This window comes from Parasteatoda tepidariorum, chromosome 9 (assembly GCF_982258835.1).
Source record: "Parasteatoda tepidariorum strain Cologne lab strain chromosome 9, Ptep-v5.0, whole genome shotgun sequence".
Taxonomy (NCBI): domain Eukaryota; kingdom Metazoa; phylum Arthropoda; class Arachnida; order Araneae; family Theridiidae; genus Parasteatoda; species Parasteatoda tepidariorum.
In genome coordinates this window covers 14,080,438-14,368,795 of record NC_141763.1, presented here as the reverse complement: position 1 = coordinate 14,368,795, position 288,358 = coordinate 14,080,438, and the positions used below count along the sequence as shown (strand labels likewise).

Sequence of the window (288,358 nt, the reverse complement as noted above, 5' to 3'; positions counted from 1 at the left end):
ATTAAGAAATCTATTCTCGTTGATTTTACTTGCTTGTGCTCACCTGACATAAAGAAAAGCGCGAATTAAAAATTAAAGTATATGCAATTTACTTTAATTTACTTTTCTAAATGAATAGAGTTATAAGATAGAAAATATCACTGTTGTTATCTTCAAGATATTTGAAAATTGAATCGTTTATAGCAAAATTTAAAACAATGGCTAGCTTTTAACCAATCAGAAAATTCCATTTCGACTTTCACTGATATCGCTGGAACGGTTTATCGCACGGGATAAAAAGTATCCTATGTCCTTCTCCTGGCTCTAAACTACCTCCCTGCCAATTTTCAGCTAAATCGGTTCAGCCGTTCTTGAGTTATAAGTGAAGTAACTAACACGACTTTCTTTTATATATATAGATATATATATATATAATATAAGCTGCTAATATTTCAGTAATCATACAGGTGTGTAAAATATTTGTTTATTGCAAGGAAAACAATGATCAAAGAGTATAGAAAAATGTTAATTGCTTAAAATAATAAATTTAATCTTTTGCGCCTTGTTGATAACTTATTTACAATTTCGTCGGAACTTTCTTTCTTTCGCTCAATGAAACATGCTAAGCCAGGGATTCTTCAGCTTTTGTAAGGTGCAAACAAAACTTTTTTTCCACATATTTCTTAAAAAATTATTTCTCAAGGCAAGACGTATATTATAAGAAGTTCTATGCGATATTTGAAAATATGGATATTAAAAAAAACTCAAGCTAAGGGGGGGGGGGGTCCGGACCCCATGGACACCCCCCTTATATACGCCCGTGTATATATATATATATATATATATATATATATATATATATATATATATATATATATATATATATATATATATATATATATATATACACAAATTAACATGAAAAACATGAATAAAATAAAAATAAAAAACTAAATGGTAGAGAAACAAGAATGGTATAAGCAAATAGTCGTTGTCAAGACACATCTAATTGCCATAAATAATGCGATATTTATATATATGCTATATGCTATATATATATATATATATATATATATATATATATATATATATATATATATATATATATATATATATATATATATATATATATATATATATATATATATATAATATTTTTTTTAACTGAACACGTAATAGTTTGTGATTCTAATATTTTGGGTGATATTCTCGCGTTCTGTTGTGGGTGGGTGGTGACGCATAAATTATTTCTTTCTTCGTATTTTGCAAATAATCATCATAATAAAAAAATTAAAAATCATGAAACCCGCGCGTTGTCGAAAAAAAAGATCGACGAGAAAAATCACGCGATTTAGACTTCTTAAGAAAAGAATTACTCAAATACATAATAAATAATTATACTATCGCATAAAAAAATATCGGATTTAAAAACTATTGAAAAATCAGTAGCAATAACTGCCAAAAAGTCGATGAAATCATTGCCTTAAAAAGTAAATACTTAAATGCAAGATTCGAATTTTCCCTATTCTTTACAAAATACATCGAGATATTTAGATATTTAGAAAATCAATATCAATAACTGCCGAAAATTTAATTGAAACATTACATCGATTTACGATACTATCGACTTAAATAAAGCGCGTTAAAAAGTGATTATCTACATTCATGATTCAAATATTACGTGTAAATTTCTGTAGAAAAGAAAACTAAATTTGTTTACTTTTCAAACGAAAAAACTTTCTGCAAGAACTTGAACGTTCTGCGACAATGTCCCCGTGTATCGTTTCTATTAATAATGAGTTAAAAGTCTTTTTTTTTTCAATTTATAAAGCTTAGTTTTATAATTTTTTATCTACTTAATTCTTTGTAAATAGAATAAAATTACTTCAGTTCATAAAAAAATGTTCATTGAATTTTATAATTCTTTTCAAATGTTTTATTACAATGTAAAACATTTAACACAAATATTTACAATTAAACCAAGTAACCAAAATTTAAATAATTAAATACATTATAAGACAGACGGTAGTGAAAAACGACATGTTTATCAAGAAAGAAAGAAAAACATTCAAAGCACAAACTCGATTTTAGTTTTAATTGACTAAGAAAAAATTTTCCTGGAGCAATTAGTCGATATTCAACTAAATATTTTATATGAAGAAAAAAAAATTGTTTATTCATCTCTTTGAATTTTAGGGTTGCCATCTGATTTTCCCCTCCAAAAAAATTGATTAATTAAAAATCAACAAATGCAACTTTATCTCGAAATTTTTGAATTATCATAAAATTAAGCTTCTTAAATAATGTTAAAAAATTTGAATTTCGTATTAACGCTTTTATATAACTAATATAATATCTGATTACTTTAAATATTTCAAAATTTACAAATAAAAAATTGCATCCTAAAAAAAGAATTTTATGTGATAATAAAATTAATTTTTTAAATTTAACTAATTTATAAAAAGGCTGATTTGTATTTCGTCCATAACATTAAATTATTTTTTTATTGTTGAATTCATTTTAAGAGATACATAAAAGTTGATCTTACAATCTAAATCGAATCTAAATCGTTGATCTTAGAATTACAATCTAAATAGAATTCTCTTATTAAAAATAATATTTATCTAGTTAGTGCAATTATTAAAAAAAATAGATTTCTGACATATTAAACATTTTCCTATTAACACAAAGATAATTTTTACCATAAAAAAGCTTCAATATGTTTACTTCATTTATACTGATAAAAATATTTTGAAAGAAATGTTTGCTTAAAGTGAATCATATTAAATAAAAAAATCCCCAAATTTGAGAAATAAATTGTTAAGTATGTAATTTTCTTTCATTCGACACAACCTTGTTAGATTTTAGATTTCGACTTACAAAATCGCATACTTGTCTATAAAAAATTATAACTTATACTTAAGATTTTAAATCCTAGCTAAAATAGATTTAAAAGAACTTAATTTTTAGCTTCAAATTAAATTTAAATATAAATAGAAGTTGTAATTCTTTGCTTTTCTTATGATTCGTTCTATTTCCGTATTAGTTTTAAAGCCAAATAAGCATAAGAACGGAAACTATGCAGGAATTTTACTTTATCGAATTATTACATTATTGAAATCGATTCTTTAGTATCTTTATTGTTCAGTAAAAAAGGGAAATCAAAAACTTTAGGGTGAATTCAAAATATTCGTCTATATCTCTGGTTAAATTTCAAAATTTTAAACACTTCTTGCAGAATGTCATTTAATAAGGAAATATTTAAAAAAAATATGCTTCGACATTACAGTTCATGGCCAAATTATTAGACGAACTATAAGATTATATTAAAAATCTTAATTATCAGGTGATACTATAACAGCTTGTTTTAACGTGACTTAAACCGGTTTGCACTTGCTTACGTTCGTGCATCAATTGCTTAAATTTAAAGATATATAATATAAATTTGACGATTATATAAATTAGTCGATATATTATACAAACATAAAATAATTATTATATCAGGTATTATATTAGTATATTATAATAATTAGACGCAATTACTAGACGCACTGTAGGTTTTTAATAATGACATGTTTTGCGCGAGTTTAATATGCAATGCTTGAATATTTAAACATACATGTGATGGGTTTTTATGAAGATTTTTTTTGCATACTCCCTATTTGTATTTATTTTCAACGTATTGCAGTACAAAGTTAGCCAATTGATACACGAACCAGTTTCAGTCGTGTGAAAATAATAAAGCTGAAGAGTATCACTTGATAATTAAGATTTTACATAGAATCTTATAGTGTGTCTAATAATTTAGCCATGAACTGTATGATGCAAAGTTATTGAAACCACGTTTCTAAACAACGACAATTAAACAAATCTAAAATTTGAGAGATAAGAAAAATAAAACTTACGAAACAGTTTGTTCAGACAGAAAAACTATTCTTAGTTCAACCAAAACTTTTTCAGACGAAATTTTTTAGCACATGTAATTGTCAATTTTGTCGCAAAGCTCTAGTTGAAATTTGAGTGCTCTAGCTAATCGGAATGATGTCGATACCTCGATTGACAATAAATGCTGCCTTGCTTTTAGCGATCGGAAAAATGATCGAAACTGTCATTCAGAAAGAGGTTCCAGTTAAAATTTGAGTGCTCTAGCTCGTCAGAGAGAGAAACGAAACGAAAACGAACGAAAACTATTCATTAAAAACGTAGTAAATAATGCTTAGAGCTAAATAGCTGTCTATTTATCGTATATTTTTTGAAAGTTTCCCATCTAAACTCATGCAAGCAGCTAATATCTAAATAGAATTATTGATAAATATTTCTGACGAACATAAGCATAAGAGAGAATTTTTCAAAGGACATACCGGTTTTTTACATCCTTAATTTTAAGTTTAGTTTCAAAACCAACTCAATATAGTTACATATGAAAAAAAAAATTTCAATAAAAAATTTCTCAATTCTAATAAGAAAAAATAAGAAAGCAATTTAAATATTTTAAAAATAAAAATGTTTCAAATTTTATAATTATAAATAAAAGTATTTCAAATTAAAAAAAATATTCGAAATATTTTTCATACATTTCAGTTTTTTTAAGGTAAACAGTTCAACGGCAAAGAGTAAGAGTAAACAGTGCACATGCGTTGCTATGGCGACCGCTGCTGCTTGATAACTTTTTCAGAATTCTTTTTTCTTTTCATTTTCACCAGCAGGCATTTTTAATGTATTTACATAATAATAATTCAAAGTATTTTTTTTATTATTTTAATATAAATTTACAATCGCTGTCTTGACGGTAATGTTAATATAAATATGAATACTGATGATGGAAAAGTATTTTGGGACGTCTTGAAACACACATATAGGCAGGATTTGAAAACTTATCCGACGACAAACATGAATTGAAACAATTTTTGCAACCCATGATTTGAAATGTTTTGGGGTTTATCCAGTAAAGAAAAAAGGCGTTTGACCAGTGATAGTAATAAAAGCTATCACAATTTCTTATTTGTTTTTAGTTGCTGCTTTTTTATTGTCCTGTGTTGAAATAGATATATATTTTTCCTTTTCTTTCCATTTTGTATTTCAGCCAACTACCCAGATAGCGATATCAGAATTAAATACTGAGTCTAGTTAAATAAAGAAAGATTAATTCTAATTTAAAATAGCACAAAAGTTTGAATGAGTGAACTGAGCTGAAATCAAACATCACGTGCTTAGGGTAAAAAAAATCCTAGTTATAAACTATGTCTGACGAATAAAAATGCCACTATCGTTGAGGAACGTCTATACCAGGGGTGACCTAGCTCCTTGATAGTCGAGCCATTTTTCAAAATTTGAAATTTTTCACGAACCGCAATTAAATACGTATTTGAAATATATGAAAAAAGGTATTAAATTTTTTTTTACATAAATTATATTTATCTACAACATATAAGTAAAAGTACAAAATATGTGTATTGAATTTAAATATTAAAAATTAAACACATTTATTTTACTTCTCTTGATAATTCTTTAAAATTTGGTGAATAATTGGTATCAGCACTTCTCAGTAATTCTTTGAGATGCTCGTTAGTTAATACTGATCGGTTTTTGGATTTCACGAATTTTAAAGTAGAATAAAATGATTCACATAAGTACGTTGTTCCGAATATTGAAATAATTCTACAATCAGCCTTTTTTAATTCAGGACACTGCGATTCTGGTACAAATTTCCAAAATTCAGTAATCGACGTCGACTTATATTTTAATTGTAGAGCTTGATCTTCTAGCATCTCGATTAATTCTAATTCTCCAGATGCTTTTTCCGTCATAATTATATTGGAAATGGAAAACTCACCTTGAATTGAACAACGCTGTACTTATGCCTCTATCACACGAGAGAAAAATATGTGCAACTGCAAGTGTAACTGCAAGTGTAAGTGCAACTGTAAGTGAAATTCCTCCGTTCGGAGTTGCCGAAAGGGTTGCTTAATTGCCTGAACGGTTGCATGAAATTGGGTTACCATATTTTGTTATTTATCTTTACTTTTGGCTCATATTTAATTTTATCATATGATTCTATTATATCATAGTTTCTCAACGATGTTCGTAAAGATGCTGTAGAATATTGATTGATTTTGATTTAATTTTTTACATTTGTATTTGTGTTAAGTCTTTTCTTCAGCAGGAAATTAAAATTCTGAAAACTTTATTTCCCCATTAGTGAAGTAGCATAGTATAAAAAGGATTATGATTTCTACCTCATAATATGAGATAATATTAAGATATCATTGAATTTCATGCTGCGTCCCTAAAAAGATAAGGGGGTGAAAGGGGGATGGACTTAAATACTATCTAGAATTTTGACGATTTTTTTACGTTGATTTGAGTGACTAATGTATAAAACATGGTGCGTAGCATTTTTAAAAAGTGCTTTTTAAGTGAAGTAGCATAGTATAAAAAGGATTATGATTTCTACCTCATAATATAAAATGACATTAAGATATCAATGAATTTCATGTTGTGGCCCTAAAAGGATAAGGGGGTGAAAGGGGGATGGACTTAAATACTATCTAGAATTTTGACGATTTTTTTAATCTTGATTTGAGTGACTAAGGTATAAAACATGGTGCGTAGCGTTTTTAAAAAGTGCTTAAAGGTGCTTATTTTTTATTTTCATTTTTTAAAGGCCCTTAAAGGTGCTTTTCTTAATAAGTATTTTTAAAAAGTGCCTTATTTTCCTTTTTCGAAAAAGAGATTTATGAAAAGGAATGTCGATTTTCGCCACATATTATGTAAAAACGTACTTTTCACATTTTTCTATTTCACGTTTTCAGAATTCATTCGTCCCGCACTGGACTGATCGTTAAGACACGGTTCCCAGCAGATCACCGAAGTCAAGCATCTCTGGCTATGGTCAGTGTGCGGGTGGGTGACCACTTGGATCAGTCTGCGTGGGGACCGAGGGTGTGCGGTATGGGTCCTCGTTAAACTGTGCTACCGCAAAGTGCTCAACATCGCTCGCAGGTCGTCGGGCTACCGAGGCGGGGGTGCCATCCCCTCCGCAGAGGATCAAAATTGTGATGGCATGTCTTCGGATCATCCTCCGGGATGTTTCCCAGACCATCGCCAATAGCCCATTGTGCAGCTCTAGTGCGACGTAAATTAACAACAACAGCAGAATTCATTCAACCATGATCAATTTCAGCGTACCGTCAGTCCATAGCGTATGAAAACGCCAATCATTTTACAGGTTTGGTGAAATACTTGCGAGTCCGTATGTGCGTCTAGTGAGCTGGGTTCGGTGAGATTCTTGCTCTCTCATGCTGTATTTTGCAAGATATTCTCAATTTCAGGCTTTATTTTCCACCCTCTGAAATCGAACCGAAAAATCTCTTGATCATTTTTTTAATGGCTAATATAATCAAGAAAACAGTTCTTTGTCAAATTCTAGTTATTTTATCATGATCATGTAAAGTCTGAGAATTATTTTGCATTTTGTCAATTTACCTAGAGCTTTAAAATATTTTTTGAGTGCCTAAAATGTTCTTAAAAGTTGCTTATTTTTTGTTGAAAGATTTGGCTCCGCACCCTGTAAAAGCATAGTTTATTTATATATATTTACTATGTAACATGCTAGCTAGGCAAGTGCGGTATCATTATCTATGTAAACACTAAATCGAATGAGAATAAAAACAAGCTGTCTGATTTAATAGTTTAACAATTCGAAAATTTATAAAAAGTTTAATGTGTAGAAAGGACAATTTTATGACTTATACCACTTTATGCAACTGACATTGCTATCTAATCAAGTAAGGCATTTCTTCAAATTTATTTTTTAAGCTTAATTCAAAAACATAGTCCTTTGAAATAATTCTGCAGAAGAAATGATGGTTTAATGTATGAAATATAAATTTTTGAATTACCTTTCATTCATAAAATATTTATAACATCAAAACTATTAGATCTATCAAATCAATTCTATTTTTTAAATTCAGTCTAAAAAATACATAATAAATAATGTCAAACTTGTCTATACTACAATGTCTCAGAATTTTATTTTCATCAAATTAATTTACATTACATGAAGGGATCATCAATTTTATTCATTTACACATTGCATATCAGGAATATCACTTTTATGAAAATTATTTTTTCCACTTTCTTAGTAAAATTGCTTTTTAAATATAAGAGGATTTTCAATGTCATACTTACATTTTATTATTGTAAAATTTATATCATTCATTATTGGTATAAGATAATTTAATTAAAAATTATAGGATTTATTTTGGGACAAATTTATTGTAATATACAGTATATAAATTAAAATTTATTTATAACTATAAAAAAAAAACAATATTTTATTAAGAACATACTTTTAATGTATCATATTATTTTGTTATAGCCCTTTACGTGTTTTGTTTTGCATTTTAAATAATACAAGAATCAATTTAAAAAATAAAACATTTATTGTCAAGTGAAACATTTAGAACATTATTCATTTTTATTTCTTATTTTTTAATTTCTTCCATAAAAACAGTATTACATCTCTTTCCTTCTTTACCAGATAAACCTTACAGGATTATACGAAATATCTGAAATAAAAGAAAGAAATCACTTTCATGATAAAATTTTACCAACACATTATTAGAATAAGGAAGATTAAATGCCATTAATTTGAAATCATTTAAGTCCTTAGGTATCCCTTTTAAACTTATTTTAAGTTTGACAGATATTTTGATTATAGTTCTAAGATTATTCTATACACTAATGAAAGATGGCAGGTGTGTTTAGTTTTGTAGTCCTTATGTTTGGATTGAAATTTGTTTCAAGAAAAATAAATTGTATTTATAAACGAAGACTCTTAAAAATGTAAGTATATTGAAAAATTAGTAAGGTACACTTACATACTTACTGTCATTATAGAAAAGCTAAGTATCAAGAGATAAATGTGAAGTATAAATAAAAAGTAAAGTATCATTAGTTAACTTTGAATAATTATAAACAAAATATTATGCAAATCATCATACACAAAAAAAAAAAAAATAGAAGGGATGAATGTAGAAACAGACAAGGAAATTGGGAATTTGCATTTTTAATAATTACTTTTTATATATAATATACTACCTTTCTTGTAATACTTTTCAATAATTACTGGAAAATGGGGTAACTTTGTGAGAAACAATTTAAATATTTACCACACATATTTTCTAACTTGTTTTAAAATGAGATTTTCAAAAATTAAAAGAATTCTTAGGGAAGAATAAAATAATTATTTCACTAATAATTATAAAACTTTCAAATAATCGGACACATGCTTTTACAATCAACAGAAACAAAGATTAAAATTTAAAAATAAAGAAATATAATCATTATTATATTTTATGTTATAATACTGAAACAAAGTTTGGCGAGTTGCTTGGCGAATATTTCAAAGTAAAGCTTTTCGCCAGTATAATTCTTTACATATATAAAAATAGAAATTATTTCTATTTAAAGTAATTAAAACTTTGATCGGAACAAATTATAATAAGTTTTAATTTTATTAGCTTAAAATAAATAAATATTTTAAAAGAAAATTTATCGCAAAAATAATGTACTATACTTACCGATACTAAAATCGTGTGCAGGTTCCTGTTATGGTAGTACATCAACTGCATTGAGATGGTCATCTCATAGTGCGAAAGTATTTTTAATGCTTTCATTTTAAAGGAAATGCTATTATTAAACTAAAAACAAGTTCCGTCTCATCTATAAAAAAATTTCATCCGATCATCCTCTTCCTAACGTCGCCGCCATTTTTATTTACATTTGTATATGTCATCACATAAAATTGAAACGTCATAAAAAGCAAACGATCTGATTGGTTCATGAAAGAAATTGTCTGAACGGTTGCAGATATTTCGTGCAACCGTAATTTCTATATCACACGAGCGTTTTTTGGAGAAATTTCACTTGCAGTTGCACTTACACTTGCAGTTACACTTGCAGTTGCACATATTTTCTCTCGTGTGATATAGCCATAAGTCCTTCATATTTATTGTCAGTAATTCAAAAGACATTTTGAAACACTTACGGAACGATAATAATTTTTTAAAATGTAATGGCACAAAAATTTAAAGGGAACTCAGGTATTATTATCGAGGGCCACAATTAATCCTTCAAAAAGCCGCATGTGGCTCGCGAGCCGCAGGTTGGCCACCTCTGGCCTATACTTTTCATAAAGTTAAATTACCCAAGGTGCAAAAGACGGTCTAAATTCAATTTATCTCTTTTATATTTATCGCTCTCAATTAATTGCACATAAAATACTTTTTTAAATACTTCAAAACATTTGAAAAATACAGCATTACGGATGTAAACTGTTCCAAAATATATTTTATACTAATAAAGAATTTAAAACTATAACTTACAGTAGTTTGTTGTTTGAATAACTCCTAGATGCCGTTATTTGAATAACTCCTAGTGGAAAAGTATAGTACTTCATTAGGGAAAAAAATTCACTCCTGGCGAGTATTGAAAATGAGCTTCTATTATAGGGCACTTCGAAAATGCAACTTTACAAATTCCATCACTCGCCAATGGCAGTGTCCATCTTACGAATTTCACAGTTACGGCAGACCACAGAGCGAGTTCCAGCAAGGACTGTTAATTCCTAAAAAAAAACAATACTTATTTACTATTGAAACCGAAGATATCAGTGATTATTCAATGTGTATCAACTGGAAGATACGAGATACCTCATTCCATGCTATCGTGTACTCAAAACATTTGTCGCAATTACATAAAATAATATATTTTAACATTTAAATGAACACAATACTTAAAAGGTAGAAAATGAAAGAAATAAAACTAATCCGAATAAAAACAAAAAGCGAAAAATTACTTACACTCGAGCTTAACAAACCAATAAAAATGATCTCGCAAATTCGAATTCAAATTGACTTATTTGCTATAACAGGAAACGAAAGGAAATGTTTGAAGTGATCCTTTTTAAGTGTCGCCAAATCCAACTTTTACAGCGGTTGTCTGCTTATGTTGAATAGGAAATGTTAAAAATATTTATTTTAATTCTATAGTTTCTATATCTGATTTTTTATTGTAGCTTCTGAATAAATCAATATTTTTTTTATGCTGCATTAGATTTTTTTTAACAGATCTGATATACTTTCGTATACTTGATTTCAAATCTGCAATTGGTTTCTATCTCCAAGCTAGTTTTTTTTTCGAATTATCTTTTGAATCTATTTTTTGTTGAAAGGCTCAAGTTAAAAAAATTATATACAACGAAGAGTTCGCATAAATGTTGCGAATAACATGAAGGAAAAATAGGTCACATCATCAGGATTAAAACTGCATAGAAACCCATGTCTAGAACGGTCGTCATACGCCGATAAGAGCACGTATTCTGAACTATTTTTTTGTGTGTGCTTCTAAACAGGTTTAAAGAGGAAAAAGCGCTTTGTTGCGTTCGACGTTATTTTCGGCAAGCGTTCCTATGCCGTTTTAATCCCGATGATGTGCCCCAAAGTTTATCGCACATCAACGTAACCCCCTGTTACATAAATGTACAATGTAATTTAGTAATGGCTCCGGGAATAGAACGTTCGCTGTCCAGTGAGGTGAGCCGAGTTCGAATCCCACCAATGGCTGGTCGATACGAATTCCGCATCCGGCTTGCACCGACCACAGTGCTGACGTGAAAGATCCACAGTAGTAGACGGATCACGGATTAGAGTCTCTTTACTGTCTGCCTAACCTTGGAAGGTTCTAGTGGTCTTCCTCTCCATGTAACACAAATTCGGGTTGGTTACATCAAGAAAGTCCTCCACGCAGGCAAAATTTCTCCCAATACTTGATCCAGGAGTTCTCTTGTCTTCTGGATTGAGTTCAAAATTACAAGGCTACGGAGTTGAACATTTGAAGTCGTAAACCCAAAAATTTGGTCGGCTGTTCAACGACGGTTTTGAAATGTAATGCTGTAAATTTACAAGTTAACAGACGTTACATATAACGTTTCATAACTTGTACATTTCGACAAAAATTAACTGAAAACTTCTTCTTAAAAAATCTGTATCGTTATGTGTACTACAACTAATTTGATTCGAAATCCCCACACCCGAATTAGGCAAGATTAAGTATTTTTATAAATGCAGCAAAAAACTTGTTTTTCAGTGTATTAATTAAAACTGCATTTTAATGAATAATAAATAATGTATGTTAATTAATAAAAAAGGATATTAATGAAAAATGATAAAAATGTATGTTTGATTCACGAAATACATAAGTTAGAATGTTATCAAACAGAAATGTAAGAGTGTTATAAAACATCATCTGTAAAGTTTCGTTTATTATTATTAACTTTCCTATAATATTAAAAAACACTTTTGAGAAAGTAATTTACTGTATGTATGGAAATTTAAGTCAAATATTTGAATACATATTTTTAAGTATTTATGTAAAAAAGTGACTGTAAACTTCAGTAATAATTTTAACATAAAAGAAGCTTTATTTAGATAAAAAATAATAATTCTAGGATCTTTAAAAAAAATTTACAAATAATTTTATTGCAATAGATAAGAATAAGCAAAGCCTATTAACGTTTCGACTACGTATAATGAAGTTGCACCCTCTCACAAATATGTCCAAAATGATAATTTATATTTCTGCCAGAACTGAACCCTGTTTGAAATGTAGAGTTTAAAAGAATAAAAATAAATTTTAATGCATTAAAATTTACGAAGACTAATTATAATAAACATACTAGTCGGTAAAAATAAATAAATCTACACTTCTATGAAAAAAATATATCCTCATTTAAAAAAGTAAATATATAAGTATATTCTAAATAGTAACGTAATTAAAATACCAAATAATAATAAATGTTAAATTGAAAAATTATTAAAATATTAAAATTCATCCTAGCCCAGAAATATGAAAAAAACATTGCAAAACAGAAAATCTAAAATTAAAGATTACTTACATTCAAAAAGTAGGTATATTTATTGCTACAGATTACTCAAGCAGAACTTCAGAAGGAAAAAAAACAGAAAGAAAAAATATTTTTTTTCTTTCAGAATACGGAACAATTAAAAGATGAGAAAGAAGGAAGATGCAAATTAAAATCTTAGCTGGTTTTCGATTCGCTAAAAGTTAGTGACGCAATGCACCTCCTTCCCCCTTGCTCTCTCCTTGTTTACAATCATAGTTTCTAGGAAGAGGATTAAAATGTTCATTTATAAATTCGAACTTTGATAAATCTCGCGAAACCCAATTTTAAATGGATGAAATCTTACAACTTTAAAACAAAAAATTCTATTAAAACTATATTTCAACTTTTGAAAAATCTTTAAAATGTAGTTAAGAACTTTTTACTCGACATGTGTTGGGTTAATGTTTTTTTCAATAATGAAAAGAGTAATTATTTATTAAATGCTTGACTTATTTGTTTTTCTTCCATGAAATAGATTAATTACTACTTAGAGAAATAGACTAGTGTTTTATGTGCATAAAAAATAATATTTCTTGAGGGCAATGTTTTAATTTTATTAAGAAACTTTTCGTACCACACGCGCTACATTTTTTAAAGAACTTAACAATTCTACGCGCAATTTTTTTTTACAAAATATATATTCTAATTTTTTTGACAAATATAGTTACGTATTTAAAGTAAATTGTTTATTTTCTTTAAATACAAGTTTAAATTGTTTCTTTCTTTATGTAACATAGTTTATGCTCAGTTTAGTTTGTTTTGAAAGAAAAGTTTTTAATTTTAGATATTGTAACAAGATTAGGGATATTCCATCCGCCAGATGTCTCTGACAGACGGACAGAAACAGGTAGAGATAGGCAGACAGAGAGAGTGCTGACGATAGTCTTGTTACGAAACCAGTCACAATAACTTTTTCTAAATAAAAATGTACTTTATGCAATGGATAAAATTAAAATAATTGAACGAAAGCGAATAAATAGTTCCTGGGAAATCAAATTTTAAAAATATGACTTCTTAAAAATTTGATTTCTAAGGAACTTCTCGACCGATATTGCCAAGATTGTGCCATGTAAGATTATATTCTTTAAAATGATGTAAAAGTTGTATTAAAAAAATATTTTTCTTAACTATTATTAAATAAAAAATATATATTTACTAGCATTTATATTTTGCATGAAATTATCGTTAGCTAAACGCATTGTGCAAAAAAATTATAATTCTCTTCAAAAGTTTTCGAGATATGGGGAATATGAAAAAAAAAATAACATTAAGGAGTCCAAACTTTTGGTTCGCTCTCCTGACCAACTATGGTGACCATATTTTCCAGATTGTGGCTATCCCTAATATTTTGGGGGTTAGAAATCCGAAGCCATTAAAAAGTGTCTGTTTATTCAGAGAAAATACGTTTTTGACAGTAATTTCATAACTTAAAATATCGTCACTTATTAATTAGCATTTTTGAGGTTACCCCCTCTAACCATTAAGACACGTAAAGATACCTAGAACGTAAAGATCCGATCATTAGATTAAAAGTTATTAAAGGTGGGGTGATTTTTTCCCCGCATTGTTTATGCAATGCGTGCATATATATTGATTGTACATTAATATGCCTATATTAAGGGACGTTGTACATGTGTATACAGATACATTGTATGTATAATGCGAAAACGAGCGGTTCGCACTGAATAGCTGTTGTTTTACCTGCAAAAAATAAAAAACGAAAAGTTATAAATAGGATGACTAGTTTGAGATCGCAATGTAATAAGGATAGAATAAATTTCCCGGTTAAAATTGAAAATTCGAATGCGCTACTTGCTATATTCTGCCAATATTTCAAGAAATTTCATTTTAGTAATTCATTTTTATAAATTTTTTTAACAATCTCTAACTGGAAAAAAAGAAAAAACTGAGTAAACTTTTAGAGAAAATAGATACTATCGTACAAATGAAAAATCAACGTACGAAACAAGAAATTCAAAAATGAGATTCTAATGAATTTTAGATTTTTATATGATAGGAAAAACTAATATATAAAATGTAAAATATTTTTTAATCAGTCTTATAAAATTTTGATATAGTTTTGTAAGGATTAGCAATGGATAGCAAATAGTTATAAAGACTTTTTCATCAAAATTTATTTTGAAGCACTTGCGTTACATTGCACGCCAGGATAGACTTGCAATAATTTTTGAAATTGCAGGTCTAGATTTTGGAAATTTATCTGATTTTACTATTTCTATTAAATGCGACATTTATTTAGATGCTGGTAATAAAATACGTTTTTTTATATCCTAATTCGCTCGCAAAGTAGAGTGAATTACATCATAAAATATATATTAGAAATAGATTAGTTTATTTTTTAAAGACAAAGCTTTCATAAACAGGGTGTTTTGAGAAGATCACCCTTAACGTATATTTCTAGAAGCCTGGTCAAAAATGAATGTAGAAAAATATGCGCAATGCTGCTTTAGCAAAATAGAAAAAGCCTCAGCGGAAATGGCATTTTGTCTTAGTAAAATTATTGCTTTATCTCAACGGCCATTTCTAGTTTCTGGAATAATTTACATATTTGGGAGAATATATCAAACCATATTTGGAATCATATTTGGGAGAACAAAACAAACTATCTGCTGTTTATATAGCTATTCGATAATTTTATTATTCTTCCAACTGATATTTAATGCTTCTATGACAAATTATTTTTAAAAAAAAGAAAAATTTAAACATAAAAATCACCATCAATATTTTAAGAGGGGTGATTGGGGCTTCATGAAAAAACACCCGACATTTTAACCCTGCCTTCTGGATAGAGCTCCAGGAGTTCCCTTGTCTTCTGGATTGGGTTCAAAATTACAAGGCTACGGAGTTGAACATTAGAAGTCATCATTTTTATTTAAATGCAATGTTATTGTAACCTGAGAAACTCAAAGTTGCGGAAAACGTGAATTTTTAAACTGATCACTGTTAGTTGATTTTATTTCAAATGTTTGTTACTTAAGTGATCTTTTTCGATAAAAAAAAAAAGAAAACGTTTACTATATAAAAAATTTAATAATTCAACAAAAAGAAATAATAAAGTACATTACCAAATAAGGATTGAATTTTATTTTGAACTATAGCATTTTTGTTTTTATTTTAGACTTTTGTTTAAAACTTATATATTTTCTTCCATAATCTATATGAGTATGGGACTATCAATATTCAACTCTGTAGTCTTGCAACATTAAGCCCAACCCAGAAGACAAGGAAATTCCTGAATCAAGCACTAGGACAAACTAGTCATCGTGGAAAACTTTTTGATGGAACTAATTCGCATTTGCGCTATATGGAGAAGAAACCTCACATGGTTAGCCCGACGGTAAGGCGATTCTGACCCATGATCCGTCAACCACTGATGACATTTTACGTCAGTACTGTAGTCGATGCGAGCCGGGTGAGGAATTTGCATCAACCAGCCGCCTTAGGATTCGAAGCATGGTCACCTTAATTTGGAGGAAACACTCTATACCAGGGGTCCCCAACCTTTTTGTACCTAAGATCAAATACCAGAATATCGGTCGAATGGTGGAAACCATTTATTTTTTCAAAATAAATTTATAGTTGGTAGACATAGGTAATATAACACACTACATGTAGTGCACAAAAAATTTAGTTTTGAAAATTAATTTAACATATGAATATAATTAGTATTAATATTCTTGTGTAAAATAAATGATTATTAAATTGCTTATACAAAACATACGAAGTATAAAAATTATTTGTAAAATATATAAAATACAGTCAATGTTAACTTTGGCGTGGCATTTCACTGGCCAGCGCTGCATAATTGGGAGAATATGATGAAATTCCTACTTGCAATTAATTGTCAAGATATTCATCTGTAAGTCGTGATCTATATTTTGAATTCATTGTCGAAAACAATGATTCACACAAGTATGTGGAACCACAAAACTTTTTATCTTATATATTGCTCTTTATAAGAATGGAAAGTTATTTCTGTCAACTATATTCTAGAATTTCTCATCTGATATAAAGTTTTGAGGACAATGTCATTCTGCAGATCCAAAATTTCTATCTCCACTTCTTCTCGCCTAACTTGAAGACTCTTTCGTTTACGTTTATTTGATGGTAAAAGGATTTACAAAAAAGGTGACCATAGACTCGATGTTATTAAATTGTTGAAAGCGCTTTTCAAATTGATCTTGAAGTAATTGGAGGTTGATGACAAATGTTAATAAGACAGTTTCACTGTCACCTATCATTTTTTTCGTGTTTGGAAAATGTACGAGAGACTTCATTTTCAAATGTGATATCCAGAATACTAACTTTGCTCTGAACGAGTGTATAGCCCTTATCATTTTTGCTATAAGTTTGTCTTTTCCCTGGAGCTCCAAGTTTAAATTATTTAGTTTTTCAATCATGTCTGTTACGAAACACAAATCTCCTAGCCAAAGAGGATATCTTAGTTCAAAAAATATTTGATTTTTGGCTGCAAGATAATTTTTTATTTCTTCGATTAAATGTATAAATCTATAAAGTACTTTGGTTTTACTGAGCCAGCGTACTTCAGTATGTAAAATGAGGTCAGCATCATCGGGATTTTGTAACAGGGCCTTGAAAAGTCAAAGTTGTAAAGGAGCTGCTAGATTTAAGTTAACTATTTCAATGATAATTTTCATTACTTGTAACAATTGTACTAATTTACCCCATTAATTTTTGCATATCATTTTATGGGAAAATGAAAAATTGAAATATTTTATCATTGGGCACAAGCAGCGGGAGCACCTAGACCGATCGACGGGTGCCATGGTCTATACCATTGTAACTCAAATTCGGCTGCTATCACTTGCGTTGAACTGCTGACTCAACTTTGAGTTTACGACTATCGATGTTCAACTCCTTAACGTTTTAATTTCGAACTTAATCCAGGAGATCAGAGAACTCCTGAAGCAAGCTTGGGAGAATTTTGCCTGGGAGAATTTTGTAGAAGACTTTTTTGATGGAACTAACCGCATTTGCGTAACATGGGGAGAAAAACCACGAAAATCTCCCTAACCTGACTGCAAAGGGACTGTAAGCCATGATACGTCTACCATTGAGGATATTTTACGTCAGCACTGTGGTCAATGCGAGTCGGGTGCGGAATTAGTTTCAAACAAATTCGTTTTCTGTGGCATCTTTGTAAGTGCTAATCGAAACGCATTTCTTTTCAGCAAAAAAAATATTAGCATGGAAGGAGATGTAATTTTCTATCGCAATTTTTATAGATTTTTCCTTTTTTTTCGATCCGTCTATTACTCTTGGTGCAATTATAGAGCGAAAATGAAATCGCTGATTAATCATCACACCCGATCTTTTCTTAAAAGAACCAATAAGTAAAATAGAAAAAACCAGATTACATCGAACGCAAAATAAGTAAATGTAAGAAATGTAAATGTAAGATTAATCTGTTAATCTTTGAAATCTGTGGAAATTAATTTAATAAGTTCAAACTAATTTCTATTTGAGGAAATATTATTTAGAGGCAAAAATGGCAAAAAATATCATTAAATATGGTAAATTTCTTAAATTCTTCGTTGAATTTGATTAAATTTTAAGCTTTTAAATAACATAAAAGATTGAATTAGCGATACTGCGCGGAACCCAAACGATACTATGTACTTCAGTTAGAAAAACCGCATTAATTTTTCTAAAATTCAAAAATATTTGGCAAACTAATTCTGGTGAAAAAAAATTAAAAAACAAGGAACGAAATTAGTAACAAAAATAATACTAGAGTAACTAGGAACGTTGGAGTTTTTTTAAACCCAGAAAATATTTGTAATCTAAACATTTAAAATGTCACATAAGTCAAAGCATTTAAAGATGCAGTTATCAAAACTCAAAACGTATTTCTTTACGAAGAAAAAAATACGTTCAATGCTTTAAAACCTTCAATAGTAAAGTAACTTGAAATCAAGCTCCAGTGAACACAATTATAAAAACAGAACATTAGTCAACTTATCGTAGAAATAGCATTAGTTAAATAGTTAAAATAACATACGTTATAATATAGTAAGATATAATATAATAAGTAATAAAATAATACATAAGTTAAATAAGTTAATACAGAAAATAAAAAGTTACTTACTTTCAAATGAAAGATTAAACACGCAATCCACGCTTTAAAGTTATTCTTAACAAAAGACAGACAACACGAAAACTGAAATAGAAAATGCCTTTCAGAATATTGAACATCAAAAAAGAAAAATCAGAGTTAGTGACGCAACAGAGCAGTCACCTAAATCAATTAAATCCCAATTCTAAACATAGTTACAAAATAAATAAAAAGAAGAAAAAAAATCGAAAAGCAAATATAATAAATGCAGAAAAGAAGTAAATCCAAAACATTACCTTAAATCTTCTCGAATTTTTAAAAATCTAATATCTAACTTTCCTTCAGATAGATAATAAAAGCACAAATAAAATTTCTGAACTGGAATGCATTTAATTAGAATTAAGGACACTCAACTAGAAGAGAGAGAATACCAACTTTGGTTTTCTAGGGTTGTTATAATTTTGAACTGTTTCCCCCTTATTTGTTATTTGGAATGCTCCGAGCTAAAGTCGCCAATTTAAAATTCGCTGATTAAAAAAGTTTGAAGTAAATGTTACATGGAATTTTAACCTCCATATTTTCTTTAAGTATATTTAAACAAGTTGCGAAGTGCTTTACCGTTTTAAAAATACTGACATAAATCGGAACTAGATACGAGAACGAAATAATTTAGTGTGCTTTTAAATCGTTTAGTCAAAAACATAATGAAGCATTTTATTAAAACAGATGATTTTATATTGGTTATGATTTTCAAATCAATTTTATTTATTTCAAATTTTAAACCCTTGTCTTTGAAGAGAACAAAAAATATACTAATTTCTTTCGAAGTTTTTTTTTTTTTTTTTATAACACTAAGATTTTATTTTTACGATTTAATTAACTTGCTTTCGCGCCTATGAAGACGTGTCTTACTATCAAAGTTCGTCTCATTTTCGACTGATTAGACCAGTGTTTCCCAAACTTATGATTTTTGTGTACCCTTTCTAAATTGTTCGTAACGCTGTGTACCACTAATAAAAAATGAATGCATTTTTTACTATAAAAATTTTCACAAAAGTTAAAAATCACAGCTGGCTGTTGACACCACTAATTATTAACTGTTAACTCTGCAAAAAATGGCCAATAGAAAATTACGTAATCGTAAACTTTCATGGCTAGCTTTGTCTTTAAACAAAATTTTTTGAAATTTTCGTTTGCTGCAAGATATTTCGCATAAGAACGCGTACCCCCGTTAAACTGTTCCCGTACCCCTGGGGGTACGCATACCACACTTTGCGAAACACTGGATTAGACAGATCAAATCTCATTTGTAGCCCCAAACCTTATGCTAGTTTGAATCGTTATGCTATTTGAACACATAAAATTTATCGTCTGAAAAATTTCAACCTGTTTCCGATTAACTAATGTGCTGAAATGTTATCTTGAACTCTATAACTAATGACAATGCATGCTCCAATTATTTCAAAATATAGTTTAATCCTAAAAGCAGGAGAATGGTAGAAAGTTATATTCCTTTATGTTAATTTTACGTATCTCTCGGCATCTCGAGATTTTTTAAGCAAATTGAAAAGTGTTGGAACACTAATAGTAAATTGCTTCAATCTAAGATAATTCCATGCAAAAAAAAATATTCCTTTTTAACCTTCTTTATTTTATTTAATAGTAAAAAAAAGAGAGAAAAATTTTTATGAATGTAATTTTTAATGTAAAAATACAAAAGGCGAACATAATCGGTCGTGCAGTTTTTGAGTAATGAAATAATTCGATTAGCTTAATATAGCTCTCTGGATATGGCAAAATAATTAATATTAGCATAAAGATATTCAAACTTTCGACCGCTCTCGGTTTCAAACTATTGACAATTTTTTTTTCTACAGATTGCGACTATCCCCATACTCTTAGGATCAAAAATCTCAGAATCCATCAAGAAAAAAAGAGAAGAAAGAAAAAAGGTGCGTTTATACAGGAAAAGAGTTAACCTAACTTAAATATCGTCTGCACTCATTAATTTTCAAATTTATGGTTGAACTTGTATATAAGGCTACGTTGCTTGTAGTATAGGACACACATATTGAACCGAATATTGCATAGAGCCACATTTAATAATTGCCTGCAGAGTGGGGGAAACCGTTATTAACTATAAAGGGTCACATATTATATGGGCTATTTTATACGGCCCCATATTATATGAGCTATTATATAGAGTTCCATATTATAATAGTTAATAATGTCGCAACAATTACCGTGCTGTGGTATAATAACTTTGAAGGTATACAGTTTAAGGTTAAAATCCCTTTGGCTTCGGGCTAACAGTTAGAGGTTTTCATAGTTTTCGCTTTAATGTCATACAATAGACAGCAGTGTCTCATTGTTCACGATGTTGACGTAAAATATCATCAGTGGTAAATGAATCATATTTTAAAACTCCTCGCCACTTTTCGGGGTTTTCTTTCAGTTGTAAAGCAAATCCCGGTTAGTTCCATCAAGATGGCCTCCTAGAAGGTTAGTTTGTTCCAATGCGTGATCCGAAAATTCTCTTATATTCAGGGTTGGGTTTTTATTTCACCGCTGAGGAGTTGAACATTAATAGCTGTAAACCCGTAAATAGCTCTATATTTTAATTTATTATGTTTTTTTCTATTTTAAAATATATTAACTAATATTGAAATGAGCTATTTTAAAAACTACGAAATTTTGAGAAAATAACTTAAAATCGGGACCATAACTTAAAAGACAGATTTAAAACTATTAAAATCACAATAAATATGACATTTTGAGTTCATATAATAATAGTGCTAGCTGCATATACACTACTTGCAATTGTGTAACTAATTGATGGTAATTATGTATTTGTCACCAATTCATACAATGTTTGAAGAACATAATTCCTTGTTCTGTAATTACCTTGTTTTGAAATTACGAGTATTTTTCTTAAATTTATACCAATATAAACATTTTAATAAATTATCTTTCCTAAAATAACCTAATAAGGATTGAATAACTTTTCATCAGTTAATACGTGATAATTATTCAATAATAACCGTTCGATAACCAATAATAAACGATGACCATTCAACTTCCGTTGAAATTTCGTTGTAAATTTTAAAAGAAAAACATTGTTAAAGAAAAAACTAATAAAAAAACAACAATCAAATCACAAATCTAGCTATAAAATAAATGAAAAGAAAAAACAAATAGTAAACAATAAATGCTATATTATACATAGCAAAGAAAATTGTACTTACTTGTTAAATTCTAACCATTACTTTTAATTTTCTTAAAATATTAAGCTCTTGCAGACAACTTTAAAAAAAACTTTAAGTAATAAACGCAGATTTAACATTTTTATGCTAGCATTTATCAAAGTGAATGAGATTTACCCACACTCCACTGGGAGAGAAAATACTTCTCATCTATTTATTTTTTTTAAAAAAATATTTCAATTCCGTTTTGGTTTTCCAGGGTTGCTATAATCTTATTAATGTAATTTCACATTTGCAATGTTCTAATCTAAAGTCGCCAATTTAAAATCCCGGGTTAATAAAACTTGAATTTGATGATACTTACAATTTTTACATTTTGATTTTCCTAAAGAGTATTAAAATGTATTGAAAATACTTTGTTATTTTGAAAAATTGTGACAAAGATCAGACCTAGAAACGAAACATTTTATTTCCAATTTCAATTATATAGTCGAAAACATAACGTATTTTACTGAAACAAAGGATTTTGTGAAGGTTTATGAATTTCGAAATAGTTATTTTTTATCTCGAATTTTTAAACCGTTGCTTCGAACAAAACAATATCTAGCTAAATTTCTTTTCAAATCTACAGTTCCTGTCAAAATAATTAGATGCACTACAAGTTTCTATGTAAAATCTTAATTATCTATACAGCATTATTAACGCGACTAAAACCGGTTTACACTGTCTAACGTTCGTGTATCAGTTGGTTAAATTAGACTATTTATAATATAGTCGATGATTGGATAAATTAGACGATTTATTATATAAATAAAGAATAATTATATCTGGTATTATATTAGTATATTATAATAATCGTACCAAATTATTAGCCATCTGTAGTGCTATTATAGTTGCATGCTTTACACGAGTTTCTACGCAATACTTTTATATTTAACCATACATGGAATAGGTTTTAATTCAGGAGATTTTTTATATGCTTATACTGTATGTATTTCTTTTTAACTTATTGCATTATAAATTTAACTAATTGATAAGCGAACGTAAACAAGCGCAAAACGGTTTCAGTAGCGTAAAAGCAATAATGCTGTATAGTATCATCTGATAATTAAGATTTTACAAAGAATCTTATAGTGCGTCTGATAATTTCGCCAGGGACTGTATGTAAATTTCTTTTTGATCTAAAATTCTAATTTCTTTGAAGTTTCTTTACAGAATCATTTTCGTACTACCTTTTAGTTAACTTGTTTTCGTGCCTAGAAGGTTAGAATATTAGGATCAAAGTTCATCAACTTTCGATTGACTGGAGCGACTACATATTCCAATTGACTACATATGTGTATTTAATTTCGAACTATAACAGTTTTGTTTTTATTTTAGTCTTTTGTTTAAAACATTTTTTTCAATTAAACAATTTAACTTGAATTTATATTACTTATGTAATAATTTTTTCCTGTTTCATTCTGTGAGCATTGGATTTTTTTTTTTTTATTAGAATTTATTTTTAAAATGAATTTTTGTATTTCGTGATGAAAAAACCTTTCTTCTCTCCAATGTTTATTTATTTTATGATAAATCTATTTTTGATATGATAGAAATGACAATTGTTTTTTTTTAAGTATTAATTTTATTTTTTATTTTTCTAATGAATTCTTGTAATTGAACTCCTTTAATTTTCTACAAATATATTACAAAGTTCATAGATAAAAATGTTTAAATAAATATTGCTACATTTGCCGTTAATATGTCTAAATATATGTGCGGCTACTTGTTGGTCAACCTGCTATACAAGTGGCCATTGACTCAAAAAAGTTGTGCCTCCCTAAACTAGGCAAACAAAAAAAAAAAGGTTTGAAACACTTAAAGATTTATAAATAGAAATTTTAAAATTCTATGTAAAATTAATTTCTACTTTGAACTATGCTTCAAGAGTTGAAGCAAAAGGTAGAAAGGAGCTCTCCAGGAAGGAAAAGACAAAACAAAAATACATGATATTAAACATACCAATTCTTTCTGCTATAAAAATCAGACTTCATAACAAATAAAACAGAAAATAATTTTGATAAAATTTCATAAGAGAAATGAAATTTTTTTCACCGTTTTATCTAAAATTTAGTTTTGTCCGTAAGCTAATTTCGCAGCCACCGAACTATATCTAGTTTAGTAATTTGTTTCTGTGTGTGTAACATAAATTGTAAATTAGTAAAATAAGCCACATTTAAATAATACACAATTTCAAATTAATAATTTAATTTAATAAATTAATTTAATAAATTATTTTAATAAATTATATAAAATGAGCCACAAAAAATAAGCCACATATAAATAATCCCATGATCCATATTGCTTGCTTATAAATCTCGTTCGCTTCAAAAATATACAAGTTGGAAATAGCAGTCGGTTTGCTTCGAGCGCACAAAAACAGGTACCCATTTTCAAGACTTGCCAGACGTAAGTAAGAAGTAACAAGAGTAATTTGAAATATAAACTGGAAAATATGCATACGAAAAATGGAAAAATAAAGACGAGAAACAGTACTAGAAAAACTAGAGTAGCTGAGAGAGAGAAAAAGACAAGAAAAACCACTATTGCGGAAATGGGCAAAATTCTACAGCGTTCCATATGTCTAAATTTTAAAGCGCTTCAAGTTATGCGCTTCAAGTCCCATTTTGGTTTTTAAGTAATTTTTAGTCACGCTAACGAAACTAAGTCTCTTAAAGATACTATTAGTTTTGATAATCACTGGGGCATTTAAAGCATTCCTTGTCAGTGCAACTTTGGCTACACATCGGGCAAACAAGATGCAGTTTAAAATTTAGGCTTAAGGCAGCGTTTCCCAAACTTATGACTTTTGTGTACCCTTTCTAAATTCTTCGTAACGCTGTGTACCACTAATAAAAAAAAGAATGTATTTTTTACTAAAAAAAATTGCACAAAAGTTAAAAATCACAACTGGCTGTTGTTGTTGACACCACTAATTATTAACTGTGAACTCTGCGAAAAATAGTCAATAGAAAAATACGTAATCGTAAATTTTCAAGGCTAGCTTTGTTTTTAAATAAAAATTTTTGAAATTTTCGTTTGTTGCAAGATATTTCGCATAAGAACGCATACACCCGTTAAACACTTCCCGCACCCCTGGGGTTACGCGTACCACACTTTGGGAAACACTGGCTTAAGGGAACATGATAGAAACCTCCGTAATCAAGAACTCGGAAAATCAATTGATGCACATTGTTAGAATCTTCGGCAAGAATTCAATTTCGACGATGCCAAAATTATTTCTACCTCAGTCACATCAGCTCATCTTGATACCCTGGAGCGACAATCAGTAACCTTTGAGGTCTTCACAAAATTCCTTAACAGTATGAAATTATTTAATTCACGATAATTTGGAGTTACATCTTCTGTTTACAAATTAAAGATTGAGTCGGAGTTACGTTGAAACGAAATTTCAGAGAACTGCTAAAAAAACTGATTTTTGAAAAATAAAATTTTTGCAATATTCACAATAAGATGCTAAATATATAAAAACTCCAATTTCGCTTTTTTATCGCTTGCGTTGGTTATTCAATTGTACGGCAGTATTTTGCTTAAGTTTTATTGTTTTTTTAAATTTTTTTCAATAATTGAGTTTAATAATTTATTAACTGCAAATTGGTTTTTTTTCTCTTCAATGAAATAAATTACAACCTTTACAAATAAACGAGTGTTTTAAGTGCATAGAAAGTAATATTTTTTAGATCAATAATGTTTTAATAAATTTATTGCAATATTATTTTGTAACATTTCTTATCCCATACGCTACTTTTATAAAGGAGCTTAACAATTCTACGTACAACTTTTTTCAACAAATAAAAAAATATGCTTGTTTTCTTTTGTCAAATGGTCTTTTGTAGTTATTCACAGGGCTAAATAGTGAATAGAAGGTTAGGTTTGAAGAGCTTCTGATTTCAGTCAGTGACGTCACGGCGGCGCATCATCAACTTCTCACTTTAAAAACAAATTGTTTTGCATTAACTAGCAATCTTTTTTTTAACTTGTGCGTTTATTGTTCTCCGTGTATTTTGTTTTATTCTGAGGTGATTTTCTTCTCACCTGATTATAAAAATTTAACAGTAGTAGTCAAATATCAGTTTGCCTGACAGCTATCGGCAAGAATTATAACAAACATAAAATGAGAAAGCGTAATTTTTCCATGCTTTACTTCAGAAAATATAAAGATCTCATCAAATAAGTTATAAAATGTACTAGAAGAATTTATATTGCAGTGAATAAAAAAAAGCATAATGTTTTTCGTTTAGACGCTTAAGAACGTTTATTGAAATCGATAAGAGCCTCGTGACTTTAAACAGAAAAAAAAAATTACTGGATAGATGAAAATAAAATCCCGAACTTCAATAATAAAAGTTATTAATGCTTAAAAATTATTTCAATTTCATAATCGATTTATTAATGGTCGATTTATTATTCAAAATATTTTAGTGCTTTAATTAGAACGTCTTAATTTTAAATATTTATGAGCAAACGTAATATTTCTATCATTATATGTCCATGGATGTTTTTTAGTAATTAGCATTTAAGGTTTTTGTTTTTTAGGGATAATTATAAAAAAATTTGCTATCATTTATCAAAAAATATATTAAATGTAAGCTTCCCGATTAATAAACCGATTAAATGTTATCGGACAAAAGGTAACCATAAAAGTGTCAGTATATGCTTTCTTTTATTTAACAGTAAAAGTTAAAAACTTAAACTAGAAAAAGATAATGAACCGTAAAAGACAAGCGTTGAGATATATTTTTCTAACTTTAAAATATTATTTTTAATACTATAAGAAAATCTATGAATACTTTAGTTTTGAACAGAAATAATTTTTTCGCAGTCTAAAGTTTGATAACTGTTATCAGAAAAGTGTCAAACATTCAACTCTTTTCTTACAGAAAATATAAACTGCCCAGTTTTTATATCCTTTAGTTGTGATTTTCGAGACCTGTGTGCGGCGTGACGTCATATGGTGGAGAATTATAACTTCAGCTTTGAGTACGGAATGAACCAGCCCTTCTCTACACAGAATATCATATGTTATATTACGTCGAAAAAGTGTTACGTTTGTGCCAAATGTCGTCGAATATATTAGAAAATAGGTCTCTAGCTAATATGGCGTGGCATTTGTTTTTGTTTGATAATTCCAGTTTTGAGTTAATTCTAAGCTTCAATTTTTTTTCTTGTTTTATGAGTAAAATGGAAATTTTTAAGCTTAATAATAAAAAGTTAGATTCTATTTAAAAAAAAACAAAAAACAAATAGGATGACTTGCTTGAGTTCGCCATGGATCAAAAATGGAGTAATTTCCCGGCTAAAACTGAGGAATCAAATGTGCTTCATGCTACTTTCTGTCATTATTTCAAAAAATTTCATTTCAGTTATTTAATTTAGAAATGATTTTATAACCCATAAGCTTACAAAATAAAAATAGGCTGTTAGAGAAAATAGATATTGTTATGCAATAGAAAGATCAAAGTAATGGACAAATATTTCAAAATTGAGATTTCTATTCATTTATTTCCTTCTGACACGATAAACTTCAATAGTGAAAAATATATTTTTCTTTCAAAAACAAAATAAATTTTTTTTTCTATCGGATTTTTAAGAAGTTCTACTTAAGCTTTGACAGGATCAGCAATGGAAAGAAAATGGTTGTCAAGCCTCTTTCCTAGAAATCTATCATAAAGCACTTAGTTGTTTTTTCATTGCACGACAGGAGAGTCTTGCCAGCATTTGAATTGAAATTTTATGGAAATTTATTTATGGAAATTTTATTTATGTCTACAAACTCTATTATAGCCAGTTTATTAAAGGCAGACAATTACATATTATTTTCCACCTTACAGCACAATTTCGATTGATTTACATCGAAAAGTATTTATTAGAACTCGATTGATTCAATCTTTTGAGAAAAAACTGTGGTGGCTCAGAAGATAGAGTTTGCCTTCCAATGAGGTTCGAATTACAGCAATGGCTGGTCCATACGAATTCCGCACCCGGTTAGCGCCGATCACGGTGATGACTGAAAATATCCTCAGTGTTAGACAGATTACGGGTTAGAGTCCCCTCGCCCTTATGTTGAACGTGGGAAGTTTCAGTGGTTTCCCACTCCATGTAACACAAATGTGGGTTAGTTTCATCAATAAGTCCTCCACGATGACAAATTTCTCCCAATACTTGTTAGAGAAGTTCCCTTACCTTCTGGATTGGGATCAAAATTTCAAGGCTAAAAAGTTGAACATTAGTAGTCGTAAACTCAAAAAGTGGGTCGGCTGTTCAACGACGGTAATAAATTAAGAAAAATAAATTTTTTAGAGGAAACGCTTTCGTATACGGCGTGTTCCATAAAGACCATCCTTAACGTGTATTTCTAAAATACTTGTCAAAGTAAAGATATTAAAGTATGCATAACGCAGGGATGATACAGCAAAATAGAAACAATGTATGATAAACTACAACGTACAATAAACTAATTAACAATTACAATGTACAATAAACTAATAAGCAATTACAATGTACAATAAACTAATAGAATTTTAAAAGTTCAAAATAATTAAATCTAGTGTCAGTGATTGATATCAAAGTTCTACATTAAATGTCAGAAAAGTACCTACTAATTAAACAAAAATTATCTTTGCCACTTTTTAATAAATGAATGTCATTCAAACTGATATTTGATGCTTTGTATCACAAACTATTTTTTAAAAAATGGAAGATCTGAATATGAAAATGATCATTAATATTTAACAGGAGTAATTGGGGCTTCCTGAAAAAACACCTAAAATTTTAATGGCAAAAAAAGTTTAATCAGGTGACATATATAATCATTGTAGTAAAATTCCTGCCAATAGAAAATTCTAATTATAATTTTTATAAACTTGAAATTGATATATTTTAAATCTCATTTTGTGGAATTTGAATAATAAAAATATAAATGAATTAAAGTCACTAAAATTATGAGCCATACTATTTTAAGTAATTAAAATAAAAATAACAATATTACTGTAATTGTAAATTTCATAATATTATAATTTTATTACAATATTAGGAAATTCGTGAAATATGTGATGTTTTAATTCTTAACACAGATCCGGACAATCCTTGAGTAAAATTAATAAAAAATATTTAAAATAGTTTAAGAAAAATGATTTTAAAATTTTCAGAACTATTAGTTTTTAATAATCTGTGAATATTGAACTTAAATGTTATAAATACCTTTCGAAATATAAGTAGGCAACATGCAAAAGTTAATTTTTTTATCCGTGAAAATTCAATTATCAAAACTAAATTGCGTGAATATGTAGAGCGATATGTGAAAATTAAATAGTGGGAATAAAAAACAAATTGTTCAATGTTAAAAACGCTTGATTACAAATTGTAATGTTTGATTCTAAAATAGCACAGGTGTGAATTGAAACCTGATTTTAAAATCGCATGAATATAAATCGTCATGCGCTGTTTTAAAACGCGTGAATACGAACCATAGTGTGTAATTAAATCCTGTGATGCAAATCACAATGTTATTATTAAAGCACGTGAATACAAATCAGATTTGTGGATTTTAAACATTGTAAATACAAATCTCAATATTTGATTTTGATATCTCTCGAATACGCTATGTGTATATGTTACAAATTTTTAGATAAATTTCTTCTTAACTAGTTATAAATCCGATAAAAATTACTTATGTAACTGTTTAATTGCAATTAGCAATTTTAAACTGGAGTGCTACAGAAAAATTATAAAACCGTGAATCACTCTAGTTCTTTCAGTTAATAGTAGATAGTTATATAATTATACATATTTTAACATCTAACCTTCCTAAATCATGTATGTTTAAACATCTGTATGTTTAAACATCTGTATGTTTAAACATCCAACCTTCCTAAAATAACTTTGGAACATTCAATATTTGTAAACCATTTAAATACATATTCATGCATTTAAATACATAATAACTTCGAATGATTGAATATAAATAAAAAAAATCGAAATTCATTGCAATTGAAAAGAGCTAGAAACAAAATTATTGATAAAAAAACATTCATATTAAAAAAATGGAAAAATAACCGAATAGAATAATATATACATATATATATATATATATATATATATATATATATATATATATATATATATATATATATATATATATATATATATATATATATATATATATATATAAACTTCTCTAATAAATGGATAAAATAATGGAAACTTACATTATAGATTGCATGTCCTATGGAAAATGAAATGCCCACTCTTGCAACAAACACTAGACGAGAGAGAATACTGCTTTGGTTTTCTAGGGTTGTTATAATCTTATATTGTTTCTGTCTGTTTTTTTCTAATTTGCCGAACAAAAGTCGCCAACTCAAAATTCGCCAATTAAAAGAGTGTGAACTAAAATGTCACAACATCTTGATTTTCTTGAAGAGTATTGAAATAAATGGCGAAATGCTTTACCATTTAAAAAAAGCATAAATCAGTACGAGAACGAAATATTTCATTACGCATTTAAATCGTGTAGTTGAAAACGTAATGCATTTTATTAAAATAGATGATTTTATGTTGGTCACGATTTTCGAAATTTAGCGTTTTTCCCAATTTTTTGTTATTGTATAACATGATTAAATTTCTTTTTTAAGTTTTTCCTTTAGTTCTAACTTCTTAATTTAATTCCTGTTTCATCAGAATCACAAAAAACTCTTAGTGGAGATTTTTTCTTAAGCATTTTGATATTTCAACGTTAGAGGGTGTTATCTAAAGATTGCCTAAACTTGAGTATGAACAAGAGAAAAACCATTTAAATCATTTTGATACAAGTTCCACAGCCGGCGCGCACTGAACACAGTGCTAACGTGCAATATTCTCAGTAGTAGACGGATTAGAATCTTTTAGCCATCAAGCTAACCACGGGAGGATTTTCTCTGCATGTAACGCAACTGCGGGATAGGTCCATCCAGGAGTTCAAAATTACAAAGTTATGGAGTTGAACATGGGTAGTCTCAAAAAAATTTTGCAGGCTGTTTAACGACAGTTATGAAATAAAAAGCATCAATAAAATGTAACAGAATGTTTGAAATCAAAATGGTATTTTTCATTATACGAGTAAAATACGTTAAGAACGAGCTGCAGTAGCTCAACGTATAGAGAGTTCACCTCCCAATGAAGTGATCCAGGTTCATATCCCTACGGTGGCTCGTTGATTCGTTTTCCGATAAGAAAAATCATTGTTCAGACGTAAAATATCCTCAGTGGTTGTAAGGAGCATGGCATATAATCCCCTCGCCGACATGCTAACCATATCAGGTTTTCCTCTTCATATAACGCAAATGTGGGTTAGTACCATCAAAAAGTCCTCCACGAAAGTTATTTCCTCCCAATGCATGATCCAGGACTTTCCTTGTCTTCTGAATTTGGATCAAAGTTAAAAGGCTATTGAATCGAACATTGACAGCTGTTAAATGTCTTTCTTGGTGAAAGAACGCATAATGGAATAAAAAATAAAATAAAATAAAATGGTGGGGAAAAAGGTTCAAATTTCAAGTCCGTCTAACTCCCTTTAATATTAGGCTATAATTTTCAAACTCGGACCGGAAGTTGGCCTCTAAGAGTCGAACCACCCTACCAAGGAAAATATTTATAAACCAATTAGAGGGGCCACAAAGACCCCTCAAGTCTTTTGTTTAGCTAATCGGGAGAAGGTACTTGAATCTATGTAGTAACCCGATCCCCGTATAAACGTGGTTCAACGGCTAAAACCACGTGCAAGTGACTTAGGCCTCAAGCGAGGGGATGCTGGTTCGAACCCGGGCTGAGGTCAATCTTTAGAAATTTTTTATGTTTTTTTCTTTGTTTTTTTTTTTTTACATTATATTATTTATTTAATGTGTTTTTCGATATATCAAAGGAACCTACATGTAAAAAATATTTTTTTTATTCGAGAAATTTCAAATAATGCTTAAAAACTGGAAAAATCCCGGAAAATCAGTTTATTTACATTAAAATATTTTTTATACTCCTTTTACAATATTTTCATGATAGTTTAGCTTGCGAAATGTGTTCTGTGTTTGAAATCAAATGTCTTTCTTGGTTAAAGAACGCACAATGGTATAAAAAATAAAATAAAATGGCGGGAAAAAGGCTCAAATTTCAAGTCCGTCTAAGTCCCTTCAATATTAAGCTATAATTTTCAAACTCGGGCGGAAAGTTTGCCTCTGAGAGTCGAATCACCCTACCAAGGAAAATATTTATATACCAATTAGAGGGGCCACAAAGACCCCTGAAGCCTTTTGTTTAACTAATCGGGAGAAGGTAATTGAATCTATGTAGTAACCCGATCCCCGAATAAACGTGGTTCAACTGCTAAAACCGCGCGCTAGTGACTTAGCCCTCAAGCGAGGGAGTGCAGGTTCGTACCCCGGCTGAGATCAATTTTTAAAAAAATTTTATTTTTTTTTTGTTTTTTTTTTTACATAATATTATTTACTTAATGTGTTTTTCGATATATTAAAGGACACCACATGAAAAACATATTTTTTTTTATTCGAGAAATTTCAAATAATGCTTAAAAACTGGAAAAATCCCGGAAAATTAGTTTATTTATATTAAAATATTTTTTACACACTTTTTACAATATTTTCACGATAGTTTAGCATGCGAAATGTGTTCTGTGTTTGAAATCAAATGTCTTTCTTGGAGAAAGAACGCATAATGGAATAAAAAACATAAAAAATAAATAGGCGGGAAAAAGGATCAAATTTCAAGTCCGTCTAACTCTCTTTAATATTAAGCTATAATTTTCAAACTCGGACGGAAAGTTGGCCTCTGAGAGTCGAACCACCCTTCCAAGGAAAATATTTAAAAACCAATTAGAGGGGCCACAAAGACCCCTCAAGTCTTTTGTTTAGCTAATCGGGAGAAGGTACTTGAATCTAGGTAGTAACCCGATCCCCGTATAAACGTGGTTCAACGGCTAAAACCGCGTGCTAGTGACTTAGGCCTCAAGCGATAGGGTGCAGGTACAAACCGCGGCTGAGGTCAATTTTTAGAATTTTTTTATATTTTGTTTGTTTGTTTTTTTTACATTATATTATTTACTTAATGTGTTTTTCGATATATTAAATGACCCTACATGTAAAAAATATTTTTTTTTATTCGAGAAATTTCAAATAATGCTTAATAACTGGAAAAATCCCGGAAAATTTGTTTATTTATATTAAAATATTTTTTACACACTTTTTACCATATTTTAATAATTGTTTAGGCTGCGAAATGTGTTCTGTGTTTGAAATCAAATGTCTTTCTTGATGAAAGAACGCATAATGGAATAAAAAATAAAATAAATAAAATGGCGGGGAAAAGGTTCAAATTTCAAGTCCGTCTAACTCCCTTTAATATTAGCCTATAATTTTCAAACTCAGACCGAAAGTTGGCCTCTGAGAGTTGAACCACCCCACCAAGGAAAATATTTATAAACCAATTAGAGGGGCCACAAAGACCCCTCAAGTCTTTTGTTTAGCTAATCGGGAGAAGGAACTTGAATCTATGTAGTAACCCGATCCCCGTATAAACGTGATTCAACGGCTAAAACCACGTGCAAGTGACTTAGGCCTCAAGCGAGGGGGTGCAGGTTCGATCCCCGGCTGAGGCTTATTTTTTGAAATTTTTTATATTTTTTTTTACATTATATTATTTATTTCATGTGTTTTTCGATATATTAAGGGTCCCTACATGAAAAAAATATTTTTTTTATTCGAGAAATTTCATATAATGCTTAAAAACTGGAAAAATCCCGGAAAATTAGTTTATTTATATTAAAATATTTTTTATACTCTTTTTACAATATTTTCACGACAGTTTAGCATGCGAAATGTGTTCTGTGTTTGAAATCAGTCTTTCTTGGTGAAAGAGCGCATAATGGAATAAAAAATAAAATAAAATAAAATGGCGGGAAAAAGGCTCCAATTTCAAGTCCGTCTAACTCCCTTCAATATTAAGCTATAATTTTCAAACTCAGACGGAAAGTTACCCTCTGAGATTCGAACCACCCCTTCAAGGAAAATATTTATATACCAATTAGAGGGGCCACAGAGACCCCTCAAGCCTTTTGTTTAGCTAATCGGGAGAAGGTACTTGAATCTATGTAGTAACCCGATACCCGAATAAACGTGGTTCAACGGCTAAAACCACGTGCTAGTGACTTAGGACTCAAACGAGGGGTTGCAGGTTCGAACCCCGGCTGAGGTCAATTTTTAGAAACTTTTTATATTTTTTTTGTTTCTTTTTTTTACATTATATTATTTACTTAATGTGTTTTTCGATATATTAAATGACCCTACATGTAAAAAATATTTTTTTTATTCGAGAAATTTCAAATAATGCTTAATAACTGGAAAAATCCCGGAAAATTTGTTTATTTATATTAAAATATTTTTTACACACTCTTAACAATATTTTCACGATTGCTTAGCATGCGAAATGTGTTCTGTGTTTGAAATCAAATGTCTTTCTTGGTGAAAGAACGCATAATGGAATAAAAAATAAAATAAATAAAATGGCGGGGAAAAGGTTCAAATTTCAAGTCCGTCTAACTCCCTTTAATATTAAGCTATAATTTTCAAACTCGGACAGAATGTTAGCGTCTGAGAGTCGAACCACCCTGCCAAGGAAAATATTTATATACCAATTAGAGGGTCCACAAAGACCCCTCAGTTCTTTTGTTTAGCTAATCGGGAGAAGGTACTTGAATCTATGTAGTAACCCGATCCCCGTATAAACGTGGTTCAACGGCTAAAACCGCGGGCTAGTCACTTACGCCTTAAGCGAGGGGGTGCAGGTTCGAAACCCGGCTGTTTTTTATTTTTAGAAAATTTTTATATTTTTTTTTTACATTATATTATTTATTTCATGTGTTTTTCGATATATTAAGGGACCCTACATGAAAAAAATATTTTTTTTATTCGAGAAATTTCAAATAATGCTTAAAAACTGGAAAAATCCCGGAAAATTAGTTTATTTATATTAAAATATTTTTTATACTCTTTTTACAATATTTTCACGACAATTTAGCATGCGAAATGTGTTCTGTGTTTGAAATCAGTCTTTCTTGGTGAAAGAGCGCATAATGGAATAAAAAATAAAATAAAATAAAATGGCGGGAAAAAGGCTCAAATTTCAAGTCCGTCTAACTCCCTTCACTATTAAGCTATAATTTTCAAACTCGGACGGAAAGTTATCCTCTGAGATTCGAACCACCCCACCAAGGAAAATATTTATATACCAATTAGAGGGGCCACAAAGACCCCTCAAGCCTTTTGTTTAGCTAATCGGGAGAAGGTACTTGAATCTATGTAGTAACCCGATACCCGAAGAAACGTGGTTCAACGGCTAAAACCGCGTGCTAGTGACTTAGGACTCAAGCGAGGGGGTGCAGGTTCGAACCCCGGCTGAGGTTTACTTTTAGAAATTTTTTATATTTTTTTGTGTTTTGTTTTTTTTACATTATATTATTTATTTCATGTGTTTTTCGATATACTAAGGGACCCAACATGTAAAAAATATTTTTTTAATTCGTGAAATTTCAAATAATGCTTAAAAACTGGAAAAATTCCGGAAAATTAGTTTATTTATATTAAAATATTTTTTATACTCTTTTTACAATATTTTCACGACAGTTTAGCATGCGAAATGTGTTCTGTGTTTGAAATCAGTCTTTCTTGGTGAAAGAACGCATAATGGAATAAAAAATAAAATAAAATAAAATGGCGGGAAAAAGGCTCAAATTTCAAGTCCGTCTAACTCCCTTCAATATTAAGCTATAATTTTCAAACTCGGACGGAAAGTTGGCCTCTGAGAGTCCAACCACCCTTCCAAGGAAAATATTTAAAAACCAATTAGAGAGGCCACAAAGACCCCTCAAGTCTTTTGTATAGCTAATCGGGAGAAGGTACTTGAATCTATGTAGTAACCCTATCCCTATCCCTATGTAGTAAAATCCCGGAAAATTAGTTTATTTATATTAAAATATTTTTTATACTCTTTTTACAATATTTTCACGACAATTTAGCATGCGAAATGTGTTCTGTGTTTGAAATCAGTCTTTCTTGGTGAAAGAGCGCATAATGGAATAAAAAATAAAATAAAATAAAATGGCGGGAAAAAGGCTCAAATATCAAGTCCGTCTAACTCCCTTCACTATTAAGCTATAATTTTCAAACTCGGACGGAAAGTTATCCTCTGAGATTCGAACCACCCCACCAAGGAAAATATTTATATACCAATTAGAGGGGCCACAAAGACCCATCAAGCCTTTTGTTTAGCTAATCGGGAGAAGGTACTTGAATCTATGTAGTAACCCGATACCAGAAGAAACGTGGTTCAACGGCTAAAACCACGTGCTAGTGACTTAGGACTCAAGCGAGGGGGTGCAGGTTCGAACCCCGGCTGAGGTTTACTTTTAGAAATTTTTTTTATTTTTTTGTGTTTTGTTTTTTTTTACATTATATTATTTATTTCATGTGTTTTTCGATATATTAAGGGACCCAACATGTAAAAAATATTATTTTTATTCGTGAAATTTCAAATAATGCTTAAAAACTGGAAAAATCCCGGAAAATTAGTTTATTTATATTAAAATATTTTTTATACTCTTTTTACAATATTTTCACGACAATTTAGCATGCGAAATGTGTTCTGTGTTTGAAATCAGTCTTTCTTGGTGAAAGAGCGCATAATGGAATAAAAAATAAAATAAAATAAAATGGCGGGAAAAAGGCTCAAATATCAAGTCCGTCTAACTCCCTTCACTATTAAGCTATAATTTTCAAACTCGGACGGAAAGTTATCCTCTGAGATTCGAACCACCCCACCAAGGAAAATATTTATATACCAATTAGAGGGGCCACAAAGACCCATCAAGCCTTTTGTTTAGCTAATCGGGAGAAGGTACTTGAATCTATGTAGTAACCCGATACCCGAATAAACGTGGTTCAACGGCTAAAACCGCGCGCTATTGATTTAGGCTTCAAGCTAGGGGGTGCAGGTTCGAAATCCGGCAGAGGTCAATTTTTAGAAATTTTTTATATATATATTTTTTTTTTTTTTTTTTTTTTACATTATATTATTTACTTAATGTGTTTTTCGATATAATAAAGGACCCTACATGTAAAAAATATTTTTTTTTATTCGAGAAATTTCAAAAAATGCTTAAAAACTGGAAAAATCCCGGAAAATTAGTTTATTAGTATTAAAATATTTTTTATACTCTTTTTACAATATTTTCACGACAGTTTTGCATGCGAAATGTGTTCTGTGTTTGAAATCAGTCTTTCTTGGTGAAAGAACGCATAATGGAATAAAAAATGAAATAAAATAAAATGGCGGGGAAAAGGTTCAAATTTCAAGTCCGTCTAACTCCCTTTATTATTAGGCTATAATTTTCAATCTCGGACCGAAAGTTGGCCTCTGAGAGTTGAACCACCCCACCAAGGAAAATATTTATAAACCAATTAGAGGGGCCACAAAGACCCCTCAGTTCTTTTGTTTAGCTAATCGGGAGAAGGTACTTGAATCTATGTAGTAACCCGATTCCCGATTAAACGTGGTTCAACGGCTAAAACCGCAGGACTTAGGCCTCAAGCGAGGGTGTGCAGGTTCGAACCTCGGCAGAGGTTTACTTTTAGAAATTTTTTATATTTTTCTTTGTTTGTTTTTTTTTACATTATATTATTTACTTAATGTGTTTTTCGATATATTAAAGGACCCTACATATAAAAAATATTTTTTTTTATTCGAGAAATTTCAAATAATGCTTAAAAACCGGAAAAATCCCGGAAAATTAGTTTATTTATAATGAAATATTTTTTTTACCCTTTTTACAATATTTTCACGATAGTTCAGCATGCGAAATGTGTTCTGTGTTTGAAATCAAATGTCTTTCTTGGTTAAAGAACGCATAATGGAATAAAAAATAAAATAAAATGAAATGGCGGGAAAAAAACTCAAATTTCAAGTCCGTCTAAGTCCCTTCAATATTAAGCGATAATTTTCAAACTCGGACAGAAAGTTAGCGTCTGAGAGTCGAACCACCCTGCCAAGGAAAATATTTATATACCAATTAGAGGGGCCACAAAGACCCCTCAGTTCTTTTGTTTAGCTAATCGGGAGAAGGTACTTGAATCTATGTAGTAACCCGATCCCCGTATAAACTTAGTTCAACGGCTAAAACCGCGGGCTAGTCACTTACGCCTTAAGCGAGGGGGTGCAGGTTCGATCCCCGGCTGATGTTTATTTTTAGAAATTTTTTATATTTTTTTTTACATTATATTATTTATTTCATGTGTTTTTCGATATATTAAGGGACCCTACATGAAAAAAATATTTTTTTTTATTCGAGAAATTTCAAATAATGCTTAAAAACTGGAAAAATTCCAGAAAATTAGTTTATTTATATTAAAATATTTTTTATACTCTTTTTACAATATTTTCACGACAATTTAGCATGCGAAATGTGTTCTGTGTTTGAAATCAGTCTTTCTTGGTGAAAGAGCGCATAATGGAATAAAAAATAAAATAAAATAAAATGGCGGGAAAAAGGGTCAAATTTCAAGTCCGTCTAACTCCCTTCACTATTAAGCTATAATTTTCAAACTCGGACGGAAAGTTATCCTCTGAGATTCGAACCACCCCACCAAGGAAAATATTTATATACCAATTAGAGGGGCCACAAAGACCCCTCAAGGCTTTTGTTTAGCTAATCGGGAGAAGGTACTTGAATCTATGTAGTAACCCGATCCCCGTATAAACGTGGTTCAACGGCTAAAACCGCGTGCTAGTGACTTATGCCTCAAGTAATAGGGTGCAGGTTCGAACCCCGGCTGAAGTCCATTTTTAGAAAATTTTTATATTTTTTTTGTTTTTTTTTTGCATTATATTATTTACTTAATGTGTTTTTCGATATATTAAATGACCCTACATGTAAAAAAAATTTTTTTTTATTCGTGAAATTTCAAATAATGCTTAATAACTGGAAATATCCCGGAAAATTTGTTTATTTATATTAAAATATTGTTTACACACTTTTTACAATATTTTCACGATTGTTTAGCATGCGAAATGTGTTCTGTGTTTGAAATCAAATGCCTTTCTTGATGAAAGAACGCATAATGGAATAAAAAATAAAATAAATAAAATGGCGGGGAAAAGGTTCAAATTTCAAGTCCGTCTAACTCCCTTTAATATTAGGCTATAATTTTCAATCTCGGACCGAAAGTTGGCCTCTGAGAGTTGAACCACCCCACCAAGGAAAATATTTATAAACCAATTAGAGGGGCTACAAAGACCACTCAGTTCTTTTGTTTAGCTAATCGGGAGAAGGTACTTGAATCTAAGTAGTAACCCGATCCCCGTATAAACGTGGTTCAACGGCTAAAACCGCGGGCTAGTCACTTAAGCCTCAAGCAAGGGGCTGCAGGTTCGATCCCCGGCTGAGGCTTATTTTTAGAAATTTTTTATATTTCTTTTTTTTACATTATATTATTTATTTCATGTGTTTTTCGATATATTAAAGGACCCTACATGAAAAAAATATTTTTCTTATTCGAGAAATTTCATATAATGCTTAAAAACTGGAAAAATCCCGGAAAATTAGTTTATTTATATTAAAATATTTTTTATACTCTTTTTACAATATTTTCACGACAGTTTAGCATGCGAAATGTGTTCTGTGTTTGAAATCAAATGTCTTTCTTGATGAAAGAACGCATAATGGAATAAAAAATAAAATAAATAAAATGGCGGGGAAAAGGTTCAAATTTCAAGTCTGTCTGACTCCCTTTAATATTAGGCTATAGTTTTCAAACTCGGACCGAAAGTTGGCCTCTGAGAGTTGAACCACCCCACCAAGGAAAATATTTATAAACCAATTAGAGGGGCTACAAAGACCCCTCAGTTCTTTTGTTTAGCTAATCGGGAGAAGGTACTTGAATCTAAGTAGTAACCCGATCCCCGTATAAACGTGGTTCAACGGCTAAAACCGCGGGCTAGTCACTTAAGCCTCAAGCAAGAAGCTGCAGGTTCGATCCCCGGCTGAGGTTTATTTTCAGAAATTTTTTATATATATTTTTTTTTACGATATATTATTTATTTCATGCGTTTTTCGATATATTAAGGGACCCTACATGAAAAAGATATTTTTTTTATTCGAGAAATTTCAAATAATGCTTAAAAACTGGAAAAATCCCGGAAAATTAGTTTATTTATATTGAAATATTTTTTATACTCTTTTTACAATATTTTCACGACAGTTTAGCATGCGAAATGTGTTCTGTATTTGAAATCAGTCTTTTTTGGTGAAAGAGCACATAATGGAATAAAAAATAAAATAAAACAAAATGGCGGGAAAAAGGCTCAAATTTCAAGTCCGTCTAACTCCCTTCAATATTAAGATATAATTTTCAAACTCGGACGGAAAGTTATCCTCTGAGCGTCGAACCACCCCACCAAGGAAAATATTTATATACCAATTAGAGGGGCCACAAAGACCCTCACGCCTTTCTTTTAGCTAATCGGGAGAAGGTACTTGAATCTATGTAGTAACCCGATACCCGAAAAAACGTGGTTCAACGGCTGAAACCGCGCGCTTGCGACTTAGGCTTCAAGCGAGGGGGTGCAGGTTCGAACCCCGGCTGAGGTCAATTTTTAGAAATTTTTTATATATTTTTTTTTACATGTTATTATTTACTTAATGTGTTTTTCGATATATTAAAGGACCCTACATGTAAAAAATATTTTTTTTATTCGAGAAATTTCAAATAATGCTTAAAAACTGGAAAAATCCCGGAAAATTGGTTTATTTATATTGAAATACTTTTTTTACTCTTTTTACAATATTTTCACGATAGTTTAGCAAGCGAAATGTGTTCTGTGTTTGAAATCAAATGTCTTTCTTGGTAAAAGAACGCATAATGGAATAAAAAATAAAATAAAATAAAATGGCGGGAAAAAGACTCAAATTTCAAGTCCGTCTAAGTCCCTTCAATATTAAGCTATAATTTTCAAACTCGGACGGAAAGTTGGCCTCCGAGAGTCGAAACACCCTACCAAGGAAAATATTTATATACCAATTAGAGGGGCCACAAAGACCCCTCAAGCCTTTTGTTTAACTAATCGGGAGAAGGTACTTGAATCTATGTAGTAACCCGATACCCGACGAAACGTGGTTCAACGGCTAAAACCACTTGCTAGTGACTTAGGCCTCAAGCGAGGGGGAGCAGGTTCGAACCCCGGCAGAGGTTTACTTTTAGAAAATTTTTATATTTTTTTGTGTTTTGTTTTTTTACATTATATTATTATTTTTTTCATGTGTTTTTCGATATATTAAGGGACCCAACATGTAAAAAATATTTTTTTTATTCGTGAAATTTCAAATAATGCTTAAAAACTGGAAAAATCCCGGAAAATTAGTTTATTTATATTGAAATATTTTTTATACTCTTTTTTACAATATTTTCACGACAGTTTAGCATGCGAAATGTGTTCTGAGTTTGAAATCAAATGTCTTTCTTGGTTAAAGAACGCATAATGGAATAAAAAATAAAATAAAATAAAAGGGCGGGAAAAAGGCTCAAATTTCAAGTCCGTCTAACTCCCTTCAATATTAAGCTATAATTTTCAAACTCGGACAGAAAGTTATCCTCTGAGATTCGAACCACCCCACTAAGGAAAATATTTATATACCAATTAGAGGGGCCACAAAGACCCTCACGCCTTTTGTTTAGCTAATCGGGAGAAGGTACTTGAATCTATGTAGTAACCCGATACCCGAATAAACGTGGTTCAACGGCTAAAACCACGTGCTAGTCACTTAGGCCTCAAGCGAGGGTGTGCAGGTTCGAACCTCGGCAGAGGTTTACTTTCAGAAATTTATTTTATTTTTCTTTGTTTTGTTTTTTTTTACATTATATTATTTATTTCATGTGTTTTTTGATATATTAAGGGACCCTACATGAAAAAAATATTTTTTTTTGTTCGAGAAATTTCAAATAATGCTTAAAAACTGGAAAAATCCCGAAAAATTAGTTTATTTATATTAAAATATTTTTTATACTCTTTTAACAATACTTTCACGACAGATTAGCATGCGAAATGTGTTCTGTGTTTGAAATCAAATATCTTTCTTGGTTAAAGAACGCATAATGGAATAAAAAATAAAATAAAATAAAATAAAATGTCAGGAAAAAGGCTCAAATTTCAAGTCCGTCTAAGTCCCTTCAATATTAAGCTATAATTTTCAAATTCGGACGGAAAGTTATCCTCTGAGCGTCGAACCACCCCACCAAGGAAAATATTTATATACCAATTAGAGGGGCCACAAAGACCCTCACGCCTTTTGTTTAATTAATCGGGAGAAGGTACTTGAATCTATGTAGTAACCCGATACCCGAAAAAACGTGGTTCAACGGCTGAAACCGCGCGCTTGCGACTTACGCTTCAAGCGAGGGGGTGCAGGTTCGAACCCCGGCTGAGGTCAATTTTTAGAAATTTTTTATATATTTTTTTTTACATGATATTATTTACTTAATGTGTTTTTCGATATATTAAAGGACCCTACATGTAAAAAATATTTTTTTTATTCGAGAAATTTCAAATAATGCCTAAAAACTGGAAAAATCCCGGAAAATTAGTTTATTTATATTGAAATACTTTTTTTACTCTTTTTACAATATTTTCACGATAGTTTAGCATGCGAAATTTGTTCTGTGTTTGAAATCAAATGTCTTTCTTGGTAAAAGAACGCATAATGGAATAAAAAATAAAATAAAATAAAATAAAATGTCAGGAAAAAGGCTCAAATTTCAAGTCCGTCTAAGTCCCTTCAATATTAAGCTATAATTTTCAAACTCGGACGGAAAGTTGGCCTCCGAGAGTCGAACCACCCTACCAAGGAAAATATTTATATACCAATTAGAGGGGCCACAAAGACCCCTCAAGCCTTTTGATTAACTAATCGGGAGAAGGTACTTGAATCTATGTAGTAACCCGATACCCAAATAAACGTGGTTCAACGGCTAAAACCACGTGCTAGTGACTTAGGCCTCAAGCGAGGGAGTGCAGGTTCGTTCCCCGGGGGAGATCAATTTTTAGAAATTCTTTACATTTTTTCTGTTTTTTTTTTTTTTTTTTTACATTATATTATTTACTTAATGTGTTTTTCTATATAATAAAGGACCCTACATGTAAAAAATACTTTTTTTTATTCGAGAAATTTCAAATAATGCTTAAAAACTGGAAAAATCCCGGAAAATTAGTTTATTTATATTGAAATATTTTTTTTACTCATTTTACAATATTTTCACGATAGTTTAGCATGCGAAATGTGTTCTGTGTTTGAAATCAAATGTCTTTCTTGGTAAAAGAACGCATAATGGAATAAAAAATAAAATACAATAAAATGGCGGGAAAAAGACTCAAATTTCAAGTCCGTCTAAGTCCCTTAGATATTAAGCTATAATTTTCAAACTCGGACGGAAAGTTGGCCTCCGAGAGTCGAACCACCCTACCAAGGAAAATATTTATATACCAATTAGAAGGGCCGCAAAGACCCCTCAAGCCTTTTGATTAACTAATCGGGTGAAGGTACTTGAATCTATGTAGTAACCCGATACCCGAATAAACGTGGTTCAACGGCTAAAACCACGTGCTAGTGACTTAGGCCTCAAGCGAGGGAGTGCAGGTTCGTTCCCCGGGGGAGATCAATTTTTAGAAATTCTTTACATTTTTTCTGTTTTTTTTTTTTTTTTTTTACATTATATTATTTACTTAATGTGTTTTTCGATATAATAAAGGACCCTACATGTAGAAAATACTTTTTTTTATTCGAGAAATTTCAAATAATGCTTAAAAACTGGAAAAATCCCGGAAAATTAGTTTATTTATATTGAAATATTTTTTTTACTCATTTTACTATATTTTCACGATAGTTTAGCATGCGAAATGTGTTCTGTGTTTGAAATCAAATGTCTTTCTTGGTAAAAGAACGCATAATGGAATAAAAAATAAAATACAATAAAATGGCGGGAAAAAGACTCAAATTTCAAGTCCGTCTAAGTCCCTTAGATATTAAGCTATAATTTTCAAACTCGGACGGAAAGTTGGCCTCCGAGAGTCGAACCACCCTAGCAAGGAAAATATTTATTTACCAATTAGAAGGGCCGCAAAGACCACTCAAGCCTTTTGATTAACTAATCGGGTGAAGGTACTTGAATCTATGTAGTAACCCGATACCCGAATAAACGTGGTTCAACGGCTAAAACCGCGCGCTAGTGACTTAGGCCTCAAGCGAGGGAGTGCAGGTTCGTACCCCGGCGGAGATCAATTTTTAGAAATTCTTTACATTTTTTCTGTTTTTTTTTTTTTTTTTTACATTATATTATTTACTTAATGTGTTTTTCGATATAATAAAGGACCCTACATGTAAAAAATATTTTTTTTTTATTCGAGAAATTTCAAATAATGCTTAAAAACTGGAAAAATCCCGGAAAATTAGTTTATTTGAATTGAAATATTTTTTATACTCTTTTTACAATATTTTCACGATAGTTTAGCATGCGAAATGTGTTCTGTGTTTGAAATCAAATGTGTTTCTTGGTAAAAGAACACATAATGGAATAAAAAATAAAATAAAATAAAATGGCGGGAAAAAGGCTCAAATTTCAAGTCCGTCTAAGTCCCTTTAATATTGAGCTATAATTGTCAAATTCGGACGGAAAGTTGGCCTCTGAGAGTCGAACCACCCTACCAAGGAAAATATTTATATACCAATTAGATGGGCCACAAAGACCCCTCAAGCCTTTTAATTAACTAATCGGGCGAAGGTACTTGAATCTATGTAGTAACCCGAACCCCGTATAAACGTGGTTCAACGGCTAAAACCGCGGGCTACTCACTTAGGCCTCTAGCGAGGGGATGTAGGTTCGAACCACGGCTGAGGTTTATTTTCAGAAATTTTTTATACATTTTTTTTACGTTATATTATTTATTTCATGTGTTTTTTGACATATTAAGGGACCCTATATGAAAAAGATATTTTTTTTATTCGAGAAATTTCAAATAATGCTTAAAAACTGGAAAAATCTCGGAAAATTAGTTTATTTATATTAAAATATTTTTTATACTCTTTTTACAATATTTTCACGACAGATTAGCATGCGAAATGTGTTCTGTGTTTGAAATCAGTCTTTCTTGGTGCAAGAGCGCATAATGGAATAAAAAATAAAATTAAATAAAATGGCGGGAAAAAGGCTCAAATTTCAAGTCCGTCTAACTCCCTTCAATATTAAGCTATAATTTTCAAACTCGGACGGAAAGTTGGCCTCTGAGAGTCGAACCACCCAACCAAGGAAAATATTTATATACCAATTAGAGGGGCCACAGAGACCACTCAAGCCTTTTGTTTAGCTAATCGGGAGAAGGTACTTGAATCTATGAAGTAACCCGATACCCGAATAAACGTGGTTCAACGGCTAAAACCGCGCGCTATTGATTGAGGTTTCAAGCGAGGAGGTGCAGGTTCGAAATCCGGCTGAGATCAATTTTTAGAAATTTTTTATATATTTTTTTTTCTTTTTTTTTTTTTCATTATATTATTTACTTAATGTGTTTTTCGATATATTAAAGAAGCCTACATGTAAAAAATATTTTTTTTTATTCGAGAAATTTCAAATAATGCTTAAAAACTGGAAAAATCCCGGAAAATTAGTTTATTTATATTAAAATATTTTTTATACTCTTTTTACAATATTTTCACGACAGTTTAGCATGCGAAATGTGTTCTGTGTTTGAAATCAGTCTTTCTTGGTGAAAGAACGCATAATGGAATAAAAAATAAAATAAAATAAAATGGCGGGAAAAAGGCTCAAATTTCAAGTCCGTCTAAGTCCCTTCAATATTTAGCTATAATTTTCAAACTCGGACGGAAAGTTGGCCTCCGAGAGTCGAACCACCCTACCAAGGAAAATATTTATATACCAATTAGAGGGGCCACAAAGACCCCTCAAGAATTTTGATTAACTAATCGGGAGAAGGTACTTGAATCTATGTAGTAACCCGATACCCAAATAAACGTGGTTCAACGGCTAAAACCACGTGTTAGTGACTTAGGCCTCAAGCGAGGGAGTGCAGGTTCGTACCCCGACGGAGATCAATTTTTAGAAATTCGTTACATTTTTTCCGTTTTTTTTTTTTTACATTATATTATTTACTTAATGTGTTTTTCGATATAATAAAGGACCCTACATGTAAAAAATACTTTTTTTTATTCGAGAAATTTCAAATAATGCTTAAAAACTGGAAAATCCCGGAAAATTAGTTTATTTGTATTGAAATATTTTTTATACTCTTTTTACATTATTTTCACGATAGTTTAGCATGCGAAATGTGTTCTGTGTTTGAAATCAAATGTGTTTCTTTGTAAAAGAACACATAATGGAATAAAAAATAAAATAAAATAAAATGGCGGGAAAAAGGCTCAAATTTCAAGTCCGTCTAAGTCCCTTTAATATTGAGCTATAATTGTCAAATTCGGACGGAAAGTTGGCCTCTGAGAGTCGAACCACCCTACCAAGGAAAATATTTATATACCAATTAGATGGGCCACAAAGACCCCTCAAGCCTTTTAATTAACTAATCGGGCGAAGCTACTTGAATCTATGTAGTAACCCGAACCCCGTATAAACGTGGTTCAACGGCTAAAACCGCGGGCTACTCACTTAGGCCTCTAGCGAGGGGATGTAGGTTCGAACCACGGCTGAGGTTTATTTTCAGAAATTTTTTATACATTTTTTTTACGTTATATTATTTATTTCATGTGTTTTTCGACATATTAAGGGACCCTATATGAAAAAGATATTTTTTTTATTCGAGAAATTTCAAATAATGCTTAAAAACTGGAAAAATCTCGGAAAATTAGTTTATTTATATTAAAATATTTTTTATACTCTTTTTACAATATTTTCACGACAGATTAGCATGCGAAATGTGTTCTGTGTTTGAAATCAGTCTTTCTTGGTGCAAGAGCGCATAATGGAATAAAAAATAAAATTAAATAAAATGGCGGGAAAAAGGCTCAAATTTCAAGTCCGTCTAACTCCCTTCAATATTAAGCTATAATTTTCAAACTCGGACGGAAAGTTGGCCTCTGAGAGTCGAACCACCCAACCAAGGAAAATATTTATATACCAATTAGAGGGGCCACAGAGACCCCTCAAGCCTTTTGTTTAGCTAATCGGGAGAAGGTACTTGAATCTATGTAGTAACCCGATACCCGAATAAACGTGGTTCAACGGCTAAAACCGCGCGCTATTGATTGAGGCTTCAAGCGAGGAGGTGCAGGTTCGAAATCCGGCTGAGATCAATTTTTAGAAATTTTTTATATATTTTTTTTTCTTTTTTTTTTTTTTCATTATATTATTTACTTAATGTGTTTTTCGATATATTAAAGAAGCTTACATGTAAAAAATATTTTTTTTTATTCGAGAAATTTCAAATAATGCTTAAAAACTGGAAAAATCCCGGAAAATTAGTTTATTTATATTAAAATATTTTTATACTCTTTTTACAATATTTTCACGACAGTTTAGCATGCGAAATGTGTTCTGTGTTTGAAATCAGTCTTTCTTGGTGAAAGAACGCATAATGGAATAAAAAATAAAATAAAATAAAATGGCGGGAAAAAGGCTCAAATTTCAAGTCCGTCTAAGTCCCTTCAATATTTAGCTATAATTTTCAAACTCGGACGGAAAGTTGGCCTCCGAGAGTCGAACCACCCTACCAAGGAAAATATTTATATACCAATTAGAAGGGCCGCAAAGACCACTCAAGCCTTTTGATTAACTAATCGGGTGAAGGTACTTGAATCTATGTAGTAACCCGATACCCGAATAAACGTGGTTCAACGGCTAAAACCGTGCGCTAGTGACTTAGGCCTCAAGCGAGGGAGTGCAGGTTCGTACCCCGGCGGAGATCAATTTTTAGAAATTCTTTACATTTTTTCTGTTTTTTTTTTTTTTTTTTTTTACATTATATTATTTACTTAATGTGTTTTTCGATATAATAAAGGACCCTACATGTAAAAAATATTTTTTTTTTATTCGAGAAATTTCAAATAATGCTTAAAAACTGGAAAAATCCCGGAAAATTAGTTTATTTGAATTGAAATATTTTTTATACTCTTTTTACAATATTTTCACGATAGTTTAGCATCCGAAATGTGTTCTGTGTTTGAAATCAAATGTGTTTCTTGGTAAAAGAACACATAATGGAATAAAAAATAAAATAAAATAAAATGGCGGGAAAAAGGCTCAAATTTCAAGTCCATCTAAGTCCGTTTAATATTGAGCTATAATTGTCAAATTCGGACGGAAAGTTGGCCTCTGAGAGTCGAACCACCCTACCAAGGAAAATATTTATATACCAATTAGATGGGCCACAAAGACCCCTCAAGCCTTTTAATTAACTAATCGGGCGAAGGTACTTGAATCTATGTAGTAACCCGAACCCCGTATAAACGTGGTTCAACGGCTAAAACCGCGGGCTACTCACTTAGGCCTCTAGCGAGGGGATGTAGGTTCGAACCACGGCTGAGGTTTATTTTCAGAAATTTTTTATACATTTTTTTTACGTTATATTATTTATTTCATGTGTTTTTCGACATATTAAGGGACCCTATATGAAAAAGATATTTTTTTTATTCGAGAAATTTCAAATAATGCTTAAAAACTGGAAAAATCTCGGAAAATTAGTTTATTTATATTAAAATATTTTTTATACTCTTTTTACAATATTTTCACGACAGATTAGCATGCGAAATGTGTTCTGTGTTTGAAATCAGTCTTTCTTGGTGCAAGAGCGCATAATGGAATAAAAAATAAAATTAAATAAAATGGCGGGAAAAAGGCTCAAATTTCAAGTCCGTCTAACTCCCTTCAATATTAAGCTATAATTTTCAAACTCGGACGGAAAGTTGGCCTCTGAGAGTCGAACCACCCAACCAAGGAAAATATTTATATACCAATTAGAGGGGCCACAGAGACCCCTCAAGCCTTTTGTTTAGCTAATCGGGAGAAGGTACTTGAATCTATGTAGTAACCCGATACCCGAATAAACGTGGTTCAACGGCTAAAACCGCGCGCTATTGATTGAGGCTTCAAGCGAGGAGGTGCAGGTTCGAAATCCGGCTGAGATCAATTTTTAGAAATTTTTTATATATTTTTTTTTCTTTTTTTTTTTTTTCATTATATTATTTACTTAATGTGTTTTTCGATATATTAAAGAAGCCTACATGTAAAAAATATTTTTTTTTATTCGAGAAATTTCAAATAATGCTTAAAAACTGGAAAAATCCCGGAAAATTAGTTTATTTATATTAAAATATTTTTATACTCTTTTTACAATATTTTCACGACAGTTTAGCATGCGAAATGTGTTCTGTGTTTGAAATCAGTCTTTCTTGGTGAAAGAACGCATAATGGAATAAAAAATAAAATAAAATAAAATGGCGGGAAAAAGGCTCAAATTTCAAGTCCGTCTAAGTCCCTTCAATATTTAGCTATAATTTTCAAACTCGGACGGAAAGTTGGCCTCCGAGAGTCGAACCACCCTACCAAGGAAAATATTTATATACCAATTAGAAGGGCCGCAAAGACCACTCAAGCCTTTTGATTAACTAATCGGGTGAAGGTACTTGAATCTATGTAGTAACCCGATACCCGAATAAACGTGGTTCAACGGCTAAAACCGCGCGCTAGTGACTTAGGCCTCAAGCGAGGGAGTGCAGGTTCGTACCCCGGCGGAGATCAATTTTTAGAAATTCTTTAAATTTTTTCTGTTTTTTTTTTTTTTTTTTTTTTTTACATTATATTATTTACTTAATGTGTTTTTCGATATAATAAAGGACCCTACATGTAAAAAATATTTTTTTTTAATTCGAGAAATTTCAAATAATGCTTAAAAACTGGAAAAATCCCGGAAAATTAGTTTATTTGAATTGAAATATTTTTTATACTCTTTTTACAATATTTTCACGATAGTTTAGCATGCGAAATGTGTTCTGTGTTTGAAATCAAATGTGTTTCTTGGTAAAAGAACACATAATGGAATAAAAAATAAAATAAAATAAAATGGCGGGAAAAAGGCTCAAATTTCAAGTCCATCTAAGTCCCTTTAATATTGAGCTATAATTGTCAAATTCGGACGGAAAGTTGGCCTCTGAGAGTCGAACCACCCTACCAAGGAAAATATTTATATACCAATTAGATGGGCCACAAAGACCCCTCAAGCCTTTTAATTAACTAATCGGGCGAAGGTACTTGAATCTATGTAGTAACCCGAACCCCGTATAAACGTGGTTCAACGGCTAAAACCGCGGGCTACTCACTTAGGCCTCTAGCGAGGGGATGTAGGTTCGAACCACGGCTGAGGTTTATTTTCAGAAATTTTTTATACATTTTTTTTACGTTATATTATTTATTTCATGTGTTTTTCGACATATTAAGGGACCCTATATGAAAAAGATATTTTTTTTATTCGAGAAATTTCAAATAATGCTTAAAAACTGGAAAAATCTCGGAAAATTAGTTTATTTATATTAAAATATTTTTTATACTCTTTTTACAATATTTTCACGACAGATTAGCATGCGAAATGTGTTCTGTGTTTGAAATCAGTCTTTCTTGGTGCAAGAGCGCATAATGGAATAAAAAATAAAATTAAATAAAATGGCGGGAAAAAGGCTCAAATTTCAAGTCCGTCTAACTCCCTTCAATATTAAGCTATAATTTTCAAACTCGGACGGAAAGTTGGCCTCTGAGAGTCGAACCACCCAACCAAGGAAAATATTTATATACCAATTAGAGGGGCCACAGAGACCCCTCAAGCCTTTTGTTTAGCTAATCGGGAGAAGGTACTTGAATCTATGTAGTAACCCGATACCCGAATAAACGTGGTTCAACGGCTAAAACCGCGCGCTATTGATTGAGGCTTCAAGCGAGGAGGTGCAGGTTCGAAATCCGGCTGAGATCAATTTTTAGAAATTTTTTATATATTTTTTTTTCTTTTTTTTTTTTCATTATATTATTTACTTAATGTGTTTTTCGATATATTAAAGAAGCCTACATATAAAAAATATTTTTTTTTATTCGAGAAATTTCAAATAATGCTTAAAAACTGGAAAAATCCCGGAAAATTAGTTTATTTATATTAAAATATTTTTTATACTCTTTTTACAATATTTTCACGACAGTTTAGCATGCGAAATGTGTTCTGTGTTTGAAATCAGTCTTTCTTGGTGAAAGAACGCATAATGGAATAAAAAATAAAATAAAATAAAATGGCGGGAAAAAGGCTCAAATTTCAAGTCCGTCTAAGTCCCTTCAATATTTAGCTATAATTTTCAAACTCGGACGGAAAGTTGGCCTCCGAGAGTCGAACCACCCTACCAAGGAAAATATTTATATACCAATTAGAGGGGCCACAAAGACCCCTCAAGAATTTTGATTAACTAATCGGGAGAAGGTACTTGAATCTATGTAGTAACCCGATACCCAAATAAACGTGGTTCAACGGCTAAAACCACGTGCTAGTGACTTAGGCCTCAAGCGAGGGAGTGCAGGTTCGTACCCCGACGGAGATCAATTTTTAGAAATTCGTTACATTTTTTCCGTTTTTTTTTTTTTACATTATATTATTTACTTAATGTGTTTTTCGATATAATAAAGGACCCTACATGTAAAAAATACTTTTTTTTATTCGAGAAATTTCAAATAATGCTTAAAAACTGGAAAAATCCCGGAAAATTAGTTTATTTATATTGAAATATTTTTTTTACTCATTTTACAATATTTTCACGATAGTTTAGCATGCGAAATGTGTTCTGTGTTTGAAATCAAATGTGTTTCTTGGTAAAAGAACACATAATGGAATAAAAAATAAAATAAAATAAAATGGCGGGAAAAAGGCTCAAATTTCAAGTCCGTCTAAGTCCCTTTAATATTAAGCTATAATTGTCAAATTCGGACGGAAAGTTGGCCTCTGAGAGTCGAACCACCCTACCAAGGAAAATATTTATATACCAATTAGATGGGCCACAAAGACCCCTCAAGCCTTTTAATTAACTAATCGGGCGAAGGTACTTGAATCTATGTAGTAACCCGAACCCCGTATAAACGTGGTTCAACGGCTAAAACCGCGGGCTACTCACTTAGGCCTCTAGCGAGGGGATGCAGGTTCGAACCACGGCTGAGGTTTATTTTCAGAAATTTTTTATACATTTTTTTTTACGTTATATTATTTATTTCATGTGTTTTTCGACATATTAAGGGACCCTATATGAAAAAGATATTTTTTTTATTCGAGAAATTTCAAATAATGCTTAAAAACTGGAAAAATCCCGGAAAATTAGTTTATTTATATTAAAATATTTTTTATACTCTTTTTACAATATTTTCACGACAGATTAGCATGCGAAATGTGTTCTGTGTTTGAAATCAGTCTTTCTTGGTGCAAGAGCGCATAATGGAATAAAAAATAAAATTAAATAAAATGGCGGGAAAAAGGCTCAAATTTCAAGTCCGTCTAACTCCCTTCAATATTAAGCTATAATTTTCAAACTCGGACGGAAAGTTGGCCTCTGAGAGTCGAACCACCCCACCAAGGAAAATATTTATATACCAATTAGAGGGACCACAGAGACCCCTCAAGCCTTTGATTAACTAATCGGGAGAAGGTACTTGAATCTATGTAGTAACCCGATACCCGAATAAACGTGGTTCAACGGCTAAAACCGCGCGCTATTGATTGAGGCTTCAAGCGAGGAGGTGCAGGTTCGAAATCCGGCTGAGATCAATTTTTAGAAATTTTTTATATATTTTTTTTTCTTTTTTTTTTTTTTTCATTATATTATTTACTTAGTGTGTTTTTCGATATATTAAAGAAGCCTACATGTAAAAAATATTTTTTTTTATTCGAGAAATTTCAAATAATGCTTAAAAACTGGAAAAATCCCGGAAAATTAGTTTATTTATATTAAAATATTTTTTATACTCTTTTTACAATATTTTCACGATAGTTTAGCATGCGAAATGTGTTCTGTGTTTGAAATCAAATGTCTTTCTTGGTAAAAGAACGCATAATGGAATAAAAAATAAAATACAATAAAATGGCGGGAAAAAGACTCAAATTTCAAGTCCGTCTAAGTCCCTTCAATATTAAGCTATAATTTTCAAACTCGGACGGAAAGTTGGCCTCCGAGAGTCGAACCACCCTACCAAGGAAAATATTTATATACCAATTAGAGGGGCCACAAAGACCCCTCAAGCCTTTTGATTAACTAATCGGGAGAAGGTACTTGAATCTATGTAGTAACCCGATACCCAAATAAACGTGGTTCAACGGCTAAAACCACGTGCTAGTGACTTAGGCCTCAAGCGAGGGAGTGCATATTCGTTCCCCGGGGGAGATCAATTTTTAGAAATTCTTTACATTTTTTCTGTTTTTTTTTTTTTTTTTTTTTTACATTATATTATTTACTTAATGTGTTTTTCGATATAATAAAGGACCCTACATGTAGAAAATACTTTTTTTTATTCGAGAAATTTCAAATAATGCTTAAAAACTGGAAAAATCCCGGAAAATTAGTTTATTTATATTGAAATATTTTTTTTACTCATTTTACAATATTTTCACGATAGTTTAGCATGCGAAATGTGTTCTGTGTTTGAAATCAAATGTCTTTCTTGGTAAAAGAACGCATAATGGAATAAAAAATAAAATACAATAAAATGGCGGGAAAAAGACTCAAATTTCAAGTCCGTCTAAGTCCCTTAGATATTAAGCTATAATTTTCAAACTCGGACGGAAAGTTGGCCTCCGAGAGTCGAACCACCCTACCAAGGAAAATATTTATATACCAATTAGAAGGGCCGCAAAGACCACTCAAGCCTTTTGATTAACTAATCGGGTGAAGGTACTTGAATCTATGTAGTAACCCGATACCCGAATAAACGTGGTTCAACGGCTAAAACCGCGCGCTAGTGACTTAGGCCTCAAGCGAGGGAGTGCAGGTTCGTACCCCGGCGGAGATCAATTTTTAGAAATTCTTTACATTTTTTCTGTTTTTTTTTTTTTTTTTTTTTTTTTACATTATATTATTTACTTAATGTGTTTTTCGATATAATAAAGGACCCTACATGTAAAAAATATTTTTTTTTTATTCGAGAAATTTCAAATAATGCTTAAAAACTGGAAAAATCCCGGAAAATTAGTTTATTTGTATTGAAATATTTTTTATACACTTTTTACAATATTTTCACGATAGTTTAGCATGCGACATGTGTTCTGTGTTTGAAATCAAATGTGTTTCTTGGTAAAAGAACACATAATGGAATAAAAAATAAAATAAAATAAAATGGCGGGAAAAAGGCTCAAATTTCAAGTCCGTCTAAGTCCCTTTAATATTAAGCTATAATTGTCAAATTCGGACGGAAAGTTGGCCTTTGAGAGTCGAACCACCCTACCAAGGAAAATATTTATATACCAATTAGATGGGCCACAAAGACCCCTCAAGCCTTTTGATTAACTAATCGGGAGAAGGTACTTGAATATATGTAGTAACCCGATCCCCGTATTAACGTGGTTCAACGGCTAAAACCGCGGGCTACTCACTTAGGCCTCTAGCGACGGGAATCAGGTTGGAACCCCGGCTAAGGTTTATTTTCAGTAAGTTTTTATAAATTTTTTTTTACGTTATATTATTTATTTCATGTGTTTTTCGACATATTAAGGGACCCTATATGAAAAAGATATTTTTTTTATTCGAGAAATTTCAAATAATGCTTAAAAACTGGAAAAATCCCGGAAAATTAGTTTATTTATAATGAAATATTTTTTATACTCTTTTTACAATATTTCACGACAATTTTGCATGCGAAATGTGTTCTGTATTTGAAATCAGTCTTTCTTGGTGAAAGAGCGCATAATGGAATAAAAAATAAAATAAAATAAAATGGCGGGAAAAAGATTCAAATTTCAATTCCGTCTAAGTCCCTTCAATATTAAGCTATAATTTTCAAACTCGGACGGAAAGTTGGCCTCCGAGAGTCGAACCACCCTACCAAGGAAAATATTTATATACCAATTAGAGGGGCCACAAAGACCCCTCAAGCCTTTTGATTAACTAATCGGGAGAAGGTACTTGAATCTATGTAGTAACCCGATACCCAAATAAACGTGGTTCAACGGCTAAAACCACGTGCTAGTGACTTAGGCCTCAAGCGAGGGAGTGCAGGTTCGTTCCCCGGGGGAGATCAATTTTTAGAAATTCTTTACATTTTTTCTGTTTTTTTTTTTTTTTTTTTTACATTATATTATTTACTTAATGTGTTTTTCGATATAATAAAGGACCCTACATGTAGAAAATACTTTTTTTTATTCGAGAAATTTCAAATAATGCTTAAAAACTGGAAAAATCCCGGAAAATTAGTTTATTTATATTGAAATATTTTTTTTACTCATTTTACAATATTTTCACGATAGTTTAGCATGCGAAATGTGTTCTGTGTTTGAAATCAAATGTCTTTCTTGGTAAAAGAACGCATAATGGAATAAAAAATAAAATACAATAAAATGGCGGGAAAAAGACTCAAATTTCAAGTCCAAGTCCCTTAGATATTAAGCTATAATTTTCAAACTCGGACGGAAAGTTGGCCTCCGAGAGTCGAACCACCCTACCAAGGAAAATATTTATATACCAATTAGAAGGGTCGCAAAGACCACTCAAGCCTTTTGATTAACTAATCGGGTGAAGGTACTTGAATCTATGTAGTAACCCGATACCCGAATAAACGTGGTTCAACGGCTAAAACCGCGCGCTAGTGACTTAGGCCTCAAGCGAGGGAGTGCAGGTTCGTACCCCGGCGGAGATCAATTTTTAGAAATTCTTTACATTTTTTCTGTTTTTTTTTTTTTTTTTTTTACATTATATTATTTACTTAATGTGTTTTTCGATATAATAAAGGACCCTACATGTAAAAAATATTTTTTTTTTATTCGAAAAATTTCAAATAATGCTTAAAAACTGGAAAAATCCCGGAAAATTAGTTTATTTGAATTGAAATATTTTTTATACTCTTTTTACAATATTTTCACGATAGTTTAGCATGCGAAATGTGTTCTGTGTTTGAAATCAAATGTGTTTCTTGGTAAAAGAACACATAATGGAATAAAAAATAAAATAAAATAGAATGGCGGGAAAAAGGCTCAAATTTCAAGTCCGTCTAAGTCCCTTTAATATTGAGCTATAATTGTCAAATTCGGACGGAAAGTTGGCCTCTGAGAGTCGAACCACCCTACCAAGGAAAATATTTATATACCAATTAGATGGGCCACAAAGACCCCTCAAGCCTTTTAATTAACTAATCGGGCGAAGGTACTTGAATCTATGTAGTAACCCGAACCCCGTATAAACGTGGTTCAACGGCTAAAACCGCGGGCTACTCACTTAGGCCTCTAGCGAGGGGATGTAGGTTCGAACCACGGCTGAGGTTTATTTTCAGAAATTTTTTATACATTTTTTTTACGTTATATTATTTATTTCATGTGTTTTTCGACATATTAAGGGACCCTATATGAAAAAGATATTTTTTTTATTCGAGAAATTTCAAATAATGCTTAAAAACTGGAAAAATCTCGGAAAATTAGTTTATTTATATTAAAATATTTTTTATACTCTTTTTACAATATTTTCACGACAGATTAGCATGCGAAATGAGTTCTGTGTTTGAAATCAGTCTTTCTTGGTGCAAGAGCGCATAATGGAATAAAAAATAAAATTAAATAAAATGGCGGGGAAAAGGCTCAAATTTCAAGTCCGTCTAACTCCCTTCAATATTAAGCTATAATTTTCAAACTCGGACGGAAAGTTGGCCTCCGAGAGTCGAACCACCCTACCAAGGAAAATATTTATATACCAATTAGAGGGGCCACAAAGACCCCTCAAGCCTTTTGATTAACTAATCGGGAGAAGGTACTTGAATCTATGTAGTAACCCGATACCCAAATAAACGTGGTTCGACGGCTAAAACCACGTGCTAGTGACTTAGGCCTCAAGCGAGGGAGTGCAGGTTCGTTCAACGGGGGAGATCAATTTTTAGAAATTCTTTACATTTTTTCTGTTTTTTTTTTTTTTTTTTTTACATTATATTATTTACTTAATGTGTTTTTCGATATAATAAAGGACCCTACATGTAGAAAATACTTTTTTTTATTCGAGAAATTTCAAATAATGCTTAAAAACTGGAAAAATCCCGGAAAATTAGTTTATTTATATTGAAATATTTTTTTTACTCATTTTACAATATTTTCACGATAGTTTAGCATGCGAAATGTGTTCTGTGTTTGAAATCAAATGTCTTTCTTGGTAAAAGAACGCATAATGGAATAAAAAATAAAATACAATAAAATGGCGGGAAAAAGACTCAAATTTCAAGTCCGTCTAAGTCCCTTAGATATTAAGCTATAATTTTCAAACTCGGACGGAAAGTTGGCCTCCGAGAGTCGAACCACCCTACCAAGGAAAATATTTATATACCAATTAGAAGGGCCGCAAAGACCACTCAAGCCTTTTGATTAACTAATCGGGTGAAGGTACTTGAATCTATGTAGTAACCCGATACCCGAATAAACGTGGTTCAGCGGCTAAAACCGCGCGCTAGTGACTTAGGCCTCAAGCGAGGGAGTGCAGGTTCGTACCCCGGCGGAGATCAATTTTTAGAAATTCTTTACATTTTTTCTGTTTTTTTTTTTTTTTTTTTTTTTTTTACATTATATTATTTACTTAATGTGTTTTTCGATATAATAAAGGACCCTACATGTAAAAAATATTTTTTTTTTATTCGAGAAATTTCAAATAATGCTTAAAAACTGGAAAAATCCCGGAAAATTAGTTTATTTGTATTGAAATATTTTTTATACTCTTTTTACAATATTTTCACGATAGTTTAGCATGCGAAATGTGTTCTGTGTTTGAAATCAAATGTGTTTCTTGGTAAAAGAACACATAATGGAATAAAAAATAAAATAAAATAAAATGGCGGGAAAAAGGCTCAAATTTCAAGTCCGTCTAAGTCCCTTTAATATTGAGCTATAATTGTCAAATTCGGACGGAAAGTTGGCCTCTGAGAGTCGAACCACCCTACGAAGGAAAATATTTATATACCAATTAGATGGGCCACAAAGACCCCTCAAGCCTTTTAATTAACTAATCGGGCGAAGGTACTTGAATCTATGTAGTAACCCGAACCCCGTATAAACGTGGTTCAACGGCTAAAACCGCGGGCTACTCACTTAGGCCTCTAGCGAGGGGATGTAGGTTCGAACCACGGCTGAGGTTTATTTTCAGAAATTTTTTATACATTTTTTTTACGTTATATTATTTATTTCATGTGTTTTTCGACATATTAAAGGACCCTATATGAAAAAGATATTTTTTTTATTCGAGAAATTTCAAATAATGCTTAAAAACTGGAAAAATCTCGGAAAATTAGTTTATTTATATTAAAATATTTTTTATACTCTTTTTACAATATTTTCACGACAGATTAGCATGCGAAATGTGTTCTGTGTTTGAAATCAGTCTTTCTTGGTGCAAGAGCGCATAATGGAATAAAAAATAAAATTAAATAAAATGGCGGGAAAAAGGCTCAAATTTCAAGTCCGTCTAACTCCCTTCAATATTAAGCTATAAATTTCAAACTCGGACGGAAAGTTGGCCTCTGAGAGTCGAACCACCCAACCAAGGAAAATATTTATATACCAATTAGAGGGGCCACAGAGACCCCTCAAGCCTTTTGTTTAGCTAATCGGGAGAAGGTACTTGAATCTATGTAGTAACCCGATACCCGAATAAACGTGGTTCAACGGCAAAAACCGCGCGCTATTGATTGAGGCTTCAAGCGAGGAGGTGCAGGTTCGAAATCCGGCTGAGATCAATTTTTAGAAATTTTTTATATATTTTTTTTTTCTTTTTTTTTTTTTCATTATATTATTTACTTAATGTGTTTTTCGATATATTAAAGAAGCCTACATGTAAAAAATTTTTTTTTTAATTCGAGAAATTTCAAATAATGCTTAAAAACTGGAAAAATCCCGGAAAATTAGTTTATTTATATTAAAATATTTTTTATACTCTTTTTACAATATTTTCACGACAGTTTAGCATGCGAAATGTGTTCTGTGTTTGAAATCAGTCTTTCTTGGTGAAAGAACGCATAATGGAATAAAAAATAAAATAAAATAAAATGGCGGGAAAAAGGCTCAAATTTCAAGTCCGTCTAAGTCCCTTCAATATTTAGCTATAATTTTCAAACTCGGACGGAAAGTTGGCCTCCGAGAGTCGAACCACCCTACCAAGGAAAATATTTATATACCAATTAGAGGGGCCACAAAGACCCCTCAAGAATTTTGATTAACTAATCGGGAGAAGGTACTTGAATCTATGTAGTAACCCGATACCCAAATAAACGTGGTTCAACGGCTAAAACCACGTGCTAGTGACTTAGGCCTCAAGCGAGGGAGTGCAGGTTCGTACCCCGACGGAGATCAATTTTTAGAAATTCGTTACATTTTTTCCGTTTTTTTTTTTTTTACATTATATTATTTACTTAATGTGTTTTTCGATATAATAAAGGACCCTACATGTAAAAAATACTTTTTTTTATTCGAAAAATTTCAAATAATGCTTAAAAACTGGAAAAATCCCGGAAAATTAGTTTATTTATATTGAAATATTTTTTTTACTCATTTTACAATATTTTCACGATAGTTTAGCATGCGAAATGTGTTCTGTGTTTGAAATCAAATGTGTTTCTTGGTAAAAGAACACATAATGGAATAAAAAATAAAATAAAATAAAATGGCGGGAAAAAGGCTCAAATTTCAAGTCCGTCTAAGTCCCTTTAATATTAAGCTATAATTGTCAAATTCGGATGGAAAGTTGGCCTCTGAGAGTCGAACCACCCTACCAAGGAAAATATTTATATACCAATTAGATGGGCCACAAAGACCCCTCAAGCCTTTTGTTTAGCTAATCGGGAGAAGGTACTTGAATCTATGTAGTAACCCGATACCCGAATAAACGTGGTTCAACGGCTAAAACCGCGCGCTATTGATTGAGGCTTCAAGCGAGGAGGTGCAGGTTCGAAATCCGGCTGAGATCAATTTTTAGAAATTTTTTATATATTTTTTTTTCTTTTTTTTTTTTTTCATTATATTATTTACTTAGTGTGTTTTTCGATATATTAAAGAAGCCTACATGTAAAAAATATTTTTTTTATTCGAGAAATTTTAAATAATGCTTAAAAACTGGAAAAATCCCGGAAAATTAGTTTATTTATATTAAAATATTTTTTATACTCTTTTTACAATATTTTCACGACAGTTTAGCATGCGAAATGTGTTCTGTGTTTGAAATCAGTCTTTCTTGGTGAAAGAACGCATATTGGAATAAAAAATAAAATAAAATAAAATGGCGGGAAAAAGGCTCAAATTTCAAGTCCGTCTAAGTCCCTTCAATATTAAGCTATAATTTTCAAACTCGGACGGAAAGTTGGCCTCTGAGAGTCGAACCACCCTACCAAGGAAAATATTTATATACCAATTAGAGGGGCCACAAAGACCCCTCAAGCCTTTTGATTAACTAATCGGGAGAAGGTACTTGAATCTATGTAGTAACCCGATCCCCGTATAAATGTGGTTTAACGGCTAAAACCGCGGGCTAGTCACTTAGGCCTCTAGCGAGGGGATGCAGGTTCGAACCCCGGCTGAGGTTTATTTTCAGTAATTTTTTATATATATTTTTTTTACGTTATATTATTTATTTCATGTGTTTTTCGATATATTAAGGGACCCTACATGAAAAAGATATTTTTTTTATTCGAGAAATTTCAAATAATGCTTAAAAACTGAAAAAATCCCGGAAAATTAGTTTATTTATATTGAAGTATTTTTTATACTCTTTTTACAATATTTTCACGACAGTTTAGCATGCGAAATGTGTTCTGTGTTTGAAATCAGTCTTTCTTGGTGAAAGAACGCATAATGGAATAAAAAATGAAATAAAATAAAATGGCGGGGAAAAGGTTCAAATTTCAAGTCCGTCTAACTCCCTTTATTATTAAGCTATAATTTTCAAACTCGGGCGAAAAGTTGGCCTCTGAGAGTCGAACCACCCTACCTAGGAAAATATTTATAAACCAATTAGAGGGGCCACAAAGACCCCTCAAGTCTTTTGTTTAGCTAATCGGGAGAAGGTACTTGAATCTATGTAGTAACCCGATACCCGAATAAACGTGGTTCAATGGCTAAAACCGCGGGCTAGTCACTTACGCCTTAAGCGAGGGGGTGCAGGTTCGATCCCCGGCTGATGTTTATTTTTAGAAATTTTTTATATTTTTTTTTACATTATATTATTTATTTCATGTGTTTTTCGATATATTAAGGGACCCTACATGAAAAAAATATTTTTTTTTATTCGAGAAATTTCAAATAATGCTTAAAAACTGGAAAAATTCCAGAAAATTAGTTTATTTATATTAAAATATTTTTTATACTCTTTTTACAATATTTTCACGACAATTTAGCATGCGAAATGTGTTCTGTGTTTGAAATCAGTCTTTCTTGGTGAAAGAGCGCATAATGGAATAAAAAATAAAATAAAATAAAATGGCGGGAAAAAGGCTCAAATTTCAAGTCCGTCTAACTCCCTTCACTATTAAGCTATAATTTTCAAACTCGGACGGAAAGTTATCCTCTGAGATTCGAACCACCCCACCAAGGAAAATATTTATATACCAATTAGAGGGGCCAAAAAGACGCCTCAAGCCTTTTGTTTAGCTAATCGGGAGAAGGTACTTGAATCTATGAAGTAACCCGAGCCCCGTATAAACGTGGTTCAACGGCTAAAACCGCGGGCTAGTCACTTAGGCCTCTAGCGAGGGGTCAGGTTCGAACCCCGGCTGAGGTTTATTTTCAGAAATTTTTTATATATATATTTTTTTTACGATATATTATTTATTTCATGCGTTTTTCGATATATTAAGGGACCCTACATGAAAAAGATATTTTTTTTATTCGAGAAATTTCAAATAATGCTTAAAAACTGGAAAAATCCCGGAAAATTAGTTTATTTATATTGAAATATTTTTTATACTCTTTTTACAATATTTTCACGACAGTTTAGCATGCGAAATGTGTTCTGTATTTGAAATCAGTCTTTTTTGGTGAAAGAGCACATAATGGAATAAAAAATAAAATAAAACAAAATGGCGGGAAAAAGGCTCAAATTTCAAGTCCGTCTAACTCCCTTCAATATTAAGATATAATTTTCAAACTCGGACGGAAAGTTATCCTCTGAGCGTCGAACCACCCCACCAAGGAAAATATTTATATACCAATTAGAGGGGCCACAAAGACCCTCACGCCTTTCTTTTAGCTAATCGGGAGAAGGTACTTGAATCTATGTAGTAACCCGATACCCGAAAAAACGTGGTTCAACGGCTGAAACCGCGCGCTTGCGACTTAGGCTTCAAGCGAGGGGGTGCAGGTTCGAACCCCGGCAGAGGTTTACTTTTAGAAATTTTTTATATTTTTTTGTGTTTTGTTTTTTTTACATTATATTATTATTTTTTTCATGTGTTTTTCGATATATTAAGGGACCCAACATGTAAAAAATATTTTTTTTATTCGTGAAATTTCAAATAATGCTTAAAAACTGGAAAAATCCCGGAAAATTAGTTTATTTATATTGAAATATTTTTTATACTCTTTTTACAATATTTTCACGACAGTTTAGCATGCGAAATGTGTTCTGTGTTTGAAATCAAATATCTTTCTTGGTTAAAGAACGCATAATGGAATAAAAAATAAAATAAAATAAAATAAAATATCAGGAAAAAGGCTCAAATTTCAAGTCCGTCTAAGTCCCTTCAATATTAAGCTATAATTTTCAAACTCGGACGGAAAGTTGGCCTCCGAGAGTCGAACCACCCTACCAAGGAAAATATTTATATACCAATTAGAGGGGCCACAAAGACCCCTCAAGCCTTTTGATTAACTAATCGGGAGAAGGTACTTGAATCTATGTAGTAACCCGATACCCAAATAAACGTGGTTCAACGGCTAAAACCACGTGCTAGTGACTTAGGCCTCAAGCGAGGGAGTGCAGGTTCGTTCCCCGGGGGAGATCAATTTTTAGAAATTCTTTACATTTTTTCTGTTTTTTTTTTTTTTTTTTTACATTATATTATTTACTTAATGTGTTTTTCGATATAATAAAGGACCCTACATGTAAAAAATACTTTTTTTTATTCGAGAAATTTCAAATAATGCTTAAAAACTGGAAAAATCCCGGAAAATTAGTTTATTTATATTGAAATATTTTTTTTACTCATTTTACAATATTTTCACGATAGTTTAGCATGCGAAATGTGTTCTGTGTTTGAAATCAAATGTCTTTCTTGGTAAAAGAACGCATAATGGAATAAAAAATAAAATACAATAAAATGGCGGGAAAAAGACTACAATTTCAAGTCCGTCTAAGTCCCTTAGATAATAAGCTATAATTTTCAAACTCGGACGGAAAGTTGGCCTCCGAGAGTCGAACCACCCTACCAAGGAAAATATTTATATACCAATTAGAAGGGCCGCAAAGACCCCTCAAGCCTTTTGATTAACTAATCGGGTGAAGGTACTTGAATCTATGTAGTAACCCGATACCCGAATAAACGTGGTTCAACGGCTAAAACCGCGCGCTAGTGACTTAGGCCTCAAGCGAGGGAGTGCAGGTTCGTACCCCGGCGGAGATCAATTTTTAGAAATTCTTTACATTTTTTCTGTTTTTTTTTTTTTTTTTTTTACATTATATTATTTACTTAATGTGTTTTTCGATATAATAAAGGACCCTACATGTAAAAAATATTTTTTTTTTATTCGAGAAATTTCAAATAATGCTTAAAAACTGGAAAATCCCGGAAAATTAGTTTATTTGTATTGAAATATTTTTTATACTCTTTTTACATTATTTTCACGATAGTTTAGCATGCGAAATGTGTTCTGTGTTTGAAATCAAATGTCTTTCTTGGTAAAAGAACACATAATGGAATAAAAAATAAAATAAAATAAAATGGCGGGAAAATGGCTCAAATTTCAAGTCCGTCTAAGTCCCTTTAATATTAAGCTATAATTGTCAAATTCGGACGGAAAGTTGGCCTCTGAGAGTCGAACCACCCTACCAAGGAAAATATTTATATACCAATTAGATGGGCCACAAAGACCCCTCAAGCCTTTTGATTAACTAATCGGGAGAAGGTACTTGAATCTATGTAGTAACCCGATCCCCGTATTAACGTGGTTCAACGGCTAAAACCGCGGGCTACTCACTTAGGCCTCTAGCGATGGGATGCAGGTTCGAACCCCGGCTGAGGTTTATTTTCAGTAATTTTTTATAAATTTTTTTTTACGTTATATTATTTATTTCATGTGTTTTTCGACATATTAAGGGACCCTATATGAAAAAGATATTTTTTTTATTCGAGAAATTTCAAATAATGCTTAAAAACTGGAAAAATCCCGGAAAATTAGTTTATTTATAATGAAATATTTTTTATACTCTTTTTACAATATTTCACGACAATTTTGCATGCGAAATGTGTTCTGTATTTGAAATCAGTCTTTCTTGGTGAAAGAGCGCATAATGGAATAAAAAATAAAATAAAATAAAATGGCGGGAAAAAGACTCAAATTTCAATTCCGTCTAAGTCCCTTCAATATTAAGCTATAATTTTCAAACTCGGACGGAAAGTTGGCCTCCGAGAGTCGAACCACCCTACCAAGGAAAATATTTATATACCAATTAGAGGGGCCACAAAGACCCCTCAAGCCTTTTGATTAACTAATCGGGAGAAGGTACTTGAATCTATGTAGTACCCCGATACCCGAATAAACGTGGTTCAACGGCTAAAACCACGTGCTAGTGACTTAGGCCTCAAGCGAGGGAGTGCAGGTTCGTACCCCGGCGGAGATCAATTTTTAGAAATTCTTTACATTTTTTCTGTTTTTTTTTTTTTTTTTTTTTTACATTATATTATTTACTTAATGTGTTTTTCGATATAATAAAGGACCCTACATGTAAAAAATACTTTTTTTATTCGAGAAATTTCAAATAATGCTTAAAAACTGGAAAAATCCCGGAAAATTAGTTTATTTATATTGAAATATTTTTTTTACTCATTTTACAATATTTTCACGATAGTTTAGCATGCGAAATGTGTTCTGTGTTTGAAATCAAATGTGTTTCTTGGTAAAAGAACACATAATGGAATAAAAAATAAAATAAAATAAAATGGCGGGAAAAAGGCTCAAATTTCAAGTCCGTCTAAGTCCCTTTAATATTAAGCTATAATTGTCAAATTCGGACGGAAAGTTGGCCTCTGAGAGTCGAACCACCCTACCAAGGAAAATATTTATATACCAATTAGATGGGCCACAAAGACCCCTCAAGCCTTTTAATTAACTAATCGGGCGAAGGTACTTGAATCTATGTAGTAACCCGAACCCCGTATAAACGTGGTTCAACGGCTAAAACCGCGGGCTACTCACTTAGGCGTCTAGCGAGGGGATGCAGGTTCGAACCACGGCTGAGGTTTATTTTCAGAAATTTTTTATACATTTTTTTTACGTTATATTATTTATTTCATGTGTTTTTCGACATATTAAGGGACCCTATATGAAAAAGATATTTTTTTTATTCGAGAAATTTCAAATAATGCTTAAAAACTGGAAAAATCCCGGAAAATTAGTTTATTTATATTAAAATATTTTTTATACTCTTTTTACAATATTTTCACGACAGATTAGCATGCGAAATGTGTTCTGTGTTTGAAATCAGTCTTTCTTTGTGCAAGAGCGCATAATGGAATAAAAAATAAAATTAAATAAAATGGCGGGAAAAAGGCTCAAATTTCAAGTCCGTCTAACTCCCTTCAATATTAAGCTATAATTTTCAAACTCGGACGGAAAGTTGGCCTCTGAGAGTCGAACCACCCCACCAAGGAAAATATTTATATACCAATTAGAGGGGCCACAGAGACCCCTCAAGCCTTTTGTTTAGCTAATCGGGAGAAAGTACTTGAATCTATGTAGTAACCCGATACCCGAATAAACGTGGTTCAACGGCTAAAACCGCGCGCTATTGATTGAGGCTTCAAGCGAGGAGGTGCAGGTTCGAAATCCGGCTGAGATCAATTTTTAGAAATTTTTCATATATTTTTTTTTCTTTTTTTTTTTTTTTTTCATTATATTATTTACTTAATGTGTTTTTCGATATATTAAAGAAGCCTACATGTAAAAAATATTTTTTTTTATTCGAGAAATTTCAAATAATGCTTAAAAACTGGAAAAATCCCGGAAAAATAGTTTATTTATATTAAAATATTTTTTATACTCTTTTTACAATATTTTCACGACAGTTTAGCATGCGAAATGTGTTCTGTGTTTGAAATCAGTCTTTCTTGGTGAAAGAACGCATAATGGAATAAAAAATAAAATAAAATAAAATGGCGGGGAAAAGGTTCAAATTTCAAGTCCGTCTAAGTCCCTTCAATATTAAGCTATAATTTTCAAACTCGGACGGAAAGTTGGCCTCCGAGAGTCGAACCACCCTACCAAGGAAAATATTTATATAGCAATTAGAGGGGCCACAAAGACCCCTCAAGAATTTTGATTAACTAATCGGGAGAAGGTACTTGAATCTATGTAGTAACCCGATACCCAAATAAACGTGGTTCAACGGCTAAAACCACGTGCTAGTGACTTAGGCCTCAATCGAGGGAGTGCAGGTTCGTACCCCGGCGGAGATCAATTTTTAGAAATTCTTTACATTTTTTCCGTTTTTTTTTTTTTACATTATATTATTTACTTAATGTGTTTTTCGATATAATAAAGGACCCTACATGTAAAAAATACTTTTTTTTATTCGAGAAATTTCAAATAATGTTTAAAAACTGGAAAAATCCCGGAAAATTAGTTTATTTATATTGAAATATTTTTTTTACTCATTTTACAATATTTTCACGATAGTTTAGCATGCGAAATGTGTTCTGTGTTTGAAATCAAATGTGTTTCTTGGTAAAAGAACACATAATGGAATAAAAAATAAAATAAAATAAAATGGCGGGAAAAAGGCTCAAATTTCAAGTCCGTCTAAGTCCCTTTAATATTAAGCTATAATTGTCAAATTCGGACGGAATGTTGGCCTCTGAGAGTCGAACCACCCTACCAAGGAAAATATTTATATACCAATTAGATGGGCCACAAAGACCCCTCAAGCCTTTTAATTAACTAATCGGGCGAAGGTACTTGAATCTATGTAGTAACCCGAACCCCGTATAAACGTGGTTCAACGGCTAAAACCGCGGGCTACTCACTTAGGCCTCTAGCGAGGGGATGCAGGTTCGAACCACGGCTGAGGTTTATTTTCAGAAATTTTTTATACATTTTTTTTTACGTTATATTATTTATTTCATGTGTTTTTCGACATATTAAGGGACCCTATATGAAAAAGATATTTTTTTTATTCGAGAAATTTCAAATAATGCTTAAAAACTGGAAAAATCCCGGAAAATTAGTTTATTTATATTAAAATATTTTTTATACTCTTTTTACAATATTTTCACGACAGATTAGCATGCGAAATGTGTTCTGTGTTTGAAATCAGTCTTTCTTGGTGCAAGAGCGCATAATGGAATAAAAAATAAAATTAAATAAAATGGCGGGAAAAAGGCTCAAATTTCAAGTCCGTCTAACTCCCTTCAATATTAAGCTATAATTTTCAAACTCGGACGGAAAGTTGGCCTCTGAGAGTCGAACCACCCCACCAAGGAAAATATTTATATACCAATTAGAGGGACCACAGAGACCCCTCAAGCCTTTTGTTTAGCTAATCGGGAGAAGGTACTTGAATCTATGTAGTAACCCGATACCCGAATAAACGTGGTTCAACGGCTAAAACCGCGCGCTATTGATTGAGGCTTCAAGCGAGGAGGTGCAGGTTCGAAATCCGGCTGAGATCAATTTTTAGAAATTTTTTATATATTTTTTTTTCTTTTTTTTTTTTTTTTTTTCATTATATTATTTACTTAGTGTGTTTTTCGATATATTAAAGAAGCCTACATGTAAAAAATATTTTTTTTTATTCGAGAAATTTCAAATAATGCTTAAAAACTGGAAAAATCCCGGAAAATTAGTTTATTTATATTAAAATATTTTTAATACTCTTTTTACAATATTTTCACGACAGTTTAGCATGCGAAATGTGTTCTGTGTTTGAAATCAGTCTTTCTTGGTGAAAGAACGCATATTGGAATAAAAAATAAAATAAAATAAAATGGCGGGAAAAAGGCTCAAATTTCAAGTCCGTCTAAGTCCCTTCAATATTAAGCTATAATTTTCAAACTCGGACGGAAAGTTGGCCTCTGAGAGTCGAACCACCCTACCAAGGAAAATATTTATATACCAATTAGAGGGGCCACAAAGACCCCTCAAGCCTTTTGATTAACTAATCGGGAGAAGGTACTTGAATCTATGTAGTAACCCGATCCCCGTATAAATGTGGTTTAACGGCTAAAACCGCGGGCTAGTCACTTAGGCCTCTAGCGAGGGGATGCAGGTTCGAACCCCGGCTGAGGTTTATTTTCAGTAATTTTTTATATATATTTTTTTTACGTTATATTATTTATTTCATGTGTTTTTCGATATATTAAGGGACCCTACATGAAAAAGATATTTTTTTTATTCGAGAAATTTCAAATAATGCTTAAAAACTGAAAAAATCCCGGAAAATTAGTTTATTTATATTGAAGTATTTTTTATACTCGTTTTACAATATTTTCACGACAGTTTAGCATGCGAAATGTGTTCTGTGTTTGAAATCAGTCTTTCTTGGTGAAAGAACGCATAATGGAATAAAAAATGAAATAAAATAAAATGGCGGGGAAAAGGTTCAAATTTCAAGTCCGTCTAACTCCCTTTCTTATTAAGCTATAATTTTCAAACTCGGGCGAAAAGTTGGCCTCTGAGAGTCGAACCACCCTACCTAGGAAAATATTTATAAACCAATTAGAGGGGCCACAAAGACCCCTCAAGTCTTTTGTTTAGCTAATCGGGAGAAGGTACTTGAATCTATGTAGTAACCCGATACCCGAATAAACGTGGTTCAATGGCTAAAACCGCGGGCTAGTCACTTACGCCTTAAGCGAGGGGGTGCAGGTTCGATCCCCGGCTGATGTTTATTTTTAGAAATTTTTTATATTTTTTTTTACATTATATTATTTATTTCATGGGTTTTTCGATATATTAAGGGACCCTACATGAAAAAAATATTTTTTTTTATTCGAGAAATTTCAAATAATGCTTAAAAACTGGAAAAATCCCGGAAAATTAGTTTATTTATATTAAAATATTTTTTATACTCTTTTAACAATACTTTCACGACAGATTAGCATGCGAAATGTGTTCTGTGTTTGAAATCAGTCTTACATGGTGAAAGAACGCATAATGGAATAAAAAATAAAATAAAATAAAATGGCGGGAAAAAGATTCAAATTTCAAGTCCGTCTAACTCCCTTTAATATTAAGCTATAAATTTGTATCTCGGATCTAAAGTTGACCTCGTTGAGCCAATCCACCCAATAAAGGAAAATATTTATAGACTAATTAGAGGGGCGAGAAAGACCCCTCAAATCTTTTGTTTAGCTAACCGGGAAAGGGTTCTTGAATCTATGTAGTAGCCCGATCCCCGTATAAATGTGGTTCAACGGCTAAGACTGCGTGCTAGTGACTTACGCCTTAAAGCGTGGAGGTGCAGGTTCGAACTCCGGCTGTGGTCAATTTTTAAAATTTTTTTTTTCTTTTATTTTTTTTTTTTGCATTATATTATTCATTTAATGTGTTTTTCGATAGATTAAAGGATCCTATGTATAAAAGATAATTTTTTTTATTTTCGAAATTTCAAATAATGCTTAAAAACTCGAAAAATCCCGGAAAATTAGTTTATTTTTATTATATTTTTTTTATAAACTTCTTTTACAATATTATCACGATAGTTTAGCATGCGAAATGTGTTCTTGGTTTGAAATCAAGTGTCTGTGTATAAATTTTTTTTTTACTTTTTTCTTTTTTTTTTACATTATATTATATATTTAATTAGTTTTTCGATATATTAAAGGATCCTATATGTAAAAGATAATTTTCTTCATTAAACACTGTTCTAAAAGAAATCATCATGGAAATTTTAATTGGTATTTTTAACAATTGCATACGTAAAATATTAAGAAATGGAAAAGTATAGTAGTACATTCCTATACAACTGAATAGAGGAGGAGTGGGAAGGGTCAAAGGCATGGAACCGTCTTCTCCCCAGATGGCGTATTCGATCATTGCGATCGCTTGTAAGTAATGCAGCGACAACCGATTTGACCACACTGTACGAGAACTTTCGACACTAAAAAATCGATTAATATTTGCACGATATTTCTTATCGATATGATACAAATGCACAAAGTAAAGTTTGCTTAGATGTTTACAGAGTGTTTAGTGTTTATGATTTGGAGTGACAAGCTTACTAGCGATGGTAGTGGGTGTGGAATATGTGCTCTGAAAACAATATTGTGATCTTATAAAATTGTGCTATTTCATGTCATTTGGATTTACTGGTCCCCAGTCTAGTGATATTTTTCTTACGGTGAGTTTCTTGCTGTATTTTTCGTTCTTCTCTTTTTTTTCTTTTTGCACTGATAAGATTCTAAAAGAAAATCACCGCGATAACCTAAAAGAAAACTGTATGTATCTTATTTACATATTCAAAATCAAGCAAGCTTTTGTGAGTCATAATTATGCACAAGTTATTGCTTGCACATAATATATTCAACTTGCACTGAACATTCACGGACATTCGACTTACCGAACATAATTGTTTAATATTTGAACAGCCGTCAATAATCTATTGTCTAAAAATATTTCTCCTTTTAATAACTACTTACAGAAGTTTGCCTATCATTTTCAAAAGTTATTTTCTTGATTATTTGTCAATTCAAAAGCGGATAGTAATAAACTACAAATATTTTAACCCGATTTTCACCTTTGTATAGAGATCGCTATGGTTAACAGTTCATGGTTAGTAAAATATTTAAGGTACCTAAAAGTATTTCAGAACTAATATCATCACAGTTTTAATAATATGCAGGGCCTGTGGGCACAAATATGCTTTAGACCCCTCTGACTTGCCATGATGTTTTGAAACGAACTAAAAAACTTAACGTGCATAAAATAAATCATTTTTAGGATATAAATCATAACCCACATTTTTCTGGAAGACAACCCGGGTGTGTTTTATTGGGCTTTTCTGGGTTATATTGGGTAATTAAAGTGTGATTAATGCATATAAATTGGTGTATAAGTCAAAAAAAGTTTTTTTTCTGACATCGCAATTACAAAATGTTATATGTACTCACATGTTTGAAACTTATTTTAACGCAGGATTACTTTTTATTTATATTTTCAGGGATCTGTTTAGAAGAAATTTTGGTCCGTTAACGGACCCTTCACAAAATATTTTAACTTAAAAACGGACCCTTCAGAAAATGATTTTTCTTTTAATCGGACCCTTCACAAATTTGTTTATCTTCATTATTATTTTGTTAATCGAATAAACCCTTTCCAGGGCAGAAAACAAGAAAGATGGATGTACACGAATTAAGTTTTGTGTTCGGCAGCCGATTCGTCCATTATTCGTCCGAAATTAATATTCTGCGTTCAGCAGTATAGGCTAAATACCAAATATTTGTATGTTGCATCTCTTATTTAGAAGCAGCAATTGTTGTTTATTTTTGAAAATTTAATTTTTTTAATTATAATTTTACAGTGTTGAGCATAATCTTGTATGTCTTTACAATTTAAAAACTCCTTGAAAAAGTTTTTTTTTGCAATAACGGACCCTATTTGCACAAATTCATGAAAACGGACCCTGGTTGAAAGAATGTGAGTAATTTTTTCACAGTTTCACGGAAAACGGACCTTTCACAAAATGTCTGGACAGACCCCTGATTTTAATTTTAAAAATATTTGAGGAAATTATTATTTTATGCATAGAAAGCGAATCAAAGGCACTGACCAATTAATGGCCATGCAATCAAATTTAGCCAGTAAAGTGACTCCTCCAGTCTCCAAACACAGTTAGTTTTTTGTGTAACAGAGGATAAAAAAGAAATCAATTTTAGAAAATCTTACTTAAGGATGGGTTTTACTGGGTAGGTGGGTTTTTTGCAACCCTGGATATGAAGCAGTAATTTTAACAAATTTAAACACATTTTGTTACCCCAAAAACTCAAATAAAGCACTTTTAAACTATGCATAATAAAAAAAAAAAGGAAAACTTTGTGAAGCTAACCAGTTGTAATCCTCAAATAATAAAATAATTTTCAAAACCATGGAAGTTTATTAAAATAATTAAATTGCATAAACATAAAGGTATGACAAATAAAAAAATTTCAAAAGGTTGAATTATTTTTTTTAAACTAAACAGCTATTAAATTAAACATCTTTCAGTGTCCAACTACCTAAAAATTTCATTGGAATGTCGAAAAATAGATTGCGGTTGCCTTTTTAAGTTTTTGAGGTTATAAACTATTCAAATTATTGATGTTTGTATGATAATCAATCATGATTTGTAGGAAAAAAATATATATATTAAACGGTACGTTGCGTTTTTAAGTGCTTAAAGGTGCTTATTTTCAATTTTCGTTTTTTAAAAGCCCTTAAAGGTGCTTTTTTAAAGGTGTGTATTTAAAAAGTGCTTAACTTTCCCCTTTTGTAAATGAGTTTTTTTTTTCTCTCGTTACCATGTCAGTTTTTGCCATGTATGCAAAAGCGTGTTTTTCACATTTTTCTATTCAACGTTTTCACAATCTATTTCAGCGTACCGTTGGTTCATAGCATGTGAAAGTGCCATTAATTTTACATGTTTGATGAAATACTTACTAGTCCGAATGTCTGTCTACTGAGTTGAGTTTGAGATTCTTGTTCTCTCTTGTGCAACTCAGCTGCATTTTGCAAGCTATTCTCAATTTCTGACTTTATTTTCCACCCTCTGTGGTCGAACCAAAAAATCTGTCGATCATTTTATAACGACTAATATAATCAAGAATAGAGTTTTTTGTTAGAAATGAGTTATTTTATCATGATCATGTAAAGTCTGAAAATTATTTAGCATTTTGTTAGTGTATATAGTGATTAAAAGTATTTTTTGAAAATAATTTTAATCTAATTAAAAAAAATTTTTATTTCATTAAAAAAATTTCATTAAAATATTTTTATAATAAGTCTTTGAAAATTTATTGAAGCATTTTGTAAGGAATTGCTTTGAAGCATTTTGTTAATGTATTTACAGAGATGCCAACTTGCTCCGGATAGCGAATAAATATTTTCGTGTGGTAGTTTATTAATTGTGATTCTTGCTTTAATAAATTCAATTTATCAGGCTTTTATCCACCTCTATTTCTAAATCAGGGTTTCTTAACCTGTGGTTCATGAACCCCTAAGGGGTCCATGAGTTATATTTTGGGGGACAGCTGACTATTCCTAATTTTTAAAACGTTTGGAAGCCTACCCATTGCTTGTAAAGCGAGCTATGGCCGCTATAATTCCGTTTGCTACAGTGTATTTTCCACACTTGTGACAATAAAAACATAACATCCAAATCGATTGAATGTTGAACATGATATGCACGTTGCTTTTTCGAAAACCATCCCCCAATTCATTTTATTAATTAAGGAAAAGCAGCAGCAACCTTCACATTAAAAATATTAATTTTAAAAATTTTGTATACTATTAAAATAATTAAATTAAATGTTTTCTAATAATTGATGTTTTTTACAATTATTTTTTTCACAGGAGGGTGGTCCGTGACTTCTTAAAAAATTTTAAAAGGAGTCCATTATATCAAAAAGGTTAAGAAACACTGTTCTAAATAATTCAAAGGCATATATAATTCGCCACTTTATTATAGCAGGGCTGATTGTGCTCCAGAAAAAATCCGGATTTTTCTCTAACAGTGATCACAGAAGTTTCCGGAAGTTAAATTTTCAAAGGTGGAACTTAAAAACACAGTTTATTTTTGTTTGTAAGGGAGAGCCTGATACTTTATAAGCATATATTCATGATTAATATTCATTTTTTTTATCAGTAAATAGTTATTATAATCATAAATTCAAGAAAGAAAGACATATTTGTAAATTTTAATTACTTTTCCAGGTCATCATAGTTATGTGTAAAATTTTAAATATATTTTAAGTAAACTAAGACATATTGAGAAAAAGGAAAAAAACCTTGTTTAAATTTTTTTCAATTTAAATATTAAGTCAAGAAATTTTTCGGAATTTTAACTTCGGCTCACAATCACCCTGTTATCGTTAAGTCATGCTAAATCCTTTAAAAAGTAATGTGATATTCATAATGATTTCATTATAAATCTTGTTAAAACATTATGTTAAATACAAAACATGCGTGGTATAGAAATTAATATCTTGATATTGAATTTTTGCACTTAAAATTTTCAGGGTTTTTTATTTTGTGTCGCAATCATCCCTGATATTGATTATTATCTATAACAACATATATTTCTTTAAATTTAGTAGTTTTTTCTAAAAGGGAATATGTGTCAAAATGGATTTGCAGGATTTAAATTATATGATAAATCTATTGCATCAACATTTTTGTTTTTTAAATTAACTTTGAAACAGTCTGCTGAGATTGAATGTCTTCTAATTTCTTCTTTAAGTCTTTTTAAAAGCTCAAGAATGTGATTTATTTTATACCTTTCTTTTTTTGAATTTTCAATAAATAAGGTAGAATGTTTTAGAATCGTTTTTTTTTTTTTTTTTAAAGATAAATATTGGCTGTAGGGTTGAATGAGGAAATTTTGACTTTTGTATAATGTGATGGTAAAAAGTGTTTCACAAACGTAGTTCGCATGTTCTTGTACATATTGCGCATATCTGCTAATGTGTAATAAAGTATTTCTGTTATAATCTTCCTTGCTGTTTGGTCATCGCAGGTGGCCAGCCGACCTGTGTTGTGGGTTTACAAGTTTGTCATGGCCTTTCAACCATTCAGACACACTAAAGCTAGTCTGTCTGAACTTCCTGAAAGTAAAAAGGATAACATGAAATAAATAAAATGAAACCAATAAACAAAATAATAATATAAAATCATTTATAATGCATATGTAAGGCAATGAATTTAGACCAATTTAATTACAATGACGGTAGCAAAATAACAGTAAATCGGGTAATGATAGTTGCAGCTATAAATAATTGCATTTGAAATTACGTTAATCGTTTTACACCTACATTACAATTACGGTACTTACATATTAAACGACAGCTAGTTAATTAGACTACAAATATAGTGATCAGTCACAGTTAATTATTAAATGCCTTATGTAAGCGGTTAAGCTAGAGTAGCTAACCAATAACACAATGGTTTACAATTATTAACAATAATTATCATGAACTTAATTCTGATGAAGCTAATAGTTTGGATTTGGGGATAGGGTTAATTATGAGGGAGTTAAATTAGTTGTTAAGGTAGGGTTTGGGTTGCACTTACCCAGTTTCATTAATCATAGAAATAAAACAGGAAATCTCATTTAAGAAATGTGGCAGCCAGAAAAAACAAAACCTGGTTTCGTTTTTCGCTTTCCTGCAGTACTTGCGACCGATTCCGTAGAAATGGCCATGGTGCCTTCAGGGTGACATTGCATTTTGTGCAATGTTTCACCTAACTCATACTTGAAGATAGTATGCTGGCATTAAAAATGTAAAGAATTAGAAAACTTAAAGCGTTCTGTGAGACTGGTTGATGCCATGACAAAATTGTGGAGACTGGAGAATTGGCCGATTGTGTACAAGTTGGCTTTGGCCTTTCTCCGCTGTGCTGCCAGTTGACCTACACATCCCCTTCCCTCTTATTAGAAAACTGACCCCACCTTCTTCTCGAAGATGTTTGTTTCACTAAATAATGGAGAATGCTCATTAAGTCCCTAATTTTTAATGAGTAACATCCCCAGGGACTACGAACCTAAATTGGGTTGTTTAGGATTAAAAGATTTATCAACAAGTTGGTTATTATTAGAAATTGGATTTATATTGCAGCATATAAACATTGAGGCTAACTTCATGGAAAAAAAACACACTACAATATTAAATAGTGAACCACAACACAATTATTTTTTTATACATGTAAGAAATATGGCTCCACGATCAACACTGGTTGGGGGGCTCATCGTCCAGCACCTAGGGGCTAGGGAGATGGAGCTGTAGTGGGCCGTGTGTGGTGATCAACCACATTGGCGAGCCAGTCCGTGGCTGATTATGGGATGTACATGTTACCACATTGTTTGCGCCGGAGATCCGTCGGTGTAAGAACACAAAAGGCTAATGATATTAAAACAGAACAATACACATCTCTAGCTTACAAGCAGTTTTATAAATAATTTTTGTCTATTGTTTTATAGGTCGGTTAAATAGTTGGAAAATATTTTCACACTTCTTGTTTTTTGTGACTAAATATCGGAAGGAACGGTGTTGAATAGAGCTGCTGTTATTACCAGTCTCTACTTTGCGATCAGTATGAACAGCCAACCCAATTTTTGGCAACTCCGTAGCCTTGTTATTTTAATCTCAATCTACAAGACAAGGGAACTCCTGAATCAAGTATTGGGAGAAATTTGCCTTTGTGGAGGAGTTTTTAGATTAAACTGACTCGCATTTGCTCTACATGGAGAGGAAAACCTCCTACGGTTAGGACGAGGAGACTCTAACCCATGATCCATCTACCACTGAGGATATTTTACGTCAGCACAGTGGTCAGTGTGAGCGGGATTGTGGAATTCGTATCGACCAGCCATCACTGAGATTCGAATCCGGTTCACCTCATTGGAAAGCGAACGCTCTATCCCTTGAGCCACCATGGCTCTAATCAGCAGTATTGTCGTTATCTGTTATCGACTTAAGGCCTGTTTACACGGTCCAATTTCTTGAATCCGAGAAATTGGACGGATTTCTCTGTCCAAGAAATTGGATGATTCGTTGACACTATCCAAGTTCTTGAATGTCGCTGATTCATTGAAAGAAAAACTTGCGCATGCGCATTGTTCATATTCAACATTATAAAATAATACTTACATAAGTTTAAAATTACTAAATAAATTCAAATAAAATCATAATGACACAAATAAACCTCAACAGATCAATTTATTTGAACTAAAATCTATGAAAACCCACAACAAAATGACATAATTTGCTGCCAGCTTGTTGACGTCACGAAACCTAAGACGCTGATTGGTTAAAGAGAAAAAACTTGGATGGAAAGTAGAACATGCTCTACTATCGTCCAAGAAGTTGGACCAAGTTCTTGGATGTTTGTTTACACGATCCAAGCTCAAAGCAAAACAAGTTTCCATCAATATCAATCAATCTCTGTCCAAGAAATTGGATCGTCTAAACAGGCCTTTTATAGGTAGGTTAAATAGTAGGTAAATATTTTTTTACGGCTCTTATTTTATTGTGAAAGGGACTGCGTGATCTTAAAATTGATCTTGTGTTTGAAGATGGATGAGGACAATCTTCAGGTTAGGTGACGAATGTTTTTTTTTTTTTTTTTTAATTTTTTATCTCCGGTCCTTGTCAAGAGTGCGACATTTTTTTTTTTTCCTTCTTTGTCAACCCTCTACTCGGATGAGATCATTTCTCTTGTCAAGATCACTTTGTCGTTCTTTAAACTCTCGAGCTGTTGGAAACCAAAAATAGAAACTGAGAAATAAGATGCTGACGTCGGTCGGGGTGTCAACGAGGCGTTAGAGTGCCTCCTTCACTTTCGGAATTTAAAGGCGGCTGAAAGAATAAGTGCGTAAATAACAATGAAGAGAGAGGTAGAGAAAATATGTTGCAAAAAGGCTCGTGCTCGATCAATTTTCGTTTATCAGAGATGATTGTGCTCCGGAAAAAAAAATCCGGATTTCGAGATTTTTCGCTAACCGCGATCCGGAAATCCCAAGTCCAGAAGTTTACAGAAATCATCGATCACATTCATGTATAAAAATTCTTGTATATTTTATTTAAAAATATTAGAACTAGAATTTATACTTGGCATCTCTTTCATTTGTAAATATTTTTTTTTTTTGGTAGAATAATAAATGTGATTAGAGATAAAAGTGAACTAAATACATGATTATTAATTTAAATTATGCTGCACATAATCATACCTGCCAACTTTTACGCATTTGGCGTAAAATTTTATTTCTAAATTTAAAGTGGTAGTAAAATGAATGCTTTCTATATATTCCTTGCATTTATAAACTTAATTTAAAATATTTTTGATCCGCCACTATTTTTTTAAAAAATAAGCATATATATATATGTAATCTTGTTGCAGTAATCAGCATAAGCTTGTTCAAAATACAGCGAATGTTTTTGCCTAATATTGTAATTTAAATTTCATTTTACTACCACTGGAAAAATCATCCTTGAAAGGATTAAAAGTTGGCAGGTATGCATAATTTATATAGAATTTCACGTTGTGAATATATCAACGATTTAAAGTTATAAGGACATTAATTTTTTTGAAATGCGTCATTAATGATTTTACTCAGGAAATTTTCAAGATTTTTTAATTGGGCTCGCAATCACCCCTGATTTATTCAACAAATATCTTTTTTCCCATAATTTTCTATAACTATCACCCAATGTTTTACTCATTGTTGAATTTCTTTTTTGTATTGAAATTCAGTAGATTTTCTTTAAAGGAACTAAAGTTTACTCTTGACTTCTGTTACGAATTTTCTGCCTGATCAAGGGAGAGCGTTTCTAATCACTCACAATAATTCTGTTATCACTTTCGGGCAAGCAATTGATTGGACTGGAAGGCTTATTGGAGAGCCCCATTTCGTTTTGTTTTATTGTTAATTAAATTTGTTTGTTATTAAATATGGTTTCTTTGTTCAATGCACACATTCGCCACTGAATCATTGTGCAACAACTTCTCGAACTTCGATACCTCGAAAGCCTTGTCATGTCAAAAAAATATTTTTTCCAGGGTGCGTAGCCAAATCTTTCAACAAAAAATAAGCACCTTTAAAGTACTTTTTAAGCACTCAAAAAATATTTTAAAGCACTATATACATTAACAAAATACAAAATAATTTTCAGAGACTTTACATAATCGTGAGAAAATAACTAGTTTTTGACAAAGAACTCTTTTTCTTGATTATATTAGCTACCATAAAAAGATCTAGAGATTTTTCTGTTCGATATCAGAGGGTGGAATATGAAGTCTAAAATTGAGAGTATCTTGCAAAATGCAGCAGAGGTGTCTATGAAAGAGCAATAATCTCACCTAACCCAGCTCTGTAGACGCACATACGGGCTAGCAAGTATTTCATCCAAAATGTAAAATGATTGGAGCTTTCAAACGCTATGGACCGACGGTACGCCGAAATGAATTGTGAAAACGTTGAATAGAACAAATGTGAAAAGCACGCTTTTGCATAGTACGTGGCGAAAATCGACATGGTAACGAAAAAAAATCTATTAATTGAAAAGGGTAAATTCAGCACTTTTTAAAAACACCCAAAGAAAAAAGCAGCCTTAAGGGCTTTTCAAACCTTAAGGGAACAAAAATCGAAAGTAAGCACTTTTTAAGAACGCTACGCACTATGTTTTCCCTTGGCCACATAATGTTAATTTGAATTAATGTGTAGAAGAGTTGGCAGTATGATTTTGATAATCTACGAAGGGCTAACTTAATTGGGCCTAAATTTCTCCTAAATAGGCCCCTGAAGTAAGTATAACCGTTGTGGGATAGTTTGCTTATTTTGGAACATTTTTTAGGACCAACACTTCACTGATTTGTGTTTTGCATTAGTTCTTTCGCGTTGTATCTATGGAGATGGCTGAATCGTGGAACACTGCGACGTTGTCGCAGAATGTTACAGAGTTTTTTTTTATTGTTTGTCGCAGAATGTTACCGAGCAGAAAGATTTTTCCTTTGGGAAATAAAAAATTTTTGGTTTTTCTTTTCTGCAGAAATTTTCGAAAGATTTTATCTTTTCTTCATAATTATATACAAAATATGCTATTCTTGCTCATGATAGTTGCCAAAATGCTTATATTTTTTCTATTCTCATTTGAGAATTATTAAGTAAAAGTTTTGATTTTCTTTTCTGCAGAAAGATTTGTTTCATTTTTTTTAACAATTATTGCTATTGATTATTTTCACACAGTTTTTAAAATCCGATATTTTTAATGATATTTATTAAAACAGCTAAATCTTGAAATGAAAACACGTATCTGTAACTCCCTTTTTAAAGAGTTTGATTTGCGTATTTTCGCCATCGATTTTTTTTTTCGGTAGTTACTGCTATGGATTTCACAATTTTTTTAAATTTGTTTTACTGATGACTTACAAAAAAAAAAAGGAAATAATTCGTCTATTTACTCCCTATAACATGCGGGAATATCGCTTATAATATTAGAATGAAAAAATATTACATATTCAATTTAAAAAATTACATTATTTTTTCCGAAAAGTTTTTTTCTTTTGAAGTTGACTCTTTTGTTACTTTAAATTAGTAACGTGTATACTTGTTATAATTAAAAGTATCTTGCAGAAAGATATAGGGTTTTGTCGCAGAAAACCCTAAAGAAATTTTGCCACAGGAGTCAGTAATTATCAATTATCTGTGATTTACTGATAAAGCAGTGAAAAACATTATTATTATTATTTTTTTTTTTTTTTGGTGCTTGTTTTTTTAAAAAGTTTCAAGTCAGGGCGAATAATATTATTAAAGAAGAAAAAAATAGCGATCAACTTATCTGATCGCATCTTAGATCTCTGAGATGCTGCTGCGCACATCTTTCTCTGAGTACATACGTCTACCTTCTTTTTTTTCTTTTCTAATAATAATTACGCATTCCTGAGGAAGATGAAAGGCGACACTCCGGAATATCAGCTGCCTCTGTCCATAAATTACGAACGCCATGGAACAAAACTCTCTCTCTTATCTCTCTCGCCGCATCAACGCTTTTTTCGTTCTCTGCATTCGTGATGAGATGGATGCTGATAAATATTTTGCTGCAGACAGTGACCCACAAAATTAAAAGTTGTTAATTACTCTCTCATCCTTGGTCATTAGGACGGATATGCTTGTCACGTGATTCTCAGTTGTCTGGAAGAGAGGGATGAAAAGAATTCGACAGGGGAAAAAATGTTCGATGGTGATCCTCATTCTGATGCATGTGACCGGAAGTTATGGTTTTCACTCTGTAGGTCAGTCAGTGGAAGAGTAAGAAATGTTAATTGGGTTGTTCTTCAAAGCTCAAATAAATAAATAATAGTTTGAGCGTTTTTTGCCACGGAAGATTAAAAAAAAAGTCTCATTCAGGGTTGCCACTCCACAGGGAAAACTTGGACAATACAAGGAATTTAAAAATCACCTAAAATAACATGGAAATTTGAGTGGGGATATTTCCGCCAACTACAATCGCCAAGGTGCCAAATTGATTTTAAACTTGCAAATTTTTTTAAAAAAAACCATTTAGTTGTTTGCTCGGGGGTGGCTACGAGTTATAACTTTCGAGTTAGTCCCTTTCTGTGATTTTTTTTTTTTTTTTTTTTTTTTTTTTAAAGTTTTTCGCGGGCCACTGTCCGAAAGTTTCCAAGACTTGGCGATTATTCTGCCACAGATCACGTTACGGAAATCTCCCTATTTCAGTTTTTCTCTACAGAAAATACAGGAAAATTTATTTCTTATTTTCCTCTTTTAAAAATATGGTGACCGCTCAAAGCTTAATCCAATCCTTTCCAATCTTTTGGATATTTAAGGATATTTCAGCTATACTCAATTATTTAATTTACTATAGCATTATTTGTTATAAGTATGCTCAGCTGTTTCGTATTTCTATAAGTTAATTAAATAAAACTAGGCCAGTATAGCTCACACACAAGAGCACAATGATTGTGTGTTTTCTCTTAATATATTGTGTATAATATATACAGGGAATTTTTTCTTTCTTTCTAGATTTGAGTAGCTACCCTGTCATTAGAAAGAATTGCCTGGGCTTTAAAACGGCCTCGTTTTAAAAGCCCGATAATTAACGAATTATTATTTATTTATTTATTTTGAAAAAATTGTCAACAAAATTAAAAATTAAAAACGAAGCTCTTTTGTCAAGCAGAATGAAAAAAGCTTAAATGCCTTAACTCACGGCAAAGTATACTTTTTTGCCGCTATAGAATACTGACCTTATGAACAGACAGGGGAAATAGCTTAAAATAAATGCGGGCTTGGAAAAGGAACTTGAACCTTCTCTAAAATTGTTCGGTGAAATGATATTAAACTCAACCTCTCGAGACACAAGTTTCAAATAATGGCAAAAAATTCCATTTTTGCTTAGAAGAAAGTTAACTCATAAATGTAATGCATTTTTTTTTAGTGAAATAAAGCAAATTATTAAACTTAATTAACGTTTTATAATTTTTAATTATGGCATAGAAAATATAGCATTATGGGTTTTAGCATAGTCTTAAGATTATTTTTTCTCACATTTTGGTCTTGAAACAAAATCCATTTGACTGAAATAATGATATTTTTTTGTCATAAAACTGTTTCTAAAAAGTTACTTGCCTCAGTTATAATTTTTCATTGCTATTTAAAAATGAAACCAACGAGCGCCAGTCCAATTGCATTTTTTCATAAACAACAGCTTTGTAAATACGTATAAACAGAAATTTTTTTTTTAAAAAAAATACAATTCGTGACAAGGCAAAATTGTTCCAATTTTTGATCAGTATTCTGGACATTTGGTTTCAGGAGGAGACAACGTGTTTGTAAGTTTGTTTCGGAACTATATTGTATGCTTGAGAAGTTGAGAATTTTTAATATAGCATGAAACTTGGCCAAGGTATGAAATATTATGATGTAAACGTAATTAAATTTACCCTTTTCCAGGAACCAGGGGGAAGAGGAATCTTTAGCCCCCCTCACATTTTATAACTGAAGGGATACAACCTCTTTTAAGATTAAAATTTTTCACTCCATTATTGTGTTATTAAATTTACAATTAAAAATAGTTATTTTTTTGTGTCGAAAGAAATTCTGGAAAAAAAAATTGAAATAGAGACTTACTAAGAAAATGCCCCAATTTCAAGCGCGCTTTAACATTTCCTTGGTGAAAACTGTTACCAAATAATTGTTACCCACCCCAAAGGAAATATACGTCCCTATTGCTTAACAATGGAGAAAGTCTCGGCGAACATAATTAAAAAAAGTGAAACGGTATATATATATAAACAGTTAAATGAAAGATATGTAATTACTGGTAAACAATTTCTTTTATTAATTTTATTTTAATTTTTAAACAATTCGAATCTTGAAGTTAAAATTGCAAGTTCGAATTTTTGATTCATTGCCATTTTGTGAGGTTCAGACGATACAATTTTATATATGGGTCATTCTCACGAAAACTGTCATTTTTCAGTTCATAAAATCCCGAAAAAGTAAAGTGAATAAAAAGCTCTGAAACTTTTTATATTAATAGAAATATGTAATGGCATTATAAAGAAAGTATATATCCTATAAAATATACTTAATATTTAAATTAATTATTTTTTTAAATAATTTATAATTAATTTATTTATAATAATTAATTAATTAATTTAATAAATAAATTAATTAATTTAATAAATTAATTTATTAATTTTTTAATTTATTTTTCAAATTAATTAATAAGTAAATTAATTATTTTCACTATTTAAAAAGTGAGGGAATGACACTAATAGTGAGGGAATAATATTTTATTTTAATACATGTTTTTATCTAAGTTACATCTACCTAAAGTTTGAAAATGATAACATACTAAGTATATCTAATATTTATTATAATTTAGTCTTATATATTTAATAGTTTTTACAGGTTTGGGAAATAAAATTGGCTGGCACGATTGAACAAAAAAAAATACTCATCTTGAATCATTCCCTCACTTCAGCGTCATTCCCTCACTCTATACACTAGTGAGGGAATGACGAATTCAATAAAATTTAAAAATAACAGTTAGGCCTAATTAATTTCTGAAGTCAATCACATACAATTATATTCATACAAGAAAGCAACATGTAATTATCCACTTTCTCGATGAAGTTGTATTTTATTTTACTCTAAAAAATGACATGAGGGAATGACAAATGTAAAAAATTTTACCTGGTTTGATTCATTCAAATTTATTCCACAGCAAGGCTTCTTTAAGTTGAAGATGGAAACATACTGCAATTTTGTTCTATGATGCCAGTTGTTAACTTCTGAAGTTTTTATTAAAATATTTTTATTCTAAGAAGATTGCAGGTGATAAGAACATTGTTGTGAGGGAATGACGCGAAACACTGGGGACAAAGTTTAAAATAGTGTTGTGTTAATATTTTTATCAGAAATTAAATTTAAAATTGATTTTCTAAATTCTATATTTCAGTATTCTGAAATAAAAAACACGAATTTGTAAAAAAAAAAAATTTATTTCAGTAACAATTTTTTTCTTTTTTTAAATCAGCAGTGGGGACAAGTGAGGGAATGACATATTGGTATATTTTAATTACCTAAAATAAATAAAAAAATAAAAATTGATAATTTTTTTTTATTCTTTTGTTAGCTTGCATTCTGAAGGACACTTTCCCTGAATTTTTTTTCTTCCGTAAGCTGTAAAACAAACATAAAATATACTAGGGACATGCAAATGACTGTTTTTGTGAGAATGACCCATATATATATATATATATAGGGAGGGATAGAGCCCCCTCCAGAGAAACTTCCGCGATCACTGCCCGTTTCTCGCTTTTGTAACATATATCATTATTTTTTTTGTATGCGGTTACGTGTAAATTTATTATTCGATGTTGCCTTTTATATTATGGTTTTGAAAAGACTTAATAAAAAACACGATGACCTCTCTTTGTTTCCTAATTACCATCTTTGATCCTTTAAATTGCGGAGAATACCCTTGAGTTGAAATTCACAAGCGAAGATCCGATAACAATACAATTGCTTGGTAGTACATGTTAGCAATTATTCAAATCAAATGCATGTCGTTATTTGCTTCTTCCAATTAAACCTTCATTTCTCATAATTGCTTTTAGTTTTGATTTGTCGATAGATTTTTTTTTTAATTAGCTGTGATTGTAATATGTTTTTAAATAATAATAATAATAAAATAATTAATTTAGTGATGTGATTGGAGCAGAAATTTTGCGTTTTTAAGTTGTCCAAGGAATTAATATTGAACTCAAGTATTTGGAACCATTGTCTTATTGTTTTGAAGATCTAGTTATACATTACAGGGTCATCGGGATGGGAGAGGTCATTTTGACCTTCTTAAAGTTTCGGGAAATTTTTTCTGGCATTCCGAGAATTTAGACTTGTCTTGTTTTGCATTACAAATGGAGCTTTTACAATTTTCTGTTCGTTACACAGTTGCCAAAAGTGACAGGGTGCGTAGCGTTTTTAAAAAAAGCTTAAAGGTGCTTATTTTCGATTTTTTTTTTTTTTTTTTTTTTAAGCCCTTAAAGGTGCCTTTTTTATTGTGTGTTTTTAAAAAGTGCTTAATTTTCCTTTTCCAAAATGAGATTTTTCCTTTACCATGTTGATTTTCGCCACGAATTATGTAGAAAGAAGCTGTTCACATTATTAGTCAACGTTTTCACAATGAATTCAACCCCAATCTATTTCGGCGTATTGTCAGTCCATAACGTTTGAAAACGCCATTCGATTTACGTGATTCAAAAATTTAGACAATTGTCAAAAAAAATACGGAAAGTTTTTTTTTTTAGTTTTTGACAAGACGGTTAAAACCAGATAAAGCCGTCAATTGTCAAAAACTTTCCAATCCCACCTAATTGTGTTTTTTCAAGTACTTAAAATTATTATTTGAGTGCTTGAAAAGTGCCTAAAAGGTGCTTATTTTTTGCTGAATAATTTGCTACGCACCCTGAGTGAGCCTTCTTTTAGCAAAGTCAAAATTGAAAGAAGCTCTATCTTGAGAAAATTGAATCGTTGATTTCTTTAAAAAAAAGTTCATGAGGTAAATTAGCAAATTAAGGCCTTCACTTTCTCAAATAATCTTGAACTAGGTGCTTCCGACTTTCAAGTCAAGTAGTTTTAATATAACATAAAATATTAATTAAATTTACTCATTTGCCTATTTCGCAGCTTTTTATAATATACTTAATGTAGGACCAGGATAGCCTGGTTGGTAGGACGTTGGACTCACGTGTGTGAGAACGGGAATTCGAATCGAGCCGGCCGAAGTATCCCCGTATATTAAATGGTAACTGATGTATGTTATATCTGTCAGGGTTACTAAGTTCTCCAAGTTTCCCTAAATACCTCTGCGGGTATTGATCCGGGAGCTCCCTTGTCTTCTTGATTGGAATCAAAATTACGAGGCTACGGAGTTGAATATTTATAGTCGTAAACCTCAAAAATTGGGTCGGTGGTTCCAGCGATAACTGGTCGATACGAATTCCGCACCCGGCTTGCACCGAAAACAGTGCTGACGTAAAATAACCTCAGTGGAAGACGAATCATGAGTTACAGTCCCCTTGTCGTCAGGCTAACTGTGGGAGGTTTTCCTTTCCATGTAACGCAAATGCGGGTTAGTTCCATCAAAAAGTCCTCCACGAAGGCAAATTTTTCCCAATGCTTGATTCAGAAGTTTCCTTGTCTTCTGGATTGGTTCGAAATTACAAGACTACGGAGTTGAACATTAGTAGTCGTAAACCCAAAATTGGGTCGACTGTTCTACAACGGTTATAAAATAAAATTAAACTCTACTGATGCATATTAATTGGTACTGTCTGTTTGATTTACACCTGAAATGTTAATTATCTGGAATGTAGGCATAAACGGAAGAAAAAAACATATTTGAAAACTTTTTAACGGCATTAAAAACTGGGTGTTACGAACGCAACATCCAGTTTTTATTTTTTTTTTAAATATTTTAAATTCTAAAACTTTATAAAAGTTAGAGTTAGTGTAAATGACACCGACTTGTTTTCTCAAAAATGATTGGAACCCCTCGAATTTTATTAACTAAGTTATAGTTTTTTAATTTCTGCAAATACGATATTCGGATATGACGGAATTGTCCAATGGCTTTTGTTGCTTTGTGCTGTACTTTTACGGTATCGGCCGACACATTTTATAAGTCGCATATTTTTTTTTTTTTTTTTTTTTTTTTTTTTTTTTTTTTCAGTCGACCGTCGGCTGATACTGTTGTTTTATCAACTGTCACTGTTGTTTAGATTGTTAAGGGAACAAATTAGACCCTGCTGTTAAAAAGGACGCCATAACGCGGTAGAAAATTTTCGACGCAAAAGCTCCTTTCTCCTTCATTGCTAGTTTAAAATTTAAAAGAAAGAAAAAGTAAGTTCCTGCAAAACTAGAATAAGTTATGAAGTTTCTAATGCTGAAAAAAAAAAACTTCGAAATATTAAAATGCATTAGAAGAGATTTTTTTCCGTTTCGTAATCCTAAATTATTTAATTTGTGTTTCATTTCATTAAAAAAAATTTTCTTTTCAGTATTTGAAACTTCATAGCTTACTCTAGAACAGTGGTTTCCAACTGGCGGTCTCACGGATCTCATCTCGCCCGCGAAACCTTTTTTTTAGGCCGCGATATATTGGTTGTCATTTTTTAGCGGACAATTATCGTAAAAAATCCATATGGGTTTAAAATACTTTTCCTTCGTTAAAAAAAAAAAATACCTAATTTCTTCGTTTCTGTGAAATGTTAACATACCAACGGTGTAAAAAAATTTATTTCTCAGGTTTTGCCTCCAAGAAAATATTTATTCAAGAAAATGTTTATTATTATTTGAAATTCAATACTTTTGTTTTGTACAACTTGATAAAAATCTGACGGTAATATTTAATGTTCCTTCACACATAAGTGAACCCTATATAAAATTTTGATAAAGTTGCGGCCTGCCATTTGATTGGTGTTCTTAATTGCGGCCCCGGCCTCATGCAAGTTGGAAACCCCTGCTCTAGAATTACGACTATCTCCTATTTACCTGTAAATTCTCAAATTTCTCCGTCTTTGTTGAAGAAATTAAAAAAAAAATAATTGTGAAAATCTATCCACTGATGGGGAAAATACTTCACTTATTCCTCAACAGATGGTGCTAATGCCAGTACTGAAGTATGTTAATTGTTTAAGTCGTGGCGTAATGGCTCAGGGGATAAAGTTTTCCCCTTCCGATGAGGTTAACTCAGGTTGGAATCCCAGCGATGACTGGTAGATACGCATCCGGCTTGCACCGATCACATTGCTGGCGTAAAATATTGTCAGTGGTAGACGGACCACTGGTTAGAGTCCCCTTGTCAGGCTAACCGTGAGAGGATTTTGTGGTTTTTTTCCTCTCCACGTAACTCAAATGCGGGTTAGTTCCATCAAAAAAGTCCTCCACAAAGGCAAATTTCTCCCAATACTTGATCCAGGAGTTCCTTCGTCTTCTGGATTGCGTTCAAAACTACAAGGCTACGAAGTTGAACATCAGTAATCGTTAACCCAAAATTGGGTCGGTTCGTAAAATCTCCGTTATTTTATTTCTCCAATGTTGGCAGTAGGTTTGTCTGAACTTTTTCTACGCTTTAAATTTTAAATTAGTAACGAAGGAGAAAGAATTTGCTACGAAAATTTCTTCCACGGGATGGCGTCCTTGATTATTATTGGCGTATTTGATTACCGGAAAGGGCAGATGGTTACTTCAATTAAATGATTTTGAGGGACCCGCAGAGATCATCTAACGTTTTTGTTTCATTAAGCGATTAAAAAAAGAAGGTTCGAAAAAGTGACAGTTGCAAAGGATAAACGACCGTTAATGGTGCCATTGACTTTTTTTTTTTTTAAAAAAGAAAAGGGCGGATTAATTAGGCTTACATTCGTAATGATATTTCATTATTTCTCACGCTAAAGAATAGGAATTCGTTTTTGCAACAATTTAATCATTTAGAATACATTTGGATCATGTATTATGATTGCCGCTAGTACAAACAATTGTTAAAATGGGTGAATGAATTATTCTATTTTTATGGGTGGAATATATTTATAAGAACGGTGCAGCCATGCGGAAAATAGCGGTCGCTTTTCCATTTTCCACTTTTTGTTTTTTATGGTAAAGAACGATTAAACTTTGGGTTGAATGCCATTTATGTTAGAAACCTATTGTGTGATTCCTTTTTTTAAAAATTAGTTTTTTGTTTTAAATTGCGCCGCAGGTAGTAACAAAGTTTTTGTGGAATAAAAGAATGATCCATTGTTTTAGGATGGACTCAGTATTAAGTTGTTTAAAAATAGCTAAATGTCTTACAGTTTTATTTATTGCCAGTTGATGCGGTTTGTTCTTTCGGTTTTTAAGTTTTTAATAATTTTGTATCTGAGTTATAATTAAAAAATTTTAAATTTTTTCGAAATGAAAATAACGAATTTTTGTTGATCATTGGGTTACTACTCTAAATAAAGGCTACACTTCCTTGTGTGGAAAATTATTTTTGTATCAGATATCGTATGATGTATACAGAATTACAATTTGTGGGTTGTTTGTTTAAATTGATGATATTTGAAAGTATAATCGACCTGTTTACGTTTTTTTAAGGGGGGGGGAGAAATTACTCAAGTGTGTATATTTATGTATTATACATGCATAGTTCCTCCTCACTTCACTTTAATCTTTCATGATTTCGTGATTATTTTTATCAAGGAAAATGTTTTATACATTCTTTTTTTTTTTTTTTTTTTTTGTAGTGAAGGTGTAGTAAAAGTGGATTTTTTTCTTTCGTATTTTAGATTTTTGATTGCAAGTGTTGATCGAGCTTCGTCTTTATCCCAATGTCAAACTTAAGTTTTTTTTTTCCGACCATTCGTAATGATGTTTCATTCATATTCATATTATTTATAGAATACGTTGAAATTGTTACAGTACAATTTTGACCATTACGTTCAAAAAATATTGTGTGCTAGTTAGTGATCACAAACTTATTGGTAAGATTTGTTTTCATAAGTGCTAAAGTGTGATTAAAAAAAGTTAACGTTTAAAAAGTTTAATATATTCTAATATTCTTAAATATTAATCATTACAATGCTTGTCATTGATAAGACCTTATTTAATTACCTAAGTGCAAAAAATTCATGGCGTGTTTAGTGTAATGAAAGTACTTTATTCAAACTTAAGTTTATTTATTTTTTTCTGACTTTTTCTTATTTGTAGAAATAATTTCAGCATAATTTTTTCGATAGTTTAAAAACCATAAATCTACCGGTGTGACATATTTGTGTTCATAAAAAGAGATGGTATGTTAAAAAAAAATTATATATATATATATATATATATATATATATATATATATATATATATATATATATATATATATATATATATATATATATATATACATCGAATCTCTTCATGCCGTTGATAAATTGTTTAATCACGCAAGTGCAAAATAAATTGAATTGAATGCCCTGAAAAAAAATCGTGTTTTTTGTCAGGGAGTGAGCTAATATGCGCAATAGTCATACATGTAATCAAAATTCTTGAATTTTAATTAATTAAATGATAAAAATAAATTTAGAAAGTCAAAAATACAATTCTAGCAGAAAACGAAGAATATTTTAAGATGTGTGTGTTAGCAGGGCAGCACTTCATCAGGGGACACACTGCCTGCCGCAACACACAGGAGTATTTCTGTTGTCAGTGGTAATATTAAAAACTGACAGTGCCCCGAAGCCCCATAATGGATAAACAAATAATAAAAAGCAATTAGAAAAATTGAAAAGTAAATGCAATGAAAAATAAATGACAAACAAGCACAATTTATGTAAGACTTAATAATGAAACGCCCACGCTAAGAAAAATAAATAAAGATCAAGTTATAGTAATAATGATTGATGAAAAATAATTAGTAATTAGGTCGATTCGTTTTTACAATACGATAAATAATTTGTGAAGCGTCGGTTTTTTACAATAAAATAATTTGTGGACTGACCGTTCTTTACGGTAAAATAATTTAAAGGACAGGATTGTGAAGGGTTACTGTAAGAAACAGGTATTTTTCTTACGTCGAATAATTTGTGACGGGTTCGATTTTACGATATAATAATTTATTGAGGATGCGTAAACGAACCCAAATTGCAGATCCTTCTTAGTACAAAATTTTTATTTTTTGCTCTTGATATTCATTTTTTCGTTATCATATATTTTTTAAACTTACAGTCGAACCTCGATTTAACGTATTTTGATTTAAGGAACTTTTATATTAAACGAATATTTTTTCTGTCCTGACAAAAAGGGTGCTAAAATGCTCTCATTTAAAGGGTTTTTAGCTTTGATTTAACGAACAACAATCAATAGCAAAAAAATTATGTCATAAAACCAAAACTTCGAATTTTTCGCATTTAAAATTTTTAATATTTCACACCCTTATCCAAGTGAGTAATCATGCGTAAGTACTATTATGTATTAAGGTTTAAAGCAAGTGGCAGTAAAGAAGTAAGATAATTTTAAAGTTAATTTCTTAACTTTTAATTTTTAAGCCTGTAGTAAACAATAACAACTCTTTTTCATTTTTCTAAGGCTGTTTTCAGGGTTGTCACTCCACAGGGAAAACCTGGAAAATACAGGGAATTTAAAAATAACCTAAAATAACAGAGAAAATGCAAGGAATTTTTTCTTTCTTTACAAACGGGGAATTTTGTTTCTTATTTTCGTCTTATAAAAAATGGTGACCACTCAAAGCGTAATCTATGGGATATTTAACCGTGATATTTCAGCTATACTAAACTATTTCATTCACTATAGCATTATTTAAGTATGTTCAAATGTTTTTCCAGCAATTAAAACTAATAAATATAGTTAGCCCACACAAGAGCACAGTAATTGTTGTGTTTCCTCTTAACATATTGTGTATAGTATGTACAGGGAAAACACAAGGATTTTTTTCTTCTTCCAGATTTGAGTGGCAATCCTAATTTTACATGATATTCGATTTAACGAATGGATTTTTCCGTCCCAATCAATCCTTCAAATCGAGATCCAACAGTAGTAATGGAAGTGTCAACCTAATTTCAATCTTTGAAACCGTGCACAAACTAGGCCCGACGACAAAGATTAACTTGTAAATTGTATTAATGCCAACATGAGTACTTATGAAGAAAAAAAATCTCCTTTTCCATCTCAGCTGTTGGGTGTATAAAATGAGGGATGCTGGCAGGGTACTTGATTTTAATCGGATGAATCACCAGAGAGCGGGGTTTCTCGTGTGGTTCTTGACCCTACTCGCATTCTTTTCTAGCAACCTTGAAATGAGTTTTTAGTTCGACCCTGGGGCGCCAGTTTTTATATGTGGGTCGCCGACTTTCCTTTTCGATCATCAAGAGGTAGTTTTCCGTGTTTGTTCTTTTATCGAAAGACGTGGATGATGATTTAGGGAAGTTATTCGCTTTAAACAATTTAGTTCCAAGGGAAGTATTTAGGAAAGTTTATTTCCTTTATAGTTTATAACTTTCCTAAAACAATTGTGTTTTCGATGATTTTTTGGTAAATTATGCTGTTCCTTTTAACATATCTGCCAACTCTACTGGATTTTCCCAGTTTCTCCTGGTCTACTGGTTTAATAAAAAAATCCTCCTGGTTTTTGTAGATTTTAGAAAATTCCCTAAAATTGAGTAAGTTTCATTAAAAAAATCCCTATTGAAATAGAATTTTTGCACGAATTATTGCTTGATTATTTAAATAAGCATTACTAATATATAATGAAGCGAGTCTCATTTATAAAAATAAGTTTAAAACCTTTTTTTTTTTTTTTTTTTTTTTTTCTAAAATGTTCCGTTTATTTTTATTAAAAACTCTCTTTTTTAAAAAAAAATCTTTTAATTATCTTTGATCAATTAAATTCCTATTAATATTCAAAATTATGAGTAAGCATAATACACAACATTTCAAGCATATTTAATGCCAATCATGACTGCAAAATATTGCAGGTTTTATTTTTTGGATGACTATAAGAATCACTATCTGTAAAATATTTTGTACATTACGCATTAACATAAAATTTTGATTATTTCGTAAAATCTACTGGATTTTTTCCTATCTATGTTGGCAGCTATGCTTTGAACAATTTAGTTTTCAGTGATTTTTTGAAGGGAGCTATTTTTTTTCTAATACTTTATTTTCAATGAATTTTCAGAGAAGTTATGATTCCTCTTTAAACAATTTAGTCGATATGAATTTTTACGTAAGTTACCGTGTACTGGCGTTACTTTAGGATAAGTTATGAGCAGTTTTCTTAATATTTCGTTTAAATTTGCAATGTAGAACTGAGGGGGAATTATAAATCGACTATGTCAACCTTCATCTATCAGAATGTTTTATATACTAGTGAATTGATATTCAATATTTATAGTGGTAGTTACGCCACAGAACTTTAAATATTTCGAAATATTCACACAGCTTTTTTTTTAATGTGGTAAGTAAACTTGATTCTAGATCGTAAGGAAAATTTTAAAAAAAAATTTCTCTGTGTTTTATAACTACCACGTTTGTAAGTAAGTTAATCGTTTGCTTGTAAAAAAAATCCGAGATTTTTGGAATTCTTTAAGAGCCTCGGTATTAGAACCAAAGTTCACGGTCCACACTAGGTTTTAAAACCGGCGTTGAACGCATAACCCGATCCTGAGTTTACGACTATCACTGTTCTCGTAGCGTAGTAACCTCATATTTTTGAACCCAACCCAGAAGACTCCTGGTTCAGAACTCGCCTGGATCAAGCATTGGGACAAACTAGCCTTCGTGGAGTATTTTTCCTTGGAACTATCCCACATTTGCGATGCATGGAGAGCGAAACCACGAAACATCCCACTGTTAGCCCTATGGCAGGGAAATTCTAACCCATGATCCGTTAACCATTTTACATCAGCACTGTGATGGGTGTGGAATTCGTATCGACCAGCTAACCTGGATGACCTCATTGGGGGGGGGGGCTGTCGCCATATCCCCTGAATCAAGAAATATCGAAACATTTCATGCACCATCTCGAAATGAAAGGGTGTAAAAGTGTGCTTGCAACATTGAAAAATGCACCAAGAATTGTGTAGAGTCATTGAAAGATCTGTAAAAACAATTATTTAAGCGGATCGATTCATGGAATTTTTTATTTTAAAAAATTGCCAATTAGGCGATATTTTTCTATGGAGATGAAAATTATTAACTCTGTTTTTTGAAGCTCTGACGCTAAGGAAAATAAAAAAAAAAACATAATTTAAGTGCCATTACACTTGAAGCAATGCGATGTTTTTAAACGTTAAATATATTCTTTCCGTGAAGAATTGTCTGGGCTTTACAACAGACAAATATTTTAAGTTATTAAACTTTATTAAAAACCACCAATTTGGTGCCCATCTAGATGATAATTATCAAACTCACTGCCTGCCTTATTCCCAGTTTTTGCTAATTTTTATGATCCTAGTAATGCGGCATTGGAGTAAGTTTTTAAATGTTAAGAAATTAGACCACAAACGCTTTTCGTTTTCACTAAACTGAGGCTTTTCTCCATATTGACAATTTACGCCATTTTCAAAATATAAGTTTAGATAGGCTTATCTTGACCAAACAGTCATAGTAAGAGTTACAAACTCACAGCAGTTATGAAAATTACATATTTGTGAAAAAGCATAATTTCATATTACCATTTGAGCCTTCGAAATACAGCCTTAAAATCGACGAATCGATAGTTTTATTAACCCAAACGATGTTAGTCAAATATTGAAATATACCTATTATATTAGCTCTTCTACGTATTGACATTTTGCTCCATTTTCGTTGTAGCATGAAAGGCGCTGTCTATAAAGCTGGACAAAATGTAACCTGGCAGCCATTAATAACTGTTTCAAACTTGCAACAGTTATAAAAATAACCTACTCGCTAAAAATCAACATTTTATCTGCCTTTTTTTTAAACCATCAGAACATTTCAATGCTACATTTCCACTTTTTTTCTAAAAAAAAATATTTATTAAATTCATTTATTTAAGTTTTATAAAACTTTTATTTCAGGAAATTGCTTGATTTTTTAATTAAAAAAAAGAACCAGTTATGGTAGTTAACATACTTGTTCTACTTTAACGTGTGAATTTATGTTCTTGATTACATATTTCTATTTGAATTATCTCCGAATCGTTCCAGATATTTGGAAAAATACAAATATTAGATTTTTATATCACGTGTTCTTTCTCCGAAAGACTGGCTATAAAATAACATGAAGGAATGTTTTTTTTTCTTCTTTTCTTTTAAACCAATAACGTAACCACACTGAAGTAGATGTAGGGCGGAGTTATCATTAAGTGTGCGATGGCGTTGATAAATTGATTTCCTTCTGTTTTCTCTCTGGGAAGCCGTGTAAACAAGAGCTATTTTAATAATTCAAAAAAGAAAAGAAAAAAAGAACGGATTCTGAAGAAGATGCATGCTCTTTAGTCGCAGTTACAGTTATAGTGCATGAGATTTTCTTTACCCGAAGGAAAGATGCTTAATGAATTTGGAGATTTTGACCTGCTCCTCCCTATTTTAACCTTGTGAAGTGAATTAATTTCAAAGTGATCTGCTTTTTTTATTTATTGAATGACGTCAGACATGTTTATCTTTTGATTCAGTTTCCGGTCATCAGTCATTCTGTGCAGTGTTTTGATTTTATTTATTTTAATGCCTTAAATCGTTGTACTACTTTTAATTTTTATCGTCTGCCGCGCAACTGCGATTTCTAGGCTCTTTCTGCTTTTGCTTGCCAATTTCTGGTTTAATCAAAAGTTCTTTTGACTTGTATAGATTAGAAAATATTTATATTTATCCGAGGAAATCCGTATCGAAATTAATCTGTAACATGTACACTATACAACGTAAACATTAGAGCCCCTGAATTAGACAGGCCGACTCATCATCTATTTTTGCTCCAAAGAGCTAACATAAGCACAATACTAACATAACGTTAACTTGTGAACTTTTTTGCTCCAATATTGCTTGATAGGTCAGCTCTGATAGTATAGGAGCCTTAGTAAACATATACTAGCTCCCAGTTACGAAACAAAACATTTAAAAGAGCATATGATTCAAATTTTTTCAACTTTACCTTTTTGTTTTAATGTCATTTGTGAGTTATTTGATTTTCCTAGTAGATTTTGCATCATTTTTTGTCAAGGGTCTGTTTAGGAGTAATCTAGATCTGTTAACGTGGACCTTTCGAGAATTATTTTGTTGTAAAAATGAACCAGATAATTTTTAATTCAAAAGGGTTCTTTCGTAAAATATTTTTCTTTAAAAAACGGACCATTTACAAATTATTTTATTGTAAAAATGGTAAATTGGTGCGTCCCATCCCGCAGTATTCATATGTTAGCCCTAACCTTATCGCAAAAAATGTATAATTTTTAATATGAAACTAAAACGATACGATGACAAGATATGCGGGTATTTATCATCATTAATTTCATTTTAATTTTAAGATAAGAAAAATAGTAATTTTAATAAAAAGGCGAAATTTAGAAACGGTGCGAAATCGAATCATAGTATACACAAACCAAATTGAAATGAAATCTATCTTTAATACGAAAAAATAACTCACCATCTTACAATAATTCGATTCACAGTTCAGTTAAGAGTTATTATTATTTATAAGGTAAACTGGAAAAAAAATCTTGCAAATAAATAAATAAAAGTATTTTCATTGTAATTGGGTTCTTGCACTTCAAGAAGATGAAGATCACAGTAACTCACACTTATGACGTCATCTCCAGCTGATCGCTTACGAGCAAAATGGCGTGTTAGTTGAGCTAAGTCTCTCCACATAAATTAGAAGGTTAATTGATGTGAAATTATGAAATACAACGTCGTATCGCACATCGAATTAGGTGAAATGTAATTCTTTCTTGTCAACGTCTTTTACTTATTTATGTACTTTATTATAACCGTGATATAGTTTTATTTTGTGTACCTGGCAACTGAATGCATAATTAGTTTATGTTCTACATGGCTTCGTGCTAAGTAAGAATTATATTGTGAAAGAATATAGAATGTGTCACTCAAGAGAATTGATACTTGACAAACTTGGCTTACTCAAAATAAAATTGAAAGAACTGTTGCTAACGTAAATAAATGTCACGTTTCAACAACCAATCAGGATCGAGATACCCACGCTACGTCACTTGCTGGTATCCCATTCATAGCTTTTTTTCTTTTTCTTTTTTTAAGAGCATGTGCCCTCTAACTTGGTGCGCCCACCACCCACACTTCGGATTTTAATGAGGGTGCTATTTACGACACTGAATAGTGGTTCCTTAGCACACTATTTTATCTTAAATTCGAACTACTTTTCAATTAAAACTACTTTTGATTTTAAAAATGAACCATCCTCAGAATTCTATAGAGAAACGATATCGATCACTTCATTAAATTATTAGAGTTACAATTCCTAGAAAGATATGTTTTTTTTTCCTACGAAGCAGAGTTTGTGATTTTTTTGATTTTTTTTAAAAAAAAATCGGATTCTTTTGATTTAAATCATATTTTTTTGATTAAATCATATTTTTTTTGATTTTTATTCAAATAAACAGTAAGAGCTATGATTTATGACTAAAAAAAACTTTATAAATGTTTAATCAAAATTAAATTAATATTAAAACTATATTATAAGAATATTTAATTAAAATAATTAATATTAAAACTATATTATAAGAATATAAAGCTCTAACTACCTAAAACAATTTTTCATTATAATTCCATAGATTTAAATGCATAGCAACCATTTTGAATCAAATGCATGGTTGAAATTTAAAGACCAGATGAAATAGGGAATTTAAAGAAAACTTTAACTATTAAAACAAAGTTTCAATTACCAAACCATAATTTAAATTTAAAATTGTGATTTCTTTTTTTTTTTCCTCTTGATTTTTAAAATGACAGTATAAATGTAACAGATTGTGTTTATAAATGTAGTCATTCAGCAAAAAATAAATCAATATTTAATCTATATATTTTTATATTAAAGTATTTATTTTTAATCCTATATCAAAATAGATAAGTTAAGCTAAAAAAAAATTTTTTTTTTAAATCTATGTACCTACCTACTCATTGAATTTTTTTTATCGCAAAAGTTCTTTTTAGAAAATCTGATGATGTCAAAGATACTGTAAACATAATATGAGAAAAAATACTTAAATGTATACTTTAATCTGTTCTTTCAATCTCAAGAATCAAAAGATTTTTTAAAATGTAATTTCAAATGTGTTGGAATTTAACACATACCAAGAAAGAAAGTAATTTCGTTAGCTGAAATTAATTAATGCAGCAATAATAAATTTTAAAACTAATGCAGCAATTTATTTAAAATAAATTTTGAAACTGAAAAAAGAAATGATAAAAGTATCAATGATTTAAAACACTGTTTTTTAACCTTTTAAATCAATATATATATATATATAAAAAAATCAGTTGATTTAAATCAATGATTTTTTTTAAAAAAATCATTTGATTTAAATCATGATTTAAATCGTGATTTAAATCAAGCTGATTCAAATCAACAAACCCTGCTACGAAGGCAGTTCGTTATTTTCACATCTTCATAAGAACGTGACTCTGATTAAGGGGGGAAGGAAGAAAAAAAGACACTAATTTTAGATCCATAAAATTTTTCGCAAAAGTAGGACCATTCACAAAAACTCAGAACAAACCATTGAATCACAAAATAACACCCTATTTTCACGAATTTAAAAAATTATGAGTTTGATTTTTCACAAATGAAAAGTCCCTAGCTAACAGAAATAATTAAAATACGAGAGCAGCCTATTATTAAAGTAACGTATTTCATTCCTTGTTAAATTATGCGTCATATACGGTCATGAGTTTTTCCAACGAAGTCTTCCTTTCATTTGGAGCGAAGTTACATTTTCATAAAACAAGTAGGGTTTTTTTTTGTTGTTGTTGTCTCATTTGTATTCATGTTCAGTAACCGTTGTTTTACAATTTCATTGTGCGGAGTGATAAATGTTCTGTAATTGAAGTGACTAATGAGTGGTTGAAACCGGACTATTAACACTTACTGAACGTTGTTATTGTACAAACCCAAAAACTACGATTTTTCTTCGTTCATTCAATGTAATGAGGAAGTGGTTGAGCTTTTGTGAAATATGGTCGTTCATAACCAACAACTTCATTTACATTATGCGTCACTTGGAACATTTAATGCGACTTCAGTTGCTTGGAAAGAAAAGGATGGCTCATAATATGTCTAACCTTATTTGGAGTAAATATTTCCTGAACTCTCACATTTTTAACTAGAGATTTTTTTTTTTATCTATCCGTCGTTGAACAGTCGACCCAGTTTTGGGTTTACGACTTCTGATGTTCAACTCCGTAGCCTTGTAATTTTGAACCCAATCCAAAAGACAAGGAAACTCCTGAATCACTACGCCCAGAGGTTTGATTTGAATTGAGAACATGGAGGACTTCGTGACTCGACTGATTTTACTTGCATTACTCACCTTTTACTACACGGGGGTCTTAGGCCGGCGGGGATCGATCATACGACCTCTTGGCCATGGGCATCAACTTGTTTGCAAAAAAAAAGTTCAATGTGCCCTGCATCAGTACCGTCTTTACGCGTGAGCACATCCGGCCAGTGCCCAGGGGCCCTTAAGAAATCTTACTTTTTATAAATTCTATTAAAAAAAAAGCTAAGAATAAACAACATCGCCTTATCTATATTTTAAAATAAATATATTCTATTGTAATAAATGTGCATTTCGTTTTTTTTATTATTTTTTTATATTTTTAATAACTGTTTAATATGACAAAATAATTCAAACCTTCTGATTTTTTTTCTCCATTTGTTATACCTTTATGTTTATTTAATTTAATTATTTTAATTAACTTAAGTCAGTTGAGGTCCAGTTAACACCTAGTTATGAAATGAAAAAAAGTCTATCCAAAAAATAAACATTTCAAAAATAATGGAAACATTCAAAATATTTCTATTACACTTTGAATATCAATTAACATCGTCTCGATCTTTAAGTTAAAATAGTAATAATTCTATGGATTTTCTTAATACATTTCTCATACATCACCTTCCCCCTCGCTTAAACATCGTCACAATCTTTAAATTAAAATTGTAATAATTCTATGGATTTTTCTTAATACATTTCTCAGACATCGCCTTCTTCCCCCTCCCCACTCTTTTAAACGTCGTCTCGATCTTTAAAATAGTAATAATTCTATGGATTTTCTTGAGATTTATTTCTGAGACATCTCCTTTTCTCTAACTAAAATAAATTATAATATTATAATTGTATTATCTATCGAAAATGCTGTTATTTGGTCGATTATTAGAGTAGTATTTAGATAGATGCTGTAAGGCTTTTTTAACGGTTCTAAGATTTCCAAAGCAGTGTGCTATAAATAGCTGTTCAAAGTGGCGTTAAATTGAGCGCGTGCGGAGAATCCCCCCTCCGCTTTATTTATTCTTAAGTTCATAAACAATCGAAGCAAAAAAACTTTAGCATCGATTCTGTGTTTTTATTTTTTAACCTTGTTAAAACCAGATTAAGCTCTTTTGTCTGTTAAAATGTTGTTTCGTTTATTGATGCCCCAATCTTTGTTTTAGTTTTTTTTTTTTTTTTTTTTTTTTTTTTTAGTTGGCGTATTTAACTCATGAATGATGTTCTGTTTCATTCTAGGGTTAAATTTTTAGAATCTTAACAGTGCTACATTTCCTAACAGTTGGTTAATTACCTATATTAAAGATTAACTTTATTATCATTGTCTTTCAATAATAGTAGTATGCAGACGAACTTGACAAAACGAATTAACGATACTAAGTACTGTTTTGAATTCTTTGTTTGTGAAAATGTTATAAGTTTTATCTTAAGTAGGATTTAAATTTTAGAATTGTGTAGAACTAGATCTCTAATAGTAGGCTAATTAGTTATTTCATTAAGTATAGATTTATTATTATCGAACGCTTTTCCCTAATATGTATGATTTAGGCAAATTTGACAAGACTAATTAACAATACAATTTTGCAAACTATTAATGGAAAATATTTTGTCTTATCGTTAATATTTTTTACCCAAAATGGAGTTTGTTTTTAAGTAGAACTTAAATTTCAGGATCTCATAGAGCTACTTTCCTTTACAGCAAGTTATTTAAGTTTCGAATTTAGAATCATTTTAGTTTTATTACTAATATCGAATGATGTATTTCCCTAATATTAAGATGTAAGGAAATTTTACGTGATGAAATAATGATATAAATTTGCAACCTATTAAAAATAGCTTGTAATCGCTTGAAAAATATACTGTTTTAATTCGTTCGTCATTAAAATGTAATTCGTTTTATTTTAGTTAGGATTTAAGTTTTAGAATCTTATAGAAATAAACAAGAAACATTAAAACATTAGAAACCAAACTAAGATGCTGCCAAACTTGACAAGACAAATGAGCGAACTAGTAATGAAAAATAATTTGACATATTTTATCTAAACTAAAGAATAAATTAAAAGGTTTGTGAAAGGTTTGGTCAAACAGTTTTTCATTTAATAAAATGGCATGTTTTTGAAATTGTTTCCAATTTTAAAAACAAAAATGGCATCTTCCTTCAATAGTGTGTAAAATTTTTAAGGTTTATAGAAATGAATTTCTCCCTCTTTATCTACTTCTTTAATCTAATACTTTTTTCTTTATTTAATTTTATCATTAAATTTAAAAGGAAAGTGCTTTATTATATCGAAAAATTTTCATTGTAAAAACACTTGAGTTATTTTCAATGAAGGTAATAACAATATTTCAGTGCTTGAAGGTTTTACAATTGTCTGAACGATCTTTTAACCGTGTTTGTTTCGGTGTTTCGAACAACTTAACCCTTTGAACTCAAAATTGCTCTGAAAGTTTTTTCTATTTTTTTTAGTGAACAGTAGATTGCATATGGACTCATTATTTTCTTTAAACCGGTTCTCGTTAGAACGAACCTCTCTATATCTCTTGTGATGATGGACGATGTGCAGAAACTTCTGGCTAGGCCTGTTACAAATTTCTGTTATATGCGCCTGATTAAATATTAACTCTGCAGTCTTACTTGTGAAAAAACAAGCATTCATAAAGTGAAGTAATTTATCATGAAAACTTGAACATTTTTATCGTTAATTGTGTGCAAATTTTTTTTCACTTTTCTATGTTCAGAGATGATTGTGCTCCGGAAAAAATTCGGATTTCCAGATTTTTCGCTAACCGCTATCCGGAAATCCGAAGTCCAGAAGTTTACAGAAATCATCGATCACATTTATGTATAAAAATTCTTGTATATTTTATTTAACAATATTAGAACTAGAATTTATACTTGGCATCTCTTTCATTTGTAAATATTTTTTTCTGGTAGAGTAATAAATGTGATTAGAGATAAAAGTAAACTAAATTATTAATTTAAATTATGCTGCATATAATTTATATGGAATTTCACGTTGTGAAAATATCAATGATTTGAATTTATAAGGATATTAATTTTTTGAAATGCGTTATTAATGATTTTACTCACGAAATGTGCAGGATTTTTTTAATTGGGCTCACAATCACCCCTGTATGTTGATACCAGAAATTAAAAAAAAAAAATATATATATATATATATATATATATATATATTTTATTTATCTTTTTTTTAGTAATATTACTCACTTGATATGCCATACTTGTTCTGTTGAGTATTATAGGTGTCATAATAATGCTGTAAAACAGAAAAAAGGACAAAATATTTTTTATTAGGAATATCAAGAAATTTTTACCCCTAGCAAAAAAAATTTTAGAACATAAGTTCTTAAAATTGTCATATATTGTTCTGCAATGTTTAGTGTGACACTATGTTAATAATGTTTGTTAGAAATTCTTGTTTCAATACTGATTTAATGAATGCAGAAACAATGAGAAATTTTTTTGAAGATGAGAAAAATTGGTTTATAGAGGGTAAATACCAGTTAAAAATCTCACATGGTAAATACCGTGCAAAATGTATCACTGATTCTGAAAGATCTGAGAAAGTAAAAGCCGCATATTTTATTTATTAAAACTTCAAATGCTGACTAAAAAAAGGGATAAAATTCCCATTTTTTCCCCCATTCTTTTCAAAAATTGTTTATTCTGCAAAGAGTAAAAATAATCAGTTTGCAAGAAACATGATTTTTAAAAAATTTTTTACTTAAATCAGTTATTTTTTTTACGTATACCAATGTAAAATTCTAATTTTTTTTAAAATCAATTTTATAACTAAAGTCTAACTATAAAGTTAATAAAAAGTAATTGCTTTGAATAACTAAAATCATAATTATTTTTATTTAATCTCTAAATCCTAATGAATTAGTAAAGACACAGACCCAATTTCGCAGTTAGATATCAAATAAATTTAGCTCAACACATTAAAAAAAATTATAAATTATTCAAAATTACTTTTGGTGGAACAATTCTTTACATTTTTTTCGTTGTTTATGTACATAGACTACATATTCAAGAACTTTTAAAAGCATTTGTTTGTAAATAAAAAGTTTTTGTTAGACTCAAATAAATGATTTAAAAATCAGGTAATTTAATTCAACGATCTTTTAAAACAGAATTCAAGTGATGTAAATCAAGTGAAAGGAACTAATATTCAAGACAACTTTCTTAAAATTCCCTGGTAGTTTGTTGCCACCAAGTTGTGTGCTTACTGTTTCTTCTAATATTCTTGTGAATTTACACTTTTATTTTTTATTTTTACTTTTTAAAAGGTGTATACTCTTAAAAAAGTGTTAATATTGTTTAAATTGTAAAATTATATTTTTTCCAGAATGAAAAATGTCTGTTATGACAAAAGGGCCCACTCTCTATGATTTTCTCCTGGAAGCAGAACTGTCTCATTATTTCAGTCCTTTGAAGAATGACCTGAAAGTGACCTCAGTTGCCCAGCTGAAATATGTGGAAGAAGATGACCTCTCACAAATGGGTATGACCAAGCCTGAAATGAGAAGGCTGCGCAAGTATTTCCAAAAATACTGTCCGCAGACGTACCTTCGGAAAATTAAGAAGGTAGAATACCTCTTTCATTCCTTATTTGCTTTTTATTGTTTTGTGAAGTAAACCATTCCCCCTACATCTCGAGTGCCAGGGGGTCATGGAAGGTAAGGCTCCACAATTTCATTACCAATGGTATGATTGTGGCTATATGATCAGCACTGCTCACAGGCCGCCTTTACTTCCCAGACAAGCAAGAACCCATCGATCTAAAGCTGGGTAGACTTCAAACCGCCACTGAAGATCAAACCCAGCTCTTCTGTCATTGTATTGTGTTTTTCTTATATTAAATTTGTCAAATTGATATGTTCTTATGCTATATGAAACCATCCATAAATGTTATATTTGTTTTTAATAATTTTTTTTGGCACCCTTTGTCACACTATCTTGAAGCATATTCTTGCAATTCAAAAACAAAGTACTACATTATGAACTATATTCTTGCAGTTCAGAAACAAATCACTTCATTTCAAACCATATTCTTGTAGTTCAGAAACAAAGCATTACATTATGAACCATATTTTTGAAGTTCAGAGACCTAATAGGAGGCATTCATTTATATTTCAGAAACAAATCACTATGCTTTGAACCATAGGTATTCTTAGAAACTTAAGAAAATATTTTTGCAGTTCAGAAACAAAGCACCACATTACTGACCATATTCTGACAATTCATAAACAATCCAGTACGCATGGTTCCCACTTAATTTCAGAAAAAATTCCCTGGCTTATCCAGGTATATCAAGTAAATTTCAATGAAAACTCATACCATATTATATCTATACCATACAATTTTTCACCAAATAACTTAGATTTTCTTTTTTGTTTGTAATGTCAAACATTTAGATTTTGTGAGTAAAAACATAATAGAATGAGAGTGGAGACACGGAAAAGTTTCACTCAAAAGTGGAATTTTATAAAATAATTGTAACAGATCGTAGAATTATTTAACTCGAATCTCACTAACTTCTTACTGTCATTGACAATTAAATATTTATTTTTTAACTATGTGTTTTAATAGTAGCATCGTTTATTATAAAATATCTTACATGAAATGTTTCTTTCAGATGATCCTTCCTAAAGTGAAGGATGATTCAGATAGGGCTTCCATTTATTTCAATGACAACACTCTGGAAAAGAACAATATAAAAGTTCCCAGCAAACACATCATACCCAAAGACAACATAGTCATCAACAAAGAGCTAGGAGTGGGAGAATTTGGTGTGGTTCAGCAAGGTGTTTGGACCAATGAGGATGGAGAAAGGGTAAATATATTATTTCATATTTGCATGGAAATTCTTTCACTTTCAATCAGCACTCAAAACATATGGTGATCTTAATACAGCTCTCCCGGCTTCTCACAAAGCAGCAAAGAGCCAAATAGTGGTATCCACTCATCAAATTCTATCACAGATATAATTCTGGTGGGGGATTACTGTAGTGTATCTACCACTACAAGAATACAATTCCAATTCACTAGTATCTAAAACATGTTAACTAGATTCTATGTTGGGGTACCTTTCGTAGATGGGGGATGACATGGTCGATAACTACCATCCCCACAATTTTGTGAACTAAATTGAGCCTGACTTTTTAGCAACATGAAGTGTCCATATTATTCAATGTTGAAAAGGTGCAAAAGGACACTAATATACACTATCTAGCCAAAAGTTTCCAGACACTCTGTGATATGGGCTTTGAGCATTCTAAGGCACATATTAATATGATGTTGGTCCCCCTTTTATATCGATGACAGCCTGCACACACGCCTGGGAAGACTTTCTACTAGTGTTTGATAGGTGGCCATAGGAATTGACTTCTAAGCTTCCATCACAGCTGAAGTGAGTGCTTGCAGTGGCTACGTGATGTGCACTCTTAATTCCATCCCAAAGGTTGTTCTACGGGGCTCTGAGAAGGCCAGTTCAGTTTTTGAACACCCATTTCGTCAAACTGTGCAAGCCTCAATGTGTGAATGGAAGAGAAATGGGCCAAAATATTGTCATTAGAGTTGGGAGTGCAGCATTGTCCACATACGTCTCAGAGTTCCTACCATAGGAATTGACAGACACAGACCAAACCACTAGAAACACCCCCACACCACCATAACAACCAGGTGTCCGGATACTTTTAGCCATATAGTGTATTTGTAAGGCTAAGACCAGAAGTCTACAAATCTCAGGTGCTCAGTTGTCATAGTACTTATAGTTGGTGCCTTTTTTTTAAAAAAATTTAATATTTTTATCCTGATAATTTGAATATTTTTGGGCAAATGGCTTCTGTTGTTGTTGTTGCTTATCCTCACTGCCTGACGGAGTCATACAAGATCCACGAGTTCGTTGACTTAAAGGAAGTCGAAGGATTAAAGAGATCCTCCTTAGAGAGTCCCATGCAATCCAAGAGGTGCTCAGGAGAAGCCTGATGAATTTGGCACTTGGTGCAGGTGACAAAGGTTTTCCTGCCCTCGTTGAAAATGAGGCACTTCATGTGACCGCTGGCAAGCCTTGTTAGAACTGTCCGGGTACGCCTGTCACACGGGAGGTCAAGAGACAAACCCGGTTTTGATCCCTTGTACCAATGTGTTTTCCACTGTTGGTTGTGTTTTCCACTCCTCGGAGATTTTTGATTTTTCCAGAGAGTATAATTACAAAAAAGTAAGTGTGAAAGAGGGAGTTGTTGTAATCCTGCAACCCTCCTTAGCAAGAATATCGGCCATTTTATTCCCGTGGAGATTCACACAGGAAGGTACCCATTGCAAATGAGCATCATGATTAAGTGAAATGAGCTTTAATTTAAGCAGGATAGAGGTGCTGATCCTGTTGTCCACAAGAGGCCAATTACTAAGATGGTGGAGAGAACTACGGCTGTCAGACAAGATCCATAGATCACCATAATCCTCTTCGCATAGAATAACTTCTAGTCCCTGGCCTATTGCAATTCACTTCTGAAGACAGAGCAGTGATTAGGATTACAATGAGCAAGAGTCAAATTAGCTTGAGGGGTTTTGATATAAATGCCACTGCCAGCAAGATTGTCAATTTTACTACCATCAGTAAATATTTTAATGGCATTGTTAGGAATGTGGCTCAGGTTTTCCAAGGTCAGTTGGAAAACCTGAAGTTGATCCTGAAATGTAGCTCTGACTTCTGGAAATTTCGAATTTTTGAAAACCTTAAACCGAAGGGATCATTTTGAGTTTTACAAATTAGCAATTTTCTGTTAGAAATTATAGTTTCTTTCCAAGTATATTTATGTAGCAATCTTTCATAGCACCAGGTTGCACTGTTTTTAAAATTCAAAGTAAACTTAGCAGTGTAGCATTTAGCTCTATGTAGCTCACCAATGGAAGCACATCTTGAATAGCATCATAAAGTACTCTTATTGTTGTTTGTTAAATTTCTATTGTCTTCATTTTGTCAATCTTCTAATGTTTTAAAATATGTTTCATAAAATCATGGAATGAGAAGGAATGCATTTGAAACTTGGTCATAAGCGTATTTACTTATAGAACTAAGTTGATAAATGCTAGAGAAATGTTCTGTTATCACACCCAATCACAGCATTGTGTCTCTGATTGGTCTAACTCAGACATATGTATGATTTAAAATTAAATATATGCATTAAATATTTTTTTAAATAATGAAGTTTTTTTCTAGTATTGTTCTATAAAAATGTAAGGTGTATACTTAATAAATTTTTATAGTATTTTATTGTTTCATACTGAATCTTATGAAATTTTTTCTTAAGCAATTATGTCTGTAGAGATAAAAAATATAGTGCTTATAAAGAGTAAGGACAGTTAGACAGCTTTCCTCGTGTTTTCATGGTCTCTTAGCGTTTGAAAATATTCTTACTTCAATTAGAAACAGTTTATTTCGATGAAAATATTACCTCATGTTATCAATCTATAATTAAAAAACAAACTGTTTGTAAGTACATTCCTTTGCAATTCCTGAAAATCACTGTTTTTGAACTGATTCACTCGTGCAGTATTGTCGCTTGTAGAAAATATCAAATCAATGTTATAAAGGCTCGCAAAAACAATTTAATTAAAAGGAACAATGGATTTATTATCACTTATTTAACAAAATTTACGTAATCCATATATTTTTTCTGTTCAAATGATTTATAACACATAGAAATTACAAACTTCTCCAAATTATGTACATTTTCAAACAACTGAACTGAAAATCACTCTTTTGAAAAGCCACATGTATTTTTACTTCTTCAAATATGAATGAATTTGAGGTTTAGTCTTTTCAGGGTGCTCCATTCCTAGCGATTTGTCTTTTTTGACAAGTCCCTTTCATATCTGAAACTATTTATTTTGAAGACGCAAAAATATTTGAATTCTAAGATCATTGTGTACTTTTGAAGAATAGAAAAGTGTTTTGATCATGCGAGAAAATGAGAATTGTTGCTTATTTTCACCTTCGTTAAATAGGATTATGAATTTCGTAATATCGATATTTTTAATTCATTGTTCCTACGAAGATTCGTTTGAGGATTCGGAAAATATTCATTACATTGAAATCTTTGCTAAAACAGGATTTGACTGTAATGCATTCAGACATTTTCACTAACTTATAGCTCAAATCTAATCTAACAATTATGTTGAGAGTTATTTCATGTTTTTAATAAAAATCACTTTCAGCATTTTATTTAGTTAACAAAAGTAAAGTTGTTTACAGTTTTCCACTTAATAGATTTGAAATACCAGGGGTCTGTCTAGATTTTTTAAGAGGTATCAATTTTGTGAAAATGTATACATAATTTGTGAAAATTACAAATTATGTTAAAAAATTCAACATGAAAATATGGTAAAGTCAGAAAAAATTTTTCACTACAAATAAAAATCATTTATGACTGGTAAATTTCTATATATTTTTCCCCATATGTTCAAAAATAATTCCGCTACTGTAAAATTTTGGGCTTAAAATTGTATCCAAATTTAAAATTCCATAAAAGTCATTGTCCATAGTTAAATTTCAATTTGAATTTAATAAAAACATGCATTCAACAGTACTAGCACTAAAAGTTATTTTCATTACGAGAACTTTTTCGACTAAGTCATGCAGAAAAAAGTTTCACAGAGAAAAAAAAATTTCATAAAAAATAAAGGTCTTTTAAAATAAATGTACAATAATGTTTAAGAAAATGTTCGAATGTTTAAAATAATGATCGAATTTTGACTTTCTGTAAAGTTTGCAAAGGGAGACCCTCGTTGCTTCATTTTAAAAAACTGAGCTAAAAAAAAAAAATCTCACTTTGCTATGGCAAGAGCGACCTGTTATGTTTACTATATTGCAGTATCTGACCAAACATGTGCTACCTTTTCGTAAAAGACATCTGGCAAAAAAGCTCTTTCATAGATTGCAATAAGAAAGATTTTTGCATGAGAACTCGCTTTTGTTGAAATTATTTTGTGAAACTATTGTTTTTCCTAAAGTTGAATTTGTGAAACTGCCGCGAAACGGTACTAAATTTGTCCTGGACAGACCCCTGAATACTGAATGAGAACCTGCGATATTTCTCGATATCAAACTTCTATACTTGGAACGCAAAGATTTTATTATGCTATGTACCAAATTAAGTTTTTCCATATCTCAAATATTACTATTTTATCAGATCCAGGTGGCGATCAAGTGTTTGAGTGAGGAGCGCATGCAGAAGAATCATATGGAATTCTTGAAAGAAGCTGCCATCATGCACACTATTGATCACGAGAGCATCGTTCGCCTGTACGGAGTTGTACTTGAAACCAACACTCTTATGCTGGTACAACTCTTATTTTATTATTTGAATTACTATACTTTATGATTATAATTTTGAATGTTTTTTACTTCCAGGATTCATTTAATATTTTGCTAGGCTCATTTCATCTTGCTTGATTCTTTTAAGTGTTACAATAGATTATATATATTAGTTCTGTATGGTTATAAATCTTTATTTTTTAATTAATAAATTGTACTTCAGCTATGTAAAAAAATGTCAAATTTGTAATTTACTTACGTGATCTTGTGCATTACTTGAAATTAATGGTGGTTTGTTAGTGTTGGTTAGAGACCACTTTACTTAGAATAGACTTGGACCACTATTAAATAATTATCAGTGGTCCCCTGGACCAGCAATCAATTTAAAGGAGTGGTATATTGTTTTTATTTTTATGTTTTGGTCTGTTTTTATCACAAAATAGAATATTTTATCATAATTGTGTCACTACACATTCTTTGCATTGAATTTTTCATTTCAATTAATTAAGATTTTTAAAAAAAAATCAGATGGCAACATGTGAACAGATCCATAAATTTTTTTGTATCCTTTAATTAGGAACCTCTTAAACAAATGACTAAATTTTCTTAATTTCTACCTTTGATGTGTAATCAGGCAATCTTTGTAGGATCGGATTTTTGATGTCTAAAACAGGTTTTAACTCTTAAAAAAATATAGAACTTCAACTAATTTCTGTAGTACATTTCTATAAAAAACAATAGTGTTGCTTTGTTTCCTGAAAAACTCTGGAAATTGTCTAAAAAATTAGGGAATTTTAAATTTTCCAGCCGTAATCTGGAAAAGTCGGAGAGTTTGGTTTGGCGAATGGCAAGCTTGCAATGTTTGTGTCTACATTTCTTAAGGAACGTTTCCTGTGCAAGGGCCTCTTTTTTTCTCATTTGGAATTAATTAAAATAAAATGTATAAAATAATGTATTAATGTCAAATATTTTATTTTGTGGTTACCTAAAGATTTTATTCATGGTGCTGCAAATGCCTATTTTGACATTAAATTTGAATTTTTATTGAAATATATCTTAAAAAGTCAGGGAGTTTTTTTTTTCCATTTGAGTAGCAACCCTGAAACAAGGTACAGAAAAGCATTATACAACTAAGAAAAATGCATAGCAAACAATTAATACATGTTTGGCATACCATGGAATGCTTTTATCAAATTAACAATTTATTCAAAGGTAGTGACTAGAATGTTAATTTTTTAAAAAAAATATATACAGGGTACCTGCGCACCTGGAAAGTCATGAATTTCGGTATTGAACAAAATTTGTCATGAAATATCATGATTTTAACTATTTTTAAAAGAAAAATCATGGATTTAGGTCGCTAAAAAATCTAATTTTTAAAATGGAATTTACCTCCCCCCCCCATTTCATGGTGTTCCAAATATCTGAATTAGTAACAAAAACTCACTCACAGTCATATTTTATTAAAATATAAAATTTTTTATTCTGTTCTTTAAAAATTATGGTGTTTTTTCATAAAATGAAAGAAAAAACATCATTTCTTGAGCGAATTATCTTTTAAGCTTCTGTGATTTCAGAATTTTTGTTCTTATTTTTATTTTATCAATTTAAAATTTTAGCTGAAGCAAGGCAAGTCATTGGTGAATTTTTTTTTAATTCCGAAATGAGAACAGAAAAATTTGGAGTATTTCTTTCCCTTCCAATGAACAAGAGAAGTATCTTTAGAATATAATTCTGCAGAAAAATAAGGAGAGAAAAAAATTTGCTTTTGTATTTTTTTTCCAGCTTTTTTATGGCTTCAACTCTTTCTTTTCTCTGTTTTATAAATTTAAAGTCTATAAATATGAAGATGCAGAGTATATCAGTCTTATACCTATCATTTGATTAATGTTATTACAATGCTTTTTTAAATTTAATGTTGTGCTTTTGTCTGAGAAAATAGTAATTTCGCTAAGTCATAAAAAATTCTTGGAAAGTCTAAAATGTAGCAAATACCCTAAATATAATTGACAGTCAATAAATTACTTGTTGTACTATCAATGTTTTCATTTGGTAAGATTTTCCTCACTTATTTCTGCAGGTTACAGAACTTGCTCCTCTTAGATCCCTACTGGAGTGCCTTAAGGAGCCAGTTCTCCGTCCGAGTTTTCCCGTCATCTCCCTCTGTGACTTTGCCCTACAAATAGCTGAAGGTATGCAGTACCTAGAGAATAAGAAACTAATCCACAGGGACCTGGCTGCCAGGAATATTCTCGTCTTTGCAAAAAATAAAGTGAGTTTGATTGGTATACATACAATTTTATTTGCTTAAAACGTTTTTTTATCTTCATTGGGCAAACCAGGGATCTCTCCAAGGTAAATTGTTTAGTGGTACCTTCACAAATTCTGTAACGTATATAAAAGATTATCTGTAACGTATGATAAAGCCCATCATGTTACATGTTTGATGAAATACTTGGGTTTCCGCATGTGCGTTTACTTAGCTGTGTTCTGTGAGATTTTTGCATTCTGGCATACAACTTTGCTGCATTTTGCAAGATATTTTCAATTTCAAGCTTCATTTTCCACCCTCTGAAATCGAACCATCGATCGATCTTTATCGATCTTTTTATGAAGCTAATATAATCATGAAAAGTGATCTTTGTCAGAAACGAATTATTTTATCATGACCATGTAAGGTCTTTGAAAATTATTTTGCATTTTGTTAATGTATATAGTGCTTAAAAATATCTTTTAAGTGCTTAAAAAGTACTTAAAAGGTGCTTATTTTTTATTGAAGGATTTGGCTATGCATCCTGGTTAAATTGTTTTTCCTTTTACAATTTTTGGATAAAAAGAACTAATGAAGTGTTTTTAATATATTTAGGAAAAATTCCAAGTTATGCAAAAATGCGAAATGCAAAAATACCTACAAAATGCAAAAATATTGGTCATAATATTAGAATTAAAAAAAAATTGCATATTCAAAATAAATATTAAATAAAAAAGTTTTATTATTTTATTTGAACCGAAAAGTTATTTATTTATTAATTATTATTTTTTTGAAGTTGATGCTTCTGTTATTTTAAATTAATAACATGTATATTTGTTATTTTTAAAAATATCTTGCAGAAAAATATTAGTATTAGAGTGACAAATCGCAGAAAGCCCAAACAAATTCTGCCACATGGCTTAAATCCTGCTGGTGTATTGTGAAAATTAACTTTAATTTTTTTAGATTAAGAAGTTCTGGTACTTATTTGTAAATTGCTAATTTTTTGATCACACTATTATCCATCAAGCACTGACTATAGTTTTTTTTTTTGTATAAATCTTTTTCAAAGCAAAATGTATGTATTGGTTTCTGTTGTAAAATAAGCTTGTTATTTTCTAGGTGAAAATTAGTGACTTTGGCTTATCTAGGGCTTTAGGAGTTGGCAAAGATTATTATCAAACTAACTTCAATGTTAATTTGAAATTACCGATTGCATGGTAAGAAAACATGTACTTATCTTTTATTAATTTGTTTTTAAAGAATAGATTGTACTGACAAAAAAAAAATCTTTCATTTTAAGCAGAATATTAGAAATTTTTAATCAGTCTATGATTTTTTTTTGTTTTTTTTTTTTAGCTTAGTTTACTCATGTAGTAATCTATTTGTATGATTTGTGTATTTGATTTTGTATCGAAAAAATAGTACTACTTATTGTAATTTAATAAGTAAAGTGCAGTAGATTCCTAATTATCTGACATAGGTCTCAGATAGCTCAGTTATCTGACGTTTGTCATAATTGCTTGTAATAGCTTATACATTTTTACAATTACAACATTTTTACTTACTTATTATACATTAGCAACATTATTTTTGACTTTCAATTTTATAACCGTTATTGATTATCCAACCCAATTTTAAGTCTACAACTACCAATGTTCAACTCCATAGCCTTGTAATTTTGAACACTATCCAGAAGACAAGGGAATGTCTGGATCAAGTATAGGGGAAAAACTGCCTTCGTGGAGATTTGCCTTTTTGATGGAAGTAACCCGCATTTTCATTACATAGATAGGAGAACCACAAAAAATTCCCTCAGTTAGCCTGGCAGCAAGGGAATTCTAACCCAGGATTTCTTACGTAAGCACTGTGGTTGATGCCAGCCAGGTACAAAATTCAAATCGACCAGGGATTCGAACCTGGGTCACCTCATTGGGAGGCAAGCACTTTATCCCCTGAGCCACCATGGCTGTGTCTTGATAGTGGGAATGGAATGGGGATTCCAGGATTGAAAGTAAAACTGGAAATGTTCATTTCCCTACCATGAGCACTGGCTTGGAATAAAACCTTCCTTGATTACTGCTTCTAAGAGCGTAGCTAAATCGTAGCCAATCACCTAATTTTTTAAGTGTTGCAACATTGGCATAGCTGAAGCAAAACACAGAATGAGTTTATATGAGTGCAAAATGATCTCACATTATTGAAATAGTATTTTGAGCTATTTATTGTTTTTTACACTGTTTCTTACTTTCATTAGACTAAATGTTATTGGACAAATAATTGAAACTAGTTTGCATTAAAAATTGTAAGATAATTTTTCATGTTTAATTCATCTAACGTAATAATTTTTTTTTTATGAATCATTTTTAAGGGTATTTTTTTAAAAATTAAGATTTTCAAAATATTGCGTATGTTTTAATGCTTAAGTAACTACCAAATTTTTAGCCTGAGTTCGGCATGTAATTTCATTGTAAAGCAACAAGAATATTTAATTACGCTTGCTTTTAAATCATTCCTAATTAACAGAAATAAATCAAATGTTTTTGGGTGAAAAAATCTTTACTGATTGGTCTTTTTAAGATTAATTAAATTTCAGAAATTTGCATAAAATTGCATTAATAATGACGATATATAATATAAATTCGACGATTGGATAAATTAGACGTTAAATGAGTTAATTTATTAAGTGTTTAATGTTCACATGTTTAGACAAATGTATAATTTGTCTATGGCAAGAACTCCCTCGCCACCAAGTTTGAGGCCGTCTGTGGCTATGGAAACAAGAATGGCGCCTTTCAGAGAGGGTGGTTTTTTTCACTCTATTGCTAGCACAATAGACCGAAGAAAAAGATTCCCTTTTTCTCACCGACCCGAGTCAAAACCTGTCCTAAACTATGACCACAGGACCCCTATTGGAAATAGCTATACCTCGTTACCATAGTCACCGTCACGGGTCTAGACGGATGATTAGGGGGGTTCTTACTTGAGACTAACTGTACCTTCTTAATTATTCCTTCCTAATTTCTTAACCTGAAATTTATTTTTATCTCTCTCTCAATACTTGATTGCAATTGTGCATTTTATTACTGTTATTAATGAATGTTGCACTGTTAGGTGTGCCCCTGAATGCATCAACTATCTCCGTTTCACATCAGCCAGTGATGTTTGGGCTTATGGCGTGACACTATGGGAAATGTTCAGCTATGGATTTCAACCTTGGGCTGCTTTGACCGGACAACAAGTAATTTATATTTTTGTATGAGTTGAATTTGACAAAATATTTACATTTTTTGAACAAGCTTCAGATTCTCCCAACTTTTGGTGGAATTTCAGAACTTTCTAAACTTAGGAAAAATATGTATATTGTAAAATAAATAAGAATGTATAGTAAAACGGGTAAGAATATTTAAATAAAATAACACATTAATTAAAAAAAGAAACTTTAACTAAATATATTAATAATTTAAATGTTTGATTGTTCTTTCGCATCTGTAATTTCACCCATTTTATTTATATTTTAATTATTTTATTATTGATTTTTTATTATTCATTCAAATTTTTTTTAATTAAATAAAATGTTAAGCAATGTTGTGACGCTTTTCTGTAATTTAACAATGGTGCTATTGAATATAGTATCGTATTGTTAATTTTTCTTAAAATTCTTTCAGAGCATGTTTGTTTGATAATTTGTTAGATAGTCAGTATTTTTAAACCACTAAATCTTTAGACAATTTCATTTTCAGAAAATTAAAATATTCTTTTAAATAAAATCAAACTTTTGTTTGTTTTTACTTTAAGACATCAGTCTAAAGTCAATCCATCTTTATTATTTTAATTATAGAAAATTAAGCAATGTTATTTATTTTATAGAAGCATTGTTTTAGAATTAGCATTTTCTTTTGTTAAAGATTTATTCCTTTTATTTATTTTTGATTGATTTAAAGATTTAGAATATGTTAAATGACGATACATCGCTATATCGTGATGTGTAACAGACGATATACATATCACAATGTAAAATTTCTTACATCGATTACAAATTATTAAAGGCTATTCAGTTATTTCCATTTGTAATATGAATTAATTTTTTTAGTTTACTTAATTCTTTACATATCTTTATAAATTCGATATGATCAATTCTATTAATCTTGTTAATTTTTTTTTAATACACTTTTATAAATAACTTCTATAAATAAATCTAAAAAATACACCCTGTAACCTTTTTAAAAAATAGTTAAATTAATTGTAGTTTGGAATTAAAATTTTGTTACATAAGTAAATAAAATAATTATTAATTTAAAAAATATAATGAGCCACTTAATGTCAAATCTATTTAAAAGTGGGTATAAGCTGTTTTTATGGCGGCTAACATAATCAACTAAAAATAAGAGTGCTTAGTCAGTGACTAGCACTCGAGTGAATAGTCAGAAACTAGTTATTTTATCATGATCATGTAAAGTTTTTGAAAATTATTTTGCATTTTGTTAATATATGTCTGAAGAACGTTGGACAATGGAGAGAAAAAATTTTTTATTAGTGTTTATAATTAGGATGTTTTTTTAAGTGCTTAAAAATATTTTTTGAGTGCTTATTTTTTGTTGAAAAATTTGTTGCACACCATGCATTAAAAGTCAGAAAATTTTAATTACGGGAGAGTCTCAATAATTTGAGGTAGACGGGACCAAGAAATATTCGAAAATTTGAAATTTAATAAAAATAAATGCAAGCAAAGCAATTTTTAAAATTTCATTATTTAATTTAAAAATGTATTATATTTAATGAAAATGTATAGATAAACATAGAGGATCTGGGTACATTTAATATGTTAAACCAAGTTACAATATTCATCATAATACTGTATCAGATTAATTGTACTTTAAAATAATTTAATTGTTTAAACACACTGTTCACATGTTTTAGTGTTTATCAATATCGTTATTCAACATTCAGGTTTTTTAACATTCAGTGGTAGTAATCGTTCCATGTGTTGTGTGTGCATTGACCATTATTTGGGAGCAAGACTAACTTTTTATCACTAGCTCGGAAGTATGAGCAGGTTATCTGCGCACCTAGAAAGTCATGAGAAATCATGCAAAGCCATGAATTTCGGTATTGAACAAAATTTGTAATGATTTTAACTATTTTTTTTTAAAGAAAATCATGGATTTAAGTCGCTGAAAAATTTAATTTTTAAAATGGAATCCCCCCTCCCCCAATTTCGTGTGCTTCGAATATCTGAATTTGTAACAAAATTCCCACCCACAGTCATATTTTATTGAAATATAAAATGTTTTTATCATGTTCTTTAAAAATGATGGCGTTCTTTCGAAAAATGAAAGTAAAAACATAATTTCTCGAGCAAATCATCTTTTAAGCTTCTGTGATTTCAGAATTTTGTTATTATTATTTTTTTTTTTTTATTAATTAAAAATCCTAGCTGAAGTAAGCCAGTCATTGGCAATTTTTTTTTAAAATTCTGAAATGAGAGCAGAAAAATCAGGAGTATTTATTTCCTTTTCGATGAACAAGAAAAGTACCTTCAGAATATAGTTCTGCAGAAAAAAGAAGAAAAAATTATTTGCTTTTGTATTTTCAGGGTGCGTAGCGTTTGTAAAAAGTACTTAAAGGTGCTTTTTTGGGGATTTCGTTTTTAAAAGCTTTTAAAGGTGCTCTTTTCAGCTGGCGGTTTTAAAAAGTGCTTTTTTTTTCGAATAATTTTTTTCTTCCCTTCAGTGATATTTGGTGGATCCCATGCATTTCACGAAAAATGAGGAGTTTGCTACGAAATCACTCGCGCGGACTTCATGTCGTACCCACGTTATGACTTGCGCATGCGCGCACATTTGAAACCGAAACCCAAGTGCTCCAATTCGGATAGAGAATATCAGATCCTTATGAAATGTTTTTCTTTTTAATTTATTTTAATTTTGTTCTTGTTTATTTTATTTTACTTCTAACACTTTTTTTTTGACGTAGGGGGTAAGGGTACTTTTGTTCTGAGTTCAGGGTCAAGTTGAATTCACTCGGTGATGTGGGAAAGTACTGATTGTTTCGATTTACGCCCTTTTCTTTTTGGGTTTTTTTTTTTAACGCTAAAACTGTTTATAAAAAGTTTTTGTATTTCAATAATATCATTGATTGAATATGAATTTTTTGAGTGCTTGAAAATTTTTGTAAAGTGCTTAAAAAGTTTTTAAAAAGTGCTTATTTTTGATTCAAAGATTTGGCTACGCACCCTGATTTTTTTTCCAGCTATTTTATTGCTTCAGCTCTTCCTTTACTCTGTTTTTTTAAGTTTGAAATCTATAAATATGAAGATGCAGAGTATAACAGTTTAGGTTATACCTATCATTTTAATTAATGTTATTATAATGCTTTTTTAAATTTATTGATGTGTTATTGTCGGAGAAAATAGTAACCTCGTTAAGTCATGAAAATTTCCTGAATTTGAAAATCTAAAATGTAGCAGATACCCTGTTTACTGTATTATTTTTGGGGGATTTTTTTATAGTAACCTTAAATATGTATTGTCCAAAGAAGAGAATAGATACAAGCTCACTTAGATAACAAAGTTTTTGTTTTGTAATGATTTTAAATCTTTATTTAGATTCTGGAAGCTATTGATGAACCCCATTTCCAACGCCTTGAACAGCCGGAATGTTGCCCAAAGGAGTATTATACATTGATGTTAAGGTGTTGGCAGCACGATCCTAACAAAAGGCCTAAATTCTCGGATATCACTGCTCTTCTACCAGAAGTAAGTATATTTTTTGCCCTGTTAATACCAGTTATATGCTTGTGGCAACTTAACGTAGGTTGTCCAGTGAGTTGCCAACATCACCTTTCACCAGAAGATGTTGGTAACTCATAAATTTTTCCGCAAAGTCTTGGTAAAAGTCTGGAATAGAATCCTATTAAAGCATACTTTTGGGCTTCTACTATATCACTATAATAATTAATAATCATAAGTTTTACCTGGTAGAACCTAATATTTACCAGGTATCAAGCTTTTACAATAACATATATATACAGTATAATAAATAAATACAAATAACACGAAGTGGATATAATCTTGTTTTTTTTATTATTTTTATTTTTTTCCCTTCTTTCCTCTACATTTTAAACTTTTATATATATATTGTATATATATATATATTTAATAAATAAATAAATACAAGAAAACACGAAGAAAGTTACGAAAATAAGTTTTATTTATTGCGCTTAAGCTGCAAGTAAACAGAACTTATTAGATAAGTTCAAAATGTAGAATAAAACAAAGAAAAATTACAGACATATGAAAAAAAGGGGGAAATAATAAGTAAAAATAACAAAAAGCAGTTTTGAAAAAAAAAGGATGAAATTTTATTTAAAAAACCGGAAATCTCCTCATCAGCCCACACGATTATATCCGCAAAACAGAGTGCTTTCTGATATTATATCAATAAAGCCAAAGCAAAATATATTAATACAATAGTGTGAGGAGCACTCAAAAAAATTTTTTACAAAAATTACAACAAATAAAATAGAACACAAAAAGTAAAAATAACACGCAAAAACAGAAAATAAAGTAAAACAGAAAGAAAAAATGGTATAAAAATGGACTATAAAGTGAGTAACGAAATCAGATCAACTTACATGGACGGAATTTGTCAAGAATGATTTAAAAATGATTCCCCTCCCCTTTTTTTTCATATGTCTGTAATTTTTCTTTGTTTTATTCTACATTTTGAACATATATATATAATATAAAAAGCTGAATATCCTTTTATTTTATTGTATTATTCAAAACAAATGCTTCCTCACACTTTTAAATTCATATCCTGTCCTTTAATCTATTTTTGGCATTAAATAAAAGTAAAACATTTTCCCCTTTGCTCTTTGTGGGAATCATGAGACCTATTTGATAAACCAATTACAATTACTAAGATTTCTCTCTTTCTCTAAATTGAAACATTTTACGGATTTACTTTGCAAGATTTTACCTAACTTATAATGAGGAACACAACATTTCATGACCACTTTTATAGCTGTTCTCTGTCTAATAATTAATAAATAAATTTTGTACCCTCCTTCCCTGCCTAAGACCTGTTTTAATCTTTACATACGGCAATGACGTTATATATATATATGCAGGATGAGGAAAAGAGCTGCCTCTCATCCCTTCTTCTGCCGCCATTATTCCCAGTGCCACAACATATATATATATACACTACTTTTTTTTTAATTTTTGTTGCGATATTTAATAACATTTTCTGTACTTTTTGTTGTTACATTTTAAAGCACTTTAAAATTTAACCAAAAGACATTGGAAGTGGCATTTAGTTGAAGAGAATCTTTTTTCTCCTGAAGTTATTTTTTAAAATAATAATATTTTCTATCTTTCAGTGCAAGCCAGAGCAAGTGCAATCTATTCAAGATACAATAGAAGTTGTCCAGGGCAAAAAAGAATGGCTTCATTATAAAACTGGGGAAGTTATCACTGTTTTGGACAAAAGGTAGTGAAAAAATGGCTTAAATTTATGTAACAAATTATGAAAAATTAGTTTTTAAATAGTAATTATTTCCATTTATAAAGAAGACTTTTGTGATTGATTTTTATTACTCACTTTCTTGTTTTGTTTGTCTTTCTTGTTAATAACCTTTTATTTTTGAAAGCATCTTGCACTCCTAATTGCAAATATACTTTTTAAATATTTTTTTCTATAATTTTCTCTTAACTATTTGATTAATGAAAAAAGTTATATAAATTTCATAATTCTTTAAAATACAAAAAGAAATTTGTTTAATAGAAAATTTTAAAATCAATTTTTTTTTTTTTTTTTTTTTTTTTTTTTTTTTTTTTTTTTTTTTTTTGAAAATTTGTAGGTATTGTACTCAAAATAAATATGTTATTTATTTTGAGGACACTAAATTGGTTCCTAAGTTATTATCAAAAAAAAATTTTTGCTGTATGGCAGACAAACTGAAATCAGTCTTGAGAAAAATTAATAGACTAAATACCATTAATTAATATTTCTTTCCAATTTTTTTTTTAAATTAAATTTTCTTTTTTACCTCAGAAATATTTGTGGTTTTAAAAGAAATTTATAAAGACAGCTATTTTTTTAAATGCGTCATTAATGATTTTACTCAAGAAATTTTCAGGATTTTTGAATCAGGTTCACAATCACCCCTGATAATTACAGCTCCGTGTTATTTTCTAATTTTTGTGACGCACTGTTCAAAAATGTTGTAGATCCATGTCTTAGTTGAAAATCATACTTAAAAATATGTTTATATTCTTTCTAAATTTCATCTAATTGGAAAGTTGTTTTTCAGACCTTTACCTGACAGCATCAACATCTGGAAGGGTGTTTTAATCAATGGGAAAACAGGGCTCTTCAATCCTGCTCACACTGTTGCCTACCTTACAAATTTTCCTACCCACAGGCCAAGTTTCTCCAGGGCAGATTCCAAATGCGGCCTGTATGCCAGTCGAAGAAGGTGAATGTTTTGTTCTTCTTATTTTGCTATTGTGACGTAGACATGACAGGGTTGTCACTCCACTGAGGGAGAACAGAGAAAGCCTAGAAAATACAGGGAATTTAAAAATCACCTAAAATAGAATTGAAACTAAATTCTTTACGAACTGGGAAAATACAGGGAATTTTATTTCATATTTTCGTTTTTTAAAAAATGGTGACCACTCAAACCGTAATCTGTGGGATATTTAAGGATAATATTTCAGCTCAACTAAGCTATTTAATTTATTATAGCATTATTTAAGTATGTTCTGCTGTTACTTTTTTCTCTCTACAAATGACTCTTTACGAACTGGGAAAATACAGGGAATTTTATTGTTTATTTTCGCCTTTTAAAAAATGGTGACCACTCAAAACGTAATCTGTAGGATATTTAAGAATGATATTTCAGCTCAACTTAAGCTATTTAATTTATTATAGCATTATTTAAATATGTTCTGCTGTTACTTTTTTCTCTCTACGTTTTTCCAGCAATTAAAACTAATAAATATAGTTTGCCCAATATAGCTCACACAAGAGCACAGGAATTGTTGTTTCCTCTTAATATATTATGTATAATATATACAGGGAATTTTTTTCCAGATTTGAGTGGCAACCCTACATAAGAACTGCAAATTTTTTTTATAAGAGTTCATTTTGAAGAACTCGATGCTCAAACCCAGGAAAGTAAAGTTAAAGATGCCTCATTAGCGCTATATCAGCAGAATCCAACCTTTTAAGTTGAATTACTACCCAATAAAAAAAACTTTGTAGCTCACTTGCTACTAAATCTTTTTCTTCGGCACTACAGCCTATGACAGACCAAGGACGTATCAATAAGGTTTTGCCATCTTGATCTATTCTGTGCCATGGCCTTCCAGTTAGTTATTCCTACTTTCTTTAGGTCCTTCTTAACTGCGTCCAGCCACCTAGTTGGTGGACGACCCCTTTTTCTTGTACTTTCTGGTTTAAAAAAATGTTTACTTTTTTTCTGGGTTTCGGTCTTCAGATCTATAATGGTGTCCCAGCCATCAAATGTGAAAGGCTTTAATAATATGAACTATGTGTGGTTGTTTATACCTTTTATATAGCTCATGATTGTAATTGCCATTTGTTATTCTCATAGACTGCACCAAAATGGTGCGCCATTTGTTATTCTCATAGACTGCACCAAAAATACTTTTAAGTATCTCTCTCTCAAAAATCAGCAATTTGTTCACTTTTTTATTAAGAGTCTCACACTCACTACCATGTAGATCACAGGTAGTAGGAGTGTTTTGTAAATGTTAATTTTTGTCTTTTGTTTAAGAAATTTACTTTTTAGTTGACTTTTTGAACCAAAGTAGCACTTGTTTGTCATTGTTATATGGCTATCGATTTCAACTTACTACTAAATAGCAAATAAAAATTATAATGGCAAAAAGACACCCATTATATGAGCATGACTTATATAATGTGTGTGTGTTTTTTGCATGTGTGTGTTAAATTTTATAATTCGGTTATTTCATAGAATAACTTGGTATTTCATGAAATAACTAAAGAAGTCAGTTAACGTAATAAGAGATGAAAAATTTCTCGTGATACTATTGGAGCTTAAGATTGCAGCTACTCTCATATTTCCATGGTCAAAAATCACATTTATTGGTAAAATAGTTACATTTAATCTTAGAAATTAAGTTTTTATGTTGAATTCCCTAACTTGTAACAATTACTAAATATTTGGAATTAAAACTGGATTGAAAGCAATTAATTAAGCATTTTTTTTTTAGGTTAAAAACTGATATGATTTCTCGTCCCCAAGGAGATTTCAAGCACACTGGTCATGTTGGGTTAGACGGAGCATTTTTTGGTGATATATCGTTTTTAGGTGATAAATATCACCAACTTCCAAGGCAAATAGTTACTCCATGTAAGAAAAAAATTTCTGAATCTTTTATTTTTTGATTTACAGTAAAACCTCGCTATTACAATATTTTTGGAATCCTATCAAATATACTGTTGTAGAGGGATTATTGTATCGAGGGCCTACGTACTTTGAGCTCACAATACGATTTTTTTTTAAATTTAAATGTTATGTATGTATTAACTATGAATATATTTATATATTATATAAAAAATTTATTTGCAGTGTGTTAATTATGGTTAAATATTGAAAACAATTTAAATAAATTCAGAATTGTAAACATACCTGAAAACCATTTTTATTGAAAATAATCTGATATTTTTGTTTGTTTATTATTATTGTTATTATTTATTTATTTTTACTGTCAAGTCAACCAACAAAGTATGCATTTAAGACAAAGCACGAAAATGATTTTCGTTTATGAATGGTACTCCATCTACCCTCTACAAAAAAAATTATCATTCAGAAATTAATGTGACGCTTGTAGTCATTTGTGAATCATAATCAGCTTTTAACGTAAAATAAGATAGGAATGTTACATCTGTGACTTCTTAAGAGATAAGGGAGGCAATTCTAAGAATGGAAGCTCTTGGGGTGGTCAGGACTCTACTTTTGTCAGGGAAGATTGCAAAAGATGATAAAATAAGATTTTTTCCATTATTTTAAAACCAATAATAAATGGAAAAATAAGGTTGAAATTTGGAGAGAAAAAATCGTTTTAGAGGGGTTTATTTCTTCAGAGGATATCGTAATATTGAGAGGAGCCTGGCATTAATTCATATGTAAGTTTGCCGGGACCACGAAGCATTAGCATAATAAAGGGAGCTGTTGTTGTGGACATCTTAATAGCGAGAGTTCGCTGTATTTGATTTTAACCTTTAATAGACAAATGTCATCACATAAGTATAGATTCTCTAATGTGGTTTATAGGTTAGCAAAGATATTATTTTTACCACCCTTATTATTCTCATATTTGTGAATAGTTTAATTGCAATTGATTATGCTTTATAATTAGTGGGATATAAATAACTTTAGATTTATAATGCAGATAAATATTTATAAGCTCTACAAAATTCATTAATTTTTTGTGCCTTGCCTGAAATGTTCTTTATATTTTGTATCTGTATCGGTCTACTTTTATTTTAGTAAATAAATTTATTTTAGTAAATGAAACTTTGATTTTTGATAAGTGCTCATTTTGGGTCCTCCTTATTTTCTTAATGTGCAACATTAATAATTAATAATAATTTATTGAATTTAAAAAAGAACCGATGCACAAAGAGTTACTTATTTGACTTAATTCGCCACTTTTGTTGACTCGCCATGTAACAAATTATTATTTTCAATCTTACTATCATGAAATACTTTTCTTGCTTCTAAAAATCAATAGGAGAATATAGCATGGTGTGTAGCGTTTCTGAAAACTGCTTATTTTAATTTTTTAAAAGCCCCTTAAAGGTGCTTTTTTCATTGGGTGTTTCTAAAAAGAACTTTATTTTCCCTTTTCGAGAATAAGATGTTTTTCTTTACTATCACGATTTTCGCCTCGTATTTTGTAAAAAGCGTGGTTTTCGCAATTCATTCAACCACAATCTATTTCAGGGGCATCGTCAGCCCATTGCGTATGAAAGCGCGAATCATTTTACATGCATAATGAAATACTTGCTAGTCTATTGAGCTGGGTTTGGTGAGATTCTTGCACTCTCATGTGCAATTCTACTGCATTTTGCAAGATGTTCTCAACTACAGGCTCCATTTTCCACCCTCTGAAATCGAACCGAAAAATCTCTTGATCATTTTATAAAGGCTAATACAGTGGTTCCCAACCTGGGGGCGATAATCCTTAGGGGGGCGACGAGTATTCAAAAGATAAAAATTGCTAATAATATTTATGACAAAACTATTTGAGATCGAAATTGAAAACATATATGAAGCTTATGGTTCTGGTGTAGACAAAGAATTACAATAGTTTAAAATTAAAAAATTTCAAGTTCAAGATTGTTTTTGTCATACGTTTTGGTATCGCTGGTGGAAATCCGAACTTCAAGAATTCTCTTTTTTTGAAAGTCATGGTCTTTTATATACCTTTTTCTCCTCAAATTTACCTCACTTGTCTCATTCCCATCCCTCCGATTTTAAAAGGCAAGTAATAGGAGAAAGGGATTGATAGACGAAACATTTATATAACTCTAAACATCACACAATTGGTAAACTCTTATTTTACCTGCTACTAAAAAAATTATTGAAATCATGTTGGGTGAGGGATCGAGCAATAAGGTAAAACCGCTGAGCAATAAGGCTGTTTCCAGGCTTATTGATGAGATGGCCGCAGACGTTGAATCAAAACTCATTAAATTTATGAGAGAAGGTAAATTTGCGTTGCAGATTGATGACTCAACTGTAATAGATAACAAAGCTATTGTATTAGCTTACGTAAGATTCATAAATGAGAGTAAAAGTAGATTGGATGAACGAGGAAATGTTGTTTACAAGAACTTTGATCACTGATACAAAATGATCGTAGATTTTTAAATTGGTCAAAGACTATTTTGTGGAAAAAGAAATTACCTTTACAAATGTAAGTGCTTGTGCAACAGATGGTGCTCCTGCCCTGTCTGGTCGTCATACTGGGCATCTAGCGCACCTTAAAAAAGAAGTACCGGAGGTCATCACCATTCATTGTGTCATTCATCGTCAACATTTGGCTTCAAAAAAGTTTTGTGGTGCCCTGCATGACACTTTACAATTCGTTATTTCTGGCATCAATAAAATCAAAGCTAATTCTCTCAATGACAGTTTGTTCCAAGAACTTTGCTGTAAAAATGATGAAGATTTCGAACGCTTGCTCCTACATACAGATGTGAGATGGCTTTCAAAAGGAAATTGTTTGTGCCGTTTTTTCGAATTGTTTGACTCGGTGACTGAGTTTCTCGACACCAATGATCCTGTTTTAAGTGAGAGTTTGAAGCAACGCAAGTTGGAAACTGCGTACCACACGGATATTTTTGAAAAAATGTACAAAATCAACGTATAACTTCAAGGAAATAAAGTGAACATTATCAAGACTAAGGGAATCATATCTTCATTCATCGCCAAGTTTGATGTCTACAAGTCAAACATTGGTCGCAAAGAGCTAATGCAATTTCCAACTCTTAGAAAGTGTTCAATGGCAGATATCGATATTCTCGAAAATAAAATCTTAATTTTTACTGATCATCTTGATCAGTTAAAAACTGATATGGAATCAAGATTTAAAGATTTGATGAAATTAGAAATTTCGGATTGGATTTTCAATCCTTTCTCTTTTGAAGTTGTGGATAAGCTCACTTCCTCTTTGCAGACTGAGTTTTTAGATTTGAAATATGATAAAGTAGTCTTTAAAAAATACAATTACGAGTTGGCTTGGGTAAAGCTTATGGACACTTATCCACAATTGTGGAAACAAACTGAGCCGCTCCTCATCTCGTTAGTGGAGAGTGGATTTAGTTCTATCGTCCAGCTCCTTACAAAGCAAAGAAATAGGTTGGATATTTGCTTCAAAGGAGACCTGCGTTTAAATCTGACGAACATAAAACCTGGCATTCAAGCTTTAACTGAAATACAGCTAGTACAGGGCAGTCATTGAAGTGGTAAAAATGTACTTTCTCACTCTTCATTTTTTTCTTAAATTTTAGTTGCTAACGTTTTAACTTTTTTTTGATTACATTAAAATATGAATTTTAAAAAATGTACTTATGTTTTGATTATTCCGTTTTAAATATAATTTCTTTTTGATAACAAAAAGATGTAAAAAAATTTTTTTAATTAATAAAAATGGCAGGATAAAATTGCCTCCTTATTTGCATTACAAATTAAATTAAATTCAAATATAACTTAGCGTTTGGTTGCTCACAAGCAACAATGAATGGTTTTTGAGCAAAAAGAGAAAAGGGCGATGTGTGTCAGTCAACCCTAAGAGGGGGGCGATGGTCCACAAAAGGTTGGGAACCACTGGGCTAATATAATCAAGAATAGAGTTCTTTGTCAGAAACGAGTTATTTTATCATGATCATATAAAGTCTTTGAAAATTATTTAGCATTTTGTAATGTATATAGTGATTAAAAATATTTTTTGAGAGCTTAAAAAGTACATAAAAGGTGCTTATTTTTTGTTGAAAAATTTGGCTATGTACCCTGTATAGAATAGAAGGGATTTGTAATTGAAATGTATAGTTTGAATTGTAATTAAGGTTCTTATTAAATAGATAAGCCCCAGGATGACAAAGAGAATGTGAGTCCTACACTAACCACTCTGTCAACTGACTCTTCAGATAAGATCCCTCTCCTCAAGAAGTTCAGCACCTCAGACGGAAGGAGTGGATCTTCATCTGGTAAAAATAATTCTCTCTTTTTTTGTGATAAGTTTGTTTTACAGGTAATAAATTCTTTGTGCTTTTTATGTTGGCCCTATGGCAGAATTTTTTCATACTTTCTGCTACATACCTCTCCAGTACTAATATCTTTCTACTAGATAATTTTAATAATAACAAATACACATGTTACTAATTTAAAGTAACAGAAGCTTCTACTTCAAAAAAAAAGAAAAAAATACTTTCGGGTAAAATAAAATAATTTTTTTAGTTGAATATATAATATGTTTTTATTCTAATATTATGGGCGATGTTCTCGCATTTTGTAGGGGAAACACAAAAATTATTCCCATTTTGTATATCCTCATCACATTGAAAAGAAATCATAATAAATTGTAAAGTCCATAGCTGTAATTACCGAAATTGTTTTATAGATGTCAATAAAACCCTTGACAATTAGTGAAATTTATACATCAGGGTGTTAATAAAAATCATTTATTGAAATGGTGTGTTTACTCACCTTTGGATGAAAATGAGTTAAACATCAAATTAAAACTTTTTTTTTTGCTCTTACAGTTGAAGATATTTATAACTCAAACATTGAAACACAAGACTTTGCATTATATAGAATTTTATATTATTTAGATCATTTTCCATATAATTAAGTTTGTTTGGTAAGACATATCTGCAACAGTTCAATATTAAGGCTTTTTATTATTAAGGCTTAAGAATATTTTTTTTAAACATGCAAAATGCACGCTTGAAATGCACTTAAAATGCAAAAATGCACACTTAAGCCTTTCTTATTTATAGAAAAAAATTAAATTACCAATAGTAGAGATAAAAGCTGACAAATATGTCAATTTTGGTTTTGCTTTTGAGATTGTTAAGTTAATGCTGTTTATAGAGAATTGCAATTTGTGGAATTGTGTTAAGTATATCTTTTACCGTTTTTTAAATCTTTTTATTTTAGATAGTTTATTGCATTCATAAAACACTTTTTAAAGTTTTTTGAAAGAAAAAACATCAGATATTTGTGAGTATTGTTTCAAGTATGTATTCAAAAGATCATTTTTATAACTCACAATAGATTAATAGTTCTTTTTTTTTTAATTGTGTTTTTGAAACTATTGCTGAGCTGTTTTGGAACTTAATATATCGAATAGCTTTGTAGCTTAAATATATTGAGTTCTATATTAAATACTTTTTTTTTTCATGTGAATAATTAATTGTTAAAGCTAGTGATTTTACTTTATTTTTAAAAAAAAAAAAAAAAAAAAAGGTCTTTTTTTCGCTTTGAATCATACTTCTGTACCCGTGGCAGAATCGCAGCGGCGCGGCTCCGTTGTTGCAGAATGTTGAAGTTAGCAGAAAGATTTTTTTCTTTTGAAAGCTAAAAATGTAAGTTTTCTTTTCTACAGAAATTTACACGTAATATTTGAAGCATGCATTTAGATAATCACTTTTTTACGCCGATAGTGTCTTAAATCGATGTAATGTTTCAATTGTATTTTCGGCAGTTATTGATATTGGTTTTCACATGGTTTTTAAATATCCCAATATATTTCAAAAAATTTAGAAAATTTGAATCGTGCATTTGAGTATTTACTTTTTAGGGTAATGATTCTATCGAATTTTGGCAGTTATTGCTATTGATTTCCCAATAGTTTTTAAATGCGATATTTTTTTGTATGATATTATTTACTATGCATTTGAGTAACCCCTTTTTGAGGAGTCTGATTCGTCATTGATCTTTTTTCGGCAACAGATTTTATGAATTTTAATTATATTTTTTTATTGTAATGATTATTTACAAAATGCAAAGAAAGAAAAAATTTGTACATTATCTCCCCCCGCCCCAACAATATGTGAGAATATCACCCATAATATCAGAATAAAAAATTATTACATGTTCAATTAAAAAGAATTCCTTTTTTTTTTTTTGTAAGCACAGCGCTTTTGTTATTTTAAATTTGTTACATATATGTTTGTTATTATTAAAAGTATCTTACAGACAGTTTTGTTGCAGATAGCCCACAGATAGATTCTTAAATTTCCCAATATATTTCAAACAATAGCAAAAATTTGAATCGTGCAATTGAATATTTACTTTTTAGGGCAATAATTCTATCGAATTTTTGACTGTTATTGCTATAGATTTCTCAATAGTTTTTTAATCCCATATTTTTTGTATGATATTATTTATTACGCATTTAAGTAACCCCTTTTTGAGAAGTCCGATTCGTCTTCGATCTTTTTTCGGCAACAGATTTTATGAATTTTAATTATATTTTTTTATTGTAATGATTAGTTACAAAATGCCAAGAAAGAAAAAATTTGTACATTATTTCCCCCACCCCCAACAATATGCGAGAATGTCACCCATAATATTAGAATAAAAAATTATTATATGTTCAATTAAAAAAAATTCCTTTTTTTTGTAAGCACAGCGCTTTTGTTATTTTAAATTTGTAACATATATGTCTGTTATTATTAAAAGTATCTTACAGACAGTTTTGTTGCAGATAGCCCGAAAAATTCTGCCACAGGGCATCTGTATTTTGACATATCTTACTTTTATGTAAGTTAATTTGGGTGTAGATGTTGCAGGCCTCCCCTCCATTTCAATAATTACAGTGAAACTTGTTCTAGATAATTGGTCAGAAATGATGAACGATCAGCCTCCCATTACGCTCCTTGATCCACCTCCAAAGAGAAATAGCAAGGAGGGGGTCTTGCCTGACCATGAGTATACTGAAATAAGTGATGATGAAGACTTTGGAAATTTTATGGAAAATTCTAAATTTGAGGTAATTTTATTTGTTTTTCCTTTAATGAATATCCTCACCCACATTATGAAACTAAATTCATTGAGTTTTTTTTAAAAATATTGTAATTTATTATAAAAGTTCAGTTTTAAAAATGTTCAATATTTTAGAATTACTTTTATTACTCTGATAATTAGCTTTTGTGTTAAGAGTCACAACAGTTAAAGGGAAGTTTCTTACACTCGGAGAGTTAAACTCTTTGAGCTTTTCTCATGGAAACCATCTTTCTTTTTACTATTATTACTCAACGAGAAAAAAATGCATAGAAAAGAAATTACAGTACAGATTTGTTTGTACTTATAATGTTTGCTTTGTTAAAGAAAAATTGGTTTCAGCTTTTATTACTAAAAACCTATTTCTGGGACAAAACAATTCATTATAAAATCTTTATTTTTAAGTATAATTAGTGTTTTAGATTTAAAGAATTGGAAGCAATAACTAACTTACCGTACGCTCCTTGTGTAAATCCCTTGGAAACAATTTCCTTTTAATGTATCATAAATCTTACCTTAAGTGACTAGAAAAATTAACCTAAACAATTAAATAAACAAGAACCTTCCTCTTGTTTAGGGAACTGAAACCACTGTGTGTTCATTTCTGAATTTTCATTTGTATTTTATTTATGCTTTATTCTATGTAGCTGTTTGTATATGACAATATACAAATAATATTCATGGTGCGTAGCATTTTCAAAAGTGCTTAAAGGTGCTTATTTTCGATTTTTGTTTTTTAAAAGCCCTGAAAGGGCTTTTTTCATGGGGTGTTTTCGAAAAGTGCTCAATTTTCCCTTTTTTAAAATAAGATTTTTTTTTCTTTGCCTTGTCAATTTTTGCCACGTATTGTGCAAAAACTTGCCTTTTACATTGTTCTGTTCAACGTATTCACAATTCATTCAACCACAATACATTTCGGCGTACCATTGGTACATGGCGTATAAAAGCGTCAATCGTTTTACATGTTTGAGGAAATATTTGCGAGTCTGCATGTGCGTCTATTGCGCTGGGTTTGGTGAGATTATTGCACTCTTGTGTGCTACTCTGCTGTATTTTGCTAGATATTCTCAATTTCAGGCTTCATTTTCCACCCTCTGATATCGAACATAAAAATCTCTTGATCTCTTTATAATGGTTAATATAATCAAGAAAAGTGTTTATTGTAAGAAACTAGTTATTTCATTATGATCATGTAAAGTCTTTGAAAATTATTTTGCATTTTGTTAATGTATATAGTGCTTAAAAGGTGCTTATTTTTTGTTGAAAGATTTAGCTACGCACCCTGCTAGAAAAATTTACAAAAGCAATTAACTAATCAAGAACCTTCCTTTTGTTTACAGAACTGAAAACACAGTATGTTCTGTTCATTTCTGGATTTTCATTTGTATTGTATTTATGCAATATTCTATGTAACTGTTTTCCCTGTCCTCTAAGAAATATATGACAATATTTCTTATTGCATTAACATCTAATGTACAATGTAATTTATTCTTTACAGTCATTAGACTTAGGCCCTTCATTATTGGATGAAGTGTTTAAAGCTTTAGGATCTCCTCAACCCGAGTTCACATTCGACGAGCCCAAACTCATTGAGACCAACACTGCTGTAAAGAGTGAAATAAAAGAAATTTCTTTAAAACTGGGTCGTGACAACTCCAAAAAGAAGCAAGCTTTGGTGAAACCTATATCTGCTGCTGATTCGCAAACTTTAGATTCTGCTATTGCCATAGCCAAGGAGCTAGCCAGCAAGAGTTTATTAGACTTGGATAACAACAGATCTGATAATGAGACACCTTTAGAGAGCCCCAAAACTCCTGCTTCTCCATTCAAAAGAAAATTTTCCTTCAAATTTAAAACAAGTCCAAAGCTAGATCGTAGGAACTTTTCTGAGGAAGCCGAAGCCATTCCGGACATACAAGACATAATTACCGAAGAAGCTAAAGAAGTGTATGATTCATTGGTGCAAAAAGGAAGTTGCTTGGAAAGAAGTGTGTCTTTGCCTCCTGCTGTAGCACCTAAGCCCATCGTTGAAGTGACTCACTTAAGAAGCAGGCAAGTCGTACAGACTCCCTCCCAAGCCACGGATTCATCGGACCCAGAATCGGAGTCGGTGGACCACAATCCTCTCAGGATGTTGAGGAGTGGCGTTCCCGTTCGGCCAAAGGTTAGAGGAAACAGGCACGGTATACCAAACAGTGGTAGGGCTGCAACTCCTCATACTGCAACAGTGGCGCGACTGGCTGCAAACGCTAGCAATGGTGTTTCTTTAGTGAATGGTACTAGATCCTCACTTGGATCTCCGCCACCTCCTCCGCAAGCGCCAAAGACTTTTCCCAGACCAAACATAACTTCTCGCTATGCCAAAGAAACTAGCACCCTGCCCAAGTCAGAAGATACTCTGTTGGATGCGAAACTCGAGGACCAGAGTGATTCTTCGAGTACCAATACGACAGTCAGTTGTAGTGAAAGTTCGTGTGACGCCTTTCCCAATCCTCTTCCACTTCCGCCGAGAGATAGAACTAAGCCCTTGCCTGTGCTCAAACAGCATCAGCGCAAGCATCCCCTGATACTTCCTGGTGCAGATGCCACTAAGAGTTTGACAAAGCAAGTGTCGTGTCCTGATGTGCCTTCTGATGCCAATTCTGTGGGTTCAGAGCCCCCAGAGAGAAGAGCTAGTGAAGGTACCCCACCGAAAGGTGTTACTTCACTCACTGAATCCTCTTCTCTGAATAGTTCTAGTCTTACAAGTTCTATATCACTGAGTAGTACTTGTGCTGTGCCTCCACCAAAACCTGCCAGAACATATACGTAAGTCCCCTTCTTCCTTTATCAATGTATCCTTTTTCATTGTTTCTTTAGTTATTATCTATTTGATTTCCAGGGGTCTGTCTAGGTTTTTATGAAAGGTACCTATTTTGTGAAAATTAAAAATTATATTAAAAAATCATTGCAAAAATATGGTAAAGTAAGAAGATATTTTCAAAAAAATTCGCTATAAATAAAAATTATTTATGGCTGGTAAATTTTTATATATTTTTCCTCGTATATTCAAAAATAATTTAGCTATTGTAAAATTTGGGGCTTAAAATTGTATCAAATTTAAAACTCCATAAATATCATTGTCCATGGTTAAATTTCAACTTAAATTTAATAATAAAAAAAGCAAGCATGCATTTAGCAGTATTTGTACTAAAAGTTATTTTTATTATGTGAGCACATTTTTCCTAGGGTCATATAGAAACAAGTTTCAAAGAGAAAAATTTTTTCATGAAATAATTAAGTTGTGCTAGAACAATGTTCGAATGTTTTTGAATAATATTCAAATTTCTGTAAAGTTAACAGAGAGAGAAAAAAATTTTACAAAAATCGGGGACAAAAAGCTTGCTCTAATATGGCGTAAGTGACCAGCTTGGCTTACCACACTGCGCTATCTGACAAAGCTCATGCTACCTTTTCTAATGGGAACAAAGCAAACAAAAACAAAATTTTAAGAGGTGGGGAGGAAAATCTTAGAACTTGCTTTTTTAAAAGCATTATGTGAAACTACCGTTTTTTCTAAAGTTGAATTTGTGAAGGTACTGCTAAACGGTAGTCAATTTGCCCTTTACAGACCCCTGATTTCAATGTTGAAATCTTATACAGGGCTCTCTCGAGTCTGGAAGAATTTACCTGGAATTGTCAGGGAATTTTACTTTGACTCTAATAAGCTGGGAATTGTCATGGAAAATTCTCACATTATAATTGTAAAATAACAATCCTTAGAATGGTCAGTAACAGTAATCAGTTATTGAGATCGATTTAAATAATTCTAACATCTATTACAATTATTTGTTGTAAAAGTTCCACATTTTGGTGGAACTTTTCCATGTTTCCACCCTCATCCAATGTTTGTCTTATTTCTCACAAAATCTATTACTTCACTTTAAAAAATCAATATTTTCTAATGAAAAATTGTATGGTGTACAGTCCGCAAAAAAAAAAGATATCACCCTGAATAACTTTCGTTCTAATGATCGGATTTTCACGAACTAAGTGCCAAACTTAATGGTTCCTGGGGGTGACCTCAAATATGCTAATTAATTAGTGCTAACTATCAATTAAGTTACGAAATCAGGCACAAAAACGTACTTTCTCTGAATAAACATATATTTTTTTTTACATATTTGGAATCCTGACCCTTAAAATAGGGGGGTAGACAAAATTTCGAAAAAAATGGGTTGTAAATTGGGTCGCAATAAGGATTTATATATCTGGCGAAGATTTAAAAATATGCCAAATTACCTCGCCGAGAAATAACTTATAACAACCATAAAGAAACTAAATGATTGACAAGACGGGAAAACATAGTGCTTTTCATTGCTAAGCAACCAAAAGAATTTTTCGAGATGCTTTCTGGGCAACGAAAACAAATTGTTTTTGTTTTTTTAATCTCCTTTAAAAAAGGAAATTTAAATCAATTAATAAATTATTTTTGAATCTCCAAGATTTTAGAATCTTGACGTTGAACTTTTTATCTGACATTATTTATTTTTTTAAAGCTGTTTTAACGTCATTTGTGTGACAGTTTTGAATTAAAACCAAATTTTCATAAGTTATTATAAATTTATGAAGAGTTGTAGGGTTAGTTGCTTTATCACCTAATGTCGAGTTTCTTAGGTAAGGGAAAGAAGAAAAAAAATGATCAAGCAAATGAGGACCCGAAAAAAGATAGCTATTTTAATGCATAATCACAAAATTTTATAGAATTAACGATATTTATTTTCGATAAAATTGTAAAACTTAGTAAATGTTATATGGCATTTTAAAAGCATTTTGATATATATATATATATATATATATATATATATATATATATATATATATATATATATATATATCATAATAAATAAATACATAAAAAACACGATGAAAATTAAGAAAAACAAAAAGTTTTATTTATTGCGCATAAGCTGCAAGTAAATAGAACTCATAAAATAAGTTCAAAATGTAGAGAAAACATGGTGAAAATTACAGAACAATAAAAAATGGAAAAATAAAAATATTAATAAAAATAAAATAACAAGAAACCGGGAAAAAAATTCCGAAAAAAGGAAAACAAAATTCTACAAATATCCGGAAAATAAATTTTATAATCTTTTCATCAGCTCACACGATTATATCCGCAAAAAAGAGTGCTTTCTAGTATATATATAACCAAAGTATATATATACTAGAAAGCCAAAGTATATATCTAGCATCAATATAACCAAAGCAAAATATATCAATACAATAATTTACACTTCTATCTAATTTACACTATGTATGTGATTTGCAAATGATATTAAGTAAACTTAGTTTGCAGTAAAAAGAGTTGATGTTATTTACACACTCCTTTCGTTAGTTCCTTAAAAAATATGATTAAAAGAAAATTAGGTTTATAATACCCTTAATTAAACAAGAGTAACGATTGTTACAGTTTTTACAATATTTTTTTAACTCTGGCACTCTTTTCGTGAGATAACTTCTTTTGCCAACGATTTTATCCTTTTTTTTTTGTTAGTTGAAACCACCTTACGCATTCTTGTAATTTTCAAATTTTATCACTGAAATTTCAATCTCGAAAGACATGCATGAAGTGACCCCTAGTCCAAAGAATCTAAGTTAAATAGTTAAGGCCGAATATTACGAAAACAATTAACTACTCTGGTTCAATGAAACAATTATTCTTGTTTTTTTATTACAAAATATTAGGAGAAATTTGTATTCATAATTTCTTCAAAACGTGTGTTAAAACTATGATTATAAGTTATTTAAGAAGAAAAAAGTCAAATGGAGGAAAAGAACTATTTTTGAGATGATGATTTTAAAAATAGCACGTTTTTCGAATCTTTTGACATTTTTTTATTTTAGTGGTTGTTTAACAAAACAAGGCATATCGAACATTTTCCTGATATAGCAATATTTCTTTGAACTGTGCAAAAGTTGAGAAATCATATAAACAACTTTTTAAGCAAATATTTTCAACATTTTAAAGCAAAAGGGTAACTTTCTTTTTAAGTAAGCGCACAAGAATAACTTTCACTGTCGAAATAAAATTGTATGTCAATAGTTTTTCGTTAATTTAAAAAAAAAAAAAAAACCATCTGTTGTGCACACGTACGCATTTACTTTTCATTACTCGAATAAATAAGAAACAATAAAAAAAAAAGAAAATTAATAATTTATCTTCATTTTTCGTAAACAATAGTATTCTTAGTAAATAGTCAGCTGTTCTGCATCGAATGCTATTGTGTGTGATCAGTAGAATATTTTTAATTTCTTAACAAGATTTAATTCTCAGATAGCTGGCAACAATTCTAAGTTTTCTTTCAATAAGAACTTAGCAATAATTTAAAAAGTAATTTTATTTAAAAGGAAAACATAAACTAATGAACTAAAACTATTGATTAGTATATTATTGGAAAATAATATACACCGAAGAGCCATTACCTTATGACCACCCTGCTAATAACATGTAGGACCACCTTCAGCCCTCAAAACTGCTAGCACCCTCCGTGGCATTGATTCCACAATGTGCTGATAGGTAGTTTGAGGTATCTGGTTCCAAGCGCTCACCAACTGGTCCTGCAATTCCCTCACATTGCGAGGGGGTAGCGTGGCAGCACAAATTTGGTTTTCCAAGTAGGACCACAAATGCTCTATTGGATTAAGGTCGGGTGACTTTGGGGGCCAAGACATGACTTGAAAGTCACTGGAATGTTCCTCGAACCAATCCATGACGATTCGACCCTTATGACAAGGTGCATTATCGTGTTGGTAAACACCATCCCCCGCAGGAAAAACTGTTGCCATGAATGGGTGAACCTGGTCTGCAACTATGTCCAAGTAGCTTACAGACGTCAAGGATTGTTCTGTGAGGATTATGGGTCCTAATGTGCCCCATGTAAACGTTGTTTCTGGGAGAGAAACCATGAAAACCTGGACAAGCCCATTGTTATAGATTGAGGGTGGTCATAATATAATGGCTCTTTGGTGTATATGGTAGAATAAAAAATAAGATTTTGCATTCAAATTCAATTAAGAAGTTAGAAAAATAATTCTGCGAAACACGCGCAGATAGGTAATTTATAAATTAATTTTAAGATTAAGGCGATATATAAGATGTAAAGAAGTTTTAAGATAATTAAAAATGCTGACAACGTATTTTTATTAATATTCATAAAATATATATTCAAGAAATTGATATATATATATTATTCCAATTCTATGCATACGCGTGTATATTATTGAAATCGTATCAGTTGTTGAAAAACAAAATAAAAAAATAATCACATTAAATAAGCACAATCTGGTGTATAATCATATTCTATCAGAAGCATGCTTTTATGAAACTACACATTCCTTGAATAAAGTGTTTTTAATTCAAAATGTTTTATTCAAATTTCTTCCCTAAATTGCAAAAAAATTATTAAGAAACATTGTATTTTATAGTTTGAAAGATATAAAAATTAAAAGATTAGCAAACGATTATTAGCAAAAAAAATATGAATGAAATTTTACGCTACTCACGCGAAGTCAAGTTTCTCGCAAGTTTATCACATTTCAATATTAATCGCCCCATTTAAGTATTTTTTCATTGCCGCCAAATTATTTTTTTAAAAATAATTAATTTTAATTTTTCTTAGCTCCTAATATATAAAAACAGTTGAAACTTTAGATTTTTCAATTGAAAAATATGTAGATTAATATGGTATAAAAATATTCATACCTTATAATTCAAAAATTTTTCATCCTCAATTTAATTAATTAATAAAAAATAATAATTAATTATTAAAAATTATTTTTTTCATGAAATTATCTTTGGGTAAATGAGTTTTATGAGTGGGTGTAATTTATTTTTGAATTGCTTAATTATCTTTTAAAATATGACTAAAAACGCAAAAAGTGAATTTAACATTAAGGGGTCCAAACTTTGAATCGCTCTCCTGCCCAAACTATGGGGACCACATTTCCCAGATTGCGGCTATCCCCTATATTTTGAAGATTAAGAATCCAAATATGTAAAAAAAAATATATGTTTATTCAGAGAAAGTACGTTTTTGTGTCTGATTTCGTAACTTAATTAATAGTTAGCACTAATTAATTAGCATATTTGAGGTCACCCCCAGGAACCATTAAGATTGACACTTAGTTCGTGAAAATCCGATCATTAGAACGCAAATTATTCAGGGTGATATCTTTTTTTTTTTTGCGGACTGTACATAAAATCTGGATTTACATAAAAAAAATAGCCTTGAAATACCTGGAAAAAGTCAAGAATTTTTTTTTCCTCTGAAATTAGATGGAAACCCTGATTACATTAATGATTAATTCCTCCGTGGTGTTAAATAATTTTATACTGGAATGTGGAATGTTGACAGCTGGGGTTAACTGAAAGATCTCAATAATATATTGTCTAATAGATTTCAATATTGAAATCCTACATTGCATTGACTTGAAAATTAGTGTTTAATTCTTCCTTACCAGTGTTGTTCTGAACAGTTTTACGCTGGGAACTTGACGACTGAGGTTGTCTGAAAGATTTCAGTAGATTTCAATTACACATGGCCTGATGTCTTTCAATTTTATAATCTTACATTTACTTGGAAATTAATAAGGGCATGTGATTCTTCCACTGATTTGTGTGTTTCCATGAATCTCAGAGTTCCGCTAATCTAAAATATAAATTTTCTTACTTATGCAAAATCTCATTAACGAGACATTTATTCCAACCTTACCAGCAGCATCTATTTCTCTTTTATTATCTTTCTACGTAGATTTGTTTGAGAAAAATGCAACTTTGAGAACACAAGACTGAAAAAAATATTCCATAATAACTTTGGCTAAAATTAAAAACTTCTGAGACAAACACAATAAAATTAATAATCTAAGCAGTAATTCTGAAATGGCAAACATTGTTAAATTAAAAAATTGTGCTTTTTCTCATTTTTTTAAACTTTTATTTTAATGAACAGTTTTGTTATTAATTCTGATTTGTAACAGATAAGTTCTCTAATCAATGTAATATATTCCCCCCTTTTTTAAATTAATTAAAAAAAACATTTTAACCATCTTTGGTTAATTAAATGCGGGCGGATATATTAAATACTATTTTTTATTCCAATTGGGTGGATATATCAAATACTATTTTTGCTTCCATCTCATTGTGCATGAAGCTGATCGTTAAGTTCTAAATCTTTAACAGATCTCTTTAACTGTAATTTATAACAGTAATGGTATTTGCACAAAAATAATAATTGCAAAGTGGCTACTAAGATTAGACTGTCTTTCTAAATAAATTTATCTTAAAATGTAGCGCAGAATTACATTATAATAATAATAAAAATTAAGAAAACAATTTTCTTAGTTTTAAAATCTTAAATCAAAAGCGTAATTATAGCAGTACAGAAAATAACTTTAAATTAAGGATACAAAAATATTTATAGAAAAACATTACCTTTATGATGCTAATTAATTTTATGCTAATGACAATTAAAACAATATGGAAATTAATGAGGGAAAACTGAATCCCACCACTTTATTTTCCGGCCAATAAAATTTTGCAATGAGGTTCGAATCCCAGCGATGGTTGGTTGATACGAATTCCTGGTTGAAAACTGAATCCCACCACTTTATTTTCCGGCCAATAAAATTTTGCAATGAGGTTCGAATCCCAGCGATGGTTGGTTGATACGAATTCCGCATCCGGCTTGCACCGACCACAGTGTTGACATGAAATATCCTCAGTCGACACATACTCTGTGAGGTCTATTCTGTTCAAAGATTTGAGCATTTAGGGCAGCATTGCATCAATGACTGGGAACTGCAAGATGTTCTTGTAAGTTGTTTACTGAATTTTATTTCAGCTATTGGGCTTTCATGGTTTAGGGTTTGGGTACAATAAACCTCTGGTCGATGTGGCCTGCTCGTTGGAGCTGCCCAACCTCTAAGTCTAAGACGGATCATGGGTTAGAGTCCCTTTACACTGAGGCTAACCGTGGGAGGTTCTCGTGGTCTTCCTCACCATGTAACGCAAATGCGGATTAGTTCCATCAAAAAGTTCTCCACAAAGACAAATTTCTCCCAGTACTTGATCCAGGAGTTCCCTTGTCTTTTGGATTGGATTCAAAATTACAAGGCTACGGAGTTGAACATTAGTAGTCGTAAACACAAAACTTGGGTCGTCTGTTCATAGACGGTTATAATAAAATTCTGCAGACAACAATAGAAAACTGCAACACCATCATTAGATGTTTATATGTAATAAGAAAATCAAGTAAAGCAGCTATGTTTTTACAGATTGGAAGATTCATTTGAAACAGACATCCAAAGTGAACTTGATGGATTGGACAACATACCTGAAGAAGAATCTCATCTGATGTACAGGGGTGGAGATCATGTCAGTTGTGAAGATCTTCTGGAATTTGCTCTAGATAAGCCCAATGCCCGAAGGTAAGCAACACTCTTTGCACTTGGATCAAGTTTTGAACACTTTAACTTAATAATTTTTTTTTAAATAAGGTAGAATAAATTAGAAGCAAAAATGTGTTAATCTAGGGATGCACGGCCTGAACGCAGTAGAAATATTTCTTTTAATGTGGTTTTTATTTAAACATAATAAATTTTCTTTATTTAAAATATTTAACCCTTTAATAGACCATTTATTTCTAGTGAAGCTACATTAAAATACTTTTTGGATTTAGATGAAAAATTTAATTTAGATCAGTTGATAAAATTAATTTGAATTCTAAAATATTTTTGGTAAGTATGTTTACTACTACCCAATAAATGTTATAAAAAGGTAAGAAACTTAATGATTTTCATTTCTTTTCACATATAAAATAAATTTTATAATTACTCTAAACTGAAAAGGGAATTATGTATTATATTTTTTTTTTTCTTTTTGCATTCCGTAAAAACAGGCATGTTGTAACCAATTTTATTCAAAATTACTTGACCAGAGCTGAAGTTGATAAGAAATGGCATACCAAAGTTATAGTGGTGGTAAATATAATTACCACAGCCTTAGAAAGGGTTAAAAAGTCAAATTTATATTACTCTGTAAAATGTGTATATTTTTTGCACTTTCATTCTGTAAGCTTCTTTTTGGTTAAAATTTATATCCCCCCCCCAATATATATATATATATATATATATATATATATATATATATATATAATAAATGGAAAAAGTTTTTTAAAAAAGTATCAGTTATCTGCAAATATGTTATTAAATTTACTGATAAAAATATTTAGTGCTTAGAACACTAATGTTTATACAAAAATTATCATATTTGCGGCTAACATGACTAGATATGTGTGCGACCCTTCATTAATCTGCCTGCTTTGAAAGTGGTCCATCACTTACAAAGGTTGTGAACCCCTATGGTAAGCAATCAAATTCAAGCACCAAATGCTTATAAGGTTAATGTTTCCACTAGACTTGAGAAACTATGAATCTTTGGAACCCAGGACATTTAAATTTCTGACTCTATTTTAACTAAAAGTGGGACCCAATTTACAGTTATGAATATAAATCTTTTTTTTTCTTCAGTTGCAGCTCTCTGAACTGAAATCACCATTAATTGTTTTAAATTTGTCTTCATGTTTTCTGCTTCGTGCATTATCTTTTTTTTTTCTTTATAATTAAATTTTTCCAGTAGCAAAAATTGTTTTTATCTTTTTGTTTATATTTTTTCTTTACTTGCAAAAATTTTTTTTTTTCTTATTTCATTTTGTGTATTTTTAAAGTTAAATTTTGCTGACTTAAATCTGCTGATGGAATTTTTTTTTTTTCTGTAATGAAGAATTGTGCATCGAAATGGATGTAAGCATCATTACTTCTTTTTTTTTTTCGCATCCCCTCAGACATTTTTCCTGTATTTGAAGTGCATTAGGAGAATATCTAAAAGTGTAGATTTAGAAAAAAAAAAAAACCTTGATGCATAGCGTTTTTAAAAAGTGCTTAATATTCCCTTTTCGAAAATGAGATTTTTTTTCTTTACCATGTCTATTATCATCATGTATTATGCAAAAGCGTGGATTTCACATTTGTTCTATTTACCGATTTCTCAACTCATTTAACCACAATCCATTTCGGCGTACTGTAGGTCCATAGCTAATGAAAGCGGGAATAATTTTACATGTTTTATGAAAAATGATCTGCTTTTGCGTCTATTGAGCTGGGTTTGGTGAGATTCTAGCACTCTCATGTGCTGCAACTCTACTGCATTTTGCAAGATATTCTCAATTTTAGGCTTCGTTTTCCACCTTCTGAAATCGAACTGAAGAATCTCTTGATCTTTTTATGGTAGCTGATATAATCAAGAAGAAAGTTCTTTGTTAGAAACTATCTTTTTTATCATGATCACGTAAAGTCTTTAAAAATTATTATGCTATTTATTAATATATATAGTGCTGAAAAATATTTTTGAGTGCTTATAATGTGCTTATTTTTTGTTGGAAAATATGGCTATGTGCCCTGGAAAAAATTATCATTGCTTATACATTAAAATTATGGTAATATTTAACAATAATAATTCATTTCAATGTTATTATAGTGTAATGTATAATATTTTATGTAATATTGTTCTTTTTTTCCCCTTTATATTACACAGAACTCAAGGCCGCTCTAGAGGAGTAGACTCTGATGAAGTTAGAATAATGCAGAAAGTCTTAGCAAAAGAGGTACGATTAGATAATAAATACTTAATTCACCCTCTTAAATTTATATGATATGTTAAAAATATTTCTGTTTTAAACTAGGGTGCACTAATGGTTAGTTATAAGCTCAATTATTTCAATGCAGGGTTGCCACTCCACAGGGAATTTAATTTCTTATTTTAGTCTTTTAAAAAATGGTGACCCTCTCAAAGTGCAATCTGTGGGATATTTACGAATATTTCAGCTGTACTAAACTATTTCATTTACTATGGCATTATTTTAGTATGTTCAGCTGTTCCTTTTCTATAAGTTTTTCCAGCACTTAAAAATAGTATGGTTAGCCCAATGTAGATAACATAGGAGCACAGTAATTGTGTTTCTCTTAATATAGTGTGTATAATGTGTACAGGGAATTCTTTTTCCAGATTTGAGTGGCAACCCTATATAAGAACTGCATATTTTTTTCCATAAGAGTTCATTTTGAAGGACTCGATGCTCAAGCCCAGGAAAGTAAAGTTAAAATTGCCTCATTAGCGCTATATCAGCAGATTCCAACCTTTTTAGTTGAATTACTTCCCAATTAAAAAAAAAACTTTGAAGCTCACTTACTACTAAATCTTCTTCTTGGGCACTACAGCCTATGACGGGCCAAGGCCGTCCCAATAAGTTTTTGCCATCTTGATCTATTCTGTGACATGGCCTTCCAGTTAGTTATTCCTATTATCTTTAGGTCCTTCTCAACTGCGTCCAGCCACCTAGTCCGTGGCCGACCCCTTTTTCTTGTACCTTCGGGTTTAAAAAAATTACTTTTTGTGGGGTTTTGGTTTTCTGATCTATAAAGGTGTCCCAGCCATTGAATGCTATTGACCTTAATAATATAATATGAAGTATGTCTGTATTTTCTCAATTTAAATCCATTATGACCATTTTTTTAGATTGAAATGTATTGCAAACAGTTGAAATATCATTAACTTAGCGATACTTTGCTTGCATCAAAATTTGCTCCATTTCAGCTCTGTTAAACTAGAATGCCACATAAAATTCTTCCACGGTTGCTAAACGAATGTAGAAACCTTTGACCGCATGAGACTGTGCAATTTAGGAAAGATTGTGGTGGAGGTGAAAGAAGGGATTAAGATATTAGGGACATTAGCTTCTGTTTTAAAATTCTGTCCTTGGGCTAAATCCGTTTATGGCTCAAGTTCGTTTTGATGCTTTGGTGGTAATTTTTTTCTATTTTTACAAAATGATTCAAAATGTTTTTGTATTTTTAACTTTATAAAATTCTCCAAAAATTAGTTGGTTATAATTTAATAATAATAGATTTTATATTGCACTCTTTTTCTGAAAGCTTTTGTACTCCCATTCAAAAAAATTTGTGAATTATTTTTTCTCAGCAAACCAACCAATCACAATTTTTTTTTTTTTTTACAATCGCTAACAGCAATATTTGTCGACAAATTGTTACAATTGTTTCATTAATGCTAATTTTTTTTATTTCATTTTAACCTTTTATAACATTTTAATTTTAAAAGAAAGGTTTTTTACAAACTAATTGTATATTAATATTTAATTTTGCTGTTTTGTTGGTAAATATTCGATTTTTGATTCAAAATCCGAATTGTATACTTATCACAATATCAAAAGTTCATAAATGTTGCTTGCTTTCCAGAGATAATATTTCCAAAACTATTCCTCCTTTTACCCTAAAAGGCTGACAAAGACTAAGGAATGTGTAGGAAACATATTAAATGATGTATAAACATAAAATATCTAGTTTTTTATTCATATGTGTTTAGTACAAAGAAGGAAAACTAAACTTAGGGTTTTAGTTCTTCACTGTGCAAGACTCTAGTTGTTAAAACAATTGACAATAAACTAAAAAACTATGTGTTTAGATTGGAATTCTTTAAATATTTTAATTTCAACTAAGAAAAAAAAGTATAAAATTTAAAGAATTTTATCTTTTTTTCTTCTATAGAGTATATAACAAAAAATTAGACAATTTTACATTTGTGACATTTATTTTTGTATACTGAATCTCTTAAAATAATAATGCTAATTCAAAACAACATTATTTAAAAATTTGACTTAAGATTTATTTAAAGGAAATATGATCAATTAATTTTATAAAAAGCACTGTTAAGATAAAATACAGTGTACAGTACAGCTTTATATTGAAATGTAAAAACCGTGACTCATAAAAGTGTTGGTACACTTATGACTTTAAATGAAGTAAGACTATCCATTAATTAAAATCAATATTTCGAAATGGATATTTAATAATAAAAAATATATTCTATTCTTAGCAAAACTGCATGGAACATTTTAAAAATAAAGCAAAAGTTTATTTTTAAGAAATCAATCATCAAAAAGTAACAAAAGCTTTATCACACTAAAGTCATTGTACACTTTCAAAAAATCTCTGCCTATTAGTAAATATTTTAATTTTTCTAATTAGTAATATTTAGTAGAGTTTCCTTTCACATCTACAATAGCTTTTATAAGTTTGTAAATAAATGTAACTAGTTTTCTTTTTTTTTTTCTTTTTTTTTTTGTTGGATGAAATTTGAGCAGAATATTTTTAAATTTTACAGAAACTTTTACAACACTCAATTATGAATTTTGCCACAAATTTTATAATTTTACTCTCTGATATGAAGTCCTTTTTTTAAGCATTTTATCACATATTGCACAGTCCAATAAGACACATTAAACTAATTTAACAATATTCATTACTGATTTACCTCTTATGATGACAAATAATCAACTTTGAAATTTGGTCTATTGTTTTATTATGACCATGAGCTGTTTTTAAATTATAAAAAAAAAATATTACAATGAAGAAAAAATTGAATGAAAAATAATTAAATAAATAAATTAAAGCAATAGACGATAATTTCAATTCTGAAATAGAAAAATATTTAAGTGTATGATGAATTTCGTGGGGTAACATTTTTTTTACTATTTGACTGTTGATATCTTTAAAATAAACTTTTGCTTTGTTTTTAAAATTTTCCATGCAGTTTTTCTAAGATTAGATTAAACATCTTATTATCAAATACCCATTCTGAAATATTCATTTTAAATAATGAATTTTTATTTCCTATTTCAATAAAAGTTATAAGTGAACGAATACTTTTGGGAGCCACTGTAATTATAAAAATTTATTAATACATAATCACCTGAAGTGGTTTTCCTTTTTGCCTAATGAAAATATATTAAACAATACTTATCCAAGGTTTTATTGGTCATTCTGTTTTTGCCATTTTCTAGGTATACTTTGAGCAAAAACTACTTAAAGTAACATATTAAAAAAAATTATTCAATAAGAACAATATACTCTGCAAGCTAAACATATTTTCTCCACATGTCTTAATTTCTTAAAAATTAATGTTGCGGCAAAACATTAAAAAATAAATAAAAAATCTTGCCGAATTGTGAAAATAATTTTTTTTTTCACAATGTTAAAAAAATTACATTTTGAGTAAAATATTTTATAATATAGACACTTTTCTTGTACACATCATACACTTTATAAGAAAAAAGAAACACAGACCTGGAAATTTTAAGATTTTTACCTGGATAAATCAGGGAAATTTGAAATCTGATTTGAGTGGCCACCCTGGAAATTACAAGGCTACTGAGTTGAGCATTAGTAGTCGTAAACCCAAAATTGGATCGCCTGTTCAACAACGGTTATAAAATATAAAAAAAGTGGGCAATTAGCTAGGACTCCTGAAAATGTCAATTTGGTGAAGATGATTCGCCAGGCAGTCATGGCCTTCTGTGAATCCGAAATTCACAACAGCCTTTTCACAGTGCTTAAATCATGACAGTTCACTTGCATTCCATTGTAGGACACATTTGTCTAACTCACCTTTTGATATTTTGTTCTGTTCCTTGCTCAGGGATACTATATTCTTATAAGGTTTAGCAAAATCCTTGTGTCCAAGATAAACCAAGCCAAAAGAATTCTGCATGACATCTTCTAAAATATGTTTGCAATATGTCACAACAATTCATCAGGGTTGGGGTTTCGGACAAGACACACGGGTTTTACTGTCTTAAATTATCCTAAACTGACTAAAACTGTCTTAAACTGTCCAATTGCTTGAACATTGGTAAAAGGTAAAAATTCTATATGTGTAACACATAATAATTACATATATAATAAATATTTAATACTTTTTATACAATTTGCTTAAACTTATTTAAAGAAAATAATTTAACAGGAAAAGATTTATAACTTTTGAAACTCCACAATTCATTAAACAAAAGTGAATACCTTATCCCTTAAATATGAATATATATGCTTTTAATACTGATAAATTATGTCTTCACATAAGGATAAATAATGTAGTTTCAAAAATAATAATTAACTTTTTTAATAAAACGAAAATTGTTTTTATTTTGTCTTTTGTTCAAAAATTAACATTTTATTTTTCACAATATTTTTTTTAAAATTATGACATAATTTGAGTAAAAGGGTTTCGGACAAGACGGATTGAACCCTGGTTTAATCCGTGGATTAATCCATTCTATCCTAAATTTTGCCAACACTGCTATTCATCTTGCAATAATTTAAACTTGGTCTTTATTTTGTTTCTTGTTCACAAATTGAAATTTTATTTTTCACAATTATTTTTTTTAAATTATGACATAATTTGAGTAAAAGGGTTTTAGACAGTTTTCGATAAGGCACATTAAACCAGAGTTTAATCCCTTTCCAGGTAAATCCAGGGTTTAATCCGTAAACCAGGAATTAAACCCTGATTTAATCGGTGGATTAATCCATTCTATCCTAAATTTTGCCAACTCTGCTATTCATCTTGCAATAATTTAAACTTAGTCGAAATTATGTGTTGTCCCCGTTATATTGAAATTGAATTAAAATTGTGTTTTTTCGTAGCTTGTAACTCCAGAGGAATGCATCTCTGCCCTGAATGAGACTGACTGGGACATGCACAAAGCTATCAAGCTGATGCGACTGCAGTGCATTCTTACCACTCACGGAATACCCACAGATAACATCAAACAAAGACTGGTGAAGTGTTCTTGGGACGTTAGACAAGCTGCCAACTATTTGCTTGCCACCCATAATGTCAGTGAGGAGACAACAGAAGTATGACCATGATGATCCTTAGTTCTGTTTTTTTTTGTTCTGTCCTTACTCTTGTATTCATTTCAGTCATGTCTATATAATAAGTAAACCCCTCCCTCTCATTTTAGATATTTATATATATATATACAGGGTGTTCATAAAAACAGCTATTAAAGTACAGTTTAGGACTCTTTATGAACACAAAAAGTATACTTCTTGTAGTCGCAAATTAATACGGGGTTGCCACTGCACAGGGAAAACCTGTAAAATACAAGAAATTTAAAAATAAACTTTAACAGGGTTGCCACTCCACGGGGAAGACCTGGAAAATACTGGCAATTCAAAAATCACTTTAAATAACAGGGAAAATGCAGGGAATTTTGTTTCTTATTTTTGTCTTTTAAAAAATAGTGACCAATCAAAGCATAATCTGTGGGATATATAACCATATTTCAACTATACTAAACTATTTCATTTACTATAACATTATTTAAGTATGCTCAGCTGTTTTTCCAGCAATTAAAACTAATAAATATAGTTAGCCCAATATAGCTCTCACAAGAGCACAGTAATTATTGTTTCCTCTTAATGTATTGCGTATAATGTGTACAGGGAAAACACAGGGAATTTTTTTCTCCAGATTTGAGTGGCAATCCTGTTAAATAACAAGGGAAATTCTAGGTTTTTCCTTACAAACTGGGAAAATACAGGGAATTTTATTTCTTATTTTCCTCTTTAAAAAATTGTAACAACTCAAAGTGCAATCTATGAGATATTTAAGGATGATATTTCAGCTATACTAAACTATTTCATTTACTATAGCATTATTTCTTTTAAGTATGTTGAGCTGCTCTTTATTTCGCTAAGTTTTTCTCTAGCAATTAAATAAAAGTAGTATAGTTAGCCCAATATAACTCGCAATTATAATTTTTTGTCATATCTGTAATCTCTTCTCTTTTTTTTTTTTTTTTTTACTCAATACCTTATTTTTCTTCCTTTTCCTTATATGTCTATTCCTTGAAAATTATTATGTAGACAGAGTTGTATAAAGCCTTTAAAAATAAATAATGTATTGTTTTTTTTTTTAAATGTTTTTGAATTTAAAAGATTTATACTTGTCTTACGTCATATGTTATTTAATACTCGTTCCATATTATGTACAAGACTACAGGGTAATTATTTTATTTTGTTTTCGTGTAAAAGCTGAAATGGAAGTTTGTAATAGAAAAGCATTTTATAACTTCAAAAAGTTAGCATTTATTGGAATCTCTCATTGTGTTAGTCTAGTGAATTTTAGCTCAGTATTTTTGTAACATTTTATTCCAATTATACCTCTTTTTTTTTTCTTTTTTTCTTTTTTTTTTTTTTTTTTTTTAGAAAAATTCAAAAATTATAGAATGTTTTTTTGTTTGAAGTGCAATTAAAGTATAAAGATATTGCTCATATTTTTAAGATCAGCTAGACTGAAAGTATATTTAAAAAATCACTGATTTTAATCATGCCTGATGCTATTTTATTATAAATATATACATTCTAATGTTATTATGTAATAGTATACACAATATTTTATGTTGTGTATATTCTATCAATCTTTTTTTAACAAATTGAAGTATAGATGGTTAGAGTTATTGCTCATATTTTTGCTGTCAGTTAAATTTATTGTAAACTTGAAACACTGCTTTTGATCATGTTTAAAATCTGCCTGATGCTATTTTAATATAAATGTGTACATTCAGAGGTGATTTTGAAGTTGTAAACACAATATTTTGTATTGTGTATTTCTCAATGAATCAATCAATCATTTTAATATATGATAGTATTTTAGCATCTGTTTAATGGATTTTTTTTTCTTTGTGTTGTATATATTTAAGATTTAAAAAGAAATATGAAATCGTTATACTATTATCGTATTTTAAAAATTATGTTTTTAATTTTCCCTTGAAGTTCGTCTGATGTTGTATTAAAATAAACGAGAGAATTTATTTTGAAATTATGTGCACAATATTTTGTGTTATGTATCTCTCAATCAATCATTTTCAAATATGATGGAAGCTAAAATATGCAATGCATTTATCTAATGAACTTTTTTGTTTTGTATATATTTAAGATCAATTTAAATATATTTACAATTCGGTAAAACTGTACTGTAAAATGTGCTTATTTCACTTTGTTGCTTATTTTATAGCCAGTCATTAAATAAGATAACAAATCTAAGAGCTTGTACTATATTCATGTTCCTTAAGCGTTTAGAACATTTTATATGCATAGATCTGATTTTGTATGTTTTGTTAAACTGCATACTTCTACTATTTTGTAAATAATCTTTTTTTTATATAAAAAATATAATAAAGATTCTACTTTGCATTTATTTAATTTTTTCTTCTAATTTAAGCATTGTTTATTGGATTTCTGAAAAGTAAAAATTGAGTTAGACTTGTTCTATACATTTGTCATAGTAACCACAATAAATCTGCATTAACTTTTATTTATTATTTGTCCCAATATTGACTGATAGAGGAGAGCACCGAAGTCAAGCATCACTGGCTGCGGTCAGTAAGCGGGTGGGTGACCACTTTGATCAGCCTATGTAGGGATCGAGGATGTGCGGTATAGGTCCTCTTTAAACTGTTATACCCTAAAGCAGGGATGGGCAAACTTTTTTGATCTAGGGCCAAAAAATCAAAGAAAAAAAAAGTTTGGTGGTCTAAGTAAAAACTTCTATAATAGAAAAACGATTTACAAATTTTAATTTAAATATTTAATGAGATGAATGAAATTGAGATTTCATTTTTTAAAATTCCTTATATTGAAGTTCCAAGTGAGATGTACTTATTTTAAGGAACGAAGCTAAATGTTTGTCTGTTAGTCTACTTCTGAAATGATTTTTTCTAAGGTTCATGTTTGAAAACACTTTTATAAGATGAAGCAAACATAGCACTGATTTTCTGGGCATAAAATATTAAATTTGGGAAACTAGCTTTTGCTAATGATTTGTGAAACTCAATTTTTGGCATATTTAGAAACAACTGCTTCAGATGGCGCCAATCTAAGGCTATTCTATAAAGAACTTTTGCTTTCAACATTTTACCAATTGAAGCTGTCTGTGCTAACTATTGTCATCAATTTATGTTTTGTGGGAACAAAAATATGGAAAGTAAAAAGGTCTTCAATAATTTGTTGAAAAAGCAGGAACAAAAATAGCTTAAAACAAAGTAGACAAGCAAATGGATGTATATTGTTTATATTCGTCACGGATCGGTCAGTTAAAACTCTATCCATGGACCGAATAAAATCTTCCGGCGGGCCGTAGTTTGCCCATCCCTGCCCTAGAGTGTTCGACTTCGCGTGCAGGTCGTCAGTCTACCAAAGCGGATGAGCCATTCCATCTGCAGAGGATTAAAATTGTAAGGGCATGTCTTCTAATCATCCTCCAGGATATTTCCCAGACCGTCTCCAATTGCCCATTGTGAAGCTCCAGTGTGACGTAAATAAAATACCTACCTTTATTTATTATTTCCAATGTCAGAGTTTGAACCAGGAACTTGTTGATCCATAAATCCATACCAGTCCATCTGGCTGTCCGATTTATTACAAGCTTTATAAGTAATTTCTGCGGTTTGCCAGTGCAACCATATTGTGGGCCCTCTAATTGATCTATAAATAGTATGGTAATATATAATATAACATCTGATATAGAGTTTGAAAATTCGAGGTTAATATTAAGGGGAGAGGTATGGGGTAAGCTATGAAAAATTTACCCCGACCTGCCCCAATCCAGGGCATAAGGGTAAATGTTTATTTAAATCCAAAAATCAGTACAAAACATAAAATGAATGACGACAGAACATAGCGGGCGAGTAAGATTAATATTAAGCTAGAGTACATAAGTGAAATTTAAAACCTGGGAAAAGTCCGAAAACAAGTAAAAAAAGTCCTGAAAGTAATTTAACAACAAATGCTAAAATGGGCTATTTTAAAATCTCTAAGAAATATGGGGTAGTACCAGTGTACAGTACACGAGCAACAATTTCTTAATTTTGACGCTTTTTATCATTTACGCTCTTTGAAAAAAAATATTATAATGTAAAGGACTGTATATAAGCGACAAGGAAGAATCGTCGAAGCAGAAATCTAATCCGCGAAATACAGTATGGGGGAATTTTTGGAAGGTTTGTGCGGCACTTAACACAAAACTTATTCTTATGAACTAAAAGGGGTACAAAGGGCTGTTTTCTCAATGTCATTAAGTTCAACCTGGTGATAAGCTGTAACTAAATCCACTGTAAAAAATACTTTGCAACCATCTAATTGGCTATTGAAGTCTTGAATATGTGGAAAAGTATGCCGATCAGCAAGGCCGTAGCCAGGATATTTTTTCGAGGGGGGGGGATATGGTTAGAAGCAAGGACAGTTACAGACATGCAAAGTAGGGGGAAAACATTGTAACAAATATTGTTTATACTGTTTGCAAAAGTTAAACTAGTAATTAAAAAATATTACATAATAATTATTTTTCAATTAATATTACATAATAATTATAATCAATTTGTACACTAAGTTTACAAAGACATGGGACGGGGATTTGAAGAAAATTTTCCGATTACTTTCTTAGGACAAGCCGGAATATCCCGAAATATGCTTAATAAAGTTAGCCTGTTAACCTTTCTTCTTTAGTAGCATTTCGTGCTGCTGTTTTTACGCGTTTAAGAGTAGAAAAAGTTCTTTCTGCAGTTGCTGTGGTGATTGGCAACGTAGCCAGTACTGATAACAAGCAATAAATGTTTGGGAAAAAAGTACTGTCACATTCTTCCATTGCTGAAAGTGCCGTATCTGGTCTACTAAGGGGTTCACGCAGGTTCCACTTTGATGCCCATACTTCCATTTCTCTCATGAGGTTTTCTATGTCAATGAAATCTGCGTAGATTCGGAAATTGCATAAATTAATATGCTGAAAAACAATTGATTTGGGGACCGAAGGAAAGATGAGCCACAAGGTCAAGAGAAGATGATGCACTAGCGAAGGTGGTGTACTGGGAAAAGGTTTGATTCGACAGTTTTTGTTTTTCTTTTTACTGAGAGGCTCAAAGAAAGACTAAAAAGTCTGAATCCCAGAATTTCGGGGTGGGGATTTGTCCCGACGCCCCCCCCCCCCTGGCTACGGGCCTGCCGATCAGATATAGTAACGGCATTTAAATTTCGGTAATCACTGCATGGTCTGTAACTTCCATTTTTCGGAATTGTTTTGGTCAGCCGGGCGCAAGAGAAAAATTACCAAATAATGTAGAATTCCGCCAAATTTCTTACAATCATAAGAGGAATGTTAGTTTGCGGACATCCATTTCAGCAAATTCTCACGGCCATCACAGTATTCTGGAAAAACCAATTATTATAAGCACTTTTTCGGTGTAAAACTGTCTTGTTTACTATACATTAATATTTGTTTATAGTTGAACTTGTTTTGCTTACTATTAATAAATATTTGTTTATAGTTGAACTTTTTCGACTTTGATTCCGTTGACTGTTTCGCCATTCGCTTCGCTTGGTGACTTGGCTCGCGTTTGTTCACAATTGGTGACATTTGCTCCCGGCGAACGGAAAAATACCCATTTTTCTTTGGTACCATATGCAAAAGACTGGCCCTAGTACTTTTTACTGGACGACAGCTGCCTTGCTTAATCATGTATTCAAAGTCTTTTCGTGAAATTATTAATCTATCGGTTGTCAAACGTCTAGATTTTGAAAAAACTGGTGGGCCGGTTGTTATAATATGATGAGTGACGTCATGATTGATCTCTCTGATTGTCAAATGTTCCACCGTTGAATTCATTCAACAGTTGGTAAATTCTAGGTTCAGGAGTTTTAGACGACACAGTAGTCAAATTAGTCGTGCAGAACATTGACAAAATTTTAAAGATATAATGGGATCTATTAATTTTCTTCTTTTCAATATCAACTAAAAAGACCGTATTCTTCATAAGTATATTGCTGTCTTAAGCATGCCACTAAACTCAGCAATGAATACACGAGGTTTTCAAATACGACCATACTTATTTCGGAACGATGTTGTCAGATTTTTGCTTAATTTTGTAAAATCTTTTTCACAGTGTTTAATCGCTCACGTATAGATAACAATCCTAAAAGAGGTCTCTTTTTTATTTTAAAAATGAAACGTCACGTTATTGCCTCACAAAATTATTTTCACTAAAAACTTGTGATATTCAAGTCACTTTTAATTTACTGAGAGTTAAATGAGTTAAAAGCGAGAAATACTATTTAACTATAAAAGAAATAAGTAAATAAAAACATTCCCTCTACTTATTTAAAAATGTCTGTTCAGCATCTTTTCAAAGTAAGATTTATTATTTTATTTATTTTTAATTCATGGAGAAAAATAAATTTTAATGAATGTCTACAATTTCTTTAGGTACTTATTTTATTTTATCTTCAAGTTTTTCTCAGTCATCGTACCCTCAATGCTGCAAGTAAGTTAATTTTTTGCATTTTTAAACTGTTAATGACCTTTTGATAAAATCCCAGAATAGCGCACCCCTTAGGCGATTTTTTAAAATCTCGCCATGTTGGCGATTATTACTTGAATTAAAGTCGTTTTTTTATTATTAGAAAAGCAATTTAAATCATTAAAATTTATTAAAATATTTTTAATAAAATAAAATGAAAAATAACTTATCTTTACTCTGATGAACCAGATCTACCAGAAACCTAGTTTGGCGAGTTTTCAAAAAAGCGCCACTGAGTGGGCTATTCTATGATCCCACCCGACCTTTTTTGAAACGAAATTAATGGTACTTAAACTATCTTATCGAATACATGAAAAAAAACTGTCAATTTTTTACAATTTTATTTGACTAAAAATTTATCGAATTTGACTAGAAATTTGTAAAATTTGACTAGAAATTTATTTTTTTTTAAATTTACTTATCCGTTACGGGGGTAAGCAAAAATAATTGCTTTTATTAATTATATTTTATCACGCATGATGAACAGCAGACCCATTTTTGGGACTATCAGCGTTCAACTCTGTATCCTTTTAATTTTGATCCTAACCTATATGATAATACAACTCTTAAATAAAGCACTGGAAAACCTTCCAGCCTTCGTGGAAGACCTTATGATGGAATTAACCAGCATTTGCGTTACACGAAGAGAAGAACAACGAAACCTCCCACGATTAGCCTGACGGTAAGGAGATTTTAACCCATGATCCGTCTACCACTGAGGATATTTCACGTCAGCACTGTGGTCAGTGCAAGCCGGATGCAAAATTTGTATCAACCAGCTGTCGCTGTGTTTCGAACCTGCTTCACCTCCTTCGTAGACGAGTGCTCTATTCTCTGAGCCACCGCGGCTCCACCTTTAATAATTGCGGTGCTGTTGTACTAAGAACCTGATATACTAGGTAGGCAGGTACTTTATTTACGTCGCACTAGAGCTGCTCAATGGGCTATTGGCGACGGTCTGGGAAACAACCCCGAGGATGATTCGAAGACATGTCATCGCAATTTTGATCCTGTGCAGAGGGGATGGATCCTTTGCTTTGGTAGCCCGATGACCTGTGCGCGAAGTCGAGCACTTTATGTTAGAACAGTTTCAACGAGGACCGATACCGCGCACCCTCGGTTCCCACGCAGGTTGATCAAAGTAGTCACCCACCCGCTTATTGACAGCAGCTGGTGATGCTTGACTTCGGTGTTCTACTGGGAACCCTGTTATACTACTTTAGGTATGCGTTTTAAAGGTACTGTAGTAATATGCCTTTCTTTCCTAAACGGTAGTATGCCACTTTGATAAGCATTCTATATTAATATTGCTATAATGCGGAAACAATGCTACCAATTTACTTTAAAATTTAAGTAATCAAAACAAACTTAATTTTAATTCTGTAAGTACATAAATATTTTTCGGCCAATATATTTCGTATAATTTCTTTTATATGCTTTGTTCGCATTCAGTCTCGTATCTCAAAAATATTTTTTTCGCCATATTCTATCATCGCTTGTGCCAATATTTATTGGCTACCCTGTACACTATTAGAGCGTATTGAACCATAATATCGTATAAAATTGCTTTAACTTCGGTTCGGCACTGCAATTCGAACTTTATTGCACGATACTATCGGTTGAACCATACTACGGTTAAGCGGAAGCAAGCTCCTTATTGGGGTTGCAGAAATGGTTAAAGTTACCGATAATTTAATTCAAAGTTTTTACAGAATCATATGTTCATCGATCATGCATTCATAAAGAGGTAGGAAAATACTTTATTTACGTAGCACAGAGCTGCACAATAGGCTATTTTATTTTATTTTATAACTGTAGTTGAACAGCTGATCCAATTTTTGGGCTTACGACTACTAATGTTTAACTCCGTAGCCTTGTAATTTTGAGCATAAACCAGAAGACAAGAGAACTCCTGGATTCGCGATCGCAACACTCGAATACGCCATCTGGGGAGAGACCGGTTTCATGCCTTTAGCCCTTCTCCCTTCCCTCTCCTCCTCTTTTCAGTTGTATAGGAATGTACTACGATATTTTCCCTTTTCTTAATATTTTTCTTTTTTATTTAATAAGAATATTTTTTAAAATTTCCATAATACTTTTCTTTAGAACTATGTTTAATGTAGTTTTCAGTTACATATAGTTTTTCAAGTTAAAAGATTTTAATCTATGTGAAAATCAAGAGGGAAACTAACGTACTTCCTTCCTCTATGACTTTCCACACGCTAATGGGGAAAGCATGTGAAGTGTTGCCATAGGAAAAGAGTTCTGCTCTACGCCACCTGCAGCCCATTTCGATCGCCAATTGGGAGAAATTCGCCTTCGTGGGGGACTTTTTGATGGATCTAACCCGCATTTGCGTTACAGGGAGAAGAAAACCACGAAAACCTCCCACGGTTAGCCAGATGGTAAAGGGACTCAAACCCATGATCCGTCTACCACTAAAGATATTTTACGTCAGCACTGTGGTCGGAGCGAGTATGGTGCGGAGTTCGTATCGACCAGCCACCGCTAGGATTCGCACTTGGTTCACCTCAGTGGAAGACGAACGCTCTATCCCCTGAGCCATCGCGACTCACAATGGGTAATTGGTGACTGTTTTGAAAACATCCCCGAGGATGATCCGAAGACATGCCATCACAATTTCGGCAACAGCATACCACCTTTTAAATTTAAAATTTTTACAACCATTTTATAAAAAAAGATTTACAAAAAATCTTAATTATCAATTCGTAACTAAGTTTTTTCTTCTATGAAAATACAAAATTATTCTACAGAAAAAGCAATCGCTTAAAGAAAGAAGAATTTGTTGACAATTTCAGATTTTTCTAACAGTTCACAAGTTGCAATGTAGTACAGATACCAAAAGTAAACAAAGAAACTCTCGACTCTACATTATCTTTTCCGATACGAAATGCAGATAGACTGATTCATAAGAGTGGTTTGTGCGATTTACATAATTCAACAAAACTTTTATCACTGAACATAATGAAGATAAAGCTTGTTTTGATAATAGTGGGTAATCTTCGATAGTTAGAAGAAAAAATTTATGAAGAAAAGAAAATTATAATCAATGCAATTAGAATTTGCTGATCGAAATTAGAATTTTGTTTTTCTACATGATTACCAAACATATCTTAATTACCGTGCATTTATTCTATTTAAACTCTCTTTGTGAATGAGTCCGGCTGTGGACTGATTGTAAAGACACGGTTCCCAGTAGAACACCGAAGTCAAGCATCACTGGCTGCAGTCAGTAAGCGGGTGGGTGGTCACTTCGATCAGCCTACGTATGAACCGAGGGTGCGCGGCATCGTTAATCGTGAGACTCCGGTCAATCGGTCTTCGTTACCGTAAAATGCTCGACTTCAAGCGGCTTCCAAAGCGGTGGAGCCTTCCCCTCTGCAGAGGATATATATATACAGTCGGACTTTTATATAACGAACTTCCATTTAGCGAATTTCTCTATTTTGCGAATTTTTTCAAGGGACCAAGAACATTTTGGAAATTTCTTCGTTAAGTAACTTCCAAATAGCGAAGTGAATTTTCTATTTAACTAACTTTTCTTTAAGATCCCCTTTTCCTATTTCCCAAAATATTTCAGAACATTTTAAATTTGTTAACGCATTTTATGGAGGAAATAACCTTGAATTGAATTTCGAAGCCATTTAACTTTTAGGAAAAGCAGTAAAATCACTTTCTCTTTGTGTTCGCATTTCAAACGAAAAACTTTAACATAAACGACAAAATTAACGAATTTTGTCAGTAGCAATTAAACTTTAGAACGCATGTGGTAATGTATGTTTAAAATTACTTTTATAATAAATGCAGCTATAATTTCATGCATATATTTAGCCTTTTTTAGTTGAAAATACATATAGCATGATTGTGTAACACTGGATAATGTTTTGCTTTATTCTTGCTTTCCATGCAGATTTCTTTTATGATTAAGATTTATAAAATTACATACTACTTTACAATATAAAGGTATATCTATTGCTATTTTAATTATGTCTAGTGTTTATGAATTTGAAACCAGTTTTGTGTCGTTTAAGTATTCCAAAAAATGATTTTCCGTTTAACGAATTTTCCTTATAAAGAACTTATTATATATATATATATATATATATATATATATATATATATATATATATATATATATATATATATATATATATATATATATATATATATATATATATATATATATATATATATATATATATATTAGTTAGTTAAAAATAAAAATTCGTCGGAAAAAAAAACAATGCTCAAATAAAGTACGTTTTTTGTGCAAGTTTTTGTTGCATGAAATATCATCGGCATTAGCTAATTAATCCTAGTGAGTGAAAATCAACTCATCCACGTATAAGTTATTACCATTTTTTTAACATTGTTCTTAGTTTTTTTTATAAGGATTCTAAAAATATAAATGAAAGGCAGACTTCAAGGAACTAACTGTACGCAAAAGTTGCATACTTAATTTAATTTATCTTATTTTTAAAAACTTCATTCGCAGGTTAAAGGAATAAAACACTTTTTATTTACAAAGTTTATGAACAAACTTAAGCGTTAAAACCTTTACTCGTTTGTAAGTTCTAAGGACTAATATTTCAATGCAGTTATAGGTAAAGACGGCAGCTATGCTGTTCTTCGAGGGTCGACCTTCAGGATGACCTGCACCCCAAAAGACGAGTCCAGAATGGAGGGATCAGTTGTATGGACAGACGAGGAAGGCAGGGAAATCATCAATGCCAGATTCACCAAGTTGGACAATGACGATTTGGAAGTGACCAACGCCTATGTCGGAGACAGTGGCACTTACAAATGCAAATACCGTTCTCTTGCAACACCAGAAGGTTTGAACAAAGTTTACGAACGCAAACTACTCGGTGAGTGGAAGAGCAGTGATAAAAATTCAACTCACCACACCTTTATTTAAAATATATAACACTGTCAATAAATTCATCAGATAATTAATTACAAAATAAGATGCTTTTTACAAGGGTATAATGAAGCTAGGAAAACCTGATAAATTTATGAATTATTATAATTGTTATTACAGTATATGAATTGGCTGGTCATAAGTTCATATCCAGTGCCGTTTTTGATGTGTCCAAACAGGATGAGAAAGCTGTGATCGACATGTTGAAAGATTTGCTCACCTATAAAGTGTGTACCCGAGATTTATGTGCTCCTGGTGTGGTCAGAACAACAAAATGTGAAGACAAAGTAAGAAATACATACTATTTTTAAAACACAGTCACTAAATTATTACAGTTTATGGTTTATTAACTATCTTCTCTCAACAACACAACAATCTCGAAATTCTGTATATATATATATATATATATATATATATATATATATATATATATATATATATATATATATATATATATATATATATATATATATATATATATATATATATATATAATAACAGGGCTACATCCCTGTTATCGTTGTTGAATTCAGCTTGAATAATTCAGTCGTAAGCCATAATACGTTCTAAAAAGGTTTATTTAAAGGTAGGCTGGTGGTTATAACAGTTCACATCCCCACTCCACAAGGGAAGGGGTGTGGGCAAAATTCCGGCTGGTTCCGGCAGATCTACTATGGAACACGTTATTCAGGAAAAGACATGCGAAAACCATCGCTCCCGCATTTAAATACTAGCAGACATGGAGGTAAAAAGGCTCAGCCACTGCATAGTTTGTAACTCTACGCATCATCGATAATTGTTTAATGCTTCCTATTAAGGAAGTGAAAGAGGGACAAGATTCTAAAAATAATTCCTCCTTTGAAATATAAATCTAATTATGATTCAATGGTATGTTTTCAGCCCTGAAGTCCCAAAATAGAATTTCTACACCTATTTTTTACCAAAGACATTTTATGAAAACGAAAGAGTTTTACTGTTGTTATTAATACAAAAGTATTTATAATTTTTGTATCATATATATATATATATATATATATATATATATATATATATATATATATATATATATATATATATATATATATATAAATACAAGAAAACACGAAGAAAGTTAAGAAAAACAATAAGTTTCATTTATTGCGAAGCTGCAAGTAAACAGAACTCATTAGATAAGTTCAACGAAGAATAAAACAAAGAAAAATAAAAGACATATGAAAAAGGGGGGGGGGAAATAATAAGTAAAAAATAACAAACAACAGTTTATTAAAAATAATAATAATAAAAAAAAAAAAAAAAAAAAATTTAAAAAAAAAAAAAAAAATCATGAAATGTTAATTAAAAAACCGGAAAAAAAGGATATAATCTTTTCTTCAGCCCACACGATTATATCCACAAAACAGAGTGCTTTCTGATATTGTATTAATAAAGCCAAAGCTAAATAAATTAATACAATAGTGTGAGGAGCACTTAAAAAATTTTTTAAAAAATAACAACAAATGAAATAGATCACAAAAAGTACAAATAAGTAAAAATAACATGAAAAAACAGATAATAAAATAAAAGAAAAAGAAAAAACATTAAAAAGGGGAGACTATAAAGCGAGCAGCAAAATCAGTTCAACTTACATGGACGAATATTTTTCAAGAATGATTTAAAAATGTTTTCGCAGAAAGATTGCCAGATTACAAAATATGAAAACAAAAGATGAAAACAAAAGCGCAAATCGAGTGTAACAAGAGGGTTTTAAAGTGTCGTTCTTACTGCACTGTTGAAGTGATTTGTTATTCTGAGTTTTGATTTGTTAGTTACCAAGGATGGGCCCGAAATGGATGTGCGCAAGGTAATATTATACTGGATAATTTTAAAAATTGATCATAAATAGTTTTAGAAGATAGATGTTTATTTAAGAAAAAGTATAAAATAGAAAAGAGAAACATAAATTGCCTGTTTTGCAGATAATTTTAGCCGCGGATTTGCACGAAATGGATTAGTACATAGAAAAATTATTTAAATTATCAAAGAAAAGATTCTTTCAATAGATAATTTTGACACGGATTTGCCCGAAATGGATTTGCACATGGAAAAATTAACAAAGAAAAAACCTAAGTAGATAATTTTAGCCACGGATTTGCCCGAAATGGATTTGCACATGGAAAATTGTATAAATTAATAAAGAAATTTTTAGAAAACAATTTTATCCACGGATTTGCCCGTAATGGATTTGCACATGGAAAAACTGTATAGATTAACAAAGAAAATTATTTAGTAAAGGAATTTTTAGTAAATAATTCTAATCACGGATTTGCCCGAAATGGATTTGCACATGGAAAAATTATACAAATTAACAAAGAAATAATTTTGGCAATGGATTTACCTGAAATGGATTTGCACATGGGAAAATCATAAAAATTAACAAAAAAATGTTTAATAAATATATCCACCAAAATATACGATTAATTCAATGATTTTATATAAAATTTTATTACATTAGTTGGGTATCCATTGTTTTTTATCAGATTTTGAAAGAGTTTATCGATTTGTTTTTTGGATAAATAAATATTACTACATATTCTTTTAATTCTGTTCATTTCATTAAAAGTGGTATTTAAATAGATGCTCCTAGAAACATTAGAATTCCAAGTAACTAGTTTATTAATATTAAAATTAAAATCATTTCTTTTATCGTATAAATCAACAAAGCAGATATTTTCAACTTTCATAATACCCAAATCCAAAAAATTGAAATTAATGTTATCATCATGATTACGAAGTAAGATTAATTCCTCAGGGTATATATCACTCAATAAAACAGTAAAATCTAGAAAATTAAAGACAATTAAGTCATCAATATATCTAAAAACAAATTTAATACTAAGAGTAAAAATTTTTTCATAATAATGCAAAAATAAGTTAGCTAAGAGAGATGAATAATTAGATCCCTGTGGTATTCCATTAATTTGAAGAAAAATATCCCTTCCATTGTAAAGATAATTATTAAAAAGACAAAGATTAATCAGAATTTCCCAATAATCAAAATCGCAACAAAGGGTATTTTTAAAATCATGGTAATAATTCAAAAGGACATCTTTTAGTTTAGAAAGGGGAATGCTATTGAAAAGATCCTGGAAATCAAAAGTCGCAATAGAATTAATTTTATTATGTTTAATGAAATCTAAAATCGGTTGATTATTAGTGACAATCCAAGAGAAACCTTCTTTAGTAATATAGTTAATAATCTTATTTAAGTAGTTAGAGAAAAGGGTGCCAGGTTTAGTTAAATAAGTATTAGACCCACATGTGATAGTTCTAAATTTTACTGGAATTTTATGAAATTTAGGACTGATAATTAAGTAAGGAAATTGTATATTGCTAATTTTAATTTTTAATCTCTTGTAAAAAGCTAAAAATTTTTTAATGACAATATTATTATTGAAATTACTAAGTTCAAAATTTTTACTATTTTTTAATTCCGTATTTAAAAGTTCAGCATAGAATTTTTTACAGAATATAGCATAATTATTGTTAGCTTTGTCTATGGGAGTAATTACAAATTTTTTTTTGAAGTTGCTTAATTGATTGAACAATATTAGAAAAATTTGTTGAATTGTTATACTTATTTAAATTATCCTTATTATTGAAAATAAAGTTTTTAAAGTAATAATAAACTCCCCATTTCCATTCTGTTAGCATACCTAAAGGTAAAGAGAATCTATTTGATATCTTTAAACAAAAACAATTGAGATCATTAAGAAAGTATTTTAGAATCTTTTTGATTGATATACGGTAAATGGGTCTAAACTTTGTGCCTTTTATCATTAAATTCCTAAGTTCCAAGTTTTCTATAATATTTAAATTACCAGTAATAATATGTTTATGATGTTTATCAACAAAATCAAAATATTTATCCTCCTCACAGTGACATTCAAAATCGGATATATTAATACTCCCTATATTTTTGCTTATATTATTATAGTTAAATATGGTTCTACCAAGAGATTTGTTATATTTAAAACTTTTAATAATGTTAAAATCTTTTAATGGAAATAAAGCTTTAAAATTTTCAAAAATGTTGTGAAATTTGATCTTATCGAAAATAGGATTTTGAAAGTTAATAACGAAATATAAATTATCTAAACTTTTCTTTTTATTAGGCAAAATTTTGCTCATTTTGGCTTTTATAAGATCGAAACAAAGAATTTTAAAATGTAAATTAAAGAAAGAAAAGTTAATAATAAGATCGTGGAACTTATATATTTCATAATTCTTAAGGGAGAAGACAAAATCTTTAATTGGTTTAATGCTATATTGTTTATTAAAGTCATTTTCCATATTAGAAAGAAATTTTATATTTAATTTGTCACTATTAAGAGAGTTTCTATTACTTCTTGAACCCCGTTTACCTCGATTAGTACGCTTGTCTTTAATATGAAATATATATATATATATATATATATATATATATATATATATATATATTCATTTTTATTTTGTTTAAGATAATTTTGTTCAGATCAATACGGGTTGCACAATTGCAAAATTTATTCTCGCTTTGATATTGAGCTATATAATAGAAATAAAATGCAGTTAAAGTTCGATATAGCGAGTACGGCTTATTAAGAAAAGTGCGCTATTACGAGTTTCCAAGTCAATTCCAAAATGCTTACATTAAAGATACAAAAATTGCTTGTTTGAATCGAGTTAAAAATCACTAACTTTTCCGCGAAAAAAATGTTGTTCTTTTTTAATTTTTAACAATTTTATTTTATATTATTTTATAACCGTCGTTGAACAGCAGACCCAATTTCCGGGTTTACGACTACAAATGTTCAACCACGTAACCTTGTGATTTTGAACCAAATCCAGAAGACAAGGAAACTTCTGGTTCAATTACTGGAAGAAATTCGCCTTCGTGGAAGCCTTTTTGATGGAACTAATCCGCATTTGCGTTATATGGAGAGGTAGACCACGAGAATTTCCCACGGTTAACCTGACGACAACGAGTGTTACGCACTATCATGAGTGTGTATTACGATTGTTGAATGGTTATTTGTTTTGTATTGTATCATTCTATGTACATATCAAATTTCACTAAAATCTGTCCAGTAGTTTTAGAGATGATCAATCAAGTCTGCTAATTATCGTTATTTCTTACATTACACCAGTATTTCTTTTTCAGAGTTGGCTTGTTTTTCTCTTTTGAGTTTTTCTACGAAAGAAACAAAAAAAACATTGAATCTTTATGAGAGAACGAATAAATTTTTGACGAGACAATTTAATCGAAAATGTTTTGACAATACAATTGGCCTTGTTTCATTCGTTCGGACATTTTTCCTTTCTGAATTAGATTTGATTCTGTAAGGGATCCAATATAGCAGAAAATAATAGGCACCTCCGTTTGAGCGAGATATTTTATCTTAAATTAAATAATAGCGTACTTAATACTCAGCAAACAAAGCGATGAAGTGGAAGATAACATAGTTAACAAATCAAACATTTACCCGACAACAAACATTGTCTCTCGCTTCATCACTAGGCTTGATAACACAAGAGTTTTTAATGGTTCATGAAATAATAGGATCTTTTTAGAGGAGAGACAATCGTTAAAAAAAAAAGGACATTTATCAAGCTGTCCACACACGTTGTTCATCATAAAGGTTGATCAAACAATCAGTCCTGGATTTCGATTAAAATTTTACATTTACAGTCGGACCTCTATTTAACGTGGTCGCTAAATCCCGATAAAAGTTCCTTATATGAAAAATTCGTTAAATAGAATGCACCATTTGAAATACTTAAACGACACAAGACAAGTTTTAAATTAATAAACACTATAGGCATAATTAAAATTGCAATCGATGCATCTTTATCTTGTAAATTATTATCCACTATCGAATTGTTTTAAATGATTTTAACGTTTTATCATATGAAGGTTTAGGGATTTTTTTCGTCATTTCTGCCTTCGACTTCCTCACAATTTATTGCTGTATTGTATTTATTTTTCACACTGTTCAAAATATCCAATTCAGTTTATGTCTCTGTGGATGCAGCTTCAGAATATAATATTTTAAATCAAATTAAGTAATCTGTTAGGATCTATTTCTGTCACCATGGTTTTATTTGAATTTATTTATTAAATCTGAATTCATGTTAGTACGATTTTTTAATGTTGAATATGAACTATTCGCACTTGTAGTTTTTTTCATCAGACCAATCAGTGACATTCATGAATCATTCAATTTCTTGGAGAGAAAAATTCAAGAACTTGGACCGTGCAAACATAAGAGTTGACGAACATATAATATAAGGCCATAAGAGCCATAAGAGTTGACAAACATATAATTTTTAAAAGAGTAACTATGAGCCGTGCAGAGAGGGCAACACTAACCAATAACAACGGTCACTGCAGTACAATTTTTGCAACTTGTCTGTAATTAAATTTAATCTATAACAAAAAACATTATATGTATATTATTATTATCTTAAATCATTTCTTTATGATGCCATTTTTTTCTTGTAATGCTAAGTTTAATATTTTGGAATTGATATTAATTTGTAAAAATAAATTCATTTCGCTTATTACCTAAAATCAATTTGATTTTTAAACACATTTCTTTGGAAGGGAAGGTTGGGGTGGATTCAAAATTTTATCTACGCTAACAAATCGGTCATAAACTTGAACTTTTTATGCTTATAAACAGCCGAGTTTATAAATTCTGAGTTTATAAGTACAAAACTCCATGAGAAATGACCAAATAAATGACCGCATATCGCACAACAGAAAAATAATTCCTTAGTGTTGACCCCACACTTACCTTTACTGTTACCCACATTTATGTAAACAAAACCGTTTATTGTTTGTCTACTGTAAGAACTCCCCCCGTCACAAAGTTTGAGGCCGTTTGCTGCTGTGGAAACAAGAATAGTGCATTTCAGGGAGGGTAGCTTCTCTTCACTCTAGGGTTAACGCAATAGACAGAAGAAAAAGATTCCCTTTTTCTCTTCGACCCGAGACAAAACCTGTCCTTAACAATGAACCCCCAACCTAACTTGAAGTAGTTGTACCTCGTTACCATAATCACCGTCACGGATCCAGACAAATGGCTAGGGGAGTTCTTACTTTAGACAAACTATACTCACATTTATGTAAACAAACTCATTTACTTGTATTTTTTTATATTTATAATTATTTATTTTTGCATTTTCTGAAATTACCAGCAGATGGCAGCACGTATCATGAAAGGGTGAATCAATTTTTAAAAACGTTGTATTTCCTATTACTTTACAAATAGTTTAGATGTATGGCTACCAAATTAGATATTTTCTTGACTCAATGGAACTTTTTCTGATATAGTCTTGTGAATTCCTCATCTCTTACGAAGCACTGAATCAAGTTGCAGACGATCAATGTGACGAAGAATGCATTAGAACAAAGATGCTAAATGGCCTCAAACAAGTATGAATTTTTTTTTTATAGTTTTTTTCCTAGAAAACAAAGCTGCGGAATGGAGAACCTTGTCTTGCTTCGATGAACGAAAAATTACCACGTGACGGAAAGAACCAATTACGTACCACGTTCCAGGTGAAGCTTGCCTGAAAACAGAGTAGGAGAAACGGTGCTGCAATGAAAGAACAAAGCGACGGTGAAATCGTTATTCTGGACATGTCTCGAAATGCGTGTTTAAGAAAATAGACATGTTACTGAAACCGGTTGGCTTAAACTGTTGAATGTTAATAATCACATGGTCGCTTTGGTAAATGTCTATACGCCCTAGTATAAAAATATATACTAGGTCTAGTTAAGTGCCACAGCCCGGTATAACCTACAGTCATCACCTACATCAATGTTTTTTTTAGGGTTCAGAGCCGCTGCCCCGCATACATTTGCCCGGTATGTCCTACATCAATGTTTTTTTTTATGGTTAAGTGCTATTGCCCAGCCCGGGAGCTATTAAATCACGCAAACAACCGTAAGTATGAGTTCGGGACATTTTAGCAGAAGTATTAAAATTTATTTTCATCTCTGTCGTGAAATATGATTTAAAAATAAAAAAAAACTCACCCCAAATGCTGTATTACTTCTTCACTCACCCTTCGAGCTATATCTTAGGTATCGTATTATGTATTACTGTAAACCGAATATGTGGCCGAAATGGGTGGTTGTTGACTTCCACCGATGATTGTTAAGAATCACACAGTCACTTTGGTAAAAGTCTGAAATATATACTAGGTCTTGTTAAGTGTTACTGCCCGGTATGCCCCACATCAATGTTTTTTTTCATGTCAGGTGCCACTGCCCAGCATGCATTTAACTGGTCTTCGGAAGACTGATGTTCTCCTAATCTATCCTTAGCAGCTATTAAAATATCGAATAAATAAAATAATATCATCGAATAAATTAATATCTAATCGGATATGACAAATATTTCGGACATTCACCAAAGCGAGTATGTGATCTGAAGTAACTCCACTGAAGTAGCATGTTGTTCTTGTTGTTGTCGTACGCCATTAAGACAAGGTGTGCGATTGTTCTTGTCTTCCAGCGGCGCCATCCATGGTCAAGGATTCAACTTCTGCCACACCCATACGTCACACCCGTTTAAAGAGCGGATCCATTAATACATCCATCCACAAATCGTAATTTTGACCTGAACCAGAGAACGATCAAACTCCAATTCATTACACCCAGAGGTATAATTTGTTATGGGAACATGGAGGACGTTCTGACCCAACAGATTTAACTTGCACCGATGACCATTTACTACACGGGAAGTTTTCTATCGATTGTATTCGAACTCCCGTTCTGACGAACGAGAGTCCGGTGCCCTGCCAACCAGGCTATCACGACCCCAATTTTATACCACTATTATAAATCTATAGCAGCCGTGATAACCTAGTAAAAGCAAGTATTGATCGTTTCAGAAAAAAGACTAATTTTTTTAAAAAAATTTTTAACATAGGCAAATAGATGAAACACATTACGAATTTATTTGAATTCATCAGTTCATAAATGAAAAAAAAAAAATGTTTCGTCAAATCAAAACATGATTAATAGTTATGTTATTCGACTAGTATTATTTGGGCACTCCACATAACTATCATTAAAATAATTTTCGATTAAACTTGGTTTCATTAAGTGAAAGTTGGAATCCAAATTTGATTTATGCAACGGAAATAACTAATTCTAAAAAAAGTTTTTTACGCTCATAATGAAAGTTCAGTTATCTGAAAATATTCAAATATTAGTGGCCATTTTTCAGAAGAAAAAAAAAGCACTGTTGTTGTTTCTATTGCCACATGCCAATGTTAGCAAGCCTGCTTGGGAAACCAAGCGAATTTTAAGGCAGAGGGAGCTTTTTTGCTTCCCAGTGGCGACACCTACGGATGTCACACACACATCGCAGCACGTTTTACAGGGCAGATTCATTCATACATCCACAGATCGTAAGTTTGACCTGAACCAGAGACCGACCAATCTCCGATTCAGTACCCTCGGAGGTATTGATATGTTAGGGAAACTTGAAGGACGTTGTGACCCCCGACAGATTTAACGTGCACTAGTCACATTTCATTTCTTCTGCCGGCGAGATTTGAACTTCCGTTCTCACGAACACGTGTCCAACGTCTTACCAACCAGACAATCCAGGCCCAAAAAAATACTAATCAACAGAACTAGAGTCGCGATGGCTAAGGAGATGGAGCATTCGCCTTCCATTGAAGTGAACCGGGTTCGCATCCCAGCGATGGCTGGTGGATACGAATTTTGCATCCAGCTCGCACCGACCACAGTGCTGACGTAAAATATCCTCTGTGGTAGACGGATCATGGGTTGGAGTCCCTTTGCTATCGGGCTAACCGTGGGAGGTTTTCGTGACTTTCTTCTCCATGTAACGTAAATGCGGGTTAGATCTATCAAAAAGTAAATTCCACGAAGGCAAATTCCACACAGTACTCGATCCAGGAATTTCCTTGTCTCCTGGTTTGTGTTCAAAATTACAAGGCTACGGAGGTGAACATTAGTAGTCGTAAACACAAAATTGGGTCAATTGTTGAAAGACGGTTATAAAATCTAGAGAACTACAATCAGAAGACCATTTTTGCATTCTTCGTCTCTCCTGTAAAATTTGTTTGAAACGGTTTTTAAATAAAGACGAAAACTTTCTTTAGGCGGAGAGTGTAGTAGAGAAGGAGCTGCAAACGTTGGCTCAAGATCCTGAGCGTCGCCTGAAAGCTGACATGAAGACGTTTAACACGAAGCATTTGATCACCTGTAGAGCTGGATTTCATCTTGTCAAAGCTCATTACAAAAGATGCTGTAAGTTCATTCACAATTGTATATTTGGGATCGAAGTCCAACAATGGAGGGTTGATATAAAGTTAAATTTGGGGAACAGAATAATCCTCCTTCAAGCGAGGAAATTTCTGAGGTCAAGCGTTTTGAACACCGAAGGAAAACGCTAAAGTATTTTACTCAAAATTTTATGACAGGAATAAAAGCATGCATTTTTTTGTTTCGGGAAAATTTACATATTTAATTTAATCTTAAAATCAACTCGCTGCAGAAAAAGTCAAAGCAAAAAAACAAAAGAGGGAGAAGGAAGTTGGCGACTTTCTTATAGAAGAATGAGAGGGTTCTGTGATTAACTTATTTTCTTGGCCAGGAGGTCCAAAAATGTGCATACTTATTATTTGAATTACTTATTATAATTTGAATGATGTACGTATTCTTTCTCCATACCTAATTTCCTTTAAAATAAAAACAAATTAAATAATTTAAAATCAGGATTATCCTTCCCATATTTCTGAAAACATATATTTTTGAACCATTTTGGTTGTTATTGTTGTTTCTAATGCTAGTTGCCACACGGGCAAGCCTGCTTGGTTAAACCGAGCAAATTTAAGGCAGAGTGTGCGTTTCTTGTTTTTCAGTGGCGCCATCTATGGCCAAGAATTCGACTTCTGCTACACCATACGTCGCACCCGTTTATAGGGCGGACCCATTCATACATCCACAGATCGTAATTTTGACCTGAATCAGAGAACGACCGATCTCCAATCCAGTACCCCCAAAGGTATTGATTTGTTACGGGAACATGGAGGACTTTTGCGACTCGACAGATTTAACGTGCATCAGTCACTTTACTACACGGGGAGTCTTCGGTCGGTGGGGTCCGAACCCACGAACTGTCGGACATGGGCCCAGCGCCCTACCGTCCAGGCTATCCCGGCCTATAACCATTTTGATATACTCCATTAGTTTACCTTCGGGCTCTTTAAAAAGGTTCAACGTTAGAAATAATTTTTTTAATATAATGTTTTTATACTTATAATGTTCTGCGTAGGTCTCTAAAACTACCCTCTAAGTATCTCTCTCTCTTTTCAATAATTCTAGGCCCAGACCCAAGCCTAATCGGACTTTGTCGGTAGTCGGGTCTTGCCTGTATTTTGTATGTCTTTGCAGTGTTTGTAAATAGAATCTCATGGTTTCCACACGTTTCCCTTCTCTGTTACCATGGTTTCGACTGATGGATCAGGGGATAGAGCGTTCGCTTTCCATGAGGTGAACCGGGTTCGAATCCCAGCAATGGCTGGTCTGTACGAATTCCGCATAAGGCTTGCATCGACCACAATGCTGACGTAAAATATCCTCAGGCGTGGATGGATCACGGCTTAGAATCCTCTTGCCGTCAGACTAACCGGTAGAAGTTTTCGTGATTTCCCTCTCTACGTAACGTAAATGCGGTTGCAACAAATGCAAACGGGTTAGTTCCGTTAAAAAGCACTCCACGAAGGCAAAATTTCTCCCAATACTTGATCCAGCAGTTCCCTTGTCATCTGGATGGGGTTCAAAACTACAAGGCTACGGAGTTAAACATTAGCAGTCGTAAACCCAAAAGATTGGGTCGGCTGTCCAACGAGGGTTATAAAATAATAATATCTTGCTTTTTTTACCGAAACCATGATAACGGAGTGGGGGAAAGTGTGAATATTGAAGAAATAGCGAGCCATAAATTCTATTTACAAAAAGTATAAACATATCCGTCAAGTGTTTTAATAGTGTTTTTATGTTCCCAAAGTTCCTTGTATGCCTGGCTACTACAGTGAGCCCAACACAGTGGAGTGCAGCATGTGCGATGTCGGCTACTACCAAGAGAGTTATGGAAAGAAGGATTGTGATAAGTGTGATGAAGGCAAAACCACAGACTCAAAAGGTTCGAAGTCAAGAGATGACTGCATTGGTGCCGAAGACAGTAAGTAATGCTTTCTTTTACTGGTCTGCTTGAAGTCTAACAAAAAAATTCCCGATACAAAGTCTAGATTGCTTTATACAATATACAGATTGCTTTGGCAATATCGATACAATATTAGAAGGCACTCCTTTTTGCGGTTATAATCGTGTGAGATAATGAAGAGATTCTATCTTTTCATTTTCTGTTTTCCAGCTTTTTAATATATATTTTTGAAATACTTTTTTAAAGATATTTTATATTAATAACTTTTTTTCTTTTCGTTATGGAAAATAATAAAGATTAATGAAAAGAGAAGAAGAAAAATTATTAAAATAAAATATTTAAAATATAATTTTTTAATATATATATTAAAAAGCCGGAAAACAGGAAATAAAAAGATAGAATCTCTTCATCAGCTCACACGATTATATCCGCAAAAAGGAGTGCTTTCTAATATTGTATCAATGTACCCAAAGCAAAATATATCAATACAAAAGTGTGAGAAGCACTCAAAAAAAAATTTTTTTTTGCAAAAGATAGCAAGATTTCTCCTATTTCTGAACATAATAAGCATCGCTTGCCATACCGTGGATTCAATTTCTGTAGACGTAGAAAGGAAAAACCTCCTCACACTCTTAAGAACTGTCTTTTTGTTTATATTCAGAGCAAAGATGAGGCTGTAATGAGGAACATACTTATGCTCGGGTACGGTTAGTTTAGCTACGACACAAAATGAAAATTTGACTAGTTGTGCTTATAAGTCAGCTATTGTAGCTAATGTAGATCTTGTTATGACGACGAGGCATGAATAAATTGCGTGTGGGCTCTTAAGAGCCCGAGTATTCGTACACACCTGATCTCAATATTTGTTAATTAATTATTTTGAAGTTTCAGGTGACAAACTTTTTTACAATTAAAAGAAAAATACACAATTAAAAATTTAGGTAGTGTGGTTATTTAAGCACATAGAAATTTGACAAAAATCTGGAAAAAAAGGCGCCATTCACACTGCATCCGATCCCTTTAGACACCCTTGCAAATTTTTAGCACAGTGGTCAGGAAAACTACACTATTTTTGTAGTTTACTACAACTAAAACTACTTTGTTACAAATGTAGCTAACTACAATTATAACTAATTTTTTAAATGTAGTGACTACAAACTACTTTGGAATTTAGTAACTGTTTCAGTACGTTAAGAAGACGAACTTCGCTGGAGAACTTAATTTACACGTATGTTCAAAATAGTTTTGAATAAGAAATTGGCTTGGAAAAAAGTAAAAAAATATTTATTCATGTTTATATGAGCCAGTTTGTTATTCCATTCGAATTCGTTCATGGTGCCTTTTTCGTCAGATATTTATAAGAAATGCGAAATTAACAAATAGTTGCAATTTTTTAAATGTTGAATGCTCTCTTATTTTTTTTAAGACATCAAGTAAATCGAAAATACGTACCATTTCTTGGAAATAACGTCAATATTTCACGAGTGGGCATTCGCGTTTGAATTATCTATTCTTTGAAATGGCTAGTTTATATAATAGTTATACTTGATTTTAAATACGTTATCCCTGTTAATTGTATCCATTCAGGGCCGGATTAAGCGTACGCGGGGCCCCAGGCCATTCAAATTTTGGGGGCCCTTAGATTAATTTTTTTTCTCGTATATTTTTTATTTATTCAAATATAAAAGTATATATCTTTTCATTTAAGAAAGCATATTTAAAATTAAAATAAATAATAATAAATTAAATTTTACTTTATTTTGTTAAATTAGAACTAAAAAAATTATCGTATTTTATTAATATATATTTGAAATTGGTTTTTTTTTTTTTAAAAAAAAATCATTGTTCTTCTCAATTTTTGAAAATTTATTTTCAAAAATTTTTTTAAGGGGGCCCCTAATCATTGGGGGCCCCAGGCCATGGCCTAATGGGTAATCCAGCCCTGTATCCGACTTGCGAAGATTTGCACCCATCAAATTCGAAAAAGTAGTTATGTTAGAACCGTATTTCTTTGTTAAACTAGAAGTAGTTGTCAAGAACCGCTACAAACTATTGTTCTTTGTATCACACTACTTATTTTAAAAAAGGTAGAACACTGCACTACGAACTACGTAAAAAAGTAGCAACTGCAGTAGTTTCACTACTTGCAGTGCGCTACTTTCAACCACTGGTTTAGCAGCTAAATGTAAGATAAACTATAATTACGCATGCGCAAATCGCATTAAAGAAGAAAGTTCCAAAATTTGGCTTACATAAGGTAAAGAATAATTTATCTGAAGGATCGAAAAATAAAACATTTAGTAGAAGTAAAAAACATATTTAAATAAATATTTACTTAAAATGTTTTGTATTAACATAGTAGATAATACTTGAGAGGACTCTACACCACAAGTGAACATGGCAAATTCTCTTTCAAGGCAAGTTATTTAAAATATAGAGAAAGTGAGTTCAGGTAAACCTAGATTAAATTATAAAATTTCAAATTTAAAAAAAAATTCAAAATCATAGCAGGATTACGCAGTTAGGAAGTAATCCTGCATTCGTTATTTTATAAACATTTTTTTCATAATTTTAAACTTCATGGGTTACTACTCTATATTTACCTCAAATCATTCCCCCCCCCCCCTTTAATCTTAAAATTACCAATAAAATGAAACAGGCTTTTTCATGAAAAGTGTCTCCCACGGTATAGAATCCTCCTCTTAAGTGTAGAATTTTCATTGTGTGAGAAAGATTATTATTGAAATTACTACTAAAACTTTTTCATTTCATTTCCACAGAGAAAGGAATCTTGGGAGGTATTAGAGATGGAATATTGTCAATTTTTTCTGGAAGATGATCATCAACAGCATTGGAAAATGAAATTAAATATCCATAATTTTATATACATAGATTTTAAAAGATTAACAGTTTGATCCACTCAACGATTTGTTTTCACGAGACCAGACACAAACTAAGCTTTTATGCAATAAATGAATATTTTCTCAACTATATTTTTATTTTCTAACATAAGACATCATTTACTCCAAAAACTCACGTTTTTTTTTTTTTTTTTGCCGAGATTTACTCTAACTTCGGAAAAACGATATTTTGATTCATATAATAAACAATATTTTGTACTCTACGTTTAAATAGTTTTTAATTCATCAAAGGTGGAAAAAAATGAAAAATGCAAATTTTATCCCAACTGTTCCATATCATCTAAAATATTTTAAGACACAGGGAGTTTTGAATATTTTTATTGTCAGTGAAATGATCATGCGCAACTTAAATTTACTTGAATAATTTTTATTCATGATTAACATTTAATGGACTCGCACGCAAAATACTTCCATTGAGTTTATTTCTGATTAATACATCTAATAGATATTGAGTTTATTTTTGATTAATACATCGAATAGATATTGAATTCATTTTAGATAATTTTAATTTGTTCTTCAATTCAATTAGAAATAGAGCGTTTTGAGTAAAAAATCTAAAAATATTAATAAAAAAAAAAACAGAAAAACTTTAAACAGATTACTAAATCAGGCTTACCTCATCGCCATATCATTTAGCAGTAAAATGCACTGATATGCAAACTTTGAAAAATCAGCAGGCAAGAAAGACTAGTATCAGGAATGCTAGGACATCATATAGTGAGCGGAAGGGTATAAAGCTCTCACAAATAAATTTTAATGATGGCATGTCTACCTTATTTTTTATAAGCGTCTTTTTTTTTCTTCATTTCTTAAAAAAAAAAAAAAAAGCTTGATAGAAACAAGTCATTTTTAGAATAATAATTTAATGCTGAAAATATCAGTAATTTTTTCACAATGGCGCGTTCTTAAGAAAAAGTTATGATAAAATAATCAAGTTTAATAGAAACGCATTTTCGAAAATGCTGTACCGTAATAAAAAAAAAATGCATAAGTAAAACAGAACCAAAACAATTGTTCTTAAAACAAAAACTTTAACGTTGAAAATCACAGTAATTTGTGTTGTACAGGGAGAAAAAAAGTAAATTATAAAATAAAAAACTATCAGAAATGCTGCAACAACGTAAATCAGAAAAGCAGCAAGAAAAAAAAAAACGTTCTCACTTCTTAAAACAAAAAGTGATGAAAAAACTACTCAATTGACTTGGCAGAGTATAATTTATATGCAAATAAAAAGCAGTATTTTTTCCCCTTTTGTCTTCCAGAACATAAATTTGAAAATAAAAAAATTCTGGGGCAAGCACATAAATTTTAAAACTTAAAGAAAAGGGATATCTTTTTTTCCATGCAAACCCATAGAGAATTATTATCCTGAGTTTTCTTATTTATTAAATTACTAATTGATATTTTTAAATAATTTTTAGTTTCATTTTATTATTTGAAATCGTTAAAGAAATTTAAATTTGTATTTTTAAACGTGAACTTAGTTACAGTTACAAAAAAAATTCTAAGTTTAATAACAATTGAAATAATGAGTCATTTCAGTAAATAAAAGGAAACTAAAATTACTTAAAAATATTTAGTCACTGAATAAAAAAAGAAAATTCGGACACCTAGGCTAACATGAAAACAAAATCAATTTTCCGAGTAAACCTTTAAGAGGACGACATACCGCAGAAGAATATTTTCATCATAAATTCGTTTTTTTCTTCATTACTAAATTAAAATGTAGAAAAGGTACGTTACAAGCAGACCATACTCATTTATTTATCCAACTAAATTTACAGCAGACAGCACAAACAAGTATGGAGGCAGACTGTGCTATAATAGACCAAAACTAAACCATTTTTGATGAGATGAGATTTATAAATAAATTTGAGATGTCTACAATCACTTAAATCATTTTGTCGATTCCTCTAAGTAGGCAATGATGTCGGCACGCTCGTTTTTCTTCTTTAGACCAGCAAATACCATTTTTGTGCCAGGAATGTATTTCTTAGGATTTTCTAAGTAAACAAATAAGGTGTCCCTATTCCATGTTATACCTAAAAATAAATAAACGAAAGGATTAAGAGCATTCAATGCATAGTACTTAGTTTTTTTTTTTGTAAATTTAAATAGCACATTATGAGCTACTCATTTTATTAACTTAAATTGTCTCATTTATCCCTGAAAGAACATTCCAGGGCATATTATCTATGCAACTTTTTGATCAATGGGTAAAATTTGTATATTTACAATTTTTTAAATATTAGCTCTTACTTTATAAAATAACTGCCCAAAAATAGTAGACAACTAAAGAAATATATCAACTGATACATGTTATAGTTTAACCAAAGTTATGTCAAGCGTATCAAAACTTCTTTAACCTTATAGCAGGGGAGAGGGGGGCACATGTGAACATGGTATGTTTTACCAATATAATTTGAAATGAAAAATCTCGAAAAATTTTCAATTGATGGCAGTACTAGTCCTACCTCTCTGAAAAACTTTCAGAACAATGAGACATTTTGTTGGTCTATTCCAGTGATTCTCAACCACTGTGCCGCGGCACTTTTGTGTGCCGCTAAATTCTTAAAATGTGCCGCCAAATATTAGAAATGATACAATAAAAATTATAACGCTTTTTTTTATTATGAGTAAAGTTTAAATTAAAGAAAAGTGTGTGTGTGCAGATATACTTTTTGTAATTTTTCCACACTTCAACAGCGTGAACATCTTTGTCGGAAAAGAACAAATATATAAAAAACAAATTAACAAAGGATAATTAGCAAAAATTACGCTAACAATTAACAATTAGCAAAAAAACTAGTTAACAAGAAATCGCAAAAAAAATAACAGTTAATAATTATAGAAAACAAGCTAACAATTAATAACTAGCAAAAAAATAAATAACTGCTACTAACTAATAAAAAATTGGTCGAAAGAAATAATTAATCCCTTAATAAATGTGCTTTTGCAGTACATATTATTTTATTTCACATTCAAAATTATTACCACAAACTACTTAACACGGAGTAAAATAGGTCATTAAACAACTTTTAATCTAATTTTTTTCATTGTGTGCCGTCAAATTTCGAAATCGTTAAAAGTGTGCCGCAACAAGAAAAAGGTTGAGAATCACTGGTCTATTCTGACAATTTCTTTGTATCAGCTGGTGTTGCATATATTATAATCGCTCGCTTCTCCAAGTGAAAGCATAATATAAATCAACTAATAAACTAAAATGAACTATTGCGGATCATTATATGAACATTCAGGTAAGTTTATGACAATTATTCTTTTTTTTTTTTACTCAATTAAAAGTTCTTTATTTTTCAAGTTAGGTTTAAGAAGGATGATGGGGGTACTTGTGAACAAAACATCTGGGGCAGATGTGAACAGTTCACAAGTGCCCCTACATAGTATTAAGATTATTATCCTCATGATATTATAAGTTTATAAAATATGTATGCATTTACAATTATCATTATTTAATTTTTCCTTTAAAATTTTTTTTTATTAAATGGTTGATCGCGCATCACGCATATTAACTGATACACCTGAGAAAATAGAATTGTTAAAGCTACAAATGAAAAGATAGAAAAAATGAAAAAAAAAAGCATGAAAGAGTATTAGAGAAGAAAGAAAAAGGCCCATTACAACACCCGTGGAACATGAAGTTGCGAAAAACCCAATTACGGATAAATTATTGTACAGCTGAAAAATTATTTCCTTATTGACAGTATTGTTGTACAATTTAAATTCACATAGTAAGCTACAACCCCCTCAGTATAATGCGTATCCATATCTGTTATATTAAAGATTTTTTTTCGTTGAAATATGATGATTGCTTTGTGTTTTTAATCTTGTTCATATGTGCCCCAGGCCTGCTCACATGTGCCCCCAATAGGGGCACATGTGAACAATTGAAGTCATTTTTCTAAAATATTATAAAGTAAAGAAATATTTTATTGAAAAATCTCAAAAAATTCCACAAGACAAAGAAAATACTATTTAAACATATGGACTTTTTTACTATGAAAAATTGATATTTTTCGAAAAGTGAAGAAATAAAAAAATTTGTTCACATGTGCCCCCCTCTCCCCTACCTTTTAATTCAGATTGTAGATCAGGGGTTTCCAACTTACATGAGGCCAGGAGTCGCAATTAAAAACACCAGTCAAATGGCAGGCCGCAACTTTATCAAAATTTTATATATGACTCTTATGTTTGAAGGAACATTAAATATTACTGTCAGATTTTCATCAAGTTGTACAAAACAGAAGTAGTGAATTACAAATCAAAATAAGAAGTAGATTTTTACCCAATAAATACATTTTTTTTGCACCGTTGGTATGTTAAATTTCACAGAAACGAAGAAATCAGGCTTTCTTTAACAAAAGAAAAGTATTTTAAACACAAAGATTTTTTACGAAAATTGTCCGCAAAAAAATAACAATATATTTTAATTCGCAGGCCACACACACACACACAAAAAAGGATTCACGGGCCTTATGTGGCCCGCGGGCTTCCAGTTGGTAACCACTGTTGTAAATAAATATTATCAGAGAACCAATAATTGTAGAATCTGAGTATTTAAAAAAAAAATTTCTTTTAAATTTCAATTTAAACTTAGCTTGTTAATAGTTTAACAAAACAGTAATTTACTAAATGTTAAAACTAATCCGTGGATTCCAGTTTTAAGCCAATAACTACAATTCAAGAGAATAAAACTGTTGCAAAATACCCTACAATTAGGAACAATCACAGGTATAACTAAAAGATTATGGAATGTTAAAAAATATAAAATTTTTAAAATTCATAAAACACCACTTTTTTGGATTTATATTTTTAATTAGATGGAATTAATGAAGCTGCATTAATGTATATTTTTTATCCCATTTGTTTTTACCAAATTAAAATTCTTATTTTATGCCTTTAATTTAAAAAAATAGTTACCATTTTGAAAAGCAAATAATAAAGTATCATAGTTAATGTAATTATAAATCAATTATCATTCTCATGGTGCAAATTTAAGATACATTATTATTCTGAATAAAAAAAATTAGATTTTTTTTTTTTTAAAGTTTCTAGATCAGAAAACCCCTTAACTTCCAAATGACTTACACTAAAATTTATTTTCCAATAGCAATGTTCATAAAAAAATTGAGATATTTACTTCCCCTATCACTTCTAAAATGCCAAAATAATATAAAGTTTTCACCCTAAAATATCTAGCACACCATATCTTAAGCATAAAAAAAAAATAATAAATAGCAGATTCTAAGCATTAGAGATGTCAAGGGAAAAAAAAAACTCCTTTATTAAATTTTATGTACAAGTAAAAACAAAAAATAAAATGTTATTTATCACACAGGTTTTGCCTTGCATTAAATTTCTTATTAGTATAAAGATAAAATACCAAAAAATTTATTTATTAAATTTAAGTAATCATGATAATATAAAGTATATGATCTTAAGAAGACGCCATACTGCGGAAATTTTTTTTTTCTACTTCTCTATTACTAATTTAAAAGAAAGAAAAAGTATGTTCAGGCAAAACTAGAGTAAGTCGAAGTTTCAAATGCTGAAAAAAATACTTCAAAATATTAAAATGCAAACAAATTTAGAAGACAACTTCTCCGTAGCGTAATCCAAAGTTATCATCTCATCATTTATTTTCATTTGTATATTTTAAAATTTTCTTTTCAGTGTTTGAAACTTCATGGCTTACTCTAGGTTTGTCTGAATTTATTTCTTCTTTCTTTTAAATTAGTAATGAAGGAGAAAGAAGTTGCGACGAAAACTCTCTTCCTCGGTATAGCGCCCTCTAAATGTATTGACTTCATTATCTCATAATTCAGTACATTAATAAAAAATCAAATGAAGAGACCTTTGCTTTTATTAGCGTCAGTGTAGGAGAAACCAGGAGCCTGTCCTGTTTTACGACCAATCAGGCCATTGAGATTGGGGCCTACTTTGTGCTTTCCTCCTTTCTCAACAGTATGACACTGAGAACATTTTTGTACAAATAATTTCTTGCCCTTTTCAGGATCACCAGCAGGAATATCTCCCATCTCTCTGCAATACAGAATTAAAAGCATTAATTGAAAGATTTTTCTTACACAGCGCATCTAGGTAAGGGGTTTCCAACTTACATTAGGCCAGGGGACACAATTAAAAACACAAATCAAATGGCGGGCCCAACTTTATAAAAATTTTATGTAGGACTCTTATGTTTGAAGGAACATTAAATATTACTGTCAGATTTTTACCAAGTTGTTCAAAACAAAAGTATTGAATTATTAATTAAAATAAGAAGTAGATTTTTAAAAATATTTAATTTGCATCTAAAAAAATTTGGGCAACAATAACTTTAATGTGCACCTATGTATTAAACAATTAATGTGCAACATATATTGATAATTAATGTTCAACAGATATTGATAGATTGTTAAGATATAAAACTTTAAAGAGGTTGGTATAAAAACTTACATAGTACTACTACGTAGTAGCACACAAAATGTTCAATAAGAAATGGAAAAAATTTTCAAATGATTAATTTTGTTCTTTTTTTTATTATAAAAGTTAGAAAATGTTTTTTATTACAAAAATAAAATTTTAAATGCAATAACTACTGTATTTAAAATTTTTAGATACACATAAAAAAGTAATGGATTGCACACACAACTTATTCAGTTAGAGCAAATTAAACAAAATTTTGAAGCTAAAAATAATATAACTAGTATAATATCGTATAAAAACACAACAATATGATTTTCAAAACATTAAGTTTACAAATCTCTTACATTATGGTATATATCCCAAATCCCCCACCTACAATTCCCTCCCTTGACCTGTCTTAATAGAATTGTGTCTGACTAGGACCACTAATGCCATCTATTAGGGAAATAGTGAATTAAGTATCCTAAAGTAGAAACGAACTCAGCATAACAAAATAAAATAGAAGAATAGCTTCACAATATAGAAACGTTAATTTTTCTTCTGCTAGACATCACAAACACTACACATAGTAGTTGTCTGAACTGGATTCGGGCGACGCTGACAAGGGGTTGACTACACTAGGACCACTAATGCCATCTATTAGGGAAATAGTGAATTAAGTATCCTAAAGTAGAAACGAACTCAGCATAACAAAATAAAATAGAAGAATAGCTTCACAATATAGAAACGTTAATTTTTCTTCTGCTAGACATCACAAACACTACACATAGTAGTTGTCTGAACTGGATTCGGGCGACGCTGACAAGGGGTTGACTACACTAGGACCACTAATGCCATCTATTAGGGAAATAGTGAATTAAGTATCCTAAAGTAGAAACGAACTCAGCATAACAAAATAAAATAGAAGAATAGCTTCACAATATAGAAACGTTAATTTTTCTTCTGCTAGACATCACAAACACTACACATAGTAGTTGTCTGAACTGGATTCGGGCGACGCTGACAAGGGGTTGACTACAATTTAAATTAGAAAAATTATCCATGAAAAAAATATCAATGTTGTTTTCTCCATACCAGTGCTTAATATATTCCCAAAAACAGCACTATCCATAGAAAATGATCACAATCGGGTTAGAGAGTTTGGACAATTATTAATATGGATCATTATTATTAACTAATAGAATATCATGAAATATATTTGGGAAATCATATCAACACACAATTTTTAATGCCAAAAATTTAGATTTCAATTATTTTTGGCATATTTGTTAAACTTGCATCAGACGCGAAAAATAGAAGCTTCAGATTTTTTAAATAGATGTTTAATGCAAAGAGCTAAATTTTAATGCAATTTTGCTCTGTTTTTAATAGCATCTTATATAATACTATTTTTAAAAAAAATTAAATTGGAAAATTCATACTTAGAAGTTGAAATGTTTAAATTTTCCTGATAAAAAAATTTATGCTGTTTTGATATATAAATTTTATAAATTAAAATTCAAAGTTCTGTAACCTTATATAAACACTCTTTAAAAGAAGATTTTATAATCCTACTACTAAATAACTACTTTAACACTTATAGGACCTTACAAAATCTGTTTAAAAGGAGTGTATCGTATCAGATATATATAAGAAAAAAATCATAGGAGTGGTATTTATTATATGTAAATGCCACTTAACATTCAACAATTCCTTCAGTAACAGAAAAAACAAACATAATAAATTACATATAAACTTGTGAATGTGCATTAGAATTCCTATATAATCTACATTTTGCTCAGGCACTTTTTTGTTTCTTTAAACTTTCCCGCCTAAGATAACCAAAGCTGCAAAAATGATATCCCTAAAATTTTGTATATAATTAAAATAAGTTATGTCAATTTGCATGAAATCCTCGTATAAATGAAATAAAAACATTAAAAATCAAAATAATATCAGATAAAAAGTTCATGAATTTTAATTTTAAAAGCTTAGAAAACAGGGTTGGGTTTTTGCCGCCAAAAACTGGTTTTTGACATGACAGTGGTAAAAACCGTGTTTTTACCGGTAAAAACTGTCAAAAACCTAATGTTTTTTTTTAATTCATGGCATATAGCAGACAATATATTATTTTCACATAATTGCCTTTATAAATTAATGTTGTAAATGATTGCTATTGATTTTGCAACTATATACATGTATTCTTATAGAAGGATATACTTTCATACAGAAATATTGAAACTTTAAAAGGATTTCCTAGACTTTTTCATGTCTCATTTCTGTGTAAAATATTGAAAGCAAAATTGATAAGAAAAGTTTATTTTATGAGGCTTTCTTTTTATGTGTACATGTGTTTCTCATAGCAAGATTTTAAGAATGAAAGTAATCATTCTTGACATTCTTCAATAATGTAATATGCCAAACAAAATGATGCTTGAAAATATTGAAATTTTTTTTAGTATCCTAATATTTTACTTCAAATAGTATGTTTTGATATATTCATGTTGGAAAAATGCAAGAATCTGTTCTTTATTTTTAACTAACTTTATTTTTCTAATTTTATTGCTCAAAAATGAATTAATTTTGAATCATAAGCAGTTAAACTCAAATAAAAATACAGTTTTACCAAAACTATGGGATTTTGACATGATGGTAAAAACCGTCATCTGTCAAAAACTTGCCAACCCTGTTAGAAAAGCATAAATTTATAAATCTATTCAAAAATTCTTTTTTCAAAGGAGATTAGAAGAAAAAACATTTCTGCTTTTTGGTCAGAAATCAGTCGAAAAATTATTTATTGCTTAGAAACTTAGAGATATTTTCTGTTAACTTATAATAAATAAATAAACCTCTTCGAGTAATTATAGAACATTATTTCAATTTTATTTATTGTCTGAACTTGGTTCTTTACCAATGGAGTAAAATTGGGTATTCCTCGCTTGAATTAGTCTATATGTTTTCTTAAATATTCTGTTGCGGCGGTGATAAGTTGTTTATTTTGGACTATTGCCAAATATATAAAGTTTATTAGTCTTAGAATTTATGATCCAATCTTTTTGAAATTTTGTCCAAGGGACAGAAATACAAATATGTAAAAAAAAACAACTTTTTATTCAGATAAAGTGTATTTTTATGTCTGATTTCATAACTTAATCAACGGTTAGCACTAATTAATTAGCATATTTGAAGTCACCCCCCAAAAACAAGTAAGATAGACACTTAGTACATGAAAATCCGATCATTAGAGCAAAAGTTATTCAGTGTGATATCTTGTTTTTTCTCACTGTACTTTAATATTTCCAATAAATCTTGACTCATATATATTTCCCGATTAGTGAACTAATCATAATTTACAAAAAATATAAATGTTTGCATAAATGAGTAATTTTTTCAACTAATCAATTTAAGAGTTTTATTACTTCTATATTTCAGTTTATGCAGTTCAGTATCAATTGAGCAAGCAGTTTCGAATTTTGGTCTTATTCTTACGAAACTAATATATGAACTTCACATACAGAGATCATTAAAACTTTTTCTTTTTTTTGTGTAATCACATGCTTTGGGTAAAGAAAGAATTAAAATGGAAGAGTGATTTTTTTTTTTTTTTAATGATTAAGATGATTGTTGAATGTTATTTTAAGCTCATTGTGTTTAAATTTTTTCAATAATTTAACAGATGGGATAAATTGCAATTTTTACATACTTTTGCTTATAATTATTTAATATGTAATATACCAGAATTTGGGTTTTTAACAGCACTAATTAACAAACAAAAAAACACAACAAAAAAGAGAGTTAAAAGACAAAATAATTCAAGAACATAACTGATTGATCATTTAATTATTACACCATAATTATAATAATTATTACATCAATATTTTTGACACTTGCCAAAGAAAGTTTTTTGACATTATGTACAAGATCATGGTTAAAACTAGATAAAACAGTCAATGTCATACTACATATTAAAATAGTTGACATTTTTTTTAAAAAATTATTATATTTTTAAAATTATTTTCACTACAGCTTGTCAAATTAATTAGTCAACAAAAAAAAAAAAAAAAGTAAGGAATTAACCATACAATTTTACCAAACATACAACCAAAGGATAATATATGCCTAAACTAATATAAGACTTCTGATAATGAATATTTAAAATAAATATTAAGATTTAAAAAAATAATGGAAGGATTAAACAATAAAAAAATTGGCAAAACTATAATATGAATATTGGAGTGATGTTATAGATAATTTAATTTTAAATGTATTAGTATTTTTCGGTCAATTAGATATTTTTTCATTTTAACCTTATACCTATATTTACTTACATTAAGTAGGTACAAATTAACGAAACAATTATGGCTAAATAGGCCTATTCTTTAAACAACGAATTAAGAAAAATTTATTAGGTTACAAATACCGATTAAAGTGGACAAAAACAATTGCAACCGAGGGTGAGATAATTTTCTCCTAACTTTAATTTTTTTTTTTTAAAAACACACCCTGAAAATAATTATTGTTTCATCAACAAGTTAAGATTTTTAATGTTACTGAATTTTTCAGATAATCCAGAAAGTCACATTTAAACCATGTGTTTTGTTACGTTACCGGTGTAATCTTACGTAATCAACCGTCCTAGTTACAGAATTAAATATTTTGCTGTTATTAACCTACATATTTAATGAAATTAGATACAATGGGATAATTGAAATACTGATGAATTTTAAATCGATTTTGTATACATTTTGTTTTAAATAATTACTAAAATACATAAGATAAAATTTTATTTGAATACAAATGTACTATAATTTTTTAACACGAAGCAACAAATAAGATAATACAATCACGTTAAAGGTGCAAAGAATTAAACAAAATAAGGGTTTTTGTAATAAAAAATATACTTACATAAAATAAAATTTAGAATTTTAAAAATTTAGCAGGCGCTACGTCGAAATCAACGACCACAGTTAGTGCCAGAGGACGAAAAGATCAAGAAAAGAGGAAGCATGCGTGAAAAGCGCAAGATAATGATGCCAAACGAAACCAACGAAATTTTGAGTTTTTTGTGTTTATTATATAAAAATAATTTCGTTTATGTATAATTTTGTTTATGAATTGTATTTTTCCCTTTATATTAGTAGGAAAATTTCGAATAACTTGAATTCCCCTTTATTATAACATCATTATATAAAAATAAGTCAATATGAAGTATTATTAGATTTGATAGTAAACTTTTCTTTATTTAAACAAGCAGTCGTGGCCGAGTGGTTAAGGCGATGGACTCGAAATCCATTGGGGTTTCCCCGCACAGGTTCGAATCCTGTCGACTGCGTCTTAATTATAATTTTACCAAAATTCATAAAAATTTTTATACACGATAATTGAAATCGTCATGATACTTTCTGATAGTAATTAATTGCAAAATTTACAATTCCTTAGAGTTATTATTATTTAAATTCCTATAAGTCCTATTACTTTTTAAAACCAATAACACATTTATTTCTAAAATGATTTCGTTTTTAATTTTGGTTGTATACATTTGCATTTAAGCATTTTTTATCGCACTATGCTCATATTTATTTTTCGAGCTTTCCCTTACTTTTATGCATACCCTTATTTTTATTTATTTATTTTATAAATATGTCGCCAATTATTATGGAATTTTTAGAAATAATATTTGAATTTTTATAATGTTATGAAATTGAAAGAATGAATTTAAATTACTTGATTACATGCAACAAAAAAAGAGGCTTTTATCTCCTTACATTAAAAAAAATAAATAATTATTATAATAATAAATAAATAATAAAAAGTGAAAAAAGTTTAACATCACATTTTGAAGTTTTTTTTCGGGGGAGGGGGGTTAGTTTAGTGAGTTATTAAAATACTATCTTAATATTATAACAAAAAATAACTTTGATAATTGCGGTAAATTTGTTTAATTACTTTTTTCTTATTAAAAAGATATTTTTTATATTCCTTTTTTTAAAAAAAAAAAATCCAGTTTGATGAAGTTTTTAAGAATTAAAACTTAATCAATCGTTCTATATTAGAAGTTCCAGAAAATAAAAATAGATGAGTAAAAAGTTTCTAAGCAGCGCTGAGTTACAAATAAAAAAACATGTATTAATATATTCATACCGGAAATATTCTCAGGACATGTTTAATCGAGATTCTATCGCCAGTCAAAGGCTAGATTTGGTAGAATTGTCAATTGCCAGTCAATAGAGTTTTTTATTTTTTTATTTATGCATATACAATTGAAATAATTTTTGAATTAATATTAATTTTTTTTTCCTTTTTAAACCATCTACTTTTAGAAGAAAAAAATCTATGAAATGGACATAAAATATTCAATTATAATAATAAAAAAAAAAAAGAAAAACTTAATTTTAAATAAAAAAAAAATTTAATCTACCCGTAACGCAAGAGCTAAAACGAAAAGTAATTATGGCAATGGCATAACAAAGGGGAGATATTTTTTATAAAAAAATTTTCAAAAAATTGTAAATATAATCAATAGTATCACAGACACAAACACAATTTATTTATTTACAATTTAATTTAGAATGTATAAATGAAAAATTGCTTAAAGGGTCATCAAACTTATGGCTTTTAAAGATTAAAGAATCATCGCCAAATGTCGCGTGCATTACAGGACTGGGAAAATTCAGTATGGAGCACTCTGAGGATAAATGGAATGAACATTGTTGTCGATTTTTTATTTAATGCAGTAATTTCGCGTCGCTATAGCTGAACACGGCAGGGACCGATCAAGACAAATTCAGGCCCAAGGCCTACCAAATTTCCCGGGCTCCTTACAAACTATTTTAAAATTAAATAACTTAAGAGTAGTCCTAACAATAACAAAAAAAAAATATCTACTGAACAGTATAATTCAAGAGAAACATTCTAAAAAATTTTGAAAGCCGACAATTGACGATTATTTTTCCAAAATAAAGTTTACGCATGTATATATTAAAGCAAAATATAAAACAACGTAAATGTTAGGTCAAAATAAAAATAGTTAGCCGATCTCAAACAATTGATATCAGTGATTTTTGCTAAGAGTCACTGATTACCTGAATTATTTTTTATTGCAAAATGTAATTCTTATTTATTTAGTACTACTTAAACCAACACAAAGTTAGCCCAGCTTTCATTAGTTTTAACGATAAGTTCAGCATGTATGCTAAAATATTAAGATTATTAATTATAATTTTCATTAAAACTACATTTCAACGCAAAAAATATCCAAAAGAGCCTAAACTATATCTACTCATAGAAAATTAAAAAATCATTTAAATAATAATTTAGAAATAACACGTTTTAAAAAATTAAAATTCATAATCAATGAAAAAGTTATACTCAAAACATTTAATAGTATTCAATAGTAGATACATTTAAAAATATTCAATACAATACACTTTTTAAAAAGGTTTTTTATTACATTTTTTCAGCAAATAATTTTAAGAGAATTCCAAAATCCTGTTTTGTAGTATTGTCCGATTCAACTTATAACATAAATTTTTCCTGCTTTAAAATTTGGTCTTAAATATTATTAAGTACATATAGAAGCAGAATATAAAAAAGGAAACCATGTTATGTTCAAATAAAAATAGTTGAAAACATTTGAACTCCTCAAACAAGAACTATCGTGGACTTTTGTTGTGTCATTAAGTTATAATTATTCATTAGTTAAATTAACATAAAGCTAGCCCACTGTACTTTCGAATTTGATTTGTGCAATGTTTACGTGAGTTTGGTTGTATCATAATATAAGGAAAATGCATTTTTTAGAACTGTTTCTTTCAGTATTTAAAGGAAATAGTAACATTGAGGACCTTTTTGCTAATTTTTAAGGCCCCTCAGAAATTGTGGGCCCTAGGCCCATGCCTAATGGGCCTAGGCGATAATCAAACTCAGTGGGCATCCTCATTTACAATTTATTTTCAAATATTATGTACCTGATTTTATTGTCCTGCCCTATAGTGCATATAACTTCTGTAAATTTACTACGGAACATTCCTCATGTGTAACTTGGAGATCTGTAGACAGAAACATGCTTACATCTGTACATTCCCTAGCAGCAAAACAACTTGGACCCTCATTGTGCCAATATTCATGAATCTTGACTCAATAAGGGTTCAAAGGACAGTTATTTTGCCGATAATGGTACTATATAGAATTGTCCGATTCACCGATATTTTACTGCCACTTTACAACCGATATCAGTCCTATATAGAATTGTCAGAGTCACCCGATATTTTATATTCATTATTTAGCCAATATAGGTTCCGTGTTGGCCAATGTAGGCCCTATATAGACCATTCTAAGACCAATATTTAAAAATCTGAACATCCCATCATTGGTCCTTCGGTACATATTCTTATAGAACGCGTATTGAGCTCAACTGGGGTCAAGGTAAAATTGTTGCTTGGGTTTACAGCCGTGCAATCCAGGGTCACTCTCGGGCTCGCTTCATTTGAAGGCCTCCTTGGTTCATCACAATCTATTCGTTTTCTTGTACTGATAAGACACAGACCAGCATTTCGAGACTTATACATTCTCCCGATGTCTCCTATTGAATCGGGTATAAATCAAATTAAATTCAGCGCAGTAACGAAACATCTTGCACTTAAATGTATAGTTTGTCTAAAATAAGAACTCCGCTAGCCATTCGTCTGGACCAGTGGCGGTGACTATGGTAACGAGGTATATCTATTTCAAGTAAGGGTGTAAGGTTGGCGAGAGAAGGTAAATCTTTTTCTCCGGTCTATTGTGTTAACCCTAGTAAACTATTCTTGTTTCCATAGCAGCAGACTGCCTCAGACTTTGTGGCTGGGGGAGTTCTTAGCGCAGACAAACTATAACTTTAGTTTCCAATATTACTTTTATTAAAGTAAGGAGACTTAGTTTTCTGTTTTAAATTGAACTGAAAAGGAAGCTAATATGTGTTCTAATCATCCCCGGAATGCCTTTTTTAAGAATTTCACTGCCAAAATTGTTTTTTACTATTGTCTTTTGACACAAATTTATAAGCATAAGCTTTATTTTACGCTTCATTCCTTAAAAAAAAAGAAGAAAAAAAAGAAAGAAATCCAATTTACGCATCATTACTTTTAATGGCGAGGGGAGTTCTTAGCGTAGGCAAACTATAACTTTAGTTTCCAATATTACTTTTAATAAAGTGAGGAGACTTTTGTTAGTTTTCTGTTTTAAATTGAACTGAAAAGGAAGCTAATATATGTTCTAATCATCCCCTGAATACATTTTATAAGAATTTCACTGCCAAAAATTTTTTTTACTATTGTCTTTTGACACAAATTTATAAGCATAAGCTTTATTTTACGCATCATTCCTCAAAAAAAAAAAAAAAAAAAAAAAAAAAAAAAAACGAAAAAGAAAGAAATGCAATTTACGCATATTTTATACCAGTTGAGCAACATTTTTTAACAATAATTTCACTTCCCATTTTTGGATATTATTAGAATCAATCCATTTCTAACTATACTAAACTCACTGAGTATTTTCTGTTAAATTCTGGAAAAGTTAAGGTCTAATATCGTAAGTTAATTACAGCTTTTTTAATTTTAATAATACCTATTTTCGATTTACTGAAAATGTTCTAACAAAATTCTCGGCAAGATGACATGTTGTTTTTCTAAGGGACAGTAAAATAAGATTTATATTTCTACTTATATTCAAAGAAACTAAAGTAGGTTTAGATTGTTATATTTGTCTCCCATCTCCTTAACTCATTCGATTGCTCTACAATAAGGTAAGACATATTGATCTTTAAAATATATGACTAATAACTAATGAGTAGCTTTTAAAGTAAGTATGAAAGAAGATAAAAAAAAACTTTTCTAATGTCTGATAACATTTTTAATGAAAATTTGAACGAAAAATTCTTTTTAATCTCGTTAAAACAATTAATAATAACAGGAACTAAATTCTTGAATTGGGAAAAGAATAAATATTAAATGTAAAATATCGTAATATGAATTTTATGATGGTATTTCATACTTGGATTTTTTTTTTATTAAAATAAATTTGTTATCTATTAATTATTTGTTATCTATTATTTGTGTTAGGTTACCTTTCGTAGGGTTTACCTTTTTCAGGTACATACATGTCCCACAACCATTAAATATTGTATCATTATTAATTATTGTAAATATTACAATTAAATATTGTAAATACACTCTATAACAAAAAAATCGAAGCACCAAGAAGCAATCATACGACTGCTTTGAAATTTCGTATGCATGAATGTTTTGAACAGATATGGCTGGAATGATGCCGACTGGGGACGTATAGTCTTTAGCGACGAATCCCGCTTCCAACTGTGTCCTGACGATCATCGAAGACGTGTTTGGAGGCGCATAGGGCAGAGGGGGAATCCTGCTTTCACTATCGCACGCCACACCGACCCTCAACAAGGCATTATGGTCTGGGGTGCCATTTCCTTTGACAGCCGGACCCCTTTGGTCGTCATTAGAGGTACACTTACTGCACAGCGGTACGTCGACGACATCCTAAGACCTGTTTTGCTACCGTTCCTTTTGCAGCGCCCTGGGCTGGTTTTTCAGCAGGACAATGCCAGACCACATACGGCACGTGTTGCTATGAACTGTCTGCAATCTTGTCAAACTCTTCCTTGGCCTGCCAGATCACCTGATCTCTCTCCCATCGAGCATGTCTGGGATATGATGGGAAGGCGATTGCATCTGCCACGGAATGTTGATGACCTCGTTCGACAATTGGATCGAATTTGTCAGGAAATACCGCAAGAGACCATCCGGGAGCTTTATCGGTCTATGCCAACGCCGTGTGGCAGCTTGTATCCAGGCTAGAGGCGGGTCAACACCTTATTGAACTTGTTACTGTAACTCTGCAATAAATTGTTCAATTGTTCTGAAATTTTAATCATTTACTATTCTGTACATTGTCTTCCTATCTATCAATTTTCGTTTCAATCGGACAATTCCTTCTTGGTGCGCCGACTTTTTTGTTATAGAGTGTATTATAAATATTAAAAATTTTTTACTTTCATTATATTTGCTTTCTCCATTATTTTAACACTGAACTTAGATTAACTCTATTTGATTATTTTTTCATTGCTTGCGTAACATTTACGTTTAGAGCAGTAAAGCCTCTTTGAGCCTTGATAGCTCAGGGGATAGAACGTTCGCCTTCCAATGAGGTGAACCGGGTTCGATCCCGACGGTGGCTGGTCGACACGAATTCCGTCTTGCACAGACCACAGTGCTGACGTGAAATATCCTCAATGGAAGACGGATCATGGGTTAGAGTCCCCTTACCGTCAGGCTAACGGTGGGAGGTTCTCGTGATCTTCCTCTCTATGTAGCGCAAATCCGGGTTAGTTCCATCAAAAAGACCTGCGCGAAGGCAAATTTCTCCCAATATTCGATTCAGGAGTTTCCTTATCTTCTGGATTGGGTTCAAAATTACAAGGCTACGGAGTTGAACATTTGTAGTCGTGAACCCAAAAATTGAGTCGGCTGTTCAACGACGGTTATAAAATATAAAAAAGTAAAGCCTCTTTCATCTCTATATTAATATAATGTACTTTTAGTCAAATCATGATTTTTGAAATATAGATTTAGGAGTACGAAAATTTAATGAGAATTTTAAAGAAGAGAAATATAATATATTGTAGGTCTCAGATTTACATAGTTACTCTCTCTCTCTCTTTTAAATATGGATTTAATTTATCCAAAATGCATAATGTCCGGAAAAGATATTATTAGTAAATAATGGTTTTGAAATATTATATTTTTCCAAAAATAACTTTTTTGCTATTTCTTTTAGAGTGATTACCTTAAAAGAAATTTAAAAAAAATTGTGACTGATTAAATATTTTCTTGCATTCATTACGCATGTTTCTTCAAATTAAAACTTTTAAGCAATTGCCGATGTACAATCTCAAATTTAAAAGTTTGAAATGCAAAGCTGGATTTATGTAACAAAAACAACTTACTTTTAAACTTAACTAAAAAATTTCTATGCTACCCAATTTCATTGAAAACGTTGCTGATTTTAAAATAACTTATTTCATTTTAGGTATCATTTAAGTTCATTTTTAATTATTTTAAATAACGTAAATATTTCAATTATATATATATATATATATATATATATATATATATATATATATATATATATATATATATATATATATATATATATATATATATATATATATATATATATATATATATATATATATATATATATATATATATATATATATATATATATATATATATATATATATATATATATATATATATATATATATATATATATATATATATATATATATATATATATATATATATATATATATATATATATGTATATATATATATATATATATTACATAAAAGTATTTGAATCAGAGCAGATTTTTAGCTGTCAGCATGCAACTTCACTTAATTATTGTATATATTTTTTTACTTTCTTAATCGAAAACAAATTTGTTTCATTTTCTTAAACAGTTCTATCTTTAGGGTTATTACTTTTGTAATATTTAATATTTTTTTATTTTTGATAACAGTTATTTTGTAATAAATATAACAATGGGACGATTACAAAAACCATAGAAAGTGAGAACTAATTTATGAAATATATATTGCAATTTAAATCTTTAATTGTATATTGTATCAATTAGTATATGTATTATTATTTTGGCAATTTAAAATCTAATGCAGATTTAGCCTTTACATATATCCTATATAATAGAATTAAATATTAGCTTACATCCAAATGAAAAAAATCCTTCGAGGATGTTTTTTGAACTGATTAAAAAACTCCATTTTGAAATAAAATAAACAAATCATTTTCACAGCAAAGTGTCAAACGCAGGAAAGTAATTATTAATAAAAATCGTAGAACATATTAAAAAAAGGAAAATACAATAATATACGATTAGAATTAGTTCACGAAATTAAAATATAAGTTGACTTAAAAATGTACTAAAAGTTTGGAAGACAGCCACAGAGTTAAAACAAAATTTAAGAGCGCCACGTTAAAATTTTCCCGACTGAAATGTCAAGAAAATGTTTGATTTGAGAGTCACCCCCTTTTTAAACTTACCTATCAGTTAGGACTACTCTTAGAACACCTTCTGTCTACTGGTTACATCGTATTTCTATCCTAAAAAGGGGCCTCCAAAATTTCCCTATGAAGCATTTATAAACAGGTTCAAACAGACAAGTTTTCTACATCCTATATAGTTTGTCTAAGGTAAGAACTCCCCTCGCGACATAGTCTGGGGCCGCCTGCTGCTATGGAAACAAGAATATCGCATTTTAGGGAGGGTAGCTTCGTTCTAGGACTAACACAATAGACCAAAGAAAGATATTCCCTTTCTCTCGTCGAAACATCTCCAAAACAGTGACCCCGCACCGCTACTTGAAATAGTCATACCTCGTTACCATAGTCACCGCCACAGGTCCAAACGAATGTCGACAATAGCTTCTCTTCACACCGGAAAAAAAGATTACTTTTCTCTCACCGACTCGAGCCAAAACCTGTCCTATACAGTGACACTTCACCCTTATTTGAAATAGTTATACCTTGTTATCATAGTTACTGCCACAGGTCCATACGAATGGCTAGGGGAGTTCTTACTTTAGACAAACTGTAGATATGCCGTGTTCGCCCTTAAAAATGATCCCCCATAAGTGTAGATAAAGCAGGGTAATTTGAAGCAGGGTAACACTTCCCTATTGTAAAGAGGAATCGACTAACTTAGTAAGTAAACGACACGAAGATACACGGGTATCGTCCAGACCAGAGTATTACTTCCTTGTGAGGGTGGAACAAATATTTTACAAAAGAGCATCATATCGATGTCGTTAAAGGATATTTTAAGTGTTGTTTTTGACATAATAAAATCAATAATGTAAGCAACATTTTTTAAAAAAATAAATAGTTTGAGAAAATATTGCCATTTACAATGGGGGTGTTAAAATCCCCTAAACCTCTCCCTTACCTACGTCCCTGAACAGCATTAACCAACGCAATATCAATCTTATTGAGGTTTCCCAACTCCTACTGGCTGCAAGTTTATAATTCCCTTTAAAAATTTATACTGTTTGATTTCTTGCGATATTATATTTATAAAATTTTTATTTGTTTGTTATTGTTTCAATGCACCATAATTTATTTGAAAATAACCGTATTATGTTATATAGTACCTTTTTACTTTAAAGTCCCGCAGTGGACTGATCGTTAAGACACGGTTCCCAGCAGATCACCGAAGTCAGGCATCACTGGCTACGGTCAGTGTGCGGGTGGGTGACCACTTGGATCAGTCTGCGTAGGGACCGAGGGTGTGCGGTATTGGTCCTCGTTAAACTGTGCTACCGTAAAGTGCTCGACTTCGCGCGCAGGTCGTCGGGCTACCGAAGCGGGGGTGCCATCCCCTCCGCAGAGGATCAAAATTGTGATGGCATGTCTCCGGATCATCCTCCGGGATGTTTCCCAGACCGTCGCCAATAGCCCATTGTGCAGCTCTAGTGCGACGTAAATTAACAACAACAACAACAACAACATTTTACTTTAAAATTCCGATGAAACTGCCGATTTGCATTTATTACATACTAAATGAATGTGCAACGCTTTTCAATGTATATTACTAAAATCTGGAAAGTACATAGTACAAAGCAAATATCATTTAACACATAGTTAATCTTTTTTATTTTCAGTTAATTAACTTGAGTGCTATGATCATGATTACTTGAATATGCTTTTTCTTTAGTTGTACAGCGCAAGAGGTAGGTAGGTACTTTATTTATGTCACGTCGCACTAAAGTTGTACAAGGGACTATTGGCGACGATCTGGGAAGCATCCCTTGGAATAATCTGAAGACATACCCATGCAATTTGGATCCCCTGCAGCGCGAATCCAATACATGAGATTCCTTAAGTTAAGCATAAATATAGAAATAGATCTGAAGAGGAAGGAAATTTCTCCTGATCGCTGTACCTGTGGTACTGCTCAGCGACCGACCACAGGGCTTTCGATTCCACAGATTTTGCAAGTGGATTACAGGATCGATCCCCAGCTTCCTCAGAAACGAAATCCAACTCTCTAACCACATGACTACCGCGGCACCTATGGCAGTCCAGTGGTTCGAGAGTTGGGTCAAGTTAGCATGGTAGGTAGGTACTTTATTTACATCACACTGTAGCAGCACAATGGACTAATGGCGACTGTCTGGGAAACATCCCTGAAGATGATCCAAAGACATGCCATATTTTAATCAACATGGCATCGCAATGATCCTCGGCAGAAGGGATGGATCCTTTCCTTGGTAGCCCGACGATATGCGCACGAATTCAAACACTTCACTGTAGAACAGTTCAACGAGGACTGATACCGCGCACCCTCGGTCCCTACGCAGGTTAATTAAAGTGATCATCCACCTTCTTACTGACAGCAACCAGTGATGACTGATTTCAGTATTCTACTGGAAACCATGTCATTACGATCAGTCCACTGAGGGACTGTAATAGTGATTCGAGTGGCGCATTTCGATAGCCAATTGTGCAGCTTACTACTTACAACTACTGCGTCTCCAAAAAGATTTGAAAGTTCAAAGCTTATTTTAAATCCAACAGACATGGGCAGCATGAAGCATACATAGCAAAACAAAAACTTCATTTTGATTTTGCTATCTTGCCCATGGAGTCTAGATGGATGATTTTGCCATGCCAAGGAAAAATAACATAACAGCTACGTTTTTTTGTTGGATATTGATTTACTTCATATGAAAAGTTTGAAAAATTTATTTATTAATTCGAGAAAATAAAATACAGGACAGTCCTCTGGAAAAGAGAGCATAAACTTTGGGAAATTCCTGGAAAGAATATTAAATGGACAGGGAATCGAAATATTACATGTATTGCAGGTATTCATATAAAAGGCTGAAGTATTTAAAAAGGCAGAATTGCTAGAAAACGATTTAATGATGGTAATCATCCGTCTAAGTTAAATTTGTATTAACTGATTAATTTATGAACTTATATTTGTATTCTGATATCTAGTGTGTTAACTGATTCGCGACACTACATCATTCATGTTTTCACCATGTGAAAAAAAAGTGTAATTACCGTATAAAAATGATATATGAAATGAATTAATCAACCTTGCTCTTTGTGTACTGTTCTGCCATATCTGTTGTATAACATTGTATTTACAAGCTTATATATTTCAGTTTATTAATTTTTTTCTATGTAGTTTGTTTTCGCCAAAATTATCCAACTTTTATTCATGTGCTGCTGTTTTCAGGTTGACATTTTTTGGACATAAAATCAATGAATGTGGATCATGAACATGTTGTCTCAGACACTTTATTTCGTTCTCTGTCTATAGCTATGTACTAAGTATCAAACCCAAAAGGTATGAATCCACAGGTATATAATTTAGTTTCTTTTCATAGAATTAAAACTTATTACTTCTCAAACTATTATTTTGCTTTGACTTACTGTTTAGTGTTCCTACAAGTCTTGTAAAGTAGTCAGAAGCAGTTCTTATTTGGAATTTTGTATTTGGATATGACCTAACCCTCCTCCCTGAGTTTTGTGGCATAACTATCACTCTAAATATTAAATACCAATTCTCTAATATCAAGGTGCCTAGCGTTTTTAGGTGCTTAAAAGTGCTTATTTTCGCTTTTTGTGTTTTAAAAGGCCTTAAAGGTGCTTTTTTCATTGGGTGTTTTTAAAAAGTGCATAATTTTCCCATTTAAAAAATGAGATTTTTCCTTTACCATGTTGATTTTTGCTACAAATTACACAAAAAGACACTGTTTACATTGATCTATGCAACGTTTTCCCAATTAATTAAATCCCAATCTATTTCGGGTTATTGTCAGTCCGTAGCGATGAAAACGCCATGCGTTTTACATGATTCAAAATTTCATGATTTTTGACAATTGTTAAAAACAATGCCATAAGGTTTTTTCTCTCTATTTATTATTATTATTATTAATTTTTTTTGACTTGACGGTTAAAACAAGATAAAACCGTCAGTTGTCAAAAACTTTCCAACCCTGCCTAAATATATATTTTTTTAAAGTGCTAAAAAATATTTTTTGAGTGCTAGAAAAGGGCTTATACATGGTAACATGATTCTATCCAGAGGTACCTTTTGATAGATAAAATCACCTCTCAAGTGACCTGGATGTGATATGTGATCATCGATTCATGGTCCACATTAAACAGTTGACTTGCTTAAAATATATGCTCAAAAAATAATAAATAAATAAATCCGGTGAATACTAGTATACAACACATATTAACTTGATTCTATCCGAAGGTACCTTTTGATAGATGAAGGTTGACAAAGTCGTTAATAAAATCCCCTCAGCTTCATGTAATTCTGTTTGATTTTATATGAGTTTTATTAAAAAAAATAGTTAGGTGCGGAGATACAATTCAAATTCTTAATAAAGGAATCAACTCAAAGGGTAATCAATATCTAGTAGCCACTTTCACCACACTTATGAAAATATCTCCAATTATAACTATGACTGTTTATTTTCTGACACATTTGTTACCATGGAACGATTTACCTTTCATCGGGTTCAGCAAAAATTGATAGAAATGAACTAGTTCTCTAGAAATCAGCCTATAATTTGCCCAGGGGTTTGTCCCGACATTTTGTGAAAGGTCCTGTTTTTGTAAAATTGTGAAAAAACTGCTCAGTATATAAAATAAGCATTAAGTCACTTTAAAAATTTCGATACGAGATGCTGATGGAATTTTTTTTCATTGAATATTTTTTTCTTTTCATAATTTGTTTAATAAATTGTGAATCAAAATTTTTTTTTTACTATTTCTGATTTCATTTGCGTTTTACATTAATAATTTCATAAAAGTAAAGTGTTAAAAGTAATAAATAAGTTATGGGTTATTTATTAAAAATAAATATAATTATAGCTATCAAATCCATTGCTGGTTTAAAAAAAGAACAGGAAAAGAAAGAAATGGTCTTAACTTTCGGAACCCCCGTGACTCTCCAGGGTTACGCGAAACACCTTTTGGAAAAAGAAACCTTTTTTAAAAAGTTTCTTTTTTTTTTTACTTTTTAAATCTAGTGGAATGATAATATCCAATATCATTGTGTTGTTTCTTTTTTTGTAAACTTTGTCGGCATTTTCAAAACTTGACCATGAACGGAAAATCTACCGCGGGTAGTTTAACTACCACCTACATTGTAATACTCCCACACTCACCATGGACCACCCCCCTTTCCCAGAAAGCTGGATTTGATATAAAAGGAGAACGTCAGGCAATATAAATAGGATATCCCGCAATGCAATGGCCTTTTGGCAAATGCGTTTTTGAAATGGCTTTCTTTATTTTTAGTTACCCATCTTTATACAGAACAAAACAATAAGAATCCATTATTTATTTATTTTTAAATTGGACTTTTTAAATCAAATTTTTGAAATACTGAAAAGTATTAAAAAAAAAAAATTTTGCTGTTAAGATTAAATTGGGTGTGTCATCAGGGGTCTGTCCAGACATTTTGTGAAAGGTCTTGTTTTTGTAAAATTGCGAAAAAAACTACTCATAATTTGGAAATATAAAATAAGCGTTAAGTCATATTTTTTCAACTAGGGTCCTGCTTTTGTTAATTTGTGCAAATAGGGTCCTGTTATTGCAAAAATTGCTAAAAACCTTTCCAAGAAGTTTTTAAATTGTGAATAGATACAAGGTTATGCTCAACAATTGCTGCTACTAAATTAGAGATGCAACATACAACTATTTGGTATTTAGCCTGTACTGATGAACGCAGAATATTCATTTCGGGCGAATAATGGAAACAAAATCACTCACATTTTTAATAATTTCAATGGACATATTTTAAATAACACAACTTAGTAATGTATCACTTTTAATGTGTTCCACATTAAGTAAACTTAAACAATTCTTAAATTTGTAATATTTTATTTAAAAAATTTCCAGAAATTAATTTTTATTTACATAATATTCTAATAATTAATTTTATGAATAAATATGAATTGATCAATTATTTATTTACAAAAAAAAAAACTATCATTTAATATCAATAAGAATGTTGACACTATGTTTGTAAAAGTAGAAATATTTTCTTAGATTACTACATTTAGAATTTAAACTTAAGGACACTTGGAAAACTTAGTTCGTTTAGAATCGCCTTTCTTTTTTTCCCTCAGGATTAACAAAACAATAATGAAGATAAACAAAATTGTGAAGGGTCCGATTAAAAGATAAATTATTTTGTGAAGGGTCTATTTTTATGGAAATATATTTTGTGAATGGTCCGTTAACAGACCCAAATTTCTTCTAAAACGACCCCTGTTGTCTAATGTAAGAACTCTCCTTGCCATTCATCTGGACCCGTGGCGTTGACTATGCTAACAATGTATAACTATTTCAAACAGGTGTGTTGTGTCATTCTTTAGGGCAGGTTTTGGTTCGTGTCGATGAGAGAAAGGGAATCTGTTTCTTTGGTCTCGCGTGTTAGCCCTAGAGTGAAGTGAAGCTTCCCTCCCTAAAATGTGATATTCTTGTTTCCATAGCAGAAACGGCCTCAGGCTTTGTGGCGGGGGGAGTTTTTACTGTAGACAAACTATATGGAATATACAGATTATATGTCTTGCGTTGCCTCTGTTGTATTTGAAAATCCATTCGCAGAGAAACATATTCTTTCTTTTACTGAGGTAATTCTTGCTGTAAGGCAATGAGTACTAAAAAAAAAGTTTAGAAATGGAAGTGTAAAGATTTTTTTTACGCATAATGTTTGTATGTCAAATTCTGCTGTTAAAATAAAAATCTGCCATGGGCATGTACGGTTTTTTTAAAAAAAGAAATTACATTTAGTAATAAATTAGTTATTGAAGAAAAAGTTAAAAATTAAAATTCCATATAATAAAAAATCATTTTTTAAAAAAAATATTGAGTAAAGCTTGTTATAAATATACTAAACTACCTAATCATTTTTCCACTTCTGCTTATTGTAAATTTGCCGTTCCTAATGGTCAGAATATTTCTGCATTTTATGTTTTTGTTTTCCACGCTCTTAACCTTTGCCATGACACTTCTTTAAACTCCAAACTTCTCCTCCTCGCTTGTTGCTAACCATGGTTTTACCACGGATTAAGCATTTGTTAAACTCACTTGCTCGCCTCACCTCACCGTCTTCTTTTAAAATTTGCAGGGAACTTTGTTATTATACAATTTTTTTCTCCCCTTTGCTATCAAATTATCTTCTTTTAAAGTCATTATTAGGTAGTTTAACAAAATTAAATTTGTCTCTTATAGATCCTATTGAAAATTACTGGAGTATTTACCTCTTTCTTAGCCAATGCAACCTTGGCTACATCAGACAAACCAGACGCTCTTTAAAACCTTACTAGAACGTGATACAGGATGTGTAGAGTTTTTAAGAAGTGCTTAGAGGTACTTTTTTTATTTATGTTTTTTACACGCCCTTAAAGGTGCTTTTTTTGTTCGGAGTTTGTAAAAAGTGCTTAATTTTCTATCTTTAAAAAAAATATTTTTTCTTTGTCTTGTTGATTGTCGTTCTAAATTACAAAAAATGCATGATTTTCACAATTTTCTCTGAATTATTCAATATTTATCAGAAACTTGTTTTTTTTTATTTATTTATTTTTTATCATGATTATGTAAAGTTTTTGACGATGTTTTTGAACTCTAAACGATAGTAAAAAATAATTTTTATTGCTGCACAGATCCTAATTCTAATTTTTTTATTTTGGAAAATTATTAAAAATATTTTTTGAGTGTTTAAAAGGTACTTATATTTTGTTTAAAATCTGGCTATGCACCTTGTAATAGATATGTCTGTTATCAAGAATAATGTAAATCTTCTATTGCTGCACACTGTTAGAATCTTGTCATTGAGATATGTTCTATTTTGATTGTTCATCTTATTTTTGAGCGATTGAACCATGTCAGCTTTTATTTTCATCTGTATATTTTTTAAGACAGTGAAGTTTTTGAATCAAATAGTTTTAAGCATAACTTAAAGCACATTTGATAACAATTGTAACTATGTAATTGTGAAAGCCAATGAAAAATGTTTAATAAAATAGAAAAATTATTGTTCAAAAAATGTATCAAACATAAATCAGTGGTTCCTCTTATTACACATGTAATAAAACATGTATAATATTGTAACATATTATAATACAGGGTTCCTACACGGTCAGGAAAACCTGCAAAAGTCAGGATATTCTAAAATTAAGCTAAAAAGTCAGGATTTCTCTTACATATTCATAAAGTTAGGAAAATAAAAAAAAACTATTGTTCATTCAAAGACTGACAGGCAAAAATAAAGTTTCAAGGAAAAATTCTGTAATTCAAAATATGTAATTTCCACATAATAACATTCCTCTTTCCTTTGTAGAACCTGTCCTGTTAGCAATTTTCCTCCTGTTTATCCAATGATAAGGAATTTTTGATGGGGTTGCTAGGTTTATTGCTCTTTGTGTGAATAACTGGTTTACAGACAACAGTAGCTGAAACAACAGCAGAAAAAGCAATTTTTACTGTTTTGTGATGCTGTCAAAAAAAAAAGAAGAGCAAAAGAGTTTCTTAGAGTTTAATCCACAGAAAAAGAGATTAGATAAATATTTGCACAGAGAAAAAAAAAATTGACAATTTGTTGGAAGTTATAAAAATTGTTCTTATCCTCTCTCATGGTAACGTAACAGTCGAAGGGGTTTTTTCAATTAATAAAAGCTTATTGGTTTGAAACCTCAATGAAGACTCTATTATTTCACAAAGGCGTGTGTATGATTATGTTTTATTTATAAATGGAATAAAAAACATAGACATTAATGAAAAAATGCTAGATGCTGTAAAAGGATCTAGAACAAGATGGAGACATGCATTAGAAGCCTAAAAAAAGAAAAACGAAGAGAATAAAAAGGCTGGAATTTCTAGAAAACGAATAAAAGAAAAGATAGATGATTTGAAATTAAGAAAATCTAAATTGACGAAACAGATCGATGTTCTAGATTCCACCACAACTTGAGTCAAACAACAAAATATGTTAAGAAATATTATATAACATAGGAGCCCCTGAGTTTCTCCGGAAGCTTACAGTATTACGGAAATAAATTTAAAAATACTGAAAAAGAAGAAGACATTTTTGATTTTATTTTTCCCACAAGTTGCATAATTTTTCTATCTGCATTTTTATTTGTATATAATTAACTTTTCTTGACTTTTTCCCCTTTATATTTCAATATTATCTTTTAAAAGAAAAGTCAGTTTGAAGTGAATTGGTGATTTTTAAAAATTTATAACTTTAACAGATGTTCTAGTATGTTTTAAGAGTAAATATTATTTGAGGATACTGATACATATCTCGCAGATTTGAATAACCCTTTATATCCTGACGAGGCTCGTGCATTTGGTTCCACTTAACATTGAATAAAATAATATTTCCATAATCCAACAGATTTTCTTGATCTTTTTATTTAAATAGTTTTCGTATCTAACTACAAAAACACACTAAAAGTTTTATCTAATCATGATAATTAAAAATATGTTTCACAAGTTTTCTGAAAATATAATTTGGGATAAAGTGCTATTATGCAATTCCACTTTAATATATAAGTGTTTATCTTATTCAATATATGATATTTATGACTAAGTAGCATATTATTACTTATTGAAACTGCAATGTTAAAAGTTTTGCTGGAGTGGGAAACGGCAGGTCAGGAATTTTATTGTAAAATGTCAGGATAAACCTGCAAAAGTCAGGATATTGTTTTCTCAAAATAGTGTAGGAACCCTGTAATAATACTATATCAACGAATTATAACATGCTATAATTCGTTGAGAGTCTAAGCAAACATTACCTATTCCTAATACAGTCAGATCTGTTTATCTTGAATCTCACGGGAAAGGCGAGAAATTTGATATAAAGAACTTTCAAGTTATACAGGTTACTTTAAAAAATTAAATTTAATTAAGAAATTCAATTAAAAGTGCTTTAATTGTTTTTAGTAGAAAAGTATTGGCATTTTTTAAAAATTAATTATGCCACATAGTATATCTATTTTAATATTTTTTTTTTTAACATACCTTTAACATTGAAAATAATCTTTTTAAAGATTTTTGACGTTTAACCTTCTTTGCTTCGTATGCTGTTTGCCGCTAACCACAGAGTGTCTGAATACAACAAGTGGGATTAAAAATTAATCTGCCTGCCATCACCCGATGACCGCTTTTTTCGTTGAGAATGTACTTTTTTTTAAAATTATTTTAAAAAATTTGAAATTTTTATGAATATTTTAGTTTTCTTAAAATTACTTTATTTCACACTTGTTCCTTTTTTACATTTTAGAAATGAACCTTGTAATATTTAACTTATTATGAGAGATTTTTCAAAGAAAAAGCCTTACAATACTATTATTATTATTATTTTTAATTTCTTAACACTTTCTATTTTTGGAAAAGTGGCCACTGTTAAAAATGCTACAACTGGCCAATTGCAAAATTTACAATTATTCTCGATCTTTAAATAAGAGAAAGTGTTCTTCAATTATACATATTTAAAAATTATGTTGGTATGTCAAATATTTATTAAGGTATAAAATTCATTTTTTTCCTATTAAGTTAAATGGATGAACTTTATGAAAAGAAAAGATTATTATGTGAATTTTTGTATTCTATATACACTGTAATAAAAAAATTAGTTTAGGTAGTTGATATTATTAGGAAAAATTTCAGTCATGCAATTATGTTTAGTTGATTTATATTATGAAATAATTAGATTGAAAGATGTATATTTATATCTTGTTGTTGACAGGAACTGGTACTGATTCAGAAATACTTAAAATAATTTTTTGTGCTTTTATTATTCATTTTGCTTGGTATTTTTTGTTATATATTTTATGTTAGACGTTTTGGTAGCTAACGGTTTTAGTCATAAAAGACCTTTGTTAAACCCCTTTATTTAAAATGCTTCTGCCAAGTCAAATGTTTTTGTAAACTTATTTTATTACAGGCATAACTGTTGTTTCTGGGTGAATAAATTTAAAGAATTTATGGAGCTAAACTGCACTACAAGCTTAGTAATTTATGCTTTTGAGATGGTATAATTAAAAAATTGTCATTCACAATAGCAGAAATTTTTTGGCTTATTAGCCAAATGTTTTTGTAAACTTATTACAAAATTATTATTGTTAACTTATTATAAAATTAGTCTTATGTTTTTGTAAACTTATTTTATTACATGCATAACTATTGTTTCAGGATGAATTTATTCAAAGAATTTATGGAGCTTAACTGCACTACAAGCTTAGTAATTTATGCTTTTGAGATGGTATAATTAAAAAATTGCCATTCACAATAGCAGAAATTTTTTGGCTTGTTTTAAAACACATAATGAAATCAAGGATACAATTTTCATCCGTTTCCTAAGTTGTATAGATTGTTTTTATCCTTAGGTAAGACTGTTTATAATTAATTGAAATTCGAACAATTATTTAGAGTTTTTAATTTTTGCTGTTGTTTAGTTGATTGCTTATTTTAGATGTGCATTAAAAAAGACTTTTAAATTTTGCTTAAATTTTAAATTGGTTTATCACATATTGCATTCACACTTACAAATTACATACTTATTTCAAATGGTATTGGCTGAGCCGGGATATCCTAGTTGATAGGGCACTGGGCCCATATCCAAGAGGTCGTAGGCCCGATACCCGCCTGCGCGAAGACTCCCTGTGTAGTAAATGGTGACTGATGCACGTTAAATCTATCGAGTCTCAAAGTTCTTCACGTTCCCGCAACAAATCATACCTCTGGGGATACGGATCTAGGAGTTCTCTTGTCTTCTGGCTGGGCTCAAAATTACAAGGCTACTGAGTTGAACATTAGTAGTTGTAAACCCAAAATTGGGTCGGCTGTTCAACGACGGTTATTAAAAAAAATGGTATTGGCTCATGACTTCAGGAGTCTAATGAAAGGAAAACTACTGATTAAAAGTGATACCCTTGTTCAATGCTTTATGGCGGAAGAGACTACAAAGGACAGATTATCCAAACGCCTCACTCTCTCTAACAATGTGACTTCATCCAGCTCAAGTTTTCCCACCAAACTGGCCTCATCCAGCTCGCGTAAAAAAGCTCCAAACTTTAGCATTTCCAGCAATATCGTCATCATGGACTCAGCCCATGAAAAAAAAAAAACGTCTTTATACCCACCCAGAGGGTTTTTCACGATTTCATACCTGCCAAGTCTCCTGTTTTTTTTTAACGAAGACTGCTGTATTTTGCTCCTATATCCTGTTTAACTATATATTCTCAAATTTCTCTATTTGTTGAAGAAATTAAAAATTAATAAATTGTCAATAAAACATCCGCTAATGGCAAAAATACTTCTCTTATGCCTCAACAGATGGTGCTGTAGCCAGTACTGATGTTGAGTATTAATAGTTTAAGTAATTATAAATAATGGTTTTAAAAAATCTTCTTTGGATTAAGATTTTATATACATATTTTTTACTTTGCTAACTGTAAGTGCTTACATTATTTCCAATTTTGAATTTCCCTTTTTGACTTACAATATTATGCATGATTTATCAAAACTTACTCCGTTATTTTATTTCTTCAATGTTGGCAGGTATACGGTTTATTATTGCTGATATTTTTCTGTTGCAATTATTAAACCAAGTTATTCTTTAAAATTATAAACTTAATGTTTTATATATTTAATTTTATAACTTTTTATCCAAAATTATATGAAGTTAAACATATTCAATTAATCTGAATTTTGTAAACAAAATTTAGCATTAATGAACTAAATATGTGGAAAAAAAATAAAGTACATGATGAGCCTATTTATTATTATATTGTAAAATTGTAATGTTATTTATCTATAATACAAATTATGTATAATGTGCATACGAATTCCACTTATTGCCTGGAATTCTAACTTTGTGTAATTGCTTACTTCTCCAATATACTCCAACTTTATGTGGTTAATTACTTAATCATGTTTGTAAAAATTATAGTAATTTAGTTTTTTAAATATACTACATTTTTATCAAATAAAAATTTGGTTCATTTTACAATTGCATGTAATGAAATTTTAATAACAAATTGGAATTAAACTGTGTACAATTTCACATTTTTTAACATGCATTAAAATGTTTTAAAATCTACAAGAAAAGTGATTTTTTTATAATACGTATAAAAATTGTAACAAGCTCATGATAATTACAACCAAGGAAAACATGAATTTATTTAATAAGTGAGTACTCTACTCTAAGGACACATTCCAATATTTGCACTGTTTTCCTGCACCGATCGTTCCAATATGAAAACTGGATACACCAGTTCTTTATTCAATCTGGTGTCACCAGGTAGACACGGAGTGCACAAATCTTCTAGTTGGTTTGGTCAGTTTATGTGACGTCATTACCTTTATATGTTTATAAGCTTCATTTTTATTTTTCATCTGTTAAGATCGTCATCATTTTACTGTATTTTTTAATAGATTTTATTATAAAATTATAACAAAATTTTTTAGCTTCGAAAATAAGTTTTCTTGTATTAAATTTAAATCTAATTATTGGTATTGGAATTTTATTGTGTTCATGAATGTGCTCTCATGTTGATGCAGTTTATTGCATTAATAAACTCAAATGTTTTATTTCTGATATTAGTTTAAGTTTGTGTTTGTTTTCAAGACCAAGATTGCCTCCAAATTTTGGTTTGTCTGGTTATTAGTTTAACTTGATAGATTTGTATCGAAAAAAAATTAATGCTGGTGATTTAGTTCAATAGACATACTTATCGATTTGTTACGATAAAATTTTGGTAAATCAAACAATTATCTGAACCATTATTCTCAAATTTGTGATAGAGTTTTCTGTATTAGTGATACAATTTCAGCATTAGTAATAGAAATTTAGCTTTAAAAGCAAAAGCTCATGCTTAAATATTATTGTTTTCTCTAAAAAATTCTCTTAAATATTTTCGTCCACTGTATATTATTTTAAAAATCAACAGATGTAATCAATTTTTGATTGTTAAAACATTTTTGCGTTTTAAAATTTTTTTTACATCCTTTCTATAGTTCATAACAGGACTGGAACAATGAATCCTAGCTTAATAACAAATGATACTTTTAGTTTATATTGTGTTAGATTTAATATAAGTTTGTTTAAAGGGAATTCAAATATAAATCCTACTGAACGAGCCGTTCATTGACCTGTGTTCTTAAAACTAAGCTTTCAATGTCTTAAGCTTAGGTTGGTATTTGAATTTCTTTTTTTATATTGAATTGTGGCGTTGCGGTCTGAAATGCAAAGTCCGAACTACGAATCTCTGACATTGGACTACGTCGCTTGTAGCCGATAATTGACGTAAACCTCATACCTGAATGGAGATATGCGTGAGGGGCGAAATCAGCAAAACGCGCACAGTATGTTTTGGATATAACTTGGCCGCCTCCCCACAGCTTGCTCTCTCTCCCCGTCGGTTCTAGCTAGCAGTCCGGCATGTTCTCGACGGTTACCTTTTCGCAGTTTTTTTCTATGCTGCTTCAATGTTAAAGTGGTTAAGTTTTATATATGTTAGAATGTTTTAGTTAAATTTACAAGTTTCCTAAATGTTAATAAAGATAGTTATTTATTTAAACTTAGTGTTATTTATGAAGAAACCTATACTCCATTCTCGGAAACATTTTCATGTGGAAGAGTTTCCTAGAGTTAGATTTCTTTTTAGAGTTTAAGTGGGGACTCTAAGAAAGATACCAAACAACCCCACAGAATTATTTCTGACAAAAACAACATACTAGTGATGATATAAACATCTGTTTGATTTGAAGCCTCTTCAGTACACATGCAAATCAATATCTTAGATTAATAACAGATGATACTACTTAAAAGTTTAGCTTGTGTGAAAGGATTCTTAAAAAGAAAAACCGATGGGAAAGGTTGTTGATTAGCCTATGTTATTGCAGCAAGGGTTTTTAATATCTTGAGATTTTAGGTTAATATTTAAATACCTTTCATACATTTTAACTGAAATAAATTCTGAACATCACGATATATATTCCAGCATTATATGACATGATAATATTTCCACAATATGAAGATTTTATATTCTACTGGTAATATATTATTTCATGTACTATATATATCCATATACTATATATACATTTATTATTTCGCAACTTTTTTGTTTCAAGTCTTCTATTTCTTATTAATAATATACTACTAAATGTAAATTTCGGAAAAGAGATTTTAAATAAAGAACAAAATAAATGGGCTTTTGACTGACCTGTGTCATCTTAAACTTTCAAATTAATATTTGAACGTATTTTATAAATTTGAATTAAAACATTTCTGACAACTACAATACAACTTAGTAATTATGACAGGGAGATTTAACTTAATATGGCACATACCATTATTTTACAATAATTACAAATGATAGTTTATTTGAAAAGATTTTAAATTTAAACTTGATGGCAAAGGTTTCTGTCAGTATATGTTGCTATATCAAAGCAAATTTTAATTAAAGTATTTTTGACCAATATAAAATATTTATTTTTGCAACAATGCCAGTAGATTTCATAATACATAGTTGAATTTCTTATTTAAGGTTTTTTCATGGAATTCAAAATTCTATTAACTTTATCATTAGTTCACTTATTATTTTGTGGCAAAACTTCTGTTTCTTAATTTTTTTTAATTCGATATTTCATTTATTTATTTTTTGTGCTTTATAGCAAAATGGTATTGGCGCGTTAAAACTTTTCTTACTAAATGAAATAATTGTTTAGTTTTGATGGAATACTGAAGCTGCCACTTGTAACAAAATTGTTATATCTTTGCATTTTTTTTAAACACAAACTCATTTAAAGTAAAGTCTAAAATATATACAGGTAAACCAAAATTCATCTTGAGTTAATTTATCATCAAGCTAATCATTAAAAAAATTTCACGGCTTCTTTTTCTTTTAATGCGAAGTCTGTGTTTTTTCGAGCCGTCCTGGCTGAGAGAATAGAGCGTTCGCCTTCCAATGAGATGAACCAGGTTCGAATCCCAGTCGACACGAATTCCGCATCTGGCTTGGACCGACCACAGTGCTGACGTGAAATATTCTCAATGGTTAACGGATCAAGAGTTAGAGTCCCCTTACCGTCAGGCTAATCTTGGGAGGTTCTCGTGATCTTCCTCTGCGTGTGACGCAAATGCGGGTTAGTTCCATCAAAAAGTCCTCCACGAAAGCAAATTTCTTCCAATACTTGATCGAGGAGTTTTTTTGTCTTCTGGATAGGGTTCAAAATTACAAGGCTACGGAGTTGAACACTAGTATTCGTAAACCCTAATTTGGGTAGGCTATTAAACGACGGTTATAATGTAAAATAAAAGAGTCTACGTTTGTTTCACTTAAAAGATTTAAAAATTATCTATTTCTATAAATTTTTCTTATGTGGCACTATAAACTAGGGTATTTCTCTGCATAGTAGCAACTCTTTACTGTTGTGCAAATGAAAATACAACTTTAAGTGCTTCACAGTAAATTTCGTAAAAATTGGCTTGACAACTATTTTCTTTCTATTGTAATGCTATGAAAGGTAAAATAAAATTTCAAATAATTGATGAAACAAAATTTAATTTAGAAAAAAAATCTTTATTTTGAAATTTTTATCGCTTATATTGATTTTTCTTTTGCAGGGCAGCATAGTTATGATTGATTTTTGGGGTTGTCTTAAGCAATAATTTAAATAGTGTTAAAAAATAAGTATTTATTTCGATTCACCTTAAATAAGAAGTCTAGGTGCCGGGATAGTTTGGTCGATAGAGCCCTGGGCCCATGTCCAAGAGTTCGTGGGTTCGATCCCCGCCGGTCGAAGACTCACCGTGTAGTAAATGGTGATTGATGCACGATAAATCTGTCGAGTTGCAAAGTCCTCCATGTTCTCATAACAAATCAATACCTCTAGGGGTACTGATCCAGGAGTTTCCTTGCCTTCTGGATTGGTTCAAAGTTACAAGGCTACGGAGTTGAACATTAGAAGTCGTATACCCAAAAATTGGGTCGGCTGTACATCAACAGTTATAAAATATAGAATAAAATAAGAAGTCTAGAGCAGCGATGGCTTCGAGGATAGAGCGTTCTCATTCTAATGAGGTGAACCGGGTTCGAATCTCGGCGATGACTGGTAGATACGAATTCCACATCCGGCTTGCACGGACTACAGTGCGGACGTGAAATATTCTCAGTGGTAAACGGGTAATGGGTTAGAGTCTCCTTGCCGTCACGCTAACCGTGGGAGGTTCTCCTGATCTTCCTCTCCATGTAACGCAAATGCGGGTTAGTTCCATCGAAAAGTCCTCCACGAAGGCAAAATTCTCCCAATAGTTGATCTAGGAGTTCCCTTGTCTTATGGATTGGGTTCAAAATTGCAAGGCTACGTAGTTGAACATTAGTAGTCGTAAACCCAAAAATTGGGTCGGCTGTTCAAGGACTGTTATAAAATAAAAAGTAATAAGTCTTGACCGGGATAGCCTGGTTGGTAGGACACTGGGCCCATGTTCAAGAGGTGGGTTCGATCCCCGCCGACCGAAGACTCCCCGTGTAATAAATTGTGATTGATACACGGAAAATCTGTCGAGTCACAAAGTCCTCCATGTTCCCATAACAAATTATACCTCTGGGGGCACTGATCCAGGAGTTCCCTTGTCTTCTGGATTGGCTTAAAATTACAAGGCTGCAGAGTTCAACATTAGTAGACCCAAAATTGGGACGACTGTTCAACGACGGTTAAATGTATATAAAAAAAAAGTAATAAGTCTTTATTTAGAATAATTTTTATTTTTATGTAAATAAAAACCATAAATATATTTAATCAGAAGTAATTATTTAGATTTATTTTTGCTTTCTGATGTAGAAGTTTTTAACATAAACTGTGCTATGGTCCCGCATACTGTCATACCAATTATTGATGATAGAGCTTTTCCTTTTTCTAATAATAACATGTATATCTATATATATTATACCATACTCTAGTTATGGCTTGTAAGGTGCATAAATAGTGTATCTAGTAATGGATCATTGGTATGAGTTCGTTATCATATCTCACGTCAGAAATGGAAATAAATTAGAATTTTGACAGTATTGCAAAACATCTCTTCACTGAAAAAAAAAGTACAGTCAAAATTAACAGAATACGGTAAAATTTACCGTGTTGCTGACTCTATAGTAACTCCAAGACCCCGATTATTTTTACCAATGCGCTTTGGTAATGATTTTTTTAAATTAACAATAAAATATGGTTTTGTAATTGGTAATAGAGTTTGGTTAATGTGGAAAATTTGTTAATTCTATCATGATATCTTAGAGCATGACATTAACTGAGGAGGAGATTTTTTTCCCCTATTCTTACGCTGAAAGTGTCACATACCCACCACAGGACCTCAAGATCAGATGTGACAACTGCTGTCACAGCCCCCCGGAAAAGGTTAAAATTAATTTTTTCATTTAAACTTACTTTTCAGTTTTTATTTTTTACTAGGCGTGTGGTAATACGAACTATAATTTTGAAAACCAGAATTTCCGGTAAATCGTTACCATATGAATGGGAAAATTACAAAATTAGTGATTTAAATACTGTATATTTTACATTTTATTCAACAGACTTATGCTTAAAAAAAAAAAAAAAAAAAAAAAAAACAGAAATGTCATTATAATACAGTTTTTCCTCTGTGTTAAAAAAATTGAAATCTTAGTAGTTCCACTGGGCAATAGCAAGACAGTGAAAAAAAATTTATTAATAAATTGCAAAAAACTAATTATGGTGTTAGAATTGGAGTTGAAGGATTTAAATGTTGTTGTGCTGTGTATTTGCCTTGATTACCATTAAAATGTATCTGTTGTACATGATAATTTTGAAAGGTGACTGAGCTGGCGGCCAAAGGCTGTGAAGTATTAAAACACTTTACATTACAATAAGTTCACTAATAAAAATTACATAACTTCTTTTCCCCGTAAATGCTTAAACAACAGCAAGGAAAATAAATAAAATCTTATAATTAGATTTTGGTAATCCCGCAGTGGACTGATCGTTAAGACACGGTTCCCAGTAGATCACCGAAGTCAAGTATCTCTGGCTATGGTCAGTGTGCGGGTAGGTGACCACTTGGATCAGTTTGCGTAGGGACCGAGGGTGTGCGGTATTGGTCCTCGTTAGACTGTTCTACCGTAAAGTGCTCGACTTCGCTCACAGATTGGGCTACCAAAGCGGAGGAGCCATCCCCTCTACTGGGGATCAAAATTGCGATGGCATGTCTTCGGATCATCCTCGGGGATGCTTCCCAGACTGTAGCCAATAACCCATTACGCAACTCTACTGCGACATAAATGGAGTAACTACCTACCTTAAAATATTTTAATGTAACTAAAATATTTGGGTATTTATTATTTTTCTACGAATTAATAGAAAATATTCAGGACCCATTTTCTGCATGTTGATAATACTATTTCATTAACTTCCTAAGCACATAATAAGCAATAATACACTACTATCTTGTGTAATGGGGGGGGGGGGGGGAGAGAGAGCTGTGAATTTCCTTTTTTGTAGTAGCAAGTATTAAAGATTGTTCCTTCATCAGTGGTTACTTCCTATTAATAGTTTATTTAAGTGTTTTTTTTTTTGTATTTAATGTAATTTTCTGTCAGATTGACATAAATATTGTGAATATATAACTTGACAAAAGAACAAATTTATAACTAAATAAAAAAAACTCAAGTGATATTTAGTTGAAATTTAAATATTTTCTCATGAATCCTGGGGATTTAGGTGGATTTTCTTTCTTGTTTAATAAATGCGATTTTTCTACAGTAGATATAAACTGTTTTGATGGATTAATATTATTTCATTGTTAAAAGTATAAGGATTTATTTTGCAAAAAAATTAATAAAATGATGATACCAGTATACCAGAAAGTAAAACAATTGTACTAAGTAAATTATTATATTTCTCTTTTATTGTAAATATTTAAAAATAAAATTTACTTAGATTGCTGATACATTTTAAAACAAACAATTAATTTTCAATTTGGAAAAAAATACGAAAACAAACAAGCATTGACACAAAGAGCATAAAAAAAAATTCAAATTTTTTTAATGACATTTCGTTTATATCCTTTTTTTTTATAGCATTTTCTATATTTAATTTTTTTATTACTTATACAGGATAGAAGTTTTGCTTTTAAGAAACTAAATGAGACAAATTGAAACTAAATCATACAGCAGCCACTGAAATATTTGCTTTAGTCTATAAATGAATCAAAAGAGTAGAAATATATATTCCTCAACAGGTGATGCAAAAATAGAATGCCTAAAAAATAAATATAATATACCCAAAAAATAAATGAAATCGTTGATAGATTTTTCACAACGATTCTAAAAGAGGAGAGAGTTTTGCTTCTGGTTGCTAATGGCAACCCGAACTAGACCTAACCGCACAGATCATTAGTGTCACCAGTGTAGCCAGTTCGAATATTGAAACGAGACCTTGGAACACTGTCCAAATCAAATACGGCAACAGTCTTGCGTTAAAATCGTTCAAATTGCATTTCATGTTTGTATTCAGTATTATAATTTGCAAAAATTAATGCTTAGAAAAATACTCAAAAACTGAAAAACAGCTATAAAATTTTCATCGGCAAAATTTTCCTAGTTAAAAAATACTTTGATTCAAAATAAGAATAACATTCCGCAGACGACGCAAAGAGGGCAATGCGCATGCGTTGTAGCAGAATTCAGCATGGTTTCTACTTGAGGTGATGAACTTGTATTGAAAAATTCTGTAATGTCAACTAAAATGTGTGTTTTAAATTGTTTTGGGTGATAAGCGTTTGAGTGAGTTAGAAATTGTACAAATATGATCAATAAGGAAATATTCAATTGTTGAATACATTCATTTTTTTTCAAGTTTTCGTTCTTATTTGTAAAAAATTAAAGGTGGTTTGTTTAAACTGTCTCAGTTTCTGAGCAAGTGTCAAAGGTAAGTGTCGGTAAGACTTAATAGTTAAATGTTCTATTTTGAAGACCTATAAGTTAATCCTTTTCCTCCCATTCTGTTTAACAAGTTTACGATAATCCCCGAAGCCACAAAAATGTACCATTTTGCGGCTACTCTTGTGTTTAAGGAGAACAATTGAAGATTTGTTTACAAAAAATAGATTCCGAGACATAAACTAATAGTCTGCAGTATTTGAAAGAAAATTATATATTTTCTTTCATTTGCACTTCTTATTTAAAATAAAATTGTCTTATTTGATAGACATGATCAATTATAACAATTTTTAATTATTTTACATTAGATTTTTTCAAATATCTGTGCAAAACCAACAATCAATTTTCGCTCAGTATAATAGTACCTTATAGTACTTTTATTGTTCACTGTTGCACAGTAATACCCTTTGGCTACTGATTTATTTAAAAATCAAACTGGGTTAAAAAAATTAATGGCAGTAAGTTTTTGATTAATGTTGATAGGAATTTTTCTTATAATGATCCAATCCATTAATAATGGATTAGTTATCAGATATCTACATCATAAGTGTTATCAGTGTGAGTCGTTAGTTGCTAATGCATCTTTTTTGTGTCATGGATATTTCCATTTCATGATCTGGCACATGAACAATAACTAAGACACTCAATGGATTTTAAACTTGCAAATTTTTTTTAAGAAAACGTGTTGAGATTTTCCTTGGGGTGGCTACAAGTTATACCTTTTGAGTTTGTCCCTGTCTGTGATATTTTTTTTTTTTAGTTTCTTGCAGGCCGGTGCCTGAAATTCACCAAGACTAGGTGATTATTCTATCTCATATTCTGACACAGAAACCTTCTTGTGCATCAAAATTTAAATATCTCATTCTTTTCTAAGATCAAATTATTTTTGCCACTAGTCTCAAATTAAGTCCATGACAAGTCACAGTCATTAAATGAGAGTAATCGGGGGAAACTTTTATACCATGTAAATTGTGATTTCAAAGATATTTCCTTTTCTGTATCTGTTTGTGCCAATTGCAATCACGAAGGTGTCAGGATTTTTTTTTCTTGTATGCTATTTCTGGGAAGTTGCCAAAGCATGCTAATTTTTTGTGAGGATACGAATAAAAAAATTTCCTGTGAATTGTACCTTGCTTATAAGTTTTTTTCTGAATACCCATGAATAAAGGGTAGACATGAACTTCAAGTATTTGCGCTCTCCAGTTCATTTATTTTTTGAGTTGAAAAAACTGTGCATTATTATGACATTTTTCTGATTGTAGTTAATTTTATTTACAGTAATATAAGTGTAGAATACTTGCGTAGTTATCTGAAAATTATTGTTTTCCTAAGTAGTTACCCATATTGATTATATAATAAATAATCCATTAGAATTTAATTGCCTTCGCCTGTTTATGTGATAAAGCTAAGGAGTCTTCAGGTTTTTATGTTTGGCTTGCATGAGGCTTGTATTGGCTTGCAAAAGTAGAATATGCTTATGCTTGCATGAGGGGTAGGTACAGTACTGTCTTTGTGCACAGGCATAAAGACAGGGTACTCGGGGTCCTTGAGAATTTTACTTTTTATAAATTGTATGAAAAGAAAAAAACTAAGAACAAAAATATTGCATTATATATTTTTTTAAAAATTAATATATTCTTAAATCAGGGTTCATACTCCTCCTGAAATTCCTGAAAAACTCCTGAAATTAGCTTTTTTTTTCTAAGGGCCCTTATAACTCCTGAAATTGGTGTTTTAACTCCTGAAAATTAAGTTTTATCTCCTGAAAAATTTTTTACAAAAATAAAAAACGATTCTTATACGGAGAAAATAATTAATCATCCCTTTCGTCTTCCCATCCCTTTTGTCCATGGCTAGCAAATGAACTGTATAAAGATTGCCTGCTAAGTGTTGTTCCTGTGCCGGTTTATAATTTGAATCGAGCAATTCATTTGAATAGCCTCACTACAAAGGCTGAAATTTTATGGACTTTAAAGGTGTTAAGCTCACATTATTCCTACAAATCTTGTGAAAATGCAAATTTTCTTTTTAAAGCTATGTTTTCTGATAGCGAGATAGCAAGCAATTTCAGTTGTGGTGAGAAAAAAACTGCCTACCTCTCAGTTTTTAGTATAGCGCCATATTTTTTGTCTCTACTTAAGTCAAGAGTGAAAGAGGAAACCAATTATGTACTGCTTTTTGATGAAAGTCTAAATGATGTTAATCAATTCAAAAACTGGATTGTCATGTAAGATTTTGGAATGGTAACCACATAAATATGCGCTACTATTCTTCAGACTTTCTAGGCCATGCCACATCTGAACTTTTATTTGAAAAAATAACTGAGAAATGCTTTGCATAAATACTAAAAGTTTACTACAATTATCTATGGATGGCCCGAATGTCAACCTAAAAGTGCTAGACATAATGATGGAAAAAGTGAAGAATGGACACAATGTGTGAGCGACTAGATGTGTTGTTATACTGTGAGTTCTTGTCAAGTTCACAATATCCCAATTTGTGGAACGTAATTAAACCTCTACTTCTGCTTTCTCATGGCCATGCAACTGGTGAGAGAGGGTTTTCGGTCAATCGGTTGAAAATCTGGCAAACCAAACAATTGTGGCTAAAAGAATAATTGATGACCATCTACGATTTGTTGGTGTACTTAAAAAAGTCATTATTTCAAAAGAACTCATTGTTTCAGCTACAGTTGCACTTCAAAGATATCTTGCACATTTGGAAGAAGAGAAAGTAATTACAAATAATAAAGCTAAGGGTGAAAAAAGAAACATTTGGAAGATGATATACAAGAACTTAATAAAACTTCTGATGATTATTCTGATCAGGCAGAAAAAAATGTGATCTCATTAATTTCAAAAGCAAATGCCTTAAGGCGTCATGCTAAAGAAAAAATATCTAAGCTTAAAATATGTGAAGAACTGAATGAGACATATATGTCTTTAAAAAGTGTTTAAAATAAATAATATTTTAAGATCCTTTTTTTATTAATTTACTATTTTGTGGTTTTTTTTGTAATGTTGTAAATTTAATTTTATAAATAGCTATATTAAAATTATACAAAGTATATAATTTTCCCTCGCACCTCCTGAATTTATTGTATTGTACTCCTGAAAAACTCCTTAGAAACTCCTGAAATTTACTTTCTTAGAAAGAGTATGAACCCTGTTAAATGAAGAATGTGCATTTTTACCCCTTCTATAAATAGTGATTGGTTATCATGTAAACACAAATAATTTGAATAGTTTACAACCAGGAAATTTTAAAAAGTCAATCGAAATCTATTTCTCTATGTTAAAATGAAGTTTTTAGGTACTCATCTAATTTCTCTAGGTATGCTTGACTACCACCAACTCTGTTTAGTATTTATGATGAGTTAAATAAAGTAATAATTGAAAGAGTTTGAAATTACTGAGCACTATGGAACAGCAACTTTTAAACTGGTTATGCTTGATGTGCATTGAAAGATGTTTTAATAACTGACTTTAATAGTGTGACAAAATAATTCAAAACCTTTTGAATTATTTTCTTTGTTAAACCCTTATGTTATTTTAATTTAATTAATTAAATTGGCTTCTTGGTTTTGAAAATTATTTTATTATTTGAGAATTGCAATTAGTTAGCGCCTCATTTTTTAAAAAAAAATTATGCATTGTTTCATTGTTCTTTTATGTGCATTGAGTTTTTGGGGTGATAAAAATGTTTTTTAGTTTGTTAAAATCATTACATATCTTAAAAAGGCTTTATTTTATGTATGTTTAGTTTTTTAGTTCGATTAAAACATTTCTATTCTCTTGGGCCCCGCTTGCTATTACAGGATGCGTAGTGTTTTTGTAAAGTGCTTAAAGGTGCTTATTTTCGATTTATGTTTTTTTAAAAGCCCTTAAAGGTGCTTTTTTTCATTGAGTGTTTTTAAAAAGTACTTAATTTTCCCTTTTTCAAAATGAGATTTTTTATTTACTATGTTGATTTTTGCTTTGAATTATGCGAAAAGACACAGTTCTCGTTTCTTTATTCAACATTTTCACAATTAATTCAACCCCAATCTATTTTGGCATATTGTCAGTCCGTAGCGTATGAAAACGCCATTCATTTTGCATGATTCAAAATTTCATGATTTTTGACAATTGGCAGAAATAATGGTGAATGATTTGACATGACGGTTAAAACAAGGTAAAACCATCAATTGTCAAAAGCTTTCCAACCATGCCTAATTATGATATTTTTTTGAAGTGCTTAAAAATTAAACCCTATTTGCACAAATTTACAAAAGGAGGACCCTAGTTGAGAGAATGTGACTTAACATTTATTTTAAATATTTACAAATTACGAGTAATTTTTTCACAATTTTACAAAAACAGGACCTATCACAAAATGTCTGGACAGACCCCTGTATATTGACATGCACCGATGGACCAATATTGGGGTGGCTAGAATTTTTAATATTGGTCTTATATAGGGCCAATATCCGCTGTCATGGGGCCTATATTGGCTGAATAATGAATATAAAATATCTGGTGAATTTGACAGTTGTATATAGGGTTGATACTGGTTGTACAGTGACTGTAAAGTATCGGGTGAATCGGAAAATTCTATATGGGGCCTGTATTGAAAGATATTGGACCTTTAAACCCTTGTTGGGCCAAGATTCGTAAATATTGGTTCAATGACAGCCCAAGTTATTTTACTGTTAGGGTTGGTGTAAAGGCAATGACCATCTGTCATAAAATTTTACATTGTAGTAGTGCATTCTGTGCATGCACCAGTCTTTGGAACCCCAAACCAATGTTAATAATCAATTAGTCTGGCTCCAGTAGTTAATGGCCACTCTCTCTAGAAACCGGGAAAACTTAAACTTCTTAGGAAGTTTTAAAATACCACTAGTAAACTTCGAATTCTGAGAGAAATTCTTGCTATTTTAATAAATAATTAGAATTGATAATTTTGTTATTTCTATTTTTTATAGTAAACAAGCATTTTTTGAAATCAAACTTTTAATAATAATACGTAATTTATTAAATATGAATTAGAATTCTTAATTACTTATTTTTTTAATGTCTTGAAATTTTTATGTACAAAACAGCAAATTAATTCTGATTTAAAGAATAAAAAATTTTCTGAATATCTTATGAATTCTTAGTTTTTTGATATTTTTTATAACCGTTGTTGAACAGCCGGCCCAATTTTGGGTTTACGACTCCATAGCCTTGTAATTTTGAACCAATCCAGAAGGCAAGGAAACTCCTGGATCAGTATGGGAACATGGAGAACGGCAGATTTAACGGGCAGCAGTCACCATTTACTACACGGGGAATCTTCAGCATGTGGTGATCAAACCCACGACCTCTTGGACACGGGCCCAAAGCCGTACCAACCAGACTATCCCGATCCAAATTCTTAGTTTGTTAATTTTTAGATTACAACTAAAATCATATTACAAAATTCTGTAAAATGTTTAGAAATTAGACTCTGGAATTCTACAGGAATTTAGTTTTGTTTTGAGCTTTGTATCATGTAAATGCTCTGTGATGTTTTTAGTAATTTTTAACTTTTACTAAAGTCTTCCCAGGTCCTTCAAGTTCGTTATTTTTCAGCTGTGAGGGCTATTTTCATCTGATGTAACTCATAGAAAAACAAAAGTTTTATTGTATAATTCTCTATTAAGACTAATTTTAACATATGCTTCTGAAACTTGGATCCTGTCTCGTACGGATGAGGTTATGTTGGGTACCTCTAAGAGTAAGGACTTGAGAAGTATTTTTGGTGGACTTAAAAAGTGGTGTATGGCTTAGATCAGTGTTCCCCAACCTTTTTATCACCGCGGACCGGTCAAAGTTTGATAATTTTACCGCATCCCGCTGGGGGGGGGCGTTGATTGTTTATATTTTAGATTATTTTGATTTATTAATTTTAATTTAATTGTATTTAAACATGCCTTCAAAATAGAATACAGTTGCACCAAAAAATAAATATAAAGTGATTTAACATTTTAACTTACTAGAACGTTAAATCAATGAGAACCCTGAGCTTGTTTCTTTGCAACGAGACAATGATACATCACAAACATTAAAAAATTTATGTCACTACCTTCAGGGGCCTCTTTTTTTTAAATAAATAAAATTTTAATGGAACAGATATTTTTAATTTGGGGTGTAAACCTGGGAATTTAAATTCATTTTCAATGGAATGGGCGGCCCGGTATCATTTGAACCACGGACCGGTCCGCGGACCGGGGGTTGGGGAACACTGGCTTAGAGGAACAAATTTAGAGCGTTATCACTCATATAATGAACCTGACATTATTAACTTCATTAAACTAGTAAGAATAAAATGGACAGGCAACGTTATTAGAATGGATGGAGACCATATCACAAAAAGAGTTTATAATGCTAAACCAGTTGGCACACGAAATAAAGCATGCCGAATTTTTAATGGCCTAGAAAAGGACCTTTAGGTCTTAAACTTAAAAACGCTAGCAGGAAAAAGGATGACCTGGAAAAAAACTTCTTGAGAAGGTTAAGGCCCACCCTGGGCTGTCGAGCCATTGATAATGATGTTGAGGGGCTAATTTACCATTATAGCAAATGACTCATTAAGGAATTCTATCCTCCTTTGACATTTCAATATTAAATTTTATTTTAAAAAAGTTATCAAATGTTTGTTGCAGTTCATGCATTTTTTAGTTCATTATTACAACACATCACTGTTGGAACATTATAATTTTTTATCAGTCGAAATAATTTTATATTATTATAATTTTAATTTATATTACCTTGGTGTTTTAGTAATTTGTTAATCTAAAATCTTTCTCCACTGTTACAGGTAAAGCATGGCTCCTTCCACTACCATTGAAACTGTTACTGTTGTAAGACCTTTAAAAGTAAGTGCTATTTAAATTTTTCTAGATTTTTTTGATACAAATAATACATTAGTTATTCATAACTGCCGCCAACTCTACTGGATTTTCCACTAGACTACTGGATTTTGCCAGTTTCTCCTGGTCTACTGGTTTAATAAGAAAAATTCTGGTTTTTGTAGATTTTAAAAATTTCCTAAAATTGAGTAAATTTCCTTTTAAAATCCCTATTGTAATAAAAATTTTGCTCAGATTATTGCTTGCTTGAATATTTAGAGAAGTGTTACTAATACATAATAAAACGAGCCTCATTTTTAAAATCAGTTAACTATCTTTGATGAATTAAATGCCTATTACTATTCGAAATTACGAGTTACATAACATTTCAAGTTCATTTAACGTTAATCATAACTGGAAAATATTGCAGTTTTTCTATTTTGATGACTATAAAAATCCCTAAAATTCCCTATGTGTAAAATATTTAGTACATTTTGCATCAATTATCATGAAATTTATATTGTTCAGTAAAATCTACTGGATTTTTTCCTATCCATGTTGGCAGCTGTGGTGATCAATGGTCAGAACTAAGGTGCTACAAGTGATGGAATTACTGTGTCAGCTACTTTTATGTAATGTAATTTGCTCCTTTTTGAAGAAAAGAACATTAAGTTCTGAGATCCCAAAAAAAAAAAGAAATTAAATGCATTATCTCCTTGTGAATACACTTATAACTAGGGTGTGTAGCATTTTTAAAAAGTGCTTAAAGGTGCTTATTTTGGATTTGCAATTTTTAAAAACCCTTAAAGGTGTTTTTTTTTTACTCAAAGTTTGTAAAAAGTGCTTAATTTTCGATATTATAAAAATAAATTTTTTTCCCTTTGCCTTGTAGATTGTCGTCATAAATTACAAAAAAAAAAGCAAGATTTTTACTATTTCTCAGAAATATTCACCAGATATGAGATATTTTATCATGATTATGTTAAGTTTTTGGAAATGTTTTTGCATTTTGTTTATTTTATGTTTATAAATTAAGAACTTTAAATGATAGAAAAAAATAATTTTTTTTACTGCACATATCCTATTTATAATTTCTATTGGAAAGTGCTTAAAAATATTTTTTGAGTGCTTAATAGGTGCTTATTTTTTGTTGAAAAATCTAGCTGTTTACCCTGTATAACGTTACTTTAATAAAAGCACAAGGTTCAAGTGTAACCTATTTTTTAAACCCGATTGGTGCAAAGCTTACAGGAGTCCCTCCGTAAATGCAGTGAGAACATCCCTGATGTGTTATACTTTATTTATTCTTATCTTTAAATATATAACAAAATCACAAATATGTGATAATTTTATAGTATTTCTTGAAATAAATATTTACTGTCCTGAAGGACTTAAAACAGTTGGAGGATTGAAAGAAAAATTTCTAAAAATAAATAGGCTCATTTATTATTCAAACCCTTTCTTTTATTAATTTTTTCTTTTTGTATTCAACTTTTTTATTATTTTAATATGAGTATAAATTGAATCCTCCTGCAAATATAGTCTCCTGAAAACAGTGACTCTATTTTGAAAGTAGTTTGTAATCACTATTTGAAAAAAAAAATAGTTGTTAACTTCTAAAAACTAAACTAAACTCAGTGGTGCGACAGCCCATAGAGGGCCAAGGCCTACTGTGCCCACCTCCGTTTTTTTTGACCTTGAGCCCTGGAGTGCAGGAGCAGATGTTCTGTTTAGGTGGTCAGCCGAACACTGGGGGGAAATGTTAGTGATGTCCCCCAAAGCACAATATTATACTGAAGAAGGCTGTCCTATTGAAACAATTAAATTATTTGTTTTCCTCTATCATACCAATTCATAATTCCTTTTGTAGCACATTGTTTGTTTTTTTAAATTTTTTTTTTAATAGCAGTCACTTTTGTCTATTTCCCATTGGCCTTAGAAATGCCAGAATTGCTACTCTGTTGTCGTTACCTCGTCATGCAAAAACAAATTCATTTATAGGGTGGGTTACATTCACACAGAAGGAGCCGTGATGACTCAGGGGATAGAGCGTTCGCTGGCTGGTCCAATATCCTCAGTGGTAGACGGATCACGGGTTAAAGTCCCTTTGCCGTCAGGCTAACCTTGGGAGGTTCTCGTGGTCTTCCTCTCCATGTAACTCAAAAGCGAGTTAGTTCCATCAAAAAGTCCTCCATGAAGGCAAAATTTCTCCCAATACTTGATCCAAGAGTTCCCTTGTCTTCTGGATTGGGTTCAAAATTACAAGGCTACGGAGTTGAACATTAGAAATCGTAAACCCGAAAAATGGGTCAGCTGTTCAACGACGGTTATAAAAAAATAAAATCACACTGAAGAGAGGACATAGAACACAGAGATAAAGTTACATCCATGCCTATGGTGGGATTCGAACCCACAACCACCTGCCCCATACTCCAGTACAGTAACCACTAGACCAGTGATTGGCTTTTAGCGCATTGTTGCCTATACTCTTTTAGTTTACGCTTAAACACACTTGAATTTTTTACAAACTATTGTACTTTTTTAAATAATCCACAATATGGATTCATGCGATTTCTTTTATTATCACTGCACCAATTCATGATTTTTTTTAAAAGCTTTATCATTACACATTGTCACATGAATTTTTAGTTTAGTAAGACTATGCTCTTCAGTTTTTTTTTGAAGCAAAGATATCTCTAGTTATTCTTTATCTTTTTTTTGTCACACTTTTAGTCATGTGAAAATTCGCATGTTTAAAATTTCGAATTCTTTGTTTAATATTTTTAGTTTTAATTGTTTCATTCTGCTTTTTTCAAAAACTCAGTAAATGTTTGGAGATTTTGCTACCACTTTTTGTCAAAGGTTATGGAAGTATCGAAATAGTGGCTTGCAATTGTTTCTTTGAACTAAGTTATGTGTTAATAGAGTGTAAATACGTTTTTGCATCCAATTTCGTATAAAATATTGTATATAGGGGTACAATATTTTTTATATTAAACCTGAGACATATTTTTGAATTTACTCTTAAGTCATAACAGTTTATAGAAACATTAAACTTCAGTAATTAAGTTCTATTTTTCACTGTTACTTTTTTTTTCAGATATTTATTTATTTAAAAATTTTTTTTTTAAATAATATACCATAAAATTCCTAACTTGAAAGTTAGGAATTTTAACATTTAGCAGATGTTTGAAAACCGAATGTTTAGTTTATTCATACATACTAAAAATCAGTATTTTTAGAGTATTTCTCTCAAACCCTAGCAGATGGAATTTAGTGCAAAAAATGTCCAACGATTTTGTTAACTTTAAAGAATTTTTTCCAACTGAAGACTTAAATGTTTATTTTTTAAAAAAAAATTATTTATCAATGAAGTGACATAAAAGGATCATCCCTGGTGTAAAAACTAATAATTTTCAGGGTCAGAATTTTAGAAATTGGGGTTCTAGTGTGGCTGGATTTTATGCCAGTTATTTTACTGAATAATATAAGTTGCAATGTAAATTTTTGTGCTGCAAGTTGACGTGTTGTGGTGCGGAGTGATGTCAGGAGTAAGTGATGTGATCCAAAAGGCCACTATTTTAAGGGCTTGGATCAGGATAATACTAAGCCACGGAGAGCATTGAGGCCAGAATAGCCTGGTTGGTATGGTGCTGGACTCAGGTTCGTGAGAATGGGAGTTCGAATCCAGCCAGCTGAAGACTGGTATTGTAGTAAATGGTGACTGGTGCACTTTAAATTTGTCGTGTCACAAAGTCCTCCATGTTGTCATAACAACTTATACTTCTGGGAGTACTGAATTGAAGATTGAACGTTCTCGGGTTCAGGCTGAAAATTACGATCTGTGGTGGTTTGTATAGATCCGTCCTGAGTGATTCGTCTTTTTTGACATGTCCCTTTCATATCTGAAACTTTTTATTTTGTAAATGCAAAAATATTTTAATTCCGAGACCATAGTGTACTTTTGAAGAATGAAGAAGTTTTTTTGATTATAAGAGAAAATGAAAATTGTTGCTTATTTTCACTTTCGTTGAGATAAATCGGATTACGAATTTCGTAATATCGGTATTTTTAGTTCATTGTTTTTATGGAGATTCGTTTGGGAGTACGAAAATATTCGTTAAATAGAAATTTTCGCTATTCCGGTTTTCGCTAAAACGGGATTTGACTGTACTAGCTGAATACCCGTTCTGCAGGGTGAATGAAAAAGATCAATTAATCAGAAATGAACAACACTACGAAGTCATGCACAAAACTGAAAGGCATATACCAACACAATTGGAGAGCTTAGTTGAAGAACCAGGTCAGTGACATTTTTAAGGATATTTATGAGTCAGTGAAAGTAACATGAAGTAACTGCATCAATAGGGTACGTTTTATGTAACAAAAAAAAAATTTTTTTTTTGCTTTCATTTTGATCTTAACAAAACTAATCTAAATTAGTTTTTAGTATGCTTCCATGATTTTTATTTTCAAATTAGGCAGTGGTAAATAAAATAAGATAAATAATTATTAGTCTTGTCTTCTAATAAATCAATAATGAAATAGTTAAAAGGTCATTTTTTTAGTCTTACCCTAATTGTAGCTTCTTTGAAAATATCACTTTCCTGGTTTTCCACTAAGCTCTTCAATTAATAAAGCTAAAATAATTTCAACAGCTATTTAACGAACTTCCATTTTGCGAATTTTTCTATTTTGCGAATTTTTTTGAAGAACCAAGAACACTTTGGAAATTTTCTCGTAAAATAACTTCTAAATAGCGAAGTGAATTTTCTATTTAACGAATTTTTCTTTGAGATCCACTTTCCCTATTTCCCACTTTCCTATTTAACTTCCACTTACCCTATTTAAAATTACTTTGCAGTTATAATTTTATACAGCATATAAATACAGTCAAAATTTTCTGCATACATTTAGCTGCTTTTAGTTGAAAATGTAGGCGGCATGATAGTGTAACACTGGATAATGTTTTGCTCTATTCTTGTTTTCCATGTAGATTTCTTTTATAGCCAAGATTTATAAAATAGTAGATACTAGTTTACAAGATGAAGGTGTATCAATTGCTTTTTTAATTATGTCTAGTGTTATTAAATTTAAAACATGTTTTGTGTTTAAGCATTTTAAAAGGTAATTTTCTATTTAACGAATTTTCCATCTAACGAACTTATTATCAAGATTTAGCGACTTCGTTAAATAGAGGTTCGAGAGATAAATGGAGGTTTTTGTAGTTCATCCTATCTGAATTGACTGTTTTTACCATCACTTGGCGTGCTGATATTGCTCACGGCAAGATAGTCAAAATTTACCACCGATAGTAAGTAATTTTCACCAGTACACATCCCTTTCAAATGAGCTTTAGACACTTATTCCAATAGTATTGGTGTTAAAATTGCTTAGTATTGGTACAGTTTTAATAGTCTCCAAATATATGAATATGTGGAGTGACTATCACTTATATTATTAAGCATCAATTCACTAGACATGCTACCTTGATTCAATCTTGAGCTACCCTTGGATGAATGAAGGTTGGCATTGTCTAATGGTCTTTCTCTACATTGGTGACTACTTCGATGGATGGTCCACAATGAACAGTTGACTTTGTATTTGTTGACTTTGTATCTTAGAAATCAAATGTTGGAACGATCATGAACAACCATCATCCCAATGTAGGAATTAGGACTGTTTTATGATGGTCCAACATAAAAAAAAAACCCAAATTGTTTTGATGGTATATTCCTGAGAACCAGGGTTGGGTTTTTGCCATCAAAAACTGGTTTTTGACATGACAGTGGTAAAAACCGTGTTTTTACCGGTAAAAACCGTCAAAAACCTACTGTTTTCTTTAATTTATGGCATATAGCGGACAATATATTATTTTCACATAATTGCCTTTATAAATGAATGTTGTAAATGATTGCTATTGATTTTGCAACTATATACATGTATTCTTATAGAAGGATATACATTCATATAGAAATATTGTAATATACTTATTGAAAATAGAGATACTTACTTTTATCATTATAGCGTGAATTGCAAAGGATTCAAAATTTTGCACTTCTTAATTGTTAGAAATAAATAAACAAACAAAAAAGCTTGGAACTATTAATAAATTCAAGAACTAAAAAGAAGAATTTCAAATTTGGCATTTCTTAAATATTAGAAATAAGCTAAACAAAACTTTCAAAACTTGTAACTACTAACAAACTCTAAGTCAAGAATGACTTGACATTCTTCAATAATGTTATATGCCAAACAAAATGATGCTTGGAAATGTTGAAAATTTTGTTTAGTATCCTAATATTTTACTTCAAATAGTATGTTTTGATATAATTATGTTGGGAAAATGCAAGAATCTGCTCTTAATATCTTTTAACAACTTTTTTTTCTAATTTTATTGCCCAAAAATGAATTAATTTTAAATTATAAGCAGTTAAACTCAAATAAAAATGCAGTTTTACCAAAACTATGGGTTTTTGACACTTTTTGACGTTTTTGACAGAGGGGTTTTTGACATGACGGTTAAAACCATGGTATAAACCGGTAAGAACCGTCATGTGTCAAAAACTTGCCAACCCTGCTGAGAACCAACAAGAAATTCCAATCAACCATCATGGAAATGTATTGTTGGAGCCATCATGAACTGTTGGTCCATGAGAGATGACGATTCTTTTGATGGTTTACCATCACAGTATTAAAGTAGCATTTTCCATCATGGAGTGATGGAGGTTTGTTAGCGCATCAAAAACCATGAACACGTAATGGAAAATGTTGAATGTCATCAGGAATCGCACTGAAACCAACATAAACCGTCAACATTTATTGATGGGACCATCACAAATTTTGACTTGGTTATTATCAACAATAAGTAAGCATCATTGTCGTGAATATGGCAATTTTTTACGGTTCATCCAAACGAATTAGTACCTTTACTCCAAGAATTTTTGCCATTTAGTACATAACATATTTATTTTATTTCAATGTGCATATACTATCACCTAAATTAACAAAGAATCATTGGTGTCAATAATAGTATGGCGATTTTTCAAGTTTCTAATGCTAACTCTTCAATATTGTTCATTGAATTTATCTGACATAGCGAATGAAATATAATGAAATATTAAATACTAGGAGGCTTCACCCCCTGCCCGCTCGCGCTCGCCAACCCTCGGAACTGCTTTCGCAGTTCATTTCGGATTGCTTTGCAATCCAATGCTCGCTTTACTCGCTCATTGGATACATTCTTAACGTCTAGCTTTTGTATACTTTTTTGAACACTGAAGTTCCGAAAACTTTTCACTGTAGAAAATTCTAAACCTGTGCATTTCAATATTAATTTCAATCTCAAACAGTTCACATATTTTTCGTAATCACACTATTCTAAATTTCAGTTGTTGAGAAATGTAACTGTTGTAAGTTTTGTTTTAAAGTCTTTCACACCAGAGGGCTAAAATCATGTGTTGTAAAACAATATGAAATAGTACTGAACACCGGATGTAAAGCATCGGCTTCGATGAAGAGAATTTTGTGAGAATTTTTTTGATAATTCGGTGAGAATTCACCCGATTAGACATATGATGCTCACTACGTGCTCTTGCGCGCCGAATCCAATCAATTAAAAATGAAAACTTGCCAGCGCGAGAAAAGAAATATCATCGGTTTTATTGATACATACGTACGTATTAGCGTTTTATATAGTTTTATTGATACATGCGTACGTATTAGCGTTTTATATAATATAGATAGATGTGCAATAAACATTTTTTTGATCAAATAGAGTTTTAAGCAAGCAGATATCACTGATGATATCTTTAAAATGTTTGAAACAACGTATTGTCTGTAGTTAAATATTGAGCTATTCCCATTTAAGTCAAATCAATTAATTGTGTAATGAAGGTCAAGAAATATAATATGAATTGGCTTTGCACCCTATTCAGGTTGCAGCAAATTTGGACATTTTAGTTCAATATGCTTTAAAATTTCTGTGTAAGTGGTGCAAATTGGGGGCAGGTAGTTATTAATTAAAATGTTTCAAACATTGTGGGTAAATACTTTTTGTAATTCTGAAAAGTATTTTTAGAAATTTTCTAAATTATTTAATTTTTTTAAAATAAAGCTTTTGGCTCAAAATTTAAATTTTAAAACAAATCTTATAAAGTTATTTAAATTAAGTTTGGTATGAATGTAAAAGAAAAACTGGCTGTTCTAATGTTTTATGTGTTAATTTTTTTATTTATTTATTCTATAATAATATTTTAATTATTTTTTGAGGTACAGCCATGCCAACACATTACTCAGTTTCACTAGTTCATCGCAGCATTAAATGTATAAAAAATTATCATTGTGCTCAGTTTTTGATTTAGGGAATTCAATATGAAAAAATAGTAATTATTTAAAACAAAATAAAAAAAATACCGACAAACCATGCTTTTAATTTATTTGAATTTCAGGTGGGAAGGGGGTTGCAGATGCAACTTCTTAACTTCCAAGCCTGCTGTTAATACTACTATACAAGTCACATTTTTAAAGAGTTTTTTTTTTCTTTTTCAATTTATTTATGAAGATTCTGTTAGGTCTCCGAAGTGTTTCGAATGAGTGTCTCACAAAACGATGTTTGAAATAGGAAAGGGGAAAGAAGAAAAAAAAAATATTCATCCTTTCAGCTTAGCACATTTCTTTTGGCCTACCTGGCATTCTGCCCCCCGTCGTTTTTTTAGAGGACGCGCATCCTATTCACAGAAAATAAAAAGATGTTTCGCCCCGTCTCTTTTGTCTGTATTTACGAATGGTGGAAGAGATATTAAAAAAAGAGAAAAAAAATGAAATTCAAAGTTTTCTCAAATCTTATAACAATAAAAAAAAATTTCTCTACATTTTCAAGGTTAAATATAAAGTTAAGACTTCTTTAAGTGAAATTTTTCAAAGAAGTGCGATTTTAATAAGAATAAATTTTATTATTGCTGGTTAAATATTTTCCCGTTTAAGCACTTAAATAATTTTTTTTTTGTAAATGAAAAGTTAGTATAGCTTATTCAACCATGTGGGATTTTTATGCAATGAACAAAACTTAACTTATCCTTTGTTAAACACTGCCCATACCTATTTCACTGTACCCATGTACTACATGGTGCGTAGCGTTTTTAAAAAGTGCTTAAAGGTGCTTATTTTCGATTTTCGTTTTTTAAAAGCCTTTAAAGGTGCTTTCTTCATTAGATGTCTTTAAAAAGTTTCCTTTTTCGAAAATGAGATTTTTTTTCTTCTTTACCCTGTCGATTTTCGCCACGTATTATGCAAAAATGTGTTTTTCACATTGTTCTATTCAGCGTTTTGACAATTCATTCAACCACTATCAATTTCGGCGCACTGTTGGTCCCTAGCGTATGAAAGCACCAATCATTTTACATGTTTGATGAAATACTTGAAAGTCCGCATGTACCTCTACGGAGCTGGGTTCGGAGAGCTGATTGCACTCTCGTGTGCAACTCTGCTGCATTTTGCAAGATATTTTCAATTTCAGGCTTCATTTTTCACCCTCTGAAATCGAACCGAGAAATCTCTCGATATTTTTATAGCGGCTAATATAATTAAGAAAAGAGTTACTTGTCAGAAACTAGTTATTTTATTCTGATCGTCTAAAGTCTGAAAATTATTTTGCATTTTGTTAATGTATATAGTGCTCAAAGATATTTTTTGAGTGCTTAAAAGGTGCTTATTTTTTGTTGAAAGATTTGGCTACTCACCCTGTACTGGAGAAGTTTGCGAAACTTCTTACTGTATCCTTCCAAGAAATGATCGTATTATTTATGTTGGATGTTCTATTTTATTTACAATTTTTATTGTGTGGTACAGTACAGAACCCGTTATCCGGAAATCAGAAAACCGGAAAACCAAAAATCCGGAACTAAATTCGATAAATTTTCCCGCCATTTTAAGAAAAAAAAATTTTTTCCTCATAAGATATTAGGGTTTTTCTTTCTTTTTTGAAAGATGTTTACCTTACCATCATTTTAGAAATAATCATTAGTGTATTACTCCATCGTTTTTTCTTCTTTTTAAGATTATTTCCAAAAAAAAATTTTTTTTTAGTTGAGTTTAACGATAAAAAAAACTGCTTTTTGTAGCGATTCAGAAAACCGGAAAAATCAGTTATCCGGAATAGCGATGGACGTTCCGGATAATCGGTTCCCTACTATTTGAGCACTTACTTTAATTCTGTATGTTTTGAAGTATGTGTGTTCATAATCAAATTTTTTTTCGTGTCATTCGTTAGTTATTTTTCGATATAAAATACTTGAATGGTTGTTTTTGCATCTTTTTCAGATTAAAAGTATTCAGAAGTTCATTTAATTTAGTTAATAAAACTTTGCAGGTTGTGAATTATTATAACGTTCATAAATCATATTTTTTTTCGTTCCATTCATTTGATAATTTTTGTCATTTTAAGTATTTAAGTTTTCATTGTAGTAAAGTTTTCCGTGATATTTTGTCGCCATAATGAACATATTCGATTGTTTAGTTCTTTTCCGTAAATATACTTGAAATGTAATGCGTAAAAAAAGAATTTTAATAGGCGAATCGCTATTGTTGGAACAGAGGAATTTCAGCTCTCTCAACAGGTTGTAAAGTATGTGTTTTTTTTTTTTTTTTTTTTTTTTTTTGTGTATCATTCGTTGGATATTTTGTTGTTATTTTAAGTATTTGTTTTAAAATTTATCCGTGTTATTTTGTCTCTAAGCCATAACGAACGAACCTATTCGATTATTTAGTTCTTTTTCGTATTATAAACATACACTTGAAATGTAATGCATAAAAGAAGAATTTTAATAAGCGAATCACTATTTTTAGAAGAGAGAAATTTCGATGTCGTCAGCAAATGACTGAAGTAGTAATCCAGGAATTTAATTTCTAGAATCGCTTCCCGAGCAATTTTATTTTCCTTCTCCCTTACTTATTGAAACTTTGTAAGAAAAAGTTTTTTTAATCAAATTTTGGTGAGTGTCCTAGGAATTTGATTCACCGAGTACTGACTTTTTCTTGAAACTATAACTGAAATAGCTGTGGCCGTAAAGTAATTCTGTATTTTAGGCATCGCAAAGGATTTAAGAGGAGGGATTGTTCACTAATCAATGTTTAAAATCATTTTATTTTATATTTATTGATTCACCAAGTGCTGACTTATTCTCGAAACTACAACTGAAATAACTGTGGGATGTAAAATGGCCGTAGAGTAAATTTTCTATTTATGCTTCGCATAGGATTTAATAGGATAGATTGTTTACGAATCAATGTTTAAAGTCAATCATTTTCTTTTATAACCGGCGTTGATCATCCGATTGGATTTACGACTGCTAATGTCCATCTCCGTAGCCTTGTAATTTTGAACCCACTCCAGAAGACAAGGGAACTTCTGGATCAAGTATCGGGAGAAATTTGCCTTCGTCGAGAACTTTTTGATAGAACTAACCCTCATTTGCGTTACATGAAGAGGAAATCAACAAAAACCTCCCACTGGTAGCCTGACAGCAAGGGGACTCTAACCCATAATCCGTCTACCGCTGAGGATTATTGTACATCAGCACTGTGGTCGGTGTGAGCCTTGTGCGGAATTCGTATCGACCAGCCGTCTGGGATTCGAACCCGGTTCACCTTATTGGAAGGCAAACGCTCTATCCCCTGAGCCACTATGGCTCAAAATCAATCCTTATAATGTTAAAGTTTTAAGTTCTAGCTGTAACTGAATTTAATGGCTCAGGCGTGTCGTCTGGAAGTGAGAGAAAGGGAAGGCTCGTGTCTCCTCAACCACTTCCCAAAACTTCAACTTTTTCTTTGTCATTTCTTTTTTTAAATCTCTCTCAAAAGACAATTTTTCATTAATTCAGTTTAAATTAAAAAGTTGTTAAATACGTAATAATAAGAGTTAAAAATTTATAATTTTAATTAAAATTTTAAAATGTTTAAAACAAATTTTTTACTTATCGTAATAAGTTTTTTTGTTGTTACAGAAAGTAATTTCTTAATTTCCACTATCATGTAAGTGATATTTAAAAAATCGTTGAATGATTTAGAAAAAGGAATTGTTACAATTCGCATGCAACAATTTAAATGAAACTAAATGTGCTATCACGTTAGAAGTTTTTTTAGTATGATGTTAATTTATTTTTTGTTTCATAATGTAGTTTTTAATCAGTTGTTAAAATTAATTTAATTTGATCCGGAATATCCTTTGTTAAGTGCAGAAAATTAATCTTTTAGTTAAAATATTTGTTAAAATATACGTCTTTAAGTTTTTTTGTGTACCTTATATATCCTCATAGTTGGCCAGACTGCCCAATGTGGGCCAATGCCTTCCTCTGAAGATTTCTCCATAATGACTTCCGATTTATTAACTGCAAGAAATTATTAACTCATTAATTGCAAGAAAATTAGCCCATCTCAACTGCGGCCTTCCCCGCTTTCTTGCTCCAGTGGGTTTAAAAAGCAGCATCTTTTTTATTGTATTGTCATCACTCATTCGAATCACGTGGGCCATCCAATTCATTCTAATTATTTTTATGTCTTTAATAATATCTGGTGGTTTATAAATCTTGTGCAGTTTAAGTTAAATCTCCTTCTCCAGTTATTGTTTTCATTTACACCACCAAGTATACTCCGCAAAATCTTTCTCTCAAATATTGTGATACAATTTTCTTTCAGTTTTGTCATTGTCCAAGCTTCAGAAGCGTATGTCAAGATTGGCCTGACAAGAGTTTTGTAGAGATTAAGAATTGTGTGTGTGTATATATATATATATATATATATATGTATATATATATATATATATATATATATATATATATATATATATATATATATATATAATATAATATATATATATAATATAAATAAGTAAATACAAGAAAACACGAAGAAAGTTAAGAAAAACAGTAAGTGTAACAATTTTTGAGTGCTCCTCATACTATTGTATTAATATATTTTGCTTTGGCTTTATTGATACAATATCAGTAAGCACTCTGTTTTGCGGATATAATCGTGTGGGCTGAAGAAAAGATAATATCTTTTTCTTTCCGGTTTTATTTTTCCGTTTTTTTTTAAATAAAATTTCATCCTCTTTTTTTTAAATTTTATTTATATAAACTGTTGGTTTTTTTTTTTACTTATTATTCCCCCCCCCTTTTTTTTTTCTTCATATGTCTATAATTTTTCTTATATATATATATATATATATATATATATATATATATATATATATATATATATATATATATATATGTAATGCATATTAGGGATGTTACGAATCTGCGACCATTATCGGTATTTGGTCCTTTTGCCGAATGTTATTCGATTGGCCGAATATTCGCTAAAGTATTATTTGGAGAATTATTTTTCGATTAAATATTTTTTTTGGGGGGGGGTGGAGGATTTTAATAGATTTAATAAAGAATAGTCTAAAATCGCATTTTTTACCATACATTATTCAAAATAGTTTTTACTCATATTAAATTTTAAAACTTTGTTGACTTATGTTCTGAAAGACCTATGAAAAAGCGACAAATTGAAGCTTTATACTGAACAATGAGTTTTGTAATGCAGATTTTTATCTTTTTTTAATTACATCCAGGCAAGTCAGTTTAATCGTTATTTTTTAATCACTTTATGTTTTAAAAATCGAACTTTTTTTTGTTTGTTTTATTTATGCTTGTTTTTCTGTTTTAACTAAAGTGGTATGTGTGTATGTATGTTAACGCTGGAATCAGTTATGCTGTAGATTATCTCGCTAATGTGCAGATTAACTAGGGTATTCCGTTAAAGTGCCAAAAAATGTGTTTCATTTTTTAAATTTCCTAAAGTTATCTGCAAACTACCTAAATAATCTGCACATTACCTACTAGGCACTCGTTAAATTTAAGTGCCAAAAAATTTGTTTCATTTTTTAATGTTATCTGCAAACTACCTGAATAATCTGCACATTACACACTACGCACTTGTTAAATTGAAAATAAGATTTCTGCTATGTTTATTTATTATTTGGCTGTCTAAAAAATCGAGTTACTACAATCAACTCAGTTGATAGAATCAATCATCAATTACTTTAAAATCTAATATCGATAATCAAACGGCTTAAAATATTATTACTTTGAAGGAAATCTTGTCATTTATTTATTTTTCTATATCTTAACTAGTCGATACAATTAAAAAAATTTAAATAATAAATATTTTTTTTTATTTGCTCTCTTATTCTGTTCTTAATGTATTCTTTTTGTTTTTAAAATAAAGTGTAGTCTTCTCCATTTAATGTGTCCTTTATTTGTTTAAATTTGTAGTAGTTTGTTTTTTAAAGCCACCTCTTTGGGGCTCCTCGAAATAAAGCCGTTGATTATATTTGTAATGAAAGGCTTTCAAATTGCAATTAATAAATATCCTTTCATTTACTCTCCTGTTCAATTCTTAATGTGTTCATTTTCGTTTTAAAAGTACCGCTCAAGATTTTAAAAGCATTAAAAAACAACGTTAAATCGATTTTTACTTCAGAAAAAAAATGTAGCGTAGCTCCCCCTAACTCAGTTAGCGGCATTTAATCCGTCTAAATCGTTTGCTGTTTGACGCCCCAACGTTCTAAGGTAATGAGTTTTTTTCCTCTTTCCAGTGCAAAAGTGTTCGTGCGGGGGTGGGTGGTCAAAAAGATGATGGCTCTCTAACAAATGACGTGAGAATACGCCGTTACCCTCCTCGCCCACTCTCTCTCACAGCCGGCTAAAAACCACTTTCCCCTCTCCCGTATCCAGGATAAAAAGAATATTCCTCGTCGGCGTTCCACCCTTCTATTTACTCTCCTTTTCCTCCTCACAACATTGGGACAACTGTTTCTTAAATCCGGGAAAAACTCTCTCTCAAATTTTTGCGGACCACAGGCACGGTCATAACTTTTCCCTATCTCCTATGTATGGGGCCCAATTTTATCTTCTGTTCTGAAGGGTATGGTTATAATTTTTATATCTTTAATATTCTTTAGTAGTAATGTTTCACATATTTTAAACGTTTATGTTCTCTAATTAAAATGCGTTTATCGTAATCTCAATACATGACGTGTTGAAAAGGAATTGACGATATTTTGGCCAATTTGTCGAAAAGTTCCACGTAATTTCGAACATTTCTCAGCGATTTCTAACCTAAGTAGTTGATTCAATGTTTTCTAGGTCCTCTAATTAGAATGTTTTACATGTAATCTAAATACATGACTTGTTGAAAAGGAATTTAAAACGATATATTGGTCATAAGACTCTTAATTTGTCGTATAACTTTGGCTTCCGTTTAATAATTCCGTCTAACTCTAAAACAGCGTTTTCCAAACTGGGAGGCACGCCTCCCTAGGGAGGCTCAGACTAGTCTAAAGGGAGCCGCGAAAAATAGTCACAGTGAACAATTTTCCAAATTACTGCTAAAGTTTTCTATGTAAAAAATGAGAGAATAAATGAAAAAATACTATCGTGCAGAGTTCAACTAAACATTTCGTAATTTAGCATCCATATACCTAGGCGTCCTAGACCTCGGCAAATCTTTTGAACTAAGGACGTCGTTAATTTGTCGACACTAGTGGCACTCGATCGACACAACTTAACAAAAGCCAGATACGCTCGCACTAACGCTACTGGATGCCACACATCCAGAAAAGATCGACGCACGTTTAGCTCACCAATTTGTTTCGTGTCACAGCTAATATTTAATTGGTTCAGCAGTGTTAGGTTGTGTTTCTATTGTTATTGACGTGATTGCCCACTGATCATAATAGTAAGTAATTTAATAGTTTTATTTTTTTAGAATAATGTAATATTATTCCTAATATTTCCAGACAAATGGATAAGTTTTTGATAGGATATAAGCGAAAATCCACTAATAATGAAGATTCTGATGTTGGCACAAGTAGTGGGAATACAAGCCACAAGGAACAGGAAGGAAGAACTCCCAAGACAAGGAAATACGGCTTATCCTATTTATCGTTCGGATTTACTAATATTATTAACGATAATGTGGAAAAACCAATATGTTTCTTGTGTTCAAAAGTTTTGGTTGCTGATAGTATGAGACCCGGCAAATTGAAACGGCACCATGACACTATTCATTCTGAATACGTTGGTAAGCCCCAAGAATTTTTTCAATGAAAATTGGATTAGTTATCTAAGAACAAGCAAAATTTCAAAAAAATTGTTCATATTCCATCAAATGCATTACTAGCATCATACCTAGTGTCGTACAGAATCGCGCAACGTAAAAACCCCACACAATGGCAGAAACCTTAGTTTTGCCAGCAGCTATTGATAGGGTCAAAACAATGTTTGGCCAATCTTATGCGAATCAGCTGCGACAAATACCGCTTGCTGATAATACAATTGGCAGAAGAATTGATGATATGTCTGAAGATCTTTGTGACCAATTAGTTTCTCGAATGCGTACTTCAAAATTCGCCATGCAAGTAGATGAAGCTACTGATGTAGCTAAAGACGCTCATTTAATTGCATATGTTCGATATGTTGACGATACTAATATAATTGAAGATATCTTATATCGCAGACTAATTCCTGACAGAGCCACATCCGATGAAATTTTCAAAATAATGAACAGATTTTTTAATGAGAACGACATAATGTGGAATAATTGCATTGGGCTCTGTACTGACGGTGTACAATCAATGGCGGGACACAAAACTAGTCTTCAAACACTAGTTAAAATGAAAACACCTGAGGTTCTCTGGACACACTGCATGCTCCACAGAGCAGCTCTCGTATCAAAAACTATAAGCGAGGAACTTAACAAAGTTTTTTCAAAAGTAACGAAAGTTATAAATTACATAAAAAACAGTTCATTAAAAGCAAGGTTGTTCACAAAACTGTGTGAAGCTAGCTAATTACACGTCACTTCTGTACTATTGTGAAGTGCGCTGGCTATCTCGTGCAAAAATGATTCAAAGGGCACTTGAACTCAAAGAAGAAATTGCTATGTTTCTCGAGGAAAATCATAATGAAGACGGCAATATGTTTAGGGATGATAATTTTATCGTTAAACTTAAATATTTGGTTGACTTTTTTGAAAAATTGAGTGTTCTTAATAAATCAATGCAAGAACCGCAAATTCATTTGTTTATACCAAAAGGCAAAGTGAAAGCATTTATAAAAAAAGTGGGGCTATGGAAATCAAATTTGCAAAAAAATAAGATTGACATGTTTCCACTTTTAAATTTATGCGCTCGAGATAATATAGAGCAAACAAAAATCACTTTGTGGAACACTTAAGTGTTCCACATTAAGCTTCAATTTTCGAATTATTTTGGTGATCTTGATTTTACAAAGTTTGCATGGATACAGAATCCATTTATCGACGAAGAAGATGGTGAATTTGGATTGACAAGTATTGAAAAAGAAAAATTGATTGAATTATCTTGTGATACTACATTAAAGCATAAATTTCAGACTGTATCTCTGGTCAAACTAAGGTAATTCTGGTTGATTCTTCATACAGAATATAACACTTTGTCAAACAAAGCTTTGAAAGTACTGCTGACGTTCGCAACATCAAATTTATGCGAAACGGGATTTTCTGCCTTGGCTGCAATGAAATCCAAATATCGAGCTCGTTTAGTAGTAGAAAAAGAGCTACGAGTAGCTATATCGTCACAAACACCAAGATTTGATAAACTTTGTGCTAATAGACAAGCACATCCATCTCATTAAAAACAATAATAAAATATCGTTTTCCATTAGTTTGTATGAATACATTTTATAAGAGTAAAAATGTTTGTGTTTTTATTTCATGAAATCTTCAGGGGGGCTCCAAACGATTAAATATTTTTAAGGGAGGCGTAGTAACATCAAGTTTGGAAACCACTGCTCTAAAACATTAGTTTTGGATTTGCAGCCATGTTTTTAATCAAGGTACCCAACGTTGTGTTTTCTGTAACTGTGACCATCGTGTTCAATTTTTTTCTCCGGAATATTCTGCTGAAAATGGTCTGTCTTACTCTCTTAATACTTACTTATAGTCCATCTCTATTCAGTTTTGAAGTTGCTTGTACATAAAATTTTATCTACGTTAGGTTTGCATCACGCCATGATCTTATGCCGGCGTTTTTCATGTTTTCCGCTGTTTATCAAACATGGCAAGGTTTGTATAATTAACGTGTTTGTATTTCATTATCAAGTATTTTACAAGGTTTACTTACAACTGAATCTAGAACATAAAAGTATCCAGCGTTATTTTTTTTAAAAATTCAGTATATTTAGTATTTTGACGAACTTTGCTAGCAAATGTGTTTACCTCTACTTTACCAACTAGTTGTCTGTTTTGCAGTGGTTTATTGCTAACAAACATTAAGTTATTATACCAATCTTTGCCTACTTTGGTAGTGAAAGATTTTATCGAACTTGTTTACAAGATAGTTCGTCTTAAATTCATTTGTAAAAAAATGGAAATTGATTTTTTTTTCTGACTAAAAATATCGTCTTTGATATATTTCTTTTTCTAATTTCATTTATGGATTATTGAGTCATTTAAGAATTTTAGTTTGTCCTGTCTGCTGGATCCATGAAATATCACCGTAATGAACAAATCATCGTAACCTGGAGTGGAAGATGATTTTAATAATTTAGATCGTTGGTGTCGCTTCAGTTCTCCTCATCCTTAAATTAATGGAATTTGGGTGTGGTTGCCTCTTTATTAGAACTCCAGACACCGTTTGCAGGTGTCTTCTTTTGTGTCCGGCCTTCATGCCAACAGTAACTTTTGCTTCCATTGCAAGGCTGAATTTCATTTCACCACAATTGGATATTTCGAATTCAAAAATTAATGTATTGAAAGCTGTAAACAATTCCAAAACTAATGTGAATTGCCTTACCGAGTCAAATGAAAGTTGGTCTTTGCATATGCCATTATGCCATTATTATGCTCTTTATGCCATTTCTATCTAGTCAACTTTCAATTATTTTCGATTACTATTTCTACGCTTGAAAAATCGTAATCTATTCTACCGTGTATAAGAGTACTCGGCTTATTTTAATGTGTTCTCGCTCCGTGTAGCCATTTTGTCTTTGATTTTATTAAGATAGTGGAGAAATTTTATTAAGATATTATCCATGCATAATTCTTTGCTTGATGAATCGGAGTTTATCCCACAGTGCGCTTAAGTACTTAGCTTATTTCAATGTGTTCTTACGTCGTGTTGCCATTTTGTCTTGGATTTTTTTTGGTCATAGACTGCAAAGCCAAAATGGCAAGGCGTATTTGTAGTTGCATTTAATGGTTAATGCAAACTGGACTTTAAGAAGATTTGTCTCAATTATTAGTGGTAACTTACTTTTTCAAAATCCTTCCTTTAGAAGTTAACTCATTGACGCAGAATTTTTATTCAACATATTTTTAATGCTTTTTTTCATTATTTTGTTATTTTAGGTCAAAATAACATCAAAAATATTATATTTAACATTTTAATAACATATGGTATTATTAATTTAGCATGAAACATCGGTGTTTTTTTTTTTTTTTTTTCTGCGTTAGAATTTTTCAAACAAGGCTCACTTCCTAGCAATTTTTCTAATTCGCATTTATTTGCAGTTTAGATCTAAAAAAGACAGTTATTCATCATTGAAATTTCTTTAATTTACAAAATTGCTTGAATAAATTTTTGAATATGAATGGAAAAAAAATTACTAACTATTTTATTTTGGATTTTATATTTTAGTTTAACCATAATTCCGATAATCTAACAGATATTTTTAATTACTATTAGACTGTTTTTAATTAAAAAATACCGAAATATATTTTTGCTCGTAATTAGAGCTTCGGAAAAAAAAGTATTAAAGGGATACCGGTATCCTATCTGCGTGAAAGGGTTGATATTCTACTGATTTGCACAGTTGATTTATTGCTTTCAAATATTTTATATTAAAAAAAAACAACTTATAACTTGCTCCTGCGATTAACATTTTTTTTTTCTTTTTTAGCGATGTGAGTTCGTTCATTTTAACTTTATTTTTCGTTGGGAAATCTTTTTTTACGAGACAGCCATATATTTAGTATAAATATCCTGCCAACGGATTTGTTGATTTTTCTTTCAGTCACCTTTGGGAAAATATATTTGCGCGAATGATGCGTACCAGACCTATCATGTGCTCCATTCAGCTGTGATTAGTTTGCTCCCTTTCGTAGAAGAACTATTTTTTACTTTACGAACGATCCAGTTTGAGTCTTCGAGCAGACAAACTTGAAAATGGATTTCTTGGTCGCAGTTTGTTCAGTGAAACTCAAAAATTATTATTACGGTTTATCAATATCCTGGTGTGCATTGAACTAGCCAGTCTGGATTAAGAAAGTGTGTAATAAAAAGTGATGCGGTCATCTTATCCTGTGCCTAATGGGCAACAGGTCATCGCCAGACCTCCTGACCTTTACGATTACCAGGAATACGATGAAGATGAGGTGTCCGAGTATGAAGACTGTTGTTGCATCACCAATCTTATTCGGAATGAACTGATTCAAGTGAGTATTTAATATTTGCTTCTTTACTGTCTCTCACAAAAGTTGGTATTGTATTCCATAGCTGCCAACACTACTGGATTTACCAGTAGACAACTGGATTTTGCCAGTTTCTCCTGGTCTACTGATTTAATAAAAATTTTTCTGATTTTTGTACCTGTACCTGGTTTTGTATATATTCCCTTAAATTGCGTAAGTTTCCTTAAAAAAATCCCCATTGAAATAGAATTTTTACACAATTTATTGGTTGCTTGAATATTTAAATAAGTATTACTAGTGCATAATGACCAAGCCTCATTTATAATAATCATTTTAAAGCTTTTCTTTTGTTCTGAAATTTTCAGTTTATTTTTATTCAGAACTCCTTTTTTTCAATTAATTAAGAAATCTTTTAACACTAGATTGTACTAGCTATTATTAATATCAGTTAACTATCTGACTAACGTTAAAAATATTGAAAATTAATTAAACAAATTTCTTTGCACATTGGTTATTCTTTCACAATACTGTCATTTTGACTGCTTTTGGGCAATATAGGTATATACACTAAGTTTCAGTCTTTCTAGTGTGAACCATCAATAATAAATCACCTGTCAAAATTATGATTGGACATAATAATAATAGAAAAAAAGTTCATTTAATGTCGATCTTAAATTGAAAATATTGTAGACCGTTAATAGTTATTAGTGTAATAAAGTTTTGTATTTTGATGACAACAAAAATCTCTAAAATTCCCTACATGTAAAATATTATGCAACAGTTGTCATGGAATTTCTATTTCGTAAAATCTACTGGATTTTTCCCTATGTATATTAGCAGCTATGATTTTCTAATGAACACAGCGTTTTCATTCCTTACCATTTAAAAAGAAAATATTATTTCTCTGTGGTGTTTCTTCTCTGGCATCGCTTTAAATGTTAGATCATATTTGTTTCTTGATAAGCATCAAAATTAAAAACAATTAAATTAAAGGATTTAAAAAAAATCGGCTAAAGTTTAAAAGCCATTAATGTCCACATTCATTGATTTGTTCTGTTATGGTGCGGAATCCAGTGTTTTCGGCATTTTCCCCAGGTAATGTACAGTCCGCAAAAAAAAAAAAGATATCACCCTGAATAACTTTCGTTCTAATGATCCGATTTTCACGAACTAAGTGTCAATCTTAATGGTTCCTGGGGGTGACCTCAAATATGCTAATTAATTAGTGCTAACTATTAATTAAGTTACGAAATCAGACACAAAAACGTACTTTCTCTGAATAAACATATATTTTTTTTTTACATATTTGGAATCTAGACACTTGAATTAGGGGGGGTAGACAAAATTTTAAAACAATTGGGTCGTAAATTGGGTTGCAATAAAGGTTTATATATTTGGCGATAGTCCAGAAAACCGCCAAAAAAAGTCGCCTGCGCAAATAAATATTTTAAGATAACCCTTGACTGATTCATAAGAGAAACGCTTAATTTTACTAGGTTGCTAGGCAACCAATTTCTGACTGTAAAAAAAATTGAAATAATGTTTTGTGATTGCTCTGAGAGGTTTAATTAATAGTTAATAGAAAACACCTCGAAGTTTCTAGGCAATAGACAATTTTTAAGTTCATTTATGTCCAAAAAGCAAAATAAATAAATAAATAAATAAATAAAATAAAAAATTATTTTAATCTCTTTTGAAAAGAAAATTTGAATCGATTTATAAGTTTTCAGAATTTAAATACATGAACATTTTATCTGATATTATTTAGATTATGCTATTTTTGCTATGTTTATTCGAGGATTTCATACTAAAATCAAATTAACATAACTTATAATAGCTATATACAAAATTTTAGGGATAATGATTTTTACAGCTTTAATCGAGTCTTCTAGGCATGAAAGTTTGAAGAAAAAAAAAGTGCATGAAAAATAAAATGTAGATTGTATAGTAATTCTAATGCACATTCACAAGGTTTTCTGTAATTTACGATTTCTTTTTTCTATAACTCAATGAATTGCTGAATGTTTAGTGGCATTTTAAAAACATTGAAATATGTTATGTTTAAGAATAAGATATTGAAATAATATGTTGCATATTGTATGATTCATTGTTTAAAAAATTGCTTCATTTTGCTAGATATTTACGTTACATGGTTTTCTTTGGATAAAGATGATTAGCAAATAGCATCCACATGTTTCGATACATTCTGAAACTTACGTTCGCAAATTCACCATAAAATGTCGCACAGCATATTCTTCAATTACGATAAGCTACATTTACCACCAAATACTGCTACTATGATTATTTTTGTTATATATATATCAGATATATATATATATATATATATATATATATATATATATATATATATATATATATATATATATATATATATATATATATATATATATATAATATATCTGATATGATACTCTCTTTTTAAACAGAGCTCGTAAGGCCCTTAAGATACTGAAATGGGGGCACGAAAACTTAAAAGATTTTTTTTTCCTTATGACCGCCTGTGTTAACATCCGTCAATTCAGGCATCTACAGGGTGACAGATATCTGTGTGGCCTAAGGATTCCTAACGAGCATCAAACATTCTCAAAATTAAGTGTTCATTCACTGAAAAATTTAGTGTTTATTCAATTTAAGAACTGTTCCTTCACTTGGTTATCTTACTACTTATTATTTAAACCACCAAAAGCTTAAAACAATATTATGTAAGTTATCTAAATTTTTTTTACATAATTTGCATTTAATAACAAATATGTCGACATCAGTGTTTTCATCTCAGAAAAAAAAGGGTGAGAATTTCTCACCCTTTCTCAAAAACAGGGTGAGATTTCAAAAAGTTAAGTGAGACTTCAAAAATTAAAAAAAAAAAAAAAAAAAAAAAAAAAAAAAAAAAAAACACTAAGAGACTTGAAAAAAAAATCATTTCTTTAATCATAATGCATTTTGAATATCTTCTAATTTTTAAAGCATTGAATATTTTTGCAGCATCATCAAATGGAAAATGTTCTACATCTACTTTTTCATCAGCTATTCTCATTAGGTTGCTCAAATGCGTATTTGTTTCGTTTTGATCGTTTCTACCCACATTTGTTTCATTTTCATTTGTCCGTTTCGGAGTAGAAGATATTGGCTTTACAAGGTATTTGTCCATCTTACATTAACCCTTTCGCGACGCAAAGCGCGAAAGCGCGCTTACCGCTGAGGCCGGCAGTCTCTCTAGCGTGTGTCTCCCCAGGGCCGGAGGGTTTTTCGATGTTAAGCCTAATTCCATGAAATTACTGAAATATCAGCGCGTTGTTTAATATTGTTCTGTAGAGTATTTAAGTGACATATGCTTTATATATATTTCTATGGATACTTTATTTACTTAAGTTATTTCTTGTTTAAATGTAATATAAATATTAATAAGTTTAAATATTTCGCATAATTTCCTCTATTTCCAGCTCAGTTAAAAATTTTCGACGCTTCGACATTCTAACGGTAAAAAGAAAAAAAAATTCAAGCCTACAAGATCTAATTATCCACTAAAAACTAATCCGAAAATCGAAAGTAGCGAGAGATAGAAAAAACTCCCTTACTTACTGTAAATAAATATCACGTGCTAATTTAAAGAGCCCTCATAAAACATTCCCCCCCTCCTCTCCTTCCCCTAAAAACCACGTGAATGTACTTTCATCTTGAGTAGAAGGTCAAATCTACATGTATCTGAAACCATATGGACATACAATGCCATCTTTTGGAAGAAATTTCATTTTTTAAAACGTTCCGAAACGCTGGCACAAATATGTGACGGTCGGGGGTGAACGAGAAAACTCTCTGACACGCGGGTGTGTCGGCCGGGAAGTGAGCGCGTTTCTTGCTGTCACATATATGTGACAGTCGGCTCGAAAGGGTTAACGAGCAAAAAATTTTAACATCTTACATGAAGAAACTTTACCTACGGTAAACACGTGGTTGCAGAGAAATGCGTTCTGAAAGAGGTTCCGTGGTTCGGAAGGATGGTGCTCTGTTGTTCTTAAAGGTTCTGAACAATACTGGTAAATAGGGAAGTTAGATAATGGGGCAGATTTTGGAAATAATAAAAGATCCAGGAAGAAAAGTGAAACGGATTTTATTCTAAATGGCGCAAATGAGAAATTTTTTTCAAAATGCGAGAAATTCCCGAATTTTGAAATAGGTTTATAGAATGCGCGAATTTCTCGCGGTTATCATTTTTTAATGCGAGGATATAAAAAAATATGCGAGATTCTCGCGTTCTCGCGCTGTAGTGAAAACACTGCGCCGACATGCATTTAATAACAAATACGTCATTTAGCTAAAATTACAAATTTTGAAATTTTTATGATTTTTTTTTAAAGGCAAGCTAAGCTTAAGTATTCCTTCACTGGTTAGTTTACCCTATAAGATTTTGAGAAATTTGCGATGTTGTGAGAGATGCTTAAAAATGTTGACTGCGTATTTTTATTAATATTTATAAAATATATATTCAAGAAATTGATGAATATTTTATTCCAAATTTATTCATTCGTATGTATATTATTGAAATTTTATCAGTTATTGAGAAAAAAATAATAATAATCACATTAAAGAAGCACAATCTGTTGTTTAATCATATTCTATCAGAAGCATGCTTTTATAAAACTCCACATTCTCTGAATAAAATGTATTTTATTCAATAAAATGTTTTATTCAAATTTCTTTACTAAATTGCAAATAGAATTTTAGACGACTAAAGAAGAAACATCGTATTTTATAGCTTAAAAAAATAAAAATGAAAAGATAAGCAAACGATTATTAGCGAAAAAAATATGAATGAAATTTTATGCTAAGCGCGCGAAGTCAAGTTCCTCGCGAGTTTATCACATTTTAATATTAATCGCTCCATTTAATCATTTCTTCATTGTCGCCAAATTATTTTTTTAAAAATAATTAATTTTAATTTTTCTCAGCTTCTAATAAATAAAAACAGTTGAAACTTTAGATTTTTCAATTGAAAAATATGTAGATTAATATGGTATAAAAAAATTCATACCTTATAATTCAAAAATTTTTCATCCTTAATTTAATTAAATAATAAAAAATAATTAACAATTATTAAAAATTATTTTTTTCGTGAAATTATCTTTGGGTAAATGAGTTTTATGACTGGGTGAAATATTCTTCGAATTGCTTTATTAGTTTTTAAAATATGACTAAAAACGTAAAAAGTGAAATTAACATTAAGGGGTACGAACTTTGGATCGCTCTCCTGACCAAACTATGGGGACCATATTTCCCAGATTGCGGCTACCCCCTATATTTTGAAGGTTAAGAATCAAAATATGTAAGAAAAAATATATGTTTATTCAGAGAAAGTACGTTTTTGTGTCTGATTTCGTAACTTAATTAATAGTTAGCACTAATTAATTAGCATATTTGAGGTCACCCCCAGGAACCATTAAGATTAACACTTAGTTCGTGAAAATCCGATCATTAGAGCGAAAGTTATTCAGGGTGATATCTTTTTTTTTTTTGCCGACTGTACACTTTAACGGCTTCAGTATCGTTTGAGCTCAAATCTTTCTCTTATAGTTCGTTCATTTATTAATTGTATTGATTTGATTCTCTAAGTATTGAAAAATAATTTAAATGACACTTACGTTAATTTCCTCAATTATAATAATATTTTAAACCGTTTGATTTATGATATTAGTTTATAAAGGAATTTATGATTGATTCTATCAACTATTGTGTTGATTGTTGTAACTTGATTCTTAGTGAAAAATAAATAAATTACATTTGTTAATTTAAGCGTACAAAAACGTTGCTGTTCCAGCAAAAATATTTTTGTTCACTTTAACGACTGCTTAGTAGGTAATATGCAAATTATCTAGGTAGTTGAAGAACTGAAACAATGATTGGCACCTTAACAGTTTACCCTAATTAATCTAATCTGCACGTTAACTAGGTGATCTGTAGATTAACTGATTTCTACACTTTAGTGTTAACATTTATGCAAATTTAGGGCAGACGGAACAAATTTAATTTCCGATTTTAATGGGATAAAATTTTAACTTAATCATTTTGCTCGATTACCATTACAACTTTATGCACAACCTTTATACCAAACCAAACGAAATTAACCGAAATGATCCTTTAGCAATTATTTAAAAAGTTAAATTTTAATAAATATTTTTTGTTTTGGAATTTTAAATAGTCATTTTGTATTTGTTATTTTAATTACATACTTTTGTCTGAGCACAGTTTTACATGAAATTTATAATCAAAGTCTATATTTGCTGCAAAACAATATAGTAATAAAACAAAGTCAGTATAGCTTATTTGCGGTAAAACAATATAGTAATAAAACAAAGTCAGTATAGCTTATTTGCGGTAAAACAATATAGTAATAAAACAAAGTCAATATAGCTTATTTACTGCAAAAATCTTTATCATTGCTTAATAAGATATCATATAATTACTTTTTTTATGAAATGAAAAAGTAACAACGCTTTTAGTTTTAAGCTTCGTATTTTGAATTATTATCAAAAACGTAATAATAACGGAATACTATTTAGATGGGGTGATACAACATCACTGGTTAAAAACCGTTAAAAGAGCAGCGATGGCTCAGCGGTTAAAGACACAGCTGTTATTGCGAAAGACTGAGGTTCGATCCTTAATGGCAGCCAATGTAGTTCGATGGGTACCAGCTATATTAAATGCTGGCCTTCTGTAAAATGGCTAGTCAATTGTATTGGACGCATGGCATTTATTTATTACTAGGCTTAATATTTAAAATTTTAACATTAATTTTAGAACCGTATACTGCCGTGAAATAGAAAAATCAATGTAAGCTGCGAATAATTCAAATTGAGATTTTTTATATACTTGGAAACTTTTTTATAATACGTACTTGTTGCAAACATTTTTTTAAAATAAATTTTGTTTTATCAGTTTTTTAAATTTTATTTTAGCATTCATGGTATTTGTCTCAAAATCGTGTTTTTTTTTTAATTTTTAATATTTGCAGCGCCATATAGCGTGACAAAGCTCTACATTTTTATCAATCCTTGATTAGATTTAAACTATGTATGAATATTTCAATATGTCATGATTCGCGATCGCAACGAACTATAGGGGGCGTTGTTGTATGAGACGCTTACCTGCGATTTCCATATGAACCGTCATTCAGTTACTCTGGAGACGTCGTTAATGTAGCGTGTAGCATTGCAACGTTCCTTCTTTAATGTGGCTTATTAAATTTAAAAAAGAAAAATGCTTGATCTTCTTTCTTGTACAACCGAAAACAAAATGGTATCTCTTTTTATTAGAGAAGGAATATCCAAAACACATCGGAAAAATATTTGTACATTGACAGAAAAAAATATGTATATTCTTATAAGAGTTAAAACCTAATGCCCGAGAAATAGTATTACTAAATGTAATGATATAACATGAAAGGCCCATTTAAACTTTACATTCTATAGTTTTAAGAATCATATTAGTTCAAAAATTAAAATGAACAAAAAGTATACATAAGCCTCATAATTTTATGAAATTTAATTTTGTAAACAACGTTTTTTGACAACAATTTTTATCAAAAAATTTCAAGTTTCAATAAAAATCATTATTTAGAAACTAAGAAACGTAAAATAAAGAATGCTGACGAAACAAAAACAAAAAAAAAAACAATTCTTTTTTGTCGCCATTTTTAGTGCTACGAATATTCGTCTTTGGGATTTGCCAAAAACAAAACAAGATGCAATTTTATTTTTTCAGGAGGGAAATATTTTACCGAAAAAACGAAAATGTACCAATTCCCACAACATAAAACTTTATCTTGGCAAACGTACGTTTTGGAAATGTTATTTCATTTGGAATCTTATTCATCAGAGTTCATATGGCGATATGATTGTTTTGAATCTATGCTAAACTCTATATCGGCTCATTTTCCACCGAAATCCAATTAACTATTTTGATTTTAAATAAAGTGTTTTATTTTATGAACTGTCGCAAAAATTTAAAGTGTAGATTGGCGGCACTTAAAAACCGCCAAATCTGTAGCGGAGGTGGCGTTAATACGTCGTAAGTACCGAATTTTTATTCCATACTTTTCTGAATCATATTATTTCAAACATTGGAATATACAAGAAGTATACATAAACACATAATGTTATACCATTTAATTTTTCAAAAGTATTTTGAGAGCAATTTTTATCAAAAAATTATAAACTAAAAAACGGAAAATAAAGAATTCTTAGGATAAAAAAAACGATTTTAAGAATTATTAACATTGAAATAAAAACTTTCATATTGTTTCTTTTTTTATTATTCTTATAGTTCTTAATCAGACGTAAAAAACCATTCTGTAGAGAACCATCATCAAATGAAAAAAAAATATTTACAAGCAAATTTTTTATTGTAAAAATCATTGCACTTACCTGATTTATGATTCCCGGAGAATTCCAAAATGATAAGTTCCTTGTTTGAAAACTTTATTCTCAAATAATAGATACATAGTTTATACCTTCATTACTTTTAGATAACATACTACACAGCAAAATTTTATAATTGATATGAATTTGAATATGTAGCTAAAAACAGAATAGCTGAATTCTAGTTGAACTTATTCTTTCAAAATTAAAAAAAACTTACCAAGAAAACGATTTAAATTAATTAAGAATCAGCACAAATGGCACTATTTCAAGTAACTTGGATAATTTTTTATTGTTGTTTTCCGAATTATATGGATACAGAAATATATACTATTCTATAACGAAGAAGAATATGCTATAACTATTACAATTCTGTATGTTCTGAATTCATATTTATTCACTGGAATGACGAAAGCAATGTTGACTTCACTTTAATTCGTAATGAATTGAAGACAGAAGAAATGCATTTTACCTTAATACACACATCTGTAACAGTATCCGAAATCGGAAGTCATCAGTTGCAAGTTTGTTGATAATAGAAATTAAAAATTATTGAGGAATTTTTCTTCAAATGTTTGGCGTGTTCTGTTCCTGAAAGATTTACTAATATTCTGGAGATTTTTTTCAAGTTCTTCGGCCTTTTCCCTAGGGAAATTTTGTTTCTTATTTGCTGCTAAAAAATGGCGTCTGATTCAGTCAATGACTTTGATGGAACTAAATGAAAACGTGATAAATTAATGTCCGATATTTACAGGCTCCCGCTAGACGGCGTACTCGAGCGTTGCGATCGCGAATTTCGGAAACTTGTAGCGTCATAAAACTTAAATTTTTTTTATCTGACATTATGATTCAAATTACGTGCGAACATTTCAATTTATTACGGATTCTGGGTGTTATGAAGCTTTCTATTAAAAAAAAATTTTTGAAGTTATACTTCTTATGCGACTTCCAACAAGGTTGCGTTAAACGTTTAACGCTACATTTTTATTGGTCGGGAAATCACGTGGTAGGATCCAGTTTTCCCTCATTCATTTCCATATTGTTTTGGTTCTCACTAGCATAAAAATAATAAAATTCATAAAATTATTGTTTTTCTATAAATATTTTAGTTTGATTTGATACACGTATAATTTAATAGGGTAGTATTTTTTATTTTCAAACTTAGTGGATAACAGTTGTAAAAAATGAGTGAAAACAATCCCACGGATTTAAGGTTATGTCAAGGTATGTCTCTTGTGAATATCAATTGATTGTTAGGTTTTCTCTTTTCTAATTGCCATTTATATTTCACCAAATGTAGCCATGAGGGATATTAAATTATTTATTGCAAAATCTTTATTGCTACGACTATCCACTGCATGGCACAAGCTCTGGCAGACGTTACTGGTGAAGAAATTGATTATTGTGAGCGGCCTGTGATCCTTGCAGGAGATTTTAATGTGAATTTCTCGTTACCTGAAGCTGAAACATTATTAACCTTCCTTAAAGACAAATTTGGATTGGAAATGATAAATGGTAGGAATGATCCAACAGGGGGAACTACCACTGATGCAGTTTTTGCAAGAAATATTGAAAAAATAGAACTCAAACATTTGGTATCTTACTTTAGTTATCATAATCCCATTGTAAATGTTATAGATTTGGATATTTCTCCACTCGAAAATGATAATTAAAAGATGCGATCAATTGTGAATTGTAAGCATTGTTAATAAAGTTTGTCTTAAAGAAACAATATGATTACACTAAAAATCAATTTCTAGCCCTTCCTATTTTCATTTCCACATTACGAAGTTTCACTTCTTCCGCGCGGAGGGACTCCACGCACTATTTTTTTTTTATCAGTCATTGTTTGAGTTCAAAATAATGTGACTATTTTAACTTTCTTTGCCGTCTAAAATAACCATTTCATTCTTAAATTTTTTTAAAAATATGTTTCATTTTTTTTATTTTTTATTTTATTCACAGGGGAAACACCTTTTTTATTACTACTAGCTTCTTTCCTTCCTTGTCACAGAGACGACTTCATTTTTCATCATAACCTCAGCTTTAGTTTATTGAAACAGCATCGTAGATTTCAAAGAAGGAAAAAAAAAAAAAACTCCATGATGAATTTCATTCTTAGCATGCACTGCATACCAAAGGGCCTTGTCCTAGAGTAAAAACCTTGTATGGGAGTTATTGCGCCTAGAGAAAAAGGGAAAAAATGTCGATAGTGTTTGGGGATAGTGGAGTGTGATATCGATCTCTTTTTTCCCTTCAGGGCCTCCCTCTCCCCCAATTTTTTTCCTGCAATAAATTCATTCCCCTCCCTTCATAAATTCAGGTAAAGGTGCGTGATTTGTTTTGTGGGGTGAATCTATTAGAGTATCTCATTAATGTTGTGTGGTGCTCCTTTTTATGGCTCTAAGAAATTTCGTTTTTTCAGGAAAAATAAAAGGTATACCTCGCTGTATGCGTAAATGGATACGAAATAAAAGCGCCATAATCTTCCCTTTACATAAAGGGAAGATTGTGGCAATGCAATGTGAAAAGTTGTCGCCAAAAAAAGAGCATTTTTTGTGTTAAGTACAAAAGGCCAAGAGACACGACTCGTCATCATCTAGATTATCTTACGGAATTCATGTGACGAAAATCCTATGGGGGGGGGGGACAAGCCTTTTGATTTAATATTGAAAGCAATCGCGGAGATATAGAAGCCATGCACCAACCACACTGCTGATGTAAAATATCCTCAGTGGTAAACGGATCATGGGTTGGATTCTTCTTGGCGTCAGGCTAACCGGGGGAGGTTTTCGTGATTTTTCTCACCGTATAATGCAGATGCGGGTTAGTTCCATCAAAAAGTCCTCCACAAAAGCAAATTTCTCCCTATACTTGATCCAGGAGTTCCCTTGTCTTCAAAATTACAAGTCTACGGAGTTGAACAATATTAATCGTGAACCCAAAAAATTGGATCGGCTGTTCAACGACGGTTATAAAATTTAAAAAAAATTCTAGATTGGCGTTATTCTTGGCGTCGTTTTAATAGCGGTCGCTGTGGAAATCAAGTAGCACCATAATTTGAATTTATAACATCTCATTCATTTTAAGACGTCTTCCGTGGTACAACTTGTTAATACCGTTATTATTCATTCTTAAATTTTTTTTTAATTATTTTTTTTAAAGATTAATCGATTCCTTCAATTCTATTAAAAAAAATGCCGTGTTTTTTTTTTTTTTTTTTTTTAGATAGTGAGAGGAAAATAATGTATAGGTATATCTAAATGTATTTTCCTTTCTTTCGCTTTTTGTAAAAATTTAAAATCCTGGTTGGCCTAGTTTCCCACACAACTAGGGTAACTTTTTTTTACCAGATATTTTGTATGGAAAATTACCTTTAAATTCTTTGAAATAATAACTTTGCAATTGGAAAAAATAATCTTGAACAGTTAAAAAAAAAAAAAAAAAAAAACTCACAATTTATTATTCTTATAAACTATCTTATACAAGAGGCTCGTTAAGTTGCTGATCAAAAAAAGAAAAATTTCATAAAAAATTAAAGTATAAAAATTTGACAAGCATATCCTTTTAATGGTCATTCTATGCAACACAAATCAAATTTATAGGATTAATTTATTTGCTATCACAGTGAGATTCACGGAAAATTGCTAAGGTACTCAAATTGCTAATTCAACAGTCACTTTGCAAATGAATCAGTTTCTTTCTGATAAACTATCAGTAAATAGAAACACTTTTGCCTGAATCTTGCTAAACATTACAATTTAACATCCTTCATTATTTCTGCACTACTACTCTTTACTATCCCCCCCTTTTTTTCCTTCTTTTTTTAAAAAATGGGCAAAATAATGTCTTTAAAATATTTTATTTTATATATCGGTAATCGTCGTTGAACAGCTGATCCAATTTTCGGGTTTACGACTGATAATGTTCAACTCAGTAGCCTTGTAATTTTGAACCCAATCCAGAAAACAAGGGAACTCCTGGATCAAGTAGTGGGAGATATTTGACTTCGTGGAGGGTTTTTTTGATGGAACTAATCCGCATTTGCGTTACATGGAGAGAAAGACCACGAGAACCTCCCACGGTTAGCCTGAGAGCAAAGGAACACATGATCCGTCTAACGCTGAGGATATTTCACGTCAGCACTGTGGTCGGGCAAGCCGGATACGGATTTGTATCCACCAGCCATTGCTGGGATTCGAACCCGGTTCACCTCTTTGGAAGGTGAACGCTCTATCCCTTGAGCCATCGCGGCTCCTTCAAAATATTTTATTTTATAACCGTCGTTGAACAGCCGACCCAATTTCATGGGTTTACGACTACTTACGTTCAACTCCGTAGCCTTGTAATTTTGAACCAATCCAGAAGACAAGGAAACTCCTGGATCAGTACCCCCAGAGGTATTGATTTGTTCTGGGAACATGGAGGACTTTAAGACTCGACAGATTTAACGTGCATCAGTCACCATTTACTACACAGGGAGTCTTCGGCCGGCGAGGATCGAACCCACGACCTCTTGGATATGGGCCCAGCGCCCTACCGACCAGGCTATCCCGGCCCCCTTCAAAATATTTGGAAAAAAATCGATTGCAGTTTACTTTATAATAGTGGCTAATGCTAAGCCCTTTAGAGAGCCGTGGTGGCTCAGGGGATAGAGCACTCGCCTGTTAATGAGGTGAACCGGGTACTGATCCCAGCGATGGCTCAGATTGGAATTCCGCACCCGGTTCGCACCTACTACAGTGCTGACGTAAAATATTTTCAGTGGTAGACGGATCAGGGTTTAGACTCCCCTTGCCATCAGACTAGCTGTAGGAGGTTCGTGGTTATCCTCTCCATGTAAATGCGGGTTAGGTCCATAAAAAAGTCCTCCTTGAAGGCAAGTTTCTCCCAATATTTGATCTAATAGTTCGCTTGTTTTCTGGATTGGGTTCGAAATTGCAGGGTTACGGAGTTGAAGATTGGTAGTTGTAAGCTCAAAATTGGGTCAGCTGTTCAATGACGGTTATAAAATAAAAACTAATGAGAAAAATTCATTTTTCAAACCTGTCTGCCCAACAAACTAATTGAAGTGTTCGAACGATTTTCAGGATCGGGAGCGAAAATTCCCCCTTGCAGTTGATGTTGGCACTAGCGGTTTGGAATCATAAATTATGTTTTTATAGTTATTTATTGTTTATTGTAGTTTGTATATGTTATTTTGGATTTATTTACAAACATTTTATTTTTTATTATATTAATATAGACCGATACACGAGCATTACTTTTAGTTTTAAGCCTTTAATTTTTGAATAAAATTATTACTTTGAATATTATTATCATAATCGTACTTCCCATTTTAATAATTAAAAAAAGAAACATAAATCTGAAAGTAAATGTAATATAAGAGTTGAAAATAGTTGAAGACAACTTTAGCAATTTCTTTATAATCAAAATAGAACAGAATGAAAATTTTGTTATATCTCTTATTCATTTTAAGCTGATGATTTTTCCATTCTATAAGGATACACCGACAACAATGAGAAACTATTTTAGAAAATTATCTTTTTACGTTATATAGAGATGTAACAAAAAATAAAAATTGTATTTGAAGCTATATTGATCTGTCGAAAATAAAATGATGATCCTTTCCATCGCAGCAGAAAACTCGTAAAAACTTTTCTGGCGGTTCGACACACCAATTTTCTATCAATAGCTCGACATGGGATTCTTTCTCGTTTAAATGTGCGATTGTTCGGCGCCCCTGATGCCATCAATGGCTTAATATATATATTTTCCTGCTGAAGAATTTATCCCGTTTTTTTTCCCCTTTTATTGCTTGATGTCGAAAATTTCATTTAGAGTTCAAGCTGGGATACTTTGAGTTCGATAATTATTTTTTTCTTCTTTTTCACAAGTTTTATTTATTTTATAGCTATATTTGAAATTCCTTTAACGAGTTTAACATTCAATATTAATTAATAATACTTTTTTAGAGTTCAAGCGGGGATACTTTGAGTTCGATAATTATTTTTTTCCTTCTTTTTCACAAGTTTTATTCATTCTATAAATATATTTGAAATTCCTTTAACGAGTTTGGCATTCAATATTAATTAATAATACTTTTTTTATAAATTAATATTAAATGTCAACAACAATCAGCTGCTGCGAAATATTTTTAGTTTAAATTTCTATAAGTATATGCATGCTTAGATCAGATTATTTGGAATATTTGACTCTTCACATGGATTTTCGAAGCTCTGTCGCCGAGGAAAATAAAAAAAAACCGCAGTTTAAGTGCCTTACTCTTGAAGCAAAGTGATGATTTTAAACTATATATCATTTTGCCTTGAAGAATTATCCGGACTTTTAGAACAGACGAATCACTTAAATATTTTAAAAGTTAAACTTTTTTAAAAGTCGCCAATTTGGCGAGATTTTTCTCCTAGTAGAAAATTATCAAAAATCACTGCCTTATACTGAGATTTTGCAGAATTTTATGAGCCCAGATAATGCAGCATTGGAGTAAGTTTTTAAATATTAAAAAATTAAACCACAAACGTTTTCCATTTTCACAAAACCGTGGTTTTTCTCCATAGTGACGTTTACGCCAGGGTATACAAGAAAAATAATATTTAAGGACAGCTCCATTCTATATTCTTTGCTTTAATTTCACAGACTTACATTACCTTTGTTCATAGTTGCCCTGATATTCCTCATAAAGAATATATGTCCTGATATTCCTGACTTATTATGACCCATTCTTTACGAATACAAATGCAAATATAAAAATTGCCGAATTTGGATTTTGGATTTTTTAAAAATTTTAATAATGTTAGCAGAAATGGCAGAATTCGATAGTACGAACTTGGGGCCTTTCATTAATTGTACAGGGTTCCCACGGTCCTTAAAAGTCCTTAAAAACTGCTTAATTTTTATTTTGGAAAATAAGGGCCCTTAAAAGTACTTAATTTTGGTATAAGTTTTTTAAAAGTCCTTAATTTTTTGCCATCACTAAGGATAAGCAGAATGTTGCATAAAAATTTAAATATATTCAACTAAAAGATCCTCAGATTTTAATAATCATTTTATTCAGTTAACATTGCAAATTAATATACTGTTTTTTAATTTTTGTTCAATTTTTGGTTGCTTTAAAATTGTTCATGTTTTTCACCAAAATGTTTAGTAACATTATGTAAAGTTAATTCATAATAACATGTTTGGCTGGAAATAATTTTGTTAAAGTTTATCATAAAAGTAATGATAACACGTTTGCTGGTCTAGTAGCGAAATATAAAAACTTCCTGTAATAATTTTTCAATGTTTTTGCCAATTTTCTTTATTTACTTTTTTTAGTATGCATGAAAAAAATTGCTTTTATACATGAAAAAATTTCTTTTTTTACTTTTTTTTTTAATATACATGAAAAAAATTGTAAATCTTAATTTCTGCACACTTAATTTTACAATTCAATTTCAATGAAATCATTAAAAATGGAATACAGATTAGTTTAATGTGTTAACTTTTATAATCTAAATGACGTTAACTTTTAACAATCTGAAATTTTTTTCTTCAAAAAACCCGACCCGGGTTTGCAAAAATAGCCTGATACTTCTTTGCCGAGCCCTGTTAATTAATACAATTATATCAGTGCTTACATTGTAATAAACTTATTTATTATTATTGTTTTTTTATTGGTGTTTTTAGAAAGGTAAATAATTGGCACTGTCACTGGTTGCATAAGTTCTTAATTTTTCAAAAAAGTGCTTAATTTTTTCAATAAAAAGTCCTTAAAAGTGCTTAATTTTTGCTTTGCTAAAAGAGTGGGAACCCTGTTGTACACATGGTTTAGGCATATAGCCTTTCCTTACCTAATTCAGTTTAAATCTACGGATTGTGCAGGATTCATTGATTCAAACTTGCAGTCATTTGTAAAAAATAAACTTAATTTTGCATTATCAAATTTTTATGGGGAAGTATTCATGGGTCATATGCTTAATTTATGGATGATTGACAGTGTAATCCAAGTGTCCAGTGACCCATACCAAGAGTTTTAAATATTTTTCAATTTGACCCTCTGAACTCCGCCTCTGAGGTGCAATCAATAGTTACTACTCTAAAATTAAAAAAAAAATTTATAGCTTAATAATTTGTAACCATATTATTTTAAGAATTTTAAAAATTATATAAAAATACTGTATTTCAAATGATTTATTAAATCATTTGTACCAATCTTATTATGTTTATAATTAATTACATTTCAGCATTTGAAAAATTAAATTAATTTTTCAAATGCTGAAAAAGCTGAGATTTTTCAGCATTTCAGTTAACTGAAAATTTTGTTTGTAAATAATTTTTCTTTTTTAACGTCTTTGTTAATTTCGAAGAAAAGTTTTTCATGATACAGGGAATTCGCGATAACTCGAATCTGATAGGACTGACGGAAAACTTCGACGTATCGGAAGTTCCGCTTACCGTTAGTTTTAGTTTTGGACTTTCAAAATATTGTCGGATTATTTAATTAATGCTTATTAATTACAAGTCCTCTAAATGCTTACAATATTTAAGATCATTTTTCTGTTTGTTTCCGGTACTTTTTAATTTCACTGGCGCAAGTAAATTCAGCTATTTTATTTATTTGTTTTTTGATGGAAAAAAATAAAGCTGTAGCATAAAAAAATAAAATAAATAAACAGATTGATTTACTTGCCCCCGATGGCTTTGCATAGGTGACTTAATGACCTACGCCGGTGAAATGGAAAAGTAACCATGTTTTCTAATAACAATAAATATGTTTTTTTCTGTAACAATATGAATTTTAAAAAGAATCTATGTATTTGTGAAAAATTCCATCAACATCGACTAAAAATAAACAAATTCAACAATAAAGAAGTATATTTCTCTGATAACTATTCTCGATGTTTATTTTCTTCCTTTTTAATGGAAACCATATTTCATCTCATTCATTTATCAGTTCCTCCATACCTTAAAAAGAAATTATGGAACAGACTATAGATGCTGCTTCAAATTTGTAAATCCAACCGTCTGACGTAAAAACCCAATTTTAATATTAATATTGAACCTAGCACAGTGGTTCGTTTAGATTGGAGATGAATGAAACACTTTCAATAATAAGTTTAGAATCTGTAATAAGTTATGTTAATTTGATTTTAGTATGAAATCCTCGAATAAATTTAGCAAAAACAGCATAATCTAAACAATATCAGATAAACAGTTCATGTATTTAAATTCTAAAAAGTTAGAAAATTATAAATAATTTATAAATCGATTCAAATTTTCTTTCAAAGGACATTAAAAAAAAATTTTTTTTTTTTGCTTTTTAGACAGAAATCAGCTTAAAAATTGTCTATTGCCTAGAAACTTCGAGATATTTTCTATTAACAATTAATTAAACCCCTCTGAGCAATCACAAAACATTATTTCAATTTTTTTACAGTCATAGCATGGTTGCCTAGCGACGTAGTAAAATTAAGCATTTCTCTTTTGAATTAGTCAATGGGTTATCTTAATATTCATTTGCGCAGGCGACTTTTTTTGGCGGTTTTCTGGACTATCGCCAAATATATAAACCTTTATTGCGACTCAATTTACGATCCAATTTTTTTAAAATTCTGTCTACCCCCCCCCCTAATTCAAGTGTCTAAATTCCAAATATGTAAAAAAAATCATATGTTTATTCAGAGAAAGTACGTTTTTGTGTCTGATTTCGTATATTAATTAATAGTTAGCACTAATTAATAAGCATATTTCAGGTCACCCCCAGGAACCATTAAGATTGACAATTAGTTCGTGAAAATCCGATCATTAGAACGAAAGTTATTCAGGGTGATTCGTTTTTTTTTTTTTGCGGACTGTACACTGCTCACTCCATGAGGCACACTCCTATTTATGTAGGCTTGGCGGCGAAACCCCCGAAATTTCGATATAATTCTAGATGATTCTCGCATAACTTCGTAAATATTGGTCCTACCGCTTTGAAATTCGAAGTTTCAGGAACGATCATTTTGTCGCCAAGTCACCAAGGTTATCAAAGTCTGTAAAAATGGGGCTAAATCCGAGTCTTCTGTAAGACATACATTCGGCGTTATTTACTCTCTAAATTACGTTACAATTACGCATCTTTCTGGCAGATTATCCAACTAAACTGTTTATTTAGTCTGTGATATTTAGCTTCATAACAAAAGAATATTACAAACGTATACAAATGTCTACAAATTTGTAACAATATGAGAGGAGAAAATTTCAGTCATTCACTAAATATTTTCAAACTAATTAATAGCCTTTCTTTAATTAATGTGTTGAAAATTTTTAATGAAATTTATTCACTATGGCTCGGGGCTCCGCCAAAAGGTGGTTCATTTTTAGATTACCCCAGCCAGAAAATATTGGGAATCGGCGAAAGTGGCTAAAAAAAAAAATTTTTTTTAATTTCACTGTGATTAATCTTTTCTTTAAATAAATACAGTGAATTCGCGATGACTCGAATCTGATAGGACTGACGAAAAACTTCGACGTATCGGAAGTTCCACTTACCGTTAGTTTTAGTTTTGGACTTTCAAAATATTGTCGGATTATTTAATTAATGCTTATTAATTACAAATCCTCTAAATGCTTACAATATTTAAGATCATTTTTCTGACAAGCCATTTACGATCAGACTGTTTGAAGCACTTTATGATATCCCGGTCCATCGGGTGCAACTTTGCTGTTGTGTTTGGCGGGAGAAACTGCAAGTTTACTGCTTTCAAATTAGGTGGATCACTATGCGCTGTGCATTTATCCATAAAGAGTATCACTTTTCTCTTTTTAGCGAAGAATTTCCGATCCAATTTTCTTACATAGTATTCAAATAAAACTGATGTCATCCAAAACTTTTTGTTAGACTTGTAATCCAAAGGATCCATTTTTACATTCTTGAAACATCGGGGATTTCGGTATTTTCCGATAACAAGTACATATGAGCAATTTCTCTGTCCCAGACGCAACTAGGACAGTCAAACGTTCCTTGCTTATTTTACCCCCTGAGCAGTTTTTATCCTTAAACATCATAGTCTTATTTGGAAGACATTTAAAAAATAAACCCATTTCATCAATATTGGAAACATCATTTTAACTGTATCCTTGAAGTAAATTTGGTAACGTTTCATTTAACCACTGTTTACATACTTCAAGAGGGACAGTCTTAGCTTCCCCATGAAGAGTGCGAAAGACATTGTGTGTGTGTTGCAAAGGAGGGGGCAAGATATCAGCTCCTAGGTTTTTTTTTCTTGCTTTAAAAGATCAAAAAAAAATCGAGTTAAAGGGAGTAAAATTCGAGTAATCGAGAATAATTTATATGAAATTGAAGATAAAAGGGTCGGGACCTCATAAAAAAATCGAGTTATAGTAATATTCGAGTTATCGTACTTCGAGTTATAGCGAATTGACTGTATTTTTATTATTTAATTATAAAAATATCATGTCAATCAATCATGTAAATATCAGTCTTCAAATAACACATGTTATTTGAAAACTGTGGGGAAATGAAAATTGTACAGGGGTCGTGATCGAAAAATTTGCTGCTGTCTGGTTAGTTAATAGGTCCTTAGTTTTTTTCTTTTCTTTTTTTAAAAAGCTATTCATAAAAATTTTGTAGTTGACTACAGTGTAAACTTTTCATGGAGTTAGTTTCGATTTTTTTTAAATTTTTTCCCCGCTTACATAGGTACCTTTTGTATTGACGCTGATAATTCGTTCTTTTTATTTTTTCATCACGCTTAAAAAAAAAAAAAAAAAAAAAAAAAAAAAAAAAAACTTATCAAATTATTAATTTGCATTTTCCTCTCTTTTTGTAGAAGTATGAATTAATGCAGCCACGCTGTTTCTTTCGCATTTGCTGTTCTTAAAATATTATCGGTGTTGAAGTGTCCATTTAAACTTCTTGACCTCATCTTGTTGAGACAAAGAATATAGTGTTGCAGACCATTTCCGTGATGGATCATAATACTTGCTTCCATTGTTTCTAACTGAAAGGATGTTGGTCACATGGTTTCCACCATTTTTCCATTCCTTTTTTTGGAACAAGAGCTTAAACATTTTTTATTTATTTGCGAGCGGCTGTTTCACTAACCCACTGCTTCGCGATTGAACTTCGTCTTTACGAATACCCTGCTTTGCGACTTCACGTCGTCTTGCGCCTTCACGAATTTACTGCTTCGCGGCTCTACTTTGAACCTACAGCTTTAGGCAGAAATGTGTGTGCAGCATGGGAAAAACGACATTGCATATTTAAAGTGCAAAATGCCTTCAATAACTTGAGGAAAAAATTCAGCATAATTTATTTCGCGATATATTTTTGTGTGGAAAATATTTGAAAGGAACAAATTAGTTTTGTTTTTTGCGTAATAAGTATTAAAATAACAAAATTTTTTTTACTTAAACATGGTGTGTAGCGTTTTTAAAAAGTGCTTAAACGTGCTCATTTTTGTTTTTTGAAAGCCCTTAAAGGTGCTTTTTTCATTGGGTGTTTTTAAAAAGTGCTTAATCTTCCCTTTTCGAAAATTATATTTTTTCTTTATCTTGTCGATTTTCGCCACGTATTATGCAAAAGCTTTCTTTTCACATTGTTCTATTCAACGTTTTCACAATTCATTCAACATCTATCTATTTTGTCGTACCGTCGGTCCATAGCGTATGAAAGCGCCAATCATGTTACATGTTTGATGAAATGCTTGCGGTTCCGTACGTGCGTGTACTGAGCTGGATTCGGAGAGATTATTGCACTCTCATGCAACTCTGCTGCATTTTTCAGGATATTCTAAATTTCAGGCTTCACCCCCCCCCCCTCTAATATCGAACCGAAAAATCTCGATCTTTTTATGGTGGCTAATATAGTCAAGAAAAGAGTTCTTTGTCAGAAACTAGTTATTTTATCAGGATCATGTAGTCTTTGAAAATTATTTTGCATTTTGTTAAAGTATATAGTGCTTAAAAATATTTTTTGAGTACTTAAAAGGTGCTTATTTTTTGTTGAAAGATTTGGCTACACTTCTTGTTAAAACATTTTTTAAGTAGAATCCGGGGGACCTAAGTTTTTATATTTAAATTTTTTTTCTTATTATACTAATTTTTTTCTTTACTCGTTTCTGAACATTTAAGAAGTCACATTTTTTATGAAACCTTGTCAAAAAGTTTTGAAAATTTTTTTGTTCATATTTTTTAATACATATATTTGCTCAAACTTGTGATTAATTAAATATACATGAAGATATATTGACAGGGGAGAAGGCTTAATAAGTTTATTGAAATCTATGTGTTATCTTTAAGCTATTTGAAAATATTGATCGGAATTAAGCTAATTTTCATTTTCTTTTAATGGAATGGAAGAATTAAAAACAATTTAAAGCCTCAAAGATTGCTGTTGCTATGTATCTTTCTCATTTTCATAGAAAATGGTTATGAAATAAAAGTACGCATATTTTGGATTGAAAGTTAAAATTTAATCAGGGGGAAATAAAAATCTGTATCGAAATCTGACGAGAGGCCGCGGGTGCACTCATCAAAACTTATTTGATTATAAGCTTGAAAATTTTTTTTCTAATGTTTTTCAACCCCTCTGTTTCCTCCTCAATCAAACAGGTTTTAGTGTTCTATGAACCCCTTTCCTGAGTTGTCAAATTTCGATAGCGCTTTTATTTTTCCAAGCTTTAGCAGAGATGATTGTGCTCCGGAAAAAAATCCGGATTTTCGGATTTTTCGTTAACTGAGATCCAGAAGTTTCAGGAAATCCATGATCTAGAAGTTTCAAGAAATCATCGATGTATAAAAATTATGTATAAAAATTCTTGTATATTTTATTTAAAAATATTAGAACTAGAATTTATACTTGGCATAGCTTTCATTTGCAAGTATTTTCTCTGGTAGAATAATAAATGTGATTAGAGATAAAAGGAAACTTATACATAATCATTCATTTAAATTATGCTGCATATAATTTATTTAGAAATTCATGTTCTGAAAATATCAATGATTTAAATGAAAAAGACATTGTTTTTTTGAAATGCGTCATTACTTATTTTACTTCCGGACAAAAATCCGGAAAAACTTCCGGATTTTTGAGTTAGGCTCACAGTCACCCCTGCTTTAGTTAATTAGGGGTCACAAATTTATATTCAGTATATATACTTATTTAATCTTTAGTGAACAGTCTATATTTTGTTTTTTCGTTAATGTTTTCATTCTTTTAATAGAGTGAACATTTTGTTGATGAACAATTTTTCTCAGAAACTATATCATGTCACCGGCTATTATTTTGATATTGAAAATGGAGGTAAAGTAAAACATTCTAAATGAAAACATTTTAAATAAAAAGAGAACAAAAAACCAAAGAAAAGAAACAAGAACAAAAAAAAAAAGAAGAAAAATTTTTTTTCTTAATTTTCTAATATAAAATTTTTTTAATGCAAGCAGAATTTTTCTAGCAGAATTATGAAAATATTGTTGTTTTTTCAGAATGTTGATATTTATCACACTCTTCTAGATAGAATTTTCTACTCGCTTAACTTTTGGCTGTTTTATGCTAAAAAGTTTTATATGTGTGATATATATATATACATACCAGGGGTATGTATTCACAAAATATCTTTTCATAAAAACGGACCCTTCACAAAATATTTTAACTTAAAAACGGACCCTTCACAAAATGATTTTTCTTTTAATCGGACCCTTCACAAATTTGTTTATCTTCATTATTATTTTGTTAATCGAATAAACCCTTTCCAGGGCAGAAAACAAGAAAGATGGATGTAAACGAAGTTTTGTCTTCGGCAGACGATTCGGTCCGAAATTAATACTCTGCGTATAGGCTAAATACCAAATATTTGTATGTTGCATCTCTAATTTAGAAGCAGCAATTGCTGTTTATTTTTTAAAATTTAATTTTTTTAATTATAATTTTACAGTGTTGAGCATAATCTTGTATGTCTTTACAATTTAAAAACTCCTTGAAAAGGTTTTTTTTTCCAATAACGGACCCTATTTGCACAAATTCATAAAAGCGGACCCTGGTTGAAAGAATGTGAGTAATTTTTTCACAATTTCACGAAAAGCGGACCTTTCACAAAATGTCTGGACAGACCCCTGCATACATACATACACGTTCGAACCCCGCTATAGTCAATCAGTTCACTATATCTGTACTGCAAACAAATTTAACTAATTTTTCCGAACTGATCCCTTTTATTACACATTATTTAAATAAATTACCAATGAAAAGAAATACAAAAATTATTAAAAGACAATATGCTGTAACAAAAAATGTTTTATTTTTTTATCACTCTTCGTCTTACATGCAGAAAAATTTAGTGATGGGAAATCTAGATCGAGTGCTACATTCCACTCAATAACTGGTTTTAAAAATTGGTATATGTATTTTATGTTAAAATTTCTTAATTACAAAAAAATGAAGAAAAAAATCAGTTGAAGACAGAAAAAAGTTCATAATATCCAACTTCCTATCCACAAAAAATAATATATGGGTATAGCAAGGCACGGGAGAAAACATTTCGTTCACTATATCCAGGAGTTCACTATAAACCATGTTCACTGTAGCGGGGTTTGACTGTATATACTTGTCCATTTTAAACTTATATACTTATGTATAACAGAATAATAGGCGATGTATATACATATCTTTTCCAATCTAAAATAATTGTGCTGTTTTTATTGTTTTTACTCAATTTAGTATTCTCTCCCTATTTTTTTAATCCTACCTATTTTACTTCATTGGAACATAATTAAATAGAAATTATTTTTTTTAAGTGAAAGGAATTTTTTAAATTTAAAAATAAAGTTTTTTTTTATCATGTGGTATATATACACATTATTAAAAGGCATCATTAGATCCAACACATTTACATGTTGCACAAATGTTGCCAATTTATGTAAAAAAAAAAACCCTGCTATTATGGTACCACACTAGATAAATATATTTTTAGCCATTATTTAGTAATGTTATTTTATTTCAATTATAATTTATTTGAGCCTAATGAAGTATTTGTATAGATGTATAAGCAGATGTTTTTGCTTACTAAAATGGTGTTACTTGGCATACAGGTGATAGCCTTCATCTGTGGACTTATAGTCATTCTGTTGATGATCCTCTGTCTGGCATCTTCAAACTGGCTGACTGCAGAGAAGTTCCGTCAAGGACTGTGGGAGCAGTGCGTGGACGAAAATGCCAAGCAGCCACTGCCCTTTGAGCTTAAGGTCAAGCCTGGATGCTATCCCGCCAGGAGAGTTGGTAACGTCTTTTGCTTCTTCTATTTTGTTATTGAAATAGAGTTTCAAGTCTTGGAGAAATTTTCAGTTTATAAAAATTTCTTGCTTGTTACAAATGCATTCATTACATTGTCTAATATCATACAAGTCTCGTTGCTCATTCCAATAAATTTGTTCTTACATATAATAAAGGGAAAGCTATACAACCTAGATTGTTTATAACAGATTTATTTTATTCTTCTAATATTCCATATTTCTGGGCCTGTGAATTTTTTTTCATTCTTAGAATTTAAATTTAAGATATTGGGAGTACAAATTAGTTATCCGTTTTTTTTTTTTTTTTTTTTTTTTTTTGTCAAAAATGTATTTATTTCAGAACAAAATGAAAGGTGACCTGCCAAATAGTGCTGCATTTGTCAGAACAACCAGTAATCAGAAGGAGCAATGTCCAGCAAATACCGCGGGTTCGGTAAAGTGTCCCACTTGAGCATTTCCAAATAATTTTTTACGATATTTTAGACACCAGGCCGACCTTTATTATGCAGAAGAATAACTTTGTCATGTCTTTGCTTGTAATCCGTCCGTTTTTCTCGTAATGCGCGGCTTAAACGAATCAATTGTAGCCTAAACCGATCGCCCGTAATGGAATCACCAGATTGTAGCAGCTCATAGTATACAACACTATTCATCATTCACCATTCTTCATTCACCATTTACCATTCTTGAAACGTCGAAACCATTCCCTACATTATTTATCAGTTGGAGCATTGTCACCATAAACTTCTACAAGCATTCGATTCACTTCAGCTGCGCTTTTCTTCCAATTAAAGCAGAAGCATAAAACCTCCCGCAAATGCTGCTTCATTACCACAAAATTTGACATATTCAACAAAGTAAAAAACAGGGCTTTTCTATGAAACTCAAAGTGATACAAACTGAATATTATTGACAGATGTTTAACCTCTCTGAAACCAGCTGTCACTATATAACATTCATAACAGCAGAGCCATCTCTTAAAAAAGAATCAAACTAATTTGTACATTTTAAAATGTCATATTTTGTGCATTTTGACCAATTTTTATTTAATGTGTGCAGGATACATCCAGGCAGCTGCTGCTCTTTGCGTGATCACCCTCCTGTTGGATATAGGGGCAACGGTCATGACCGGAATGGGATTGTGCAGTAAAGATCCTACTCGCAAATACACTCTCTACAGATTTGCTCTCTATGTTATGGTTGGAGCCTGTAAGTGTTATTTCCTCTTTCTTTACTACATTAATATATATATAGCAGCAGTTATAGAAGCAGTTAATTGTGAAAAAACAGTACATTATCTTTTATTCAAAGTATTCTCCTTTACTAGATACTACTTTTCCCCATCTTTCTGGGAGCATTCCATACAAAGTCGGAGGAACTCTTCATCTTTCAAAGATATCCACAAATCAACCCCTTGGTTTCTTCAAATAATGTAACTTTTTGTTCAGACAGACCATATGCCATTGACTGGAATAGGCGATAATCTGAAGGGGCAAGGCCGGGTGAATACGGTTGGTGGGGTAGGACTTCCCATTGAAGTATTTTCCAATAGCGAAATCAATTTTCATGCAAAATTGACGTTCAATGTCTCTTGACTTCAGTTAGTATGGAACCCAATTTCCTTGTTTTTGTATCATTCCCAACAATTTTAAACGATGTGAAATTGATTGCTGATTCACTTGTAATGTAAGAGCAAGTTCTTTTTGCATTTTGGACAAATCTTCTTCCAATAATTCTTCCAATTCCTTGTCTTCGTACAATTTCGTGTTCTTTGTCTTTCACGTCAAACTCACCTTTTTTAAACTTCTGAAACCACTCTCGACAACTTCTCTCATTTAAAGCAGCCTCACCATATGCTTCTTCAAGCAATCGATGTTGCTCAGCTGCTGATTTCTTCAAATTAAAGAAGTAAATTAAAAGTTCCTGCATATATGAGGCTTATTTGGCACAAATCTTAGCATTGTTGCACCAAAACAATTACATAATGCTAATGCGGAATCATCAATACGGTAAGGTTATGTTGTTACCAGATGAACAAACTTAAGAAGTTTAACACCATCCAATTACTACATAACCTTCTGGTAGTGCCATCTTGTGATGAAGGGCAGAAACTTATTTATGCACCCTATAAATATATATTTATATATAAGTTTAAGGGTTTGAATAAGTGATGGCAAAAATCAAATATTTAATGTAACCCTTTTTATGGCTGAGGGAAGTAGGCTTCCTTCATTAATATTTAAATAATGATGGGATACTAAATCTTCTTCTATGATTTGTGTTGCGATCAGCTAATAACTTTAGGAAAAAAAGGTCTTTGTTTAATAAGGGTAACAGTAAAGATTTGTGTTGGGTTAAAAAGAGAATGCTACGCTGTGAAGCTATTTTCTTTTGTGCATTGCAAAATCATTCCTTTCTTATCAAGTTTATTTCAAATTATAAGCACAGAATTTATACTTTCAGTTATTTATAAGCACAGAAGTTCAAGTTTGTGACCAATAACTTCGAACATCTTTAGAAATGGTTCAACTTTGAAAATCTCATTAAAAAAAAGTAACTCTCGGTAATAAGCCAAATGAATTATATTTTATAAATCAATCTCATTCCTAAAAATATTTTAACGATACATTTCTGGAAAAAAATGTCCTTATTCAGGGTTATCTAAACAATACGTAAACAATAGGCTAAATAAAAGGTAGTATAACTATGTTATTTCAGATCTTATGTTACCATTTCTAGTATTTTTATTAAAATGAATATTGGTTGCTGGATGGCAGCCAAATTTTCACTTTAAAATTCATCTCAATTTAGAGATTTGACAGGTCATGTATTACCAATCTAATGAATACGGTAGTTATAATATTTATTGAAAACTGAAAAATTTATTTGGTTTTCCAGATGTTGGTCTGTTTGTTACTGGTAAGAATTTTCTTTTACTTAAATTGGGAAAATTTACAACAGTTAAAAATTTACTGAAATATTGCTTTTGAGTTTTCATGAAATAAAATATTTTTATAAGAAAATAAGCATTTTTTGGTAACTCTTTGCCTCTTGCAATCATATGATCTGCCTTTTTAAGTAAGTAAAATTTCAAGTTTCTCCATCTCAAATTGTTTTGTCAAAAACCAAGTCAAACTATAAATACATTTACTCCAGTGATAATTATTTTGTTTTTATATCTTATATGTTTGTATTTTTATTTTTTTAAAGTTTGAGGCATATTTCAATATGAGACTGCACAGACATTGGTATCCTGTTGAATTTTATTAAAAAGGAATTTTTTTTTTCACTCTACATACTCTAACATTTTAAACAAAAAAAAATTGCTAATTTGCTTAATGGTTCTATTGAATTACCAAAACAAATTAGCTACTTTGTTAAAATCAAACTGCACTTATTTGCTGTTATTAATTATCATTGTGTTAGCAATTTTCTTTTGATAGCCAGAGGAATAAACTTTTACTATTATAACTTCTTATACATTTAAATTTTAAAACAAATAATGCATTAGTTCGAGCAAATGTACGAAGTAATAATACATTTTAATGCAAAATAAATGAATGGTAATCAAGCTTACTGGCACTGTTGAAAAATAAGTTAGTGTAACTAAGCAATTGAGTATGAGCATTAAAAACTTTAAATCAATCTTCACATTTATTCAACTCATTTATAAATAAAATGGACTTTTGCTTAGACATTTTTTAAGTCTACATGAAGAATTTTTGTGGTTATTAATAATGAGACTGCGACAACCATTCTTTTTGAGAATGGTTTTTTGGCGGTTCGTCCTTTGAAACACGCAGAATGATGACAAGGGCCTATCATATATAATGCATATTTATTTTAGATTCTCCATTATTGTGCTCAATATTTATCAGGGAATAGAGCGTTAGTCTACCATTGAGGTGAACCGGGTTCGAATCCCAGAATGACTGGTCGATACAAATTCGGCATCCGCCTTGCACCTACCACAGTGCTGTTGTAAAATATCCTCAGTGGTAGACGGATCATTGTTTATAGTGGATTTATTGCTATGTTCATGGCCCTACAACTCTCTTCAAAAAGGAAATAAAAATGAAAGAGATTGCAAAACTATTAAAAAAATTTAAACGTTTAAAAAATTATAGAGACAACCCTATGACAAATGTTGAGGGAATCTTATTTAATTAGTAAATAAGTTATAGAGCAAATTATGTTTGATTGCAATCACTATCTCTAATGTTCCAAAAATTTAGACTATAGTGAACCATTTTTTTAGTGGATTTATTGCTATATTCATAGACCATATTGTAAATATATTGCTTGTTGTACTTAAATTAATACTCTTCCATTTTTTTTTAGTGCTGTCAGTGTTGATTGCTCTAGTGATCTACCCAGCTTGCTTTGCTTCTGAAATAGAGAGGAGCAATAGATCTGTCTGGGAGTTTGGATGGGCCTATGGCGTTGCATGGGGGTGTGCTATTTTCCTCTTTGGTGCCATTCTGCTTCTGCTATGCGACAAAGAAACGGAAGAGATATACCACAAAGAAAGGACCATCACACACGAAAATGGAGACGCAAGAGCGTAGGAGCACAGAAAGAGATTACTTGTAAATATAAATTGCATGAAGGGTTGCCAACGTTGCATATTATATGAATCATAGAGTTTATATTCATGTGTGTGTTGCATATTATATATTTATTTTGATTTTGTTCTCAGTTCTGTAAAAAAAATACGTGTATATAAGAGAGATGAAAACTTCTTAGAGGAAAGAGATTATTTACAAATTATAGTATCTCATCACTATTTGTTGTTTATGAATTATTTAAGAAAATCAGCAAAATGATATGATGCATTTTTGAAATTGAGATTTTAATTGTTTTTTAAATCAATTGTATTGAATGTATAGTAACTATGTTTTAAAAATTGGAGATGTTGTTAAGATCAAAAGTGTTTTTTAAATCGAATAGTAAAATAATCAGAAAAAATGAAAGATTCATCTGACCAAGAACTCAACCAGTTGGGAAATAAATTTTTCTAGTTATAAATCTGACACCTTTCCAGATTGATACCTTTGGTTCATTGATAAAATTAAGAAATTTACTGATACAATAAAATTATTTCAATATTGTAAGCAGTTTTATTGTACGTAGTTCATTAAAATCATCTGTGCATAAAATACAAATTTAATTTGTTATAGATATTTCAAAATTGTAAGCTCTTATTAACTTCTTTAAAACATTTTTGTTTTCAATGTTTGCCAAAAAATTAAGACTTTCATTTGAAATTCTGCACTTAGTTTATTAAAAATATAAGTGCAAAATATGAATTCATTAAAATTATTAATTGTTCTTAATATCAGTTTTTGAATTTTTTGTTAAAACAAAAATCTTTGAGGCCACAGAATAGAGAACTGATTATTTTTTATGGAATTCATTAGTGATTTTGATAGGAAATTGCTGTAATATATCTTCATTTATTTTGAAAAGTATGATTATAGTAAATAATTTATTGTTAAGGTAAAAAATTCTTATACATAAAAACTTTTATAAATTTTAGTTACGAGGTGTTATTTACGTATGAATTTGTTTGACTCATATAAAATTATCTAACGAACTAAGTCTCTTTCAGTCAGAAAAAAAAATCCTATTTGAAAATTACCATCACTGTTATTAAGAAAAACTTGGGAAATTTTTTTAAAAAGTGGGTTGGCTTATATAAATTATCTTGGCTTGAAATCTGAAATTTATAGATACATACCAGGGGTCTGTTTAGAAGGAATTTGGGTCCATTAACGGTCCCTTCACAAAATATCTTTTCATAAAAACGGACCCTTCACAAAATGATTTTTCTTTTAATCAGACCCTTCGCAAATCTGTTTATCTTCATTATTGTTTTGTTAATCAAATAAACCCTTCCCAGGGGGGAAAACAACAAAGATGGATGTAAATGAATTAAGTTTTGTCTTCGGCAGATGCTTCGTTCATTATTCGTCCAAAATTAATATTCTGCGTTCAGCAGTATAGGCTAAATACCAAATATTTGTATGTTGCATCTCTAATTTAGAAGCAGCAATTTCTGTTTATTTTTGAAAATTTAATTTTTTTAAAATTTTAATTTTACAGTGTTGTGCATAATCTTGTATCTAATTAAAATTTAAAAACTTCTTGAAAAAGTTTTTTGCAATAACTGTACCCTATTTGCACAAATTCATAAAAGCAGGACACTGGTTGAAAGAATGTGACTTAACGTTTATTTTATATTCACAAATTGTGAGTAATTTTTTCAAAATTTTTCAAAAACAGGACCTTTCACAAAATGTCTCGACAGCCCCGTGCATACTATCTATGCTGGGATTGATGATTAAAACTTTTAAATCTTGAGTTATCTTATTCTGGTCATATTTGAGCATTTTTGGTGCTATATGTTTTATTTACTAAGTTTTAGTTTGTGAACGTTGGCAACCCACTTTCTTCTCTAAGAGAAATCTTGTCGTCCATCCAACAAAGCAGCCATCTCTAAACCTGTTTTAACCTCTTCTTAACCTGAAACTGATCTCTCTCTCACTAATCGTTGCTGCATCCAAGCTTTTTTTAGAGATTACATTGAACTATTGGAATGTTTATTTTTTTTATTGCTTGACTTATTATGTGATTTAAGCATTATCACTGTTATAGCTGATGTCATGAAAAAAAAGTTTTGTTTCAAATCATTTTCATTGTTAATTGTTTGTAATTTTTTGTTAGTTTCTCTTCTTTTATAGTAGTAAAAATAAATGATAAGACTTTTTTCTTATTATATATTTAAAATTTAATGAACCAATGCTGTTATATAAGCAGCATGGCACTTTAACTTATTGGATTAACTATTTTGCGTATGATGGCTAAAATCATTAAAATTTTATTTATGCTTATTGTTGTCATATTTGCAATCAATTTCATTGTAATTAATATTATAATTAATCCTTATAATTACATCTGAAAGTAAACTTGAAGTATTTCGAGACCATTACGGGTTAGTTGTTATTTGATGTGATGTTAAAGAGGGTTAGGTAATTCTTCATGCAACAGAAAAGTCAGTTTTAAAATTTTTTTTCTCCATTGGGACAAAATAAATAAAAATGCTAAAGTTATTATACAGCTTGTGAACCATAAAAATAAATTTTTCCAAAATCATTCAAAATGGCAGCTATATAGCTTTTCTTCTATTAAGTCTGGACTAGTAGCAACTAACATTTTTGAATTGGTATGATAAACATTTATATTATTCTAGCTGTAAAAACATGATACATGTGTATAGTTATGAAGACAAAATTTAAAGGAATTGTGCATTTAAAAAAAAATATCACAATTCCCCAAAAAATATTTCCAGAAAACTTTTAATGATGAAAAACTTGAAATAAATTTAAAAATCCTATTTTTGTGATGATTGCAATTTTAAATTTGAAGTCAATCTGAGAAGAGTTGCTTCAGTTGTGTTAGTTTTCATTCTCAAACTTTTGAGTATATTTAAGGATTAAAATTCCTTGCACCTTTCAAGCAAATAAAGAAAAGAAAGCCCCTTTAAATTTAGATTGATACTTAACAAGTTGAAACTGTGCATGTATTTTATTTAAACAGTATCGTGAGTTACTTTTTGTTATTTCATTTTTAAATGTAAAAATACACTCTGAAACATCTTGGATGCAATTAACAGGCTTGTTGTGCTGCAGCAACAGCATTCTGCTTTTAAAGATACATTTAGATAGATAATAATAAATCATTGTGTTGTCTCTTATCTGTGAATATCGAAAAAGCACTGCAGTTTAAAATGAATGTTTAATTTTCAGATTAACAAACAAGTTATTTGTAATTTTCACTTAAAGCCACATTGAAAAAGGTGGCCTGTGCCTTGTATAAATGTTTTTGCCATGTGTCTCTTGTCCCCACTTATTGGTGTCCATGTTTTTCTTTTCCTTAGAAGGTTGTAAAAGGGAATGCAGTTTGTTCAAAGTAACTTGGTTTTAATGATCCCTGTGTGCAGGAATGCCACCGGCTGTAGACTTTCCATGATTTAAACAAATCTTAGTTTCTGTTGAGACACAATTGTGTGATAGTTAGCACTGAGCTGTCATTTTATTTTTTTAGCTGGCATTGAACAGCTGACTTAAGGGTGCAGAAAATTCTCAGTGAATAGTATTTTCCCATAACTCAAACTGACTGTGGTCAGCAAGCAAGTGGGGGACCACTTTGATCAGCCTGCGTAGGGATCGAGGGTGCGCAGTATCGGTCCTCGTTAAACTGTTCTACCATGAAGTGCTCGACTTCACGCGCAGGTCGTCAGGCTACTTGAGCAGGGGAGCCGTCCCCTCTACAGGGGATTAAAATTGAGATGGCATTTCTTCGGATCATCCTTGGGGAAGTTTACTTGACCGTCGCTGATAGCCCATTGTGCAGCTCTAGTGCAACATAAATAAAGTACCTACCTACTGAAACTTTTATTTTATATCCATCGTTGAACACCCAGTTGAACATCGTTCAACGACCCAGTTTTTGGGTATATGACTACTCCATAGCCTTATAATTTTGAACCAATCCAGAAGACAAAGAAACTCCTTGATCAGTTCCCCCAGAGGTATGATTTGTTCTATCATAACTTTGTAATATTTTTCTCAACCCAGAAATAAAAAATAAAAACTCTTGGATCAAGCATTGAATTAAACTAGCCTTTGAGCAGAACATTTTGATGGCACTAACTCCCATTTTTATTAAATCGAGTGAGGAAATCCACGTAAACTTTCCACGGTTAGCCAGACAGCAAAGACTCCTAATCCATCTATCACTGAGGATATTTTATGTCAGCATTGCAGTCAGTGCGAGTCAAGATTAGTATTTTTTTCACTGAGCTGTCATTGTGAAGTTCTACTCCTGAGGGCAGCTTAAAGCTCTTCGCATTGGTGCATACCAGCGCCTGTCCGGAAGATGGCTTCAAACTAAATTCTATTGTAGTCACTATGAATGGCATAGAAGACGTGATAAAATAATTCCGTATAATTAATTCCTCAAAAGCATGATGAGAAAACTGGTTCAAGTGCCCACAGTATTTATATACAGGGGTTGAAATCAAGAAAATTTAGTCATGGTTCAGAAGGGGGTGCCAGTAACTAAAAGATATTTAAAGTTTGTATATATGTTCAATGTTTGGTTTCTATTACATTATTTTTAAAGAAAAGTTAAAGTGAATTTAAAAGAAAAGTTACAATACGAAGAATGTAACGATTATAGCGAAATGTTGGGACAGTAATACAGACGAAAACATAACATCGAAACAGCATGCCATCCCTTAACATCGATTGTTAACCGAGGGAATCACTGGTAATTATTTAATATGGAATATAAATTCCTTTAATATAATGCTAGGAAAATTCTATGTGAAACTAGAGAAAAATATTTAGTTTAGTACTACTGGTTGGCATCCCTGCTTTTTGCATATTTTTATTTAATTTATCTGAATACATCGATCCTAAAATATTATAATTATTTACCAAATTACATCCTGGTTTCTTTAGTTTTATACAGTCAGTGGTTGGTTAATGTGTATTTTATGTGAATAGTCTTCTCTGTTAGACTTAAGTGCAGTGTTATTTTTTCTTTTGTTAAATTATTTAAATAAATATTATTTTTTTAAATATTCTTCTGAAAAGGAATGTGGGTATTTAATCCATAACTCATGCTGTTTGCTACATTAAAACAACAAAATATGAAATTAAAATATTTTAATTATTTATCAACTAATGAAAGTTTAAATATACTCAGTCATTAAATGAGTTAGAAAAAAAAAATCAAAGTCTAATGAGCCAAATTTTGTTGTGTAAATATGAAATGTTAGTGATTTTTATTTATACTTTATTAATATTAGTAATGTAAGTAATGTGTGCTGAAATAGAAAGCTTTAAACTATATCATAGTGGTGGACAAACTTAATGGATGTGTATAAAAAGTAAAAAATGTTGAACAATATGTATTTCTGGATTTTTTAAAATTTTTATTTATAATGATTTAATTATCAGAATTTTTGGTAAATCACTTATTTGAGAGAGCTTGACTTGGCAAAAAAGTAAAAAATAAATGAGCAATATGTATTTCTAGATTTTTTGCTAAAGTCAGTTATGAGTAGATGTTAATTATGAGAATTTCTGTTAAATAATGTAGTTGCAGTAGAATGATTTCTGTGTCACTGATATAATTTTTTTTTCTTTTAAGTAAAAATGTTTCAACAATATGTTTTACTAGAGTTTTGCTACATTTATGAGTTACTGCATTTATAAGTTTTGCTGCATTTATAATGTTAATTATCAATATTTTTGCTAAAGTTAGTGAGCTCAGTTATGAGTAAATGCTAATTATCCAAATTTTTATTGAATCACAAAATAACATAGTTGCAAAAGTCTGACTTCCATGTCTCTGAAATAACATCACAAAAAAAACTAAAAAAAAGATGCAATTTGGCAACCGGAAATTCCATTTCCTTTTTAATTATTATAAATTTTCTTCCCCTAACTTTGCCTGAAAGATTGCTCATAAATTTTTATGGAAATTTCATATTTCAGACTTTTTATTTTCCTAAAAACACTATTAAAAGGCACTTAGAGTCATTGATTAGGTTGTATCCTTATAAAGTTAATTACACGAATCACAGCTCAGGGTTTGCAGACATCAGAAAAATATTACATATGCAACATTATTTTAAATTGCTGCAAGTTTGAATCATTACTAGTAAATATCTCGAGCAGAAGTTGATATCGTTATTTACCATGTACATTATAGCTATATGAATTTTGTAAATGAAAATGAATTGTGATAATTTGAAAGCAGCAATAAAATTCAATCTGCAGGGTATTTAAAGGAAACAAATATTTTGTTTTTTGACCGCAAAAGACCTTACACACATTATTTGTTTTAAAAAAAAAACATGTGTTATTTTAAGTGATAGAATATATTTTAATGATTATATCTCTTAAACTATTATTACTTAAAATTTGTAAATTTTAAGTGATAATGTAACAGGGTTGCCACTCTACAGGGAGAATGGGAAAAACCTGGAAAATACAGGGAATTTAAACATCTCTTAAAATAACGGGGAAAATGCAGGGAATTTTGAGTTTTTCTTTAGAAATTAGGAAAATAAAGGGAATTTTATTTCTTATTTTCATCTTTTAAAAGATAACTACTCAAAGCCTAATATGGGATATTTCAGCTACATTAAACTATTTCATTTACTACAGCATTATTTAGGTATGTTTAGTTGTTCCTTTTTTCCCTCTTAAGTTTTTCCAGCAACTAAAACTAATATAGCTCAGACATGAGCACAGTAATTGTTGTTTCCTCTTAATATAATGTGTATAGAGAAAACACAGGGAATTTTTTTTCTTCAGATTTGTGTGGCAACCCTGTGTAAATATATTACTTTAATAGATATAATCCTTAAAATATATTCTATGACTTAAAATAATTTAAATTAAAAAAACAAGTTTACTTAAAATTTGTATATTTTAAGTGATGTAATATATTGTAGCCAAATAACTTTTAATGTACATTTTCTAATTATTTTATGTATTAGCTCTTCAATTTCTAACTAAGTAAGATTATAGACAATGCTTTGGAAATACTGTAAATGAGAAAACATATTTATAATAATAATGCATCGGATTCATGAGCTGCCTATCTATAAGTTGTTTTATTTAGATAATATATTTAACTTTAGTTGAATCCATGGAAATCATTTATATGCTGGCTAAATTAAAGGATAAATAAGTTGATGAAAATTTAATTTTCTAAGAATCGTAAAACATTTTTTCATAAAATAAATGTATTATATATATATTATAGTTCGTGACACTTTCTAAACTCCAGCAACTGTCCTTTAGAGTATATATTTTGATTGTTAAAAAACTAAAAATTTAATAATTTTAAAAAAACTTTGTAAATCTGCCAACTTTAAGGTTGGCTGAACTAAGCAATACTTTGTAGTGTTCTACCAATAACAATTATACATAGCAATCATCATAAATTAACGTATTAACTAAAAGTTTAAAATTTGTATGTGTACTGTTTCTGGGAATTATTATTGCTGTTATGCAAAATTTCTCAATAATTACCAATAAAATCCTTTCTAAAGGGGATGATGTGTCTTAATAAAATTTTAAAGCGATTATTTATTGAAAAATGTATTCCTTTTTTTTCTGAATATTTCAAATTCAGTGCAATATTGTTTCTGATTTTTAAAATATTTCTATGATAAACTTTGTGTACAGTAGAATCCTGATAATCTGAGTGATCTCTATAATCTGATCTACTATTCATTCATGATTTTGTTTTGTTTGGGTTTTTAGTGTTCCACTAATAAACTATCGCATTTAATATTGACAAAGTTACTCTAACGCTGCATAATCTGGGCTTATAAAAATTTTCAAAAACTAAGAGATATATAAGATTTTGATAATTTTAAACTTTGTGTAAAAAATGTCGCCAGATTGGCGGTTTCTGTAAAAAAAATTAATAACTTTTAAAATAAAATTGTTTATCTTTTTTTAGGCCCAGATAATACTTTATGGCAAGATTGTATAGATAGTTTAAAATTATAACTTTGCCTCAAGTGTAAAATACTTAAAAAGTGACTTTTTATGAACTTATTTTTTTTTTTTTTTTTTTGGAATAGGGGAACACTGTTGAGATGCAATCTGATCAGACCTAGGCTTTGTTAGATCTTGATTAAACCTATTACAACAATTGAGCTAACAATTCACGTGTTTAGTCGGTTGCAGAAGTTGTGCAACTGACTTAACATGTGAATTGTTTGCTTTTGGTGCTATGGTTTTATTTTTTATTGTAACTATTATTATAATTTTTTTTTTATTGCTTATATTCAACATTTTTTTTCTTTTAAATTATGTCAGATGTAACTTATCTTCTACAAAGATTCTTTGTATGTTAAAAAAAAAAAAAAAATCTTCTGAATTTTTAGGATTTAGTGGGGGTGATGGTCTCGATTAACTCACATTACTGGGATTCTACTATTTAAAAAAAAATTATTCATTTTGTCTGTAAAATTTATGCATAATATAAATATTTTACATTTATTTATAACTTTTTATTAATTGTATTGTTAACATAGCTGTCAACTTTTATGTATTTTGCTGAATTTTAGTATCAGTAGTAAAAATTTATTCTTTAATATTTGGTTCTGAATTCAGTAGATTTGATCTTAAATGACTTGCAATACAATTCAAATGCGTGAGGGGCAGACCTCGTTTTAGTGCAGCAGTGCTTTTAAATTTTTTGTATTATTTGATTTTGTTTATGATATTTGATTTTTAAAAATTTTCTTTTGCTACAACTAAGAAAATTATTCTGCAAAAAGCATAAGTGTTGGCAGCAGCTATAATAATAATGTGAAGACATAATTTAACGATTGATCTAAGACTTTGTATTCATGTGGCATGTGTTGACTTCTATGTGTTAATCGTTTGAATCCCATTCGGGCAACACGAGTAAAAACGAATATTTAACCAAATACTAATAGTAATATCTTTGGCAAAAGAGCCAGAAATAATCCCTCCATTTAGAAAATCCCTATAATATATATACATATATTTATTTTTCAAATTATATGTGCTGTACATACGTGTGTGTAATTGTATATAGATGCTATTAAAAAATCTGAATAAAATCACATCGACAGTAATTTTTTTGCAAGTCGAAAATTCACTTCTTTGTGTCGTAGAAAGTCTTTGGGAGAAAAAAAAATTTTTTTTCCAATGTTATAGCATTTTTACGTGTTCCTAGATTCCCTGTGAATGTTTTATGCAATTCATACGTTTTCTCTTTATTGGAAATGTTTATTAAAAGTTGTACTGTTTTAATAATGTAACATGTGTTACCCACAAATTCAATCCATGCACCAATTTATAGTGTCTAATATTTAAATTAAATCCACTGAAATTTTAATGGCTTCTTGTTTGAAAAAAAAATGATATTTGTATCATTTACCTTAATTGCCTTTTTTTTATTATAGAATAACATGCATGTTTTTAAAACAAACTCATTTTCTCTGCAAAATATTTTATAAAGTGGTAAGGAATTAAACACCTAATTTTGAAATCACTTAAAATCCACTCTATAAGATTAGTGATATTTTATATTCAAATAAAATAAAATTTTCTAAACCTAAAGTCAAATATTAATTAATTAATTTTTTTTCGAATTGAAACAAGTTGGAAACTTCTTACCTTTAGGAACATCGTGAGATATTAATGAGACCTAAATTAATATTTGAACAATAAGTTTTAAATTTTTTTTGAAAAATTTTGAAGTGATGGAATCATAATTTATGGATTTTCTTGACTTTAGAATGAAGTATCAGCGACTAGTTTATGTTGAATTTATTATTATTAATTTCTTTTGGTGATATATTGCTGAACTCATCAATTAAATTAAATGATACATTTTCAAATGTAAGAAATAAATATAAAGAAATAAGTATATAAGAGAAATCGGCTAATATAATTTTGAAATATCATAAAGTCTAATCTAATTTTTACTTTCAATATTTTTAATAAATCTAAATTTTTTCTTTTTTATGATTTTGTTTAAAGAGGTTTTAGTTGTCAGAATAGCTTGTGTTTAAATTACAGCCAAAAGTAATAGTAACAAAATTTACACTTTCATTTATACATACAATAATGTAAAATAAACAATCCTTTAGACATTTATTTTTCAATTCTATTTGTGCAAAAATTTCCTACTTTGTATAAAATGTTTAAGTTATTAAGTGTATGTACTTCACATATTAGTATCAGTTTTTTTTTCCGTTAGGAATAAAATTATTTATTAATGAAGTTGTTTACCTCCCTTTTTGAAAGAAAGCTGAAAAAAATGTCTTATTAATTGCTGTGTTTGATTTTAAGCATTTCTTGCAATTTTCTTCAATAAAACTATTGTGAATAAAATTTATTCTGTATAAAACAGTGATTTCTTTTACTTTGCATTGATTAGTACACCTTTTTAATAACTAAAAAAATGCCTTTTTTTAGAAAAATAAATAAACCTGAACAAGAAAGATTTGTGTATTATTTTTAAAGCACCTTTCATTTTCAATTCCTTTGTTGAATATAAAAAGTGCTATAAAATCAATTTATTTAACATTGAAATGGACCCCATTGTAGACTGTTAGTTGAAAATCAAGTTAAATTTAGGACTACTTTTTAGTAAACATTAGTGGTATAAATAATAATTTTTTGATTGTATTATATAAGAATTAAATTTAATTAATTTTTTTTGCAAGATGTTTTTTTTTTTTTTTTTAATTGTAACTAGCTGTTTGTACAGGTTTCTATTAGTCGGATCGTTCAAGCTAGGACCATGCTCGTTTTTCCAATCTTCTGCAGAATTTTTAATTTAGATTGAACAGTGTGTGTGTCTATGTATGTTTAATGATTGATATGTGTATAACTAATTAATTTTAGCGATTTTTGTAGATAATGAAAAATATTAGACGAAGAAAAAAAACTTCTAAGCGTGCTAATTGTAATGTGCTAAAATATTACTACTTTCATTTCTAAACATCGAAACTATGATTGGAATTTTACTAAAAAAATTTGCCACAGCAATTTTTTTAACTAGTATCCGGAAATATAATACGTGGTCCAATATAAATACTATGGGTCAGTATTAAGGTGTTAAAATCGGGCCATGTGTTAAAATAGACTATTGACTACGAATTTCCTCATTTTAACGCTATTCAACACACTATTATATATATATACATACATAAACTTGATTGTCATATTGTGTACCCCCTAATAAGCCTATAATTATTTCCCCTGGTAGGGTACACTGGTGCCCGGTAATAAAATACGTGGTCCAATATAAATATTAAGGTAAGATATCGGGCTACGTGTTGAATCAGAATATTGACTTCGAATTTCCTCATTTCAAAGCTAATAAACACACTATTATATATATATATATACATAAACTTGTTTGTCATCTTGTGTAACCCCTAATAAGCCTATAATTTCCTCTCGTAGGGTACACTAGTATCCGACAATATAATACGTGGTCCAATATAATTATTATGGGCTAATATTAAGATACGATATCGGGCCATGTGCTAAAATAGACTAATGACTTCGAATTTCCTCATTCAAACGCTATTCAACGCACTATTATACTCATACATACATAGTAAACTATAGAGCCACATTGTGTACCCCCTAACAAGCATAAATATTTCCTCAGGTTGGGTATACTAGTACCCAGTAATATAATACGTGGTCCAATATAAATATTATGGGTCAACATTAAGGTAAGATATCGGGCTATGTGTTGAAACAGAATATGGACTTCGAATTTCCTCATTTTAACTCTATTCAACACACTATTTTATATATATACATATTAAACTTAATTGTCATATTGTGTTCCCCCTATTAAGCCTATAATTATTTCCTCTCTTAGGGTACACTAGTATCCGACAATACAATACGTGGTCCAATATAATTATTATGGACTAATATTAAGATACGATATCAGGCCATGTGCTAAAATAGACTAATGACTTCGAATTTCCTTATTCAAACGCTATTCAACACACTATTATATTCATTCATACATAGTAAACTAAAGGACCACATTGTGTACCCCCTAAAAAGCCTATAATTATTTCCCCCGGTAGGGTACACTAGTACCCGGTAGTATAATACGTTGTTCAATATAAATATTAAGGGTCAATATTAATACACCTACTCCCGGTTAGTCAACAAAACTTATTTTGGCCCTTTGTGGGACCAGTAATTAGTCTATAAAAAATTCCTTTATTACAATTGTTTGTTACATTAAACTCTAATTTCAGACCGAGTTTGAAATTTATAGGTCAATATTATAGGGAGTTACGGGGTGTGACGTGTGCGTGCCCCCTAATACGACATTTGTTCCTTATTCAACCATTATTCGCTCTTTAACAAAGAAAAATAATTCTTTTCATATACAGAACACTTTATTCCCTTAAAAATATTGAAAAAGAAGTTAAAAAAATAACATCAAATAAAATAAATCAATAAATAAAAATTACCATATATTTATTCGTTTATTAGCTATTATCTGCTATTTCCCAGAGAAAAAATAGTTATTTTTCTATACAGAACACATGTTTCGAATTATAATATTGAAAATTATATTAAAAAAAAATAATATAAAATAAATAAAAAAGATTTAAAATCGACTCTCACAGGGTTTCGAACCCTGGACCTCTGGGACTACACATCAACCTTGCACACAGCGCTACCAACTACGCCACGCTTCACATGGAAGCCTCGCGATTATTTAGCTTCATACACCTACTTCCGGTTCGTCCCCAAACCTTATTTTGGCCCTTTGTGGGTTTACTAATTAGTCTATAAAAAATTCCATTATTACAATTGTTTGTTATATTAAACTCTAATTCCCGACCGAGTTTGAAATTTATAGGTTAATATTATAGGGAGTTACGGGGTGTGATGTGTGCGTGCTCCCTGATACGACTTTTGTCCCTTTTTCAGCCATTATTCGCTATTTAACAAAGAAAAATAATTCTTTTCATGTATAGAACACTTTATTCACTTAAAAATTTTGAAAAAGAAGTTAAAAAAATAACATAAAATAAAATAAATCAATAAATAAAAATTATCCTATATTTATTCGTTTATTAGCTATTATCCGCTATTTCCCAAAGAAAAAATGTTATTTTTATATACAGAACACTTGTTTCGCGTTATAATATTCGAAAAGTATATTTAAAAAAATAGTATAAAATAAATAAAAAAAATTTAAAATCGACTCTTACAGGGTTTCGAACTCAGGACCTCTGGGACTACAGATCCACCTTGCACACAGCGCTACCAACTGCACCACGCTTCACATGCTAGCCTCGCGAATATTTAGCTTAATACACCTACTCCCGGTTAGTCGACAAAACTTATTTTGGTCCTTTGTGGGGCTACTAATTAGTCTATAAAAAATTCATTTATTACAATTGTTTGTTATATTAAACTGTAATTCCGACCGAGTTTGAAATTTATGGGGAGTTGCGGGGTGTGATGTGTGCGTGCCCCCTGATACGACATTTGTTCCTTATTCAACCGTTATTCGCTCTTTAACAAAGAAAAATAATTATTTTCATATACAGAACACTTTATTCCCTTAAAAATATTGAAAAAGAAGTAAAAAAAATAACATAAAATAAAATAAATCAATAAATAAAAATTATCCTATATTTATTCGTTTATTAGCTATTATCCGCTATTTCCCAAAGAAAAAATAGTTATTTTTATATACAGAACACTTGTTTCGCGTTATAATATTCGAAAATTATATTTAAAAAAATAGTATAAAATAAATAAAAAAAATTTAAAATCGACTCTTACAGGGATTCGAACCCAGGACCTCTGGGACTACACATCAACCTTGCACACAGCGCTACCAACTGCACCACGCTTCACATGCCAGCCTCACGAATATTTAGCTTAATACGCCTACTCCCGGTTAGTCGACAAAACTTATTTTGGTCTTTTGTGGGGCCACTAATTAGTCTATAAAAAATTCATTTATTACAATTGTTTGTTATATTATACTCTAATTCCCGACCGAGTTTGAAATTTATGGGGAGTTGCGGGGTGTGATGTGTGCGTGCCCCCTGATACGACATTTGTTCCTTATTCAACCGTTATTCGCTCTTTAACAAAGAAAAATAATTATTTTCATATACAGAACACTTTATTCCCTTAAAAATATTGAAAAAGAAGTAAAAAAAATAACATAAAATAAAATAAATCAATAAATAAAAATTATCCTATATTTATTCGTTTATTAGCTATTATCCGCTATTTCCCAAAGAAAAAATAGTTATTTTTATATACAGAACACTTGTTTCGCGTTATAATATTCGAAAATTATATTTAAAAAAATGAATTAAAATAAATAAAAAAAATTTAAAATCGACTCTTACAGGGTTTCGAACCCAGGACCTCTGGGACTACGCATCAACCTTGCACACAGCGCTACCAACTGCACCACGCTTCACATGCCAGCCTCACGAATATTTAGCTTAATACACCTACTCCCGCCGGTTAGTCGACAAAACTTATTTTGGCCCTTTGTGGGACCAGTAATTAGTCTATAAAAAATTCCTTTATTACAATTGTTTGTTACATTAAACTCTGATTTCAGACCGAGTTTGAAATTTATAGGTCAATATTATAGGGAGTTACGGGGTGTGATGTGTGCGTGCCCCCTGTTACGACATTTGTTCCTTATCCAACCATTATTCGCTCTTTAACAAAGAAAAATAATTCTTTTCATATACAGAACACTTTATGCCCTTAAAAATATTGAAAAAGAAGTTAAAAAAATGACATAAAATAAAATAAATCAATAAATAAAAATTACCATACATTTATACGTTTATTAGCTATTATCTGCTATTTCCCAGAGAAAAAATAGTTATTTTCCTATACAGAACACTTGTTTCGAATTATAATATTGAAAATTATAGTAAAAAAAATAATATTAAATAAATAAAAAAGATTTAAAATCGACTCTCACAGGGTTTCGAACCCAGGACCTCTGGCAGTACACATCAACCTTGCACACTGCGCTACCAACTACGCCACGCTTCACATGGAAGCCTCGCGATTATTTAGCTTAATACACCTACTTCCGGTTCGTCCCCAAACCTTATTTTGGCCCTTTGTGGGTTTACTAATTAGTCTATAAAAAATTCCATTATTACAATTGTTTGTTATATTAAACTCTAATTCCCGACCGAGTTTGAAATTTATAGGTTAATATTATAGGGAGTTACGCGGTGTGATGTGTGCGTGCTCCCTGATACGACTTTTGTCCCTTTTTCAGCCATTATTCGCTATTTAACAAAGAAAAATAATTCTTTTCATGTATAGAACACTTTATTCACTTAAAAATTTTGAAAAAGAAGTTAAAAAAAATAACATAAAATAAAATAAATCAATAAATAAAAATTATCCTATATTTATTCGTTTATTAGCTATTATCCGCTATTTCCCAAAGAAAAAATGTTATTTTTATATACAGAACACTTGTTTCGCGTTATAATATTCGAAAAGTATATTTAAAAAAATAGTATAAA

At 30.7% G+C, this 288,358-nt stretch overlaps 4 protein-coding genes, 1 long non-coding RNA gene and 1 other non-coding gene across 12 annotated transcripts; 5 read left to right on the top strand and 1 right to left on the bottom strand.

Annotated features, from left to right (window-relative positions):
* The first annotated feature begins 70,877 nt into the window (after nucleotides 1–70,877).
* Nucleotides 70,878–149,276, top strand: Ack-like (activated Cdc42 kinase-like). The gene is made up of 17 exons (XM_087150910.1): nucleotides 70,878–71,138; nucleotides 104,406–104,644; nucleotides 105,696–105,893; nucleotides 110,254–110,403; nucleotides 112,459–112,650; nucleotides 113,752–113,849; nucleotides 115,744–115,870; nucleotides 119,237–119,386; nucleotides 121,015–121,124; nucleotides 121,948–122,112; nucleotides 123,899–124,038; nucleotides 128,277–128,402; nucleotides 131,034–131,191; nucleotides 132,701–134,010; nucleotides 141,520–141,672; nucleotides 143,837–143,906; nucleotides 148,795–149,276. Exons 2-17 carry the CDS (start codon nucleotides 104,414–104,416, stop codon nucleotides 149,011–149,013), a joined length of 3,597 nt encoding a protein of 1,198 aa, XP_087007036.1. The 5' UTR covers nucleotides 70,878–71,138; nucleotides 104,406–104,413; the 3' UTR covers nucleotides 149,014–149,276.
* A 5,894-nt stretch (nucleotides 149,277–155,170) lies between these two features.
* LOC107439359 (uncharacterized) lies at nucleotides 155,171–175,664 on the top strand. 4 transcript variants are annotated; one of them, XM_087150911.1, is made up of 8 exons: nucleotides 155,175–155,335; nucleotides 155,411–155,468; nucleotides 160,124–160,393; nucleotides 160,567–160,733; nucleotides 167,798–167,899; nucleotides 170,611–170,758; nucleotides 172,521–172,694; nucleotides 175,457–175,664. In XM_087150911.1, the coding sequence occupies exons 1-8, from the start codon at nucleotides 155,312–155,314 to the stop codon at nucleotides 175,513–175,515; spliced, it is 1,002 nt and encodes a 333-aa protein (XP_087007037.1). In that variant the 5' UTR covers nucleotides 155,175–155,311; the 3' UTR covers nucleotides 175,516–175,664. The 4 variants fall into 4 exon arrangements, with proteins under 4 accessions (XP_071042899.2, XP_087007038.1, XP_087007037.1 ...); XM_071186798.2 differs by lacking the exon at nucleotides 170,611–170,758 and having other exon boundaries at nucleotides 155,171–155,335; XM_087150912.1 differs by lacking the exon at nucleotides 167,798–167,899 and having other exon boundaries at nucleotides 155,173–155,335.
* Nucleotides 175,665–177,332: 1,668 nt separating this feature from the next.
* On the bottom strand, nucleotides 177,333–186,996 carry LOC107439360 (cytochrome c). The gene is made up of 3 exons (XM_016051928.3): nucleotides 186,926–186,996; nucleotides 181,470–181,657; nucleotides 177,333–177,639 (listed from the first exon to the last, which is right to left on the bottom strand). The coding sequence occupies exons 2-3, from the start codon at nucleotides 181,651–181,653 to the stop codon at nucleotides 177,494–177,496; spliced, it is 330 nt and encodes a 109-aa protein (XP_015907414.1). The 5' UTR covers nucleotides 181,654–181,657; nucleotides 186,926–186,996; the 3' UTR covers nucleotides 177,333–177,493.
* A 274-nt stretch (nucleotides 186,997–187,270) lies between these two features.
* TRNAS-CGA (transfer RNA serine (anticodon CGA)) lies at nucleotides 187,271–187,352 on the top strand. Its single transcript has one exon. It is a non-coding gene; the product is annotated as a tRNA-Ser (tRNA).
* A 9,631-nt stretch (nucleotides 187,353–196,983) lies between these two features.
* LOC139426777 (uncharacterized) lies at nucleotides 196,984–205,721 on the top strand. Its single transcript, XR_011637989.2, has 3 exons — nucleotides 196,984–198,030; nucleotides 198,348–198,472; nucleotides 202,370–205,721. It is a non-coding gene; the product is annotated as an uncharacterized LOC139426777 (long non-coding RNA).
* A 9,864-nt stretch (nucleotides 205,722–215,585) lies between these two features.
* Nucleotides 215,586–276,096, top strand: LOC107439361 (transmembrane protein 47). 4 transcript variants are annotated; one of them, XM_043054703.3, is made up of 5 exons: nucleotides 215,586–216,109; nucleotides 222,943–223,000; nucleotides 268,000–268,186; nucleotides 269,260–269,409; nucleotides 272,542–276,096. In XM_043054703.3, the coding sequence occupies exons 2-5, from the start codon at nucleotides 222,950–222,952 to the stop codon at nucleotides 272,766–272,768; spliced, it is 615 nt and encodes a 204-aa protein (XP_042910637.1). In that variant the 5' UTR covers nucleotides 215,586–216,109; nucleotides 222,943–222,949; the 3' UTR covers nucleotides 272,769–276,096. The 4 variants fall into 4 exon arrangements, with proteins under 4 accessions (XP_042910637.1, XP_042910638.1, XP_087007040.1 ...); XM_043054704.3 differs by having other exon boundaries at nucleotides 215,589–215,885; nucleotides 272,542–275,302; XM_087150914.1 differs by lacking the exons at nucleotides 215,586–216,109; nucleotides 222,943–223,000 and adding exons at nucleotides 237,678–237,946; nucleotides 243,076–243,496 and having other exon boundaries at nucleotides 272,542–275,302.
* The last annotated feature ends 12,262 nt before the right edge of the window (nucleotides 276,097–288,358 follow it).

Coding starts and splice junctions, on each gene's coding strand:
- Ack-like (XM_087150910.1), top strand. CDS start 104,414: ATGTCTGTTATGACAAAAGGGCCCACTCTCTATGATTTTCTCCTGGAA. Junction 128,403..131,033: donor AAGGAGTGGATCTTCATCTG/GTAAAAATAATT, acceptor AACTTGTTCTAG/ATAATTGGTCAGAAATGATG. Junction 134,011..141,519: donor AAACCTGCCAGAACATATAC/GTAAGTCCCCTT, acceptor ATGTTTTTACAG/ATTGGAAGATTCATTTGAAA.
- LOC107439359 (XM_087150911.1), top strand. CDS start 155,312: ATGTCTGTTCAGCATCTTTTCAAA. Junction 160,394..160,566: donor TTACGAACGCAAACTACTCG/GTGAGTGGAAGA, acceptor TTGTTATTACAG/TATATGAATTGGCTGGTCAT. Junction 170,759..172,520: donor AGCTCATTACAAAAGATGCT/GTAAGTTCATTC, acceptor ATGTTCCCAAAG/TTCCTTGTATGCCTGGCTAC.
- LOC107439360 (XM_016051928.3), bottom strand. CDS start 181,653: ATGGGAGATATTCCTGCTGGTGATCCTGAAAAGGGCAAGAAATTATTT. Junction 177,640..181,469: donor TGACGCTAATAAAAGCAAAG/GTCTCTTCATTT, acceptor ATTTATTTTTAG/GTATAACATGGAATAGGGAC.
- LOC107439361 (XM_087150914.1), top strand. CDS start 243,347: ATGCGGTCATCTTATCCTGTGCCTAATGGGCAACAGGTCATCGCCAGA. Junction 268,187..269,259: donor CTATCCCGCCAGGAGAGTTG/GTAACGTCTTTT, acceptor TAATGTGTGCAG/GATACATCCAGGCAGCTGCT. Junction 269,410..272,541: donor CTATGTTATGGTTGGAGCCT/GTAAGTGTTATT, acceptor ATTTTTTTTTAG/TGCTGTCAGTGTTGATTGCT.